General features: G+C 53.5%; 2 protein-coding genes across 5 annotated transcripts; both read right to left on the bottom strand.

Moving 5' to 3' along the window:
- Positions 1-59,834: 59,834 nt before the first annotated feature.
- LOC132407276 (NACHT, LRR and PYD domains-containing protein 3-like) lies at positions 59,835-201,213 on the bottom strand. 4 transcript variants are annotated; one of them, XM_059993550.1, is made up of 13 exons: positions 201,147-201,210; positions 188,061-189,869; positions 187,440-187,536; positions 185,483-185,770; positions 184,644-184,810; positions 181,921-182,092; positions 181,756-181,821; positions 178,329-180,066; positions 63,150-63,236; positions 62,826-62,996; positions 62,500-62,670; positions 62,180-62,347; positions 59,835-62,015 (listed from the first exon to the last, which is right to left on the bottom strand). In XM_059993550.1, exons 4-13 carry the CDS (start codon positions 185,643-185,645, stop codon positions 61,838-61,840), a joined length of 3,081 nt encoding a protein of 1,026 aa, XP_059849533.1. In that variant the 5' UTR covers positions 185,646-185,770; positions 187,440-187,536; positions 188,061-189,869; positions 201,147-201,210; the 3' UTR covers positions 59,835-61,837. The 4 variants fall into 4 exon arrangements, with proteins under 4 accessions (XP_059849533.1, XP_059849534.1, XP_059849535.1 ...); XM_059993551.1 differs by having other exon boundaries at positions 189,661-189,869; XM_059993552.1 differs by lacking the exon at positions 188,061-189,869 and having other exon boundaries at positions 201,147-201,213.
- A 29,291-nt stretch (positions 201,214-230,504) lies between these two features.
- Positions 230,505-235,678, bottom strand: LOC132377466 (ribonuclease inhibitor-like). The gene is made up of 5 exons (XM_059943742.1): positions 235,563-235,678; positions 234,369-234,455; positions 231,094-231,264; positions 230,771-230,938; positions 230,505-230,617 (listed from the first exon to the last, which is right to left on the bottom strand). Exons 2-5 carry the CDS (start codon positions 234,398-234,400, stop codon positions 230,530-230,532), a joined length of 459 nt encoding a protein of 152 aa, XP_059799725.1. The 5' UTR covers positions 234,401-234,455; positions 235,563-235,678; the 3' UTR covers positions 230,505-230,529.
- Positions 235,679-288,358: the final 52,680 nt, after the last annotated feature.

The raw sequence follows: 288,358 nt of genomic DNA, 5'->3' as shown, positions 1-288,358 counted from the left end.
GTACAATGACACACTTCCGGGGTCTGTCACAGAGTGAATCTCCCTCCACACAGACCCATCACAGACTCCGGTGGTTAGACACAGAGAGAATCTTCCTCAACTCAGTAACATCAGACACTCCCGGGCTCAGACACAGTGTGAATCACCCTCCACACCATCCCATCAGACACTCCTGGGGACAGACACAGAGTGAATCTGCATCCTCACAATCCCATCACACATTCCCGGGGTCAGACTCTGAGTGAATCTCCCTCCACACCATTCCATCACACATTAAGGGGTAAAACACAGAGTGAATCTCCCTCCACAACATTCGCTTCACACACTCCCGGGCTCAGACACTTGAGTGAATCACCCTCCACACAGTCCCATCACCCACTCCCGTAGTCAGACAGAGAATGAATCTCCCTCCACTCTGTCCCAACACACACTCCCGGGGTCAGACACAGAATGAATCTCCCTCCTCACCGTTCCATCACACACTCCCGGGGACAGACTCAGAGTGAATCTCCCTCCACACCGTGCCATCACTCACTCCAGGGGTCTGACACAGAGTGTATCTCCCTCCACTCAGTCCGATCACAGACTCCTAGGGTCAGAGACAAAGTGAATCTCCGACCGCACAGTCCCATCACACACTCCCGGGATCAGACACAGAGTGATTCTTCCTCCAGTCATTCCCTTCACACACTCCCGGGCTCAGATACAGAGTGGATACCAATTCACATCATCTCATCACACACTCCCGTGTTCAGACACAGAGTGAATCTCCCTCCACACTGTCCGAACACACACTGCCGGGGTCAGACATAGAATGAATCTCCCTCCGCAACGTCCCGTCACACACTCCGGAGGTCAGACACTCAGTGAATCACCCTCCACACCGCCCTACCACACTGTCCCAGGACAGACACAGAGAGAATCTCCCTCAACAACCACCGGTCACACACTCCCGGGTACATACTCAGTGTGATTCTCCCTCCACACTGTACAATGACACACTTCCGGGGTCAGTCACAGAGTGAATCTCCCTCCACACAGACCCATCACACACTCCGGTGGTTAGACACAGAGAGAATCTTCCTCAACTCAGTAACATCAGACACTCCCGGGCTCAGACACAGTGTGAATCATCCTCCACACCATCCCATCAGACACTCCTGTGGACAGACACAGAGTGAATCTGCATCCTCACAATCCCATCACACATTCCCGGGGTCAGACACTGAGTGAATCTCCCTCCACACAGTCCCATCACACACTCCCGGGGTCAGACACAGTGTGAATCTCCCTCCTCACCATCCCATCACACACTCCCGAAGTCACACACAGAGAGAATCTCCCTCCACACAGTCCCGTCACACACTCCCGGGGTCAGACGCAAAGGGAATCGCACTCCGCACCGTCCAATCACAGACTTACTGGGTCAGACTCAGAGGGTATCTCCCTCCGTACCGTCGCATCACAGACACCCGGGGTCAGACACAGAGTGAAACCCCCTCCGCAACGTCCCATCACACACTCCCGGTGTCAGACACTGAGTGAATCTCCGTCCGCACCGTCGTATCACACAGTCCCGGGGTCAGACAGAGAGAATCTCCCTCAACACCGTCCCGTCACACAGTCCCGGGGTCTTACTCAGTGTGAATCCTCATCCACACTGTGCAATCACACACTTCCGGGTTCAATCAAAGTGTGAATCTCCCTCCACAAAGTCACCTCACACACTCCGGTGGTCAGACACAGAGTGAATCTCCCTCTGTACTGTCCCATCACACACTCCCGGGGTCAGACAAAGAGTGAATCTCCCTCCACACCGTCCAATCGCACAATTCCGGGATTAGTCACAGAGTGTAAATCCCTCCACTCAGTACGATCACAGACACCGAGGGTCAGAGACAGAGTGAATCTCCCTTCACACAGTCCCATCACACACCCCTGGGGTCAGACAAAGAGTGAATCTCACTCCACACCATCTCATCACACACTCCCGGGTCAGACACAGAGAGAATCTCCCTAACCACCGCCCCATCATACACTCCCGGGGTCAGACACAGATTGACTTTCGCTATACAGCGTCCCATCACACAGTACCGGGGTCAGGCAGAGAGTGAATCTCCCTCCACACAGTCCCAACACACTCACGGGGTCTGACATAAAATGAATCACCCTCCGCAACTTATCATCACACACTGCCGGTGTCAGCCACTGAGTGATTCTCCGTCCGCACCGTCGTATCACACAGTCCCGGGGTAGAAACAGAGAGAATCTCCCTCAACACGGACCCACCGCACACTCCCCGTGTTATACTCAGTGTGAATCTCCCTCCACACTGTGCAATCACACGGTTCCGAGGTTAGTCACAGAGTGAATCTTCCTCCACTCTGTCCCATCACACACTCCCTGTCGGAGACACAGAGTGAATCACCCTCCACACCATGCCATCAGACATTCCCGGCGTCAGACACAGAGTGAATCTCACTCCGTACCGTACCCTCCGACACTCCCGGTGTCAGACACTGAGTGAATCTCACTCCACAACGTCTCATCACACAATCTCGGGTTCAGACTCAGAGTGAATCAACCTCCACACAGTCCCATCATGCATTGCCGTGGTCAGACACGGAATGAATATTCCTCGACTCTGTCCCATCACACTCCCCCTGGGTCAGACACAGAGTGAATCTCCCTCCACACCGTCACATCACACACTCCCGGGGACAGACAGAGATTGAATCTCCCTCCACACCTTCCCACCACACACTGCCGAGGTCAGACAAAGAATGAATTCCCTTCAGCAACGTCCCATCACGCACTCCAGAGGTCAGACACTCAGTGAATCTCCCTTTGTACCGTCCTATCACTCAGTCCCAGGTCAGACACATAGAGAATCTCCCTCCACACGGTACAATCACACACTTCCGGGGTCAGTCACAGAGTGAATCTCCCTCCACACAATCCCATCACACACTCCCGGGGTCAGACACTGAGATAATCACCGTCCGCACCGTCGTATCACACATTACCGGGGTCAGACACAGAGAGAATCTCCCTCAACACCGTCCCGCCACACACTCCCGGGGTCATACTCAGTGTGAATATTCCTCCACACTGTGCAATCACACACTTCCGGGGTCAGTCACAGAGTGAATATTCCTCCACTCAGTCCCATCACACAATCCCGGTCTCAGACTCAGAGTGAATCACCCTCCACACCATCACAACACACTCTCCTGGAGTCAGACACCGAGTGGATCACCCACCACTGAGTCCCATCACATTCTCCCGGGGTCAGACACAGAGTGAATCTCCCTCCAAACCGTTCCATCACACACTCCCGGGGACAGACACAGAGTGAATCTCCCTGCACACAGTCCGATTACACACACCCGGGGTCAGACACAGAGAGAATCTCAATCCACACATTCCCATCACAATCTCCGTGGGTCAGATACAGAGAGAATCTCCCTCCACACCGTGCCATCACTGACTCCTGGGGTCAGCCACAGAGAGTATCTCCCTCCACACAGTCCGATCACAGACTCGGAGGGTCAGAGTCAAAGTGAATCTCCGACCACACAGTCCCATCACACACTCCCGGGATCAGACCCAGAGTGATTATTCCTCCAGTCAGTCCCAACACACACACCCGGTCGGAGACAAAGAGTGAATCACCCTCCACACCATCCCATCTGACATTCCCTGCGTCAGACACAGAGTGAATCTCCCTCCGTACCGTACCCTGCCACACTCCCGGTGTCAGACAAAGAGTGAATCTCTCTCCACAACGTCTCATCACACGATGTCGGGGTCAGACTCAGAGTGAATCAACCTCCACACAGTCCCATCATGCATTCCCGTGGTCAGACACAGAATGAATATTCCTCCACTCTGTCCCATCACACACTCCCGGGCTCAGGCACTGAGAGAATCTCCCACCACGCCGTGCCATCACTCACTCCAGGTGTCAGACCCAGAGTGGTTCTTCCTCCACTCAGTCCCATCACACACTCCCGGGATCAGACCCAGAGTGATTATTCCTCCAGTCAGTCCCAACACACACACCCGGTCGGAGACAAAGAGTGAATCACCCTCCACACCATCCCATCTGACATTCCCTGCGTCAGACACAGAGTGAATCTCCCTCCGTACCGTACCCTGCCACACTCCCGGTGTCAGACAAAGAGTGAATCTCTCTCCACACCGTCTCATCACACGATCTCGGGGTCAGACTCAGAGTGAATCAACCTCCACACAGTCCCATCATGCATTCCCGTGGTCAGACACAGAATGAATATTCCTCCACTCTGTCCCATCACACACTCCCGGGCTCAGGCACTGAGAGAATCTCCCACCACGCCGTGCCATCACTCACTCCAGGTGTCAGACCCAGAGTGGTTCTTCCTCCACTCAGTCCCATCACACACTCCCGGGATCAGACCCAGAGTGATTATTCCTCCAGTCAGTCCCAACACACACACCCGGTCGGAGACAAAGAGTGAATCACCCTCCACACCATCCCATCTGACATTCCCTGCGTCAGACACAGAGTGAATCTCCCTCCGTACCGTACCCTGCCACACTCCCGGTGTCAGACAAAGAGTGAATCTCTCTCCACACCGTCTCATCACACGATCTCGGGGTCAGACTCAGAGTGAATCAACCTCCACACAGTCCCATCATGCATTCCCGTGGTCAGACACAGAATGAATATTCCTCCACTCTGTCCCATCACACACTCCCGGGCTCAGGCACTGAGAGAATCTCCCACCACGCCGTGCCATCACTCACTCCAGGTGTCAGACCCAGAGTGGTTCTTCCTCCACTCAGTCCCATCACACACTCCCGGGCTCAGGCACTGAGAGAATCTCCCTCGACACCGCCCCATCACACACTCCCGGTGTCAGACACAGAGTGAATCTCACTCCATCCGTCGCATCACAAACTCTCGGGGTCAGAGTCAGAGTGAATGTTCCGTGGACCGGCCCATCACACACTGCCGTGGTCAGACACAGAGAGAATCTCCCTCCATACATTCCCATCACTCTATCCCGTACTCAGACACAGAGGGAATATCCCTCCACGCCGTGACATCACTCACTCCAGGGGTCAGACCCAGAGTGATTCTTCCTCCACTCAGACCCATCACACACTCTCCGGCTCAGGCACTGAGAGAATCTCCCTCCACACCGTCTGATCACACACACTCGGGGTCAGACACAGAGTGAATCTCCCTCCTCGCAGTCCCATCACACTCTTCCGTGGTCAGACACAAGGTGAATCACCCTTCATTCAGTTCCATTACACACTCCTGGGGTCAGACACAGAGTGATTCTCCCTCCACACCTTCCCACCACACACTGCCGAGGTCAGATATAGAATGAATCTCCTTCCATAACGTTCCATCACGCACTCCCGAGTTCAGACACTCAGTGAATTCCCTTCGTACCGTCCTATCACACAGTCCCAGGTCAGACACATAGAGAATCTCCCTCCACACGGTACAATTACACCTGGGGTCAGTCACAGAGTGAATCTCCCTCCACATAATCCCATCACACACTCCCGGGGTCAGACACAGAGTGAATCTTCCACCACTCCGTCCCATCACACAATCCCGCTCACAGACGCAGAGTGAATCACACTCTACACCATCCCATCACACTCTCCTGGAGTCAGACACAGAGTGAATCTCCCTCCACACCATCCCATCACACACTCCCGGGGTCAGACACAGAGTGAATCTCCCTCCACACCGTCCCATCACACACTTCCGGGGTCAGTCACAGAGTGAATCTCCCTCCACACAATCCCATCACACACTCCCGGGGTCAGACACTGAGATAATCACCGTCCGCACCGTCGTATCACACATTCCCGGGGTCAGACACTCAGTGAATCTCCCTCCACACCGCCCTACCACACTGTCCCAGGTCAGACACAGAGAGAATCTCCCTCAACAACATCCGGTCACACACTCCCGGGTACATTCTCAGTGTGAATCTCCCTCCACACCGTACAATGACACACTTCCGGGGTCAGTCACAGAGTGAATCTCCCTCCACACAGACCCATCACACACTCCGGTGGTTAGACACAGAGTGTATCTTCCCCCACTCAGTACCATCAGACACTCCCGGGCTCAGACACAGTGTGAATCACCCTCCACACCATCCCATCAGACACTCCTGGGGACAGACACAGAGTGAATCTGCATCCTCACAATCCCATCACACATTCCCGGGGTCAGACACTGAGTGAATCTCCCTCCACACAGTCCCATCACACACTCCCGGGGTCAGACACAGAGTGAATCTCCCTCCTCACCATCCCATCACACACTCCCGAAGTCACACACAGAGAGAATCTCCCTCCACACAGTCCCGTCACACACTCCCGGGGTCAGACGCAAAGGGAATCGCACTCCACACCGTCCAATCACAGACTTACTGGGTCAGACTCAGAGGGAATCTCCCTCCGTACCGTCGCATCACAGACACCCGGGGTCAGACACAGAGTGAAACTCGCTCTGCACCGTCCAAACACACACTTCCGGGGTCAGTCACAGAGAATGAATCTCGCTCCACTCTGCCCCATCACTCACTCCAGGGGTCAGATCCAGAGTGATTCTTCCTCCACTCAGTCCCATCACACACTGCCGGGCCCAGACACTGAGTGAATACCCCTTCATACCATCTCAGCACACACTCCAGTGGGCAGAATCTCACTCCACACAGTCCAAACACACTCCCGGCGTCAGCCATAGAATGAGTCTCCCTCCGCAACGTCCCATCACACACTCCCGGTGTCAGACACTGAGTGAATCTCCGTCCGCACCGTCGTATCACACAGTCCCGGGGTCAGACAGAGAGAATCTCCCTCAACACCGTCCCGTCACACAGTCCCGGGGTCTTACTCAGTGTGAATCCTCATCCACACTGTGCAATCACACACTTCCGGGTTCAATCAAAGTGTGAATCTCCCTCCACAAAGTCACCTCACACACTCCGGTGGTCAGACACAGAGTGAATCTCCCTCTGTACTGTCCCATCACACACTCCCGGGGTCAGACAAAGAGTGAATCTCCCTCCACACCGTCCAATCGCACAATTCCGGGATTAGTCACAGAGTGTAAATCCCTCCACTCAGTACGATCACAGACACCGAGGGTCAGAGACAGAGTGAATCTCCCTTCACACAGTCCCATCACACACCCCTGGGGTCAGACAAAGAGTGAATCTCACTCCACACCATCTCATCACACACTCCCGGGTCAGACACAGAGAGAATCTCCCTAACCACCGCCCCATCATACACTCCCGGGGTCAGACACAGATTGACTTTCGCTATACAGCGTCCCATCACACAGTACCGGGGTCAGGCAGAGAGTGAATCTCCCTCCACACAGTCCCAACACACTCACGGGGTCTGACATAGAATGAATCACCCTCCGCAACTTATCATCACACACTGCCGGTGTCAGCCACTGAGTGATTCTCCGTCCGCACCGTCGTATCACACAGTCCCGGGGTAGAAACAGAGAGAATCTCCCTCAACACGGACCCACCGCACACTCCCCGTGTTATACTCAGTGTGAATCTCCCTCCACACTGTGCAATCACACGGTTCCGAGGTTAGTCACAGAGTGAATCTTCCTCCACTCTGTCCCATCACACACTCCCTGTCGGAGACACAGAGTGAATCACCCTCCACACCATGCCATCAGACATTCCCGGCGTCAGACACAGAGTGAATCTCACTCCGTACCGTACCCTCCGACACTCCCGGTGTCAGACACTGAGTGAATCTCACTCCACACCGTCTCATCACACAATCTCGGGTTCAGACTCAGAGTGAATCAACCTCCACACAGTCCCATCATGCATTGCCGTGGTCAGACACGGAATGAATATTCCTCGACTCTGTCCCATCACACTCCCCCTGGGTCAGACACAGAGTGAATCTCCCTCCACACCGTCACATCACACACTCCCGGGGACAGACAGAGATTGAATCTCCCTCCACACCTTCCCACCACACACTGCCGAGGTCAGACAAAGAATGAATTCCCTTCAGCAACGTCCCATCACGCACTCCAGAGGTCAGACACTCAGTGAATCTCCCTTTGTACCGTCCTATCACTCAGTCCCAGGTCAGACACATAGAGAATCTCCCTCCACACGGTACAATCACACACTTCCGGGGTCAGTCACAGAGTGAATCTCCCTCCACACAATCCCATCACACACTCCCGGGGTCAGACACTGAGATAATCACCGTCCGCACCGTCGTATCACACATTACCGGGGTCAGACACAGAGAGAATCTCCCTCAACACCGTCCCGCCACACACTCCCGGGGTCATACTCAGTGTGAATATTCCTCCACACTGTGCAATCACACACTTCCGGGGTCAGTCACAGAGTGAATCTCCCTTCACAGGGTCCCATCACACACAACGGTGGTTAGACACAATGTGAATCCTCCTCCATTCAGTACCATCACACACTCCCGGGCCCAGACAGAGAGTGATTCACCCTCCACACCATCTGAACACACATTCCTGGGGTCAGACAGAGTGGATCTCCCTCCACACAGTCGCATCTCACACTCCCGGGGTCAGACACAGAGTGAATCTCCCTCCGTACCGTACCCTGCCACACTCCCGGTGTCAGACAAAGAGTGAATCTCTCTCCACAACGTCTCATCACACGATCTCGGGGTCAGACTCAGAGTGAATCAACCTCCACACAGTCCCATCATGCATTCCCGTGGTCAGACACAGAATGAATATTCCTCCACTCTGTCCCATCACACACTCCCGGGCTCAGGCACTGAGAGAATCTCCCACCACGCCGTGCCATCACTCACTCCAGGTGTCAGACCCAGAGTGGTTCTTCCTCCACTCAGTCCCATCACACACTCCCGGGCTCAGGCACTGAGAGAATCTCCCTCGACACCGCCCCATCACACACTCCCGGTGTCAGACACAGAGTGAATCTCACTCCATCCGTCACATCACAAACTCTCGGGGTCAGAGTCAGAGTGAATGTTCCGTGGACCGGCCCATCACACACTGCCGTGGTCAGACACAGAGAGAATCTCCCTCCATACATTCCCATCACTCTATCCCGTACTCAGACACAGAGGGAATATCCCTCCACGCCGTGACATCACTCACTCCAGGGGTCAGACCCAGAGTGATTCTTCCTCCACTCAGACCCATCACACACTCTCCGGCTCAGGCACTGAGAGAATCTCCCTCCACACCGTCTGATCACACACACTCGGGGTCAGACACAGAGTGAATCTCCCTCCTCGCAGTCCCATCACACTCTTCCGTGGTCAGACACAAGGTGAATCACCCTTCATTCAGTTCCATTACACACTCCTGGGGTCAGACACAGAGTGATTCTCCCTCCACACCTTCCCACCACACACTGCCGAGGTCAGATATAGAATGAATCTCCTTCCGTAACGTTCCATCACGCACTCCCGAGGTCAGACACTCAGTGAATCTCCCTTCGTACCGTCCTATCACACAGTCCCAGGTCAGACACATAGAGAATCTCCCTCCACACGGTACAATTACACACTTCTGGGGTCAGTCACAGAGTGAATCTCCCTCCACATAATCCCATCACACACTCCCGGGGTCAGACACAGAGTGAATCTTCCACCACTCCGTCCCATCACACAATCCCGCTCGCAGACGCAGAGTGAATCACACTCTACACCATCCCATCACACTCTCCTGGAGTCAGACACAGAGTGAATCTCCCTCCACACCATCCCATCACAAACTCCCGGGGTCAGACACAGAGTGAATCTCCCTCCACACCGTCCCATCACACACTGCCGGGTACAGACACAGAGTGAATATCCCTGCACACAGTCCCATTACACACTCTCAGTGTCAGACACAGAGTGAATCTCAATCCACACCGTCGTATCACACACTTTTGGTGTCAGACTCAGAATGAATGTTCCTTGGACCGACCCATCAAACACAGCCGGGGTCAGACACAGAGAGAATCTCACTCCACACATTCCCAGCACGCTCTCCGGGGGTCAGACACAGAGTGTATCTCCCTCCACACAGTCCGATCACAGACTCCTAGGGTCAGAGACAAAGTGAATCTCCGAACACACAGTCCCATCACACACTCCCGGGATCAGACCCAGAGTGATACTTCATCCAGTCAGTCCCATCACACACCCCCGGGGTCAGACATAGAATGAATCTCCGTCCGCAAAGTCCCGTCACACACTCCGGAGGTCAGACACTCAGTGAATCTCCCTCCACACCGTACAATGACACACTTCCGGGGTCAGTCACAGAGTGAATCTCCCTCCACACAGACCCATCACACACTCCGGTGGTTCGACACAGAGTGTATCTTCCCCCACTCAGTACCATCAGACACTCCCGAGCTCAGACACAGTGTGAATCACCCTCCACACCATCCCATCAGACACACCTGGGGACAGACACAGAGTGAATCTGCATCCTCACAATCCCATCACACATTCCCGGGGTCAGACACTGAGTGAATCTCCCTCCACACAGTCCCATCACACACTTCCGGGGTCAGTCACAGAGTGAATCTCCCTCCACACAGACCCATCACACACTCCGGTGGTTAGACACAGAGTGTATCTTCCCCCACTCAGTACCATCAGACACTCCCGAGCTCAGACACAGTGTGAATCACCCTCCACACCATCCCATCAGACACACCTGGGGACAGACACAGAGTGAATCTGCATCCTCACAATCCCATCACACATTCCCGGGGTCAGACACTGAGTGAATCTCCCTCCACACAGTCCCATCACACACTCCCGGGGTCAGACACAGAGTGAATCTCCCTCCTCACCATCCCATCACACACTCCCGAAGTCACACACAGAGAGAATCTCCCTCCACACAGTCCCGTCACACACTCCCGGGGTCAGACGCAAAGGGAATCGCACTCCGCACCGTCCAATCACAGACTTACTGGGTCAGACTCAGAGGGTATCTCCCTCCGTACCGTCGCATCACAGACACCCGGGGTCAGACACAGAGTGAAACTCCCTCTGCACCGTCCAAACACACACTTCCGGGGTCAGTCACAGAGAATGAATCTCGCTCCACTCTGCCCCAGCACACTCTCCCGGGGTCAGAAACAGAGAGAATCTCCGAACAGACGGTGCCATCACTCACTCCAGGGGTCAGATCCAGAGTGATTCTTCCTCCACTCAGTCCCATCACACACTGCCGGGCCCAGACACTGAGTGAATACCCCTTCATACCATCTCAGCACACACTCCAGTGGTCAGACACTGAGTGAATCTCACTCCACACAGTCCAAACACACTCCCGGCGTCAGCCATAGAATGAGTCTCCCTCCGCAACGTCCCATCACACACTCCCGGGGACAGACAGAGAGTGAATCTCCATCAGCACCGTCGTATCACACAGTCCCGGGGTCAGACAGAGAGAATCTCCCTCAACACCGTCCCGTCACGCAGTCCCGGGGTCTTACTCAGTGTGAATCCTCATCCACACTGTGTAATCACACACTTCAGGGTTCAATCAAAGTGTGAATCTCCCTCCACAAAGTCACCTCACACACTCCGGTGGTCAGACACAGAGTGAATCTCCCTCTGTACTGTCCCATCACACACTCCCGGGGTCAGACAAAGAGTGAATTTCCCTCCACACCGTCCCATCACACACTCCCGGTGTCAGACAAAGAGTGAATCTCCCTCCACACCGTACAATCACACAATCTCGGGGTCAGAGACAGAGTGTCTCTCCCTCAACACAGTCCCTTCACACACTCCCGGGCTCAGACACTGAGTGAATCTCACTCCACACCGTCTCATCACACAATCTCGGGTTCAGACTCAGAGTGAATCAACCTCCACACAGTCCCATCATGCATTGCCGTGGTCAGACACGGAATGAATATTCCTCGACTCTGTCCCATCACACTCCCCCTGGGTCAGACACAGAGTGAATCTCCCTCCACACCGTCCCATCACACACTCCCGGGGACAGACAGAGAATGAAAATCCCTCCACACATGCCCATCACTCACTCTCGGGGTCAGACTCAGAGTGAAAGCTCCTTGGACCGACCCATCACACACTGCCGTGGTCAGACACCGAGAGAATCTCTCTCCATACATTCCCATCACACTATCCCGTGGTCAGACACAGAGGGAATCTCCCTCCACGCCGTGCCATCACTCACTCCAGGGGTCAGACCCAGCGTGATTCTTCCTCCAATCAGTCGCATCACACACTCTCGGGGTCAGACTCAGAGTGAATGTTCGTTGGACCGACCCATCACACACTCCTGGGCTCAGGCAGTGAGAGAATCTCCCTCCACACCATCTGATCACACACAGTCGGGGTCAGACACAGAGTGAATCTCCCTCCACGCAGTCCCATCACACACTCCCGTGGTCAGACACAAGGTGAATCACCCTCCATTCAGTTTCATCACACACTCCTGGGGTCAGACACATTTTGAATCTCCCTCCACACCTTCCCACCACACACTGCCGAGGTCAGACATAGAATGAATTCCCTTCAGCAACGTCCCATCACGCAATCCAGAGGTCAGACACTCAGTGAATCTCCTTTCGTACCGTCCTATCACTCAGTCCCAGGTCAGACACATAGAGAATCTCCCTCCACACGGTACAATCACACACTTCCGGGGTCAGTCACAGAGTGAATCTCCCTCCACACAATCCCATCACACACTCCGGTGGTTAGACATAGTGAATCTTCCTCCTCTCAGTAGCATCACAAACTCCCGGGGTCAGACACTGAGATAATCACCGTCCGCAACGTCGTATCACACATTCCCGGGGTTATACTCAGTGTGAATATCCTTCCACTCGGTACAATCACACACTTCCGGAGACAGGCACAGAGTGAATCTCCCTCCACACAATCCCATCACACTCTCCCGGGGTCAGACACTGAGATAATCACCGTCCGCACCGTCGAATCACACATTCCCGAGGTCAGACACAGAGAGAATCTCCCTCAACACCGTCCCGCCACACACTCCCGGGGTCATACTCAGTGTGAATATTCCTCCACTCAGTCCCATCACACAATCCCGTTCTCAGACTCAGAGTGAATCACCCTCCACACCATCACATCACACTCTCTTGGAGTCAGACACCGAGTGGATCACCCACCACTGAGTCCCATCACATTCTCCCGGGGTCAGACACAGAGTGAATCTCCCTCCAAACCGTTCCATCACGCACTCCCGGGGACAGACACAGAGAGAATCTCAATCCACACATTCCCATCACAATCTCCGTGGGTCAGATTCAGAGAGTATCTCCCTCCACACCGTGCCATCACTCACTCCTGGGGTCAGCCGCAGAGTGTATCTCCCTCCACACAGTCCGATCTCAGACCCCGTTGGTCAGAGTCAAAGTGAATCTCCGACCACACAGTCCCATCACACACTCCCGGGATCAGACCCAGAGAGATTATTCCTCCAGTCAGTCCCATCACACAGTCCTGGTCGGAGACACAGAGTGAATCACCCTCCACACCATCCCATCTGACATTCCCTGCGTCAGACACAGAGTGAATCTCCCTCCGTACCGTACCCTCCCACACTCCCGGTGTCAGACAAAGAGTGAATCTCTCTCCACACCGTCTCATCACACGATCTCGGGGTCAGACTCAGAGTGAATCAACCTCCACACAGTCCCATCATGCATTCCCGTGGTCAGACACAGAATGAATATTCCTCCACTCTGCCCCATCACACACTCCCGGGCTCAGCCACTGAGAGAATCTCCCGCCACGTCGTGCCATCACTCACTCCAGGTGTCAGACCCAGAGTGGTTCTTCCTCCACTCAGTCCCATCACACACTCCCGGGCTCAGGCACTGAGAGAATCTCCCTCGACACCGCCCCATCACACACTCCCGGTGTCAGACACAGAGTGAATCTCACTCCATCCGTCGCATCACAAACTCTCGGGGTCAGAGTCAGAGTGAATGTTCCGTGGACCGACCCATCACACACTGCCGTGGTCAGACACCGAGAGAATCTCCCTCCATACATTCCCATCACTCTATCCCGTACTCAGACACAGAGGGAATCTCCCTCCACGCCGTGACATCACTCCCGGGGTCAGACCCAGAGTGATTCTTCCTCCACTCAGACCCATCACACACTCTCGGGCTCAGGCACTGAGAGAATCTCCCTCCACACCGTCTGATCACACACACTCGGGGTCATTCACAGAGTGAATCTCCCACCTCGCAGTCCCATCACACTCACCGTGGTCAGACACAAGGTGAATCACCCTTCATTCAGTTCCATTACACACTCCTGGGGTCAGACACAGAGTGATTCTCCCTCCACACCTTCCCACCACACACTGCCGAGGTCAGATATAGAATGAATCTCCTTCCGTAACGTCCCATCACGCACTCCCGAGGTCAGACACTCAGTGAATCTCCCTTCGTACCGTCCTATCACACAGTCCCAGGTCAGACACATAGAGAATCTCCCTCCACACGGTACAATCACGCACTTCCGGGGTCAGTCACAGAGTGAATCTCCCTCCACACAATCCCATCACACACTCCGGTGGTTAGACATAGAGTGAATCTTCCTCCTCTCAGTAGCATCACACACTCCCGGGGTCAGACACAGAGTGAATCTTCCACCACACCGTCCCATCACACAATCCCGCTCTCAGACGCAGAGTGAGTCTCCCTCCACACCATCCCATCACACACTCCCGGGGTCAGACACAGAGTGAATCTCCCTCCACACCGTTCCATCACACACTCCCGGGTACAGACACAGAGTGAATCTTCCACCACTCCGTCCCGTCACACAATCCCGCTCTCAGACGCAGAGTGAATCACCCTCCACACCATCCCATCACACTCTCCTGGAGACAGACACAGAGTGAATCTCCCTCCACACCATCCCATCACACATTCCCGGGGTCAGACACAGAGTGAATCTCCCTCCACACCGTTCCATCACACAGTCTCGGGTACAGACACAGAGTGAATCTCCCTGCACACAGTCCCATTACACACTCCCAGTGTCAGACACAGAGTGAATCTCAATCCACACCGTCGTATCACACACTTTTGGTGTCAGACTCAGAATGAATGTTCCTTGGACCGACCCATCACACACAGCCGGGGTCAGACACAGAGAGAATCTCACTCCACACATTCCCATCACGCTCTCCGTGGGTCAGACACAGAGAGTATCTCCCTCCACACCGTGCCATCACTCTCTCCTGGGGTCAGACACAGAGTGTATCTCCCTCCACACAGTCCGATCACAGACTCCTAGGGTCAGAGACAAAGTGAATCTCCGAACACACAGTCCCATCACACACTCCCGGGATCAGACTCAGAGTGATTCTTCGTCCAGTCTTTCCCATCACACTCTCCCGGGCTCAGATACAGAGTGTTTCCCCTCCACACCGTCCCAACACACACCCCCGGGGTCAGACATAGAATGAATCTCCCTCCGCAACGTCCCGTCACCCACTCCGGAGGTCAGACACTCAGTGAATCTCCCTCCACACCGCCCTATCACACTGTCCCAGGTCAGACACAGAGAGAATCTCTCTCAACAACGTCCGGTCACACACTCCCGGTTACATTCTCAGTGTGAATCTCCCTCCACACCGTACAATGACACACTTCCGGGGTCAGTTACAGAGTGTATCTCCCTCCACACAGACCCATCACAAACTCCGGTGGTTAGACACAGAGTGTATCTTCCCCAACTCAGTACCATCAGACACTCCCGGGCTCAGACACAGTGTGAATCACACTCCACACCATCCCATCACACATTCCCGGGGTTAGACACAGAGTGAATCTCCCTCCACACAGTCCCATCCCACACTCCCGGGGTCAGACCCAGAGTGAATCTGCATCCTCACAATCCCATCACACATTCCCGGCGTCAGTCAAAGAGTGAATCTCCCTACACACAGTCCCATCACACACTCCTGGGGTCAGACACAAAGGGAATTGCACTCCGCACCGTCCAATCACAGACTTACTGGGTCAGGCACAGAGTGAATCTCCCTCCGTACCGTCGCATCACAGACTCCAGGGGTCAGACACGGAGTGAAACTCCCTCCGCACCGTCCAAACACCCACTTCCGGGGTCAGTCACAGAGAATGAATTTCCCTCCACTCTGCCCCATCACACACTCCCTGGCTCAGACACAGATTGAATCTCCCTGCACACAGTCCCATTACACACTCCCGGGGACAGACACAGAGTGAATCTCACTCCACACCGTCGCATCACACACTCCCGGGGTCAGACTCAGAATGAATTTTCCTTGGACCGACCCATCTCACACTGCTGGTGTCAGACACAGAGAGAACCGCACTCCAAACATTCCCATCACACTCTCCCGGCGTCAGAAACAGAAAGAATCTCCCTCCAGACCGTGCCATCACTCACTCCAGGGGGCAGGCACTGAGTGTATCTCCCTCCACACAGTCCGATCGCAAACACCGAGGGTCAGAGACAAAGTGAATCTCACACCATACACTCCCGGGGTCAGACACAAAGGGAATTGCACTCCGCACCGTCCAATCACAGACTTACTGGGTCAGACATAGAATGAGTCTCCTTCTGCAACTTCCCATCGCACACTCCCGGTGTCAGACACTGAGTGAATCTCCGTCGGCACCGTCGTACCACACTGTCCCGGGGTCAGACAGAGAGAATCTCCGTCAACACCGTCCCGTCACACAGTCCCGGGGTCTTACTCAGTGTGAATCTCCATCCACACCGTGCAATCACACAATTCCGGGTTCAATCAAAGTGTGAATCTCCCACCACAAAGTCACCTCACACAGTCCGGTGGTCAGACACAGTGTGAAACTCCTTCCGTACCGTCGCATCACAGACTCCCGGGGTCAGACACATAGTGAATCTCCCTCCGCAACGTCCCATCTCACACTCCCGGTGTCATACTCAGTGTGAATCTCCCTCCACACCGTGCAATCACACACTCCGCTGGTCAGACACAGAGTGAATCTTCCTCCACACCGTCTCATTGGAGTGAATTTCACTCCACAGGGTCACATCACACAATCGCGAGTTCAGACACAGAGTGTAACTCCCTCCACTCAGTCCGATCTCAGACTCCTAGGGACAGAGACAGAGTGTATCTCGCTCCACACAGTCCCTTCACACACTCCCAGGCTCAGACACTCAGTGAATCTTCCTCCACACCGCCTCATCTCACACTCTCTGGGTCAGACTCAGAATGAATCTCCCTCCACTCTGTCCCATCACACACTCCCGGCGTCAGACAAAGAGTGAATCTCCCTCCACACCGTCCAATCGCACAATTCCGGGGTCAGTCACAGAGTGTAACTCCCTCCACTCAGTCCGATCACAGACTCCTAGGGTCAGAGACAGAGTGAATCTCCCTCCACACTGCCCCATCACACACTCCTGGGGTCAGACACAGAGTGAATATCACTCCACACCGTCGCATCACACACTCCCGTGGTCAGACACAGAATGAATCTCCCTCCACTCTGTCCCATCACACATTCCCGGACACAGGCACAGAGTGAATTAGCCTCCACACCATCCCATCACACTCTCCTTGGGCGAGACACAGATTGGATCACCCTCCGCAGTGTCCCATCACACACTACCGTGCTCAGACACTGAGAGAATCTCCCTCCACACCGCCTCATTACACACTTTCGGTGTCAGACACAGTTAATATCCCTCCACACCCTCCCATTACAAACCCCCGGGGTCAGACACAGAGTGGATCTCACTCCACACCATCTCATCACACACTCCCGTGGTCAGACACAAGGTGAATCACCATCCATTCAGTTTCATCACACACTCCTGGGGTCAGACACAGAGTGAATCTCCCTCCACACCTTCCCACCACACACTGCCGAGGTCAGACTTAGAATGATCTCCTTCCGCAACGTCCCATCACGCACTCCGGAGTTCAGACACTCAGAGAATCTCCCTTCGTACCGTCCTATCACACAGTCCCAGGTCAGACCACATCGAGAATCTCCCTCCACACTGTACAATCACACACTTCCGGGGTCAGTCACAGAGTGAATCTCCCTCCACACAATCCCATCGCACACTCCGATGGTTAGACACAGAGTGAATCTTCCTCCTCTCAGTAGCATCACACACACACCCGGGGTCAGACACTGAGATAATCACAGTCCGCACCGTCGTATCACACATTCGCGGGGTCAGACACAGAGTGAATCTCCCTCAACACCGTCCCGCCACACACTCCCGGGCTCATACTCAGTGTGAATATCCCTCCACACTGTGCAATCACACACTCCCGGGCTCAGACAGAGAGTGAATCACCCTCCACACCATCTGAACACACATTCCTGGGGTCAGACACAGAGTGGATCTACCTCCACACCGTCTCATCACACACACTCGGGGTCAGACACAGAGTGAATCTCCCTCCACACCGTCTCATCACACACTCTCGTGGTCAGACACAGAATGAATCTCCCTGCACTCTGTCCCATCACACAATCCCGGGGTCAGACAGAGAGTGAAACTCCCTCCACACCATCTGATCACACATTCCTGTGGTCAGACACAGATTGGATCTCCCTCCACACAGTCGCGTCACACACTCCCGGGGTCAGACACAGAGTGAATCTCCCTCCTCACTGTTCCATCACACACTCCAGAGGTCACATACAGAGAGAATCTCCCTCCACACCATCCCATCACACACTCCTGGGGTCAGACACAAAGTGGCTCAGCCTCCACGGAGTCCAATCACACTTTCCCTGGTACAGACACAGAGTGAATCTCCCTCCGTACCGTCCCATCACACACTCCAGGGGACAGACATAGAGTGAATCGCCATCCACTCAGTGACATCACACACTCCCGGGGTCAGACACAGAGTGAATGTTCCTTGGACCGACCCATCACACACTGCCGAGGTCAAACATAGAATGAATCTCCATCCGCAACGTCCAATCACACACTCCCGAGGTCAGACAGCCAGTGAATCTCCCTTCGTACCGTCCTATCACACAGTCCCTGGTCAGACACATAGAGAATCTCCCTCCACACGGTACAATCACACACTTCCGGGGTCAGTCACAGAGTGAATCTCCCTCCTCAGGGTCCCATCACACACTCCGGTGGTTAGACACTGTGAGAATCTTCCTCCATTCAGTACCATCCCACACTCCCGGGCTCAGACAGAGAATGAATCACCCTCCACACCATCTGAACACACATTCCTGGGGTCAGACACAGAGTGGATATCCCTCCACACAGTCGCATCTCACACTCCCGGGTTCAGACACAGAGTGAATCTCCCTCTACACCATCCCACCACTCACTCCTGCGGTCAGACACAGAGTGGATCACCCTCCACAGTTTCCCATCACATACTCCCGGGTACAGACACGGATTGATTCTCCCTCCACACAATCCCATCGCACACTCCTGTGGTCAGACACAGAGTGAACCTCACTACATACCGTCGCATCACACACTCTCGGGGACAAACTCAGAGTGAATGTTCATTGGACCGACCTACCACACACTCCAGTGGTCAGACACAGAAAGAATCTCCCTCCACTCCGTCCCATCACACACTCCTGGGGTCAGACACAAAATGGCTCACCCTCCACGGTGTCCCATCACACTTTCCCTGGTACAGACACAGAGTGAATCTCCCTCCGTACCGTCCCATCATACACTCCCGGGGACAGACATAGAGTGAAACGCCCTCCACACAGTGACATCACACACTCCCGGGGCCAGACACAGAGTGAATCTCACTCCACCCGTCGCATCACACACTCTCGGGGTCAGACACAGAGTGAATGTTCCTTGGACCGACCCATCACACACTGCCGGAGTCAGACACCGAGAGAATCTCCCTCCATACATTCCCATCACACTATCCCGTGGTTAGACACAGAGACAATCTCCCTCCACGCCGGGCCATCACTCACTCCAGGGGTCTGTGACAGAGGGCATGTCCCACCACGCCAGTTCCATCACACACTCCCGTGGTCAGACACAAGGTGAATCACCCTCCATTCAGTTCCATCACACACTCCTAGGGTCAGACACAGAGTGAATCTCCCTCCACACCTTCCCATCACACACTGCCGAGGTCAGACATAGAATGAATCTCCTTCCGCAACGTCCAATCACACACTCCCGAGGTCAGACAGCCAGTGAATCTCCCTTCGTACCGTCCTGTCACACAGTCCCTGGTCAGACACATAGAGAATCTCCCTCCACACGGTACAATCACACACTTCCGGCGTCAGTCACAGAGTGAATCTCCCTCCTCAGGGTCCCATCACACACTCCGGTGGTTAGACACTGTGAGAATCTTCCTCCATTCAGTACCATCCCACACTCCCGGGCTCAGACAGAGAGTGAATCACCCTCCACACCATCTGAACACACATTCCTGGGGTCAGACACAGAGTGAATCTCCCTCTACACCATCCCACCACTCACTCCTGCGGTCAGACACAGTGTGGATCACCCTCCACAGTTTCCCATCACATATTCCCGGGTACAGACACGGATTGATTCTCCCTCCACACAGTCCCATCGCACACTCCTGTGGTCAGACACAGAGTGAACCTCACTCCATACCGTCGCATCACACACTCTCGGGGACAAACTCAGAGTGAATGTTCATTGGACCGACCTATCACACACTCCCGTGGTCAGACACAGAATGAATCTCCCTCCACTCCGTCCCATCACACACTCCTGGGGTCAGACACAAAGTGGCTCGCCCTCCACGGTGTCCCATCACACATTCCCTGGTACAGACATAGAGAGAATCTCCCTCCACACAGTGACATCACACACTCCCGGTGTCAGACACAGAGTGAATCTCACTCCATCTGTCGCATCACACACACTCGGGGTCAGACACAGAGTGAATGTTCCTTGGACCGACCCATCACACACTGCCTGGGTCAGACACCGAGAGAATCTGCCTCCACGCCGTGCCATCACTCACTCCAGGGGTCAGTGACAGAGGGCACCTCCTTCAACGGCAGTTCCATTACACACTCCCGTGGTCAGACACAAGGTGAATCACCATCCATTCAGTTCCATCAAACACTCCTGGGGTCAGACACAGAGTGAATCTCCCTCCACACCTTCCCATCACACACTGCCGAGGTCTGACATAGAATGAATCTCCTTCCGCAACGTCCCATCACACACTCCCGAGGTCAGACATCCAGTGAATCTCCCTTCGTACCGTCCTATCACACAGTCGCAGGTCAGGCACATAGAGAGTCTCCCTCCACACGGTACATTCACACACTCCCGGGGTCAGACACAGAGTGGAGCTGTTCTGATTGCGCTGGGAGAAATCGGGGAAAAACTACTTTATGAAGGTCTTGAATGGCTTGGAAATTGGTTTCCAACGTCCCTTGAACTTCTAAGTGAGCGGCTGGTTTAGAGTGGAAGCTTCGTTTGGAGTTTTTCTGCCAGTTTGGACGGGGTTCGTTTACGGCTTCGAACTGCGTAGCACTCTGCTGTGGCGGCTGGCAACTCGCCGTGAAGCAGTTTCGCTCCCAAAACCGGAGGCAAACGACGTTGTTTGTCCCCACTGACATCGGGGCAACCTCCTTCCATCTCTATCGTCGGGATTCTCGTTCGGTGTTGGAGCCGAACCGTCGTTTGGGACGTCTCGACCTCTCACGGCCTGGAAGTTTCTACAGGACTAACGGAGCCTTTCCTGGCGTTGGAATTTCTGGCACTGAGCCAGCAAGGTACCGTCGAGTACAAACTTTTCCCGCCAGTTACTCAACTCACTCCGAGACTTTATAACCAGCACCACCGTATCATCCTCGGTTCGGACACACAAGTAACATGCCGGACCAGTCTGCGGGGAGTCGCAGGCCTGCGGGGAGTTATGCAAAGGCGGCTGCCTCTCCGGCCTCGGACAACGCCCTGTTTCGGACGGTGAAAGTTGAACGCGGGGTGCAATGTATTTTGCGAACTGGAACTATCCTGGAAAAGTACGCGGAGGCCATGGAGGACTTGTTGGGGAGAGATGGTGTTTTGGCCGCTGAGAAGGAGTTCGGGAAGGCGGTGTTTTACCTGAGGAATGATGAGTTGGTGCATCGGGACCTCAGTAGAGGGATCACGGTGGAGAACATCTTTTTACAGTTGGAGCTAGTGACAGCTCCCTCACAACGCATCGTCCTCGGTCACGTACAGCCTTTCATCCCCAACGAGGACCTGCTTCCCGCACTGGCCCGCTTGGGGCAAGTACGGTCAGAGATAACTGCCATCAGGCACAAATTCAGGAGGCGCACCCTCCGGACCGTAATCTCTTTCCGGCGACAGGTATTCATGAAACTGGAAAGGGAGGATGAAGTTGAGGGCCGGTTTACTGTCCGGCACGGGGGGGTAGATTATCAGGTGTATTGGAGCTCTGAGCGCCCACGGTGCCATACGTGCGGGGAGGTGGGGCACTTTCGGAGGGACTGTCCTAGCACCCGAAAACCCAGAGAGTCCACTTCGGGAACCAGTGCCCCAGCTACCTCTGCCCCTGATCCCATCCCTGCTCCAACACCTGTGCCGACCCCTGCTCCTGCCCCTGACCCTGTCTCTAACCCTGCCCCTATTCCTACGTCTGCTCCTACCCCTGTGGTTCAGGCGGGTGATCCTGGGGCTACGTGTGGGGAGGTTCAGGCGAGGGACAGGGTGGAGTCCGGGCGGGGCAAGAAAGCGAGGAAGAAGTCGAAACACGTGAAGAAGTCGGCCCCCGAGACCGCAGAGCTCACGCCCATTTGCCCTGAGGTGGAGGGGGAGACTCGGGGAAGCGTACGGTTGGACGGGGCGATAGGAGCGGAGAGTACCGCGCTGTCGGTGAATTCCGCACCTGTGTGCTCCTCCGGCTTGAAGAGGAGATGGGATTGTTCCCCCAAGAGAGCAGAGAATGCAGATGAGGGGGAGTCCCAGAAAGGGGTGGGGATCCAGGTGGGAGTTGTGTCTAACCCTGAATCCCCAGATGTAGACACCAGTCCTGGGGTGGGTGGTGTGGTAATGCATGAAGCTAGTGCTGGGCCTGTTTGCACGCCTAAAACAGACCTGGAGCCCTCCACCCAGGACTTAGCAGTAAGCGCCTCCCTGGAGGCATAAGTAGTACAGGTGGAGAGGAGACCAGGCTCTCTCACAGTCAGCATCAGGCTGCCAGTGAATCCATTGGGCCAGAGCTGCTGGGGTCCCCTTCATGCCTGTCTCCTGGGGAGGGTGATGTAACCTGCATGCCGACCCCATCAACTAATGGCCTGCAGGGAGTCCCTTGGGATTTTCCCTCCATCGTCGCAACTGTGGGTAAGACTGCTGCGACGGTGGAGCGGGAAGGTATAGGGGAGGTACCCGCTGTGCAGTGTAGGTTACAGGGGCAGCCACCTTATACACCACCTGAGGAGGACGGTGGGGGATCTGTCTGCAGTGAGGGGTTGGAGGGGGATTCATTTGACAGCGAGACAATGGACATCCTCACCCCTCCAGAGAAGTCCCCATTGATACCTGTGGAGGAGATCAGAGAGTTTATTCACTCCTCCGTTGGTGCAAAGCATCGGCCTAAACTAGCCTCGCCTCGCTGGCCTAGCATGCCGAGGCTGGTGAAGTCCCTGAGGTTCATCCTCAGACGGAAGGGGAAGGGGAAGAGGAATGCTGTGTCAGAGAATGACAGGCGGCAGCTGAAATCCTTCCTGGATGACCTGGTGCGGGACATCAGGATGAAAAGCAGCCTCGCTCCTTCGGGAGATGGTGGGTCACAGGGTAGCGATGGTAGCAGTCGGGCCCGGAAAGCAAAGGATATTCTCGGTTTTCTTCGGGAGAGTGCGGCTGAGGGCGCCATCGCTCTCAGTGGGAAGGGGACTGGTGCTGAGGCCTAGTGTGCTTCCGACATGAAGCTTACCATAGCTAGTCTCAATGTAAATGGTAGCAGGGGCTCTCTCCGCAGATATAGCAATCTCTCAGTCCTCAGGGACGGCAGATACGCGGTGAGTTTCCTGCAGGAAACCCATACCACCCCGGGGGACGAGTCCGCTTGGCTCCTGGTGTGGCAGGGCGGGGTCTACATGAGTCACCTTAGCTCCAACTCTAGTGGGGTGGCGATCCTGTTGGCCCCAACCTTCCGGCCAGAAATCGTAGGAGTCCAAGATGTTGTGCCCGGCCGTCTGCTCCACCTGGCTGTGCGCCCAGATGGTGCACCGTTACATTTTATAAACGTGTACGCTCCGAGGCGCGGGGTGATGCAGACGCGCCTATTCTGTCAGCTGTCCACCTTGCTGAGTTCCATCGACCCGGGGGACTGCGTCGTCCTCGGGGGAGACTTCAACTGTACCTTCGAGGTGGAGGACCGCTCGGGCCTCCAACGCGACCCGGCATCAGCGAAAAAGTTAAAGGAGCTAGTCGGCTCCTTTGACTTGGTGGACAGCTGGCGGAATCTTCACCCCGATTCTAGCGCCTTCTCCAGAAGATCGAGAGAGGGGGGTTCCCGGATAGACCGCCTGTATATCTCTCGGGCTTATGTCTCCCGCGTGTCGGTTTCCTCCATGCGGCCGGTGTCGTGCTCGGATCATCACCTTCTGTGGATGGAATTTACTCCTCTGCACCCTCGGGTGGGATCCGGGTATTGGCACTTTAACAACCGGCTGCTGGAGGACAGCCGATTCCGGGATTCATTCCGAGCGTTCTGGGCCACCTGGAGAGGGAGACGGAGAGAGTTTTGCTCCCTACGGCTGTGGTGGGATGTGGGCAAGGCCCACATCCGGTTTTTATGTCGGGAGTACACTAGGGGGTCGACAAAGAGGCGGGACTCTGAGATTGAGCGGCTTGAGAGAGCGTTGCTTGACCTGGAGACCCGTCTTGGTTCGACCGGTGGAGACCATCAAACGTGGCAGGAATACCAGGAGAAGAAGGATGCACTCAGGAATCTGCAGCTTCAGCAGTCCCGAGGTGCGTATGTGAGGTCGCGGATCCAAATGCTGCAAGATTTGGACCGCGGCTCACCCTTCTTCTACTCGTTGGAGAAGTGGCGGGGAGTTCAAAAGCAGCTGGTGGAGCTATTGGCTGCTGATGGCTCCTCCATCACGGATCCTGACGAAATTATCGACACTTTCTATCGGTCCTTATTCTCACCGGATCCGTCAAATGCGGGGGCGTGCAGTGAGGTCTGGGAAGATTTGCCAAAGGTCAGCCCTGATGACGCAGCGCGTCTGGACGTCTCCCTGACTCGGGAGGAGCTGTCTGCTGCCCTTCGGCAACTCCGGAGGGGTAAATCCCCTGGCTTAGATGGTCTGAGTGTGGAGTTTTATCAGGCTTTTTGGGATGTCCTGGGGGTCGATTACAGCCTTGTTCTAGGGGAGAGCCTAGCCACCGGGGAATTGCCCCTCTCATGGCGGAGAGCTGTCGTGGTCCTGCTACCCAAGAAGGGAGACCTTCGCCTGCTAAACAACTGGCGCCCGGTCTCCCTCTTGTGCGCGGACTACAAGATCTTCGCCCGGGTAATGGCCAACCGTCTTGGTTCAGTACTGAGACAGGTGATTCATCCTGACCAATCTTACACAGTCCCGGGCCGCTCCATCCAGGACAATGTCCACCTAGTACGGGACCTGATCCACCTGTACCAAGAGACTGGGTCCCCGGCAGCGTTTCTTTCTCTTGACCAGGAGAAGGCGTTTGACCGGGTAGACCACAGTTTCCTGGTGGGCACTCTGCAGGCCTTTGGGCTCGGACCACACTTTGTGGCCCGAGTTCGGCTCCTCTACTCTGCCGCAGAGTGCCTTGTTAAGGTCAATGGATCACTGGGAGCACCCATTCCCTTCAGGAGAGGAGTACGTCAGGGATGCCCCATGTCCGGTCAATTGTACGCGATCTGTGTCGAGCCATTCCTGAGCCTCCTACGGCGAAGGCTGACAGGTCTGGACATGGAAGTCGTCCTCTCGGCCTACGCCGATGATGTACTCCTCATGGTGACAGATCCGAATGACCTGCGGAGGATGCGCGAGTGCCAAGACATTTTCTCGGCAGCATCCTCCGCCAGGATCAACTGGGCGAAATGTTCCGGACTCTTAGTGGGTCAGTGGCAGGTGGACTCCCTGCCGGAGGAGATGAGAGCTTTTGAGTGGAGTACTCGGCGTCTCCTCTATCTGGGAGTCTACCTGAGTCCTTCTGGGGAGACCTGGCTGGCGAACTGGCAGGACCTGGAGATGAAAGTCATGGCCCGGCTGGGGCGCTGGTCAGGCCTTCTCAGGGTGCTTTCCTATCGAGGCAGGGTGGTGGTCATAAACCAGCTGGTGGCCTCCATGTTGTGGTATCGGATGGTCACCTTGGCCCCTCCTGCCCCGTTTGTTGCAAGACTGCAGAGGAAATTAGTGGACTTCTTCCGGGGCAACAGGAAACACTGGGTCTCTGCAGCGGTCTTGAGTCTCCCAGTGGGAGAGGGCGGACAGTCGCTGGTGTGCGTCCGAACGCAGCTGGCGGCTCTCCGCCTCAGGACTCTGCAGAGACTCCTGTACGCCGAGCACCCTCCCAGGTGGCACGTGTTGGCGATTTTCTTCCTTCGGAGGGGCTACTGTCTTCATGAAGACATGCGGCTACCACCGGCGGGTGTCAGCCGAACTGCTTTGCGGAGTCTGCCCGGCTTCTATCAGGACCTACTGAGAGTCTGGAACATGGTCACCTCAGGCCGGGAATCCCCTCCTCAGGCGGAGGGCGAGGTCCTGGCCGGCCCTTGCCCTACCTCAGTGGCTGTCGGTGCGGCTCAGTTGTGTGGACCGACTCAGGCCGAGCTGCTGGTCGGGCCCAGACCCCGCAATCTTCTCCGGGAGCCGTGTCCGCACAACTTGAGCCGTCTCTCATCGATACCCACAGTCCCATTCAGGGATGCAAGTAGGAGGTATCTGTATGGGCTGCTACTCCACATCCTCCACTTCCTTGCCCTTGTACACCGTCCCGACACGCCATGGCGGTCGGTCCTTCCACCCAGAGGTGAGGAGGGTCCCCACTGGAAGTCCCTTTACGCCGGGGTTCTTCCCATGCACCTGGGGGATCTCGGCTGGAGGGTACTGCATAGGGCAGTGCCCTGCAATAAGTTTTTCAGTTTGTACATGGACTTCCCACCCGCATGCCACTTCTGCGGGCTGGAGGAGACCGTGTACCACATGTACCTGGAGTGTGTGAGGCTGCAGCCTCTTTTTGCATATTTGCGTGGGCTGCTTCTCGCCTTCTGGCTGCATTTTAGTCCCACCCTGTTTATATATGGTCATCCAGTAAGGAAGGGGGCATGGAGGGATGAGGATGTCCTAGTCAACTTGCTCCTGGGGCTGGCGAAATCCGCCATCCGAGGGTCTTGGAAACGGGTGGCGGGAGGATCTCCCCGGGCAGACTGCCTGGCAATGTTTAGGGGGTATGTTCGTGCTCGGGTAACTATTGAAAAGGAACACGCGCAGTCCACAGTGGCCTTGGAGGAGTTTCGAGACCGTTGAGCTCCGCGGGGTGCAAATACCATCGTGGATGGAGATGGCAACATTCTGGTGTAATGTCTATTGTCTATCTGTAGTGCAGTAATTGTGTTTGCCACTGTTTTGTATATATTGTATAGCACCGAAATTTGTAATAAAGGATTTTGTAATAAAAAAAGGGGTCAGTCACAAAGTGAAACTCCCATCACACAGTCCCATCACACACTCCGATGGTTAGACACAGAGTGAATCTTCCTCCTCTCAGTAGCATCACACACTCCCGGGGTCAGACACAGAGAAAATCCCCCTCAGCACCGTCCCGCCACATACTCCCGGGCTCATAATCAGTGTGAATCTCCCTCCACACTGTGCAATTACACACTTCCGGGGTCAGTCACAGAGTGAATCTCCCTCCTCAGGGTCCCATCACACACTCCGGTGGTTAGACACAGTGAGAATCTTCCTTCATTCAGTACCATCACACACTCCCGGGCTCAGACAGAGAGTGAATCACCCTCCACACCATCTGATCACACATTCCTGGGGTCAGACACAGAGTGGACCTCCCTCCGCACAGTCGCATCTCACACTCCCGGGGTCAGACACAGAGTGAATCTCAAACCTCACCATCCCCTCACTCACTCCTGATGTCACACACAGAGAAATCTCCCTCCACACCATCACATCACACACTCCTTGGGTAAGACACAGAGTGGATCACCCTCCACAGTGTCCCATCAGACATTCCCGGGTACAGACACAGAGTGAATCTCCCTCCGTACCGTCCCATCACACACTCCCGGGGACAGACATAGAGTGAAACGCCCTCCACACAGTGACATCACACACTCCCGGGGTCAGACACAGAGTGAATCTCACTCCATCCGTCGCATCACACACTCTCGGGGTCAGACACAGAGTGAATGTTCCTTGGACCGACCCATCACACACTGCCGGAGTCAGACACCGAGAGAATCTCCCTCCATACATTCCCATCACACTATCCCGTGGTTAGACACAGAGACAATCTCCCTCCACGCCGGGCCATCACTCACTCCAGGGGTCTGTGACAGAGGGCATCTCCCACCACGCCAGTTCCATCACACACTCCCGTGGTCAGACACAAGGTGAATCACCCTCCATTCAGTTCCATCACACACTCCTGGGGTCAGACACAGAGTGAATCTCCCTCCACACCTTCCCATCACACACTGCCGAGGTCAGGCATAGAATGAATCTCCTTCCGCAACGTCCAATCACACACTCCCGAGGTCAGACAGCCAGTGAATCTCCCTTCGTACCGTCCTATCACACAGTCCCTGGTCAGACACATAGAGAATCTCCCTCCACACGGTACAATCACACCCTTCCGGCGTCAGTCACAGAGTGAATCTCCCTCCTCAGGGTCCCATCACACACTCCGGTGGTTAGACACTGTGAGAATCTTCCTCCATTCAGTACCATCCCACACTCCCGGGCTCAGACAGAGAGTGAATCACCCTCCACACCATCTGAACACACATTCCTGGGGTCAGACACAGAGTGAATCTCCCTCTACACCATCCCACCACTCACTCCTGCGGTCAGACACAGAGTGGATCACCCTCCACAGTTTCCCATCACATATTCCCGGGTACAGACACGGATTGATTCTCCCTCCACACAGTCCCATCGCACACTCCTGTGGTCAGACACAGAATGAATCTCCCTCCACTCCGTCCCATCACACATTCCTGGGGTCAGACACAAGGTGGCTCACCCTCCACGGTGTCCCATCACACTTTCCCTGGTACAGACATAGAGAGAATCTCCCTCCACACAGTGACATCACACACTCCCGGTGTCAGACACAGTGTGAATCTCACTCCATCCGTCGCATCACACACGCTCGGGGTCAGACACAGAGTGAATGTTCCTTGGACCGACCCATCACACACTGCCTGGGTCAGACACCGAGAGAATCTGCCTCCACGCCGTGCCATCACTCACTCCAGGGGTCAGTGACAGAGGGCACCTCCTTCAACGGCAGTTCCATTACACACTCCCGTGGTCAGACACAAGGTGAATCACCATCCATTCAGTTCCATCAAACACTTCTGGGGTCAGACACAGAGTGAATCTCCCTCCACACCTTCCCATCACACACTGCCGAGGTCTGACATAGAATGAATCTCCTTCCGCAACGTCCCATCACACAATCCCGAGGTCAGACACCCAGTGAATCTCCCTTCGTACCGTCCTATCACACAGTCGCAGGTCAGGCACATAGAGAGTCTCCCTCCACACGGTACATTCACACACTCCCGGGGTCAGACACAGAGTGGATCTGTTCTGATTGCGCTGGGAGAAATCGGGGAAAAACTACTTTATGAAGGTCTTGAATGGCTTGGAAATTGGTTTCCAACGTCCCTTGAACTTCTAAGTGAGCGGCTGGTTTAGAGTGGAAGCTTCGTTTGGAGTTTTTCTGCCAGTTTGGACGGGGTTCGTTTACGGCTTCGAACTGCGTAGCACTCTGCTGTGGCGGCTGGCAACTCGCCGTGAAGCAGTTTCGCTCCCAAAACCGGAGGCAAACGACGTTGTTTGTCCCCACTGACATCGGGGCAACCTCCTTCCATCTCTATCGTCGGGATTCTCGTTCGGTGTTGGAGCCGAACCGTCGTTTGGGACGTCTCGACCTCTCACGGCCTGGAAGTTTCTACAGGACTAACGGAGCCTTTCCTGGCGTTGGAATTTCTGGCACTGAGCCAGCAAGGTACCGTCGAGTACAAACTTTTCCCGCCAGTTACTCAACTCACTCCGAGACTTTATAACCAGCACCACCGTATCATTCTCGGTTCGGACACACAAGTAACATGCCGGACCAGTCTGCGGGGAGTCGCAGGCCTGCGGGAAGTTATGCAAAGGCGGCTGCCTCTCCGGCCTCGGACAACGCCCTGTTTCGGACGGTGAAAGTTGAACGCGGGGTGCAATGTATTTTGCGAACTGGAACTACCCTGGAAAAGTGCGCGGAGGCCATGGAGGACTTGTTGGGGAGAGATGGTGTTTTGGCCGCTGAGAAGGAGTTCGGGAAGGCGGTGTTTTACCTGAGGAATGATGAGTTGGTGCATCGGGCCCTCAGTAGAGGGATCACGGTGGAGAACATCTTTTTACAGATGGAGCTAGTGACAGCTCCCACACAACGCATCGTCCTCGGTCACGTACAGCCTTTCATCCCCAACGAGGACCTGCTTCCCGCTCTGGCCCGCTTGGGGCAAGTACGGTCAGAGATAACTGCCATCAGGCACAAATTCAGGAGGCGCACCCTCCGGACCGTAATCTCTTTCCGGCGACAGGTATTCATGAAACTGGAAAGGGAGGATGAAGTTGAGGGCCGGTTTACTGTCCGGTACGGGGGGGTAGATTATCAGGTGTATTGGAGCTCTGAGCGCCCACGGTGCCATGCGTGCGGGGAGGTGGGGCACTTTCGGAGGGACTGTCCTAGTACCCGAAAACCCAGAGAGTCCACTTCGGGAACCAGGGCCCCAGCTACCTCTGCCCCTGATCCCATCCCTGCTCCAACACCTGTGCCGACCCCTGCTCCTGCCCCTGACCCTGTCTCTAACCCTGCCCCTATTCCTACGTCTGCTCCTACCCCTGTGGTTCAGGCGGGTGATCCTGGGGCTACGTGTGGGGAGGTTCAGGCGAGGGACGGGGTGGAGTCCGGGCGGGGCAAGAAAGCGAGGAAGAAGTCGAAACACGTGAAGAAGTCGGCCCCCGAGACCGCAGAGCTCACGCCCATTTGCCCTGAGGTGGAGGGGGAGACTCGGGGAAGCGTACGGTTGGACGGGGCGATAGGAGCGGAGAGTACCGCGCTGTCGGTGAATTCCGCACCTGTGTGCTCCTCCGGCTTGAAGAGGAGATGGGTTTGTTCCCCCAAGAGAGCAGAGAATGCAGATGAGGGGGAGTCCCAAAAAGGGGTGGGGGTCCAGGTGGGAGTTGTGTCTAACCCTGAATCCCCAGATGTAGACACCAGTCCTGGGGTGGGTGGTGTGGTTATGCATGAAGCTAGTGCTGGGCCTGTTTGCACGCCTAAAACAGACCTGGAGCCCTCCACCCAGGACTTAGCAGTAAGCGCCTCCCTGGAGGCATAAGTAGTACAGGTGGAGAGGAGACCAGGCTCTCTCACAGTCAGCATCAGGCTGCCAGTGAATCCATTGGGCCAGAGCTGCTGGGGTCCCCTTCATGCCTGTCTCCTGGGGAGGGTGATGTAACCTGCATGCCGACCCCATCAACTAATGGCCTGCAGGGAGTCCCTTGGGATTTTCCCTCCATCGTCGCAACTGTGGGTAAGACTGCTGCGACGGTGGAGCGGGAAGGTATAGGGGAGGTACCCGCTGTGCAGTGTAGGTTTCAGGGGCAGCCACCTTATACACCACCTGAGGAGGACGGTGGGGGATCTGTCTGCAGTGAGGGGTTGGAGGGGGATTCATTTGACAGCGAGACAATGGACATCCTCACCCCTCCAGAGAAGTCCCCATTGATACCTGTGGAGGAGATCAGAGAGTTTATTCACTCCTCCGTTGGTGCAAAGCATCGGCCTAAACTAGCCTCGCTTCGCTGGCCTAGCATGCCGAGGCTGGTGAAGTCCCTGAGGGTCATCCTCAGACGGAAGGGGAAGGGGAAGAGGAATGCTGTGTCAGGGAATGACAGGCGGCAGCTGAAATCCTTCCTGGATGACCTGGTGCGGGACATCAGGATGAAAAGCAGCCTCGCTCCTTCGGGAGATGGTGGGTCACAGGGTAGCGATGGTAGCAGTCGGGCCCGGAAAGCAAAGGATATTCTCGGTTTTCTTCGGGAGAGTGCGGCTGAGGGCGCCATCGCTCTCAGTGGGAAGGGGACTGGTGCTGAGGCCTAGTGTGCTTCCGACATGAAGCTTACCATAGCTAACCCAATGTAAATGGTAGCAGGGGCTCTCTCCGCAGATATAACAATCTCTCAGTCCTCAGGGACGGCAGATACGCGGTGAGTTTCCTGCAGGAAACCCATACCACCCCGGGGGACGAGTCCGCTTGGCTCCTGGAGTGGCAGGGCGGGGTCTACATGAGTCACCTTAGCTCCAACTCTAGTGGGGTGGCGATCCTGTTGGCCCCAACCTTCCGGCCAGAAATCGGAGGAGTCCAAGATGTTGTGCCCGGCCGTCTGCTCCACCTGGCTGTGCGCCCAGATGGTGCACCGTTACATTTTATCAACGTGTACGCTCCGAGGCGCGGGGTGATGCAGACGCGCCTATTCTGACAGCTGTCCACCTTGCTGAGTTCCATCGACCCGGGGGACTGCGTCGTCCTCGGGGGAGACTTCAACTGTACCCTCGAGGTGGAGGACCGCTCGGGCCTCCAACGCGACCCGGCATCAGCGAAAAAGTTAAAGGAGCTAGTCGGCTCCTTTGACTTGGTGGACAGCTGGCGGAATCTTCACCCCGACTCTAGCGCCTTCTCCAGAAGTTCGAGAGAGGGGGGTTCCCGGATAGACCGCCTGTATATCTCTCGGGCTTATGTCTCCCGCATGTCGGCTTCCTCCATGCGGCCGGTGTCGTGCTCGGATCATCACCTTGTGTGGATGGAATTTACTCCTCTGCACCCTCGGGTGGGATCCGGGTATTGGCACTTTAACAACCAGCTGCTGGAGGACAGCCGATTCCGGGATACATTCCGAGCGTTCTGGGCCACCTGGAGAGGGAGACGGAGAGAGTTTGGCTCCCTACGGCTGTGGTGGGATGTGGGCAATGCCCACATCCGGTTTTTATGTCGGGAGTACACTAGGGGGTCGACAAAGAGGCGGGACTCTGAGATTGAGCGGCTTGAGAGAGCGTTGCTTGACCTGGAGACCCGTCTTGGTTCGACCGGTGGAGACCAACAAACGTGGCAGGAATACCAGGAGAAGAAGGATGCACTCAGGAATCTGCAGCTTCAGCAGTCCCGAGGTGCGTATGTGAGGTCGCGGATCCAAATGCTGCAAGATTTGGACCGCGGCTCACCCTTCTTCTACTCGTTGGAGAAGTGGCGGGGAGTTCAAAAGCAGCTGGTGGAGTTATTGGCTGCTGATGGCTCCTCCATCACGGATCCTGACGAAATTATCGACACTTTCTATCGGTCCTTATTCTCACCGGATCCGTCAAATGCGGGGGCGTGCAGTGAGGTCTGGGAAGATTTGCCAAAGGTCAGCCCTGATGACGCAGCGCGTATGGACGCCTCCCTGACTCGGGAGGAGCTGTCTGCTGCCCTTCGGCAACTCCGGAGGGGTAAATCCCCTGGCTTAGATGGTCTGAGTGTGGAGTTTTATCAGGCTTTTTGGGATGACCTGGGGGTCGATTACAGCCTTGTTCTAGGGGAGAGCCTATCCACCGGGGAATTGCCCCTCTCATGGCGGAGAGCTGTCGTGGTCCTGCTACCCAAGAAGGGAGACCTTCGCCTGCTAAACAACTGGCGCCCGGTCTCCCTCTTGTGCGCGGACTACAAGATCTTCGCCCGGGCAATGGCCAACCGTCTTGGTTCAGTACTGAGACAGGTGATTCATCCTGACCAATCTTACACAGTCCCGGGCCGCTCCATCCAGGACAATGTCCACCTAGTACGGGACCTGATCCACCTGTACCAGGAGACTGGGACCCCGGCAGCGTTTCTTTCTCTTGACCAGGAGAAGGCGTTTGACCGGGTAGACCACAGTTTCCTGGTGGGCACTCTGCAGGCCTTTGGGCTCGGACCACACTTTGTGGCACGAGTTCGGCTCCTCTACTCTGCCGCAGAGTGCCTTGTTAAGGTCAATGGATCACTGGCAGCACCCATTCCCTTCAGGAGAGGAGTACGTCAGGGATGCCCCATGTCCGGTCAATTGTACGCGATTTGTGTCGAGCCATTCCTGAGCCTCCTACGGCGAAGGCTGACAGGTCTGGTTCTGCGTGAACCGGACATGGAGGTCGTCCTCTCGGCCTACGCCGATGATGTACTCCTCATGGTGACAGATCCGAATGACCTGCGGAGGATGCGCGAGTGCCAAGACATTTTCTCGGCAGCATCCTCCGCCAGGATCAACTGGGCGAAATGTTCCGGACTCTTAGTGGGTCAGTGGCAGGTGGACTCCCTGCCGGAGGAGATGAGAGCTTTTGAGTGGAGTACTCGGCGTCTCCTCTATCTGGGAGTCTACCTGAGTCCTTCTGGGGAGACCTGGCTGGCGATCTGGCAGGACCTGGAGATGAAAGTCATGGCCCGGCTGGGGCGCTGGTCAGGCCTTCTCAGGGTGCTTTCCTATCGAGGCAGGGTGGTGGTCATAAACCAGCTGGTGGCCTCCATGTTGTGGTATCGGATGGTCACCTTGGCCCCTCCTGCCCCGTTTGTTGCAAGACTGCAGAGGAAATTAGTGGACTTCTTCTGGGGCAACAGGAAACACTGGGTCTCTGCAGCGGTCTTGAGTCTCCCAGTTGGAGAGGGCGGACAGTCGCTGGTGTGCGTCCGAACGCAGCTGGCGGCTCTCCGCCTCAGGACTCTGCAGAGATTCCTGTACGCCGAGCACCCTCCCAGGTGGCACGTGTTGGCGACTTTCTTCCTCCGGAGGGGCTGCTGTCTTCATGAAGACATGCGGCTACCACCGGCGGGTGTCAGCCTTACTGCTTTGTGGAGTCTGCCCGGCTTCTATCAGGACCTACTGAGAGTCTGGAACATGGTCACCTCAGGCCGGGAATTCCCTCCTCAGGCGGAGGGCGAGGTCCTGGCCGGCCCTTGCCCTACCTCATTGGCTGTCGGTGCGGCTCAGTTGTGTGGACCGACTCAGGCCGAGCTGCTGGTCGGGCCCAGACCCCGCAATCTTCTCCGGGAGCCGTGTCCGCACAACTTGAGCCGTCTCTCATCGATACCCACAGTCCCATTCAGGGATGCAAGTAGGAGGTATCTGTATGGGCTGCTACTCCACATCCTCCACTTCCTTGCCCTTGTACACCGTCCCGACACGCCATGGCGGTCGGTCCTTCCACCCAGAGGTGAGGAGGGTCCCCACTGGAAGTCCCTTTACGCCGGGGTTTTTCCCATGCACCTGGGGGATCTCGGCTGGAGGGTACTGCATAGGGCAGTGCCCTGCAATAAGTTTTTCAGTTTGTACATGGACTTCGCACCCGCATGCCACTTCTGCGGGCTGGAGGAGACCGTGTACCACATGTACCTGGAGTGTGTGAGGCTGCAGCCTCTTTTTGCATATTTGCGTGGGCTGCTTCTCGCCTTCTGGCTGCATTTTAGTCCCACCCTGTTTATATATGGTCATCCAGTAAGGAAGGGGGCATGGAGGGATGAGGATGTCCTAGTCAACTTGCTCCTGGGGCTGGCGAAATCCGCCATCCGAGGGTCTTGGAAACGGGTGGCGGGAGGATCTCCCCGGGCAGACTGCCTGGCAATGTTTAGGGGGTATGTTCGTGCTCGGGTAACTATTGAAAAGGAACACGCGCAGTCCACAGTGGCCTTGGAGGAGTTTCGAGACCGTTGGGCTCCGCGGGGTGTAAATGCCATCATGGATGGAGATGGCAACATTCTGGTGTAATGTCTATTGTCTATCTGTAGTGCAGTAATTGTGTTTGTCACTGTTTTGTATATATTGTATAGCACCGAAATTTGTAATAAAGGATTTTGTAATAATAAAAAAGGGGTCAGTCACAAAGTGAAACTCCCATCACACAGTCCCATCACACACTCCGATGGTTAAACACAGAGTGAATCTTCCTCCTCTCAGTAGCATCACACACTCCCGGGGTCAGACACAGAGAAAATCCCCCTCAGCACCGTCCCGCCACATACTCCCGGGCTCATAATCAGTGTGAATCTCCCTCCACACTGTGCAATTACACACTTCCGGGGTCAGTCACAGAGTGAATCTCCCTCCTCAGGGTCCCATCACACATTCCGGTGGTTAGACACAGTAAGAATCTTCCTCCATTCAGTACCATCACACACTCCCGGGCTCAGACAAAGAGTGAATCACCCTCCACACCATCTGATCACACATTCCTGGGGTCAGACACAGAGTGGATCTCCCTCCGCACAGTCGCATCTCACACTCCCGGGGTCAGACACAGAGTGAATCTCAAACCTCACCATCCCATCACTTACTCCTGATGTCACACACAGAGAAATCTCCCTCCACACCATCCCATCACACACTCCTTGGGTAAGACACACAGTGGATCACCCTCCACAGTGTCCCATCACACATTCCCGGGTACAGACACAGATTGAATCTCCCTCCACACCATCCCATCACACATTCCCGGGGTCAGACACAGAGGGAATCGCCCTCCACGCCGTCCAATCACACACTTCCGGGGTCAGTCACAGAGTGTAACTCCCTCCACACAGTCCCATCACACACTCCTGGGGTCAGACACAGAGTGAATCTCACTCCATACCGTCGCATCACACACTCTCGGGGGCAGACTCGGAGTGAATCTTCCTTGGACCGACCTATCACACACTCCCGTGGTCAGACACAGAGTGAATATCCCTCCACACCGTCCCATTACAAACTCCCGGGGTCAGACACAGAGTGAATCTCCCTCGAAACAATCTCACCGCTCACTCCCGGGGTCAGACATAGAGTGAAGCTCCCTAAACACCGTCCCATCATACACTCCCATTGTCAGACACAGAGGGAATCTCGATATACAGCGTCACATCACACACTACCGGGGTCAGACAGAGAGTGAATCTCCCTCCACACAGTCCCAACACACTCTCGGGTTCAGACACGTAAAGAATCTCCCTTCGACAGATTCCCATCACACACTTCCGGGCTCAGACACTGATTGAAACTCCCACCACACCGCCTCATCACACACGCTCGGGGTCAGACACAGAGTGAATATCATTCCACACAATCTCATCGCTCACTCCCGGGGTCAGACATAGAGTGAATCTCCCTAAACACCGTCCCATCATACACTCCCGGTGTCAGACACTGAGTGAATCTACCTCCACTCCGTCCCATCACACACTCCCGGGGTCAGGATCAGAGTGATTCTCCCTCCGCACCGTCCCATCACACACTCCCGGGGACAGACAGAGAGTGAATCTCCCTCCAAACAGTCACATCACACATTCCCTTAGTCAGAAACTGAGTGAATCACCCTCCACATAGTCCCATCACACACTCCCGTGGTCAGACACTGAATGAATCTCCCTCCACTCTGTCCCATCACACACTCCCGGGGTCAGGATCAGAGTGATTCTCCCTCCGCACCGTCCCATCACACACTCCCGGGGACAGACAGAGACTGAATCTCCCTCCAAACAGTCACATCACACATTCCTGTGGTCAGACAGAGAGTGAATGTTCCTTGGACCGTCCCATCACACACTTCCGGGCTCAGACACAGAGTGAATCACCCTCCACACCATCGGATGACACATTCCTGAATTCAGACACAGAGTGGATCTCCCTCCACGTACTCCCATCACACACTCCCATGGTCAGACGAAAGGTGAATCTCCCTCCATTCAGTTCCATCACACACACACCTGGGGTCAGACACAGAGTGAATATCCCTCCACAGCTTCCCACCACGCACTGCCGAGGTCAGACATAGAATGAATCTCCTTCCGCAGCGTCCCATCACACACTCTCGAGGTCAGACACTCAGTGAATCTCCCTTCGTACCGTCCTATCACACAGTCCCAGGCTCATACTCAGTGAGAATCTTCCGCCATTCAGTACCATCACACACTCCCGAGGTCAGACACAGAGTGATTCTCCCTCCGCACCGTCCCAACACACACTCCCGGGGTCAGACACAGAGTGAATGTTCCTTGGACCGTGCCATCACACACTGCCGGGGCCGGATACGGAGAGAATCTCCCTTCCACGCATTCCCATCACCCACTCCCGGGCTCAGGCACAGAGAGAATCTCCCTCCATTCAGTTCCATCACACACTCCTGGGGTCAGACACAGAGTGAATCTCGCTAAACAGCGTCCCATCACACACTCCTGGGGTCATACTCAGAGTGAATCTCCCTCCACATGGTACAATCACACACTTCCGGGGTCAGTCACAGAGTGAATCTCCCTCCACACAGTCACATCAGACACTCCAGGGTTCATACTCAGAGTGAATCTTCCTCCTCTCAGTAGCATCAAACTCTCCCGGATTCAGACACAGTGTGAATCTGCATCCTTACCATCACATCACATATTCCCGGGGTCAGACACAGAGTGAATCTCCCTCCACACAGTCGCATCTCACACTCCCGGGGTCAGACAGAGAGTGAATCTCCCTCCACACCGTCCCATCACACACTCCCGGTGTCAGACACAGAGTGAATCTCCATCCTCACCATCCCATCACACATTCCCGGGGTCAGACACAGAGTGTATCTCCCTCCGCACCGTCCCATCTCACACTCCCGGGGACAGACAGAGAGTGAATCTCCCTCCAAACAGTCACATCACACACTCCCGTGGTCAGACACAGAGTGAATGTTCCTTGGACCGTCCCATCACGCACTGGTGGGGCCAGACACTGATTGAAACTCCCACCACACCGCCTCGTCACACACTCTCGGGGTCAGACACAGAGTGAATATCCCTCCACACCGTCCCATTACAAACTCCCGGGGTCAGACACAGAGTGAATCTCCCTCCACACAATCTCATCGCTCACTCCCGGGGTCAGACATAGAGTGAATCTCACTAAACACCGTCCCATCATACGCTCCCCTGGTCAGACACAGAGTGAATTACGATATACAGCGTCACGTCACACACTACCGGGGTCAGACAGAGAGTGAATCTCCCTCCACACAGTCCCAACACACTCTCGGGTTCAGACATAGAATGAATCTCCCTCCGCAAAATCCCATTACACACTCCCGGTGTCAGACACTGAGTGATTCTCCGTCCGCACCGTCGTATCACACAGACCCAGGGTAGAAACAGAGAGAATCACCCTCCACACAGTCCCATCACACACTCCCGTGGTCAGACACTAAATGAATCTCCCTCCACCCTGTCCCATCACACACTCCCGGGGACAGACAGAGAGTGAATCTCCCTCCAAACAGTCACATCACACACTCCCGTGGTCAGACAGAGAGTGAATCTTCCTTGGACAGACCTATCTCACACTCCCGTGGTCAGACACCGAATGAATCTCCCTCCACACTGTCTCATCGTACACTCACGGGTTCAGACACTGATTGAAACTCCCACCACACCGCCTCATCACACACTCTCGGGGTCAGACACAGAGTGAATCTCGATATACAGCGTCACATCACACACTACCGGGGTCAGACAGAGAGTGAATCTCCCTCCACACAGTCCTAAAATTCTCTCGGGTTCAGACATAGAATGAATCTCTCTCCGCAAAATCCCATTACACACTCCCCGGTGTCAGACACTGAGTGATTCTCCGTCCGCTCCGTCGTATCACACAGTCCCAGGGTAGAAACAGAGAGAATCACCCTCCGCACCGTCCCATCACACACTCCCGGGGACAGACAGAGAGTGAATCTCCCTCCACACAGTCCTAAAATTCTCTCGGGTTCAGACATAGAATGAATCTCTCTCCGCAAAATCCCATTACACACTCCCCGGTGTCAGACACTGAGTGATTCTCCGTCCGCTCCGTCGTATCACACAGTCCCAGGGTAGAAACAGAGAGAATCACCCTCCGCACCGTCCCATCACACACTGGCGGGGCCAGACACGTACAGAATCTCCCTTCGACACATTCCCATCACACACTTCCGGGCTCAGACACAGAGTGAATCACCCTGCACACCATCGGATGACACATTCATGAATTCAGACACAGAGTGGATCTCCCTCCACGCACTCCCATCACACATTCCCGTGGTCAGACGAAAGGTGAATCTCCCTCCATTCAGTTCCATCACACACACACCTGGGGTCAGACGCAGAGTGAATATCCCTCCAGACCGATCATTAACACACATCCGTGGTCCGACACAGAGTGAATCTCGCTAAACAGCTTCCCATCACACACTCCCGGGGTCATACTCAGAGTGAATCACCCTCCACAATGTACAATCACACACTTCCGGGGTCAGGCACAGAGTGAATCTCCCTTCGTACCGTCCTGTCACACAGTCCCAGGTCAGACACATAGAGAATCTCCCTCCACACGGTGCAATCACACACTACCGGTGTCAGTCAGAGTGAATCTCCCTCCACACAGTCGCATCTCACACTCCCGGGGTCAGACACAGAGTGAATCTCCATCCTCACCATCCCATCGCACATTCCCGGGGTCAGACAGAGAGTGTATCTCCCTCCGTACCGTCCCATCACACACTCCCGAGGTCAGGATCAGAGTGATTCTCCCTCCGCACCGTCCCATCACACGCTCCGGGGACAGACAGAGAGTGAAACTCCCTCCAAACAGTCACATCACACACTACCGGGGTCAGACAGAGAGTGAATCTCCCTCCACACAGTCCTAAAATTCTCTCGGGTTCAGACATAGAATGAATCTCTCTCCGCAAAATCCCGTTACACACTCCCCGGTGTCAGACACTGAGTGATTCTCCGTCCGCTCCGTCGTATCACACAGTCCCAGGGTAGAAACAGAGAGAATCACCCTCCGCACCGTCCCATCACACACTCCCGGGGACAGACAGAGAGTGAATCTCCCTCCAAACAGTCACATCACACACTCCCGTGGTCAGACACAGAGTGAATGTTCCTTGGACCGTCCCATCACACACTGGCGGGGCCAGACACGTACAGAATCTCCCTTCGACACATTCCCATCACACACTTCCGGGCTCAGACACAGAGTGAATCACCCTGCACACCATCGGATGACACATTCATGAATTCAGACACAGAGTGGATCTCCCTCCACGCACTCCCATCACACATTCCCGTGGTCAGACGAAAGGTGAATCTCCCTCCATTCAGTTCCATCACACACACACACCTGGGGTCAGACGCAGAGTGAATATCCCTCCAGACCGATCATTAACACACATCCGTGGTCCGACACAGAGTGAATCTCGCTAAACAGCTTCCCATCACACACTCCCGGGGTCATACTCAGAGTGAATCACCCTCCACAATGTACAATCACACACTTCCGGGGTCAGGCACAGAGTGACTCTCCCTTCGTACCGTCCTGTCACACAGTCCCAGGTCAGACACATAGAGAATCTCCCTCCACACGGTGCAATCACACACTACCGGTGTCACTCAGAGTGAATCTCCCTCCAGACCGTAGAATCGCACACTCCAGGGCTCAGACACTGAGTGAATCACCCTCGACGCCATCCCAACACACACTCTGGGGACAGACACAGAGTGGATCTCCCTCCACACAGTCCCTTCCCACACTCTCGGGGTCAGAGTCAGACTGAATCATCCTCCACACAGTCCCATCACACACTCCCGGGGTCAGACACAGAGTGAATCTCCCTCCACACAGTCCCATCACACACTCCCGGGGTCAGACACAGAGTGAATCTTCCTTGGACCGACCCATCGCACACTGCCGTGGTCAGACCCAGAGAGAATCTTCCTCCACACAGTGCCATCACTCACTCCAGGGGTCAGACACAGAGTGTTTCTCCCTCCACACTGTCAGATCTCACACACCCGGGGTCAGAGTGAATTTCCCACCGCACCATCCTGTCACACAGTCCCAGGTCAAACACAGGGAGAATCTCCCTCTCCACCGTTCCGTCACACTTTCCCGGGGTCATACTCAGAGTGAATCTCCCTCCAGACCGTACAATCGCACACTCCAGGGCTCAGACACTGAGTGAATCACCCTCGACGCTATCCCAACACACACTACTGGGGTCAGACACAGAGTGAATCTCCCTCCACAACATCCCATCACACATTCTCGGTGGCAGCCACAGAGTGATTCTCCCTCTGTACCGTCCCATCACACACTCCCGGGATCAGACAAAGAGTGAATCTCCCTCCACACAGTCCCTTCACAAAATTCCGGGGTCAGACACAAAGTGATTCTCCCTCCACAACATCCCATCACACACTCGCGGGGTCAGACACAGAGGGAATCTCCCTCCACACAGCCCCTTCCCACACTCTCGGGGTCAGAGTCAGAGTGAATCACCCACTACTCTGTCCCATTACACACTAGCGAGGTCAGACTCACAGTGTATCTCCCTAAACAGCGTCCGATCACACACTACTGGGGTCAGACACAGAGTGAATCTCCCTCCACACCATCCCATCACACATTCCCGGTGTCAGCCACAGAGTGATTCTCCCTCTGTACCGTCCCATCACACACTCCCGGGATCAGACAAAGAGTGAATCTCCTCCACACCGTCCAATCACAGACTCCTATGGTTAGAGACTGAGTGAATCTCCCTTCACAAAATTCCGGGGTCAGAAACAGTGTGAATCTCCCTCCACACCATCCCATCACACACTCGCGGCGTCAGACACAGTGTGAATCTCCCGCTACTCAGTCCCATCACAGACTCCCGGGGTCAGACACAGAGTGAATCTCCCTCCACACCATCCCATCACACACTTGCGGGGTCAGACACAGAATGGATCTGCCTCCACACAGTCCCATCACACGCTCCCGGTGTCAGACACAGAATGAATCTCCCACCACTCTTTCCCATCACAGACTATCGGGGTCAGACACAGACTGTATCTCCCTAAATAGTGTCCCATCACACGCTACCGGGGTCAGACAGAGAGAGAATCTCCCTCCACACAGACCCATCACACACTACCCTGTTCAGACACAGAGTGAATCACTCTCCACCCCATCGCATCAAACACTCCTGGGGTTAGACACACTACCCATCACACACTACCGGGGTCAGACAGAGAGAATCTCCCTCCAGACAGTCCAATCACACATCCCGGGGTCAGACACAGAGTGAATCAACATCCAAACAGTCCCATCACAAACTTCCGGGGTCAGACACAGAGTGAAACTCGCTCCACACCATCCCATCACACACTCGCGGTGTCAGACACAGAGTGAAACTCCCTCTACTCTGTCCCATCACACACTTCCGGGGTCAGAAACAGTGTGAATCACCCTACACACCATCCAAAGACACACTCCTGGGGTCAGACACAGAATAGATCTCCCTCCACACAGTCAAATCACACACTCCCGGTGTCAGACATAGAGTGAATCTCCCTCCACACCATCCCATCACACACTCCCGAGGATAGACACAGAGTGAATCTCCCTCCGCACCGTCCCATCAGACACTCCCGGGGTCAGGCACACAGAGAATCACTCTCCGCCCGGTCACATCCCACACTCCCGGGGTAACACAGAGAGAATCTCCCACCGCACGGTGCCATCACACACTCCCGGGGTCAAAGACAGAGTTAAATTCCCTCAAAGCTGTCCCATCACACTCTCCCGGGTTCAGACTCAGTGTGAATCGCCCTGCACACCGTCCCATCACACACTCCCGGCGGCAGACGCTCTGTGAATCTCCCTCAACCCGGTCACATCACACACCCCAGGGGTCAGCCACAGAGTGAATCTCCCTCCCCATCGTCCCATCACACAGTCTCGCGTTTAGACTCGGTGAATCTCCCTGGGCACGGTCCGATCACACACTTCTGTTTTCAGACACAAGAGTGAATGTCACTCCACACCGCCCCATCGCATATTCCTACGGTCAGACAGAGAGTGAATCTACCGCCACAGCTTCCCATCACACACGACCGCGGTCAGACACACAGTGAATCTCCCTCCAAACGGTCACATCACACTCTCCCGGGTAAGACACAGGGTGAATCTCCGTACACACGGTCACATCACACACTCCAGGGGTCAGACACAGAGTGAAACACCCTTCCCATCGTCCAATCTCACAATCCCGGGGTCAGACACAAAGTGTATCTCCATCCTACCGTCCCATCACACACTCCGGGTTCTAAGAGAGAATTTCCCTCCACTCTGTACCCTCACACACTCCCGGAGTCAGACTCAGTGTGAATCACTCTGCAAACCGTCCCATCACACACTCCCGAGTTCAGACACAGAGTGAATCTCCCTCCACACGGTACCATCACACACTCCCCGGTTCAGACACAGAGTGAATCTCCCTCATCATCGTCCCATCACTCACTGCCTTGGGCAGACGCACAGTGAGTCTCCTTCCCCACCGTCCCGTCACACTCACACGGAGACAAAGACAGAGTGAATTTTCATCCACACTGTCACATCACTCAAACACGGGGTCAGACACAGAGCGAATCTCACTCCACACGTTCCGATCGCAGAATCCCTGCGTCAGACACAGCACAGTGTGAATCTCCCTTCCAACCGACGCATCACACACTCCCGGGGTCAGAGACACTGGGAATCTCCCTCCACACCGTCCCATCACACGCTCCCGGGGTCAGACACAGAGTGAATCTACCACCACACAGTCCCATCACACACAGCCGGGATCGGACACACAGTAAACCTCCGTACATACGGTCACATCACACACTCCAGGGGTCAGACACAGAGTGAAACTCCCTTCCCATCGTCCCATCTCACAATCCCGGGGTCAGACACAAAGTGTATCTCCATCCTACCGTCCCATCACACACTCCGGGTTCTAAGAAAGAATTTCCCTCCACTCTGTCCCCTCACACACTCCCGGAGTCAGACTCAGTGTGAATCACTCTGCAAATCGTCCCATCACACACTCCCGAGTTCAGACACAGAGTGAATCTCCCTCCACACGGTACCATCACACACTCCCCGGTTCAGACACAAAGTGAATCTCCCTCATCATCGTCCCATCACTCACTGCCTTGGGCAGACGCACAGTGAGTCTCCTTCCCCACCGTCCCGTCACACTCACACGGAGACAAAGACAGAGTGAATTTTCATCCACACTGTCACATCACTCAAACACGGGGTCAGACACAGAGTGGAGCTGTTCTGATTGCGCTGGGAGAAATCGGGGAAAAACTACTTTATGAAGGTCTTGAATGGCTTGGAAATTGGTTTCCAACGTCCCTTGAACTTCTAAGTGAGCGGCTGGTTTAGAGTGGAAGCTTCGTTTGGAGTTTTTCTGCCAGTTTGAACGGGGTTCGTTTACGGCTTCGAACTGCGTAGCACTCTGCTGTGGCGGCTGGCAACTCGCCGTGAAGCAGTTTCGCTCCCAAAACCGGAGGCAAACGACGTTGTTTGTCCCCACTGACATCGGGGCAACCTCCTTCCATCTCTATCGTCGGGATTCTCGTTCGCTGTTGGAGCCGAACCGTCGTTTGGGACGTCTCGACCTCTCACGGCCTGGAAGTTTCTACAGGACTAACGGAGCCTTTCCTGGCGTTGGAATTTCTGTCACGGAGCCAGCAAGGTACCGTCGAGTACAAACTTTTCCCGCCAGTTACTCAACTCACTCCGAGACTTTATAACCAGCACCACCGTATCATTCTCGGTTCGGACACACAAGTAACATGCCGGACCAGTCTGCGGGGAGTCGCAGGCCTGCGGGGAGTTATGCAAAGGCGGCTGCCTCTCCGGCCTCGGACAACGCCCTGTTTCGGACGGTGAGAGTTGAACGCGGGGTGCAATGTATTTTGCGAACTGGAACTACCCTGGAAAAGTGTGCGGAGGTCATGGAGGGCTTGTTGGGGAGAGATGGTGTTTTGGCCGCTGAAAAGGAGTTCGGGAAGGCGGTGTTTTACCTGAGGAATGATGAGTTGGTGCATCGGGCCCTCAGTAGAGGGATCACGGTGGAGAACATCTTTTTACAGATGGAACTAGTGACAGCTCCCACACAACGCATCGTCCTCGGTCACGTACAGCCTTTCATCCCCAACGAGGACCTGCTTCCCGCATTGGCCCGCTTGGGGCAAGTACGGTCAGAGATAACTGCCATCAGGCACAAATTCAGGAGGCGCACCCTCCGGACCGTAATCTCTTTCCGGCGACAGGTATTCATGAAACTGGAACGGGAGGATGAAGTTGAGGGCCGGTTTACTGTCCGGCACGGGGGGGGGGGTAGATTATCAGGTGTATTGGAGCTCTGAGCGCCCACGGTGTCATGCGTGCGGGGAGGTGGGGCACTTTCGGAGGGACTGTCCTAGTCCACTTCGGGAACCAGTGCCCCAGCTACCTCTGCCCCTGATCCCATCCCTGCTCCAACACCTGTGCCGACCCCTGCTCCTGCCCCTGACCCTGTCTCTAACCCTGCCCCTATTCCTACGTCTGCTCCTACCCCTGTGGTTCAGGCGGGTGATCCTGGGGCTACGTGTGGGGAGGTTCAGGCGAGGGACGTGGTGGAGTCCGGGCGGGGCAAGAAAGCGAGGAAGAAGTCGAAACACGTGAAGAAGTCGGCCCCCGAGACCGCAGAGCTCACGCCCATTTGCCCTGAGGTGGAGGGGGAGACTCGGGGAAGCGTACGGTTGGACGGGGCGATAGGAGCGGAGAGTACCGCGCTGTCGGTGAATTCCGCACCTGTGTGTTCCTCCGGCTTGAAGAGGAGATGGGATTGTTCCCCCAAGAGAGCAGAGAATGCAGATGAGGGGGAGTCCCAGAAAGGGGTGGGGATCCAATTGGGAGTTTTGTCTAACCCTGAATCCCCAGAAGTAGTCACCAGTCCTGGGGTGGGTGGTGTGGTTATGCATGAAGCTAGTGCTGGGCCTGTTTGCACGCCTAAAACAGACCTGGAGCCCTCCACCCAGGACTTAGCAGTCAGCGCCTCCCTGGAGGCAAATGTATTAAGTAGTACAGGTGGAGAGGAGACCAGGCTCTCTCACAGTCAGCATCAGGCTGCCAGTGAATCCATTGGGCCAGAGCTGCTGGGGTCCCCTTCATGCCTGTCTTCTGGGGAGGGTGATGTAACCTGCATGCCGACCCCATCAACTAATGGCCTGCAGGGAGTCCCTTGGGATTTTCCCTCCATCGTCGCAACTGTAGGTAAGACTGCTGCGACGGTGGAGCGGGAAGGTATGGGGGAGGTACCCACTGTGCAGTGTAGGTTACAGGGGCAGCCACCTTATACACCGCCTGAGGAGGACGGTGGGGGATCTGTCTGCAGTGAGGGGTTGGAGGGGGATTCATTTGACAGCGAGACAATGGACATCCTCACCCCTCCAGAGAAGTCCCCATTGATACCTGTGGAGGAGATCAGAGAGTTTATTCACTCCTCCGTTGGTGCAAAGCATCGGCCTAAACTAGCCTCGCCTCGCTGGCCTAGCATGCCGAGGCTGGTGAAGTCCCTGAGGGTCATCCTCAGACGGAAGGGGAAGGGGAAGAGGAATGCTGTGTCAGGGAATGACAGGCGGCAGCTGAAATCCTTCCTGGATGACCTGGTGCGGGACATCAGGATGAAAAGCGGCCTCGCTCCTTCGGGAGATGGTGGGTCACAGGGTAGCGATGGTAGCAGTCGGGCCCGGAAAGCAAAGGATATTCTCGGTTTTCTTCGGGAGAGTGCGGCTGAGGGCGCCATCGCTCTCAGTGGGAAGGGGACTGGTGCTGAGGCCTAGTGTGCTTCCGTCATGAAGCTTACCATAGCTAGTCTCAATGTAAATGGTAGCAGGGGCTCTCTCCGCAGATATAACAATCTCTCAGTCCTCAGGGACGGGAGATACGCGGCGAGTTTCCTGCAGGAAACCCATACCACCCCGGGGGACGAGTCCGCTTGGCTCCTGGAGTGGCAGGGCGGGGTCTACATGAGTCACCTTAGCTCCAACTCTAGTGGGGTGGCGATCCTGTTGGCCCCAACCTTCCTGCCAGAAATCGTAGGAGTCCACGATGTTGTGCCCGGCCGTCTGCTCCACCTGGCTGTGCGCCTGGATGGTGTACCGTTACATTTTATCAACGTGTACGCTCCGAGGCGCGGGGTGATGCAGATGCGCCTATTCTGTCAGCTGTCCACCTTGCTGAGTTCCATCGACCCGGGGGACTGCGTCGTCCTCGGGGGAGACTTCAACTGTACCCTCGAGGTGGAGGACCGCTCGGGCCTCCAACGCGACCCGGCATCAGCGAAAAAGTTAAAGGAGCTAGTCGGCTCCTTTGACTTGGTGGACAGCTGGCGGAAGCTTCACCCCGACTCTAGCGCCTTCTCCAGAAGATCGAGAGAGGGGGGTTCCCGGATAGACCGCCTGTATATCTCTCGGGCTTATGTCTCCCGCGTGTCGGCTTCCTCCATGCGGCCGATGTCGTGCTCGGATCATCACCTTGTGTGGATGGAATTTACTCCTCTGCACCCTCGGGTGGGATCCGGGTATTGGCACTTTAACAACCGGCTGCTGGAGGACAGCCGATTCCGGGATTCATTCCGAGCGTTCTGGGCCGCCTGGAGAGAGAGACGGAGAGAGTTCTGCTCCCTACGGCTGTGGTGGGATGTGGGCAAGGCCCACATCCGGTTTTTATGTCGGGAGTACACTAGGGGGTCCACAAAGAGGCAGTACTCTGAGATTGAGCGGCTTGAGAGAGTGTTGCTTGACCTAGAGTCCCGTCTTGGTTCGACCGGTGGAGACCATCAAACGTGACAGGAATACCAGGAGAAGAAGGACGCACTCAGGAATCTGCAGCTTCAGCAGTCCCGAGGTGCGTATGTGAGGTCGCGGATCCAAATGCTGCAAGATTTGGACCGCGGCTCACCCTTCTTCTACTCGTTGGAGAAGTGGCGGGGAGTTCAAAAGCAGCTGGTGGAGCTATTGGCTGCTGATGGCTCCTCCATCACGGATCCTGACGAAATTATCGAAGAAGTCCGCACTTTCTATCGGTCCTTATTCTCACCGGATCCGTCAAATGCGGGGGCGTGCAGTGAGGTCTGGGAAGAGTTGCCAAAGGTCAGCCCTGATGACGCAGCGCGTCTGGACGCCTCCCTGACTGGGGAGGAGCTGTCTGCTGCCCTTCGGCAACTCCGGAGGGGTAAATCCCCTGGCTTAGATGGTCAGAGTGTGGAGTTTTATCAGGCTTTTTGGGATGTCCTGGGGGTCGATTACAGCCTTGTTCTAGGGGAGAGCCTAGCCACCGGGGAATTGCCCCTCTCATGGCGGAGAGCTGTCGTGGTCCTGCTGCCCAAGAAGGGAGATCTTCGCCTGCTAAAGAACTGGCGCCCGGTCTCCCTCTTGTGCGCGGACTACAAGATCTTCGCCCGGGCAATGGCCAACCGTCTTGGTTCAGTACTGAGACAGGTGATTCATCCTGACCAATCTTACACAGTCCCGGGCCGCTCCATCCAGGACAATGTCCACCTAGTACGGGACCTGATCCACCTGTACCAGGAGACTGGGACCCCGGCAGCGTTTCTTTCTCTTGACCAGGAGAAGGCGTTTGACCGGGTAGACCACAGTTTCCTGGTGGGCACTCTGCAGGCCTTTGGGCTCGGACCACACTTTGTGGCCCGAGTTCGGCTCCTCTACTCTGTCGCAGTGTGCCTTGTTAAGGTCAATGGATCACTAGCAGCGCCCATTCCCTTCAGGAGAGGAGTGCGTCAGGGATGCCCCATGTCCGGTCAATTGTACGCGATCTGTGTCGAACCATTCCTGAGCCTCCTACGGCGAAGGCTGACAGGTCTGGTTCTGCGTGAACCGGACATGGAGGTCGTCCTCTCGGCCTACGCCGATGATGTACTCCTCATGATGACAGATCCCAATGACCTGCGGAGGATGCGCGAGTGCCAAGACATTTTCTCGGCAGCATCCTCCGCCAGGATCAACTGGGCGAAATGTTCCGGACTCTTAGTGGGTCAGTGGCAGGTGGACTCCCTGCCGGAGGAGATGAGAGCTTTTGAGTGGAGTACTCGGCGTCTCCTCTATCTGGGAGTCTACCTGAGTCCTTCTGGGGAGACCTGGCTGGCGAACTGGCAGGACCTGGAGATGAAAGTCATGGCCCGGCTGGGGCGCTGGTCAGGCCTTCTCAGGGTGCTTTCCTATCGAGGCAGGGTGGTGGTCATAAACCAGCTGGTGGCCTCCATGTTGTGGTATCGGATGGTCACCTTGGCCCCTCCTGCCCCGTTTGTTGCAAGACTGCAGAGGAAATTAGTGGGCTTCTTCTGGGGCAACAGGAAACACTGGGTCTCTGCAGCCGTCTTGAGTCTCCCAGTGGGAGAGGGCGGACAGTCGCTGGTGTGCGTCCGAACGCAGCTGGCGGCTCTCCGCCTCAGGACTCTGCAGAGATTCCTGTACGCCGAGCACCCTCCCAGGTGGCACGTGTTGGCGACTTTCTTCCTCCGGAGGGGCTGCTGTCTTCATGACGACATGCGGCTACCACCGGCGGGTGTCAGCCGTACTGCTTTGCGGAGTCTGCCCGGCTTCTATCAGGACCTACTGAGAGTCTGGAACATGGTCGCCTCGGGCCGGGATTCCCCTCCTCAGGCGGAGGGCGGGGTCCTGGCCGGCCCTTGCCCTACCTCAGTGGCTGTCGGTGCGGCTCAGTTTTGTGGACCGACTCAGGCCGAGCTGCTGGTCGGGCCCAGACTCCGCAATCTTCTCCGGGAGCCGTGTCCGCACAACTTGAGCCGTCTCTCATCGATACCCACAGTCCCATTCAGGGATGCAAGTAGGAGGTATCTGTATGGGCTGCTACTCCACATCCTCCACTTCCTTGCCCTTGTACACCGTCCCGTCCCGACCCATGGCGGTCGGTCCTTCCACCCAGAGGTGAGGAGGGTCCCCACTGGAAGTCCCTTTACGCCGGGGTTCTTCCCATGCACCTGGGGGATCTCGGCTGGAGGGTACTGCATAGGGCAGTGCCCTGCAATAAGTTTTTCAGTTTGTACATGGACTTCCCACCCGCATGCCACTTCTGCGGGCTGGAGGAGACCGTGTACCACATGTACACGGAGTGTGTGAGGCTGCAGCTTCTTTTTGCATATTTGCGTGGGCTGCTTCTGGCCTTCTGGCTGCATTTTAGTCCCACCCTGTTTATATATGGTCATCCAGTAAGGAAGGGGGCATGTAGGGATGAGGATGTCCTAGTCAACTTGCTCCTGGGGCTGGCGAAATCCGCCATCCGAGGGTCTTGGAAACGGGTGGCGGGAGGATCTCCCCGGGCAGACTGCCTGGCAATGTTTAGGGGGTATGTTCGTGCTCGGGTAACTATTGAAAAGGAACACGCGCAGTCCACAGTGGCCTTGGAGGAGTTTCGAGACCGTTGGGCTCCGCGGGGTGTAAATGCCATCGTGGATAGAGATGGCAACATTCTGGTGTAATGTCTATTGTCTATTTGTAGTGCAGTAATTGTGTTTGCCACTGTTTTGTATATATTGTATAGCACCGAAATTTGTAATAAATTTTGTAATAAAAAAAAGGGGTCAGACACAGAGCGAATCTCCCTCCACACGTTCCGATCGCAGAATCCCTGCGTCAGACACAGCACAGTGTGAATCTCCCTTCCAACCGACGCATCACACACTCCCGGGGTCAGACACACTGGGAATCTCCCTCCACACCGTCCCATCAAACAGTCCTGGGGTCATACACAGAGTGAATCTCCTTTGTTACCGTCCCTTCACACAGACCCGGTGTCAGACACAGATTGACTCTCCCTCTACTCCGTCCCATGACACACTCCCGGAGTCAGGCGCACTGTGAATCTCCCTCCCCACCCTCCCATCACGCACTCCCGTGGTCAGACACACAGTGAATCTCCCTCCTCACCGTCCCGTAAAACACTAATGGTGTCAGACTCAGAATGAATCTCCCTCCGGACCATCCCATCACACTCTCCAGGTTTCAGACACTGTGATTCCCACTCCAAATCCTGCCATCACACACCCCAGTGGTCAGACAAATAGTGAAAACCCTGCAGACCGTCCCATCACACACTCCGGGGCACAGACACATAGCGAATCTCCTTCCCCACCGTCCCTTCATATACTCCAGGGGACAGACACAGAGAAAATCTCCCTCCTCAACGTCCGGTCCCACATTCCAGCGGTCAGACACAGAGTGAATCACCCTTCACACCTTCCCATCACACACTCCCCGTGGTCAGACGCAGAGTGAATCTTCCTACACACCATCCCAACACACAATGCCGGAGTCAGACACGAAGTGAATCTCCCTCCAACCCGTCCCATCACACACTCTCCGGTACAGACACAGGGTGAATCTCCCTGCATACCTTCCCATGACACACTACCGGGGTCAGACAGTGTTAATCTCCCTTCACACCGTCCCAACACACAATCCCCGGGTCAGCCACATATCGAAGCTCCCGCCCCACCCTCCCATTACACTCTCCCGGGTCAGAAACAGAGTAAATCTCCCTCCACCCTGTCGCATCACACACTCCCGGGGTCAAACACAGAGTGAATATCATCCACACCTTCACATCACACACTCCTGATGTCAGACAGAGAGAATCTCCCTCCACACCGTCGCATCCCACACTCCCAGGTTCAGACACAGAGTGAATCTCCCTCTGCACCGTCCCACCACACACTCCCGGGGTCACACACAGAGGGAATCCAGCTCCGCACCCTCCCGTCACCCACTCCCTGGGTCAGGCACAGAGTGAATCTCCCTCCTCTCCGTCCGGTTACACACTCCCGGGGTAAGGCACAGTGTGAATCTCCCTTCACACCGTCCCATCACACAATCCCGTTGTCAGACACGTAACGAATCTGCCTCCCCAACGTCCCAACATACACTCCGGGTGTTAGACACAGAGTGAATCACCTTCCACACGGTCCCAACACATACAACTGGGATGAGACACAGAGTGAATCTCACTCCTCACCGTCCGTTTACACTCCCGTGGTCAGGCACAGAGTGAATTTTTTTCTCCGCCCTGTCCCATCACACACTCAGGGTGTCAGATACAGAGTTAAATTCCCTCCACACCGTGCCATCACACACCACCCAGGGTCAGACGCAGAGTGAATCTCACTCCTCACGTTCCCATCACACAATCCCGGGGTCAGACACCGTGTAAATCCCGCTCCACACCGTCCCATCACACACTCCCGGGGTCAGACGCAGAGTGAATCTCCCTCCACACCGCCCCATCACACACTCCAGGGATCAGACAAAGAGTGAAAAACCTCAAAACCTTCACATCACACACTCCTGATGGCAGACAGAGTGAATCTCCCTCCACACCGTCGCATCACACACTCCCGGGGTCAGACACATGGTGAATCTCCCTCCGAACCGTCCCAACACACACTCCCGGGAGCAGACACAGAGTGAATATCATCCACACCTTCACATCACACACTCCTGATGTCAGACAGAGTGAATCTCCCTCCACACCATCCCATAAAACACTAATGGTGTCAGACTCAGAATGAATCACCCTCCGCACCATCCCATCACTCACTCCGTGTGTTAGACATATAGCGAATCTCCTTCCCCACGGTCCCATCACACACTCTCGGGGTCAGACACCGAGTTAATCCTCCTGCAGACCGTCCCATCACGCACTCCCGGGGTCAGCCCCAGAGTGAAACTCCCTCCACACCGTCCCATCACACACTCCAGGGATCAGACACAGAGTGAATACCCTCCAAACCTTCCCATCACACACTCCTGATGGCAGACACATGGTGAATCTCCCGTTGCACCGTCCCATAACACACTCCCAGAGTCAGACACAGTGTGAATCTCCCTCCGCACCCTCCCGTCACACACTCCCGGGGTCAGGCACAGAGTGAATGTTTTCTCCGCCCTGTCCCATCACACACTCCGGGTGTCAGACCCAGAGTTAATTTCCCTCCACACCGTCCCATCACACATTCCCACTGTCAGACACAGATTAAATCTCCTTCCACACGGTCCATCACACACTCTCTGTGTCAGGCACAGAGCGAATCTCCCTCCACACCCTCCCATCACACACTCCCGGGATCAGACACAGAGCGAATCTCCCTCCACACCGTCCCAGCGCACAATGTCGGGGTCAGACACAGAGTGAATATTTCCTCCGCACCGTCCCATTAAACACTGAAGGGGTCAGACGCAGAGTAACTCTCGTTCCCCACCGTCCCAACACTCACCCCCGCGATAAGACACAGAGTGAATCTCCCTCCGCAACGTCCAATCAAACACTCCCTGGGTCAGACACAGAGTGAATCTCCCTCCTCACCGTCCTATCACACATTCCCGGGGTCAGACACGGAGAGAATCTCACTATAACCAGTCCAAACGAACACTCCCGTGGTTAGAAACAGAGTGAATCTCCCTCCACACGGTCCCATGACCCACTCCCGGGGTCAAACAGTGCGAACTTCCCTCCTCTCCGTCCAATTGCACATTCCCGGGGTCAGGCACAGCGTGAATCTCCCTTCACACCGTCCCATCACACACACCCGGGGTCAGACAGAGAGTGAATCTCCCTCCACACCGTCCCAGCACACACCTCCGGGGTCAGACAGAGAGAATCTCCCTCCACAACGTCCCATCACACACTCCCGGGGTCAGAAAGAGAGGGAATCTCCAACCACACCGTCCCATAACACTCTCCAGGGGTCAGACATAGATTGAATCTCCCTCCACACCGTCCCATCACACACTCCCGGGGTCAGACACAGAGTGAATCTTTTCTCCGCACCGTCCCATTAAACGCCGACGGGGTCAGACACAGAGTAACTCTCCGTCCCCACCGTCCCATCACTCACTCCCGGGCTCAGACACGGAGTGAATATTCCTACAACACTTTTATCAAACACTTCAGGGTTCAGACACAGAGAGAATCTCCCTCCACACCGTCGCATCCCACACTCCCAGGTTCAGACACAGAGTGAATCTCCCTCTGCACCGTCCCACCACACACTCCCGGGGTCACACACAGAGGGAATCCAGCTCCGCACCCTCCCGTCACCCACTCCCTGGGTCAGGCACAGAGTGAATCTCCCTCCTCTCCGTCCGGTTACACACTCCCGGGGTAAGGCACAGTGTGAATCTCCCTTCACACCGTCCCATCACACAATCCCGTTGTCAGACACGTAACGAATCTGCCTCCCCAACGTCCCAACATACACTCCGGGTGTTAGACACAGAGTGAATCACCTTCCACACGGTCCCAACACATACAACTGGGATGAGACACAGAGTGAATCTCACTCCTCACCGTCCGTTTACACTCCCGTGGTCAGGCACAGAGTGAATTTTTTTCTCCGCCCTGTCCCATCACACACTCAGGGTGTCAGATACAGAGTTAAATTCCCTCCACACCGTGCCATCACACACCACCCAGGGTCAGACGCAGAGTGAATCTCACTCCTCACGTTCCCATCACACAATCCCGGGGTCAGACACCGTGTAAATCCCGCTCCACACCGTCCCATCACACACTCCCGGGGTCAGACGCAGAGTGAATCTCCCTCCACACCGCCCCATCACACACTCCAGGGATCAGACAAAGAGTGAAAAACCTCAAAACCTTCACATCACACACTCCTGATGGCAGACAGAGTGAATCTCCCTCCACACCGTCGCATCACACACTCCCGGGGTCAGACACATGGTGAATCTCCCTCCGAACCGTCCCAACACACACTCCCGGGAGCAGACACAGAGTGAATATCATCCACACCTTCACATCACACACTCCTGATGTCAGACAGAGTGAATCTCCCTCCACACCATCCCATAAAACACTAATGGTGTCAGACTCAGAATGAATCACCCTCCGCACCATCCCATCACTCACTCCGTGTGTTAGACATATAGCGAATCTCCTTCCCCACGGTCCCATCACACACTCTCGGGGTCAGACACCGAGTTAATCCTCCTGCAGACCGTCCCATCACGCACTCCCGGGGTCAGCCCCAGAGTGAAACTCCCTCCACACCGTCCCATCACACACTCCAGGGATCAGACACAGAGTGAATACCCTCCAAACCTTCCCATCACACACTCCTGATGGCAGACAGAGTGAATCTCCCTCCACACCGTCGCATCACACACTCCCGGGGTCAGACACATGGTGAATCTCCCGTTGCACCGTCCCATAACACACTCCCAGAGTCAGACACAGTGTGAATCTCCCTCCGCACCCTCCCGTCACACACTCCCGGGGTCAGGCACAGAGTGAATGTTTTCTCCGCCCTGTCCCATCACACACTCCGGGTGTCAGACCCAGAGTTAATTTCCCTCCACACCGTCCCATCACACATTCCCACTGTCAGACACAGATTAAATCTCCTTCCACACGGTCCATCACACACTCTCTGTGTCAGGCACAGAGCGAATCTCCCTCCACACCCTCCCATCACACACTCCCGGGATCAGACACAGAGCGAATCTCCCTCCACACCGTCCCAGCGCACAATGTCGGGGTCAGACACAGAGTGAATATTTCCTCCGCACCGTCCCATTAAACACTGAAGGGGTCAGACGCAGAGTAACTCTCGTTCCCCACCGTCCCAACACTCACCCCCGCGATAAGACACAGAGTGAATCTCCCTCCGCAACGTCCAATCAAACACTCCCTGGGTCAGACACAGAGTGAATCTCCCTCCTCACCGTCCTATCACACATTCCCGGGGTCAGACACGGAGAGAATCTCACTATAACCAGTCCAAACGAACACTCCCGTGGTTAGAAACAGAGTGAATCTCCCTCCACACGGTCCCATGACCCACTCCCGGGGTCAAACAGTGCGAACTTCCCTCCTCTCCGTCCAATTGCACATTCCCGGGGTCAGGCACAGCGTGAATCTCCCTTCACACCGTCCCATCACACACACCCGGGGTCAGACAGAGAGTGAATCTCCCTCCACACCGTCCCAGCACACACCTCCGGGGTCAGACAGAGAGAATCTCCCTCCACAACGTCCCATCACACACTCCCGGGGTCAGAAAGAGAGGGAATCTCCAACCACACCGTCCCATAACACTCTCCAGGGGTCAGACATAGATTGAATCTCCCTCCACACCGTCCCATCACACACTCCCGGGGTCAGACACAGAGTGAATCTTTTCTCCGCACCGTCCCATTAAACGCCGACGGGGTCAGACACAGAGTAACTCTCCGTCCCCACCGTCCCATCACTCACTCCCGGGCTCAGACACGGAGTGAATATTCCTACAACACTTTTATCAAACACTTCAGGGTTCAGACACAGAGAGAATCTCCCTCCTCACCGTCCCATCACACACTATGTGGATCAGACAGAGAATGATTTTCCCTCCGCACCGTCCGAACACACTCTAGCTGTGTCGGAAACTGTGAATCTCCCTCCACAGCTTCACATCAAACACTCCCGCGGTCAGACACAGAGGGAATCTCGCTCCTCACCGTCCCTTCACACACTCCCGGTGTCAGACACTGAGTGAATCTCCCTCCACACCGTCGCAGCCCACACTCCCGGGGACAGACACCTAGTGAATCTCCCTCCACACCGTCCCATCACACACTCCAGGGATCAGACACCGAGTGAATATCCTCCACACCGTACCATCACACACCCCCGGAGTCACACACAGAGGGAATCTCCCTCCGCACCTTCCCATCACACACTCCCAGGATCAGAAACAGAGGGAATCTCACTCCGCACCGTCCCTTCTCACACTCCCGTGTTCAGAAACAGTGAAAATGTCCCGCCGCACCTTTCCATCACACACTCCTGGTGTCAGACAGAGAGTATTTCCCTCCACTCCATCCCAGTGTTCTACAACCCTGCGTTGTAGGGAGATTCAATTTGTGTCTGACCCCGGGAGTGTGTGATGGGACGGTGTGGAGGGAGACTCACACCGTGTCTGACCCTGGTATTGTGTGATGGAAGGTGCGGAGGGTGATTCCGTCCCTGTCTGTAACCGGGATTATGTGATGGAACGGTGCGGAGGGATATTCAATTTGTGTCGGATCCCGGGAGTGTGTGGTGTGACGGTGCGGAGGGAGATTCACTCTGTGTCTGACCCCGGGACTATGTGATGGGACGGTGTGGAGTGAGAGTCAGTCTGTGTCTGACCCCTTGTGCTTGTGACGGGACGGTGTGTAGGGAGATTCACTTGATTACTGACCCCGGGAGTGTGTGATGGGACGGTGCGGAGGGAGATTCACTCTGTGTCTGACCCCGGGAGTGATGTGATGGGGCGGTGCGGAGGGAGATTCACTCTCTTTCTGACCCCGTGAATGTGTTATGGGACGGTGTGGAGGGAGATTCATTCTCTGTCTGACCCCGGGAATGTGCGATGGGACGGTGTGGAGTGAGATTCACTCAGTGTCTGACCCTGGTATTGTGTGATGGAAGGTGCTGAGGGTGATTCCGTCCCTGTCTGTACCCGGGAGTGTGTGATGGAACGGTGCGGAGGGATATTCAATTTGTGTCTGACCCCGGGAGTGTGTGGTGTGACGGTGTGGAGGGAGATTCACTCTGTGTCTGACACCGGGAGTGTATGATGGGACGGTGCGGAGGGAGATTTACTCTGTGTATGACCCCGGGAGTGTGTGATGGGACGGTGTGGAGGGAGATACACCCTATGTCGGACCCCGGGATTGTATGATGGTACGGTGTGGAAGGCCCATCTATGTCTGACCCCGGCAGCGTGTGATGGGACGGTGTGGAAGGAGATTCACTCTTTGTTCTGGTTTTCTGAACCAGATTCACTCTGGTTATCCTTCCCCCAACTCTCTCGTACTTCGGACCTGGGTGCAATCGCTATTTTACCGGCCAGCGAGTGGTAGAAGGTGGTCAGTTAGCCAGTATGTATGTTCGGTTAAGATGAGATACCGGGCACTCAGACTCTTGTGAAGGGGGAGGGGATGGTTTCCTCTTTTTCTTTTATTACTGCGTCTGTTAATCAAAATGTCTTCTTTGTTTTGTTAAAAGTAAGAATGCGTCTTTGTCATGAAAAGTGCTTTCTCCTGCAGTTTTTATTCGGTTAATCTTAATGATAACCAGAATTCTATTCATTTGTTAACCAATTGGGATTAATGTTATTCTCTCTTCTGAGTCTGATTGTTGGCTGGTTTTTGGGATTCGGAGCGAAGGGGTGTTAGTGTGTGTGAGAGAGTGAGTGAGTGAGAGAGAGAGAGAGAGAGAGAGAGAGAGAGAGAGAGAGAGAGAGAGAGAGAGAGAGAGAGAGAGAGATTAGGTCTAGTACTCTCTCTAAAGTGTAATCATTTAATCGACTATGGTGTCCTGTCTGTTATTTGGCGGGGTGGGGAAATCACACAGCATCCCCACAAGCTGATTGCCCAGTTTGCCGGCGCCGAAGACTGCTCCCCCCGAGACGGATGCGAGCTGAACGATCCTGAGGCTACCTGGGAGGCTACACTCTGCCAGTATGACCACCCTCAGCCTGGAGCTCCGACCCATTTTTACAGTGTACAGCATGCGTAGGGCAGCAGAAACCTGAAATAAAACTCCAGTCCGACACCAGGACAGGAAGGTACAGCTGTTTATTGATTTCATCTTGCCAATTGTAAATACACAATGTGTGAGCTGCTGACGTGCGGGAATAAATAAGCTGCTTCCGACTCACTCACAGTCACACACAATTAACTGACCGGCCACAACGAGTGACCGTTTGGATAATCAGTCCCGTTTCTCAGCGTCACTCTGCATCGGGGAAACGATGCATCTTTCGTTTCATCCTTCCCCCTCCAAGATTCACCTATCGCCTGGTGTATCTGTCTCCCATCCAATCACCTTTCATATCCACTCCTCAGCTTCATTCCTGTCCAGTGCTGGCGAAGAGTTTCGGTCCGAAACATCGGCTGTCCTTTTTTCCACGATTGCCCGGGATAATCCTCCCCGGGACACTGTTGTGTCTGTATTTGTCTATTTAACATCATCATATCGGCCAGATCTCAGAATGCACCGTCCCCAGCACAGGGAGCAAAATCATTCTCTCCCGGGATAATCCTCCCCGGGACACTGTTGTGTCTGTATTTGTCAATTTAACATCATTAATTGTTTGTAATATACATAAATGATCTGGATGATGGGGTGGTAAATTGGATTAGTAAATATGCCGATGATACTAAGGTAGGAGGTGTTGTGGATAATGAGGTGGATTTTCAAAGCTTGCAGGGAGATTTATGCTGGTTAGAAGAATGGGCTGAACGTTGGCAGATGGAGTTTATTGCTGAGAAGTGTGAGGTTCTACATTTTGGCAGGAATAATCCAAATAGAACATACAGAGTAAATGGTAGGGCATTGAGGAATGCAGAAGAACAGAGAGATGTAGGAATAACTGTGCATAGTTCCCTGAAAGTGGAGTCTCATTTAGATAGGGTGGTGAAGAGGGCTTTTGGAACGCTATAAATCAAAGCATTGAGTACAGAAGTTGGGATGTAATGCTAAAGTTGTACAAGGCATTGGTAAGGCCAAATTTGGAATATTGTGTGCAGTTCTGGTCACTGAATTATAGGAAAGATATCAATAAATTAGAGAGAGTGCAGAGACGATTTACTAGGATGTTACCTGGGTTTCAGCAATTAAGTTACAGAGAAAGGTTGAACAAGTTAGGTCTCTTATTCATTGGAGCGTAGAAGGTTGAGGGGGGATTTCATCGAGGTATTTAAAATTTTGAGAGGGATAGATAGAGTTGACGTGAACAGGCTGTTTCCATTGAGAGTAGGGGAGATTCAAACTAGAGGACATGATTTGAGAGTTAGGGGGCAGAAGTTTAAGGGAAACACGAGGGGTATTTCTTTACTCAAAGAGTGATAGCTGTGTGGAATGAGCTTCCTGTAGAAGTAGTAGAGGCCAGTTCAGTTGTGTCATTTAAGGTAAAATTGGATAGGTATATGGACAGGAAAGGGGTGGAGGGTTATGGGCTGAGTGCGGGTAGGTGGGACTAGGTGAGATTAAGGGTTCGGCACGGACTAGGAGGGCCAAGATGGCCTGTTTCCGTGCTGTGATTGTTATATGGTTATATGGTTATATTATATCGGCCAGACTGCAGAATGCACCGTCCCCAGCACAGGGAGCAAAATTATTCACTTTGGGGATAATCCTTCCCGGGACGCAGTTGTCCTAGATACAAAACCGCTATGCTCAGGATCTTCCTGTTTGTGTCATTCCCCGGGGTGTCACGTGGGATGTCGTACGCGAACATCCGGCGGAAGCAGCGCTGACTTTCGACAGGAAGCGCAATTACGTCACTGCGGGTGCACATCGAACGAGACACAGCTCGAGACAGGAGGCATTTCCGTTGAAACCGTTGAGAATCAAACCTGGCGAGCGGCAAGTAAACGGCAGGGCGGGGGTTAAAGGGGAGGGCGTGAGTTAAAGGGGTGGGCGGGTTTTAATGGGGAGCGAGGGTGTTAAAGGGGAGGGCGGCAGTTAAAGGTGAGTGCCGGAATTAAAGGTGAGGGCGGGTGTTAAAGGGGAGGGTGGGTGTTAAAGTGGAGGACGGGAGTTAAAGATGAGGGCGGGTGTTAAAGTGGAGGGCGTATGTTAAACAGGAGGGCGGGGAATCTACCAGAAAGTCCCCATCCCGCCGGCGGGGATGTTCCCACATTCAGATGTTCACAGAACACTCTCAGCTCGGGTCTGACTCCCTGCAGAGATCTCAGTTCCTTCACCCCGGTCTCACTGAACTCATTCCCGTCCACCCTGAAATAGATGGGAGAATGAAGATGAAATAAACAGATTACACAACAGTGTCAGTAACAGGGGACCGGGGTTCATATTTCAACAACACTCACAGACAAGTATCACCAGAAAACCCACGGATCCGCTGATATTTTATCACATTGAACATGAACACAAGCACTCACCTGATCTCCTCCAGACTCGGGACAGTCAGTATGAGGCGGCGGAGAGCGGGGACAGATCGGTCTGTGAGTTCATTAGCACCCAGCTCCAGCTCCGTCAGTGATGTGTTTGTACTGAGAGCCGAGGCAAGTTCCTCGGCCCCAGAATCTGTGAGACCGACGTTGGACAGTCTGGAGATGAGAGAGTGAGGGTGAAGGACACAGAGAGACAGGAGACGGTACAAATCCCCAGTGTTTATCAGTAACACAATTGCTGATCACATTAATGTTCAGTGTCAGACATCCAGTGACTGTAAACACAATCTCCACAGTCTGGTACTTACCCCAGTGTCTGTATATTACACTCCGGGTTCCTCAGAGCCGCAGACACCAATTTCACTCCTGAATCTCCCAGTTCATTAGCACTCAGCTCCAGCTCCGTCAGTGATGGGTTTGTATTGATAGCGGAGACGAGAACCTCGGCACCATAATCTGTGAGACCGACGCGGGTCAGCCTGGAGATGAAAGAGAGTGACGGTGAAGGACACAGAGAGACAGGAGACAGAACACATTTCCAGCGTTTATCAGTAACACAATTACTGATCGCATTAATGTTCAGTGTCAGACACCCAGTGATTGTAACCACAATCTTCCAAGGTCTGGTACTTACACCAGTTTCTGTATTTTACACTCCGGGTTCCTCAGAGCCGCAGACACCAGTTTCACTCCTGAATCTCCCAGTTTATTTGCACTCAGGTCCAGCTCCGTCAGTGATGTGTTTGTACTGAGAGTGGAGACGAGATCCTCGGCCCCGGAATCTGTGAGCCCGACACGGATCAGCCTGGAGATGAGAGAGAGTGAGGGTGAAGGACGCAGAAAGAAGGAGACGGTACAAATCCCCAGTGTTTATCAGTAACACAATTACTGATCACATTAATGTTCAGGGTCGGACACCCAGTGACTGTAAACACAATCTCCACAGTCTGGTACTTACCCCAGTTTCTGTATTTTACACTCCGGGTTCCTCAGAGCCGCAGACACTAGTTTCACTCCTGAATCTCCCAGTTGACTCCCCCCGAGTCTAAACACAAACAGACAAATTGATGACCAAAGTGATTCAAACTGTAGGTCCGAGGGAATTTCTCTCACTAAGATATTTCAGGAAATATTGAACCGTTCAGTTAATCACTGATCGGAGTTCCTATCACTGTCAATGTCCCTCACTGACCAGCTCCAGGGTATTCACCGAATGTCAGTAATTTAGTCTGTAATTAGTCTGTACTTTAGTAATTTAGACCCTGTGAACTCCTCATATTCTGTCTCGTTTCATGATGGTTAGAAAAGTGTTCCTGACATGACAGCGACGGAAGGGCAGTGATAAGGGTTGGAAAAAAGTCCCACAGTGAAGAAGATTTGTAAATGGAAAACGGTCGATGGCAGTTCGTGGAAAAGGACCTATTTGAGGAAAAGCGATAAGAAGGATGAAGCTGCAGGAGGAAGGGGACGGTGAAGAGAGATCCCACAGGAGGAAAAGGGATGGGAAAGACAGATCCTACAGGAGGAATGAGAAAGGGGAAGAGAGATTCCACAGGAGGAAGGGGGAGGGGGAAGAGAGATTCCACAGGAGGAAGGGGGATTGGGAAGAGAGATCCCACAGGAGGAAGGGGGAGGGGGTTCCACAGGAGGAAGGGGGATTGGGAAGAGAGATCCCACAGGAGGAAGGAGGACGGGGAAGAAAGATCCCTCAGGAGGAAGGGGGCGGGGAAGCGAGACCCCACAGGAGGAAGGGGGAGGGGAAAGAGAGATCCCACAGGAGGAAGGGGGAGGGGGAAGAGAGATTCCACAGGAGGAAGGCGGACGGGGAAGAAAGTGCCCACAGGATGAAGGGGGGCGGGGAAGAAAGATCCCACAGGAGGAAGGGGGCGGGGAAGAGTGTTCCCACAGAGGGAGGGGGGCGGTGAAGAGAGATCCCACAGGGGGAAGGGGGTGGGGAAGAGAGTTCCCACAGAGGGAGGGGGCGGTGAAGAGAGATCCCACAGGGGGAAGGGGGTGGGGAAGAGAGTTCCCACAGAGGGAGGGGGCGGTGAAGAGAGATCCCACAGGGGGAAGGGGGTGGGGAAGAGAGTTCCCACAGAGGGAGGGGGCGGTGAAGAGAGACCCACAGAGGGAAGGAAGCGGGGAAGCGAGACCCCACAGGAGGAAAGTGGCGTGGAAGAGAGATACCGCAGGAGAAAGGGATCCGGGGAAGCGAGATGCCGCAGAGGGATGAGGTGCGGGGAAGAGAGATCCCGCAGGAAGAAGGATGCGGGTGCGCAAGAGAGTTCACACAGTAGGAAGGGGTGCGGAGAAGAGATCCTGCAGGAGGAAGGTGGCTGGGAAGAGAGACCCCGCAAGAGGAAAGGGGGGAGGGAAGAGTGAACCCGCAGTAGTCAGGGGGCCGGGGAAGAGAGATCCTGCAGGAGTCAGGGGGGCGGTGAATGGAGATTCCGCAGGTCAGGGGGGCGGGGAAGAGAGATCCCGCAGGAGGAAGGGGGGCGGGGAAGCGAGACCCCACAGGAGGAAGGGGGCGGAGAAGAGAGATCCCACAGGAGGAAGGGGGTGGGGAAGAAAGTTCCCACAGGAGGAAGGGGGCTGGGAAGAGAAATACCGCAGTGGGATGGGGGATGGGGAAGAGAGATCCCTCAGGGGGATGCGGGCGGGGAAGAGAGTTCCCACAGGAGGAAGGGGGGGGGGTGGAAGGGAGATCCCACAGGAGGAAGGGAGCGGGGAAGAGAGATCCCGCAGGAGGAAGGGGGCGAGGAAGAGAGATCTCGCAGGAGGAAGGGGGGATGGAAGAGAGATCCCACAGGAGGAAGGGGGCGGGGAAGAGAGATCCCACAGGAGGAAGGGGGCGGGGAAGAGTGTTCCCACAGAGGGAGGGGGGCGGTGAAGAGAGATCCCACAGGGGGAAGGGGGTGGGGAAGAGAGTTCCCACAGAGGGAGGGGGCGGTGAAGAGAGATCCCACAGGGGGAAGGGGGTGGGGAAGAGAGTTCCCACAGAGGGAGGGGGCGGTGAAGAGAGACCCACAGAGGGAAGGAAGCGGGGAAGCGAGACCCCACAGGAGGAAGGGGGCGGGGAAGAAAGATCCCACAGGAGGAAAGGGGGCGGGGAATAGAAAACCCACAGTGGGACGGGGGACGAGGAAGAGAGATCTCGCAGTAGGATGGGGGCGGGTTTGAGAAATCCCACAGGAGGAAGGGGGCGGGTAAGGGAGATCCCTCAGGTGTATCGGGGGCGGGGAAGAGAGATCCCGCAGGAGAAAGGGATCCGGGGAAGAGAGACGCCGCAGAGGGATGAGGCCGGGGAAGACAGGTACCGCCGTGGGATGGGGTGCGGAGAAGAGAGATCCCGCAGGAAGAAGGTTGCGGGGAAGAGAGATCCCACAGGAGGAAGGGGTGCGGAGAAGAGATCCTGCAGGAGGAAGGGGGGCGGGGAACAGAGCCCGCAGGAGGAAGGGGGCGGGGAAGAGAGAACCCGCAAGAAGAAAGGGGGGAGGGAAGAGAGAACCCGCAGTAGTCAGGGGGCCGGGGAAGAGAGATCCAGCAGGTGTCAGGGGGGCGGTGAATGGAGATTCTGCGGGTCAGGGGGGCGGGGAAGAGAGATCCCGCAGGAGGAAGTGGGGCGGAGAAGAGAGATCCCGCAGGAGGAAGGGGGATGGGAAATTGAGATCCCGCAGCAGGAAGGGGGGGTGGGGAAGAGAGATCCCTCAGTGGGACCGGGGGCAGGGAAGAGAGATCCCTCAGGAGGATGCGGGCGGGAAAGAGAGTTCCCACAGGAGGAGGGAGGCGGGGAAGCGAGTTCCCTCAGGAGGAACGGGGCGGGGAAGGAAGATCCCACAGGAGGAAGGGGGGCGTGGAAGAGAGAACGCACAGTGGGATGGGGGACGGGGAAGAGAGTTCTCGCAGAGGGATGGGGGCGGGTAAGAGTTCCCTCAGGGGTATCGGGGGCGGTGAAGAGAGATCCCACAGCAGGAAGGGGGCGGGGAAGAGATATCCCACAGGAGGAAGGGGGCGGGGAAGAAATATCCCACAGGAGGAGGGGGGGCGGGGAAGAGAGAACCCACAGCAGGAAGGGGGGCGGCGAAGAGAGAACCCACAGTGGGATGGGGGACGGGGAAGAGAGATCTCGCAGTGGGATGGGGGGCGGGGATGAGAGATCCCTCAGGAGGAAGGGGGGCGGGTAAGAGAGAACCCTCAGGGGGATCGGGGGCGGGGAAGAGAGTTCCCTCAGGAGGATGCGGGTGGGGAAGAGAGTTCACACAGGAGGAGGGGGGCCGTGAAGAGATTCTGCAGGGGGAAGGTGGCGGGGAAGAGAGACCCCGCAGTAGTCAGGGGGCCGGGGAAGAGAGAAACTGCGGGAGTCAGGGGGGCGGTGAATGGAGATTCCGCAGGTCAGGGGGGCGGGGAAGAGAGATCCCGCAGGAGGAAGGGGTGCGGACAAGAGATCCTGCAGGAGGAAGGGGGGCGGGGAAGCGAGACCCCACATGAGAAGGCAGCGGGGAAGAGAGATCCCAAGGAGGAAGGGGGGCGTGGAAGAAAGTTCCCACAGGAGGAAGGGGGCTGGGAAGGGAAATCCCGCAGTGGGATGTGGGATGGGGAAGAGAGATCCCTCAGGAGGATGCGGGCGGGGAAGAGAGTTCCCACAGGAGGAAGGGGGGGGGGGTGGACGAGAGATCCCACAGGAGGAATGGGCCGGGGAAGAGAGATCCCACAGGAGGAAGGGGGCGGGGAAGAGAAAACCCACAGTGGGACGGGGGGCGAGGAAGAGAGATCTCGCAGAAGGATGGGGGCGGGTTTGAGAAATCCCACAGGAGGAAGGGGGCGGGTAAGGGAGATCCCTCAGGTGTATCGGGGGCGGGGAAGAGAGATCCCGCAGGAGAAAGGGATCCGGGGAAGAGAGACGCCGCAGAGGGATGAGGTGCGGGGAAGACAGGTACCGCCGTGGGATGGGGTGCGGAGAAGAGAGATCCCGCAGGAAGAAGGTTGCGGGGAAGAGAGATCCCACAGGAGGAAGGGGTGCGGAGAAGAGATCCTGCAGGAGGAAGGGGGGCGGGGAACAGAGCCCGCAGGAGGAAGAGGGCGGGGAAGAGAGTACCCGCAAGAAGAAAGGGGGGAGGGAAGAGAGAACCCGCAGTACTCAGGGGGCCGGGGAAGAGAGATCCAGCAGGAGTTAGGGGGGCGGTGAATGGAGATTTTGCAGGTCAGGGGGGCGGGGAAGAGAGATCCCGCAGGAGGAAGTGGGGCGGAGAAGAGAGATCCCGCAGGAGGAAGGGGGATGGGAAAGAGAGATCCCGCAGGAGGAAGGGGGATGGGAAAGAGAGATCCCGCAGGAGGAAAGGGGGGTGGGGAAGAGAGATCCCTCAGGAGGAGGGGCGGCGGGGAATAGAGATCCCACAGGAGTAATGTGGCTGGGAATAGAGATCCCACAGGAGGAATGAGTTTGGGAAGAGAGATCCCACAGGAGGGGGGCGGGTAAGAGAGATCCATTAGAGGGATCGGGGGCAGGGAAGAGAGATCCCTCAGGAGAAAGCGAGCGGGGAATAGAGTTCCCACAGGAGGAGGGAGGCGGGGAAGCGAGTTCCCTCAGGAGGAACGGGGTGGGGAAGAAAGATCCCACAGGAGGAGGGGGGCGGGGAAGAGAGAACCCACAGTGGGATGGGGGACGGGGAAGAGAGATCTCGCAGTGGGATGGGGGGCGGGGATGAGAGATCCCACAGGAGGAAGGGGGGCGGGTAAGAGAGAACCCTCTGGGGGATCGGGGGCGGAGAAGAGAGATCCCTCAGGAGGATGCGGGTGCGCAAGAGAGTTCACACAGGAGGAAGGGGTGCGGAGAAGAGATCCTGCAGGAGGAAGGTGGCTGGGAAGAGAGACCCCGCAAGAGGAAAGGGGGGAGGGAAGAGAGAACCCACAGTGGTATGGGGGACGGGGAAGTGAGATCTCGCAGTGGGATGGGGGCGGGTTTGAGAGATCCCACAGGAGGAAGGGGGCGGGTAAGAGTGATCCCTCAGGGGTATCGGGGGCGGGGAAGAGAGATCCCTCAGGAGGAGGCGGGCGGGGAAGAGAGTTCCCACAGGAGGAGGGGGCGGTGAAGAGAGATACCACAGCAGGAAGGGGGCGGGGAAGCGAGATCCCATAGGAGGAAGGGTCGGGGAAGAAAGATCCCACAGGAGGAGGGGGGCGGGGAAGAGAGAACCCACAGTGGGATGGGGGATGGGGAAGAGAGATCTCGCAGTGGGATAGGGGCGGGGATGAGAGATCCCACAGGACGAAGGGGGGCGGGTAAGAGAAAAACGCTCAGGGGGATCGGGGGCGGGGAAGCGAGATCCCTCAGGAGGATGCAGGTGGGGAAGAGAGTTTCCACAGGAGGAGAGGGGCGGTGAAGCGAGATCCCACAGGAGGAAGGGGGCGGGGAAGAAAGATCCCACAGGAGGAAAGGGGGCGGGGAATAGAAAACCCACAGTGGGACGGGGGACGAGGAAGAGTGATCTCGCAGTAGGATGGGGGCGGGTTTGAGAAATCCCACAGGAGGAAGGGGGCGGGTAAGGGAGATCCCTCAGGTGTATCGGGGGCGGGGAAGAGAGATCCCGCAGGAGAAAGGGATCCGGGGAAGAGAGACGCCGCAGAGGGATGAGGCCGGGGAAGACAGGTACCGCCGTGGGATGGGGTGCGGAGAAGAGAGATCCCGCAGGAAGAAGGTTGCGGGGAAGAGAGATCCCACAGGAGGAAGGGGTGCGGAGAAGAGATCCTGCAGGAGGAAGGGGGGCGGGGAACAGAGCCCGCAGGACGAAGAGGGCGGGGAAGAGCGTACCCGCAAGAAGAAAGGGGGGAGGGAAGAGAGAACCCGCAGTACTCAGGGGGCCGGGGAAGAGCGATCCAGCAGGAGTCAGGGGGGCGGTGAATGGAGATTTTGCAGGTCAGTGGGGCGGGGAAGATAGATCCCGCAGGAGGAAGGGGGATGGGAAAGAGAGATCCCGCAGGAGGAAGGAAGGGTGGGGAAGAGAGATCCCTCAGGAGGCGGGGTGGCGGGGAATAGAGATCCCACAGGAGTAATGGTGCTGGGAATAGAGATCCCACAGGAGGAATGAGTTTGGGAAGAGAGATCCCACAGGAGGGGGGCGGGTAAGAGAGATCCATTAGAGGGATCGGGGGCAGGGAAGAGAGATCCCTCAGGAGAATGCGAGCGGGGAATAGAGTTCCCACAGGAGGAGGGAGGCGGGGAAGCGAGAACCCACAGTGGGATGGGGGACGGGGAAGAGAGATCTCGCAGTGGGATGGGGGGCGGGGATGAGAGATCCCACAGGAGGAAGGGGGGCGTGTAAGAGAGAACCCTCGGGGGGATCGGGGGCGGAGATCCCTCAGGAGGATGCGGGTGCGCAAGAGAGTTCACACAGGAGGAAGGGGTGCGGAGAAGAGATCCTGCAGGAGGAAGGTGGCTGGGAAGAGAGACCCCGCAAGAGGAAAGGGGGGAGGGAAGAGAGAACCCACAGTGGTATGGGGGACGGGGAAGTGAGATCTCGCAGTGGGATGGGGGCGGGTTTGAGAGATCCCACAGGAGGAAGGGGGCGGGGAAGAGAGATCCGGCAGGAGGAAGGGGGCGGGGAAGAGAGATCTCGCAGGAGGAGAGGGGCGGTGAAGCGAGATCCCACAGGAGGAAGGGGGCGGGGAAGAAAGATCCCACAGGAGGAAAGGGGGCGGGGAATAGAAAACCCACAGTGGGACGGGGGACGAGGAAGAGAGATCTCGCAGTAGGATGGGGGCGGGTTTGAGAAATCCCACAGGAGGAAGGGGGCGGGTAAGGGAGATCCCTCAGGTGTATCGGGGGCGGGGAAGAGAGATCCCGCAGGAGAAAGGGATCCGGGGAAGAGAGACGCCGCAGAGGGATGAGGCCGGGGAAGACAGGTACCGCCGTGGGATGGGGTGCGGAGAAGAGAGATCCCGCAGGAAGAAGGTTGCGGGGAAGAGAGATCCCACAGGAGGAAGGGGTGCGGAGAAGAGATCCTGCAGGCGGAAGGGGGGCGGGGAACAGAGCCCGCAGGACGAAGAGGGCGGGGAAGAGAGTACCCGCAAGAAGAAAGGGGGGAGGGAAGAGAGAACCCGCAGTACTCAGGGGGCAGGGGAAGAGCGATCCAGCAGGAGTCAGTGGGGCGGTGAATGGAGATTTTGCAGGTCAGTGGGGCGGGGAAGAGAGATCCCGCAGGAGGAAGGGGGATGGGAAAGAGAGATCCCGCAGAAGGAAGGAAGGGTGGGGAAGAGAGATCCCTCAAGAGGAGGGGCGGCGGGGAATAGAGATCCCACAGGAGTAATGGGGCTGGGAATAGAGATCCCACAGGAGGAATGAGTTTGGGAAGAGAGATCCCACAGGAGGGGGGCGGGTAAGAGAGATCCATTAGAGTGATCGGGGGCAGGGAAGAGAGATCCCTCAGGAGAATGCGAGCAGGGAATAGAGTTCCCACAGGAGGAGGGAGGCGGGGAAGCGAGAACCCACAGTGGGATCGGGGGCGGAGATCCCTCAGGAGGATGCGGGTGCGCAAGAGAGTTCACACAGGAGGAAGGGGTGCGGAGAAGAGATCCTGCAGGAGGAAGGTGGCTGGGAAGAGAGAACGCACAGTGGGATGGGGGACGGGGAAGGGAGATCTCGCAGTGGGATGGGGGGCGGGGATGTGAGATCCCACAGGAGGAAGGAGTTTGGGAAGAGAGATCCCACAGGAGGAAGTGGCGGGGAAGAGTGATCCCGCAGAAGGAAGGTGGCGTGGAAGAGAGTTCCCGCAGGAGGAAGGGGACAGGGAAGAGAGATCCTGCAGGAAGAAGGGGACGTGGAAGAGAGATCCCGCAGAAGGAAGGTGGCGTGGAAGAGAGATCCCGCAGGAGGAAGGGGAAGGGTAAGAGAGATCCAACAGGAGTAAGGGGGCGGGGATGATAGATCCCTTAGGGTTATCAGGGGCGTGGAAAACAGATCCCGCAGCAGGAAGGGGGCGGGGAAGCGAGATCCCACAGCAGGAAGGGGGCGGGGAAGAAAGATGCCACAGGAGGAAAGTGGGCGGTGTAGCGAGATCCTTAGGATGAAGTGTGCGGGGAAGAGTGATCCCACAGGAGGAAGGAGGACGGGGAAGAGTGATCCCGCAGGAGGAAGGTGGCGTGGAAGAGAGATCCTGCAGGAAGAAGGGGACGGGGAAGAGAGATCCCGCAGGAAGAAGGGAACGTGGAAGAGAGATCCCGCAGAAGGAAGGTGGCGTGGAAGAGAGATCCCGCAGGAGGAAGGGGAAGGGTAAGAGAGATCCAACAGGAGTAAGGGGGCGGGGAAGTTAGATCCCTCAAGGGATCGGGGGCGGGGAAGACAGATCCCGCAGCAGGAAGGGGGCGGGGAAGCGAGATCCCACAGCAGGAAGGGGACGGGGAAGAAAGATGCCACAGGAGGAAGGGGGGCGGGGAAGAGAGAACCCACAGGAGAAAGGGATCCGGGGAAGAGAGACGCCGCAGAGGGATGAGGTGCGGGGAAGAGAGATCCCACAGGAGGAAGGGGTGCGGAGAAGAGATCCTGCAGGAGGAAGGGGGGCGGGGAACAGAGCCCGCAGTAGGAAGGGGGCGGGGAAGAGAGTACCCGCAAGAAGAAAGGGGGGAGGGAAGAGAGAACCCGCAGTACTCAGGGGGCCGGGGAAGAGAGTTCCAACAGGAGTCAGGGGGGCGGTGAATGGAGATTTTGCAGGTCAGGGGGGGGGCGGGGAAGAGAGATCCCGCAGGAGGAAGGGGGATGGGAAAGAGAGATCCCGCAGGAGGAAGGGGGGGGGAAGAGAGATCCCTCAGGAGGAGGGGCGGCGGGGAATAGAGATCCCACAGTAATGGGGCGGGGAAGAGAGATCCCACAGGAGGAATGAGTTTGGGAAGAGTGATCCCACAGGAGCAAGGGGCGGGGAAGAGAGATCCCACAGGAGGGTGGCGGGTAAGAGAGATCCCTCAGTGGGATCGGGGGCAGGGAAGAGAGATCCCTCAGGAGGAGGGAGGCGGGGAAGCGAGTTCCCTCAGGAGGAACGGGGCGGGGAAGAGAGAACCCACAGTGGGATGGGGAACGGGGAAGAGAGATCTCGCAGTGGGATGGGGGGCGGGGATGAGAGATCCCACAGGAGGAAGGAGGGCGGGTAAGAGAGAACCCTCAGTGGGATCGGGGGCGGAGAAGAGAGATCCCTCAGGAGGATGCGGGTGCGCAAGAGAGTTCACACAGGAGGAAGGGGTGCGGAGAAGAGACCCTGCAGGAGGAAGGTGGCTGGGAAGAGAGACCCCGCAAGAGGAAAGGGGGGAGGGAAGAGAGAACCCGCAGTAGTCAGGGGGCCGGGGAAGAGAGATCCTGCAGGAGTCAGGGGGGCGGTGAATGCAGATTCCGCAGGTCAGGGAGGCGGGGAAGAGAGATCCCGCAGGAGGAAGGGGTGCGGAGAAGAGATCCTGCAGGAGGAAGGGGGGCGGAGAAGCGAGACCCCACAGGAGGAAGGGGGCGGGGAAGAGAAATCCGGCAGTGGGATGGGGGATGGGGAAGAGAGATCCCTCAGGAGGATGCGGGCGGGGAAGAGAGTTCCCACAGGAGGAAGGGGGCGGTGAAGAGAGATACCACAGCAGGAAGGGGGCGGTGAAGAAAGATCCCACAGGAGGAGGGGGCGGGGAAGAGAGAACGCACAGTGGGATGGGGGACGGGGAAGAGAGATCTCGCAGTGGGATGGGGGGCGTGAATGAGAGATCCCACAGGAGGAAGGAGTTTGGGAAGAGAGATCCCACAGGAGGAAGTGGCGGGGAAGAGTGATCCCGCAGAAGGAAGGTGGCGTGGAAGAGAGTTCCCGCAGGAGGAAGGGGACAGGGAAGAGAGATCCTGCAGGAAGAAGGGGACGTGGAAGAGAGATCCCGCAGAAGGAAGGTGGCGTGGAAGAGAGATCCCGCAGGAGGAAGGGGAAGGGTAAGAGAGATCCAACAGGAGTAAGGGGGCGGGGATGATAGATCCCTTAGGGTTATCAGGGGCGTGGAAAACAGATCCCGCAGCAGGAAGGGGGCGGGGAAGCGAGATCCCACAGCAGGAAGGGGGCGGGGAAGAAAGATGCCACAGGAGGAAAGTGGGCGGTGTAGCGAGATCCTTAGGATGAAGTGTGCGGGGAAGAGTGATCCCACAGGAGGAAGGAGGACGGGGAAGAGTGATCCCGCAGGAGGAAGGCGGGCGGGGAAGAGAGATCCCTCAGGAGGTAGGGGAACGGAGGAGAGATCCCTCAGGAGGTAGGGGAACGGGGAAGAGATATCCCACATGAGGAACAGGGCGGGGAACAGAGATCCCACAGAAGGAAGGAGTTTGGGAAGAGAGATCCCACAGGAGGAAGTGGCGGGGAAGAGTGATCCCGCAGAAGGAAGGTGGAGTGGAAGAGAGTTCCCGCAGGAGGAAGGGTACAGGGAAGAGAGATCCTGCAGGAAGAAGGGGACCCGGAAGAGAGATCCCGCAGGAAGAAGGGGACGTGGAAGAGAGATCCCGCAGAAGGAAGGTGGCGTGGAAGAGAGATCCCGCAGGAGGAAGGGGAAGGGTAAGAGAGATCCAACAGGAGTAAGGGATCCGGGGAAGAGAGACGCCGCAGAGGGATGAGGTGCGGGGAAGAGAGATCCCACAGGAGGAAGGGGTGCGGAGAAGAGATCCTGCAGGAGGAAGGGGGGCGGGGAACAGAGCCCGCAGTAGGAAGGGGGCGGGGAAGAGAGTACCCGCAAGAAGAAAGGGGGGAGGGAAGAGAGAACCCGCAGTACTCAGGGGGCCGGGGAAGAGAGTTCCAACAGGAGTCAGGGGGGCGGTGAATGGAGATTTTGCAGGTCAGGGGGGACGGGGAAGAGAGATCCCGCAGGAGGAAGGGGGATGGGAAGAGAGAACCCACAGGAGGAGGGGGGGGCGGGGAAGAGAGAACCCACAGGAGGAGTGGGGCGGGGAAGAGAGAACCCACAGGAGGAGGGGGGGGCGGGGAAGAGAGAACCCACAGTGGGATGGGGAACGGGGAAGAGAGATCTCGCAGTGGGATGGGGGCGGGGATGAGAGATCCCACAGGAGGAAGGAGGGCGGGTAAGAGAGAACCCTCAGGGGGATCGGGGGCGGAGAAGAGAGATCCCTCAGGAGGATGCGGGTGCGCAAGAGAGTTCACACAGGAGGAAGGGGTGCGGAGAAGAGACCCTGCAGGAGGAAGGTGGCTGGGAAGAGAGACCCCGCAAGAGGAAAGGGGGGAGGGAAGAGAGAACCCGCAGTAGTCAGGGGGCCGGGGAAGAGAGATCCTGCAGGAGTCAGGGGGGCGGTGAATGGAGATTCCGCAGGTCAGGGAGGCGGGGAAGAGAGATCCCGCAGGAGGAAGGGGTGCGGAGAAGAGATCCTGCAGGAGGAAGGGGGGCGGAGAAGCGAGACCCCACAGGAGGAAGGGGGCGGGGAAGAGAAATCCGGCAGTGGGATGGGGGATGGGGAAGAGAGATCCCTCAGGAGGATGCGGGCGGGGAAGAGAGTTCCCACAGGAGGAAGGGGGCGGTGAAGAGAGATACCACAGCAGGAAGGGGGCGGTGAAGAAAGATCCCACAGGAGGAGGGGGCGGGGAAGAGAGAACGCACAGTGGGATGGGGGACGGGGAAGAGAGATCTCGCAGTGGGATGGGGGGCGTGGATGAGAGATCCCACAGGAGGAAGGAGTTTGGGAAGAGAGATCCCACAGGAGGAAGTGGCGGGGAAGAGTGATCCCGCAGAAGGAAGGTGGCGTGGAAGAGAGTTCCCGCAGGAGGAAGGGGGCAGGGAAGAGAGATCCTGCAGGAAGAAGGGGACGGGGAAGAGAGATCCCGCAGGAAGAAGGGGACGTGGAAGAGAGATCCCGCAGAAGGAAGGTGGCGTGGAAGAGAGATCCCGCAGGAGGTAGGGGAACGGGGAAGAGATATCCCACATGAGGAACAGGGCGGGGAACAGAGATCCCACAGAAGGAAGTGGCGGGGAAGAGTGATCCCGCAGAAGGAAGGTGGCGTGGAAGAGAGTTCCCGCAGGAGGAAGGGTACAGGGAAGAGAGATCCTGCAGGAAGAAGGGGACGGGGAAGAGAGATCCCGCAGGAAGAAGGGGACGTGGAAGAGAGATCCCGCAGGAGGAAGGGGAAGGGTAAGAGAGATCCAACAGGAGTAAGGGGGCGGGGATGATAGATCCCTTAGGGTGATCGGGGGCGGGGAAGACAGATCCCGCAGCAGGAAGGGGGCGGGGAAGCGAGATCCCACAGCAGGAAGGGGGCGGGGAAGAAAGATGCCACAGGAGGAAAGTGGGCGGTGAAGCGAGATCCTTAGGATGAAGTGTGCGGGGAAGAGTGATCCCACAGGAGGAAGGAGGACGGGGAAGAGTGATCCCGCAGGAGGAAGGCGGGCGGGGAACAGAGATCCCACAGGAGGAAGGAGTTTGGGAAGAGAGATCCCACAGGAGGAAGGGGGCGGTGAAGAGAGATACCAAGGAAGAAGGGGGGCGGGGAAGAGAGATCCCGGAGTGGGATGGGAGTCGGGGAAGAGAGATCCCGCAGGAAGAAGGATGCGGGGAAGAGAGATTCCACAGCAGGAAGGGGACGGGGAAGAAAGATGCCACAGGAGGAAGAGGGGCGGGGAAGAGAGAACCCACAGTGGGACGGGAGACGAGGAAGAGAGATCTCGCAGTGGGATGGGGGCGGGTTTGAGAGATCCCACAGGAGGAAGGGGGCGGGTAAGGGAGATCCCTCATGTGTATCGGGGGCGGGGAAGAGAGATCCCGCAGGAGAAAGGGATCCGGGGAAGAGAGACGCCGCAGAGGGATGAGGTGCGGGGAAGAGAGATCCCACAGGAGGAAGGGGTGCGGCGAAGAGATCCTGCAGGAGGAAGGGGGGCGGGGAACAGAGCCCGCAGTAGGAAGGGGGCGGGGAAGAGAGTACCCGCAAGAAGAAAGGGGGGAGGGAAGAGAGAACCCGCAGTACTCAGGGGGCCAGGGAAGAGAGTTCCAACAGGAGTCAGGGGGGCGGTGAATGGAGATTTTGCAGGTTAAGGGGGGGGGGAGAGAGATCCCTCAGGAGGAGGGGCGGCGGGGAATAGAGATCCCACAGTAATGGGGCGGGAAGAGAGATCCCACAGGAGGAATGAGTTTGGGAAGAGAGATCCCACAGGAGGGGGGCGGATAAGAGAGATCCCTCAGTGGGATCGGGGGCAGGGAAGAGAGATCCCTCAGGAGGAGGGAGGCGGGGAAGCGAGTTCCCTCAGGAGGAACGGGGCGGGGAAGAAAGATCCCACAGGAGGAGGGGGGCGGGGAAGAGAGAACCCACAGGAGGAGGGGGGGCGGGGAACCCACAGTGGGATGGGGAACGGGGAAGAGAGATCTCGCAGTGGGATGGGGGGCGGAGATGAGAGATCCCACAGGAGGAAGGGGGGCGGGTAAGAGAGAACCCTCAGGGGGATCGGGGGCGGAGATCCCTCAGGAGGATGCGGGTGCGCAAGAGAGTTCACACAGGAGGAAGGGGTGCGGAGAAGAGACCCTGCAGGAGGAAGGTGGCTGGGAAGAGAGACCCCGCAAGAGGAAAGGGGGGAGGGAAGATAGAACCCGCAGTAGTCAGGGGGCCGGGGAAGAGAGATCCTGCAGGAGTCAGGGGGGCGGTGAATGGAGATTCCGCAGGTCAGGGAGGCGGGGAAGAGAGATCCAGCAGGAGGAAGGGGTGCGGAGAAGAGATCCCTCAGGAGGTAGGGGAACGGGGAAGAGATATCCCACATGAGGAACAGGGCGGGGAACAGAGATCCCACAGAAGGAAGGAGTTTGGGAAGAGAGATCCCACAGGAGGAAGTGGCGGGGAAGAGTGATCCCGCAGAAGGAAGGTGGAGTGGAAGAGAGTTCCCGCAGGAGGAAGGGTACAGGGAAGAGAGATCCTGCAGGAAGAAGGGGACGGGGAAGAGAGATCCCGCAGGAAGAAGGGGACGTGGAAGAGAGATCCCGCAGAAGGAAGGTGGCGTGGAAGAGAGATCCCGCAGGAGGAAGTGGAAGGGTAAGGGAGATCCAACAGGAGTAAGGGGGCGGGGATGATAGATCCCTTAGGGTGATCGGGGGCGGGGAAGACAGATCCCGCAGCAGGAAGGGGGCGGGGAAGCGAGATCCCACAGCAGGAAGGGGGCGGGGAAGAAAGATGCCACAGGAGGAAAGTGGGCGGTGAAGCGAGATCCTTAGGATGAAGTGTGCGGGGAAGAGTGATCCCACAGGAGGAAGGAGGACGGGGAAGAGTGATCCCGCAGGAGGAAGGCGGGCGGGGAACAGAGATCCCACAGGAGGAAGGAGTTTGGGAAGAGAGATCCCACAGGAGGAAGGGGGCGGTGAAGAGAGATACCAAGGAAGAAGGGGGGCGGGGAAGAGAGATCCCGGAGTGGGATGGGGGTCGGGGAAGAGAGATCCCGCAGGAAGAAGGATGCGGGGAAGAGAGATCACACAGGAGAAAGCGGTGCGGAGAAGAGATCCTGCAGGAGGAAGGGGGCGGGGAACAGAGCCCGCAGAACGAAAGTGGCGTGGAAGTGAGATCCCGCAGGAGGAAGGGGACGGGGAAGAGAGATCCCGCAGGAAGATGGGGACGTGAAAGAGAGATCCCGCAGAATGAAGGTGGCGTGGAAGAGAGATCCCGCAGGAGGAAGGGGACGGAGAAGAGAGATGCCGCAGAGGTTTGAGGTGCGGGGAAGACAGGTACGGCCCTGGGATGGGGTGCGGGGAAGAGAGATCCCGCATTAAGAAGGATGCGGGGAAGAGAGATCACACAGGAGAAAGGGGTGCGGAGAAGAGATCCTGCAGGAGGAAGGGGGCGGGGAACAGAGCCCGCAGGAGGAAGGGGGCGGGGAAGAGAGAACCCGCAAGAGGAAAGGGGGAAGGGAAGAGAGAACCCGCAGTAGTCAGGGGGCCGGGGAAGAGAGGTCCAGCAGGAGGATGTGGGGCGGAGAAGAGAGATCCCGCAGGAAGTAGGGGGATGGGAAAGAGAGATCCCGCAGGAGGAATGGGGGTGGGGAAGAGAGATCCCTCAGGAGTAGGGGCGGCGGGGAATAGAGATCCCACAGGAGGAAGGGGGGCGGGTAAGAGAGATCCCTCAGTGGGATCGGGGGCAGGGAAGAGAGATCCCTCAGGAGGAAGGGTGCGGGGAAGAGAGAACCCAGAGGAGGAGGCGGGGAGGGGAAGAGAGAACCCACAGTGGGATGGGGGGCGGGGATGAGAGATTCCGCAGGAGGAAGTTGGCTGTGAAGAGAGATCCCGCAGGAGGAAGGGGGCGGGGAAGAGAGATCCCACAGGAGGAACGGGGCGGGGAGGAGAGTTCCCACAGGAGGAGGGGGCGGTGAAGAGAGATACCACAGCAGGAAGGAGGCGGGGAAGAAAGATCCCACAGGAGGAGGGGGCGGGGAAGAGAGAACCCACAGTGGGATGGAGGACGGGGAAGAGAGATCTCGCAGTGGGATGGGGGGCGGTGATGAGAGATCCCACAGGAGGAAGGGGGGCAGGTAAGAGAGAACACTCAGGGGGATCGGGGGCGGGGAAGAGAGATCCCTCAGGAGGATGCAGGTGGGGAAGAGAGTTTCCACAGGAGGAGGGGGGCGGTGAAGCGAGATCCCACAGAAGGAAGGGGGCGGGGAAGAAAGATCCCACAGGAGGAAAGGGGGCGGGGAAGAGAGTTCCCGCAGGAGAAAGGGATCCGGGGAAGAGAGATGCCGCAGAGGGATGAGGTGCGGGGAAGACTGGTATCGCCCTGGGATGGGGTGCGGGGAAGAGAAATCCCGCAGGAAGAAGGTTGCGGGGAAGAGAGATCCCACAGGAGGAAGTGGTGCGGAGAAGAGATCCTGCAGGAGGAAGGGGGCGAGGAAGGAAGATCCCACAGGAGGATGTGTGGCGGGAAAGAGAGAACCCACAGTGGGATGGGGGACGGGGTAGAGAGTTCTCGCAGTGGGATGGGGGCTGGTTTGAGAGATCCCACAGGAGGAAGGGGGGCGGGTAAGAGAGTTCCCTCAGGGGTATCGGGGGCGGGGAAGAGAGATCCCTCAGGAGGATGCGGGCGGGGAAGAGAGTTCCCACAGGAGGAGGGTGGCGGTGAAGAGAGATACCACAGCAGGAAGGGGGCGGAGAAGCGAGATCCCACAGGAGGAAGGGGTGCGGAGAAGAGATCCTGCAGGAGGAAGGGGGGCGGGGAAGCGAGACCCCACAGGAGGAAGGGGGCGGGTAAGGGACATCCCACAGGTGGAAGGGGGCTGGGAAGAGAAATCCGGCATGGGATGGGGGATGGGGAAGAGATATCCCTCAGGAGGATGCGGGCGGGGAAGAGAGTTCCCACAGGAGGAAGGGGGCGGTGAAGAGAGATCCCACAGGAGGAAGGGGGCGGGGAAGAGAGAACGCACAGTGGGATGGGGGACGGGGAACAGAGATCTCGCAGTGGGATGGGGGGAGGGGATGAGAGATCCCACAGGAGGAAGGAGTTTGGGAAGAGAGATCCCACAGGAGGAAGTGGCGGGGAAGAGTGATCCCGCAGAAGGAAGGTGGCGTGGAAGAGAGTTCCCGCAGGAGGAAGGGGACAGGGAAGAGATATCCCGCAGGACGAAGGGGACGTGGAAGAGAGACCCCGCAGAAGGAAGGTGGCGTGGAAGAGAGATCCCGCAGGAGTAAGGGGAAGGGTAAGAGAGATCCAACAGGAGTAAGGGGGCGGGGATGATAGATCCCTCAGGGTGATCGGGGGCGGGGAAGACAGATCCCGCAGCAGGAAGGTGGCGGGGAAGCGAGATCCCACAGCAGGAAGGGGGCGGGGAAGAAAGATGCCACAGGAGGAAAGTGGGCGGTGAAGCGAGATCCTTAGGATGAAGTGTGCGGGGAAGAGTGATCCCGCAGGAGGAAGGCGGGCGGGTAAGAGAGATCCCTCAGGAGGTAGGGGAACGGAGGAGAGATCCCTCAGGAGGTAGGGGAACGGGGAAGAGATATCCCACATGCGGAACAGGGCGGGGAAGAGAGATCCCACAGGAGGAAGTGGCGGGGAAGAGTGATCCCGCAGAAGGAAGGTGGCCTGGAAGAGAGTTCCCGCAGGAGGAAGTGGACAGGGAAGAGAGATCCTGCAGGAAGAAGGGGACGGGGAAGAGAGATCCCGCAGGAAGAAGGGGACGTGGAAGAGAGATCCCGCAGAAGGAAGGTGGCGTGGAAGAGAGATCCCGCAGGAGGAAGGGGAAGGGTAAGAGAGATCCAACAGGAGTAAGGGGGCGGGGATGATAGATCCCTCAGGGTGATCGGGGGCGGGGAAGACAGATCCCGCAGCAGGAAGGGGGCGGGGAAGCGAGATCCCACAGCAGGAAGGGGGCGGGGAAGAAAGATGCCACAGGAGGAAAGTGGGCGGTGAAGCGAGATCCTTAGGATGAAGTGTGCGGGGAAGAGTGATCCCACAGGAGGAAGGAGGACGGGGAAGAGTGATCCCGCAGGAGGAAGGCGGGCGGGGAAGAGAGATCCCGGAGTGGGATGGGGGTCGGGGAACAGAAATCCCGCAGCAGGAAGGGGGTCTGAGAAGAGAGGTATCGCATGAGGATGGGGGGTGGGGAAGAGAGATCCCACAGGAGGAAGGGGCGGGGAAGAGTGATACCGCATTGAGATGGGGGATGGGGAAGTGAGATCCTGCAGGAGGAAGGGGACGGGGAAGAGAGATCCCGCAGGAAGATGGGGACGTGAAAGAGAGATCCCGCAGAATGAAGGTGGCGTGGAAGAGAGATCCCGCAGGAGGAAGGGGACGGGGAAGAGAGATGCCGCAGAGGTTTGAGGTGCGGGGAAGACAGGTACGGCCCTGGGATGGGGTGCGGGGAAGAGAGATCCCGCAGGAAGAAGGATGCGGGGAAGAGAGATCCCTCAGGAGGTAGGGGAACGGAGGAGAGATCCCTCAGGAGGTAGGGGAACGGGGAAGAGATATCCCACATGCGGAACAGGGCGGGGAAGAGAGATCCCACAGGAGGAAGTGGCGGGGAAGAGTGATCCCGCAGAAGGAAGGTGGCCTGGAAGAGAGTTCCCGCAGGAGGAAGTGGACAGGGAAGAGAGATCCTGCAGGAAGAAGGGGACGGGGAAGAGAGATCCCGCAGGAAGAAGGGGACGTGGAAGAGAGATCCCGCAGAAGGAAGGTGGCGTGGAAGAGAGATCCCGCAGGAGGAAGGGGAAGGGTAAGAGAGATCCAACAGGAGTAAGGGGGCGGGGATGATAGATCCCTCAGGGTGATCGGGGGCGGGGAAGACAGATCCCGCAGCAGGAAGGGGGCGGGGAAGCGAGATCCCACAGCAGGAAGGGGGCGGGGAAGAAAGATGCCACAGGAGGAAAGTGGGCGGTGAAGCGAGATCCTTAGGATGAAGTGTGCGGGGAAGAGTGATCCCACAGGAGGAAGGAGGACGGGGAAGAGTGATCCCGCAGGAGGAAGGCGGGCGGGGAAGAGAGATCCCGGAGTGGGATGGGGGTCGGGGAACAGAAATCCCGCAGCAGGAAGGGGGTCTGAGAAGAGAGGTATCGCATGAGGATGGGGGGTGGGGAAGAGAGATCCCACAGGAGGAAGGGGCGGGGAAGAGTGATACCGCATTGAGATGGGGGATGGGGAAGTGAGATCCTGCAGGAGGAAGGGGACGGGGAAGAGAGATCCCGCAGGAAGATGGGGACGTGAAAGAGAGATCCCGCAGAATGAAGGTGGCGTGGAAGAGAGATCCCGCAGGAGGAAGGGGACGGGGAAGAGAGATGCCGCAGAGGTTTGAGGTGCGGGGAAGACAGGTACGGCCCTGGGATGGGGTGCGGGGAAGAGAGATCCCGCAGGAAGAAGGATGCGGGGAAGAGAGATCACACAGGAGAAAGGGGTGCGGAGAAGAGATCCTGCAGGAGGAAGGGGGCGGGGAACAGAGCCCGCAGGAGGAAGGGGGCGGGGAAGAGAGAACCCGCAAGAGGAAAGGGGGAAGGGAAGAGAGAACCCGCAGTAGTCAGGGGGCCGGGGAAGAGAGGTCCAGCAGGAGGATGTGGGGCGGAGAAGAGAGATCCCGCAGGAGGAAGGGGGATGGGAAAGAGAGATCCCGCAGGAGGAAGGGGGTGGGGAAGAGAGATCCCTCAGGAGTAGGGGCGGCGGGGAATAGAGATCCCACAGGAGTAATGGGGCGGGGAAGAGAGATCCCACAGGAGGAATGAGTTTGGGAAGAGAGATCCCACAGGAGGAAGGGGCGGGGAAGAGAGATCCCACAGGAGGAAGGGGGGCGGGTAAGAGAGATCCCTCAGTGTGATCGGGGGCAGGGAAGAGAGATCCCTCAGGAGTAAGGGGGCGGGGAAGAGAGAACCCACAGGAGGAGGCGGGGCGGGGAAGAGAGAACCCACAGTGGGATGGGGGGCGGGGATGAGAGATTCCGCAGGAGGAAGTTGGCTGTGAAGAGAGATCCCGCAGGACGAAGGGGGCGGGGAAGAGAGATCCCACAGGAGGAACGGGGCGGGGAGGAGAGTTCCCACAGGAGGAGGGGGGCGGTGAAGAGAGATACCACAGCAGGAAGGGGGCGGGGAAGAAAGATCCCACAGGAGGAGGGGGCGGGGAAGAGAGAACCCACAGGAGGAAGGGGGGCAGGTAAGAGAGAACACTCAGGGGGATCGGGGGCGGGGAAGAGAGATCCCTCAGGAGGATGCAGGTGCGGAAGAGAGTTTCCACAGGAGGAGGGGGGCGGTGAAGCGAGATCCCACAGAAGGAAGGGGGCGGGGAAGAAAGATCCCACAGGAGGAAAGGGGGCGGGGAAGAGAGTTCCAGCAGGAGAAAGGGATCCGGGGAAGAGAGATGCCGCAGAGGGATGAGGTGCGGGGAAGACTGGTACCGCCCTGGGATGGGGTGCGGGGAAGAGAAATCCCGCAGGAAGAAGGTTGCGGGGAAGAGAGATCCCACAGGAGGAAGTGGTGCGGAGAAGAGATCCTGCAGGAGGAAGGGGGCGAGGAAGGAAGATCCCACAGGAGGATGGGTGGCGGGAAAGAGAGAACCCACAGTGGGATGGGGGACGGGGTAGAGAGTTCTCGCAGTGGGATGGGGGCTGGTTTGAGAGATCCCACAGGAGGAAGGGGGGCGGGTAAGAGAGTTCCCTCAGGGGTATCGGGGGCGGGGAAGAGAGATCCCTCAGGAGGATGCGGGCGGGGAAGAGAGTTCCCACAGGAGGAGGGGGGCGGAGAAGAGAGATACCACAGCAGGAAGGGGGCGGAGAAGCGAGATCCCACAGGAGGAAGGGGTGCGGAGAAGAGATCCTGCAGGAGGAAGGGGGGCTGGGAAGCGAGACCCCACAGTAGGAAGGGGGCGGGGAAGGCACATCCCACAGGAGGAAGGGGGCTGGGAAGAGAAATCCGGCAGTGGGATGGGGGATGGGGAAGAGATATCCCTCAGGAGGATGCGGGCGGGGAAGAGAGATACCACAGCAGGAAGGGGGCGGGGAAGAAAGATCCCACAGGATGAGGGGGGCGGGGAAGAGAGAACGCACAGTGGGATGGGGGAAGGGTAAGAGAGATCCAACAGGAGTAAGGGGGCGGGGATGATAGATCCCTCAGGGTGATCGGGGGCGGGGAAGACAGATCCCGCAGCAGGAAGGGGGCGGGGAAGCGAGATCCCACAGCAAGAAGGGGGCGGGGAAGAAAGATGCCACAGGAGGAAAGTGGGCGGTGAAGCGAGATCCTCAGGATGAAGTGTGCGGGGAAGAGTGATCCCACAGGAGGAAGGAGGACGGAGAAGAGTGATCCCGCAGGAGGAAGGCGGGCGGGGAAGAGAGATCCCTCAGGAGGTAGGGGAACGGAGGAGAGATCCCTCAGGAGGTAGGGGAACGGGGAAGAGATATCCCACATGCGGAACAGGGCGGGGAACAGAGATCCCACAGGAGGAAGGAGTTTGGGAAGAGAGATCCCACAGGAGGAAGTGGCGGGGAAGAGTGATCCCGCAGAAGGAAGGTGGCGTGGAAGAGAGTTCCCGCAGGAGGAAGGGGACAGGGAAGAGAGATCCTGCAGGAAGAAGGGGACGGGGAAGAGAGATCCCGCAGGAAGAAGGGGACGTGGAAGAGAGATCCCGCAGAAGGAAGGTGGCGTGGAAGAGAGATCCCGCAGGAGGAAGGGGAAGGGTAAGAGAGATCCAACAGGAGTAAGGGGGCGGGGATGATAGATCCCTCAGGGTGATCGGGGGCGGGGAAGACAGATCCCGCAGCAGGAAGGGGGCGGGGAAGCGAGATCCCACAGCAGGAAGGGGGCGGGGAAGAAAGATGCCACAGGAGGAAAGTGGGCGGTGAAGCGAGATCCTTAGGATGAGGTGTGCGGGGAAGAGTGATCCCACAGGAGGAAGGAGGACGGGGAAGAGTGATCCCGCAGGAGGAAGGCGGGCGGGGAACAGAGATCCCACAGGAGGAAGGAGTTTGGGAAGAGAGATCCCACAGGAGGAAGGGGGCGGGGAAGAGAGATACCACAGGAAGAAGGGGGGCGGGGAAGAGAGATCCCGGAGTGGGATGGGGGTCGGGGAACAGAAATCCCGCAGCAGGAAGCGGGTCTGAGAAGAGAGGTATCGCATGAGGATGGGGGGTGGGGAAGAGAGATCCCACAGGAGGAAGGGGCGGGGAAGAGTGATACCGCAATGGGATGGGGGATGGGGAAGAGAGATCCCGCAGGAAGAAGGGGACGTGGAAGAGAGATCCCGCAGAACGAAGGTGGCGTGGAAGAGAGATCCCGCAGGAGGAAGGGGGGTGGGTAAGAGAGAACCCTCAGGGGGATCGGGGGAGGGGAAGAGAGTTCCCTCAGGAGGATGCGGATGGGGAATAGAGTTCACACAGGAGGAGGGGGGCGGTGAAGCTAGATCCCACAGGAGGAAGGGGTGCGGAGAAGAGATCCTGCAGGGGGAAGGTGGCGGGGAAGAGAGACCCCGCAAGAGGAAAGGGGGGCGGGAAGAGAGAACCCGCAGTAGGCAGGGGGCCGGGGAAGAGAGAAACTGCAGGAGGAACGGGTGCGGAGTAGAGATCCTGCAGGAGGAAGGGGGGCGGGGAAGCGAGACCCCACAGGAGGAAGGGGGCGAGGAAGAGAGATCCCACAGGAGGAAGGGTGTGTGGAAGAAAGTTCCCACAGGAGGAAGGGGGCTGGGAAGAGAAATACCGCAGTGGGATGGGGGATGGGGAAGAGAGATCCCTCAGGGGGATGCGGGCGTGGAAGAGAGTTTCCACAGGAGTAGGGGGGCGGTGAAGAGAGATACCACAGCAGGAAGGGGGCGGGGAAGAGAGATCCCACAGGAGGAAGGGAGCGTGGAAGAGAGATAACGCAGGAGGAAGGGGGCGGGGAAGAGAGATCCCGCAGGAGGAAGGGGGCGGGGAAGAGAGATCTCGCAGGAGGAAGGGGGGCTGGAAGAGAGATCCCACAGGAGGAAGGGAGCGGGGAAGAGAGATTCCGCAGGAGGAAGGGGGCGGGGAAGAGAGATCCCGCAGGAGGAAGTTGGCTGTGAAGAGAGATCCCGCAGGAGGAAGGGGGCGGGGAAGAAAGATCCCACAGGAGGAGGGGAGGGGGAAGAGAGAACCCACAGTGGGATGGAGGACGGGGAAGAGCCATCTCGCAGTGGGATGGGGGGGCGGGGATGAGAGATCCCACAGGAGGAAGGGGGGCAGGTAAGAGAGAACCCTCAGGGGGATCGGGGGCGGGGAAGAGAGATCCCTCAGGAGGATGCAGGTGGGGAAGAGAGTTTCCACAGGAGGAGGGGGACGGTGAAGCTAGATCCCACAGAAGGAAGGGGGCGCGGAAGAAAGATCCCACTGGAGGAATGGGGGCGGGGAAGAGAGTTCCCGCAGGAGAAAGGGATCCGGGGAAGAGAGATGCCGCAGAGGGATGAGGTGCGGGGAAGACTGGTACCGCCCTGGGATGGGGTGCGGGGAAGAGAAATCCCGCAGGAAGATGGTTGCGGGGAAGAGAGATCCCACAGGAGGAAGTGGTGCGGAGAAGAGATCCTGCAGGAGGAAGGGGGGCGGGGAACAGAGCCCGCAGGAGGAAGGGGGCGGGGAAGAGAGATCCCACAGGAGGAACGGGGCGTGGAGGAGAGTTCCCACAGGAGGAGGGGGCGGTGAAGAGAGATACCACAGCAGGAAGGGGGCGGGGAAGAAAGATCCCACAGGAGGAGGGGACGGGGAAGAGAGAACCCACAGTGGGATGGAGGACGGGGAAGAGAGATCTCGCAGTGGGATGGGGGGCGGGGATGAGAGATCCCACAGGAGGAAGGGGGGCAGGTAAGAGAGAACCCTCAGGGGGATCGGGGGCGGGGAAGAGAGATCCCTCAGGAGGATGCAGGTGGGGAAGAGAGTTTCCACAGGAGGAGGGGGGCGGTGAAGCGAGATCCCACAGAAGGAAGGGGGCGGGGAAGAAAGATCCCACTGGAGGAAAGGGGGCGGGGAAGAGAGTTCCCGCCGGAGAAAGGGATCCGGGGAAGAGAGATGCCGCAGAGGGATGAGGTGCGGGGAAGACTGGTACTGCCCTGGGATGGGGTGCGGGGAAGAGAAATCCCGCAGGAAGATGGTTGCGGGGAAGAGAGATCCCACAGGAGGAAGTGGTGCGGAGAAGAGATCCTGCAGGAGGAAGGGGGGCGGGGAACAGAGCCCGCAGGAGGAAGGGGGCGGGGAAGAGAGATCCCACAGGAGGAACGGGGCGTGGAGGAGAGTTCCCACAGGAGGAGGGGGCGGTGAAGAGAGATACCACAGCAGGAAGGGGGCGGGGAAGAAAGATCCCACAGGAGGAGGGGACGGGGAAGAGAGAACCCACAGTGGGATGGAGGACGGGGAAGAGAGATCTCGCAGTGGGATGGGGGGCGGGGATGAGAGATCCCACAGGAGGAAGGGGGGCAGGTAAGAGAGAACCCTCAGGGGGATCGGGGGCGGGGAAGAGAGATCCCTCAGGAGGATGCAGGTGGGGAAGAGTTTCCACAGGAGGAGGGGGGCGGTGAAGCGAGATCCCACAGAAGGAAGGGGGCGGGGAAGAAAGATCCCACTGGAGGAAAGGGGGCGGGGAAGAGAGTTCCCGCCGGAGAAAGGGATCCGGGGAAGAGAGATGCCGCAGAGGGATGAGGTGCGGGGAAGACTGGTACTGCCCTGGGATGGGGTGCGGGGAAGAGAAATCCCGCAGGAAGATGGTTGCGGGGAAGAGAGATCCCACAGGAGGAAGTGGTGCGGAGAAGAGATCCTGCAGGAGGAAGGGGGGCGGGGAACAGAGCCCGCAGGAGGAAGGGGGCGGGGTAGAGAGAACCCGCAATAGGAAAGGGGGGAGGGAAGAGAGAACCCGCAGTAGTCAGGGGGCCGGGGAAGAGAGATCCAGCAGGAGTCAGGGGGGTGGGGACTAGAGATCCCTCATGGGAGGGGCGGCGGGGAATAGAGATCCCACAGGAGTAATGGGGCGGGGAAGAGAGATTCCACAGGAGGAATGAGTTTGGGAAGAGAGATCCCACAGGAGGAATGTGCGGGGAAGAGAGATCCCGCAGGAGGAAGGTGGCCGGGTAAGAGAGATCCCTCAGTGGGATTCGGGGCAGGGAAGAGAGATCCCTCAGGAGGATTCGGGCGGGGAAGAGAGTTCCAACAGGAGGAACGGGGCGAGGAAGGAAGATCCCACAGGAGGATGGGTGGCGGGAAAGAGAGAACCCACAGTGGGATGGGGGACGGGGAAGAGATTTCTCGCAGTGGGATGGGGGCTGGTTTGAGAGATCCCACAGGAGGAAGGGGGGCGTGTAAGAGAGTTCCCTCAGGGGTATCGGGGGCGGGGAAGAGAGATCCCTCAGGAGGATGCGGGCGGGGAAGAGAGTTCCCACAGGAGGAGGGGGGCGGTGAAGAGAGATACCACAGCAGGAAGGGGGCGGAGAAGCGAGATCCCACAGGTGGAAGGGGGCGGGGATGAAAGATCCCACAGGAGGAGGGGGGGCGGGGAAGAGAGAACCCACAGGAGGAAGGGGGTCGGGTAAGAGAGAACACTCAGGGGGATCGGGGGCGGGGAAGAGAGATCCCTCAGGAGGATGCGGGTGGGGAAGAGAGTTCACACAGGAGGGGGGGGCGGTGAAGCGAGATCCCACAGGAGGAAGGGGGCGGGGAAGAAAGATCTCACAGGAGGAAAGGGGGCGGGGAAGAGAGATCCCGCAGGAGAAAGGGATCCGGGGAAGAGAGATGCCGCAGAGGGTTGAGGTGCGGGGAAGTCAGGTACCGCCGTGGGATGGGGTGCGGTGAAGAGAGATCCCGCAGGAAGAAGGTTGCGGGGAAGAGAGATCCCTCAGGAGGAAGGGGTGCGGAGGAGAGATCCTGCAGGAGGAAGGGGGGCGTGGAACAGAGTCCGCAGGAGGAAGTGGGCGGGGAAGAGAGACCCCGCAAGAGGAAAGGGGGGAGGGAGGAGAGAACCCGCAGTAGTCAGGGGACCGGGGAAGAGAGATCCTGCAGGAGGAAGTGGGGCGGAGAAGAGAGATCCCGCAGGAGGAAGGGGGATGGGAAAGAGAGATCCCGCAGGAGGAAGTGGGGCGGAGAAGAGAGATCCCGCAGGAGGAAGGGGGGCGATGAAGAGAGATTCCGCAGGAGGAAGGAGGGCGGGGAGGAGCGATCCCGCTGTGGGATGGGGGGCCTGGGAAGAGCGATCCCGCAGTGGGATGTGGGGCGGGGATGAGGGATCCCGCAGCAGGAAGGGGGGCGGTGAAGAGAGATTCCGCAGGAGGAAGGAGGGCGGGGAAGAGCGATCACGCAGGCGGAAGGAGGACGGGGAAGAGAGATCCCTCAGGAGGCAGGGGGGCGGGGAAGAGAGATCCCTCAGGAGGTAGGGGAACGGGGAAGAGATATCCCACATGAGGAAGGGGGCGGGGAACAGAGATCCCACAGGAGGAAGGAGTTTGGGAAGAGAGATCCCACAGGAGGAAGTGGCGGGGAAGAGTGATCCCTCAAAAGGAAGGTTCGTGCAAGAGAGTTCCCGCAGGAGGAAGGGGACAGGGAAGAGAGATCCTGCAGGAAGAAGGGGACGGGGAAGAGAGATCCCGCAGGAAGAAGGGGACGTGGAAGAGAGATCCCGCAGGAGGAAGGGGGCGGGGAAGAGAGATCCCACAGGAGGAACGGGGCGGGGAGGAGAGTTCCCACAGGAGTAGGGGGGCGGTGAAGAGAGATACCACAGCAGGAATGGGGCGGGGAAGAAAGATCCCACAGGAGGAGGGGACGGGGAAGAAAGAACCCACAGTGGGATGGAGGACGGGGAAGAGCCATCTCGCAGTGGGATGGGGGGCGGGGATGAGAGATCCCACAGGAGGAAGGGGGGCAGGTAAGAGTGAACCCTCAGGGGGATCGGGGGCGGGGAAGAGAGATCCCTCAGGAGGATGCAGGTGGGGAAGAGAGTTTCCACAGGAGGAGGGGGGCGGTGAAGCGAGATCCCACAGAAGGAAGGGGGCGGTGAAGAAAGATCCCACTGGAGGAAAGGGGGCGGGGAAGAGAGTTCCCGCCGGAGAAAGGGATCCGGGGAAGAGAGATGCCGCAGAGGGATGAGGTGCGGGGAAGACTGGTACTGCCCTGGGATGGGGTGCGGGGAAGAGAAATCCCGCAGGAAGATGGTTGCGGGGAAGAGAGATCCCACAGGAGGAAGTGGTGCGGAGAAGAGATCCTGCAGGAGGAAGGGGGGCGGGGAACAGAGCCCGCAGGAGGAAGGGGGCGGGGTAGAGAGAACCCGCAATAGGAAAGGGGGGAGGGAAGAGAGATCCAGCAGGAGTCAGGGGGGTGGGGACTAGAGATCCCTCATGGGAGGGGCGGCGGGGAATAGAGATCCCACAGGAGTAATGGGGCGGGGAAGAGAGATTCCACAGGAGGAATGAGTTTGGGAAGAGAGATCCCACAGGAGGAATGTGCGGGGAAGAGAGATCCCGCAGGAGGAAGGTGGGCGGGTAAGAGAGATCCCTCAGTGGGATTGGGGGCAGGGAAGAGAGATCCCTCAGGAGGATTCGGGCGGGGAAGAGAGTTCCAACAGGAGGAACGGGGCGAGGAAGGAAGATCCCACAGGAGGATGGGTGGCGGGAAAGAGAGAACCCACAGTGGGATGGGGGACGGGGAAGAGATTTCTCGCAGTGGGATGGGGGCTGGTTTGAGAGATCCCACAGGAGGAAGGGGGGCGTGTAAGAGAGTTCCCTCAGGGGTATCGGGGGCGGGGAAGAGAGATCCCTCAGGAGGATGCGGGCGGGGAAGAGAGTTCCCACAGGAGGAGGGGGGCGGTGAAGAGAGATACCACAGCAGGAAGGGGGCGGAGAAGCGAGATCCCACAGGTGGAAGGGGGCGGGGATGAAAGATCCCACAGGAGGAGGGGGGGCGGGGAAGAGAGAACCCACAGGAGGAAGGGGGTCGGGTAAGAGAGAACACTCAGGGGGATCGGGGGCGGGGAAGAGAGATCCCTCAGGAGGATGCGGGTGGGGAAGAGAGTTCACACAGGAGGGGGGGGGCGGTGAAGCGAGATCCCACAGGAGGAAGGGGGCGGGGAAGAAAGATCTCACAGGAGGAAAGGGGGCGGGGAAGAGAGATCCCGCAGGAGAAAGGGATCCGGGGAAGAGAGATGCCGCAGAGGGTTGAGGTGCGGGGAAGTCAGGTACCGCCGTGGGATGGGGTGCGGTGAAGAGAGATCCCGCAGGAAGAAGGTTGCGGGGAAGAGAGATCCCACAGGAGGAAGGGGTGCGGAGGAGAGATCCTGCAGGAGGAAGGGGGGCGTGGAACAGAGTCCGCAGGAGGAAGTGGGCGGGGAAGAGAGACCCCGCAAGAGGAAAGTGGGGAGGGAGGAGAGAACCCGCAGTAGTCAGGGGACCGGGGAAGAGAGATCCTGCAGGAGGAAGTGGGGCGGAGAAGAGAGATCCCGCAGGAGGAAGGGGGATGGGAAAGAGAGATCCCGCAGGAGGAAGTGGGGCGGAGAAGAGAGATCCCGCAGGAGGAAGGGGGGCGATGAAGAGAGATTCCGCAGGAGGAAGGAGGGCGGGGAGGAGCGATCCCGCTGTGGGATGGGGGGCCTGGGAAGAGCGATCCCGCAGTGGGATGTGGGGCGGGGATGAGGGATCCCGCAGCAGGAAGGGGGGCGGTGAAGAGAGATTCCGCAGGAGGAAGGAGGGCGGGGAAGAGCGATCACGCAGGCGGAAGGAGGACGGGGAAGAGAGATCCCTCAGGAGGCAGGGGGCGGGGAAGAGAGATCCCTCAGGAGGTAGGGGAACGGGGAAGAGATATCCCACATGAGGAAGGGGGCGGGGAACAGAGATCCCACAGGAGGAAGGAGTTTGGGAAGAGAGATCCCACAGGAGGAAGTGGCGGGGAAGAGTGATCCCGCAAAAGGAAGGTTCGTGCAAGAGAGTTCCCGCAGGAGGAAGGGGACAGGGAAGAGAGATCCTGCAGGAAGAAGGGGACGGGGAAGAGAGATCCCGCAGGAAGAAGGGGACGTGGAAGAGAGATCCCGCAGGAGGAAGGGGGCGGGGAAGAGAGATCCCACAGGAGGAACGGGGCGGGGAGGAGAGTTCCCACAGGAGTAGGGGGGCGGTGAAGAGAGATACCACAGCAGGAATGGGGCGGGGAAGAAAGATCCCACAGGAGGAGGGGACGGGGAAGAAAGAACCCACAGTGGGATGGAGGACGGGGAAGAGCCATCTCGCAGTGGGATGGGGGGCGGGGATGAGAGATCCCACAGGAGGAAGGGGGGCAGGTAAGAGTGAACCCTCAGGGGGATCGGGGGCGGGGAAGAGAGATCCCTCAGGAGGATGCAGGTGGGGAAGAGAGTTTCCACAGGAGGAGGGGGGCGGTGAAGCCAGCTCCCACAGAAGGAAGGGGGCGGGGAAGAAAGATCCCACTGGAAGAAAGGGGGCGGGGAAGAGAGTTCCCGCAGGAGAAAGGGATCCGGGGAAGAGAGATGCCGCAGAGGGATGAGGTGCGGGGAAGATTGGTACCGCCCTGGGATGGGGTGCGGGGAAGAGAAATCCCGCAGGAAGATGGTTGCGGGGAAGAGAGATCCCACAGGAGGAAGTGGTGCGTAGAAGAAATCCTGCAGGAGGAAGGGGGGCGGGGAACAGAGCCCGCAGGAGGAAGGGGGCGGGGAAGAGAGATCCCACAGGAGGAACGGGGCGGGGAGGAGAGTTCCCACAGGAGGAGGGGGGCGGTGAAGAGGGATACTACAGCAGGAAGGGGGCGGGGAAGAAAGATCCCACAGGAGGAGGGGACGGGGAAGAGAGAACCCACAGTGGGATGGAGGACGGGGAGGAGAGATCTCGCAGTGGGATGGGGGGCGGGGATAAGAGATCCCACAGGAGGAAGGGGGGCAGGTAAGAGAGTACCCTCAGGGGGATCGGGGGCGGGGAAGAGAGATCCCTCAGGAGGATGCAGGTGGGGAAGAGAGTTTCCACAGGAGGAGGGGGGCGGTGAAGCGAGATCCCACAGAAGGAAGGGGGCGGGGAAGAAAGATCCCACTGGAGGAAAGGGGGCGGGGAAGAGAGTTCCCGCCGGAGAAAGGGATCCGGGGAAGAGAGATGCCGCAGAGGGATGAGGTGCGGGGAAGACTGGTACTGCCCTGGGATGGGGTGCGGGGAAGAGAAATCCCGCAGGAAGATGGTTGCGGGGAAGAGAGATCCCATAGGAGGAAGTGGTGCGGAGAAGAGATCCTGCAGGAGGAAGGGGGCGGTGTAGAGAGAACCCGCAATAGGAAAGGGGGGAGGGAAGAGAGAACCCGCAGTAGTCAGGGGGCCGGGGAAGAGAGATCCAGCAGGTGTCAGGGGGGCTGTGACTGGAGATTCCGCAGGTCAGGGGGGCGGGGAAGAGAGATCCCGCAGGAGGAAGTGGGGCGGAGAAGAGAGATCCCGCAGGAGGAAGGGGGATGGGAAAGAGAGATCCCGCAGGAGGAAGGGGGGTGGGGACTAGAGATCCCTCATGGGGAGGGGCGGCGGGGAATAGAGATCCCACAGGAGTAATGGGGCGGGGAAGAGAGATCCCACAGGAGGAATGAGTTTGGGAAGAGAGATCCCACAGGAGGAATGTGCGGGGAAGAGAGATCCCGCAGGAGGAAGGTGGGCGGGTAAGAGAGATCCCTCAGTGGGATTGGGGGCAGGGAAGAGAGATCCCTCAGGAGGATTCGGGCGGGGAAGAGAGTTCCAACAGGAGGAACGGGGCGAGGAAGGAAGATCCCACAGGAGGATGGGTGGCGGGAAAGAGAGAACCCACAGTGGGATGGGGGACGGGGAAGAGATTTCTCGCAGTGGGATGGGGGCTGGTTTGAGAGATCCCACAGGAGGAAGGGGGGCGTGTAAGAGAGTTCCCTCAGGGGTATCGGGGGCGGGGAAGAGAGATCCCTCAGGAGGATGCGGGCGGGGAAGAGAGTTCCCACAGGAGGAGGGGGGCGGTGAAGAGAGATACCACAGCAGGAAGGGGGCGGAGAAGCGAGATCCCACAGGTGGAAGGGGGCGGGGATGAAAGATCCCACAGGAGGAGGGGGGGCGGGGAAGAGAGAACCCACAGGAGGAAGGGGGTCGGGTAAGAGAGAACACTCAGGGGGATCGGGGGCGGGGAAGAGAGATCCCTCAGGAGGATGCGGGTGGGGAAGAGAGTTCACACAGGAGGGGGGGGCGGTGAAGCGAGATCCCACAGGAGGAAGGGGGCGGGGAAGAAAGATCTCACAGGAGGAAAGGGGGCGGGGAAGAGAGATCCCGCAGGAGAAAGGGATCCGGGGAAGAGAGATGCCGCAGTGGGTTGAGGTGCGGGGAAGTCAGGTACCGCCGTGGGATGGGGTGCGGTGAAGAGAGATCCCGCAGGAAGAAGGTTGCGGGGAAGAGAGATCCCACAGGAGGAAGGGGTGCGGAGGAGAGATCCTGCAGGAGGAAGGGGGGCGTGGAACAGAGTCCGCAGGAGGAAGTGGGCGGGGAAGAGAGACCCCGCAAGAGGAAAGGGGGGAGGGAGGAGAGAACCCGCAGTAGTCAGGGGACCGGGGAAGAGAGATCCTGCAGGAGGAAGTGGGGCGGAGAAGAGAGATCCCGCAGGAGGAAGGGGGATGGGAAAGAGAGATCCCGCAGGAGGAAGTGGGGCGGAGAAGAGAGATCCCGCAGGAGGAAGGGGGGCGATGAAGAGAGATTCCGCAGGAGGAAGGAGGGCGGGGAGGAGCGATCCCGCTGTGGGATGGGGGGCCTGGGAAGAGCGATCCCGCAGTGGGATGTGGGGCGGGGATGAGGGATCCCGCAGCAGGAAGGGGGGCGGTGAAGAGAGATTCCGCAGGAGGCAGGGGGGCGGGGAAGAGAGATCCCTCAGGAGGTAGGGGAACGGGGAAGAGATATCCCACATGAGGAAGGGGGCGGGGAACAGAGATCCCACAGGAGGAAGGAGTTTGGGAAGAGAGATCCCACAGGAGGAAGTGGCGGGGAAGAGTGATCCCGCAAAAGGAAGGTTCGTGCAAGAGAGTTCCCGCAGGAGGAAGGGGACAGGGAAGAGAGATCCTGCAGGAAGAAGGGGACGGGGAAGAGAGATCCCGCAGGAAGAAGGGGACGTGGAAGAGAGATCCCGCAGGAGGAAGGGGGCGGGGAAGAGAGATCCCACAGGAGGAACGGGGCGGGGAGGAGAGTTCCCACAGGAGTAGGGGGGCGGTGAAGAGAGATACCACAGCAGGAATGGGGCGGGGAAGAAAGATCCCACAGGAGGAGGGGACGGGGAAGAAAGAACCCACAGTGGGATGGAGGACGGGGAAGAGCCATCTCGCAGTGGGATGGGGGGCGGGGATGAGAGATCCCACAGGAGGAAGGGGGGCAGGTAAGAGTGAACCCTCAGGGGGATCGGGGGCGGGGAAGAGAGATCCCTCAGGAGGATGCAGGTGGGGAAGAGAGTTTCCACAGGAGGAGGGGGGCGGTGAAGCGAGATCCCACAGAAGGAAGGGGGCGGTGAAGAAAGATCCCACTGGAGGAAAGGGGGCGGGGAAGAGAGTTCCCGCCGGAGAAAGGGATCCGGGGAAGAGAGATGCCGCAGAGGGATGAGGTGCGGGGAAGACTGGTACTGCCCTGGGATGGGGTGCGGGGAAGAGAAATCCCGCAGGAAGATGGTTGCGGGGAAGAGAGATCCCACAGGAGGAAGTGGTGCGGAGAAGAGATCCTGCAGGAGGAAGGGGGGCGGGGAACAGAGCCCGCAGGAGGAAGGGGGCGGGGTAGAGAGAACCCGCAATAGGAAAGGGGGGAGGGAAGAGAGAACCCGCAGTAGTCAGGGGGCCGGGGAAGAGAGATCCAGCAGGAGTCAGGGGGGTGGGGACTAGAGATCCCTCATGGGAGGGGCGGCGGGGAATAGAGATCCCACAGGAGTAATGGGGCGGGGAAGAGAGATTCCACAGGAGGAATGAGTTTGGGAAGAGAGATCCCACAGGAGGAATGTGCGGGGAAGAGAGATCCCGCAGGAGGAAGGTGGGCGGGTAAGAGAGATCCCTCAGTGGGATTGGGGGCAGGGAAGAGAGATCCCTCAGGAGGATTCGGGCGGGGAAGAGAGTTCCAACAGGAGGAACGGGGCGAGGAAGGAAGATCCCACAGGAGGATGGGTGGCGGGAAAGAGAGAACCCACAGTGGGATGGGGGACGGGGAAGAGATTTCTCGCAGTGGGATGGGGGCTGGTTTGAGAGATCCCACAGGAGGAAGGGGGGCGTGTAAGACAGTTCCCTCAGGGGTATCGGGGGCGGGGAAGAGAGATCCCTCAGGAGGATGCGGGCGGGGAAGAGAGTTCCCACAGGAGGAGGGGGGCGGTGAAGAGAGATACCACAGCAGGAAGGGGGCGGAGAAGCGAGATCCCACAGGTGGAAGGGGGCGGGGATGAAAGATCCCACAGGAGGAGGGGGGGCGGGGAAGAGAGAACCCACAGGAGGAAGGGGGTCGGGTAAGAGAGAACACTCAGGGGGATCGGGGGCGGGGAAGAGAGATCCCTCAGGAGGATGCGGGTGGGGAAGAGAGTTCACACAGGAGGGGGGGGCGGTGAAGCGAGATCCCACAGGAGGAAGGGGGCGGGGAAGAAAGATCTCACAGGAGGAAAGGGGGCGGGGAAGAGAGATCCCGCAGGAGAAAGGGATCCGGGGAAGAGAGATGCCGCAGAGGGTTGAGGTGCGGGGAAGTCAGGTACCGCCGTGGGATGGGGTGCGGTGAAGAGAGATCCCGCAGGAAGAAGGTTGCGGGGAAGAGAGATCCCACAGGAGGAAGGGGTGCGGAGGAGAGATCCTGCAGGAGGAAGGGGGGCGTGGAACAGAGTCCGCAGGAGGAAGTGGGCGGGGAAGAGAGACCCCGCAAGAGGAAAGGGGGGAGGGAGGAGAGAACCCGCAGTAGTCAGGGGACCGGGGAAGAGAGATCCTGCAGGAGGAAGTGGGGCGGAGAAGAGAGATCCCGCAGGAGGAAGGGGGATGGGAAAGAGAGATCCCGCAGGAGGAAGTGGGGCGGAGAAGAGAGATCCCGCAGGAGGAAGGGGGGCGATGAAGAGAGATTCCGCAGGAGGAAGGAGGGCGGGGAGGAGCGATCCCGCTGTGGGATGGGGGGCCTGGGAAGAGCGATCCCGCAGTGGGATGTGGGGCGGGGATGAGGGATCCCGCAGCAGGAAGGGGGGCGGTGAAGAGAGATTCCGCAGGAGGAAGGAGGGCGGGGAAGAGCGATCACGCAGGCGGAAGGAGGACGGGGAAGAGAGATCCCTCAGGAGGCAGGGGGGCGGGGAAGAGAGATCCCTCAGGAGGTAGGGGAACGGGGAAGAGATATCCCACATGAGGAAGGGGGCGGGGAACAGAGATCCCACAGGAGGAAGGAGTTTGGGAAGAGAGATCCCACAGGAGGAAGTGGCGGGGAAGAGTGATCCCGCAAAAGGAAGGTTCGTGCAAGAGAGTTCCCGCAGGAGGAAGGGGACAGGGAAGAGAGATCCTGCAGGAAGAAGGGGACGGGGAAGAGAGATCCCGCAGGAAGAAGGGGACGTGGAAGAGAGATCCCGCAGGAGGAAGGGGGCGGGGAAGAGAGATCCCACAGGAGGAACGGGGCGGGGAGGAGAGTTCCCACAGGAGTAGGGGGGCGGTGAAGAGAGATACCACAGCAGGAATGGGGCGGGGAAGAAAGATCCCACAGGAGGAGGGGACGGGGAAGAAAGAACCCACAGTGGGATGGAGGACGGGGAAGAGCCATCTCGCAGTGGGATGGGGGGCGGGGATGAGAGATCCCACAGGAGGAAGGGGGGCAGGTAAGAGTGAACCCTCAGGGGGATCGGGGGCGGGGAAGAGAGATCCCTCAGGAGGATGCAGGTGGGGAAGAGAGTTTCCACAGGAGGAGGGGGGCGGTGAAGCCAGCTCCCACAGAAGGAAGGGGGCGGGGAAGAAAGATCCCACTGGAAGAAAGGGGGCGGGGAAGAGAGTTCCCGCAGGAGAAAGGGATCCGGGGAAGAGAGATGCCGCAGAGGGATGAGGTGCGGGGAAGATTGGTACCGCCCTGGGATGGGGTGCGGGGAAGAGAAATCCCGCAGGAAGATGGTTGCGGGGAAGAGAGATCCCACAGGAGGAAGTGGTGCGGAGAAGAAATCCTGCAGGAGGAAGGGGGGCGGGGAACAGAGCCCGCAGGAGGAAGGGGGCGGGGAAGAGAGATCCCACAGGAGGAACGGGGCGGGGAGGAGAGTTCCCACAGGAGGAGGGGGGCGGTGAAGAGGGATACTACAGCAGGAAGGGGGCGGGGAAGAAAGATCCCACAGGAGGAGGGGACGGGGAAGAGAGAACCCACAGTGGGATGGAGGACGGGGAGGAGAGATCTCGCAGTGGGATGGGGGGCGGGGATGAGAGATCCCACAGGAGGAAGGGGGGCAGGTAAGAGAGTACCCTCAGGGGGATCGGGGGCGGGGAAGAGAGATCCCTCAGGAGGATGCAGGTGGGGAAGAGAGTTTCCACAGGAGGAGGGGGGCGGTGAAGCGAGATCCCACAGAAGGAAGGGGGCGGGGAAGAAAGATCCCACTGGAGGAAAGGGGGCGGGGAAGAGAGTTCCCGCCGGAGAAAGGGATCCGGGGAAGAGAGATGCCGCAGAGGGATGAGGTGCGGGGAAGACTGGTACTGCCCTGGGATGGGGTGCGGGGAAGAGAAATCCCGCAGGAAGATGGTTGCGGGGAAGAGAGATCCCATAGGAGGAAGTGGTGCGGAGAAGAGATCCTGCAGGAGGAAGGGGGGCGGTGTAGAGAGAACCCGCAATAGGAAAGGGGGGAGGGAAGAGAGAACCCGCAGTAGTCAGGGGGCCGGGGAAGAGAGATCCAGCAGGTGTCAGGGGGGCTGTGACTGGAGATTCCGCAGGTCAGGGGGGCGGGGAAGAGAGATCCCGCAGGAGGAAGTGGGGCGGAGAAGAGAGATCCCGCAGGAGGAAGGGGGATGGGAAAGAGAGATCCCGCAGGAGGAAGGGGGGTGGGGACTAGAGATCCCTCATGGGGAGGGGCGGCGGGGAATAGAGATCCCACAGGAGTAATGGGGCGGGGAAGAGAGATCCCACAGGAGGAATGAGTTTGGGAAGAGAGATCCCACAGGAGGAATGTGCGGGGAAGAGAGATCCCGCAGGAGGAAGGTGGGCGGGTAAGAGAGATCCCTCAGTGGGATCGGGGGCAGGGAAGAGAGATCACTCAGGAGGATTCGGGCGGGGAGGAGAGTTCCAACAGGAGGAACGGGGCGAGGAAGGAAGATCCCACAGGAGGATGGGTGGCGGGAAAGAGAGAACCCACAGTGGGATTGGGGGACGGGGAAGAGATTTCTCGCAGTGGGATGGGGGCTGGTTTGAGAGATCCCACAGGAGGAAGGGGGGCGGGTAAGAGAGTTCCCTCAGGGGTATCGGGGGCGGGGAAGAGAGATCCCTCAGGAGGATGCGGGCGGGGAAGAGAGTTCCCACAGGAGGAGGGGGGCGGTGAAGAGAGATACCACAGCAGGAAGGGGGCGGAGAAGCGAGATCCCACAGGTGGAAGGGGGCGGGGAAGAAAGATCCCACAGGAGGAGGGGGGGCGGGGAAGAGAGAACCCACAGTGGGATGGGGGACGGGGAAGAGAGATCTCGCAGCGGGATGGGGGGCGGGGATGAGAGATCCCACAGGAGGAAGGGGGGCAGGTAAGAGAGAACCCTCAGGGGGATCGGGGGCGAGGAAGAGAGATCCCTCAGGAGGTAGGGGAACGGGGAAGAGATATCCCACATGAGGAAGGGGGCGGGGAAGAGAGATCCCACAGGAGGAAGGAGTTTGGGAAGAGAGATCCCACAGGAGGAAGGGGGCGGGGAAGAGAGATCACTCAGGAGGTAGGGGAACGGGGAAGAGATATCCCACATGCGGAACAGGGCGGGGAACAGAGATCCCACAGGAGGAAGGAGTTTGGGAAGAGAGATCCCACAGGAGGAAGTGGCGGGGAAGAGTGATCCCGCAAAAGGAAGGTTCGTGGAAGAGAGTTCCCGCAGGAGGAAGGGGACAGGGAAGAGAGATCCTGCAGGAAGAAGGGGACGGGGAAGAGAGATCCCGCAGGAAGAAGGGGACGTGGAAGAGCGATCCCGCAGGAGGAAGGGGGCGGGGAAGAGAGATCCCACAGGAGGAACGGGGCGGGGAGGAGAGTTCCCACAGGAGTAGGGGGGCGGTGAAGAGAGATACCACAGCAGGAAGGGGGCGGGGAAGAAAGATCCCACAGGAGGAGGGGACGGGGAAGAAAGAACCCACAGTGGGATGGAGGACGGGGAAGAGCCATCTCGCAGTGGGATGGGGGGCGGGGATGAGAGATCCCACAGGAGGAAGGAGGGCAGGTAAGAGAGAACCCTCAGGGGGATCGGGGGCGGGGAAGAGAGATCCCTCAGGAGGATGCAGGTGGGGAAGAGAGTTTCCACAGGAGGAGGGGGGCGGTGAAGCCAGCTCCCACAGAAGGAAGGGGGCGGGGAGGAGAGTTCCCACAGGAGGAGGGGGGCGGTGAAGAGAGATACTACAGCAGGAAGGGGGCGGGGAAGAGAGATCCCGCAGGAAGAAGGGGACGTGGAAGAGAGATCCCGCAGGAGGAAGGGGGCGGGGAAGAGAGATCCCACAGGAGGAACGGGGCGGGGAGGAGAGTTCCCACAGGAGTAGGGGGGCGGTGAAGAGAGATACCACAGCAGGAAGGGGGCGGGGAAGAAAGATCCCACAGGAGGAGGGGACGGGGAAGAAAGAACCCACAGTGGGATGGAGGACGGGGAAGAGCCATCTCGCAGTGGGATGGGGGGCGGGGATGACAGATCCCACAGGAGGAAGGAGGGCAGGTAAGAGAGAACCCTCAGGGGGATCGGGGGCGGGGAGGAAAGATCCCTCAGGAGGATGCAGGTGGGGAAGAGAGTTTCCACAGGAGGAGGGGGGCGGTGAAGCCAGCTCCCACAGAAGGAAGGGGGCCGGGAAGAAAGATCCCACTGGAGGAAAGGGGGCGGGGAAGAGAGTTCCCGCAGGAGAAAGGGATCCGGGGAAGAGAGATGCCGCAGAGGGATGAGGTGCGGGGAAGATTGGTACCGCCCTGGGATGGGGTGCGGGGAAGAGAAATCCCGCAGGAAGATGGTTGCGGGGAAGAGAGATCCCACAGGAGGAAGTGGTGCGGAGAAGAAATCCTGCAGGAGGAAGGGGGGCGGGGAACAGAGCCCGCAGGAGGAAGGGGGCGGGGAAGAGAGATCCCACAGGAGGAACGGGGCGGGGAGGAGAGTTCCCACAGGAGGAGGGGGGCGGTGAAGAGAGATACTACAGCAGGAAGGGGGCGGGGAAGAAAGATCCCACAGGAGGAGGGGACGGGGAAGAGAGAACCCACAGTGGGATGGAGGACGGGGAGGAGAGATCTCGCAGTGGGATGGGGGGCGGGGATGAGAGATCCCACAGGAGGAAGGGGGGCAGGTAAGATAGAACCCTCAGGGGGAGCGGGGGCGGGGAAGAGAGATCCCTCAGGAGGATGCAGGTGGGGAAGAGTGTTTCCACAGGAGGAGGGGGCGGTGAAGCGAGATCCCACAGAAGGAAGGGGGCGGGGAAGAAAGATCCCACTGGAGGAAAGGGGGCGGGGAAGAGAGTTCCCGCCGGAGAAAGGGATCCGGGGAAGAGAGATGCCGCAGAGGGATGAGGTGCGGGGAAGACTGGTACTGCCCTGGGATGGGGTGCGGGGAAGAGAAATCCCGCAGGAAGATGGTTGCGGGGAAGAGAGATCCCACAGGAGGAAGTGGTGCGGAGAAGAGATCCTGCAGGAGGAAGGGGGGCGGGGAACAGAGCCCGCAGGAGGAAGGGGGCGGTGTAGAGAGAACCCGCAATAGGAAAGGGGGGAGGGAAGAGAGAACCCGCAGTAGTCAGGGGGCCGGGGAAGAGAGATCCAGCAGGAGTCAGGGGGGCGGTGACTGGAGATTCCGCAGGTCAGGGGGGCGGGGAAGAGAGATCCCGCAGGAGGAAGTGGGGCGGAGAAGAGAGATCCCGCAGGAGGAAGGGGGATGGGAAAGAGAGATCCCGCAGGAGGAAGGGGGCTGGGGACTAGAGATCCCTCATGGGGAGGGGCGGCGGGGAATAGAGATCCCACAGGAGTAATGGGGCGGGGAAGAGAGATCCCACAGGAGGAATGAGTTTGGGAAGAGAGATCCCACAGGAGGAATGTGCGGGGAAGAGAGATCCCGCAGGAGGAAGGTGGGCGGGTAAGAGAGATCCCTCAGTGGGATCGGGGGCAGGGAAGAGAGATCCCTCAGGAGGATTCGGGCGGGGAGGAGAGTTCCAACAGGAGGAACGGGGCGAGGAAGGAAGATCCCACAGGAGGATGGGTGGCGGGAAAGAGAGAACCCACAGTGGGATTGGGGGACGGGGAAGAGATTTCTCGCAGTGGGATGGGGGCTGGTTTGAGAGATCCCACAGGAGGAAGGGGGGCGGGTAAGAGAGTTCCCTCAGGGGTATCGGGGGCGGGGAAGAGAGATCCCTCAGGAGGATGCGGGCGGGGAAGAGAGTTCCCACAGGAGGAGGGGGGCGGTGAAGAGAGATACCACAGCAGGAAGGGGGCGGAGAAGCGAGATCCCACAGGTGGAAGGGGGCGGGGAAGAAAGATCCCACAGGAGGAGGGGGGGCGGGGAAGAGAGAACCCACAGTGGGATTTGGGACGGGGAAGAGAGATCTCGCAGTGGTATGGGGGCGGGGATGAGAGTTCCCACAGGAGGAAGGGGGGCGGGTAAGAGAGAACACTCAGGGGGATCGGGGGCGGGGAAGAGAGATCCCTCAGGAGGATGCGGGTGTGGAAGAGAGTTCACACAGGAGGAGGGGGGCGGTGAAGCGAGATCCCACAGGAGGAAGGGGGCGGGGAAGAAAGATCCCACAGGAGAAAGGGATCCGGGGAAGAGAGATGCCGCAGAGGGATGAGGTGCGGGGAAGACAGGTACCGCCGTGGGATGGGGTGCGGTGAAGAGAGATCCCGCAGGAAGAAGGTTGCGGGGAAGAGAGATCCCACAGGAGGAAGGGGTGCGGAGGAGAGATCCTGCAGGAGGAAGGGGGCGGGGAACAGAGTCCGCAGGAGGAAGTGGGCGGGGAAGAGAGAACCCGCAAGAGGAAAGGGGGGAGGGAGGAGAGAACCCGCAGTAGTCAGGGGACCGGGGAAGAGAGATCCTGCAGGAGGAAGTGGGGCGGAGAAGAGAGATCCCGCAGGAGGAAGGGGGATGGGAAAGAGAGATCCCGCAGGAGGAAGTGGGGCCGATGAAGAGAGATTCCGCAGGAGGAAGGAGGGCGGGGAGGAGCGATCCCGCTGTGGGATGGGGGGCCTGGGAAGAGCGATCCCGCAGTGGGATGTGGGGCGGGGATGAGGGATCCCGCAGCAGGAAGGGGGGCGGTGAAGAGCGATCACGCAGGCGGAAGGAGGACGGGGAAGAGAGATCCCTCAGGAGGAAGGGGGGCGGGGAAGAGAGATCCCTCAGGAGGAAGGGGGGCGGGGAAGAGAGATCCCTCTGGAGGAAGGAGGGCGGGGAAGAGCGATCACGCAGGCGGAAGGAGGACGGGGAAGAGAGATCCCTCAGGAGGAAGGGGGGGCGGGGAAGAGAGATCCCTCAGGAGGTAGGGGAACGGGGAAGAGATATCCCACATGAGGAAGGGGGCGGGGAAGAGAGATCCCACAGGAGGAAGGAGTTTGGGAAGAGAGATCCCACAGGAGGAAGGGGGCGGGGAAGAGAGATCCCTCAGGAGGTAGGGGAACGGGGAAGAGATATCCCACATGCGGAACAGGGCGGGGAACAGAGATCCCACAGGAGGAAGGAGTTTGGGAAGAGAGATCCCACAGGAGGAAGTGGCGGGGAAGAGTGATCCCGCAAAAGGAAGGTTCGTGGAAGAGAGTTCCCGCAGGAGGAAGGGGACAGGGAAGAGAGATCCTGCAGGAAGAAGGGGACGGGGAAGAGAGATCCCGCAGGAAGAAGGGGACGTGGAAGAGAGATCCCGCAGAAGGAAGGTGGCGTGGAAGAGAGATCCCGCAGGAGGAAGGGGAAGGGTAAGAGAGATGCAACAGGAGTAAGGGGGCGGGGATGATAGATCCCTCAGGGTGATCGGGGGCGGGGAAGACAGATCCCGCAGCAGGAAGGGGGCGGGGAAGCGAGATCCCACAGCAGGAAGGGGGCGGGGAAGAAAGATGCCACAGGAGGAAAGTGGGCGGTGAAGCGAGATCCTTAGGATGAGGTGTGCGTTGAAGAGTGATCCCACAGGAGGAAGGGGGGCGATGAAGAGAGATTCCGCAGGAGGAAGGAGGGCGGGGAGGAGCGATCCCGCTGTGGGATGGGGGGCCTGGGAAGAGCGATCCCGCAGTGGGATGTGGGGCGCTGATGAGGGATCCCGCAGCAGGAAGGGGGGCGGTGAAGAGAGATTCCGCAGGAGGAAGGAGGGCGGGGAAGAGCGATCACGCAGGAGGAAGGGGGTGGGGACTAGAGATCCCTCATGGGAGGGGCGGCGGGGAATAGAGATCCCACAGGAGTAATGTGGCGGGGAAGAGAGATCCCACAGGAGGAATGAGTTTGGGAAGAGAGATCCCACAGGAGGAATGTGCGGGGAAGAGAGATCCCGCAGGAGGAAGGTGGGCGGGTAAGAGAGATCCCTCAGTGGGATCGGGGGCAGGGAAGAGACATCCCTCAGGAGGATTCGGGCGGGGAAGAGAGTTCCAACAGGAGGAACGGGGCGAGGAAGGAAGATCCCACAGGAGGATGGGTGGCGGGAAAGAGAGAACCCACAGTGGGATGGGGGACGGGGAAGAGATTTCTCGCAGTGGGATGGGGGATGGTTTGAGAGATCCCACAGGAGGAAGGGGGGCGGGTAAGAGAGTTCCCTCAGGGGTATCGGGGGCGGGGAAGAGAGATCCCTCAGGAGGATGCGGGCGGGGAAGAGAGTTCCCACAGGAGGAGGGGGGCGGTGAAGAGAGATACCACAGCAGGAAGGGGGCGGAGAAGCGAGATCCCACAGGAGGAAGGGGTGCGGAGAAGAGATCCTGCAGGAGGAAGGGGGGCTGGGAAGCGAGACCCCACAGGAGGAAGGGGGCGGGGAAGGGACATCCCACAGGAGGAAGGGGGCTGGGAAGAGAAATCCGGCAGTGGGATGGGGGATGGGGAAGAGATATCCCTCAGGAGGATGCGGGCGGGGAAGAGAGTTCCCACAGGAGGAAGGGGGCGGTGAAGAGAGATCCCACAGGAGGAAGGGGGCGGGGAAGAGAGATACCACAGGAAGAAGGGGGGCGGGGAAGAGAGATCCCGGAGTGGGATGGGGGTCGGGGAACAGAAATCCCGCAGCAGGAAGCGGGTCTGAGAAGAGAGGTATCGCATGAGGATGGGGGGTGGGGAAGAGAGATCCCACAGGAGGAAGGGGCGGGGAAGAGTGATACCGCAATGGGATGGGGGATGGGGAAGAGAGATCCCGCAGGAAGAAGGGGACGTGGAAGAGAGATCCCGCAGAACGAAGGTGGCGTGGAAGAGAGATCCCGCAGGAGGAAGGGGGGTGGGTAAGAGAGAACCCTCAGGGGGATCGGGGGAGGGGAAGAGAGTTCCCTCAGGAGGATGCGGATGGGGAATAGAGTTCACACAGGAGGAGGGGGGCGGTGAAGCTAGATCCCACAGGAGGAAGGGGTGCGGAGAAGAGATCCTGCAGGGGGAAGGTGGCGGGGAAGAGAGACCCCGCAAGAGGAAAGGGGGGCGGGAAGAGAGAACCCGCAGTAGGCAGGGGGCCGGGGAAGAGAGAAACTGCAGGAGGAACGGGTGCGGAGTAGAGATCCTGCAGGAGGAAGGGGGGCGGGGAAGCGAGACCCCACAGGAGGAAGGGGGCGAGGAAGAGAGATCCCACAGGAGGAAGGGTGTGTGGAAGAAAGTTCCCACAGGAGGAAGGGGGCTGGGAAGAGAAATACCGCAGTGGGATGGGGGATGGGGAAGAGAGATCCCTCAGGGGGATGCGGGCGTGGAAGAGAGTTCCCACAGGAGTAGGGGGGCGGTGAAGAGAGATACCACAGCAGGAAGGGGGCGGGGAAGAGAGATCCCACAGGAGGAAGGGAGCGTGGAAGAGAGATAACGCAGGAGGAAGGGGGCGGGGAAGAGAGATCCCGCAGGAGGAAGGGGGCGGGGAAGAGAGATCTCGCAGGAGGAAGGGGGGCTGGAAGAGAGATCCCACAGGAGGAAGGGAGCGGGGAAGAGAGATTCCGCAGGAGGAAGGGGGCGGGGAAGAGAGATCCCGCAGGAGGAAGTTGGCTGTGAAGAGAGATCCCGCAGGAGGAAGGGGGCGGGGAAGAAAGATCCCACAGGAGGAGGGGACGGGGAAGAGAGAACCCACAGTGGGATGGAGGACGGGGAAGAGCCATCTCGCAGTGGGATGGGGGGGCGGGGATGAGAGATCCCACAGGAGGAAGGGGGGCAGGTAAGAGAGAACCCTCAGGGGGATCGGGGGCGGGGAAGAGAGATCCCTCAGGAGGATGCAGGTGGGGAAGAGAGTTTCCACAGGAGGAGGGGGGCGGTGAAGCTAGATCCCACAGAAGGAAGGGGGCGCGGAAGAAAGATCCCACTGGAGGAATGGGGGCGTGGAAGAGAGTTCCCGCAGGAGAAAGGGATCCGGGGAAGAGAGATGCCGCAGAGGGATGAGGTGCGGGGAAGACTGGTACCGCCCTGGGATGGGGTGCGGGGAAGAGAAATCCCGCAGGAAGATGGTTGCGGGGAAGAGAGATCCCACAGGAGGAAGTGGTGCGGAGAAGAGATGCTGCAGGAGGAAAGGGGGCGGGGAACAGAGCCCGCAGGAGGAAGGGGGCGGGAAAGAGAGATCCCACAGGAGGAACGGGGCGTGGAGGAGAGTTCCCACAGGAGGAGGGGGCGGTGAAGAGAGATACCACAGCAGGAAGGGGACGGGGAAGAGAGAACCCACAGTGGGATGGAGGACGGGGAAGAGAGATCTCGCAGTGGGATGGGGGGCGGGGATGAGAGATCCCACAGGAGGAAGGGGGGCAGGTAAGAGAGAACCCTCAGGGGGATCGGGGGCGGGGAAGAGAGATCCCTCAGGAGGATGCAGGTGGGGAAGAGAGTTTCCACAGGAGGAGGGGGGCTGTGAAGCGAGATCCCACAGAAGGAAGGGGGCGGGGAAGAAAGATCCCACTGGAGGAAAGGGGGCGGGGAAGAGAGTTCCCGCCGGAGAAAGGGATCCGGGGAAGAGAGATGCCGCAGAGGGATGAGGTGCGGGGAAGACTGGTATTGCCCTGGGATGGGGTGCGGGGAAGAGAAATCCCGCAGGAAGATGGTTGCGGTGAAGAGAGATCCCACAGGAGGAAGTGGTGCGGAGAAGAGATCCTGCAGGAGGAAGGGGGGCGGGGAACAGAGCCCGCAGGAGGAAGGGGGCGGGGTAGAGAGAACCCGCAATAGGAAAGGGGGGAGGGAAGAGAGAACCCGCAGTAGTCAGGGGGCCGGGGAAGAGAGATCCAGCAGGAGTCAGGGGGGCGGTGACTGGAGATTCCGCAGGTCAGGGGGGCGGGGAAGAGAGATCCCGCAGGAGGAAGTGGGGCGGAGAAGAGAGATCCCGCAGGAGGAAGGGGGATGGGAAAGAGAGATCCCGCAGGAGGAAGGGGGGTGGGGACTAGAGATCCCTCATGGGAGGGGCGGCGGGGAATAGAGATCCCACAGGAGTAATGGGGCGGGGAAGAGAGATCCCACAGGAGGAATGAGTTTGGGAAGAGAGATCCCACAGGAGGAATGTGCGGGGAAGAGAGATCCCGCAGGAGGAAGGTGGGCGGGTAAGAGAGATCCCTCAGTGGGATCGGGGGCAGGGAAGAGAGATCCCTCAGGAGGATTCGGGCGGGGAAGAGAGTTCCAACAGGAGGAACGGGGCGAGGAAGGAAGATCCCACAGGAGGATGGGTGGCGGGAAAGAGAGAACCCACAGTGGGATGGGGGACGGGGAAGAGATTTCTCGCAGTGGGATGGGGGCTGGTTTGAGAGATCCCACAGGAGGAAGGGGGGCGGGTAAGAGAGTTCCCTCAGGGGTATCGGGGGCGGGGAAGAGAGATCCCTCAGGAGGATGCGGGCGGGGAAGAGAGTTCCCACAGGAGGAGGGGGGCGGTGAAGAGAGATACCACAGCAGGAAGGGGGCGGAGAAGCGAGATCCCACAGGTGGAAGGGGGCGGGGATGAAAGATCCCACAGGAGGAGGGGGGGCGGGGAAGAGAGAACCCACAGGAGGAAGGGGGTCGGGTAAGAGAGAACACTCAGGGGGATCGGGGGCGGGGAAGAGAGATCCCTCAGGAGGATGCGGGTGGGGAAGAGAGTTCACACAGGAGGAGGGGGGCGGTGAAGCGAGATCCCACAGGAGGAAGGGGGCGGGGAAGAAAGATCTCACAGGAGGAAAGGGGGCGGGGAAGAGAGATCCCGCAAGAGAAAGGGATCCGGGGAAGAGAGATGCCGCACAGGGTTGAGGTGCGGGGAAGACAGGTACCGCCGTGGGATGGGGTGCGGTGAAGAGAGATCCCGCAGGAAGAAGTTTGCGGGGAAGAGAGATCCCACAGGAGGAAGGGGTGCGGAGGAGAGATCCTGCAGGAGGAAGGGGGGCGGGGAACAGAGTCCGCAGGAGGAAGGGGGCGGGGAAGAGAGACCCCGCAAGAGGAAAGGGGGGAGGGAGGAGAGAACCCGCAGTAGTCAGGGGACCGGGGAAGAGAGATCCTGCAGGAGGAAGTGGGGCGGAGAAGAGAGATCCCGCAGGAGGAAGGGGGATGGGAAAGAGAGATCCCGCAGGAGGAAGTGGGGCGGAGAAGAGAGATCCCGCAGGAGGAAGGGGGGCGATGAAGAGAGATTCCGCAGGAGGAAGGATGGCGGGGAGGAGCGATCCCGCTGTGGGATGGGGGGCCTGGGAAGAGCGATCCCGCAGTGGGATGTGGGGCGGGGATGAGGGATCCCGCAGCAGGAAGGGGGGCGGTGAAGAGAGATTCCGCAGGAGGAAGGAGGGCGGGGAAGAGCGATCACGCAGGCGGAAGGAGGACGGGGAAGAGAGATCCCTCAGGAGGAAGGGGGGCGGGGAAGAGAGATCCCTCAGGAGGTAGGGGAACGGGGAAGAGATATCCCACATGAGGAAGGGGGCGGGGAAGAGAGATCCCACAGGAGGAAGGAGTTTGGGAAGAGAGATCCCACAGGAGGAAGGGGGCGGGGAAGAGAGATCCCTCAGGAGGTAGGGGAACGGGGAAGAGATATCCCACATGCGGAACAGGGCGGGGAACAGAGATCCCACAGGAGGAAGGAGTTTGGGAAGAGAGATCCCACAGGAGGAAGTGGCGGGGAAGAGTGATCCCGCAAAAGGAAGGTTCGTGCAAGAGAGTTCCCGCAGGAGGAATGGGACAGGGAAGAGAGATCCTGCAGGAAGAAGGGGACGGGGAAGAGAGATCCCGCAGGAAGAAGGGGACGTGGAAGAGAGATCCCGCAGGAGGAAGGGGGCGGGGAAGAGAGATCCCACAGGAGGAACGGGGCGGGGAGGAGAGTTCCCACAGGAGTAGGGGGGCGGTGAAGAGAGATACCACAGCAGGAATGGGGCGGGGAAGAAAGATCCCACAGGAGGAGCGGACGGGGAAGAAAGAACCCACAGTGGGATGGAGGACGGGGAAGAGCCATCTCGCAGTGGGATGGGGGGCGGGAATGAGAGATCCCACAGGAGGAAGGGGGGCAGGTAAGAGAGAACCCTCAGGGGGATCGGGGGCGGGGAAGAGAGATCCCTCAGGAGGATGCAGGTGGGGAAGAGAGTTTCCACAGGAGGAGGGGGGCGGTGAAGCCAGCTCCCACAGAAGGAAGGGGGCGGGGAAGAAAGATCCCACTGGAGGAAAGGGGGCGGGGAAGAGAGTTCCCGCAGGAGAAAGGGATCCGGGGAAGAGAGATGCCGCAGAGGGATGAGGTGCGGGGAAGATTGGTACCGCCCTGGGATGGAGTGCGGGGAAGAGAAATCCCGCAGGAAGATGGTTGCGGGGAAGAGAGATCCCACAGGAGGAAGTGGTGCGGAGAAGAAATCCTGCAGGAGGAAGGGGGGCGGGGAACAGAGCCCGCAGGAGGAAGGGGGCGGTGATGAGAGATCCCACAGGAGGAAGGGGGGCAGGTAAGAGAGAACCCTCAGGGGGATCGGGGGCGGGGAAGAGAGATCCCTCAGGAGGATGCAGGTGGGGAAGAGAGTTTCCACAGGAGGAGGGGGGCGGTGAAGCGAGATCCCACAGAAGGAAGGGGGCGGGGAAGAAAGATCCCACTGGAGGAAAGGGGGCGGGGAAGAGAGTTCCCGCCGGAGAAAGGGATCCGGGGAAGAGAGATGCCGCAGAGGGATGAGGTGCGGGGAAGACTGGTACTGCCCTGGGATGGGGTGCGGGGAAGAGAAATCCGCAGGAAGATGGTTGCGGGGAAGAGAGATCCCACAGGAGGAAGTGGTGCGGAGAAGAGATCCTGCAGGAGGAAGGGGGGCGGGGAACAGAGCCCGCAGGAGGAAGGGGGCGGGGTAGAGAGAACCCGCAATAGGAAAGGGGGGAGGGAAGAGAGAACCCGCAGTAGTCAGGGGGCCGGGGAAGAGAGATCCAGCAGGAGTCAGGGGGGCTGTGACTGGAGATTCCGCAGGTCAGGGGGGCGGGGAAGAGAGATCCCGCAGGAGGAAGTGGGGCGGAGAAGAGAGATCCCGCAGGAGGAAGGGGGATGGGAAAGAGAGATCCCGCAGGAGGAAGGGGGGTGGGGACTAGAGATCCCTCATGGGGAGGGGCGGCGGGGAATAGAGATCCCACAGGAGTAATGGGGCGGGGAAGAGAGATCCCACAGGAGGAATGAGTTTGGGAAGAGAGATCCCACAGGAGGAATTTGCGGGGAAGAGAGATCCCGCAGGAGGAAGGTGGGCGGGTAGGAGAGATCCCTCAGTGGGATCGGGGGCAGGGAAGAGAGATCCCTCAGGAGGATTCGGGCGGGGAGGAGAGTTCCAACAGGAGGAACGGGGCGAGGAAGGAAGATCCCACAGGAGGATGGGTGGCGGGAAAGAGAGAACCCACAGTGGGATTGGGGGACGGGGAAGAGATTTCTCGCAGTGGGATGGGGGCTGGTTTGAGAGATCCCACAGGAGGAAGGGGGGCGGGTAAGAGAGTTCCCTCAGGGGTATCGGGGGCGGGGAAGAGAGATCCCTCAGGAGGATGCGGGCGGGGAAGAGAGTTCCCACAGGAGGAGGGGGGCGGTGAAGAGAGATACCACAGCAGGAAGGGGGCGGAGAAGCGAGATCCCACAGGTGGAAGGGGGCGGGGAAGAAAGATCCCACAGGAGGAGGGGGGGGCGGGGAAGAGAGAACCCACAGTGGGATGGGGGACGGGGAAGAGAGATCTCGCAGTGGGATGGGGGGCGGGGATGAGAGATCCCACAGGAGGAAGGGGGGCAGGTAAGAGAGAACCCTCAGGGGGATCGGGGGCGGGGAAGAGAGATCCCTCAGGAGGTAGGGGAACGGGGAAGAGATATCCCACATGAGGAAGGGGGCGGGGAAGAGAGATCCCACAGGAGGAAGGAGTTTGGGAAGAGAGATCCCACAGGAGGAAGGGGGCGGGGAAGAGAGATCACTCAGGAGGTAGGGGAACGGGGAAGAGATATCCCACATGCGGAACAGGGCGGGGAACAGAGATCCCACAGGAGGAAGGAGTTTGGGAAGAGAGATCCCACAGGAGGAAGTGGCGGGGAAGAGTGATCCCGCAAAAGGAAGGTTCGTGGAAGAGAGTTCCCGCAGGAGGAAGGGGACAGGGAAGAGAGATCCTGCAGGAAGAAGGGGACGGGGAAGAGAGATCCCGCAGGAAGAAGGGGACGTGGAAAAGAGATCCCGCAGGAGGAAGGGGGCGGGGAAGAGAGATCCCACAGGAGGAACGGGGCGGGGAGGAGAGTTCCCACAGGAGTAGGGGGGCGGTGAAGAGAGATACCACAGCAGGAAGGGGGCGGGGAAGAAAGATCCCACAGGAGGAGGGGACGGGGAAGAAAGAACCCACAGTGGGATGGGGGACGGGGAAGAGATTTCTCGCAGTGGGATGGGGGCTGGTTTGAGAGATCCCACAGGAGGAAGGGGGGCGGGTAAGAGAGTTCCCTCAGGGGTATCGGGGGCGGGGAAGAGAGATCCTTCAGGAGGATGCGGGCGGAGAAGAGAGTTCCCACAGGAGGAGGGGGGCGGTGAAGAGAGATACCACAGCAGGAAGGGGGCGGGGAAGCGAGATCCCACAGGAGGAAGGGGGCGGGCAAGAGAGATCCCGCAGGAGGACTGGGTGCGGGGAAGAGTGATCTCGCATGAGGAAACGGGGCGGGGAGGAGAGATCCCGCAGGAGGAAGGGGGCGGGGAAGAAAGATCCTGCAGGAGGAAAGGGAGCGGTAGAGCGAGATCCTTAGGAGGAAGTGTGCGGTGAAGAGAGATCCCACAGGACGAAGGAGGGCGGGGAAGAGAGATTCCGCAGGAGAAATGGGTGTGATGAAGAGAGATCCCGCAGGAGGAAGGGATCCGGGGAAGAGAGATGCCGCAGAGGGATGAGGTGCGGGGAAGACAGGTACCGCCCTGGGAAGGGGTGCGGAGAAGAGATCCTGCAGGAGGAAGGGGGGCGGGGAACAGAGCCCGCAGGAGGAAGGGGGCGGGGTAGAGAGAACCCGCAATAGGAAAGGGGGGAGGGAAGAGAGAACCCGCAGTAGTCAGGGGGCCGGGGAAGAGAGATCCAGCAGGAGTCAGGGGGGCGGGGAAGAGAGATCCCGCAGGAGGAAGTGGGGCGGAGAAGAGAGATCCCGCAGGAGGAAGGGGGATGGGAAAGAGAGATCCCGCAGGAGGAAGGGGGGTGGGGACTAGAGATCCCTCATGGGGAGGGGCGGCGGGGAATAGAGATCCCACAGGAGTAATGGGGCGGGGAAGAGAGATCCCACAGGAGGAATGAGTTTGGGAAGAGAGATCCCACAGGAGTAATGTGCGGGGAAGAGAGATCCCGCAGGAGGAAGGTGGGCGGGTAAGAGAGATCCCTCAGTGGGATCGGGGGCAGGGAAGAGAGATCCCTCAGGAGGATTCGGGCGGGGAGGAGAGTTCCAACAGGAGGAACGGGGCGAGGAAGGAAGATCCCACAGGAGGATGGGTGGCGGGAAAGAGAGAACCCACAGTGGGATTGGGGGACGGGGAAGAGATTTCTCGCAGTGGGATGGGGGCTGGTTTGAGAGATCCCACAGGAGGAAGGGGGGCGGGTAAGAGAGTTCCCTCAGGGGTATCGGGGGCGGGGAAGAGAGATCCCTCAGGAGGATGCGGGCGGGGAAGAGAGTTCCCACAGGAGGAGGGGGGCGGTGAAGAGAGATACCACAGCAGGAAGGGGGCGGAGAAGCGAGATCCCACAGGTGGAAGGGGGCGGGGAAGAAAGATCCCACAGGAGGAGGGGGGGCGGGGAAGAGAGAACCCACAGTGGGATGGGGGACGGGGAAGAGAGATCTCGCAGTGGGATGCAGGTGGGGAAGAGAGTTTCCACAGGAGGAGGGGGGCGGTGAAGCGAGATCCCACAGAAGGAAGGGGGCGGGGAAGAAAGATCCCACTGGAGGAAAGGGGGCGGGGAAGAGAGTTCCCGCCGGAGAAAGGGATCCGGGGAAGAGAGATGCCGCAGAGGGATGAGGTGCGGGGAAGACTGGTACTGCCCTGGGATGGGGTGCGGGGAAGAGAAATCCCGCAGGAAGATGGTTGCGGGGAAGAGAGATCCCACAGGAGGAAGTGGTGCGGAGAAGAGATCCTGCAGGAGGAAGGGGGGCGGGGAACAGAGCCCGCAGGAGGAAGGGGGCGGGGTAGAGAGAACCCGCAATAGGAAAGGGGGGAGGGAAGAGAGAACCCGCAGTAGTCAGGGGGCCGGGGAAGAGAGATCCAGCAGGAGTCAGGGGGGCGGTGACTGGAGATTCCGCAGGTCAGGGGGGCGGGGAAGAGAGATCCCGCAGGAGGAAGTGGGGCGGAGAAGAGAGATCCCGCAGGAGGAAGGGGGATGGGAAAGAGAGATCCCGCAGGAGGAAGGGGGGTGGGGACTAGAGATCCCTCATGGGGAGGGGCGGCGGGGAATAGAGATCCCACAGGAGTAATGGGGCGGGGAAGAGAGATCCCACAGGAGGAATGAGTTTGGGAAGAGAGATCCCACAGGAGGAATGTGCGGGGAAGAGAGATCCCGCAGGAGGAAGGTGGGCGGGTAAGAGAGATCCCTCAGTGGGATCGGGGGCAGGGAAGAGAGATCCCTCAGGAGGATTCGGGCGGGGAGGAGAGTTCCAACAGGAGGAACGGGGCGAGGAAGGAAGATCCCACAGGAGGATGGGTGGCGGGAAAGAGAGAACCCACAGTGGGATTGGGGGACGGGGAAGAGATTTCTCGCAGTGGGATGGGGGCTGGTTTGAGAGATCCCACAGGAGGAAGGGGGGCGGGGTAAGAGAGTTCCCTCAGGGGTATCGGGGGCGGGGAAGAGAGATCCCTCAGGAGGATGCGGGCGGGGAAGAGAGTTCCCACAGGAGGAGGGGGGCGGTGAAGAGAGATACCACAGCAGGAAGGGGGCGGAGAAGCGAGATCCCACAGGTGGAAGAGGGCGGGGAAGAAAGATCCCACAGGAGGAGGGGGGGCGGGGAACAGAGAACCCACAGTGGGATGGGGGACGGGGAAGAGAGATCTCGCAGTGGGATGGGGGCGGGGATGAGAGATCCCACAGGAGGAAGGGGGGCGGGTAAGAGAGAACACTCAGGGGGATCGGGGGCGGGGAAGAGAGATCCCTCGGGAGGATGCGGGTGTGGAAGAGAGTTCACACAGGAGGAGGGGGGCGGTGAAGCGAGATCCCACAGGAGGAAGGGGGCGGGGAAGAAAGATCCCACAGGAGGAAAGGGGGCGGGGAAGAGAGATCCCGCAGGAGAAAGGGATCCGGGGAAGAGAGATGCCGCAGAGGGATGAGGTGCGGGGAAGACAGGTACTGCCGTGGGATGGGGTGCGGTGAAGAGAGATCCCGCAGGAAGAAGGTTGCGGGGAAGAGAGATCCCACAGGAGGAAGGGGTGCGGAGGAGAGATCCTGCAGGAGGAAGGGGGCGGGGAACAGAGTCCGCAGGAGGAAGTGGGCAGGGAAGAGAGACCCCGCAAGAGGAAAGGGGGGAGGGAGGAGAGAACCCGCAGTAGTCAGGGGACCGGGGAAGAGAGATCCTGCAGGAGGAAGTGGGGCGGAGAAGAGAGATCCCGCAGGAGGAAGGGGGATGGGAAAGAGAGATCCCGCAGGAGGAAGTGGGGCCGATGAAGAGAGATTCCGCAGGAGGAAGGAGGGCGGGGAGGAGCGATCCCGCTGTGGGATGGGGGGCCTGGGAAGAGCGATCCCGCAGTGGGATGTGGGGCGGGGATGAGGGATCCCGCAGCAGGAAGGGGGGCGGTGAAGAGCGATCACGCAGGCGGAAGGAGGACGGGGAAGAGAGATCCCACAGGAGGAAGGGGGGCGGGGAAGAGAGATCCCTCAGGAGGAAGGGGGGCGGGGAAGAGAGATCCCTCAGGAGGAAGGAGGGCGGGGAAGAGCGATCACGCAGGCGGAAGGAGGACGGGGAAGAGAGATCCCTCAGGAGGAAGGGGTGCGGGGAAGAGAGATCCCTCAGGAGGTAGGGGAACGGGGAAGAGATATCCCACATGAGGAAGGGGGCGGGGAAGAGAGATCCCACAGGAGGAAGGAGTTTGGGAAGAGAGATCCCACAGGAGGAAGGGGGCGGGGAAGAGAGATCCCTCAGGAGGTAGGGGAACGGGGAAGAGATATCCCACATGCGGAACAGGGCGGGGAACAGAGATCCCACAGGAGGAAGGAGTTTGGGAAGAGAGATCCCACAGGAGGAAGTGGCGGGGAAGAGTGATCCCGCAAAAGGAAGGTTCGTGGAAGAGAGTTCCCGCAGGAGGAAGGGGACAGGGAAGAGAGATCCTGCAGGAAGAAGGGGACGGGGAAGAGAGATCCCGCAGGAAGAAGGGGACGTGGAAGAGAGATCCCGCAGAAGGAAGGTGGCGTGGAAGAGAGATCCCGCAGGAGGAAGGGGAAGGGTAAGAGAGATGCAACAGGAGTAAGGGGGCGGGGATGATAGATCCCTCAGGGTGATCGGGGGCGGGGAAGACAGATCCCGCAGCAGGAAGGGGGCGGGGAAGCGAGATCCCACAGCAGGAAGGGGGCGGGGAAGAAAGATGCCACAGGAGGAAAGTGGGCGGTGAAGCGAGATCCTTAGGATGAGGTGTGCGGTGAAGAGTGATCCCACAGGAGGAAGGGGGGCGATGAAGAGAGATTCCGCAGGAGGAAGGAGGGCGGGGAGGAGCGATCCCGCTGTGGGATGGGGGGCCTGGGAAGAGCGATCCCGCAGTGGGATGTGGGGCGGGGATGAGGGATCCCGCAGCAGGAAGGGGGGCGGTGAAGAGAGATTCCGCAGGAGGAAGGAGGGCGGGGAAGTGCGATCACGCAGGAGGAAGGGGGGTGGGGACTAGAGATCCCTCATGGGAGGGGCGGCGGGGAATAGAGATCCCACAGGAGTAATGGGGCGAGGAAGAGAGATCCCACAGGAGGAATGAGTTTGGGAAGAGAGATCCCACAGGAGGAATGTGCGGGGAAGAGAGATCCCGCAGGAGGAAGGTGGGCGGGTAAGAGAGATCCCTCAGTGGGATCGGGGGCAGGGAAGAGAGATCCCTCAGGAGGATTCGGGCGGGGAAGAGAGTTCCAACAGGAGGAACGGGGCGAGGAAGGAAGATCCCACAGGAGGATGGGTGGCGGGAAAGAGAGAACCCACAGTGGGATGGGGGACGGGGAAGAGATTTCTCGCAGTGGGATGGGGGATGGTTTGAGAGATCCCACAAGAGGAAGGGGGGCGGGTAAGAGAGTTCCCTCAGGGGTATCGGGGGCGGGGAAGAGAGATCCCTCAGGAGGATGCGGGCGGGGAAGAGAGTTCCCACAGGAGGAGGGGGCGGTGAAGAGAGATACCACTGCAGGAAGGGGGCGGAGAAGCGAGATCCCACAGGTGGAAGGGGGCGGGATGAAAGATCCCACAGGAGGAGGTGGGGCGGGGAAGAGAGAACCCACAGGAGGAAGGGGGTCGGGTAAGAGAGAACACTCAGGGGGATCGGGGGCGGGGAAGAGAGATCCCTCAGGAGGATGCGGGTGGGGAAGAGAGTTCACACAGGAGGAGGGGGGCGGTGAAGCGAGATCCCACAGGAGGAAGGGGGCGGGGCAGAAAGATCTCACAGGAGGAAAGGGGGCGGGGAAGAGAGATCCCGCAGGAGAAAGGGATCCGGGGAAGAGAGATGCCGCAGAGGGATGAGGTGCGGGGAAGACAGGTACCGCTGTGGGATGGGGTGCGGTGAAGAGAGATCCCGCAGGAAGAAGGTTGCGGGGAAGAGAGATCCCACAGGAGGAAGGGGTGCGGAGGAGAGATCCTGCAGGAGGAAGGGGGGCGGGGAACAGAGTCCGCAGGAGGAAGTGGGCGGGGAAGAGAGACCCCGCAAGAGGAAAGGGGGGAGGGAGGAGAGAACCCGCAGTAGTCAGGGGACCGGGGAAGAGAGATCCTGCAGTCGGAAGTGGGGCGGAGAAGAGAGATCCCGCAGGAGGAAGGGGGATGGGAAAGAGAGATCCCGCAGGAGGAAGTGGGGCGGAGAAGAGAGATCCCGCAGGAGGAAGGGGGGCGATGAAGAGAGATTCCGCAGGAGGAAGGAGGGCGGGGAGGAGCGATCCCGCTGTGGGATGGGGGGCCTGGGAAGAGCGATCCCGCAGTGGGATGTGGGGCGGGGATGAGGGATCCCGCAGCAGGAAGGGGGGCGGTGAAGAGAGATTCCGCAGGAGGAAGGAGGGCGGGGAAGAGCGATCACGCAGGCGGAAGGAGGACGGGGAAGAGAGATCCCTCAGGAGGAAGGGGGGCGGGGAAGAGAGATCCCTCAGGAGGTAGGGGAACGGGGAAGAGATATCCCACATGAGGAAGGGGGCGGGGAAGAGAGATCCCACAGGAGGAAGGAGTTTGGGAAGAGAGATCCCACAGGAGGAAGGGGGCGGGGAAGAGAGATCCCTCAGGAGGTAGGGGAACGGGGAAAAGATATCCCACATGCGGAACAGGGCGGGGAACAGAGATCCCACAGGAGGAAGGAGTTTGGGAAGAGAGATCCCACAGGAGGAAGTGGCGGGGAAGAGTGATCCCGCAAAAGGAAGGTTCGTGGAAGAGAGTTCCCGCAGGAGGAAGGGGACAGGGAAGAGAGATCCTGCAGGAAGAAGGGGACGGGGAAGAGAGATCCCGCAGGAAGAAGGGGACGTGGAAGAGAGATCCCGCAGGAGGAAGGGGGCGGGGAAGAGAGATCCCACAGGAGGAAGGAGTTTGGGAAGAGAGATCCCACAGGAGGAAGTGGCGGGGAAGAGTGATCCCGCAAAAGGAAGGTTCGTGCAAGAGAGTTCCCGCAGGAGGAAGGGGACAGGGAAGAGAGATCCTGCAGGAAGAAGGGGACGGGGAAGAGAGATCCCGCAGGAAGAAGGGGACGTGGAAGAGAGATCCCGCAGGAGGAAGGGGGCGGGGAAGAGAGATCCCACAGGAGGAAGGGGTTTGGGAAGAGAGATCCCACAGGAGGAAGTGGCGGGGAAGAGTGATCCCGCAAAAGGAAGGTTCGTGCAAGAGAGTTCCCGCAGGAGGAAGGGGACAGGGAAGAGAGATCCTGCAGGAAGAAGGGGACGGGGAAGAGAGATCCCGCAGGAAGAAGGGGACGTGGAAGAGAGATCCCGCAGGAGGAAGGGGGCGGGGAAGAGAGATCCCACAGGAGGAACGGGGCGGGGAGGAGAGTTCCCACAGGAGTAGGGGGGCGGTGAAGAGAGATACCACAGCAGGAAGGGGGCGGGGAAGAAAGATCCCACAGGAGGAGGGGACGGGGAAGAAAGAACCCACAGTGGGATGGAGGACGGGGAAGAGCCATCTCGCAGTGGGATGGGGGGCGGGGATGAGAGATCCCACAGGAGGAAGGGGGGCAGGTAAGAGAGAACCCTCTGGGGGATCGGGGGCGGGGAAGAGAGATCCCTCAGGAGGATGCAGGTGGGGAAGAGAGTTTCCACAGGAGGAGGGGGGCGGTGAAGCCAGCTCCCACAGAAGGAAGGGGGCGGGGAAGAAAGATCCCACTGGAGGAAAGGGGGCGGGGAAGAGAGTTCCCGCAGGAGAAAGGGATCCGGGGAAGAGAGATGCCGCAGAGGGATGAGGTGCGGGGAAGATTGGTACCGCCCTGGGATGGGGTGCGGGGAAGAGAAATCCCGCAGGAAGATGGTTGCGGGGAAGAGAGATCCCACAGGAGGAAGTGGTGCGGAGAAGAAATCCTGCAGGAGGAAGGGGGGCGGGGAACAGAGCCCGCAGGAGGAAGGGGGCGGGGAAGAGAGATCCCACAGGAGGAACGGGGCGGGGAGGAGAGTTCCCACAGGAGGAGGGGGGCGGTGAAGAGAGATACTACAGCAGGAAGGGGGCGGGGAAGAAAGATCCCACAGGAGGAGGGGACGGGGAAGAGAGAACCCACAGTGGGATGGAGGACGGGGAGGAGAGATCTCGCAGTGGGATGGGAGGCGGGGATGAGAGATCCCACAGGAGGAAGGGGGGCAGGTAAGAGAGAACCCTCAGGGGGATCGGGGGCGGGGAACAGAGATCCCTCAGGAGGATGCAGGTGGGGAAGAGAGTTTCCACAGGAGGAGGGGGGCGGTGAAGCGAGATCCCACAGAAGGAAGGGGGCGGTGAAGAAAGATCCCACTGGAGGAAAGGGGGCGGGGAAGAGAGTTCCCGCCGGAGAAAGGGATCCGGGGAAGAGAGATGCCGCAGAGGGATGAGGTGCGGGGAAGACTGGTACTGCCCTGGGATGGGGTGCGGGGAAGAGAAATCCCGCAGGAAGATGGTTGCGGGGAAGAGAGATCCCACAGGAGGAAGTGGTGCGGAGAAGAGATCCTGCAGGAGGAAGGGGGGCGGGGAACAGAGCCCGCAGGAGGAAGGGGGCGGGGTAGAGAGAACCCGCAATAGGAAAGGGGGGAGGGAAGAGAGAACCCGCAGTAGTCAGGGGGCCGGGGAAGAGAGATCCAGCAGGAGTCAGGGGGGCGGTGACTGGAGCTTCCGCAGGTCAGGGGGGCGGGGAAGAGAGATCCCGCAGGAGGAAGTGGGGCGGAGAAGAGAGATCCCGCAGGAGGAAGGGGGATGGGAAAGAGAGATCCCGCAGGAGGAAGGGGGGTGGGGACTAGAGATCCCTCATGGGGAGGGGCGGCGGGGAAGAGAGATCCCTCAGGAGGATTCGGGCGGGGAGGAGAGTTCCAACAGGAGGAACTGGGCGAGGAAGGAAGATCCCACAGGAGGATGGGTGGCGGGAAAGAGAGAACCCACAGTGGGATTGGGGGACGGGGAAGAGATTTCTCGCAGTGGGATGGGGGCTGGTTTGAGAGATCCCACAGGAGGAAGGGGGGCGGGTAAGAGAGTTCCGTCAGGGGTATCGGGGGCGGGGAAGAGAGTTCCCACAGGAGGAGGGGGGCGGTGAAGAGAGATACCACAGCAGGAAGGGGGCGGAGAAGCGAGATCCCACAGGTGGAAGGGGGCGGGGAAGAAAGATCCCACAGGAGGAGGGGGGGCGGGGAAGAGAGAACCCACAGTGGGATGGGGGACGGGGAAGAGAGATCTCGCAGTGGGATGGGGGCGGGGATGAGAGATCCCACAGGAGGAAGGGGGGCGGGTAAGAGAGAACACTCAGGGGGATCGGGGGCGGGGAAGAGAGATCCCTCAGGAGGATGCGGGTGGGGAAGAGAGTTCACACAGGAGGAGGGGGGCGGTGAAGCGAGATCCCACAGGAGGAAGGGGGCGGGGAAGAAAGATCCCACAGGAGGAAAGTGGGCGGGGAAGAGAGATCCCGCAGGAGAAAGGGATCCGGGGAAGAGAGATGCCGCAGAGGGATGAGGTGCGGGGAAGACAGGTACCGCCGTGGGATGGGGTGCGGTGAAGAGAGATCCCGCAGGAAGAAGGTTGCGGGGAAGAGAGATCCCACAGGAGGAAGGGGTGCGGAGGAGAGATCCTGCAGGAGGAAGGGGGCGGGGAACAGAGTCCGCAGGAGGAAGTGGGCGGGGAAGAGAGACCCCGCAAGAGGAAAGGGGGGAGGGAGGAGAGAACCCGCAGTAGTCAGGGGACCGGGGAAGAGAGATCCTGCAGGAGGAAGTGGGGCGGAGAAGAGAGATCCCGCAGGAGGAAGGGGGATGGGAAAGAGAGATCCCGCAGGAGGAAGTGGGGCGGAGAAGAGAGATCCCGCAGGAGGAAGGGGGGCGATGAAGAGAGATTCCGCAGGAGGAAGGAGGGCGGGAAGGAGCGATCCCGCTGTGTGATGGGGGGCCTGGGAAGAGCGATCCCGCAGTGGGATGTGGGGCGGGGATGAGGGATCCCGCAGCAGGAAGGGGGGCGGTGAAGAGAGATTCCGCAGGAGGAAGGAGGGCGGGGAAGAGCGATCACGCAGGCGGAAGGAGGACGGGGAAGAGAGATCCCTCAGGAGGAAGGGGGGCGGGGAAGAGAGATCCCTCAGGAGGTAGGGGAACGGGGAAGAGATATCCCACATGAGGAAGGGGGCGGGGAAGAGAGATCCCACAGGAGGAAGGAGTTTGGGAAGAGAGATCCCACAGGAGGAAGGGTGCGGGGAAGAGTGATCCCTCAGGAGGTAGGGGAACGGGGAAGAGATATCCCACATGCGGAACAGGGCGGGGGAACAGAGATCCCACAGGAGGAAGGAGTTTGGGAAGAGAGATCCCACAGGAGGAAGTGGCGGGGAAGAGTGATCCCGCAAAAGGAAGGTTCGTGGAAGAGAGTTCCCGCAGGAGGAAGGGGACAGGGAAGAGAGATCCTGCTGGAAGAAGGGGATGGGGAAGAGAGATCCCGCAGGAAGAAGGGGACGTGGAAGAGAGATCCCGCAGAAGGAAGGTGGCGTGGAAGAGAGATCCCGCAGGAGGAAGGGGAAGGGTAAGAGAGATGCAACAGGAGTAAGGGGGCGGGGATGATAGATCCCTCAGGGTGATCGGGGGCGGGGAAGACAGATCCCGCAGCAGGAAGGGGGCGGGGAAGCGAGATCCCACAGCAGGAAGGGGGCGGGGAAGAAAGATGCCACAGGAGGAAAGTGGGCGGTGAAGCGAGATCCTTAGGATGAGGTGTGCGGTGAAGAGTGATCTCACAGGAGGAAGGGGGGCGATGAAGAGAGATTCCGCAGGAGGAAGGAGGGCGGGGAGGAGCTATCCCGCTGTGGGATGGGGGGCCTGGGAAGAGCGATCCCGCAGTGGGATGTGGGGCGGGGATGAGGGATCCCGCAGCAGGAAGGGGGGCGGTGAAGAGAGATTCCGCAGGAGGAAGGAGGGCGGGGAAGAGCGATCACGCAGGCGGAAGGAGGACGGGGAAGAGAGATCCCTCAGGAGGAAGGGGGGCGGGGAAGAGTGATCCCTCAGGAGTTAGGGGAACGGGGAAGAGATATCCCACATGAGGAAGGGGGCGGGGAAGAGAGATCCCACAGGAGGAAGGAGTTTGGGAAGAGAGATCCCACAGGAGGAAGGGGGCGGGGAAGAGAGATCCCTCAGGAGGTAGGGGAACGGGGAAGAGATATCCCACATGCGGAACAGGGCGGGGAACAGAGATCCCACAGGAGGAAGGAGTTTGGGAAGAGAGATCCCACATGAGTAAGTGGCGGGGAAGAGTGATCCCGCAAAAGGAAGTGTCGTGGAAGAGAGTTCCCGCAGGAGGAAGGGGACAGGGAAGAGAGATCCTGCAGGAAGAAGGGGATGGGGAAGAGAGATCCCGCAGGAAGAAGGGGACGTGGAAGAGAGATCCCGCAGAAGGAAGGTGGCGTGGAAGAGAGATCCCGCAGGAGGAAGGGGAAGGGTAAGGGAGATGCAACAGGAGTAAGGGGGCGGGGATGATAGATCCCTCAGGGTGATCGGGGGCGGGGAAGACAGATCCCGCAGCAGGAAGGGGGCGGGGAAGCGAGATCCCACAGCAGGAAGGGGGCGGGGAAGAAAGATGCCACAGGAGGAAAGTGGGCGGTGAAGCGAGATCCTTAGGATGAGGTGTGCGGGGAAGAGTGATCCCACAGGAGGAAGGAGGACGGGGAAGAGTGATCCCGCAGGAGGAAGGCGGGCGGGGAACAGAGATCCCACAGGAGGAAGGAGTTTGGGAAGAGAGATCCCACAGGAGGAAGGGGGCGGGGAAGAGAGATACCACAGGAAGAAGGGGGGCGGGGAAGAGAGATCCCGGAGTGGGATGGGGGTCGGGGAACAGAAATCCCGCAGCAGGAAGCGGGTCTGAGAAGAGAGGTATCGCATGAGGATGGGGGGTGGGGAAGAGAGATCCCACAGGAGGAAGGGGCGGGGAAGAGTGATACCGCAATGGGATGGGGGATGGGGAAGAGAGATCCCGCAGGAAGAAGGGGACGTGGAAGAGAGATCCCGCAGAACGAAGGTGGCGTGGAAGAGAGATCCCGCAGGAGGAAGGGGGGTGGGTAAGAGAGAACCCTCAGGGGGATCGGGGGAGGGGAAGAGAGTTCCCTCAGGAGGATGCGGGTGGGGAATAGAGTTCACACAGGAGGAGGGGGGCGGTGAACCTAGATCCCACAGGAGGAAGGGGTGCGGAGAAGAGATCCTGCAGGGGGAAGGTGGCGGGGAAGAGAGACCCTGCAAGAGGAAAGGGGGGCGGGAAGAGAGAACCCGCAGTAGTCAGGGGGCCGGGGAAGAGAGAAACTGCAGGAGGAAGGGGTGCGGAGAAGAGATCCTGCAGGAGCAAGGGGGGCGGGGAAGCGAGACCCCACAGGAGGAAGGGGGCGGGGAAGAGAGATCCCACAGGAGGAAGGGTGTGGGGAAGAAAGTTCCCACAGGAGGAAGGGGGCTGGGAAGAGAAATACCGCAGTGGGATGGGGGATGGGGAAGAGAGATCCCTCAGGGGGATGCGGGCGGGGAAGAGAGTTCCCACAGGAGGAAGGGGGGGTGGAAGAGAGATCCCACAGGAGGAAGGGAGCGGGGGAAGAGAGATAACGCAGGAGGAAGGGGGCGGGGAAGAGAGATCCCGCAGGAGGAAGGGGGCGGGGAAGAGAGATCTCGCAGGAGGAAGGGGGGCTGGAAGAGAGATCACACAGGAGGAAGGGAGCGGGGAAGAGAGATTCCGCAGGAGGAAGGGGGCGGGGAAGAGAGATCCCGCAGGAGGAAGTTGGCTGTGAAGAGAGATCCCGCAGGAGGAAGGGGGCGGGGAAGAGAGATCCCACAGGAGGAACGGGGCGGGGAGGAGAGTTCCCACAGGAGGAGGGGGGCGGTGAAGAGAGATACCACAGCAGGAAGGGGGCGGGGAAGAAAGATCCCACAGGAGGAGGGGACGGGGAAGAGAGAACCCACAGTGGGATGGAGGACGGGGAAGAGAGATCTCGCAGTGGGATGGGGGGCGGGGATGAGAGATCCCACAGGAGGAAGGGGGGCAGGTAAGAGAGAACCCTCAGGGGGATCGGTGGCGGGGAAGAGAGATCCCTCAGGAGGATGCAGGTGGGGAAGAGAGTTTCCACAGGAGGAGGGGGGCGGTGAAGCGAGATCCCACAGAAGGAAGGGGGCGGGGAAGAAAGATCCCACTGGAGGAAAGGGGGCGGGGAAGAGAGTTCCCGCATGAGAAAGGGATCCGGGGAAGAGAGATGCCGCAGAGGGATGAGGTGCGGGGAAGACTGGTACCGCCCTGGGATGGGGTGCGGGAAAGAGAAATCCCGCAGGAAGATGGTTGCGGGGAAGAGAGATCCCGCAGGAGGAAGTGCGGCGGAGAGGAGAGATCCCGCAGGAGGAAGGGGGATGGGAAAGAGAGATCCCACAGGAGGAATGAGTTTGGGAATAGAGATCCCTCAGGAGGATGCGGGTGGGGAAGAGAGTTCACACAGGAGGAGGGGGGCGGTGAAGCGAGATCCCACAGGAGGAAGTGGGCGGGGAAGAAAGATCCCACAGGAGGAAAGGGGGCGGGGAAGAGAGATCCCGCAGGAGAAAGGGATCCGGGGAAGAGAGATGCCGCAGAGGGATGAGGTGCGGGGAAGACTGGTACCGCCCTGGGATGGGGTGCGGGGAAGAGAAATCCCGCAGGAAGATGGTTGCGGGGAAGAGAGATCCCGCAGGAGGAAGTGCGGCGGAGAAGAGAGATCCCGCAGGAGGAAGGGGGGATGGGAAAGAGAGATCCCACAGGAGGAATGAGTTTGGGAAGAGAGATCCCACAGGAGGAATGTGCGGGGAAGAGAGATCCCGCAGGAGGAAGGTGGGCGGGTAAGAGAGATCCCTCAGTGGGATCGGGGGCAGGGAAGAGAGATCCCTCAGGAGGATTCGGGCGGGGAAGAGAGTTCCAACAGGAGGAGTGAGGCGGGGAAGCGAGTTCCCTCAGGAGGAACGGGGCGAGGAAGGAAGATCCCACAGGAGGAAGGGGGGGCGGGTAAGAGTGTTTCCCTCAGTGATATCGGGGGCGGGGTAAAGAGATCCCTCAGGAGGATGCGGGCGGGGAAGAGAGTTCCCACAGGAGGAGGGGGGCGGTGAAGAGAGATACCACAGCAGGAAGGGGGCGGAGAAGCGAGATCCCACAGGTGGAAGGGGGCGGGGATGAAAGATCCCACAGGAGGAGGGGGGGCGGGGAAGAGAGAACCCACAGTGGGATGGGGGACGGGGAAGAGAGATCTCGCAGTGGGATGGGGGCGGGGATGAGAGATCCCACAGGAGGAAGGGGGGCAGGTAAGAGAGAACCCTCAGGGGGATCGGGGGCGGGGAAGAGAGATCCCTCAGGAGGATGCAGGTGGGGAAGAGAGTTTCCACAGGAGGAGGGGGGCGGTGAAGCGAGATCCCACAGAAGGAAGGGGGCGGGGAAGAAAGATCCCACTGGAGGAAAGGGGGCGGGGAAGAGAGTTCCCGCAGGAGAAAGGGATCCGGGGAAGAGAGATGCCGCAGAGGGATGAGGTGCGGGGAAGACTGGTACCGCCCTGGGATGGGGTGCGGGGAAGAGAAATCCCGCAGGAAGATGGTTGCGGGGAAGAGAGATCCCGCAGGAGGAAGGGGGATGGAAAGAGAGATCCCACAGGAGGAATGAGTTTGGGAAGAGAGATCCCTCAGGAGGATGCGGGTGGGGAAGAGAGTTCACACAGGAGGAGGGGGGGCGGTGAAGCGAGATCCCACAGGAGGAAGTGGGCGGGGAAGAAAGATCCCACAGGAGGAAAGGGGGCGGGGAAGAGAGATCCCGCAGGAGAAAGGGATCCGGGGAAGAGAGATGCCGCAGAGGGATGAGGTGCGGGGAAGACAAGTACCGCCGTGGGATGGGGTGCGGTGAAGAGAGATCCCGCAGGAAGAAGGTTGCGGGGAAGAGAGATCCCACAGGAGGAAGGGGTGCGGAGAAAAGATCCTGCAGGAGGAAGGGGGCGCGGAACAGAGCCCGCAGGAGGAAGTGGGCGGGGAAGAGAGACCCCGCAAGAGGAAAGGGGGGAGGGAGGAGAGAACCCGCAGTAGTCAGGGGACCGGGGAAGAGAGATCCCGCAGGAGGAAGGGGGGTGGGGACTAGAGATCCCTCAGGGGGAGGGGCGGCGGGGAATACAGATCCCACAGGCGTAATGGGGCGGGGAAGAGAGATCCCACAGGAGGAATGAGTTTGGGAAGAGAGATCCCACAGGAGGAATGTGCGGGGAAGAGAGATCCCGCAGGAGGAAGGTGGGCGGGTAACAGAGATCCCTCAGTGGGATCGGAGGCAGGGAAGAGAGATCCCTCAGGAGGATTCGGGCGGGGAAGAGAGTTCCAACAGGAGGAGTGAGGCGGGGAAGCGAGTTCCCTCAGGAGGAACGGGGCGAGGAAGGACGATCCCACAGGAGGATGGGTGGCGGGTAAGAGAGTTCCCTCAGGGGTATCGGGGGCGGGGAAGAGAGATCCCTCAGGAGGATGCGGGCGGGGAAGGGAGTTCCCACAGGAGGAGGGGGGCGGTGAAGAGAGATACCACAGCAGGAAGGGGGCGGGGAAGAAAGATCCCACAGGAGGAGGGGGGGCGGGGAAGAGAGAACCCACAGTGGGATGGGGGACGGGGAAGAGAGATCTCGCAGTGGGATGGGGGCGGGGATGAGAGATCCCACAGGAGGAAGGGGGCGGGTAAGAGAGAACACTCAGGGGGATCGGTGGCGGGGAAGAGAGATCCCTCAGGAGGATGCGGGTGGGGAAGAGAGTTCACACAGGAGGAGGGGGGCGGTGAAGCGAGATCCTACAGGAGGAAGGGGGCGGGGAAGAAAGATCCCACAGGAGGAAAGGGGGCGGGGAAGAGTGATCCCGCAGGAGAAAGGGATCCGGGGAAGAGAGATGCCGCATAGGGATGAGGTGCGGGGAAGACAGGTACCGCCGTGGGATGGGGTGCGGTGAAGAGAGATCCCGCAGGAAGAAGGTTGCGGGGAAGAGAGATCCCACAGGAGGAAGGGGTGCGTAGGAGCGATCCTGCAGGAGGAAGGGGGGCGGGGAACAGAGTCCGCAGGAGGAAGTGGGCGGGGAAGAGAGACCCCGCAAGAGGAAAGGGGGGAGGGAGGAGAGAACCCGCAGTAGTCAGGGGACCGGGGAAGAGAGATCCTGCAGGAGGAAGTGGGGCGGAGAAGAGAGATCCCGCAGGAGGAAGGGGGATGGGAAAGAGAGATCCCGCAGGAGGAAGTGGGGCGGAGAAGAGAGATCCCGCAGGAGGAAGGGGGGCGGTGAAGAGAGATTCCGCAGGAGGATGGAGGGCGGGGAGGAGCGATCCCGCTGTGGGATGGGGGGCCTGGGAAGAGCGATCCCGCAGTGGGATGTGGGGCGGGGATGAGGGATCCCGCAGCAGGAAGGGGGGCGGTGAAGAGAGATTCCGCAGGAGGAAGGAGGGCGGGGAAGAGCGATCACGCAGGCGGAAGGAGGACGGGGAAGAGAGATCCCTCAGGAGGATGGGGGGCGGGGAAGAGAGATCCCTCAGGAGGTAGGGGAACGGGGAAGAGATATCCCACATGAGGAAGGGGGCGGGGAAGAGAGATCCCACAGGAGGAAGGAGTTTGGGAAGAGAGATCCACAGGAGGAAGGGGCGGGGAAGAGTGATCCCGCAGGAAGAAGGGGACGGGGATGAGAGATCCCGCAGGAAGAAGGGAACGTGGAAGAGAGATCCCGCAGAAGGAAGCTGGCGTGGAAGAGAGATCCCGCAGGAGGAAGGGGACGGGTAAGAGAGATCCAACAGGAGTAAGGGGGCGGGGAAGATAGATCCCTCAGGGGGATCGGGGGATGGAAGACAGATCCCGCAGCAGGAAGGGGGCGGGGAAGCGAGATCCCACAGCAGGAAGGGGGCGGGGAAGAAAGATGGCACAGGAGGAAAGTTGGCGGTGAAGCGAGATCCTTAGGATGAAGTGTGCGGGGAAGTGATCCCGCAGGAGGAAGGCGGGCGGGGAAGAGAGATCCCTCAGGAGGTAAGGGAACGGGGGAGAGATTCCTCAGGAGGTAGGGGAACGGGAAAGAGATATCCCACATGAGGAAGTGGGCGGGGAAGAGAGATCCCACAGGAGGAAGGAGTTTGGGAAGAGAGATCCCACAGGAGGAAGGGGGCAGGGAAGAGAGATACCACAGGAAGAGGGGGGCGGGGAAGAGAGATCCCGGAGTGGGATGGGGTTCGGGGAACAGAAATCCCGCAGCAGGAAGGGGGTCTGAGAAGAGAGGTACCGCATGAGGATGGGGGGGGAAGAGATATCCCACAGGAGGAAGGGGCGGGGAAGAGTGAACCCGCATTGGGATGGGGGATGGGGAAGAGTGATCCCGCAGGAAGAAGGGGACGTGGAAGAGAGATCCCGCAGGAAGAAGGGGACGTGGAAGAGAGATCCCGCAGAATGAAGGTGGCGTGGAAGAGAGATCCCGCAGGAGGAAGGGGACGGGGAAGAGAGATCCCGCAGGAAGAAGGGGACGTGGAAGGGAGATCCCGCTGAAGGAAGGTGGCGTGGAAGAGAGATCCCGCAGGAGGAAGAGGACGGGGAAGCGAGATCCCACTGCAGGAAGGGGGCGGGGAAGCGAGATCCCACAGGAGGAAGGGGGCGGGGAAGAAAGATGCCATAGGAGGAAAGTGGGTGGTGAAGCGAGATCCTTAGGATGATGTGTGCGGGGAAGTGTGATCCCACAGGAGGAAGGATGGCGGGGAAGAGCGATCCCGCAGGACGAAGGAGGACGGGGAAGAGTGATCCCGCATGAGGATGGTGTGCTGGGAAGAGAGATCATGCAGGAGAAAGGGCAGTGGGGAAGTGAGATTCCACAGGAGGAAGGGGAACCGGGAAGAGATATCCCGCAGTGAGATGGGGAGCGGGGAGTGAGATACCGCTGTGAGATGGGGTGCTAGGAAGAGCCATCCCGCAGTGGGATGGGGGTTGGGAAGAGAGGTCCCGCAGGAGGAAGGCGGGCGGGGAAGAGAGATCCCTCAGAAGGTAGGGGGACGGGGAAGAGATATCCCACATGAGGAAGGAGTTTGGGAAGAGAGATCCCACAGGAGGAAGGGGGCGGGGAAGAGAGATACCTCAGGAAGAAGGGGGCGGGGAAGAGAGATCCCGGAGTGGGATGGGGGTCGGGGAACAGAAATCCCGCAGCAGGAAGGGGGTCTGAGAAGGGAGATATCGCATGAGGATGGGGGGGCGGGGAAGAGAGATCCCACAGGAGGAAGCGGCGGGGAAGAGTGATCCCGCAGTGGGATGGGGGATGGGGAAGAGAGATCCCGCAGGAAGAAGGGGACGTGGAAGAGAGATCCCGCAGAAGGAAGGTGGCGTGGAAGAGAGATCCCGCAGGAGGAAGGTGGCGTGGAAGAGAGATCCCGCAGGAGGAAGGGGACGGGGAAGAGAGATCCAACAGGAGTAAGGGGGCGGGGAAGACAGATCCCTCAGGAGGATCGTGGGCGGCGAAGACAGATCCCACAGCAGAAAGGGGGCGGGGAAGCGAGATTCAACTGCAGGAAGGGAGCGGGGAAGCGAGATCCCACAGCAGGAAGGGGGCGGGGAAGAAAGATGCCACAGGAGGAAAGTGGGCGGGGAAGCGAGATCCTTAGGAAGAAGTGTGCGGGGCAGAGTTATCACACAGGAGGAAGGAGGGCGGGTAAGAGAGATCCCGCAGGAGAAAGGGAACCGGGGAAGAGAGATGACGCAGAGGGATGAGGTGAGGGGAAGACAGGTACCGCCGTGGGATGGGGTGCGAGGAAGAGAGATCCCGCAGGAGGAAGGGATGCGGAGAAGAGATCCTGCAGGAGGAAGGGGGCGGGGAAGAGCGAACCTGCAGTAGTCAGGGGGGCGGTGAAGGGAGGTTCCGCAGAAGTCAGGGGGGCGGGGAAGAGAGAACCCGCAGTGGGATGTGGTGCGGGAACGAGAGATCCCGCAGCAGGAAGGGGACAAGAGTGATCCGGCTTGAGGAAGGGTCGGGGAAGAGTGATCCCCCAGGAGGAAGGGGGCGGGCAAGAGAGATCCCGCAGGAGGACTGGGTGCGGGGAAGAGTGATCTCGCATGAGGAAACGGGGCGGGGAGGAGAGATCCCGCAGGAGGAAGGGTCGGGGAAGAAAGATCCTGCAGGAGGAAAGGGAGCGGTGAAGCGAGATCCTTAGGAGGAAGTGTGCGGGGAAGAGAGATCCCACAGGACGAAGGAGGGCGGGGAAGAGAGATTCCGCAGGAGAAATGGGTGTGATGAAGAGAGATCCCGCAGGAGGAAGGGATCCGGGGAAGAGAGATGCCGCAGAGGGATGAAGTGCGGGGAAGACAGGTACCGCCCTGGGATGGGGTGCGGGGAAGAGAGATCCCGCAGGAAGAAGGTTGCGGGGAAGAGAGATCCCACAGGAGGAAGTGGTGAGGAGAAGAGATCCTGCAGGAGGAAGGGGGGCGGGGATCAGAGCCCGCAGGAGGAAGGGGGCGGGGAAGAGAGAACCCGCAAGAGGAAAGGGGGGAGGGAAGAGAGAACCGCAGTAGTCAGGGGGCCGGGGAAGAGAGGTACAGCAGGAGTCAGGGGGGCGGTGACTGGAGATTCCGCAGGACAGGGGGGCGGGGAAGAGAGATGTCGCAGGAGGAAGTGGGACGGAGAAGAGAGATCCCGCAGGAGGAAGGGGGATGGGAAAGAGAGATCCCTCAGGAGGAAGGGGGCTGGGGAAGAGAGATCCCTCAGGAGGAGGGGCGGCGGGGAATAGAGACCCCACAGGAGTAATTGGGCGGGGAAGAGAGATCCCACAGGAGGAATGAGTTTGGGAAGAGAGATCCCACAGGAGGAAGGGGCGGAGAAGAGAGATCCCACAGGAGGAAGGGGGGCGGGTAAGAGAGATCCCTCAGTGGGATCGGGGACAGGGTAGAGAGATCCCTCAGGAGGATGCGGGCGGGGAAGAGAGTTCCCACAGGAGGAGGGAGGCGGGGAAGCTTTCCCTCAGGAGGAACGGGGCGGGGAAGGAATATCCCACAGGAGGAAGGGTGGCGGGGAAGAGAGAACCCACAGTGGGATGGGGGACGGGGAAGAGAGTTCTCGCAGTGGGATGGGGGCTGGTTTGAGAGATCCCACAGGAGGAAGGGGGGCGGGTAAGAGAGTTCCCTCAGAGGTATCGGGGGCGGGGAAGAGAGATCCTTCAGGAGGATGCGGGCGGAGAAGAGAGTTCCCACAGGAGGAGGGGGGCGGTGAAGAGAGATACCACAGCAGGAAGGGGGCGGGGAAGCGAGATCCCACAGGAGGAAGGGGGCGGGCAAGAGAGATCCCGCAGGAGGACTGGGTGCGGGGAAGAGTGATCTCGCATGAGGAAACGGGGCGGGGAGGAGAGATCCCGCAGGAGGAAGGGGGCGGGGAAGAAAGATCCTGCAGGAGGAAAGGGAGCGGTAGAGCGAGATCCTTAGGAGGAAGTGTGCGGTGAAGAGAGATCCCACAGGACGAAGGAGGGCGGGGAAGAGAGATTCCGCAGGAGAAATGGGTGTGATGAAGAGAGATCCCGCAGGAGGAAGGGATCCGGGGAAGAGAGATGCCGCAGAGGGATGAGGTGCGGGGAAGACAGGTACCGCCCTGGGAAGGGGTGCGGAGAAGAGATCCTGCAGGAGGAAGGGGGGCGGGGATCAGAGCCCGCAGGAGGAAGGGGGCGGGGAAGAGAGAACCCGCAAGAGGAAAGGGGGGAGGGAAGAGAGAACCCGCAGTAGTCAGGGGGCCGTGGAAGAGAGATCCAGCAGGAGTCAGGGGGGCGGTGACTGGAGATTCCGCAGGACAGGGGGGCGGGGAAGAGAGATCCCGCAGGAGGAAGTGGGGCGGAGAAGAGAGATCCCGCAGGAGGAAGGGGGATGGGAAAGTGAGATCCCGCAGGAGGAAGGGGGCTGGGGAAGAGAGATCCCTCAGGAGGAGGGGCGGCGGGGAATAGAGATCCCACAGGAGTAATTGGGCGGGGAAGAGAGATCCCACAGGAGGAATGAGTTTGGGAAGAGAGATCCCACAGGAGGAAGGGGGGCGGGTAAGAGAGATCCCTCAGTGGGATCGGGGACAGGGTAGAGAGATCCCTCAGGAGGATGCGGGCGGGGAAGAGAGTTCCCACAGGAGGAGGGAGGCGGGGAATAGAGATCCCACAGGAGGAAGGGGGGCGGGTAAGAGAGTTCCCTCAGGGGTATCGGGGGCGGGGAAGAGAGATCCCTCAGGAGGATGCGGGCGGGGAAGAGAGTTCCCACAGGAGGAGGTGGGCGGTGAAGAGAGATACCACAGCAGGAAGGGGGCGGGGAAGCGAGATCCCACAGGAGGAAGGGGGCGGGGAAGAAAGATCCTATAGGAGGAGGGGGGGCGAGGAAGAGAGAACCCACAGTGGGATGGGGGACGGGGAAGAGAGATCTCGCAGTGGGATGGGGGCGGGGATGAGTGATCCCACAGGAGGAAGGGGGCGGGTAAGAGAGAACCCTCAGGAGGATGCGGGTGGGCTAGATAGTTCACACAGGAGGAGTGGGGCGGTGAAGCGAGATCCCACAGGAGGAAGGGGTGCGGAGAAGAGATCCTGCAGGAGGAAGGTGGCGGGGAAGAGAGACCCCGCAAGAGGAAAGGGGGGAGGGAAGAGAGAACCCGCAGTAGTCAGGGGGCCGTGGAAGAGAGATCCTGCAGGAGTCAGTGGGGCGGTGAATGGAGATTCCGCAGGTCAGGGAAGCGGGGAAGAGAGATCCCGCAGGAGGAAGGGTTGCGGAGAAGAGATCCTGCAGGAGGAAGGGGGCGGTGAAGCGAGATCCCACAGGAGGAAGGGGGCGGGGAAGAGAGATCCCACAGGAGGAAGGGGGGCGGGGAAGAAAGTTCCCACAGGAGGAAGGAGGCTGGGAAGAGAAATACCGCAGTGGGATGGGGGATGGGGAAGAGAGATCCCACAGGAGGATGAGGGCGGGGGAGAGTGTTACCACAGGAGGAAGGGGGGGTGGAAGAGAGATCCCACAGGAGGAAGGGAGCGGGGAAGAGAGATCCCGTAGGAGGAAGGGGGCGGGGAAGAGAGATCCCGCAGTAGTCAGGGGGCCGGGGAAGAGAGATCCAGCAGGAGTCAGGGGGGCGGTGACTGGAGATTCCGCAGGACGGGGGGGCGGGGAAGAGAGATCCCTCAGGAGGAAGTGGGGCGGAGAAGAAAGTTCCCACAGGAGGAAGGGGGGTGGAAGAGAGATCCCACAGGAGGAAGGGAGCAGGGAAGAGAGATCCCGTAGGAGGAAGGGGGCGGGGAAGAGAGATCCCGCTGGAGGAAGGGGGCGGGGAAGAGAGATATCGCAGGAAGGGGGGCTGGAAGAGAGATCCCACAGGAGGAAGGGAGCGGGGAAGAGTAATTCCTCAGGAGGAACGGGGCGGGGAAGAGAGTTCCAACAGGAGGAGGGAGGCGGGGAAGCGAGTTCCCCCAGGAGGAACGGGGCGAGGAAGGAAGATCCCACAGGAGGATGGGTGGCGGGAAAGAGAGAACCCACAGTGGGATGGGGGACGGGGAAGAGATTTCTCGCAGTGGGATGGGGGCTGGTTTGAGAGATCCCACAGGAGGAAGGGGGGCGGGTAAGAGAGTTCCCTCAGGGGTATCGGGGGCGGGGAAGAGAGATCCCTCAGGAGGATGCGGGCGGGGAAGAGAGTTCCCACAGGAGGAGGGGGGCGGTGAAGAGAGATACCACAGCAGGAAGGGGGCGGAGAAGCGAGATCCCACAGGTGGAAGGGGGCGGGGAAGAAAGATCCCACAGGAGGAGGGGGGCGGGGAAGAGAGAACCCACAGTGGGATGGGGGACGGGGAAGAGAGATCTCGCAGTGGGATGGGGGCGGGGATGAGAGATCCCACAGGAGGAAGGGGGCGGGTAAGAGAGAACACTCAGGGGGATCGGGGGCGGGGAAGAGAGATCCCTCAGGAGGATGCGGGTGGGGAAGAGAGTTCACACAGGAGGAGGGGGGCGGTGAAGCGAGATCCCACAGGGGGAAGGGGGCGGGGAAGAAAGATCCCACAGGAGGAAAGGGGGCGGGGAAGAGAGATCCCGCAGGAGAAAGGGATCCGGGGAAGAGAGATGCCGCAGAGGGATCAGGTGCGGGGAAGACAGGTACCGCCGTGGGATGGGGTGCGGTGAAGAGAGATCCCGCAGGAAGAAGGTTGCGGGGAAGAGAGATCCCACAGGAGGAAGGGGTGCGGAGAAGAGATCCTGCAGGAGGAAGGGGGGCGGGGAACATAGCCCGCAGGAGGAAGTGGCGGGGAAGAGAGACCCCGCAAGAGGAAAGGGGGGAGGGAGGAGAGAACCCGCAGTAGTCAGGGGACCGGGGAAGAGAGATCCTGCAGGAGGAAGTGGGGCGGAGAAGAGAGATCCCGCAGGAGGAAGGGGGTTGGGAAAGAGAGATCCCGCAGGAGGAAGTGGGGCGGAGAAGAGAGATCCCGCAGGAGGAAGGGGGGCGGTGGAGATTCCGCAGGAGGAAGGAGGGCGGGGAGGAGCGATCCCGCTGTGGGATGGGGGGCCTGGGAAGAGCGATCCCGCAGTGGGATGTGGGGCGGGGATGAGGGATCCCGCAGCAGGAAGGGGGGCGGTGAAGAGAGATTCCACAAGAGGAAGGAGGGCGGGGAAGAGCGATCACGCAGGCGGAAGGAGGACGGGGAAGAGAGATCCCTCAGGAGGAAGGGGCGGGGAAGAGAGATCCCTCAGGAGGTAGGGGAACGGGGAAGAGATATCCCACCTGAGGAAGGGGGCGGGGAAGAGAGATCCCACAGGAGGAAGGAGTTTGGGAAGAGAGATCCCACAGGAGGAAGGGGCGGGGAAGAGTGATCCCGCAGGAAGAAGGGGACGGGGATGAGAGATCCCGCAGGAAGAAGGGAACGTGGAAGAGAGATCCCGCAGAAGGAAGGTGGCGTGGAAGAGAGATCCCGCAGGAGGAAGGGGACGGGTAAGAGAGATCCAACAGGAGTAAGGGGGCGGGGAAGATAGATCCCTCAGGGGGATCGGGGGATGGAAGACAGATCCCGCAGCAGGAAGGGGGCGGGGAAGCGAGATCCCACAGCAGGAAGGGGGCGGGGAAGAAAGATGCCACAGGAGGAAAGTTGGCGGTGAAGCGAGATCGTTAGGATGAAGTGTGCGGGGAAGAGTGATCCCGCAGGAGGAAGACGGGCGGGGAAGAGAGATCCCTCAGGAGGTAGGGGAACGGGGGAGAGATTCCTCAGGAGGTAGGGGAACGGGAAAGAGATATCCCACATGAGGAATGGGGCGGGGAAGAGAGATCCCACAGGAGGAAGGAGTTTGGGAAGAGAGATCCCACAGGAGGAAGGGGGCAGGGAAGAGAGATACCACAGGAAGAGTGGGGCGGGGAAGAGAGATCCCGCAGAATGAAGGTGGCGTGGAAGAGAGATGCCGCAGGAAGAAGTGGTGAGGAGAAGAGATCCTGCAGGAGGAAGGGGGGCGGGGATCAGAGCCCGCAGGAGGAAGGGGGCGGGGAAGAGAGAACCCGCAAGAGGAAAGGGGGGAGGGAAGAGAGAACCGCAGTAGTCAGGGGGCCAGGGAAGAGAGGTACAGCAGGAGTCAGGGGGGCGGTGACTGGAGATTCCGCAGGACAGGGGGGCGGGGAAGAGAGATGTCGCAGGAGGAAGTGGGACGGAGAAGAGAGATCCCGCAGGAGGAAGGGGGATGGGAAGGAGAGATCCCTCAGGAGGAAGGGGGCTGGGGAAGAGAGATCCCTCAGGAGGAGGGGCGGCGGGGAATAGAGACCCCACAGGAGTAATTGGGCGGGGAAGAGAGATCCCACAGGAGGAATGAGTTTGGGAAGAGAGATCCCACAGGAGGAAGGGGCGGAGAAGAGAGATCCCACAGGAGGAAGGGGGGCGGGTAAGAGAGATCCCTCAGTGGGATCGGGGACAGGGTAGAGAGATCCCTCAGGAGGATGCGGGCGGGGAAGAGAGTTCCCACAGGAGGAGGGAGGCGGGGAAGCTTTCCCTCAGGAGGAACGGGGCGGGGAAGGAATATCCCACAGGAGGAAGGGTGGCGGGGAAGAGAGAACCCACAGTGGGATGGGGGACGGGGAAGAGAGTTCTCGCAGTGGGATGGGGGCTGGTTTGAGAGATCCCACAGGAGGAAGGGGGGCGGGTAAGAGAGTTCCCTCAGGGGTATCTGGGGCGGGGAAGAGAGATCCTTCAGGAGGATGCGGGCGGAGAAGAGAGTTCCCACGGGAGGAGGGGGGCGGTGAAGAGAGATACCACAGCAGGAAGGGGGCGGGGAAGCGAGATCCCACAGGAGGAAGGGGGCGGGCAAGAGAGATCCCGCAGGAGGACTGGGTGCGGGGAAGAGTGATCTCGCATGAGGAAACGGGGCGGGGAGGAGAGATCCCGCAGGAGGAAGGGGGCGGGGAAGAAAGATCCTGCAGGAGGAAAGGGAGCGGTAGAGCGAGATCCTTAGGAGGAAGTGTGCGGTGAAGAGAGATCCCACAGGACGAAGGAGGGCGGGGAAGAGAGATTCCGCAGGAGAAATGGGTGTGATGAAGAGAGATCCCGCAGGAGGAAGGGATCCGGGGAAGAGAGATGCCGCAGAGGGATGAGGTGCGGGGAAGACAGGTACCGCCCTGGGAAGGGGTGCGGAGAAGAGATCCTGCAGGAGGAAGGGGGGCGGGGATCAGAGCCCGCAGGAGGAAGGGGGCGGGGAAGAGAGAACCCGCAAGAGGAAAGGGGGGAGGGAAGAGAGAACCCGCAGTAGTCAGGGGGCCGTGGAAGAGAGATCCAGCAGGAGTCAGGGGGGCGGTGACTGGAGATTCCGCAGGACAGGGGGGCGGGGAAGAGAGATCCCGCAGGAGGAAGTGGGGCGGAGAAGAGAGATCCCGCAGGAGGAAGGGGGATGGGAAAGTGAGATCCCGCAGGAGGCAGGGGGCTGGGGAAGAGAGATCCCTCAGGAGGAGGGGCGGCGGGGAATAGAGATCCCACAGGAGTAATTGGGCGGGGAAGAGAGATCCCACAGGAGGAATGAGTTTGGGAAGAGAGATCCCACAGGAGGAAGGGGGGCGGGTAAGAGAGATCCCTCAGTGGGATCGGGGACAGGGTAGAGAGATCCCTCAGGAGGATGCGGGCGGGGAAGAGAGTTCCCACAGGAGGAGGGAGGCGGGGAATAGAGATCCCACAGGAGGAAGGGGGGCGGGTAAGAGAGTTCCCTCAGGGGTATCGGGGGCGGGGAAGAGAGATCCCTCAGGAGGATGCGGGCGGGGAAGAGAGTTCCCACAGGAGGAGGTGGGCGGTGAAGAGAGATACCACAGCAGGAAGGGGGCGGGGAAGCGAGATCCCACAGGAGGAAGGGGGCGGGGAAGAAAGATCCTATAGGAGGAGGGGGGGCGAGGAAGAGAGAACCCACAGTGGGATGGGGGACGGGGAAGAGAGATCTCGCAGTGGGATGGGGGCGGGGATGAGTGATCCCACAGGAGGAAGGGGGCGGGTAAGAGAGAACCCTCAGGGGGTTCGGGGGCGGGGAAGAGAGATCCCTCAGGAGGATGCGGGTGGGCTAGATAGTTCACACAGGAGGAGTGGGGCGGTGAAGCGAGATCCCACAGGAGGAAGGGGTGCGGAGAAGAGATCCTGCAGGAGGAAGGTGGCGGGGAAGAGAGACCCCGCAAGAGGAAAGGGGGGAGGGAAGAGAGAACCCGCAGTAGTCAGGGGGCCGTGGAAGAGAGATCCTGCAGGAGTCAGTGGGGCGGTGAATGGAGATTCCGCAGGTCAGGGAAGCGGGGAAGAGAGATCCCGCAGGAGGAAGGGTTGCGGAGAAGAGATCCTGCAGGAGGAAGGTGGCGGTGAAGCGAGATCCCACAGGAGGAAGGGGGCGGGGAAGAGAGATCCCACAGGAGGAAGGGGGGCGGGGAAGAAAGTTCCCACAGGAGGAAGGAGGCTGGGAAGAGAAATACCGCAGTGGGATGGGGGATGGGGAAGAGAGATCCCACAGGAGGATGAGGGCGGGGGAGAGTGTTACCACAGGAGGAAGGGGGGGTGGAAGAGAGATCCCACAGGAGGAAGGGAGCGGGGAAGAGAGATCCCGTAGGAGGAAGGGGGCGGGGAAGAGAGATCCCGCAGTAGTCAGGGGGCCGGGGAAGAGAGATCCAGCAGGAGTCAGGGGGGCGGTGACTGGAGATTCCGCAGGACGGGGGGGCGGGGAAGAGAGATCCCGCAGGAGGAAGTGGGGCGGAGAAGAAAGTTCCCACAGGAGGAAGGGGGGTGGAAGAGAGATCCCACAGGAGGAAGGGAGCAGGGAAGAGAGATCCCGTAGGAGGAAGGGGGCGGGGAAGAGAGATCCCGCTGGAGGAAGGGGGCGGGGAAGAGAGATATCGCAGGAAGGGGGGCTGGAAGAGAGATCCCACAGGAGGAAGGGAGCGGGGAAGAGTAATTCCTCAGGAGGAACGGGGCGGGGAAGAGAGTTCCAACAGGAGGAGGGAGGCGGTGAAGCGAGTTCCCCCAGGAGGAACGGGGCGAGGAAGGAAGATCCCACAGGAGGATGGGTGGCGGGAAAGAGAGAACCCACAGTGGGATGGGGGACGGGGAAGAGATTTCTCGCAGTGGGATGGGGGCTGGTTTGAGAGATCCCACAGGAGGAAGGCGGGCGGGTAAGAGAGTTCCCTCAGGGGTATCGGGGGCGGGGAAGAGAGATCCCTCAGGAGGATGCGGGCGGGGAAGAGAGTTCCCACAGGAGGAGGGGGGCGGTGAAGAGAGATACCACAGCAGGAAGGGGGCGGAGAAGCGAGATCCCACAGGTGGAAGGGGGCGGGGAAGAAAGATCCCACAGGAGGAGGGGGGCGGGGAAGAGAGAACCCACAGTGGGATGGGGGACGGGGAAGAGAGATCTCGCAGTGGGATGGGGGCGGGGATGAGAGATCCCACAGGAGGAAGGGGGCGGGTAAGAGAGAACACTCAGGGGGATCGGGGGCGGGGAAGAGAGATCCCTCAGGAGGATGCGGGTGGGGAAGAGAGTTCACACAGGAGGAGGGGGGCGGTGAAGCGAGATCCCACAGGGGGAAGGGGGCGGGGAAGAAAGATCCCACAGGAGGAAAGGGGGCGGGGAAGAGAGATCCCGCAGGAGAAAGGGATCCGGGGAAGAGAGATGCCGCAGAGGGATCAGGTGCGGGGAAGACAGGTACCGCCGTGGGATGGGGTGCGGTGAAGAGAGATCCCGCAGGAAGAAGGTTGCGGGGAAGAGAGATCCCACAGGAGGAAGGGGTGCGGAGAAGAGATCCTGCAGGAGGAAGGGGGGCGGGGAACATAGCCCGCAGGAGGAAGTGGCGGGGAAGAGAGACCCCGCAAGAGGAAAGGGGGGAGGGAGGAGAGAACCCGCAGTAGTCAGGGGACCGGGGAAGAGAGATCCTGCAGGAGGAAGTGGGGCGGAGAAGAGAGATCCCGCAGGAGGAAGGGGGTTGGGAAAGAGAGATCCCGCAGGAGGAAGTGGGGCGGAGAAGAGAGATCCCGCAGGAGGAAGGGGGGCGGTGGAGATTCCGCAGGAGGAAGGAGGGCGGGGAGGAGCGATCCCGCTGTGGGATGGGGGGCCTGGGAAGAGCGATCCCGCAGTGGGATGTGGGGCGGGGATGAGGGATCCCGCAGCAGGAAGGGGGGCGGTGAAGAGAGATTCCACAAGAGGAAGGAGGGCGGGGAAGAGCGATCACGCAGGCGGAAGGAGGACGGGGAAGAGAGATCCCTCAGGAGGAAGGGGCGGGGAAGAGAGATCCCTCAGGAGGTAGGGGAACGGGGAAGAGATATCCCACCTGAGGAAGGGGGCGGGGAAGAGAGATCCCACAGGAGGAAGGAGTTTGGGAAGAGAGATCCCACAGGAGGAAGGGGCGGGGAAGAGTGATCCCGCAGGAAGAAGGTGACGGGGATGAGAGATCCCGCAGGAAGAAGGGAACGTGGAAGAGAGATCCCGCAGAAGGAAGGTGGCGTGGAAGAGAGATCCCGCAGGAGGAAGGGGACGGGTAAGAGAGATCCAACAGGAGTAAGGGGGCGGGGAAGATAGATCCCTCAGGGGGATCGGGGGATGGAAGACAGATCCCGCAGCAGGAAGGGGGCGGGGAAGCGAGATCCCACAGCAGGAAGGGGGCGGGGAAGAAAGATGCCACAGGAGGAAAGTTGGCGGTGTAGCGAGATCGTTAGGATGAAGTGTGCGGGGAAGAGTGATCCCGCAGGAGGAAGACGGGCGGGGAAGAGAGATCCCTCAGGAGGTAGGGGAACGGGGGAGAGATTCCTCAGGAGGTAGGGGAACGGGAAAGAGATATCCCACATGAGGAATGGGGCGGGGAAGAGAGATCCCACAGGAGGAAGGAGTTTGGGAAGAGAGATCCCACAGGAGGAAGGGGGCAGGGAAGAGAGATACCACAGGAAGAGTGGGGCGGGGAAGAGAGATCCCGCAGAATGAAGGTGGCGTGGAAGAGAGATGCCGCAGGAAGAAGGGGACGTGGAAGAGAGATCCCGCTGAAGGAAGGTGGCGTGGAAGAGAGATCCCGCAGGAGGAAGAGGACGGGGAAGCGAGATCCCACTGCAGGAAGGGGGCGGGGAAGCGAGATCCCACAGGAGGAAGGGGGCGGGGAAGAAAGATGCCATAGGAGGAAAGTGGGTGGTGAAGCGAGATCCTTAGGATGATGTGTGCGGGGAAGAGTGATCCCACAGGAGGAAGGATGGCGGGGAAGAGCGATCCCGCAGGACGAAGGAGGACGGGGAAGAGTGATCCCGCATGAGGATGGTGTGCTGGGAAGAGAGATCATGCAGGAGAAAGGGCAGTGGGGAAGAGAGATTCCACAGGAGGAAGGGGAACCGGGAAGAGATATCCCGCTGTGAGATGGGGAGCGAGGAGTGAGATACCGCTGTGAGATGGGGTGCTAGGAAGAGCCATCCCGCAGTGGGATGGGGGTTGGGAAGAGAGGTCCCGCAAGAGGAAGGAGGACGGGGAAGAGTGATCCCGCAGGAGGAAGGCGGGCGGGGAAGAGAGATCCCTCAGAAGGTAGGGGGACGGGGAAGAGAGATCCCTCAGGAGGTAGGGGAACGGGGAAGAGATATCCCACATGAGGAAGGGGGAGGGGAAGAGAGATCCCACAGGAGGAAGGGGGCGGGGAAGAGAGATACCACAGGAAGAAGGGGGGCGGGGAAGAGAGATCCCGGAGTGGGATGGGGGTCGGGGAACAGAAATCCCGCAGCAGGAAGGGGGTCTGAGAAGGGAGATATCGCATGAGGATGGGGGGCGGGGAAGAGAGATCCCACAGGAGGAAGGGGCGGGGAAGAGTGATCCCGCAGTGGGATGGGGGATGGGGAAGAGAGATCCCGCAGGAAGAAGAGGACGTGGAAGAGAGATCCCGTAGAAGGAAGGTGGCGTGGAAGAGAGATCCCGCAGGAGGAAGGTGGCGTGGAAGAGAGATCCCGCAGGAGGAAGGGGACGGGGAAGAGAGATCCAACAGGAGTAAGGGGGCGGGGAAGACAGATCCCTCAGGAGGATCGGGGGCGGCGAAGACAGATCCCACAGCAGGAAGGGGGCGGGGAAGCGAGATTCAACTGCAGGAAGGGGGCGGGGAAGCGAGATCCCACAGCAGGAAGGGGGCGGGGAAGAAAGATGCCACAGGAGGAAAGTGGGCGGGGAAGCGAGATCCTTAGGAGGAAGTGTGCGGGGAAGAGTGATCACACAGGAGGAAGGAGGGCGGGTAAGAGAGATCCCGCAGGAGAAAGGGAACCGGGGAAGAGAGAACCCGCAGTGGGATGTGTTGCGGGAACGAGAGATCCCGCAGCAGGAAGGGGGGGGGGCAAGAGTGATCCGGCTTGAGGAAGGGTCGGGGAAGAGTGATCCCCCAGGAGGAAGGGGGCGGGCAAGAGAGATCCCGCAGGAGGACTGGGTGCGGGGAAGAGTGATCTCGCATGAGGAAACGGGGAGGGGAGGAGAGATCCCGCAGGAGGGAGGGGGCGGGGAAGAAAGATCCTGCAGGAGGAAAGGGAGCGGGGAAGCGAGATCCTTAGGAGGAAGTGTGCGGGGAAGAGAGATCCCACAGGACGAAGGAGGGCGGGGAAGAGAGATTCCGCAGGAGAAATGGGTGTGATGAAGAGAGATCCCGCAGGAGGAAGGGATCCGGGGAAGAGAGATGCCGCAGAGGGATGAGGTGCGGGGAAGACAGGTACCGCCCTGGGATGGGGTGCGGGGAAGAGAGATCCCGCAGGAAGAAGGTTGCGGGGAAGAGAGATCCCACAGGAGGAAGGATGGCGGGGAAGAGCGATCCCGCAGGACGAAGGAGGACGGGGAAGAGTGATCCCGCATGAGGATGGTGTGCTGGGAAGAGAGATCATGCAGGAGAAAGGGCAGTGGGGAAGAGAGATTCCACAGGAGGAAGGGGAACCGGGAAGAGATATCCCGCAGTGAGATGGGGTGCTAGGAAGAGCCATCCCGCAGTGGGATGGGGGTTGGGAAGAGAGGTCCCGCAAGAGGAAGGCGGGCGGGGAATAGAGATCCCTCAGAAGGTAGGGGGACGGGGAAGAGAGATCCCTCAGGAGGTAGGGGAACGGGGAAGAGATATCCAACATGAGGAAGGAGTTTGGGAAGAGAGATCCCACAGGAGGAAGGGGGCGGGGAAGAGAGATACCACAGGAAGAAGGGGGGCGGGGAAGAGAAATCCCGGAGTGGGATGGGGGTCGGGGAACAGAAATCCCGCAGCAGGAAGGGGGTCTGAGAAGAGAGATATCGCATGAGGATGGGGGGCGGGGAAGAGAGATCCCACAGGAGGAAGGGGCGGGGAAGAGTGATCCCGCAGTGGGATGGGCGATGGGGAAGAGAGATCCCGCAGGAAGAAGGTGGCGTGGAAGAGAGATCCCGCAGGAGGAAGGTGGCGTGGAAGAGAGATCCCGCAGGAGGAAGGGGACGGGGAAGAGAGATCCAACAGGAGTAAGGGGGCGGGGAAAACAGATCCCTCAGGAGGATCGGGGGCGGCGAAGACAGATCCCACAGCAGGAAGGGGGCGGGGAAGCAAGATTCAACTGCAGGAAGGGGGCGGGGAAGCGAGATCCCACAGCAGGAAGGGGGCGGAGAAGAAAGATGCCACAGGAGGAAAGTGGGCGGGGAAGCGAGATCCTTAGGAGGAAGTGTGAGGGGAAGAGTGATCACACAGGAGGAAGGAGGGCGGGTAAGAGAGATCCCGCAGGAGAAAGGGAACCGGGGAAGAGAGAACCCGCAGTGGGATGTGGTGCGGGAACGAGAGATCCCGCAGCAGGAAGGGGGCGGGGGGCAAGAGTGATCCGGCTTGAGGAAGGGTCGGGGAAGAGTGATCCCCCAGGAGGAAGGGGGCGGGCAAGAGAGATCCCGCAGGAGGACTGGGTGCGGGGAAGAGTGATCTCGCATGAGGAAACGGGGCGGGGAGGAGAGATCCCGCAGGAGGAAGGGGGCGGGGAAGAAAGATCCTGCAGGAGGAAAGGGAGCGGGGAAGCGAGATCCTTAGGAGGAAGTGTGCGGGGAAGAGAGATCCCACAGGACGAAGGAGGGCGGGGAAGAGAGATTCCGCAGGAGAAATGGGTGTGATGAAGAGAGATCCCGCAGGAGGAAGGGATCCGGGGAAGAGAGATGCCGCAGAGGGATGAGGTGCGGGGAAGACAGGTACCGCCCTGGGATGGGGTGCGGGGAAGAGAGATCCCGCAGGAAGAAGGTTGCGGGGAAGAGAGATCCCACAGGAGGAAGTGGTGCGGAGAAGAGATCCTGCAGGAGGAAGGGGGGCAGGGATCAGAGCCCGCAGGAGGAAGGGGGCGGGGAAGAGAGAACCCGCAAGAGGAAAGAGGGGAGGGAAGAGAGAACCCGCAGTAGTCAGGGGGCCGGGGAAGAGAGATCCAGCAGGAGTCAGGGGGGCGGTGACTGGAGATTCCGCAGGACAGGGGGGCGGGGAAGAGAGATGCCGCAGGAGGAAGTGGGGCGGAGAAGAGAGATCCCGCAGGAGGAAGGGGGAAGGGAAAGAGAGATCCCGCAGGAGGAAGCGGGCTGGGGAAGAGAGATCCCTCAGGAGGAGGGGCGGCGGGGAATAGAGATCCCACAGGAGTAATTGGGCGGGGAAGAGAGATCCCACAGGAGGAATGAGTTTGGGAAGAGAGATCCCACAGGAGGAAGTGGCGGAGAAGAGAGATCCCACAGGAGGAAGGGGGGCGGGCAAGAGAGATCCCTCAGTGGGATCGGGGACAGGGTAGAGAGATCCCTCAGGAGGATGCGGGCGGGGAAGAGAGTTCCCACAGGAGGAGGGAGGCGGGGAAGCGTTCCCTCAGGAGGAACGGGGCGGGGAAGGAATATCCCACAGGATGAAGGGTGGCGGGGAAGAGAGAACCCACAGTGGGATGGGGGACGGGGAAGAGAGTTCTCGCAGTGGGATGGGGGCTGGTTTGAGAGATCCCACAGGAGGAAGGGGGGCGGGTAAGAGAGTTCCCTCAGGGGTATCGGGGGCGGGGAAGAGAGATCCCTCAGGAGGATGCGGGCGGAGAAGAGAGTTCCCACAGGAGGAGGGGGGCGGTGAAGAGAGATACCACAGCAGGAAGGGGGCGGGGAAGCGAGATCCCACAGGAGGAAGGGGGCGGACAAGAGAGATCCCGCAGGAGGACTGGGTGCGGGGAATAGTGATCTCGCATGAGGAAACGGGGCGGGGAGGAGAGATCCCGCAGGAGGAAGGGGGCGGGGAAGAAAGATCCTGCAGGAGGAAAGGGAGCGGTGAAGCGAGATCCTTAGGAGGAAGTGTGCGGGGAAGAGAGTTCCCACAGGACGAAGGAGGGCGGGGAAGAGAGATTCCGCAGGAGAAATGGGTGTGATGAAGAGAGATCCCGCAGGAGGAAGGGATCCGGGGAAGAGAGATGCCGCAGAGGGATGAGGTGCGGGGAAGACAGGTACCGCCCTGGGAAGGGTTGCGGAGAAGAGATCCTGCAGGAGGAAGGGGGGCGGGGATCAGAGCCCGCAGGAGGAAGGGGGCGGGGAAGAGAGTTCCCACAGGAGGAGGGAGATGGGAAGCGTTCCCTCAGGAGGAACGGGGCGGGGAAGGAATATCCCACAGGAGGAAGGGTGGCGCGGAAGAGAGAACCCCCAGTGGGATGGGGGACGGGGAAGAGAGTTCTCGCAGTGGGATGGGGGCTGGTTTGAGAGATCCCACAGGAGGAAGGGGGGCGGGTAAGAGAGTTCCCTCAGGGGTATCGGGGGCGGGGAAGAGAGATCCCTCAGGAGGATGCGGGCGGGGAAGAGAGTTCCCACAGGAGGAGGGGGGCGGTGAAGAGAGATACCACAGCAGGAAGGGGGCGGGGAAGCGAGACCCCACAGGAGGAAGGGGGCGGGGAAGAGAGAACCCACTGTGGGATGGGGGACGGGGAAGAGAGATCTCGCAGTGGGATGGGGGCGGGGATGAGAGATCCCACAGGAGGAAGGAGGCGGGGAAGAGAGATCTCGCAGGAGGAAGGGGGGCTGGAAGAGAGATCCCACAGGAGGAAGGGAGCGGGGAAGAGAAATTCCGCAGGGGACGGGGAAGAGAGATCTCGCAGTGGGATGGGGGCGGGGTGAGAGATCCCACAGGAGGAAGGGGGCGGGTAAGAGAGAACCCACAGGGGGTTCGGGGGCGGGGAAGAGAGATCCCACAGGAGGAAGGGGGCGGGGAAGAGAGATCCCGCAGGAGGAAGGGGGTGGGGAAGAGAGATCTCGCAGGAGGAAGGGGGGCTGTAAGAGAGATCCCACAGGAGGAAGGGAGCGGGGAAGAGAAATTCCGCAGGGGGCGGGGAAGAGAGATCCCGCAGGAGGAAGGGGGCGGGGAAGAGAGATCCAACAGGAGGAACGGGGAGGGGAAGAGAGTTCCCACAGGAGGAAGGGGGGCGGGGAAGAGAGAACCCACAGTGGGATGGGGAACGGGGAAGAGAGATCTCGCAGTGGGATGGGGGCGGGTTTGAGAGATCCCACAGGAGGAAGGGGGGCGGGTAAGAGAGATCCCTCAGGGGTATCGGGGGCGGGGAAGAGAGATCCCTCAGGAGGATGCGGGCGGGGAAGAGAGTTCCCACAGGAGGAGGGGGCGGTGAAGAGAGATACCACAGCAGGAAGGGGGCGGGGAAGCGAGATCCCTCAGGAGGATACAGGTGGGGAAGAGAGTTCCCACAGGAGGAGGGGGGCGGTGAAGCGAGATCCTACAGGAGGAAGGGGGCGGGGAAGAAAGATCCCACAGGAGGAAAGGGGGCGGGGAAGAGAGATGCCGCAGGAAGAAGGTTGCGGGGAAGAGAGATCCCACAGGAGGAAGGGGTGCGGAGAAGAGATCCTGCAGGAGGAAGGGGGCGGGGAACAGAGCCCGCAGGAGGAAGTAGGGGGGAAGAGAGACCCCGCAAGAGGAAAGGGGGGAGGGAGGAGACAACCCGCAGTAGTCAGGGGGCCGGGGAAGAGAGATCCTGCAGGAGGAAGTGGGGCGGAGAAGAGAGATCCCGCAGGAGGAAGGGGGATGGGAAAGAGAGATCCCGCAGGAGGACGGGGGCGGGGAGAGTGATCCCGCTGTGGGATGGGGGGGCTGGGAAGAGCGATCCCGCAGTGGGATGTGGGGCGTGGATGAGGGATCCCGCAGCAGGAAGGGGGGCGGGGAAGAGAGATTCCGCAAGAGGAAGGAGGGCGGGGAAGAGCGATCCCGCAGGAGGAAGGAGGACGGGGAAGAGAGATCCCTCAGGAGGAAGGGGGCGGGTAAGAGATCCCTCAAGGGTATCGGGGGCGGGGAAGAGAGATCCCTCAGGAGGATGCGGGCGGGGAAGAGAGTTCCCACAGGAGGAGGGGGCGGTGAAGAGAGATACCACAGCAGGAAGGGGGCGGGGAAGCGAGATCCCTCAGGAGGATGCAGGTGGGGAAGAGAGTTCCCACAGGAGGAGGGGGGCGGTGAAGCGAGATCCTACAGGAGGAAGGGGGCGGGTAAGAAAGATCCCACAGGAGGAAAGGGGGCGGGGAAGAGAGATGCCGCAGGTAGAAGGTTGCGGGGAAGAGAGATCCCACAGGAGGAAGGGGTGCGGAGAAGAGATCCTGCAGGAGGAAGGGGGCGGGGAACAGAGCCCGCAGGAGGAAGTAGGGGGGAAGAGAGACCCCGCAAGAGGAAAGGGGGGAGGGAGGAGACAACCCGCAGTAGTCAGGGGGCCGGGGAAGAGAGATCCTGCAGGAGGAAGTGGGGCGGAGAAGAGAGATCCCGCAGGAGGAATGGGGATGGGAAAGAGAGATCCCGCAGGAGGACGGGGGCGGGGAGAGTGATCCCGCTGTGGGATGGGGGGGCTGGGAAGAGCGATCCCGCAGTGGGATGTGGGGCGTGGATGAGGGATCCCGCAGCAGGAAGGGGGGCGGGGAAGAGAGATTCCGCAGGAGGAAGGAGGGCGGGGAAGAGCGATCCCGCAGGAGGAAGGAGGTCGGGGAAGAGAGATCCCTCAGGAGGAAGGGGGCGGGTAAGAGAGATCCCTCAGGAGGTAGGGGAACGGGGAAGAGATATCCCACATGAGGAAGGGGGCGGGGAAGAGAGATCCCACAGGAGGAAGGAGTTTGGGAAGAGAGATCCCACAGGAGGAAGGGGCGGGGAAGAGTGATCCCGCAGAAGGAAGGTGGCGTGGAAGAGAGTTCCCGCAGGAGGAAGGGGACAGGGAAGAGAGATCACTCAGGAGGAAGGGGGGCGGGGAAGAGTGATCCCTCAGGAGGTAGGGGAACGGGGAAGAGAATATCCCACATGAGGAAGGGGGCGGGGAAGAGAGATCCCACAGGAGGAAGGAGTTTCGGAAGACAGATCCCGCAGCAGGAAGGGGGCGGGGAAGCGAGATCCCACAGCAGGAAGGGGGCGGGGAAGAAAGATGCCACAGGAGGTAGGGGAACGGGGGAGAGATCCCTCAGGAGATAGGGGAACGGGGAAGAGATATCCCACATGAGGAAGGGGGAGGGGAAGAGAGATCCCACAGGAGGAAGGAGTTTGGGAAGAGAGATCCCACAGGAGGAAGGGGGCGGGGAAGAGAGATACCACAGGAATAAGGGGGCGGGGAAGAGAGATCCCGGAGTGTGATGGGGGTCGGGGAACAGAAATCCCGCAGCAGGAAGGTGGTCTGAGAAGAGAGGTACCGCATGAGGATGGGGGGGGGGAGAGAGATCCCACAGGAGGAAGGGGCGGTGAAGAGTGATCCCGCATTGGGATGGGGGATGGGGAAGAGAGATCCCGCAGGAGGAAGGGGGAAGGGAAAGAGAGATCCCGCAGGAGGAAGCGGGCTGGGGAAGAGAGATCCCTCAGGAGGAGGGGCGGCGGGGAAGCGAGATCCCACAGGGGGAAGGGGGCGGGGAAGAAAGATCCCACAGGAGGAAAGGGGGCGGGGAAGAGAGATCCCGCAGGAGAAAGGGATCCGGGGAAGAGAGATGCCGCAGAGGGATCAGGTGCGGGGAAGACAGGTACCGCCGTGGGATGGTGTGCGGTGAAGAGAGATCCCGCAGGAAGAAGGTTGCGGGGAAGAGAGATCCCACAGGAGGAAGGGGTGCGGAGAAGAGATCCTGCAGGAGGAAGGGGGGCGGGGAACATAGCCCGCAGGAGGAAGTGGCGGGGAAGAGAGACCCCGCAAGAGGAAAGGGGGGAGGGAGGAGAGAACCCGCAGTAGTCAGGGGACCGGGGAAGAGAGATCCTGCAGGAGGAAGTGGGGCGGAGAAGAGAGATCCCGCAGGAGGAAGGGGGTTGGGAAAGAGAGATCCCGCAGGAGGAAGTGGGGCGGAGAAGAGAGATCCCGCAGGAGGAAGGGGGGCGGTGGAGATTCCGCAGGAGGAAGGAGGGCGGGGAGGAGCGATCCCGCTGTGGGATGGGGGGCCTGGGAAGAGCGATCCCGCAGTGGGATGTGGGGCGGGGATGAGGGATCCCGCAGCAGGAAGGGGGGCGGTGAAGAGAGATTCCACAAGAGGAAGGAGGGCGGGGAAGAGCGATCACGCAGGCGGAAGGAGGACGGGGAAGAGAGATCCCTCAGGAGGAAGGGGCGGGGAAGAGAGATCCCTCAGGAGGTAGGGGAACGGGGAAGAGATATCCCACCTGAGGAAGGGGGCGGGGAAGAGAGATCCCACAGGAGGAAGGAGTTTGGGAAGAGAGATCCCACTGGAGGAAGGGGCGGGGAAGAGTGATCCCGCAGGAAGAAGGTGACGGGGATGAGAGATCCCGCAGGAAGAAGGGAACGTGGAAGAGAGATCCCGCAGAAGGAAGGTGGCGTGGAAGAGAGATCCCGCAGGAGGAAGGGGACGGGTAAGAGAGATCCAACAGGAGTAAGGGGGCGGGGAAGATAGATCCCTCAGGGGGATCGGGGGATGGAAGACAGATCCCGCAGCAGGAAGGGGGCGGGGAAGCGAGATCCCACAGCAGGAAGGGGGCGGGGAAGAAAGATGCCACAGGAGGAAAGTTGGCGGTGTAGCGAGATCGTTAGGATGAAGTGTGCGGGGAAGAGTGATCCCGCAGGAGGAAGACGGGCGGGGAAGAGAGATCCCTCAGGAGGTAGGGGAACGGGGGAGAGATTCCTCAGGAGGTAGGGGAACGGGAAAGAGATATCCCACATGAGGAATGGGGCGGGGAAGAGAGATCCCACAGGAGGAAGGAGTTTGGGAAGAGAGATCCCTCAGGAGGAAGGGGCGGGGAAGAGAGATCCCTCAGGAGGTAGGGGAACGGGGAAGAGATATCCCACCTGAGGAAGGGGGCGGGGAAGAGAGATCCCACAGGAGGAAGGAGTTTGGGAAGAGAGATCCCACAGGAGGAAGGGGCGGGGAAGAGTGATCCCGCAGGAAGAAGGTGACGGGGATGAGAGATCCCGCAGGAAGAAGGGAACGTGGAAGAGAGATCCCGCAGAATGAAGGTGGCGTGGAAGAGAGATGCCGCAGGAAGAAGGGGACGTGGAAGAGAGATCCCGCTGATGGAAGGTGGCGTGGAAGAGAGATCCCGCAGGAGGAAGAGCACGGGGAAGCGAGATCCCACTGCAGGAAGGGGGCGGGGAAGCGAGATCCCACAGGAGGAAGGGGGCGGGGAAGAAAGATGCCATAGGAGGAAAGTGGGTGGTGAAGCGAGATCCTTAGGATGATGTGTGCGGGGAAGAGTGATCCCACAGGAGGAAGGATGGCGGGGAAGAGCGATCCCGCAGGACGAAGGAGGACGGGGAAGAGTGATCCCGCATGAGGATGGTGTGCTGGGAAGAGAGATCATGCAGGAGAAAGGGCAGTGGGGAAGAGAGATTCCACAGGAGGAAGGGGAACCGGGAAGAGATATCCCGCAGTGAGATGGGGAGCGAGGAGTGAGATACCGCTGTGAGATGGGGTGCTAGGAAGAGCCATCCCGCAGTGGGATGGGGGTTGGGAAGAGAGGTCCCGCAAGAGGAAGGAGGACGGGGAAGAGTGATCCCGCAGGAGGAAGGCGGGCGGGGAAGAGAGATCCCTCAGAAGGTAGGGGGACGGGGAAGAGAGATCCCTCAGGAGGTAGGGGAACGGGGAAGAGATATCCCACATGAGGAAGGAGTTTGGGAAGAGAGATCCCACAGGAGGAAGGGGGCGGGGAAGAGAGATACCACAGGAAGAAGGGGGGCGGGGAAGAGAGATCCCGGAGTGGGATGGGGGTCGGGGAACAGAAATCCCGCAGCAGGAAGGGGGTCTGAGAAGAGAGATATCGCATGAGGATGGGGGGCGGGGAAGAGAGATCCCACAGGAGGAAGGGGCGGGGAAGAGTGATCCCGCAGTGGGATGGGGGATGGGGAAGAGAGATCCCGCAGGAAGAAGAGGACGTGGAAGAGAGATCCCGTAGAAGGAAGGTGGCGTGGAAGAGAGATCCCGCAGGAGGAAGGTGGCGTGGAAGAGAGATCCCGCAGGAGGAAGGGGACGGGGAAGAGAGATCCAACAGGAGTAAGGGGGCGGGGAAGACAGATCCCTCAGGAGGATCGGGGGCGGCGAAGACAGATCCCACAGCAGGAAGGGGGCGGGGAAGCGAGATTCAACTGCAGGAAGGGGGCGGGGAAGCGAGATCCCACAGCAGGAAGGGGGCGGGGAAGAAAGATGCCACAGGAGGAAAGTGGGCGGGGAAGCGAGATCCTTAGGAGGAAGTGTGCGGGGAAGAGTGATCACACAGGAGGAAGGAGGGCGGGTAAGAGAGATCCCGCAGGAGAAAGGGAACCGGGGAAGAGAGAACCCGCAGTGGGATGTGTTGCGGGAACGAGAGATCCCGCAGCAGGAAGGGGGGGGGGCAAGAGTGATCCGGCTTGAGGAAGGGTCGGGGAAGAGTGATCCCCCAGGAGGAAGGGGGCGGGCAAGAGAGATCCCGCAGGAGGACTGGGTGCGGGGAAGAGTGATCTCGCATGAGGAAACGGGGAGGGGAGGAGAGATCCCGCAGGAGGGAGGGGGCGGGGAAGAAAGATCCTGCAGGAGGAAAGGGAGCGGGGAAGCGAGATCCTTAGGAGGAAGTGTGCGGGGAAGAGAGATCCCACAGGACGAAGGAGGGCGGGGAAGAGAGATTCCGCAGGAGAAATGGGTGTGATGAAGAGAGATCCCGCAGGAGGAAGGGATCCGGGGAAGAGAGATGCCGCAGAGGGATGAGGTGCGGGGAAGACAGGTACCGCCCTGGGATGGGGTGCGGGGAAGAGAGATCCCGCAGGAAGAAGGTTGCGGGGAAGAGAGATCCCACAGGAGGAAGGATGGCGGGGAAGAGCGATCCCGCAGGACGAAGGAGGACGGGGAAGAGTGATCCCGCATGAGGATGGTGTGCTGGGAAGAGAGATCATGCAGGAGAAAGGGCAGTGGGGAAGAGAGATTCCACAGGAGGAAGGGGAACCGGGAAGAGATATCCCGCAGTGAGATGGGGTGCTAGGAAGAGCCATCCCGCAGTGGGATGGGGGTTGGGAAGAGAGGTCCCGCAAGAGGAAGGCGGGCGGGGAATAGAGATCCCTCAGAAGGTAGGGGGACGGGGAAGAGAGATCCCTCAGGAGGTAGGGGAACGGGGAAGAGATATCCAACATGAGGAAGGAGTTTGGGAAGAGAGATCCCACAGGAGGAAGGGGGCGGGGAAGAGAGATACCACAGGAAGAAGGGGGGCGGGGAAGAGAAATCCCGGAGTGGGATGGGGGTCGGGGAACAGAAATCCCGCAGCAGGAAGGGGGTCTGAGAAGAGAGATATCGCATGAGGATGGGGGGCGGGGAAGAGAGATCCCACAGGAGGAAGGGGCGGGGAAGAGTGATCCCGCAGTGGGATGGGCGATGGGGAAGAGAGATCCCGCAGGAAGAAGGTGGCGTGGAAGAGAGATCCCGCAGGAGGAAGGTGGCGTGGAAGAGAGATCCCGCAGGAGGAAGGGGACGGGGAAGAGAGATCCAACAGGAGTAAGGGGGCGGGGAAAACAGATCCCTCAGGAGGATCGGGGGCGGCGAAGACAGATCCCACAGCAGGAAGGGGGCGGGGAAGCAAGATTCAACTGCAGGAAGGGGGCGGGGAAGCGAGATCCCACAGCAGGAAGGGGGCGGAGAAGAAAGATGCCACAGGAGGAAAGTGGGCGGGGAAGCGAGATCCTTAGGAGGAAGTGTGAGGGGAAGAGTGATCACACAGGAGGAAGGAGGGCGGGTAAGAGAGATCCCGCAGGAGAAAGGGAACCGGGGAAGAGAGAACCCGCAGTGGGATGTGGTGCGGGAACGAGAGATCCCGCAGCAGGAAGGGGGCGGGGGGCAAGAGTGATCCGGCTTGAGGAAGGGTCGGGGAAGAGTGATCCCCCAGGAGGAAGGGGGCGGGCAAGAGAGATCCCGCAGGAGGACTGGGTGCGGGGAAGAGTGATCTCGCATGAGGAAACGGGGCGGGGAGGAGAGATCCCGCAGGAGGAAGGGGGCGGGGAAGAAAGATCCTGCAGGAGGAAAGGGAGCGGGGAAGCGAGATCCTTAGGAGGAAGTGTGCGGGGAAGAGAGATCCCACAGGACGAAGGAGGGCGGGGAAGAGAGATTCCGCAGGAGAAATGGGTGTGATGAAGAGAGATCCCGCAGGAGGAAGGGATCCGGGGAAGAGAGATGCCGCAGAGGGATGAGGTGCGGGGAAGACAGGTACCGCCCTGGGATGGGGTGCGGGGAAGAGAGATCCCGCAGGAAGAAGGTTGCGGGGAAGAGAGATCCCACAGGAGGAAGTGGTGCGGAGAAGAGATCCTGCAGGAGGAAGGGGGGCAGGGATCAGAGCCCGCAGGAGGAAGGGGGCGGGGAAGAGAGAACCCGCAAGAGGAAAGAGGGGAGGGAAGAGAGAACCCGCAGTAGTCAGGGGGCCGGGGAAGAGAGATCCAGCAGGAGTCAGGGGGGCGGTGACTGGAGATTCCGCAGGACAGGGGGGCGGGGAAGAGAGATGCCGCAGGAGGAAGTGGGGCGGAGAAGAGAGATCCCGCAGGAGGAAGGGGGAAGGGAAAGAGAGATCCCGCAGGAGGAAGCGGGCTGGGGAAGAGAGATCCCTCAGGAGGAGGGGCGGCGGGGAATCGAGATCCCACAGGAGTAATTGGGCGGGGAAGAGAGATCCCACAGGAGGAATGAGTTTGGGAAGAGAGATCCCACAGGAGGAAGTGGCGGAGAAGAGAGATCCCACAGGAGGAAGGGGGGCGGGCAAGAGAGATCCCTCAGTGGGATCGGGGACAGGGTAGAGAGATCCCTCAGGAGGATGCGGGCGGGGAAGAGAGTTCCCACAGGAGGAGGGAGGCGGGGAAGCGTTCCCTCAGGAGGAACGGGGCGGGGAAGGAATATCCCACAGGATGAAGGGTGGCGGGGAAGAGAGAACCCACAGTGGGATGGGGGACGGGGAAGAGAGTTCTCGCAGTGGGATGGGGGCTGGTTTGAGAGATCCCACAGGAGGAAGGGGGGCGGGTAAGAGAGTTCCCTCAGGGGTATCGGGGGCGGGGAAGAGAGATCCCTCAGGAGGATGCGGGCGGAGAAGAGAGTTCCCACAGGAGGAGGGGGGCGGTGAAGAGAGATACCACAGCAGGAAGGGGGCGGGGAAGCGAGATCCCACAGGAGGAAGGGGGCGGACAAGAGAGATCCCGCAGGAGGACTGGGTGCGGGGAATAGTGATCTCGCATGAGGAAACGGGGCGGGGAGGAGAGATCCCGCAGGAGGAAGGGGGCGGGGAAGAAAGATCCTGCAGGAGGAAAGGGAGCGGTGAAGCGAGATCCTTAGGAGGAAGTGTGCGGGGAAGAGAGATCCCACAGGACGAAGGAGGGCGGGGAAGAGAGATTCCGCAGGAGAAATGGGTGTGATGAAGAGAGATCCCGCAGGAGGAAGGGATCCGGGGAAGAGAGATGCCGCAGAGGGATGAGGTGCGGGGAAGACAGGTACCGCCCTGGGAAGGGTTGCGGAGAAGAGATCCTGCAGGAGGAAGGGGGGCGGGGATCAGAGCCCGCAGGAGGAAGGGGGCGGGGAAGAGAGTTCCCACAGGAGGAGGGAGATGGGAAGCGTTCCCTCAGGAGGAACGGGGCGGGGAAGGAATATCCCACAGGAGGAAGGGTGGCGGGGAAGAGAGAACCCCCAGTGGGATGGGGGACGGGGAAGAGAGTTCTCGCAGTGGGATGGGGGCTGGTTTGAGAGATCCCACAGGAGGAAGGGGGGCGGGTAAGAGAGTTCCCTCAGGGGTATCGGGGGCGGGGAAGAGAGATCCCTCAGGAGGATGCGGGCGGGGAAGAGAGTTCCCACAGGAGGAGGGGGGCGGTGAAGAGAGATACCACAGCAGGAAGGGGGCGGGGAAGCGAGACCCCACAGGAGGAAGGGGGCGGGGAAGAGAGAACCCACTGTGGGATGGGGGACGGGGAAGAGAGATCTCGCAGTGGGATGGGGGCGGGGATGAGAGATCCCACAGGAGGAAGGAGGCGGGGAAGAGAGATCTCGCAGGAGGAAGGGGGGCTGGAAGAGAGATCCCACAGGAGGAAGGGAGCGGGGAAGAGAAATTCCGCAGGGGACGGGGAAGAGAGATCTCGCAGTGGGATGGGGGCGGGGTGAGAGATCCCACAGGAGGAAGGGGGCGGGTAAGAGAGAACCCACAGGGGGTTCGGGGGCGGGGAAGAGAGATCCCACAGGAGGAAGGGGGCGGGGAAGAGAGATCCCGCAGGAGGAAGGGGGTGGGGAAGAGAGATCTCGCAGGAGGAAGGGGGGCTGTAAGAGAGATCCCACAGGAGGAAGGGAGCGGGGAAGAGAAATTCCGCAGGGGGCGGGGAAGAGAGATCCCGCAGGAGGAAGGGGGCGGGGAAGAGAGATCCAACAGGAGGAACGGGGAGGGGAAGAGAGTTCCCACAGGAGGAAGGGGGGCGGGGAAGAGAGAACCCACAGTGGGATGGGGAACGGGGAAGAGAGATCTCGCAGTGGGATGGGGGCGGGTTTGAGAGATCCCACAGGAGGAAGGGGGGCGGGTAAGAGAGATCCCTCAGGGGTATCGGGGGCGGGGAAGAGAGATCCCTCAGGAGGATGCGGGCGGGGAAGAGAGTTCCCACAGGAGGAGGGGGCGGTGAAGAGAGATACCACAGCAGGAAGGGGGCGGGGAAGCGAGATCCCTCAGGAGGATACAGGTGGGGAAGAGAGTTCCCACAGGAGGAGGGGGGCGGTGAAGCGAGATCCTACAGGAGGAAGGGGGCGGGGAAGAAAGATCCCACAGGAGGAAAGGGGGCGGGGAAGAGAGATGCCGCAGGAAGAAGGTTGCGGGGAAGAGAGATCCCACAGGAGGAAGGGGTGCGGAGAAGAGATCCTGCAGGAGGAAGGGGGCGGGGAACAGAGCCCGCAGGAGGAAGTAGGGGGGAAGAGAGACCCCGCAAGAGGAAAGGGGGGAGGGAGGAGACAACCCGCAGTAGTCAGGGGGCCGGGGAAGAGAGATCCTGCAGGAGGAAGTGGGGCGGAGAAGAGAGATCCCGCAGGAGGAAGGGGGATGGGAAAGAGAGATCCCGCAGGAGGACGGGGGCGGGGAGAGTGATCCCGCTGTGGGATGGGGGGGCTGGGAAGAGCGATCCCGCAGTGGGATGTGGGGCGTGGATGAGGGATCCCGCAGCAGGAAGGGGGGCGGGGAAGAGAGATTCCGCAAGAGGAAGGAGGGCGGGGAAGAGCGATCCCGCAGGAGGAAGGAGGACGGGGAAGAGAGATCCCTCAGGAGGAAGGGGGCGGGTAAGAGATCCCTCAAGGGTATCGGGGGCGGGGAAGAGAGATCCCTCAGGAGGATGCGGGCGGGGAAGAGAGTTCCCACAGGAGGAGGGGGCGGTGAAGAGAGATACCACAGCAGGAAGGGGGCGGGGAAGCGAGATCCCTCAGGAGGATGCAGGTGGGGAAGAGAGTTCCCACAGGAGGAGGGGGGCGGTGAAGCGAGATCCTACAGGAGGAAGGGGGCGGGTAAGAAAGATCCCACAGGAGGAAAGGGGGCGGGGAAGAGAGATGCCGCAGGTAGAAGGTTGCGGGGAAGAGAGATCCCACAGGAGGAAGGGGTGCGGAGAAGAGATCCTGCAGGAGGAAGGGGGCGGGGAACAGAGCCCGCAGGAGGAAGTAGGGGGGAAGAGAGACCCCGCAAGAGGAAAGGGGGGAGGGAGGATACAACCCGCAGTAGTCAGGGGGCCGGGGAAGAGAGATCCTGCAGGAGGAAGTGGGGCGGAGAAGAGAGATCCCGCAGGAGGAAGGGGGATGGGAAAGAGAGATCCCGCAGGAGGACGGCGGCGGGGAGAGTGATCCCGCTGTGGGATGGGGGGGCTGGGAAGAGCGATCCCGCAGTGGGATGTGGGGCGTGGATGAGGGATCCCGCAGCAGGAAGGGGGGCGGGGAAGAGAGATTCCGCAGGAGGAAGGAGGGCGGGGAAGAGCGATCCCGCAGGAGGAAGGAGGACGGGGAAGAGAGATCCCTCAGGAGGAAGGGGGCGGGTAAGAGAGATCCCTCAGGAGGTAGGGGAACGGGGAAGAGATATCCCACATGAGGAAGGGGGCGGGGAAGAGAGATCCCACAGGAGGAAGGAGTTTGGGAAGAGAGATCCCACAGGAGGAAGGGGCGGGGAAGAGTGATCCCGCAGAAGGAAGGTGGCGTGGAAGAGAGTTCCCGCAGGAGGAAGGGGACAGGGAAGAGAGATCACTCAGGAGGAAGGGGGGCGGGGAAGAGTGATCCCTCAGGAGGTAGGGGAACGGGGAAGAGAATATCCCACATGAGGAAGGGGGCGGGGAAGAGAGATCCCACAGGAGGAAGGAGTTTCGGAAGACAGATCCCGCAGCAGGAAGGGGGCGGGGAAGCGAGATCCCACAGCAGGAAGGGGGCGGGGAAGAAAGATGCCACAGGAGGTAGGGGAACGGGGGAGAGATCCCTCAGGAGATAGGGGAACGGGGAAGAGATATCCCACATGAGGAAGGGGGAGGGGAAGAGAGATCCCACAGGAGGAAGGAGTTTGGGAAGAGAGATCCCACAGGAGGAAGGGGGCGGGGAAGAGAGATACCACAGGAATAAGGGGGCGGGGAAGAGAGATCCCGGAGTGTGATGGGGGTCGGGGAACAGAAATCCCGCAGCAGGAAGGTGGTCTGAGAAGAGAGGTACCGCATGAGGATGGGGGGGGGAAGAGAGATCCCACAGGAGGAAGGGGCGGTGAAGAGTGATCCCGCATTGGGATGGGGGATGGGGAAGAGAGATCCCGCAGGAAGAAGGGGACGTGGAAGAGAGATCGCGCAGAATGAAGGTGGCGTGGAAGAGAGATCCCGCAGGAGGAAGGGGACGGGGAAGAGATATCCCGCAGGAAGAAGGGGGCGGGGAAGAAAGATGCCATAGGAGGAAAGTGGGTGGTGAAGCGAGATCCTTAGGATGATGTGTGCGGAAGAGTGATCCCACAGGAGGAAGGATGGCGGGGAAGAGCGATCCCGCAGGACGAAGGAGGACGGGGAAGAGTGATCCCGCATTGGGATGGGGGATGGGGAAGAGAGATCCCGCAGGAAGAAGGGGACGTGGAAGAGAGATCGCGCAGAATGAAGGTGGCGTGGAAGAGAGATCCCGCAGGAGGAAGGGGACGGGGAAGAGAGATCCCGCAGGAAGAAGGGGGCGGGGAAGAAAGATGCCATAGGAGGAAAGTGGGTGGTGAAGCGAGATCCTTAGGATGATGTGTGCGGAAGAGTGATCCCACAGGAGGAAGGATGGCGGGGAAGAGCGATCCCGCCGGACGAAGGAGGACGGGGAAGAGTGATCCCGCATGAGGATGGTGTGCTGGGAAGAGAGATCACGCAGGAGAAAGGGCGGTGGGGAAGAGAGATTCCACAGGAGGAAGGGGAACCGGGAAGAGATATCCCGCAGTGAGATTGGGAGCGGGGAGTGAGATACCGCTGTGAGATGGGGTGCTAGGAAGAGCCATCCCGCAGTGGGATATGGGTTGGGAAGAGAGGTCCCGCAAGAGGAAGGAGGACGGGAAGAGTGATCCCGCAGGAGGAAGGCGGGCGGGGAAGAGAGATCCCTCAGGAGGTAGGGGGACGGGGAAGAGAGATCCCTCAGGAGGTAGGGGAACGGGGAAGAGATATCCCACATGAGGAAGGGGGCGGGGAAGAGAGATACCACAGGAAGAAGGGGGGCAGGGAAGAGAGATCCCGGAGTGGGATGGGGGTCGGGGAACAGAAATCACGCAGCAGGAAGGGGGTCTGAGAAGAGAGATATCGCATGAGGATGGGGGGCGTGGAAGAGAGATCCCACAGGAGGAAGGGGCGGGGAAGAGTGATCCCGCAGTGGGATGGGGGATGGGGAAGAGAGATCCCGCAGGAAGAAGGGGGCGTGGAAGAGAGATCCCGCAGAAGGAAGGTGGCGTGGAAGAGAGATCCCGCAGGAGGAAGGGGACGGGGAAGAGAGATCCCGCAGGAAGAAGGGGACGTGGAAGAGAGATCCCGCAGAAGGAAGGTGGCGTGGAAGAGACATCCCGCAGGAGGAAAGGGACGGGGAAGATAGATCCAACAGGAGTAAGGGGGCGGGGAAGACAGATCCCTCAGGAGGATCGGGTCGGCGAAGACAGATCCCAAAGCAGGAAGGGGGCGGGGAAGCGAGATCCCACTGCAGGAAAGGGGCGGGGAAGCGAGATCCCACAGCAGGAAGGGGGCGGGGAAGAAAGATGCCACAGGAGGAAAGTGGGCGGGGAAGCGAGATCCTTAGGAGGAAGTGTGCGGGGAAGAGTGATCACACAGGAGGAAGGAGGGCGGGTAAGAGAGATCCCGCAGGAGAAAGGGAACCTGGAAAGAGAGATGCCGCAGAGGGATGGGGTGCGGGGAAGAGAGATCCCACAGGAGGAAGGGGTGCGGAGAAGAGATCCTGCAGGAGGGAGAGGGCGGGGAACAGAGCCTGCAGTAGTCAGGGGGCGGGGAATAGCGATCCTGCAGTAGTCAGGGGGGCGGTGAAGGGAGTTTCCGCAGAAGTCAGGGGGGCGGGGAAGAGAGATCCCGCAGGAGGAATGGGGATGGGGGTGATCCCACAGGAGGATGCGGGATGGGATAGAGAGATCCCGCAGGAGGAAGGGAGGTGGGGAAGAGAGATCCCGGAGAAGGAAGGGCGGCGGGGAACAGAGATCCCACAGGAGTAATGGGGCGGGGAAGCGAGATCCCTCAGTGAGATGCGGGGCGGGAGAGTGATCCCGCTGTGGGATGGGGGGCGGGGAAGAGCGGTCCCGCAGTGGAATGGTGGCGGGGAAGAGAGAACCCGCAGTGGGATGTGGTGCGGGAACGAGAGATCCCGCAGCAGGAAGGTGGGCGGGCAAGAGTGATCCGGCAGGAGGAAGGGTCGGGGAAGAGTGATCTCACAGGAGGAAGGAGGGCGGGTAAGAGTGATCCCGCAGGAGAAAGGGAACCTGGAAAGAGAGATGCCGCAGAGGGATGGGGTGCGGGGAAGAGAGATCCCGCAGGAGGAAGGGGTGCGGAGAAGAGATCCTGCAGGAGGGAGAGGTCGGGGAACAGAGCCTGCAGTAGTCAGGAGGAAGGGTCGGGGAAGAGTGATCCCGCAGGAGGAAGGGGGCGGGCAAGAGAGATCCCGCAGGAGGACTGGGTGCGGGGAAGAGTGATCTCGCATGAGGAAACGGGGCGGGGAGGAGAGATCCCGCAGGAGGAAGGGGGCGGGGAAGAAAGATCCCGCAGGAGGAAAGGGAGCGGTGAAGCGAGATCCTTAGGAGGAAGTGTGCGGGGATGAGAGATCCCACAGGACGAAGTAGGGCGGGGAAGAGAGATGCCGTAGAGGGATGAGGTGCGGGGAAGAGAGGTAGCGCTGTGGGATGGTGTGCTGGGAAGAGAGATCACGCAGGAGAAAGGGCGGTGGGGAAGAGAGATTCAACAGGAGGAAGGGGAACCGGGAAGAGATATCCCGCAGTGAGATGGGGAGCGGGGAGTGAGATACCGCTGTGGGATGGGGTGCTAGGAAGAGCGATCCCGCAGTGGGATGGGGGCGGGGAAGAGAGGTCCCGCAGGAGGAATGTGGCGTGGAAGAGAGGAACCCACAGGAGGAAGGGGAGCGGGGAAGAGAGCACCCACAGGAGTAATGGGGCGTGGAAGAAAGATCACACAGGAGTAAAGTGAACAGGGAAGAGAGATCCCGCAGTGGGATGGGGGACGGGGAAGAGATCCTTCAGGGGGATCGGGGGCGGGGAAGAGAGATCCCTCAGGAGGATGAGGGCGGGGAAGAGAGAACCCACAGGAGGAGGGGGGCGGTGAAGAGAGATCCCACAGCAGGAAAGGGTACGGGGAAGCGAGATCCCACAGGAGGAAAAGGGGCGGGGAAGCGAGATCTTTAGGAGGAAGTTTGCGGGGAAGAGAGATCCCACAGAAGGAAGGAGGGCGGGGAAGTGAGATCCCGCAGGAAGAAGAGATCCGGGGAAGAGAGATGCCGCAGAGTGATGAGGTGTGGGGAAGACAGGTACCGCCGTGGGATGGGGTGCGGGGAAGAGAGATCCCGCAGGAGGAAGGGGTGCGGAGAAGAGAACATGCAGGAGGAAGGGGGGAACATAGCACGCAGGAGGAAGGGGGCGGGGGAGCGAGATCCCTCAGGAGGTTATGGGGCGGGGAAGAGAGATCCCGCAGGAGGAAGGGGGCAGGGAAATGAGAACCCACAGGAGAAATGGGGCGGGGAAGAGAGAACGCACAGGAGTAAGAGGATCGGGGAAGTTAGATCCCGCAGTGGTATGCGGGCGGGGAAGAGAGATCCCACAGGAGGAAGGAGGGCGGGGAAGAGAGATCCTGCAGGAGAAAGGGGTGCGATGAAGAGAGATCCCGCCAAGGGAAGGGATCCGGGGAAGAGAGATGCTGCCAGGGGAAGGGATCCGGGGAAGAGAGGTACCGCTGAGGGATGGGGTGTGGGGAATAGAGATCCAGCAGGAGGAAGGGGAGCGGGGAAGAAAAATACCACAGGAGTAACGGGGCGGGGAAGAGAGATTCCGCAGTGAGATGGAGGGCGGGGAAGAGAGATCCCTCAGGAGGATTGGGGGCGGGGAAGAGAGTTCCCTTAGGAGGATGCGGGCGGGGAGGAGAGTTTCCACAGCAGGAGGGGGGCGGTGAAGAGAGATCCCACAGGAGGAAGGGGCTTGGGAAGAGAGATCCCAAAGATGGAAGGGGGCGGGGAAGAGCGATACCACAGGATGAAGTGGGGCGGGGAAGAGATCCCTCAGTGGGATGGGGGTCGGGTAACAGAGATCCCGCAGCAGGAAGGGGGGCGGGGGAGAGAGATCCCTCAGGAGGATGGGGGGGGGCGGGGAAGAGAGGTCCCGCGGGATGGAGCGTGGAAGAGAGATCCGGCAGGAGGAAGGACGCTGTGAAGAGAGATCCCGCAGTGAGATGGGGGGGCGGGGTGAGAGATCCGGCTGTGGGATGCGGGGCGGGGATGGGCGATCCCACAGAAGGAGGGGGGGGGGAGAGTGTGTTTCCACAGGATGAAGTGGCAGGGAAGATAGATCCCACAGGAGGAAGGGGGCCGTGGAGGAAAGATCCCACAGGAGTAATGGGCGGGGAAGCGAGATCCCTCAGGAGGATGGGGAACCGGGAAGAGAGATCCCGCAGTGAGATGGGGTGCGGGCTGAGAGATCCCGCTGTGGGATTGGGGCGGGAAAGAGTGATCGCGCATGAGGAAGGGGGCGGGGTAGTTAGATCCCGCAGGAGGAACGGGGCGGGGAAGAGAGATTCTGCAGGAGGAAGGGGGCGGTGAAGAGAGATCCCTTAGGAGGATGCGGGCGGGGAAGAGCGATCCCGCAGTGGGATGGGGGCGGGGAAGAGAGGTCCCGCAGTGCGATGTGGGGCGGGGATGAGAGATCTCGCAGGAGGAATGTGGCGTGGAAGAGAGGATCCCACAGGAGGAAGGGGAGCGGGGAAGAGAGAACCCACAGGAGGAGGGGGGCGGTGAAGAGAGATCCCACAGAAGGATGAGGGCGGTGAAGGTAGATCCCACAGGAGGAAAGGGTACGGGGATGCGAGATCCCACAGGAGGAAAAGGGGCGGGGAAGCGAGATCTTTAGGAGGAAGTGTGCGGGGAAGAGAGATCCCACAGGAGGATGGAGGGCGGGGAAGTGAGATCCCGCAGGAAGAAGGGATCCGGGGAAGAGAGATGCCGCAGAGGGATGAGGTTTGGGGAAGACAGGTACCGCCGTGGGATGGGGTGCGGGGAAGAGAGATCCTGCAGGAGAAAGGGGTGCGATGAAGAGAGATCCCGCCAGGGGAAGGGATCCGGGGAAGAGAGATGCCGCCAGGGGAAGGGATCCGGGGAAGAGAGGTACCGCTGTGGGATGGGGTGCGGGGAATAGAGATCCAGCAGGAGGAAGGGGAGCGGGGAAGAAAAATCCCACAGGAGTAACGGGGCGGGGAAGAGAGATTCCGCAGTGAGATGGAGGGCGGGGAAGAGAGATCCCTCAGGAGGATTGGGGGCGGGGAAGAGAGTTCCCTTAGGAGGATGCGGGCGGGGAGGAGAGTTCCCACAGCAGGAGTGGGCGGTGAAGAGAGATCCCACAGGAGGAAGGGGCTTGGGAAGAGAGATCCCAAAGGTGGAAGGGGGCGGGGAAGAGAGATACCACAGGATGAAGCGGGGCGGGGAAGAGATCCCTCAGTGGGATGGGGGTCGGGTAACAGAGATCCCACAGGAGGAAGGGGGGCGTGGAGGAAAGATCCCACAGGAGTAATGGGCGGGGAAGCGAGATCCCTCAGGAGGATGTGGAACCGGGAAGAGAGATCCCGCAGTGAGATGGGGTGCGGGCTGAGAGATCCCGCTGTGGAATTGGGGCGGGGAAGAGAGATCGCGCATGAGGAACGGGGCGGGGAAGTTAGAACCCGCAGGAGGAAGGGGGCGGGGAAGATAGATCCCGCAGAGGAAGGGGACGGTGAAGTGAGATCCCTTAGGAGGATGCGGGCGGGGAAGGGAGTGCCCACAGCAGGAGGGGGGCGGTGAAGAGAGATCCCACAGGAGGAAGGGGCTTGGGAAGAGAGATCCCAAAGGTGGAAGGGGGCGGGGAAGAGAGATACCACAGGATGAAGCGGGGCTGGGAAGAGAGATCCCTCAGTGGGATGGGGGTCGGGTAACAAAGATCCCGCAGGAGGAAGGAGGCGGGGGAGAGAGATCCCTCAGGAGGATGGGGGGCGGGGAAGAGAGGTCCCGCAGGATGAAGGGGGCGGGGAAGAGAGAACCCCAAGAGTAAGGGGGGCAGGGAAGAGAGATCCCGCAGGAGGAAGGGGGCCTGGAAGAGAGATCCCGCAGGATGATGCGGGCGGGGAAGAGAGTTCCCACAGCAGGAGGGGGGCGGTGAAGAGAGATCCCACAGGAGGAAGGGGGGCGTGGAGGAAAGATCCCACAGGAGTAATGGGCGGGGAAGTGAGATCCCTCAGGAGGAAGGGGAACCGGGAAGAGAGATCCCGCAGTGAGATGGGGTGCGGGCTGAGAGATCCCGCTGTGGGATTGGGGCGGGGAAGAGTGATCGCGCGTGAGGAAGGGGGCGGGGAAGTTAGATCCCGCAGGAGGAATGGGGCGGGGAAGAGAGATCCCGCAGGAGGAAGGGGGCGGTGAAGAGAGATCCCTTAGGAGGATGCGGGCGGGGAAGAGAGTGCCCACAGCAGGAGGGGGCGGTGAAGAGAGATCCCACAGGAGGAAGGGGCTTGGGAAGAGAGATCCCAAAGGTGGAAGGGGGCGGGGAAGAGAGATACCACAGGATGAAACGGGGCGGGGAAGAGAGATCCCTCAGGAGGAAGGGGAACCGGGAAGAGAGATCCCGCAGTGAGATGGGGTGCGGGCTGAGAGATCCCGCTGTGGGATTGGGGCGGGGAAGAGTGATCGCGCAGGAGGAAGGAGGCGGGGGAGAAAGATCCCTCAGGAGGATGGGGGGCAGGGAAGAGAGGTCCCGCAGGATGAAGGGGGCCTGGAAGAGAGATCCCGCAGGAGGATGCGGGCGTGGAAGAGAGTTCCCACAGCAGGAGGGGGGCGGTGAAGAGAGATCCCACAGGAGGAAGGGTATGGTGAATATTGATCCAAAAGGAGGAAGGGGGAGGTGAAGAGAGATCCCACAGGAGGAAGGGGCTTGGGAAGAGAGATCCCAAAGGTGGATGGGGGCGGGGGAGAGAGATCCCTCAGGAGAATGGGGGGCGGGGAAGAGAGGTCCCGCAGGATGAAGGGGGCGTGGAAGAGAGATCCGGCAGGAGGAAGGTCGCTTTGAAGAGAGATCACGCGTGGAAGGGGCGGGGAGGAGAGATCTCACAGGAGGAAGGTTGCGGGGAAGCGAGATCTTTAGGAGGAAGTGTGCGGGGAAGAGAGATCCCAGAGGAGGAAGGAGGGCGGGGAAGAGAGATACTGCAGGAGAAAGGGTTGCGATGAAGAGAGATCCCGCCAGGGGAAGGGATCCGGGGAAGAGAGATTCCACAGAAGGATTAGGTGCGGGGAAGAGAGGTACTGCTGTGGGATGGGGTGCAGGGAGGAGAGATCCAGCAGGAAGAAGTGGGGCGGGGAAGAAAAATCCCACAGGAGTAATGGGGCGGGGAAGAGAGATCCCTCAGGAGGAAAGGGAACCGGGAAGAGACATCCCGCAGTGAGATAATAGACAATAGACAATAGACAATTGGTACTGGACTCTCCCAACATCTGGAACATATTTCCTGCCTCAATCCTATCAAATCCTTAAATTTTCTTAAACGTTTCAATCAGATCCCCTCTCAATCTCCTCAATTCCAGCGTGTACAAGCGCAATCTCTCCAATCTCTCTGCGTAAGACAGCCCTGCCATCCCAGGAATCAACCTAGTGAATCTACGCTGCACTTCCTCAATTGCCAGAATCTCCTTCCTTAAACCTGGAGACCAAAACTGCACACAATATTCCAGGTGTGGTCTCACCAGGGCCCTGTACAAATGCAGAAGAACATCCTTGCTCTTGTATTCAATTCCCCTTGTATCAAAGGCCAACATTCCATTTGCCCTCTTCACTGCCTGTTGCACTTGCTCATTCACCTTCATTGACTGGTGAACTAGGACTCCTAGGTCTCTTTGCATTTCTCCCTTACCTAACTCGACACCGTTCAGACAATACTCTGCCCTCTTGTTCCAGCTTCCAAAGTGGATAACTTCACATTTATTCACATTGAATGACATCTGCCAAGTATCTGCCCACTCACTAAGCCTATCCAAGTCTCCCCGTATTCTCCTTCGCATGTCACAGTGCCACCCAGTTTAGTATCGTCAGCAAACTTGCTGATATAGTTTTCAATGCCCTCATCTAAATCATTGACATAAATCGTAAAGAGCTGTGGTCCCAATACAGAGCCCTGTGGTACCCCACTAGTCACCTCCAGCCAGTCTGAGAAACACCCATTCACTGCTACCCTTTGCTTTCTATCTGCCAACCAGTTTTCTATCCATGTTGAAACCCTGCCCCCAATGTCATGTGCTCTGATTTTACTCACCAATCTCCTCTGTGGCACCTTATCGAATGCCTTCTGAAAATCTAGGTACACAACATCTACTGGCTTACCCTCGTCTAACATCCATGTTACCCCCTCAAAAAACTCCAACAGATTAGTCAAGCATGATTTGCCCTTGCTAAATCCATGCTGGCTCGGCCTAATCCTATTTCTGCCATCGAGATGTGCCACTATTTCGTCCTTAATAATGGGCTCAAGCATCTTCCCCACGACTGACGTTAGGCTAATAGTTAGGCGATAATTCTCCGTTTTCTCCTTCCCTCCCTTCTTGAAAAGTGGGACAACATTAGCCACTCTCTAATCATCAGGAACTGATCCTGAATCTAAGGAACATTGAAAAATCATTACCAATGCATCCGCAATTTCCTGAGCCACCTCGTTTAGAACCCTCGGATGCAGACCATCTGGACCCGGGGATTTATTAGCCTTCAGTCGTAGGACCTATTAGCCTTCAGTCGTAGGATTTATTAGCCTTCAGTCTACTCATCACAGCTTCTTTCCCAATGTCAATCTGTCTCAATTCCTCTGATATCTTATGACCCTGGCCCATCCAAACATCTGGGAGATTGCTTGTGTCCTCCCTGGAGATGACAGATCTAAAGTATGCATTAAATAATGTTGCCATTTCCCTGTTTCCCATAACAATTTCTCCCAATTCATTCTTCAAAGGGCCAACATTGTTCTTAACTATCTTCTTTCTCTTCACATAGCTAAAAAAGCTTTTGCTATCCCCTTTTATATTCCTGGCTAGACTGAGCTCATACCTGATTTTTTCTCTCCGTATTGCTTTTTTAGTTAAGATCTGCTTTTCCTTAAAACTTTCCCGATCATCTGTATTCCCACTCATTTTAGCCCTGTCATACTTCTTTTTCTTTAATGCTATACAATCTCTGACTTCCTTTGTCAACCACTGTGGCCCCTTCCCCCTCTTTGAATCCTTCCTTCTCATTGGAATGAACTGCATTTGCATCTTTTGTATTATGCCCAAGAATATCTTCCACTGCTGATCCACTGTCTTTCCTGCCAGGGCATCCGCCCATTTAACTTTGGCCAGCTCATCCCTCATGGCTCCGTAGTCTCCTTTATTTAATTGCAACACTGACACCTCTGATCTGCCCCTATCCCTCTCAAATTGTAGGTAAAAACTTATCATGTTATGATCACTACTTCCTAATGGCTCCTTTACTTCAAGATCACTTATCAATTCCTGTTCATTACACATCAAGTCCAAAATAGCCTCGTTCCTGGTTGGCTCAAGCACAAGCTGTTCCAAAATTACATCCCTTAGACACTCCACAAACTCCCTATCCTGGGGTCCAACACCTACCTGATTCTCCCAGTCCACCTGCCATAACGACTGCATTACCTTTAGCACATGCCAATGTTAACTCCCTAATCAACTTGTACCCAATATCCACGCTACTGTTTGGGGGCCTGAACACAACAACCATTAGGGTCTTTTTACCCTTACTGTTCCTCAGCTCAATCCACACAGACTCTACTTCCCCTGTTCCCAAGTTACCTCTTGCTAAGGACTGAATCACATTCCTCACCAACAGGGCCACCCCAACCCCTCTTCCCATATTTCTGTCTCTACGATAGCACGTATACCCTGGTACGCTCAATTCCCAGGCCTGATCCCCTTGCAGCCATGTCTCCGTTATCCCAACAATATCGTAGTTCCCCATTTTCATCTGAGCTTCAAGCTCATCTGTCTTATTTCTGACACTACGCGCATTCAAGTATAGAATTCTTAGCCCATTCCTCCTCTCTTAGCTTAAAACACTGTCTACTGTACCTAACCCAGCTCCTTGAACTTCCATCGGGCAAATTGCACCCTGAATTTTGATGACCTTCTCAAGATCACCCAAACCTTGTACACATTTAACCCCATGCACCTTCTGACCAACCCTCTGGATCTGGATCCCTGCCCCCTGCACATCTAGTTTAACCCCCCCCCCCCCCCCCGAGCAGCACTAGCAAATACTCCTGCAAGAATGTTAGTACCCCTCCGGTTCAGATGTAGACCATCCCTTCGAAAAACATCCCAATGTCCCTGGAACAAAGACCAATTACCCAAAAACCTGAACCCTTCCTTCTTGCACCATGCTCTCAGCCTCTTATTAATGTGCATAATCATTCTATTCTTCGCCTCACTCGCACGTGGCACAGGTAGCAATCCCGAGATTGGCACCCTGGAGGTCCTGCCTTTCAGCTTGACTCCTAACTCCCTGAACTCTCTAAGCAGGACCCCCTCACTCACCTTACCTACATCATTGTTCCCTACATGGACCACTACATCTGGGTTCATGCCCTCACTCTCAAGAATAGCCTGCACCCGATCTGAGATGTCCCGGACCCTGGCACCAGGGAGGCAACATACCATCGGAGACTCCCGATCTGCCCCACAAAATTCCTATCTTCCCCCCTGACTATAGAATCACCTAAAACTATCGCTCTCTTCTCTTCCCTCCTCCCCTTTCCAGTTGAGGGTTCAACCTCTGTGCCAGAGGCAGGACCACTACAACTCATTCCTGGTAGGTCATCCCCATCAACAGTATCCAGTACGGTATACTTATTGTTAATGGGAATGGCCGCAGGGGTGCTCTGCTCTCTCTGCCTGCTCCCCCTGCCTCTCTGGACCGTCACCCATCTGCCTACTTCTTGGTTTTTTGGTGTGACTACCTCCTGATAACTCCTATCTATCTCTGCCTCCACCTCCCGAATGATCCGTAGTTCATCCAGCTCCTGCTCCAGCTCCCTAACTCGGTCTGATAGGAGCTGCAGCTGGACGCACCTTTTGCAGGTGTGGTCATCAGGGACAACTGTGTTGACCCTGACCTCCCACATACTGCATACGGAGCACACCACTGCTCTGACTGTCTCCCCCATACCTGAACTGGATTAATAGAATAAGTCTAAAAAGCACCTAGCGACCTTACCTTCTTCCCCTCAGCGAGCAATCACACAAGCTTACCGAAGTCCCCTTACGCCGAAGCCCACTTAGCCAAAGCCCAGGACTCTGCTTCCACGGACTCCGCTGCCCGCTCGAGATGGGGGGGCGGGGTGAGAGATCCCGCTGTGGGATGGGGGGGCGGGGAAGAGCGATCCCGCAGTGGGATGGGGGCGGGGAAGAGAGATCCCACAGGAGGAAGGGGGCGTGGAAGAGAGATCCCGCAGTGAGATGGGGGGGCGGGGAAGAGAGATCCCTCAGGAGGATGGGGGGCGGGGAAAAGAGATCCCTTAGGAGGATGTGGGCGGGGAGGAGAGTTCCCACAGTAGGAAGGGGCGGAGACCATTGATCCAACAGGAGGAAGGGGCGGTGAAGAGAGATCCCACAGGAGGAAGGGGCTTGGGAAGAGAGATCGCAAAGGTGGAAGGGGGCAGGGAAGAGAGGTCCCGCAGGATGAAGGGCTAGTGGAAGAGAGATCCCTCAGTGGGATGGGGGTCGGGTAACAGAGATCCCGCAGCAGGAAGTGGGTCGGGTAAGAGAGATCACACAGGAGGAAGGGGCTTGGGAAGAGAGATCCCAAAGGTCGAAGGGGGCGGGGAAGAGAGATACCACAGGATGAAGCGGGGCGGGGAAGAGAGATCCCTCAGTGGGATGGGGGTCGGGGAAGAGAGATCCCGCAGAGGAAAATAGGCGGGGAAGAGAGATCCCGCAGGAGGAAGGGGGCGGGGGGGGAGAGATCCCTCAGGAGGATGGGGGGCGGGGAAAAGAGGTTCCTCAGGATGAAGGGGGCGTGGAAGAGAGATCCCACAGGAGGAAGGGGGGCAGGGAAGAGAGATCCCGCAGGAGGAAGGGGAAGTGGAAGAGAGATCCCGCAGGAGGATGGGCGGCGGGGAATAGAGTTCCCTCAGGAGGATGCGGGCGGGGTAGAGAGTTCCCACAGCAGGAGGGGGGCGTTGAAGAGAGATCACACAGGAGGAAGGAGGGCGGGGAACAGAGATCCTGCAGGCGAAAGGGATGCGATGAAGAGAGATCCCGCCAGGGGAATGGATCCGGGGAAGAGAGATGCCGCAGAAGGTTTAGGTGCGGGTAAGAGAGGTACCGCTGTGGGATGGGGTGCGGGGAGGAAAGTTCCAGCAGGAAGAAGGGGAGCGGGGAAGAGAAATCCCACCGGAGGAAGGGGCCGGGGAAGAGAGATCCCTTAGGAGGATGCGGGCGGGGAAGAGAGTTCCCACAGCAGGAAGGGGGGCGGTGAAGAGAGATCCCACAGGAGGAAGGGGCCGGGGAAGAGAGATCCCTTAGGAGGATGCGGGCTGGGAAGAGAGTACCCACAGCAGCGGGGGGCGGTGAACATAGATCCAGCAGGAGGAATGGGCGGTGAAGAGAGATCCCTTAGGAGGATGCGGGCTGGGATGAGAGATCCCAAAGGTGGAAGGGGGCGGGGAAGAGAGATCCTTCAGAGGGATGGGGGTCGGATAACAGAGATCCCGCAGGAGGAAGGGGGCCGGGGGAGAGAGATCCCTCAGGAGGATGGGGTGCGGGGAAGAGAGGTCCCGCAGGATGAAGCGGGCGGGGAAGAGAGATCCCTGAGGAGAATGGGGGGCGGGGAAGAGAGATCCTTCAGTGGGATGGGGGTCGGGTAACAGAGATCCCGCAGCAGGAAGGGGGTTGGGGAAGAGAGTTCCCGCAGAGGAAACGGGGCGGGTAGAGAGATCCCGCAGGAGGAAGGGGGGCGGGGGAGAGAGATCCCTCAGGAGGATGGTGGGCGGGGAAGAGAGGTCCCGCAGGATGAAGCGGGCGGGGAAGAGAGATCCCTCAGGAGAATGGGGGCGGGGAAGAGAGGTACCCACGGATGAATGGGGCCGGGAAGAGAGATCCCACAAGAGGAAGGGGGCAGGGAAGAGAGATCCCGCAAGAGGAAGGGGGGCGGGGAATAGAGATCCCTCAGGAGGATGCGGGCGGGGTAGAGAATACCCACATCAGGAGGGGAGCGGTGAAGAGAGATCCCACAGGAGGAAGGGGCTTGGTAAAAGAGATCCCAAATGTGGAAGGGGTCGGGGAAGAGAGATACCACAGGATGAAGCGGGGCGGGGAACAGAGATCCCTCAGTGGGATGGGGGTCGGGTAACAGAGATCCCGCAGCAGGAAGGGGGTCGGGGAAGAGATCCCGCAGAGGAAACGGGGCGGGGAAGAGAGATCCCGCAGGAGGAAACGGGGCGGGGGAGAGAGATCCCTCAGGAGGATGGTGAGGCGGGGAGGTCCCGCAGGATGAAGGGGGCGGGGAAGAGAGATCCCACAGGAGGAAGGGGGGCAGGGAAGAGAGATCCTGCAGGAGGATGGGGGGCGGGGAAGAGAGTTCCCACAGCAGGAGGGGGGCGGTGAAGAGAGATGCCACAGGAGGAAGGGTGCGGTGAACATTGATGCAACAGGAGGAAGGGGGCGGTGAAGAGAGATCCCACAGGAGGAAGGGGCTTTTGAAGAGAGATCCCAAAGGTGGAAGGGGCGGGGCAGAGAGATCCCTCAGGAGGATGGGGGGCGTGGAAGAGAGGTCTGGCAGGAGGAAGGTCGCTGTGAAGAGAGATCCCGCAAGTGGAAGGGGCGGGGAAGAGAGATCACACAGGAGGAAGGGTGCGAGGAAGAGAGATCCCATAGGAGGAAGGAGGGCGGGGTAGAGAGATCCTGCAGGAGAAAGGGATGTGATGAAGAGAGATGCCGCAGAAGGATTAGGTGCGGGGAAGAGAGGTACCGCTGTGGGATGGGGTGCGGGGAGGAGAGATACAGCAGGAAGAAGGGGGGCTGGGAAGAAAAATCCCACAGGAGTAATGGGGCGTGGAAGTCAGATCCCTCAGGAGGAAAGCGAACCGGGAAGAGAGATCCCGCAGTGGGATGGGGGCGGGGAAAGAGATCCGGCAGGAGGAAGGTCGCTGTGGAGAATCATCCCGCAAGTGGAAGGGGCGGGGAAACGAGATCCTTAGGAGGAAGTGTGCGGGGAAGAGAGATCCCACAGGAGGAAGGAGGGCGGGGAACAGAGATCCTGCAGGCGAAAGGGATGCGATGAAGAGAGATCCCGCCAGGGGAAGGGATCCGAGGAAGAGAGGAGAGAGATCCCTCAGGAGGATGGGGGGCGGGGAAGAGAGTTCCCGCAGGATAAAGGGGGCGGCGAAGAGAGATCCCACAGGAGGAAGGAGGGCAGGGAAGAGAAATCCTGCAGGAGGAAGGGGGCGTGGAAGAGAGATCCCGCAGGAGGATGGGGGGCGGGGAATATAGATCCCTCAGGAGGATGGGGGTCGGTTAACAGAGATCCCGCAGCAGGAAGGGGTTGCGGAAGAGAGATCCCGCAGAGGAAACGGGGGGGGAGAGATCCCTCAGGAGGATGGGGGGCGGGGAAGAGAGGTCCGGCAGGATGAAGGGGGCGTGGAAGAGAGATCCGGCAGGAGGAAGGCGGTGGGGAAGAGTGTTTCCACAGGATGAAGTGGCAGGGAAGATAGATTTCACAGGAGGAAGGGGGGCGTGGAGGAAAGATCCCACAGGAGTAATGGGCGAGGAAGCGAGATCCGGCAGGAGGAAGGGGAACCGGGAAGAGAGATCCCGCAGTGCGATGGGGGCGGGGAAGAGAGATCCCTCAGTGGAATGGGGGTCGGGTAACAGAGATCCCGCAGAGGAAACGGGGCGGTGAGATGTGGGCGGGGAAGAGTGATCCCACAGGAAGAAGGGGTCGGGGAACAAAGATCCCACAGGAGTAATGGAGCGGGGAAGCGAGATCCCACAGGAGGAAGGGGAACAGGGAAGAGTGATCCCGCAGTGAGATGTGGTGCGGGCAGAGAGATACCGCTCTGGGATGGGGGCAGGGAAATTAGATCCCGCAGGGGGATGGGGGAGGGGAAGAGAGATCCCGCAGCAGGAAGAGGGTCGGTGAAGAGAGATCCCGCAGAGGAAAAGTGGCGGGGAAGAGAGGACCCGCAGGATGAAGGGGGCGTGGAAGAGAGATTCCGCAGGAGGAACGGGGCGGGGAAGAGCTATTCCGCAGGAGGAAGGGGCGCGGGGAAGAGAGTCCCCGCAGTGAGATGGGGGGGCGGGGAAGAGAGACCCCTCAGGAGGATGGGGGGCGGTGAAGAGAGATCCCACAGGAGGATGGGGGTCGGTTAACAGAGATCCCGCAGCAGGAAGGGGTTGCGGAAGAGAGATCCCGCAGAGGAAACGGGGGGGGGGAGAGAGAGATCCCTCAGGAGTAATGGGCGAGGAAGCGAGATCCGGCAGGAGGAAGGGGAACCGGGAAGAGAGATCCCGCAGTGAGATGGGGGCGGGGAAGAGAGATCCCTCAGTGGAATGGGGGTCGGGTAACAGAGTTCCCGCAGCAGGAAGGGGGTCGGGGAAGAGAGATCCCGCAGAGGAAACGGGGCGGCGAGATGGGGGCGGGGAAGAGTGATCCCACAGGAAGAAGGGGTCGGGGAACAAAGATCCCACAGGAGTAATGGAGCGGGGAAGCGAGATCCCACAGGAGGAAGGGGAACCGGGAAGAGTGATCCCGCAGTGAGATGTGGTGCGGGCTGAGAGATCCCGCTCTGGGATGGGGGCAGGGAAATTAGATCCCGCAGGGGGATGGGGGAGGGGAAGAGAGATCCCACAGCAGGAAGGGGGTCGGTGAAGAGAGATCCCGCAGAGGAAAAGTGGCGGGGAAGAGAGATCCCGCAGGAAGAAGGGGGGCGGGAGAGAGAGATCCCTCAGAAGGATGGGGGGGCGGGGAAGAGAGGTCCCGCAGGATGAAGGGGGCTAGAAAGAGAGATCCGGCAGGATGGGGGGCGGGGAATAGAGATCCCACAGGAGAATGCGGCCGGGGAAGAGAGTTCCCACAGCAGAAAGGGGGCGGTGAAGAGATATCCCACAGGAGGAAGGAGCTTGGGAAGAGAGATCCCAAAGGTGGAAGGGGGCCGGGAAGAAAGATCCCACAGGAGTAATGGGGCGTGGAAGAGATATCCCCGGGGAGTTAGGGGAACCGGGAAGAGAGATCCCGCAATGAGATGGGGGGCGGGGTGAGAAATCCCGCTGTAGGATGCGGGGCGGGGATGAGCGATCCCGCTGTGGGATGGGGGCGGGGAAGAGTGATCCCACAGGAGGAAGGGGGGCGGGGAACAAATATCCCACAGGAGTAATGGGGCGGGGAAGCGAGATCCCACAGGAGGAAGAGAAACCGGGAAGAGAGATCCCGCAGTGAGATGGGGGGCGGGGTGAGAGATTCCGCTGTGGGATGGGGGGCGGGGAAGAGCGATCCCGCTGTGGGATGGGGGGCGGGGAAGAGCGATCCCGCTGTGGGATGGGGGAGGGGAAGAGTGATCCCGCAGGAGGAAGGGGGCAGGGAAGAGAGATGCCGCAGAAGGATGAGGTGCGGGGAAGAGAGGTACCGCTGTGGGATGAGGTGCGGAGAAGAGAGATCCCGCAGGAGGAAGGGGGTGGGGAAGAGTGTTTCCACAGGATGAAGTGGCAGGGAAGATAGATCCCACAGGAGGAAGGGGGCCGGGAAGAAAGATCCCACAGGTGTAATGGGGCGTGGAAGAGAGATCCCCGGGGAGTTAGGGGAACCGGGAAGAGAGATCCCGCAATGAGATGGGGGGCGGGGTGAGAAATCCCGCTGTGGGATGCGGGGCGGGGATGAGCGATCCCGCTGTGGGATGGGGGCGGGGAAGAGTGATCCCACAGGAGGAAGGGGGTCGGGGAACAAATATCCCACAGGAGTAATGGGGCGGGGAAGCGAGATCCCACAGGAGGAAGGGGAACCGGGAAGAGAGATCCCGCAGTGAGTTGGGGTGCGGGCTGAGTGATCCCGCTCTGGGATGGGGGCAGGGAAATTAGATCCCGCAGGGGGATGGGGGCGGGGAAGAGAGATCCCGCAGAAGTAAGGGGGTCGGGGAAGAGAGATCCCGCAGAGGAAACGTGGCGGGGAAGAGAGATCCCGCAGGAAGAAGGGGGGCGGGAGAGAGAGGATGGGGGGGGCGGGGAAGAGAGATCCCGCAGGAAGAAGGGGGCCGGGTGAGAGAGATCCCTCAGGAGGATGCGGGGGCGGGGAAGAGAGGTCCCGCAGGATGAAGGGGGCGTGGAAGAGAGATCCGGCAGGAGGAAGGTCGCTGTGAAGTGAGATCCCGCAGGTGGAAGCGGACGAGGAAGAGAGATCCCACAGGAGGAAGGGGGGTGCAGAAGAGTGTTTCCACAGGATAAAGTGGCAGGGAAGATAGATCCCACAGGAGTAATGGGGCGTGGAAGAGAGATCCCTGGGGAGTTAGGGGAACCGGGAAGAGAGATCCCGCAATGAGATGCTGTGGGATGCGGGGCGTGGATGAGCGATCCCGCTGTGGGATGGGGGCGGGGAAGAGTGATCCCACAGGAGGAAGGGGGGCGGGGAACAAATATCCCACAGGAGTAATGGGGCGGGGAAGCGAGATCCCGTAGGAAGAAGGGGGCGGGAGAGGATGGGGGGGGGCGGGGAAGAGAGATCCCGCAGGAAGAAGGGGGCCGGGTGAGAGAGATCCCTCAGGAGGATGCGGGGGCGGGGAAGAGAGGTCCCGAAGGAGGAAGGGGGCTAGAAAGTGAGATCCGGCAGGAGGATGGGGGGCGGGGAATAGAGATCCCTCAGGAGGAAGGGGGGCGGGGAAGAGAGTTCCCACAGCAGAAAGGGGGTCGGCGAAGAGAGATTCCGCAGAGGAAACGGGGCGGGGAAGAGAGATCCCGCAGGAGGAAGAGAAACCGGGAAGAGAGATCACGCAGTGAGATGGGGGGCGGGGTGAGAGATTCCGCTGTGGGATGGGGGACGGGGAAGAGCGATCCCGCTGTGGGATGGGGGAGGGGAAGAGTGATCCCGCAGGAGGAAGGGGGCAGGGAAGAGAGATGCCGCAGAAGGATGAGGTGCGGGGAAGAGAGGTACCGCTGTGGGATGGGGTGCGGGGAAGAGAGATCCCGCAGGAGGAAGGGGGTGGGGAAGAGTGTTTCCACAGGATGAAGTGGCAGGGAAGATAGATCCCACAGGAGGAAGGGGGCCGGGAAGAAAGATCCCACAGGAGTAATGGGGCGTGGAAGAGATATCCCCGGGGAGTTAGGGGAACCGGGAAGAGAGATCCCGCAATGAGATGGGGGGCGGGGTGAGAAATCCCGCTGTGGGATGCGGGGCGGGGATGAGCGATCCCGCTGTGGGATGGGGGCGGGGAAGAGTGATCCTACAGGAGGAAGGGGGGCGGGGAACAAATATCCCACAGGAGTAATGGGGCGGGGAAGCGAGATCCCACAGGAGGAAGAGAAACAGGGAAGAGAGATCCCGCAGTGAGATGGGGGGCGGGGTGAGAGATTCCGCTGTGGGATGGGGGGCGGGGAAGAGCGATCCCGCTGTGGGATGGGGGGCGGGGAAGAGCGATCCCGCTGTGGGATGGGGGAGTGGAAGAGTGATCCCGCAGGAGGAAGGGGGCAGGGAAGAGAGATGCCGCAGAAGGATGAGGTGCGGGGAAGAGAGATCCCGCAGAGGAAACGTGGCGGGGAAGAGAGATCCCGCAGGAAGAAGGGGGGCGGGAGAGAGAGGATGGGGGGGCGGGGAAGAGAGATCCCGCAGGAAGAAGGGGGCCGGGTGAGAGAGATCCCTCAGGAGGATGCGGGGGCGGGGAAGAGAGGTCCCGCAGGATGAAGGGGGCGTGGAAGAGAGATCCGGCAGGAGGAAGGTCGCTGTGAAGTGAGATCCCGCAGGTGGAAGCGGACGAGGAAGAGAGATCCCACAGGAGGAAGGGGGGTGCGGAAGAGTGTTTCCACAGGATAAAGTGGCAGGGAAGATAGATCCCACAGGAGGAAGGGGGGCGGGGAAGATAGATCCCACATGAGGAAGGGGGCGGGGAGATCCCTCAGGAGGAGGAGGAACCGGGAAGAGAGATCCCGCAGTGAGATGGGAGGGGGAAGAGAGATGCCGCTGAAGGATGTGCGGGAAGAGAGGTACCTCTGTGGGAAGGGGGCGGAGAAGAGAGATCCCGCAGGAGGATGGGGGGCGGAGAATAGAGATCCCTCAGGAGGATGCGGGCGGGGAAGAGAGGTCCCGCAGGATGAAGGGGGCGTGGAAGAGAGATCCGGCAGGAGGAAGGTCGCTGTGAAGTGAGATCCCGCAGGTGGAAGCGGACGAGGAAGAGAGATCCCACAGGAGGAAGGGGGTGCGGAAGAGTGTTTCCACAGGATGAAGTGGCAGGGAAGATAGATCCCACAGGAGGAAGGGGGGCAGGGAAGATAGATCCCACAGCAGGAAGGGGGCGGGGAGATCCCTCAGGAGGAGGAGGAACCGGGAAGAGAGATCCCGCAATGAGATGGGGGGGGAAGAGAAATGCCGCTGAAGGATGAGGTGCGGGAAGAGAGGTACCTCTGTGGGATGGGGGCGGAGAAGAGAGATCCCGCAGGAGGATGGGGGGCGGAGAATAGAGATCCCTCAGGAGGAAGGGGGCGGTGAAGAGAGATCCCAGAGGAGGAAAGGGGGCGGGGAAGAGAGAAACCGCTGGTGGAAACGGGATGGTGACGGGAGATCCCACAGGAGGTCGTGGGATGGGGAAGTGAGATCCCGCAGGAGGAAGGGGTTAGGGAAGAGAGATCCCACTGGTGGAAGGGGATGTGGAAGAGAGATCCGACAGGAGGAAGTGGGATGGGGAAGAGAGATCCGACGGGAGCAACGGGGATGGGGAAGTGTGATCCCACAGGAGGAATGGGATGGTGATGAGAGATCCCACAGGCGGAAGGGGGATGAGGAAGAGAGATCGCATAGGAGGAAGGGGGTTAGGGAAGAGTGATCCCACAGGAGGAAGGGGGGCAGTGATGAAAGTTCCGACAGCAGGAAGAGATATGGTGAGGAGAGAAACACAAGAAAGGAAGGGGATGGGGATGAGAGTTCACTCAGTAGGCTTCCGTTGGATAACGATACCCCCACAAGTTTAGTGGATGCAGAATTAAATTGTACAGGAGGGGTTGTTCTGAGCTGAGGCCCACAATCGGGAGAGGAGTTGCCCCCATGGTGTCTGGGTATCTGGTGGTGAGTAAAGTCACACGGGTGGAGTGATGGTGAAAGTCACACACGGGGAAGGGCAGGGGACGGAAATCTCACAATGGTATTTCTTTCCTTCTCACTGGGACAGTCTGCTGATGGTCTCTTGTCCCTCACCGGTAACGTCTGTGAATCTCTGACGCACTGCTGCAGTCAGTGTCGGTCTGGGTGTCAGTGACAGTGAGAAGGAAAATTGTCAATGGACGTGTCACAGACAGCGAGGAACACGGCCATTCCTGTGATTTACTACCATTAAGCCAATGGCCATTGTGCACTGATCTGATTAAGTCTCCAACATCCCTTCACAAGGAAGCACAGATCTCTTCCGTCCTTGGGGGAATTTCTGACCGATATCCTGACAGTTGTCATAATTCTTCAAAATCTGATACGCTACATTTTTACCCAAATCCCTACACATTGAAACAGCACAACGGAACAGTTTCACAGTTCAGAGTGAGAGATAAAAGTAGTTACCTCAACTCCTGGCACTTGTGCAGCCCGGGTCCCAGCCGCTGGATTCCTTCAGACTGAATGTGGCAGTCCAAAAGGTCGAGGTGTTTTATTCTATCACAGAATCTGATGGCATGAGACAGGACCGCACAGTCAATCGGGGTCAGTGTCATTCCACTGAATGAAAGTGTTTCCACAGATTCCAGTGTGTCCTGAGCCAGCCCACGATTCTGAGACTCAAACAGGTAGTGCAATGTGTTCAGGAGGATCATTTTACCAGCTTCATTCCCCGCGTTTCCAATCTGGCGTTTAACCTCCTCCTTCACCCAGTCAATCACCCGGCAGGTTGTTTGATGAGGAAATCGACCCAGAAACTCCTCCAGTCCCCAAACTGTCATTGGGTTGGAGAGACCAGCAACAAAACGGAGAAATACCTCAAATCGCCCATCAAACGTGTTATGGGCTTCAGTGAGGAATTTCAGAATATCCCCGGGATGTGGATTCAGGAATTGTGCTACTGCAGCTATAAACTCTTGGATGGTGAGGTGTGGGAATGTGTACGCCACACTCAGGGCAGAATCTTCTTTCTCCAAAAGCTCCATCAGGAACCCGGACAGGAACTGGGAAGGCTGCAGACCGTAGTTGATCAAATCTCCATTTGTAAACACTATCTTCTTATCGAACACTCCTCTGAAGGCCATCTGACCAACCCTGAGTAACACATCACGGGGGTTCTCGATCTCTCGGCCGTGGTTTTTCAGGATGTTGTAAATATAGTAGGAGTACAGTTGGGTGATGGTCTTGGGAACTCGCTGTGGGTCCCTGACATTTTGTGTAAAGAAGGGACCCAATGCCAGAGCGAGGATCCAGCAGTAGGAGGGGTTGTAGCTCATGGTGTACAGGATCTCGTTCTCCTTCACGTGTTTGAAAATAGCTTCCGCCACTGTCTGATCTTCAAAATGCCTGATGAAATATTCCTTCCGTTCCTCACCGGAAAATCCCAGGATTTCAGCCCGGACACTAATCTCAGCCTTTTCCAATAAATGTAACACAGTGGGGCGTGTGGTCACCAGCAATGAGCACCCTGGGAGCAGCTTGTGCTGGATTAAACTGTACACAATGTCAGGTATCTTGCACCGGAATTCCGGATCTGTGCATGTGGACCGAGGTTCTGTGTTTCTCCGGCTGTCAGTAAAATCAATTCTGTCATTGAATTCATCCAAACCATCGAATATAAACAGCAATCCCTCTGGGTTCTTCCACAGTGATTTCAGAACATTCCCAAGGTAAGGATAAAAACTCAGCACCAGGTTCGCGAGGTTTATTGTACAATTGATCGTGTTTAAATCACGGAACCTGAAACTGAGGACGAACTGGAACTGTTGGTATATTTTCCCCGTGGCCCAGTCATAAACAATCTTTTGTACCATTGTTGTTTTCCCAATCCCCGCGACTCCGGCCACTGCAGCAGAACTCCCAGATTTGGATTTACTTCGGGAAAAGCTGCTCTGGAACAACTGATCAGTCCGGATTTTTTCCAGCTCTCTGCGGAGATGTTTCTCTCTCCACTCCTCGTGGTCTCTGCCTCTTGCAAGCAGCTCATGTTCCACCAGTCTCCGATGACGAATGGTAGAAATGACCGTGAGCTCAGCGTATCGATCAACCAGCTGGAAAACCTTCACCTTCTCCCTCATCAGGATCGTGTTCACTCTCAGTGTTTCAGTCTGTGTCCGCAGAGTCTCCTTGTGTTTCTGTTGAACATCTTTCACGGGAACAGAGAACATTGTCAACATGTTAAATGGCTAAACTGACAAATAATATTATAACAGCATTTCAACATTCAGTGTTTGAGATTACATGAATTAGTTTCATACTTCCATGGATATTAAGACAAAGTAAAATTCTGTTCGCAGACACCGGAATTAAGAGTGATGAAAGTCCCAGAAAACGTCCAATCCTCATATGCTGGTACTAATGACTTGTGAAGGTGAACATTCCCCTGATATTCTGTTCCAATCCTGACTGCACTCCCACTACAACAACACTTCGCTATATTTAAAACATTGCTTGCATCATTAACAGACGATGTTATTGTTGATGTGGTGTGGAAATATGGAGAGCAGGACACTCTGCATTATGGCAAAGCTGCACACTGGGGAGTCACAGGTGTCCACTGCTCTTGCATCAAAACAGGGGCAGAATATGCGGCAAATACTCAAGTCGGGCAGCGTCTGGGGGAGAATCACAGTGAAATTGCGGATCGATAACACATCGGAATGACAAGAAGGAAAATGGGGGTCTTGTTCAATCGCCGTGATGGGGGATTGGTGGAAAGACGGTATCCCAGTTAATGGAAGAAATCACAAGCGAATGTGTCAGTGATGTACATTGTGTTTGTGGGAGAGGGTAGTGAAGTCTTGGCAACTGCTACTCATCAGTCTTGCTGGGGGTGTGTGGGGCACTGTCTTATGAGGCCTCCATCTGTCAAAGTCGACCATGGATGTCCTGCCCCTGCAAGCCAGGACACTACGATATGGAGAGGAAGCTTCTGTCGATGTGGCAAGCTCCCTCTCTTCATGCATCTGATGTTCACAGAGGAACGGCAGAGACTGACGCAGCTTGGCACCGGATTTGTCTCAGGATTTGCCAGTCTGCATTGAACACCATTTCAGACTGCCTAGGGGCTCCAGGTCACGTGTTTTCCCACTGGGTTTGCTCCCAAACTCCTCCTCATGGAAGTGGAGTTTTGAGATGAGAGTTTTTCTGCTCCCGGGTGAGCTGCCAATCACGGCCGACGAGCCCCATCTGCCCAAAGCGACTACTTGTAAGGCATCAGTAACCCGCCTTTGCCCCTTCTCCTGTCGGAGGAACCGATTCCACCGGGGTTAATGGCTAGGCCACACGTGAAGGCCAGGAGCTGGACTTGCTTGTCAGAGGTTATTTTAGTCACACGCCACTGAGAGCATTTAATAGGTTGTGGCAGCTTATTCCCACTACCAACCCCGGGTATATCAATTTTTAACAACCAAGGAATGCTGTATTATCGACAACAATAAATCGGTAAATTGGTTTATTATTGTCACATGTACCGAGGTAAAATGAAAAACATTTCTGCATGCGATCCAAATAGATCATTTCATCACATCGATGCAATGAGGTCGTACAAGGAATAACACAGGAGAATAGTGCAGGGAAACAGTGTTGCAGTTGCCCAGAAAATGCAATGCTGGCAGACAATACGGTAGATGGCCAAAGGATCATTAGGAGATCAGGGTTTTGTTTTTTGGAACTATGCTCCTGAACTGTGGAACTCAAAACCTCAAACTACAGTACTGTGCAGAAATCTGAGGTGTATCAGCGAGTGATCAATGGTGAATTTTCATTCCCAGATTCTGCCCAGTCACAGTATAGTACTTGAGATGTGGTTTGAACTCTGCATTTCATCACTCACCTATCAGTTCCGTGGGTAACTCAGGTAACCCTTGGCCGATGCTCGAGTATTCCTGTGGATCAGGACCTGTTTAATTAATAAAATAATTTCATGAAAACAGAACTAAAATAATTAAAACTATTTATTTCAAGGTGCCTTTGTGTTCAGTGCGTGTTTTTAACATACCGAGCTCTTGTATTTCCCTCAGAATTCTGTCCAACTTCGGTAACTCAGTTCTCCACATCACAAAGGATTCCCACATCGCCCTCCGGGCCTGGGATCCTTTGCCATTCACCAAACTGAGGAAGAGTCTGGAACTCTCTGCCCGGTTTCCCTGCTCTGTCAGTTCAGTGACTTTCTGTAAAAGGGAAACAACGGATTTATTGTGGAGCAGACAGACAGTCATGGAGAATGTGCAGGAAAATATCTGTTCATGTCCCTCGTAGCTTCAGAACAGACGCAGTCACTGGGCTGCTGCCACATCCTCCCTGGGTTCAGTCATTAACAGAGAAAAGGTAACTGAAGGAAATTCTAAATCAATATTGTGCAAGAGTAAGGATTTACTGACACTCTGCATTCAAAGTGATTAAAATACATGTCCATCAATGTGAAGCATTACATCAAAAGATGTAAGAAGAAGAATGGAAGAGAGGGGAGAGTGAGAGAGCAAAGTAAAATGGATGGCAGGCGTCACTGAATTGTGGCTGAAAGAAGATTCTAGTTGGGTGCGTATATCTATGGATGAATTGTTAATCAAAAGGATAGGAGTGTAGGTGAAAGGATGGGTTGACTTCGTGCAATAGAAAAATAAGCGTCTTTATGAAGAGGTGATAGCGGATTGGACGACGTAGATGTTATAAGACTGCGTAGGAAAAATTACCCTGATAGAACAGTAACCAGGATGTGGGCTGCAAATTCCAGTGGGTGAGAGAAGAGGCATGTAAAGAGTTCAATGTTAAAATACTCATGGGGAATTTCAATATGCCGGTAGCTATGGAATATCAGGTCGGTGCTGAATCCCAAGTGAGGGAATTTATAGGATGCCGATGAGATGGCTTTTGACAGGTTGAGCCCACTACAGGAAAGGCGGATCTCTACTCAGTGTTGTGTACTACACCGGATTTGATTGAGGAGCTTAAGGTAAATAAACCCTTAAGAGGCAATGGTTATAAAATAGCAGAACTCACACTGCAGTTTGAGGGAGAAGGTAAAAGTTAGATATATCCGTATTAGAATGGAATAAAGGAATTACAGAGGCATGAGAGAGGATCTGGACAAAAATAACTTGGAACAGGACACTAACAGAGACAACAGCAAAACAGTAATAGGCGAGGATTCTGGGAGTGATTCGGAAGGCGCAGGTAGAGGTAGATAATCCCAAAGATGAAACATTATACCAGAGGGAGGATGATCAACTGTGGCTGACGAGGAAGTCAATGCAGCAAAAAAGCAGAGGGCATAGAATATAGCAAAGTACAGAGGAAAGCTGGAGGACTGGGAAGCTTTCACTAACCAGCAGAAGGCAACTAAAAAGCCGTACGTAGACAAAATATGAAATATGAAGGTAAGCTAGCTAACAATGTAAAATAGTTTACCAAAAGTTTTTTTTTTATATATATATCCTTTTAGGACAAACTGTTGATTAGAAAGATTTGAAAGGATGTCCAAGTTAGTGAGCATGCCTTATGAGAATAGGCTAAGTGAACAGCCTTTTCTCCTTGGAGCGACGGAGGATGAGAGGTGACCTGACAGAGGTGTATAAGATGATGAGAGGCTTTGATCGTGTTGATAGTCAAAAGCTTTTTCCCAGGGCTGAAATGGTTGCCACAAGAGGACACAGGTTTAAGGTGTTGGGGAGTAGGTACAGAGCAGCTGTCAGGGGTAAGTTTTTTATGCAGAGAGTGGTGAGTGCAAGAGCGGTGGGCTCTCACGACCAGACTATGTAACAGTTTCTTCACCCAAGCTATCAGACTCCTCAATAACCAAAGCCTGGACTGACACCTTGCCCTATCGTCCTGTTTATTATTTATTGTAATGCCTGCACTGGTTTTGTGCACTTTACACAGTCTCGTGTAGGTCTGTAGTCTAGTGTAGCTTTCTGTGTGTTGTTTTTTTTAAACGTAGGTCAGTCTAGATTTTGTACCGTGTCAAGTAACATTGTGGTCCTGAAAAACGTTGTATCATTTTTATTGTGTACCGTACAAGCAGTTATGGTCGAAATGACAATAAAAGTGATTTGACTTGACTTGAACGGGCTGCAGGCAATGGTAGTGGAGTTGGATACGATAGGGTCTTTTAAGAGACTTTTGGATACGTACATGGAGCTTAGTAAAATAGAGGGCTATGGGTAACCCTAGTAATTTCTAAGGTAGGGACATGTTCGGCACAACTCTTTGGGCCGAAAGGCCTGTATTATTTTAGACTGAATACCTATTCAGCAGTCGAGATATGCAGCCACTGTTCTTATACCACACCGATAAATCCAGCAGATTGATGCACCATCAATAACTCACTCTGAGACGTAAGGCGATATACCCGCTTTTATTGACTGGAAGAAGGACAAGCAGTGAGTGACCAACATACTACATCCTGGAGATTGAGAGGCCGGGCTTTGGCCTTGATCGCCTTTATACAGGGGTCTGTGGGAGGAGCCACAGGAGCAGACAGCAGGGGGCGTATCCAGACAGGCACACGTAGTTCAATACACAAGTGTGAGAGGAAAACGTGACGCTGAACCTGCAGTTCCCAGTGCTCCCCACCTTAACAGCTAAAACCAGATCTGCTGGAGACAAGTCAGAGATTAAAGGCTCCATTGCCATGTAGAACTCCTAGAACGTGCAGGAGATTAATATCGATCACTATTCCCTCTGATACCAGCAGTTCGGTGACAATACACTAAATACACTCACCTCATTTTCTTCTCTACTGAAATGTCCCTCCTTTGTTAACATCCAACCGAGTCTTTCAACCTTTTCTTCAATCGCATGTTTGAGTCTGTCCCTGTAGAACTTTGTCAGTTGATACAATCGATACTCCTCCCCCTCTGCCAGGAGGTCGGAGATTGCAAACTCTGGCTCTGCGAATATAAAAAAACGTATGTAGACTCAAACTCAAATCTCCCTTGGCTCCAGCGCTCTCACCCAAATCGACAAAAAAGTCAAGTCTTGAACCTCAGTGTTCACCTGCCTTCAGCTGGAAACATGGATTTTGTCCTAATCTCCAACACTGGCCTTAAAACCGACCCAACAATGTTCTGAGCATTACGTTACCGGAAGGACCTCATGCAATACAAAACATCCTGGAAAATACATTTCCCTTAACTCACATCCTGGAAATACTCTCTTCATCTGGAACTTACATTTCATCCAATACACAGCCTGGAAATACTCAGAGCGGGAAGTACATTTCCTGCAGTGGAGTAATGGTTGCCCACTGCACCAACATGTACCACACACACACAGAAATACCTCCCCCCGCCCGCCCCCGACCTACCCTCCAACAAGGAACACAGTTTACCCTCCTCAAAAATACAGCTACAGATGCTGTGGATCAAAAAATACGTACAAAACGCAGGAAGAACTCAGCAGGTCAGGAAGGGTCATGATGAAGGGTCTCGGCCCGAAACGTTGGCTACTATTTTCTCACGGATGCTGCCTGACCTGCTGAGTTATTCCAGTGTTGTGTACGTATAAATTTACCCTCCTCCCTGCCACATTCTGTGAACCTATCACTCTCATACTTCACTCACCCGCTCCTTGTTGGGAACTTGACAATTCCGTGTTTAATGAGCTTCCGAGCTGACAGGCAGTCGCCTCACTTGTGCCGGTTCCAGGCTGTTGATTGAGGTTTCTGACGTCACTGTCTCTGGGCTGAATTTGATCCACTTCCGCTGTGGCCGGATTGTATTCCATTGGGACATTGCTCTCAATCTAACCCTGCTTTGGTATCTTGCTTCACCTATGTCGATCATCTTCCGTCGGAGATCCGCCTGGTAAAAGCCTCTTGAGTACTTTCTGTACCCAATTGAATTTCTCACCTGAAATAAATGATGAAATGCAGGCTATACCAGAGTGAGTTAGAGCTGAGCAGAACTGATTGAGACTGGGTGGGTGCAATGGACCAGAGACTCTGTCTGACCAGATCTGGTGTGGAACTGTGCTGGTGAATGTAAACCGGATTTACTGCCAGGTGACCATCCCGATAAGCCAGTGAGTGGACACATCCACTCCCAGGCAAAGAACAGGATAGACATAGTAATAGTGACCTGTCACATGATGTCCAGTCCCATTGGTCGCAGACTGACCATTACCTTGAGATCTATGCTGTTCCGGTTCCCATCTTATCCCCCGCATGATGATTGTCACGTAACAACTGTGCAGGTCATCGTCAGAGTCTCGCTGAGAGCTTTGTGTGTAGTTGCAGTTGCTAATCTATAGGATGGAGGCGATTCAGCTGGAAGAAGTGCAGAGCAGAATAACCACTATGGTGCTGGACTAGGGTGTTGGGTTTTCTGCTATATCGTTTGCCCTGGGAGCTTGAAGGGTGACCTTACACATGTACATATAATAATCAGGGGTACAGATAGGGTAGGTGGTCACATTCATTTTCCTGGGGTAATCGAGTCTAAGACTTGAGGGCAGAAACTTAAGAGGACCGAAGGGGCATTCTTTCACGTGGCGGGTGATTGCTATGAATTATATGCAATCAGTGGAGGCTGTAAACACAAATAAAATTACAAAAATTGAGAAGATGTGGGGAGGAGAATGGATAGAAGTCTATGTGGGAAACTCTGGAAAAGCTGTGGGAAAATGGAGCAAGCACAAGAGACATTTAGATCATCGTTAATTAGTTGTGCCGAAGGACCTGTGTCCAGGCTGTTATCTCTGTATTATTCCATCCGAAATCACAGAGTTGAGCACAATCACAATGCCTACAGGAGACAGAGACAGTTGGTCATTGGATATATATGGTTTCCCACCCTGGGAATTTTAAATCCAGGTTGCAGATCATCTCAATAGGGAAATATTGAGAACTCACGTTCACCATTTGTCCACAGCCCAGACATGGATACGGGTATTAAAACACCGAAGCAGACGCATATTTATCCACAATGAGTTGTGCTCTGATCCTCAACTATTCCTGATGGTGGCAACGTTCTCGGCTCAGGTACAGAAAACAGATTTCAGAAACTCCCCTCATATCCCTTCAGCAGTAGCTAAGAAAACAAGGAAATATTTGACACCTGCCTAAACATGAAATGCTCGGTTATCACACAATCTCTTAATTCCTGTGAATGCTCCTACCCTCTGATTCTGAATTTTATAAATGAAAGTGGGAGATAACTTACGCATCGGGGCCTGTCTAGAAGTGAAGCAGAAACTGACCCTGGACTTTTACATAACACAGAAGCACGTTGTTGCATTCCTGTGTTTCACTCACAGACACCTGATCCAGGAGTCCCTGTTCCTTTCACTCCGGTAAAGCTTTGCTTCGTGAGTGGATTGACTTGACCATTACCGGTGTCAGGTTCCTGTGCTGGAACTGTTAGATTGGTCAATGACTCAGTGCCACTTTACCAATGGGATCAATGACACTGCTTGATGCAGGTTTTCTGTGCCCAGTTAACATCTGTGAAAGTTTGTTCATCTGTTCTAGTGTGTGCCAACAGGACAGAAGTTTAACTATAAAGATCCCAGTGAACATACCTGTAGCCATTCTGATTGTGTCTGAAGATTGTTGATTGTCGTCTTCTTGTTTACGCTCTGATCCCAGCGCGGGACATCTCCACCTGCTGGTGATGCCCTGAATTACACAAACAAGCAGACAGCGAGTCACAGAGAGAATGACCACTTTGTAAATATGACAGTATCTCCATCCCTGTATCAGAGCAGCAATTGGCACAGGGACAAAACGTTTCCTGTTATATCACCTCCCACACCATGTCGGTATGTCTGTCCAGTGCATCTACTGATAGAGTTACATAGCAACAGAGCACTTTACGTACCTTTCAGCCCAATGAGACAATGCTGATAACAGTGTTCACCAAGATGGTCCCAATTTCCTGTGATCGGCCCTTCCCCCCCCCGGGCCTCTTCACTCCATCTACACATCCCAACTGCCTCTGGAATTATACAATCGTGCCTGCCTCATCCACTTCCTCTGGCACTTCCCTTCACATAATCACCAGCCTCTGCATGGAGCCGTTGCTGGTCGTGTAGGTTTTGCAATCTATTTACCACTTCTCTGCCCATTTAGATCCCCCTATAAGCTACGATAATCTTCACCGTGAACAACATCTACTGATTTTGTGTCATCTGCGAACTTACTGCTCAAGCCTTGTACAGTCACATCCAAATGTTTGTAGGACAGTAACTGGTCTGGAACCTGGTGGTGTGCATCCTGAGGCACTTGTATTTTCTACCTGATGGCAGCAGCGAGAGAAATGCATTTCCTGGTTGGGCAGTCAGGATCTTTGATGGCAGATGCTGCCTTTCTACAGCAAAGTTTCATGTAGATGTGCTCAGTGGTTGAGAAAGCTTTACCCGTGCAATACTGGGCCAAATCCTCTACCTTTGGTAGGATTTTCTCTCAAAGGCATTGGGGTTCCCCGACCAGTCCATAATGCAGCCAGTCCATAGATTTTCCACCTCACATCTGCAGAGGTTCTGACTTCGCATGTAGTCATTATACTCATTTACAATAATTAAATTGTCAGAGCTTTTCTAGTCAACACACCGATACACATAGCTGGACCACACGAAACTGCTGCTGCTCACACTCACAGCAGCAATAGATGTATATGTCTGAAATTAGAAACTCTGAAAAGAGAACAGGAGATTGCTGTACAGATCCCATATCCTTGTTTTGAAACAGGTGGCCATTGTTCTCGAGCTGATCTCAATCTTCACCTAACCTGTGGAAAATGTAAATCATGCCAGCAGGAAACAGTTGGAACACAAAAGTCACCAGAGTCAGAAGTGGCTTAAAAGAACAGATATTTCCTTGTTCGCTGATCCAATGCAGAGACAACCGGCTGTATGGAAATAACGTTCCGAAATAAATATCAGAGGCGGAATTATTCTCACTTTAACACTCCAGAATATTTTGACAGTGCGGATACTGTGCATCGTCTCTTACAAATAGCCCCGCCCACCGCCCCACACGGATCTCTCGTAACCATGATAACACACACAGTACTGGAGGAACTCAGCAGGTCAGGCAGCATCTATGGATGGGTGTAAACAGTCAACGTTACAGACTAAGTCCCTTCATCAGGACTGGAATGGAAAGGGGAGGAGGGAAGATGCTTGAATGATTTGGAAGATGCGGGTCATTGTTCGGTGTAACTCGGTGCTCAGGGTCTGCGAGCAAGCAGCTGCCTGTCCGGGAACATTCCTCAGAACCGGGAGCGACCGTTCGGCTGAAATCAAATCCAAACCGGTTCGACAAAACACTGTCATTCAAGCGTGAAGAATGTTTGACAGGGAAGAGCGATAGAGCCAATGAGGTGATGTAAAGTCCATTAGCTGGGCTCTCGAAGATCGACTTTTCTTTTTTTTTCCATGGATGCTGCCCGGCCTGGAGAGTTCCTCCAGCTTGTTGTGCGTGTTTCTCGGAATTCCAGCATCTGCTGTGTTCTCTTGTTTGAGAGAGATCGGTGACGAGTCACTGCCCCGTGGGGTATTTCACATGCCACTACCGGGGTGAAAGATGTCTTCTGCTCGCACTCAGTGGAAACCATCCTGGAGAGTATTTCTGTTTGAAGGCAACAGCATTGTTTCTCTGAATCCATTTGGACAATGATTGTCTCGTTCACATGAACATGTCAGGTCTCACTTCTCCCACTAAATTCACTCCCGATCCCGATCAAAGCAGAGCCTCACTGTAACCGCTGAATAATTGTGTAGAATCATACATAACACCTACCTCTGATGTTGTTCATGGGTTTTAGCCAATCCTCAGTGTTCAATTTTTTAAAAAAATCAACAATGTCAAGCGAATTGACCCATTCAGTCGGTTCATCTTTTTTTTATGACCCCTAACCATTCCATTCTGTCAAGCGCTCTTTTCAGCTGATGACGGTCCTGTCCGTGCTGGCCAGCTCACCGAATGAGTCATGGTCACTCCGCAACCTGCTGGAGTACAACATTAACACACAAATCTCCATGTATGTAGTTAATTAATGTTTTTTTTTCAGTTCCACAATATAAGTAAAATGTAGAATTTATATTGGCTTGCACTGACTAAACTGTCAGAACTTTTCTAATCAATACGCCAAATGTACAAGTGGTCCACTCGGCCCTCCGAAACTGCTGCTGATCTGATTTAAACTTTCGTTATGCATTCCCTCATGTTCATCTCGATAACACTTCAACCCCACACTTTATGAAGAAACTGGGCTTTGAATGGAATCACAGGCTTTACTTTCACTGGACAGTGAGTAGAAAGAGTTCATAACTGCTGTGATGAACACGGGTCAAAAATAGCGGGGTGAGTGAGGGAGAGGCTTGGGGAGAGGAGGGAGCGGAAACTGTTGCTGCTTTTCACTACATGATGCCCTGTCCAAAGCCAGTCCTTCCACAGTTTTCCTGAACATTGTATTTACGTGAATATCAACTCCTCCATCATCTGACCCAACACATTGCTTCCCATCCCGAAATGACTGAGTTTAAACCGACTCCGACAGCTGTAGCAGTCCTGGCTGCAAGGACCTTCGTTCATCTCAAGTACAGGTATAACCCGTGCCTTTGGTACAGGGTCAAATGGGAACATTGCAAAAACTATTTCTGCTTAATCACAGATTCACAGTTTCTGACAATTTATTGGTAGAAAAATACTTGATGATGACAGGGTATGTAAATATAAATTATGGGTTGGCATTTGTTAGTTAGGACTGAATGAAATGTGGTGCTGGGACATTTGGCTTCAAGAGGGTTTATTCTTAGCAGCGGCTTGCACGACGATACGCTCGAGGGCAAGTATATCATTGCTGCTTGCAATAACCAGGGGAATCAATGACATTGATTCATTGTAATTCCACATTTTTGCAATCACTACAGCAGAAAACAATTGTGGCGTCTTATAAAGGGAGGTCATTCTCAACGTGTTTTGAGATTATTATGACGTAACACAAACAAGCGAGGAAACATCAGAAGTGAACCAACAACATGAGGAATGTGCGTGTCTTCACAGAGCTGATGCTGACAGCACGTTAGCAGATCTGGAATGATTGCAACCGGCTCTTCTAGGCTTATCCAGCCTCACTCCAGCTATTTCCCATTTTCGTTGGTACAGGAACGTAGCGTTAGTGTAAATGAGACTCACCAAACTTTCTGTTGCCTGAATCACAGGGAACTCTGAGTCAGATGGGTTCTCTCCGGTTGGTGCTCTCAGTCCTCGGCTGGTTCGCTGTTGTTTTTCCCTCATCCTCAGTTGACAATAGACAATAGACAATAGGTGCAGAAGTAGACCATTCGGCCCCTCGAGTCTGCACCGCCATTCTGAGATCATGGCTGATCATTCACTATCAATACCCAGTCCCTGCCTTGTCCCCATATCCTTTGATTCCCCTATCCATCAGATATCTATCTAGCTCCTTCTTGAAAGCATCCAGAGAATTGGCCTCCACCGTCTTCCGAGGGAGTGCATTCCACACCTCCACAACTCTCTGGGAGAAGAAGCTCTTCCTCAACTCTGCATTAAATAACTGACCTCTTATTCTCAATCCATGCCCTCTGGTACTGGACTCTCCCAACATCTGGAACATATTTCCTGCCTCAATCCTATCAAATCCTTTAATTATCTTAAACGTTTCAATCAGATCCCCTCTCAATCTCCTCAATTCCAGCGTGTACAAGCAAAATCTCTCCAATCTCTCTGCGTAAGACAGCCCTGCCATCCCAGGAATCAACCTAGTGAATCTACGCTGCACTTCCTCAATTGCCAGAATGTCCTTCCTTAAACCTGGAGACCAAAACTGTACACAATATTCCAGGTGTGGTCTCACCAGGGCCCTGTACAAATGCAAAAGGACATCCTTGCTCTTGTACGCAATTCTCCTTGTAACAAAGGCCAAAATTCCATTTGCCCTCTTCACTGCCTGTTGCACTTGCTCATTCACCTTCATTGACTGGTGAACTAGGACTCCTAGGTCTCTTTGCATTTCTCCCTTACCTAACTCTACACCGTTCAGACAATACTCTGCCCTCTTGTTCCAACTTCCAAAGTGGATAACTTCACATTTATTCACAATGAATGACATCTGTCAAGCATCTGCCCACTCACCCAGCCTATCCAAGTCTCCCTGTATTCTCCTAACGTCCTATTCGCATGTCACAATGCCACCCAGTTTAGTATCGTCAGCAAACTTGCTGATATAGTTTTCAATGCCCTCATCTAAATCGTTGACATAAATCGTAAAGAGCTGTGGTCCCAATACAGAGCCCTGTGGTACCCCACTAGTCACCTCCAGCCAGTCCGAGAAACACCCATTCACTGCTACCCTTTGCTTTCTATCTGCCAACCAGTTTTCTATCCATGTTGAAACCTTGCCCCCAATGCCATGAGCTCTGATTTTACTCACCAATCCCCTATGTGGCACCTTATCGAATACCTTCTGAAAATCTAGGTACACAACATCCACTGGCTTACCCTCGCCTAACATCCTTGTTACACCCTCAAAAAACTCCAACAGATTAGTGAAGCATGACTTGCCCTTGGTAAATCCATGCTGGCTCGGCCTAATCCTATTTCTGCCATCAAGATGTGCCACTATTTCGCCCTTAATAATGGACTCAAGCATCTTCCTCACGACTGACGTTAGGCTAACAGGGCGATAGTTCTCCGTTTTCTCCTTCCCTCCCTTCTTGAGTTGGGCTTTTCTTCCAATAAATCTCACAGGCCAGATCTAACTTTAACCAGAGAGATAATGAAGTATGTTACTCATACAAACGAGATCAAAGCATTAGCCTGACATCTAAATCTTGAATGTATAATCTTGATTCGAGTGAAGAAATCTGGAACTGTCCTCACACTTTACAAAGACTGATATGGGATACAAAAAAAAACACACATAAAATGCTGGAGGAACTCGTCCGGCCAAGCAGCATCTGTACGTCGACTCTACTCTTCTCAATAGATGCTGCATTGCCTGCTGAGTTCCTACAGTATTTTGTGTGTGTTGCTTGGATTTCCAGAATCTGAAGATTTTCTGATGGGATGGGATACAAAGAAGTCATCGTTCAGTTATGGTATAAGATGAAAATCATTATGTATAGGAGCAGAATTAGGTGATTCGTTCATTCTAGTCTGCTTCATAATCAGTCATGGAGGATGTTTTTTTTTTCCCAGCACGGTATTCTTGCTTCCTTGCTATAATACTCAACCTATTTAGCAATACAGAACATAAATCACGGTTGGGGAGGGGGGATCACGTTTGAGGGAGCGGGGAGTTACGGTTGGGGAGGGGGGATCATGGTTGAGGGAGAGGGGGATCACAGTTGGGGAGGTTTTAAAGTGAAGCTTCTTCATTCTGAGGCTGCAATCTCAGACCCCAGACTTTCCGTCTAATCAAGCCACCCTTCCCATTCCCACTGCGCCGAGAACTGTTATTCAGTTGGTGTAAGTAATCACTCCCACCCTAATTTCCCGCCCCCCCCAACCACCATCCCTCTGAACTCCACTGAACTCAGGCCCACAGCCATCAAATGTTCCACATACATAATGCCTGTAATCCCTGAGATTATTCTTGTGAACCTTGTTTGCAATAGCCGTACTGAAAACATTTCCGGGAAAAACAGGTCAATTGTTACCAGGATAATGTACTGGGAAAAGCTGTGTTTTCTTTACTCTTCAATCAACTCTCACAATACAAGCTCTGATGCACTGATCGATTCGCGGGAGATTTAAATGTTCAGGATGAACGTTATAAAGAGAAACTGCAATCACAGGAAACGCTCAGCAGGTAAGGAACAACTGTGAGGAGAGGGGAAAATGTCAGCGATTCGGTTTCCTGACCTTTCGTCAGAATGGATTCAAACATCATCCAGTTTTTAGTGGAAAATGTTGGGGTGCTCAAGTGGTTGGGACTGAGGGAAGATCTGTAGAGGTTTATAAGATTATGAAAGACATAGATAAAGTACACAGGGGTATCTTTTCGCTGTTTTGAGATGTCTAATAGCAGGGGACACACAATTAAGGTGTGAGGGAGCAGATGAAAAGGAAATGTGAGGGTAAGTTGTTTCACTCAGCGAGGTGCGGATGCCTGGAATGCACTGTCTGTTATGGTGGTGGAAGCAAATACATTGGAGGCTTTTAAGAGACGTTTCAATAAGCACATGGGTGTGAGGAACATTGAGAGGATGTGGACATTGTGTGGGTAGGAGTCATTAGTTTTTTTTTGGGGGGGTTGATTTACTTTTCAGCGGGTTTGACACACAATTGTGGTCGAATGCCCTGTTCCTGTGTTGTACTGTTCTATGTTCTGTTCCACTTTCAGCATCTTGAATCTCTCTTTGACTCCCACTGGCAGATAGACAAGTGACAGTGAGGGGGAATTTCCAAATGTGAATTGAATTCTGAAACCCCTGTCTATTTCTACTGGTGCAAACACAAAACCGCGTATTTAATTACAGCCTCTCCCTGTGAGGGATGGAATGGGAACTCATTATATGCTTTGTTCTCAAAGGAATTTCGGAGCCAAACATCTGACATCACCAAACACCAAACATCAGTTGTCACAAACTTGATCCCCTGATTCATTTTATCTGGGTCAAGACATGTGTGGTAACCCAGGATCCAACCTCAGAGGGTCACAGCCCACACCAAGAGCCTCGTACATCTTTTCTACATCTCTCACTGAGAGATTCACGCTACCCATATCCATCCCCCGGGGACGTCTGCCTCATTGCGGAAGGAATGAGCCAGCCGCATCTGTAAAAGCACTAACTAGACCAAAGCTCAAACTCTGACAGTTCCATATTCCTGGAAGCCAATCCCAAGATTGTATCTCAAGCACCAACTCTCCCAGGGCTCTTTGCTGCCGGTAATATGCGTCAGTGTCTCAGATAATCCCAGTTCAAAATCTTACACTCCCACAACAACCGATGACAGAACTGGAGCCTGATGATCCTTTGTCTGGACGGGGATCAGCCGGGAAACATGGACATTGGGTCATAAAGAGGGCGCTGATACATTTCAACTTGTCTCCACAGCTACATTGAGTACATTTGTTCATTATTTTATTGTTGAGTGTGGTGTAGCCAAGGTCAATTAGCAGCCACCTACCCCGTCGTGTAATAGGAACAAAATATTTTAAATATAACATTGAAAATATAGCACTAGAAACTCAGTACAGGATTTTTTTTGTTCTTTTGATGCAGAAACGATTGACTGACTGCACGGTAGTTGACACCCTGAACAGAACTGGATAAATACAATCCGTACAGCCTTCTCCATTCCATCCCGTACAGTAAATACTAAAAGCATCCTCGTATCTGATGCCACTCTCTCTCCGCAGAGTCAACAACCTGAGAGCAATAAACAAGTTCACACTCTCTGCAGCTCTGGTGAATTGTTGCCCTGGTGACGGAGGAAGTGGCTCGCAAAGATAACCGAGCAAGGAAGTAACAAACGCAGTGTGACAGGTTCTCGGTTTCACTCTGACAAAGATGAACTGAACATTCAGCCATTTTATTTTGCAACGGTGATGCTAAAATTCCAGTGGCTGCATTTACCCTGTCGAGGTGCTTTCAGTAAGTCTGAATAGACAATAGACAATAGGTGCAGAAGTAGACCATTCGGCCCTTCGAGACTGCACCGCCATTCTGATCATTACTGCTGATCATCTACTATCAATACCCGGTTCCTGCCTTGTCCCCATATCCCTTGATTCCCCTATCCATAAGATACCTACCTATCTCAGGGTAGTTACAGTTCTACAGAGCTCTCAACTGTCCAGCCGCTGGTCCAAAATAAAATATCATTGTTGGATACAACCCATCTGCAATAAATGTCGATTATGTGTAGAAGTTTCAATACAGATTCATAAAACCCTAACAGCACAGACACAGGACTGTTAGCCCATCCATTCCGTCACATGTTCGGTGTGGTTCCATCGTCCTGCACTCAGACCACAGCTCTCTATACCTCCCTCGTCCATATACCTACTCAAACATCTCTCAAATACCACAATCAAACCTTCATCTCTTACTTCATTCCACATTCGCACCGCCCTCTGAGTGAAGAAGTTCTCCCTCAGATTTCCCTTAATTGTGTCACATATTGCCCAAAATTCATGTTCTTACACAACCTGAGGGGAAAAAGCCTATCTGCATTCACCCTGTTTATACCATCAGAGACTTCTCTATTTCTAGCAGGGGTTCCCAACCTGCGGTCCATGACCCTTCCTTTAATTGTAGGGGCAGATGGCTTAGAAAAGTTTGAATCCTTCTAGGATACCCCCACATTCCCCTGTATTCCAGGTAATCAAGTTCTAACCTGTTCAAACTGTCACTACAATTATTTTCCGAAATACCAGCAATATCCGTGTAATTTTTCCGGCACTCTTTCACTCCTGTCGATATCTTTCCTCCCAGTAGCTGACCGAAACTGCACACAATTCTGCATATTTTGGAAACACGGTATATTTTACAAATTTAGCATTAACATCCCAACCCCTCGTCTTAATAGCCTGCGTTATAAAGGTCAATATGCCCATTAAGCTCTTTACGACACTGGTGCTACCTTTAAGGAATTGTGGATCTGTAACATCCACGTCAGGACAATCCCGACTCAAAACAGTTATTTTCCCCGAGGCAGTAAGCCTGCTCAACATCTCTACTCACTAACCCACCCTCTACACCCCACCCACTACTGGCTTAACATTTCCTGACAGTTCCAGACTCTCCTGTGCCTAACATCGCTATGAATATAGAATCAATGTTCCACTCATATGTCCAGACACTCTTGTACCTAACATCACTTTATGGACATACAATCAATGTCGCAGACCAGGCAATTGTGCAATATTGCAAAGGAAGAATGGCTGAATCCATCCTAACTGATCCAGATAAAGTATATGAGAGCTGGATCAGTATATAGAACATTTTGGAGATAATAAAGGGGAACCCCCAAATATTAAACACCCTAACTCTGGCCCACCTATTACCAAAGAAGAAATAACTAAAGCAATGTAAAGCATGAAACATGGTAAAGCCACTGGACCTGAAGAAATTTCAGTGGAATTGATACAAGCCCTAGAAGATCAGGGAATAGGTATTGTTTTTGAACTGATTAATGGTGTATACGAGTCTGGTGTATTGCCTGACGATCTGTTGAAATCAGTATTTATAACTCTGCCGAAATAAAGCTGCTGGTTGTGGACTACAGGAGGAACGGATACAGGCTATTGACTTCAATGGATCTGGGACTGAGAGGGTGAATAGCTTTAAGTTCCTTGGCATTCACATCACTGTGGATCTCACGTGGTCTGTATACACTGGCCGTGTGATGAAAAAAGGCAAAACAGCGCCTCTCTCACCTCAGACAGTTGAGGAAGTTCGGTATAGTCTCCCAGAACCTAAGGAATTTCTACGGGGACACAACTGAGAGCATCCTGACTGGCTGCTTCACTGCCTGGTATGGGAACTGTACCTCCCTCAATCGCAGGACTCTGCAGAGAGTGCTGCGAAAAGCCCAAAGTCCATAAGTGTACATGATTCAGAAAATTCACAAGGACAGGTGTGTACAAAAAGCCCGAAAGATCATTGGGGACCCGAGTCACCCCAACGTTAATCTATTCCAGCTGCTACCATCCAAGAAATGGTACCGCAGCATACAAGCCAGGATTAACAGGATCCGGGACAGATTCTCCCACCGATCCATCAGACTAATTACCTCACGCTGATTTGAGTATACACTATATTATATGGACTGCTCAATTTATTATAAATTATCATAAATCACTTTGATTGCACGTTGCACATTTAGATCGAGACGTAACATAAAGATTTTTACTCCTCATGTATGTAAAGGTTGTAAGAAATCAATTCAATTTAATTCAATTCAAACTTACTAATCTTGCCATGTACATTCATATAGAAATCAATGGCATGAATAATGAATAATAATAAATTACAGAGGTCTCGACACTGACACACACATTGCACTCGTCACAGGCCTCCATTCACTAAATCCATCTTCAGTCATTTCCCTCTGCTTCTTGTTCTCGAGCCCGGTGTGAATCCACCTCGCTAGCTCCCCGTGAATCCCACGTGACAGAACCTTCCCGATCAGCTGCCATGCGGGATTTTGTTACAGACTTTACCAAAGTTCAGATGAACAGCATCACTGCCCAACTTCACCCAACTCACTAGTTAACTCTTAAATACTCCAAAATACTTGACAGATTTGATTTCCCATTGGGCAGTTTAGACGATGATTTCCCCATAAAAAATGTCCAACCGCCCGAGACTTCAGCTTCACTGCAGACTGAGAAAATTCTGATCCCAGCTGTAGAACTACCAACCTGCAGTGAAGTCCGTATACTTCCAATTCCATATCATCAGAGTCACCAGCCCAACATTATCACCTAAACAAAGACGATTTGGTGCCGGCGATTTGCGGTGGTGTTCCTACCATTTCCGATTGACAAACTCAGGTGGAATTGAAATCTAATGACCCTCTGCCGGGGCCCGTGCTCAGGCTGGTTGTCCGCTCTGTATAGAGGATGTGGATACCTGATCCCAGCAGTTAAACCGAGAATATTTGATCACAATCTTCTTGCTGTGTGGGATCTTGCCCAGCACAGCTGGCTGCTGTGTTTCCAGCAGTGTAGCAGGAACAAAATGTAAAATTATAAATAGAAAATGCTGGGACCTCAGTACATCAGACTACATCTCTGACAGGAGAAATGGTGGAAGACCCAGTTCCAGAGCTGAGACTGTGCGAGATGCTGCCGATCTGCTGAGAGTTTCCAGTATTTTCTCCTCCTTACTTTAAATGTCTTGCAACTGTTGTATTTTTCCCGCTTCACTTTAATGTATAGATAGTAACTGACTGCCACTCTAAACTGTAATTCCCAACCCACCCGAACCAATTTGTTAGTTCTGAGTTCTTTCCGACCCTGGTGTAACACATCCCGTATAGTCGATGCTGACAGCATCCTTTCCTGCCACTATCTTTCTGTTACATTTGCCCCTGAGGCCGCTGTCTCTCCGCTGAGAGGCGGTGACCACAGAGCGATAAAACTGTGCATCACTTGCTGCAGCTCTGACGGGCTGTTACCCTGGAAACAGCGGAAATGGTTCACCGAAAATAACCGAAAAAAGAAATAACAAACTCAACATCAGATGTTACGAGTTCCATTTTGATAAATCTGCAGCCATTTTGTGACGGTGAAACTAATTGAAATGGCTCCTTTTAAGCTGCCATATGTTGTGTTCAATTAAACTTCTGGTAGTCCCAGCTATAAAAAAAAACAACAACCATGGAAAAAATGCAAAGCAAAACTTCAGAATGAAGACAAAGTTTGAAACAGACATTGCTGAAGTATATCATTGCAGCAATGGGATAAGGGCTGGACAGAGGTTGTACAACATGGTCGATATATATCGTTGAGGTGGTGGGATTTAGACTGGACAGAGGATGAACAAAACGGCTGATATATATCATTGAGGTTGTGGGTTACAGGCTGGACAGTGGTTGAACAAAACGGCTAATATATATCATTGAGGTGGTGGAATACAGGCTGGACAGAGGATGAACAAGATGGTTGATATATATCATTGAGCTGGTGGGATACAGACTGGACAGAGGATCAACAGATGGCTGATATATATCATTGAGGTGGTTGGAATCAGACTGGACAGAGGTTGAACAAGATGGTTGATATATATCATTGAGGTGGTGGGATACAGTCTGGACAGAGTTTGAACAAGATGGTTGATATATATCATTGAGGTGGTGGGATACAGACTGGACAGAGATTGAACCAGATATGCAGCGGATGAGCAGATGGATCCAGGTGGGAGAAGGGGTTGAAGGGTGATCTCCAATGGTCCTCCAACAATACACGGATCCTAAAATAATAGCAGGCACGAGTAGATAACAAAGCCAGAACAAACAATAGGAATGTTGTATATGCCGTTTTCTACTCGACACATTTTTTCAATCCACCGCAGAAAGTATCCCATCCCGATACTTCACATCTTCATACGGCTACTGCTCTTCATTTAACTGAATGATATAGTAGAGGACTGTGGACACAGCTGAGCACATCATAGAAATCAACCTCCCTACACGGACTCTGTCTATAGTTCCCACTGCCTCAGTAAAGCAGACAACATAATGAAAGATCCCCACAGAACTGAACATTCTCACTTCTCACCCTCCCACAGGGCGAAGATAAAATAAAACAAGCATGCCACCTGGTCAAGGACGGTGTCCTTCTGCTGTTAGAAGTGAACAGCGTGATGAGTGGACTCCTGACCTCAGTCTAAATCGATGTGACCTTGCACCACATATCTTCCTGCACTGCACTTTCTCTGTAACCAGAATGATTTGTTTTACCTCAATGTACTGCTGCAATATATTGATCTCTGTGGAGAATACCGGAGTCACTATTTTCACTCAACCTCTGTACATGGAAAACCAAATAAAGATTCCCCATTTCAATCGTGTGGAAATATTAGACAGCCTGGGCTGCTCCTTTGGAAATTCCGGAGGGAGTGTACTCAATCCCGAGAAACCCAGATAAATGAACAAGACTTAATTCCCGCATTAATGGGGCCAGATATCGAAAAACACAGTTAGCATTTCGGCAAGTCGTTGCAATGGAGAGAAGATGGAAATAAGCTTCCCAGTCCCCCGAGAGGACGTGAGAGATCTGGATCTCACTGTCTTGTCTGAACGGGGAAAGGTGAAACTACTCATACACGTGGAGCAGTGTCCCAAGGGTGCGATTACTCTGTTTAACCCTCTGTCTGCAAGAAAACAACAGGCCGAACGGCCGCTTCCAGCATGATGGAAATGTGCAAAACGATAATCGACCCGGCGTCGACCCGGCGTCGATCCAGCTTAAGTTTGGATCCGCTACCGGGCCGGCTGATGGAGGTAAAATTCCCCAGGTACACCTTAATGCAAAGGTTTAATCTCGGCGTCACCACCTCATCCCGCTCCTGGGACCGAACAGCAAGGGCTGAGCGGCGGCTCATCTCATGCGGTTCGGTGTGAAGGTCCCATAACCCGGACCGACCTCGACAGGGTTTATCCAGGAAAGGGGTCGACACCAGTTTCAGGAGGTTAACGGGACTCTCTGCCCCACTCAGATTCCCCACTCCCCGGGAACAGCTTTATTACTCCCGATGTGAAATTGTCGATTGCGTTCACCCCGAGTGACCGGCCTCAACACTCACCGATGAGAACTTGATCAATTTGTTTCGCAGACAGCGATCGGTCCGTGGGCTCCCAGCCGACGATCCGTTTCAACTGAGAACGGAAAGAAAACCCCGCCCATCCGGAGTGTGTTAGAGAGGGATCAGGCCTCGGAAGCGGAAACTGCAGATGCAGCTGATCTGCGTTTGAAATGGGAGCAGGAAACCGGATCACGTGACGGACGGAGGGAGTCCCGTCTGAACCGGTGACTCCACTCCTCGCCCCTGACACGCTGCCCGACCTACCTGCCGCATTTTACACGCTATTTCATATTTACACCAGATACATTTTTAATTTTTTCCCATGGTTATGGTAATCTTCCCGGTCCCCACCTCTCCACCTCTCGGTTCTCAGAGTTACGGGTTCAATCCCCATTCCGGTCCGGTACACAATTCCCACCCGATTTGTGGAGGTTTCATTAAAAATATTTGTATGTTTATAAACACTAATTTCTATTCACAATCCTCCGGAGCCTCACTGGACAGGAACACTGAGACATTAAGTGAGAAACAGCAGGAGGTGGCCATTCAGCCCCTTAAACCATCAACAAGATGGCGGCTGCTCTCCCATCTCAGCTAAATGTTCCTCCCTGATCCTCATTTCCTCGATCCTTTTGGTCTCCACATATCTGCCGGCCGCTTTTTTTAAGTGAGGACGATCACTGAGATTTCATCGTCTTCCAGGAATCAGTGTGGTGAATCTCTAAAGGAAACACTCTCTAGCTTCTTATAATCCTCCATGGAATTAAATTAAATTCTTGCAGCCCCGTGTTGCCCTCACAACTCACCTTCCACCTCTGTCACTATTTCCAACTTCCCACCTCCCCCTCACCTGGATCAACCAGCTCTTGCCCCATCCCCACCCCTCACCTCTCTTCTCCGACTATTTCCCGTCCACTCTCAGTCCAGAGGGAGGGTCTCGGCCCGAAATTTTGACTGTCCATTTCCCTCCACAGATGCTGCCCAACCCACTGAGTTCCTCCGGCAGTTTGTTCTTTGGTCTGTATAACCGGTGTTAGTATGAGGAGCGGGATTTTACATCGTATTCCAGGTACAATCTCAACAAAGCCCAGAGAATTGTTATGGTAATTAGCACAAAAACACGAGAAAGTTTGCAAATGCTGGAAATCCAAAGCAACACACAAGAAATGCTTGGGGAATTAGCACACCAGGCAGTATCTATGTAAAAGAGTAAACAGTTGATATTACTGGCAGGGGTTGGGAGAAGTGATCTGAATAAAAATGTCCAGGAGGAGAAAGAGCTGAGCTGGAAGGTGACAGGTGAAGTCAGGTGACGGGCTGATCAAGGTCTGGGGAATAAAGAATCGGAGAGTTGTCAATAGGAGGAAAGAGGACCCGTGGGAAGTAAGGTGGTCAGCAGAAATGAAAGTTCAGAGTGGGGAATGGAGAAGTGGGTGCGGGGATCTGTTTACTGGAAAGAGAATTCAATATTCATACAATCACGTTGGAGGGTACCCAGATGCAATATAAGGTGCTGCTCCTCCACCCTGAGGGCGGTCCTATCTTGGCACAAGAAGAGGTCATTGATTGAGACGTCAGAATGGGAATCAGAATTAAAATGTCTGGCCGCTGTGGCAAATGATACAGAGATGCTCGACAAAACGGTCTGCCAATTTATGGTGGGTCTCACCAATGTAAATGAGGCCGCATCGGGAGCACGGGATACAATAGATGACCCAAGCAGATTCGTAGGTGAACTCACCTGGAAGGACTGTTTTGGCCTCTGAATGGAGGTGAGGGAGGAGGAGTACGGGTTGGTGTAGCACTTAGGCGCTATGCAGGGATATGTATCTGGAGGAAGATTATTGAGTAGGGATGAATGAACAAGGGGATTGTGGAGGGAGTGATCCCTGTTGACCCCTGTTTATGGCATCATAAACAGTTTTGCCTAAATGCAATCCCTACATTAATTAGTTATCTCTTTATTGCAACATAAACATCATATGTTCCATACAGTGAATGCTCAAGGCATCCGGGCCTCCACACCGACTCCTGAGGCGACAGAGGGGCAGTGACCAGAGAGCGATAAAAATGTTCAACACTCTGAAGCTCTGCTGGGCTGTCACCCTTGTGGTGGAGGAAGTGGCTCAGCAGAACTAACTGAAAATTGGAAATAAGGAACAACCTCACACGCTCTGAGTTTCATTATGACAAAATGAAAACTGAGCTCTCAGCCATTTTGTAATGGAGAAGCAAAAATTGCAATGGCTGTTTTAACCCTGTCTCGAGGTTCCTCCAGTAAATCTGTTGGTAGTTCCATCTCTACAGAACTTCCAGCAGAGCTGAAGCTGTTCCAAAATCAAAACACATTGTTGGATGCTGATCCAAATGTCAACTATAGGATATTTATAAAGGACATCACACAATACATTGTGGTAAGAACCATGAAGTGTCCTTCTTTGTTCAGTTAAGTAGTTAAACATTCCATTATATTCTTCTGTCTGCACATACCCTATAAGTACGATCAACCCCCGACATTGATACAGGTGATATTCAGATCCTGCCACTGGATGGAAGAAAAGCTCCCCAGATATAACTGAATACATTGGAATTGTGATCTTAGACTCCCCTACTGTTGAAAACATCTTGCCCCAATCACTCTATCCAGACCTTAGGATTTCATTGACGTTTCTGTTCCCAGAGTCACCACCCCTCCATTGAGAACAGGCCCAGAAACACCAATTTCCCCTCATACAAAAAAAAAACTTCTCATTCCAGAATCACTGTTTTTAAAACTGTAAACAGCAACTGTAATGAGCACATTTCCACGAGTAACAGACAAGTTGGTGGCAGGATAATTTTTTGAGTGATACTGCGCTTTTCTTACTGCCCTGCTAATGGTCACAAAATATCTTCTGACGTTCAGTGTGCCTATTTATGCATGGGGCTGAAAGAGATGGGAAAAGTTATCTCTTGTGAATATGAAAGTGTAGCTGTGTGATATAGGGGAGGTAACGCACTGGAGTAGTATGCTTTCAATAAGGCAATAAAACCGATAGTCCCGGACTGGATTTGGTGGGAAGTTTTTCCCCGTACAGTGACCAAATGCATTCATTCAGCGGTGGTGAACTAAATTTGTTACTTCCAACAAAACGTTCATTTAATCTAAACCCTGTCCTTGGTCACAGATTGGAGGTGAGAAAACGTGGACGCTGCTGGAAATCTGGTGACACGCTGACGTCATGCTTTAAATCGCAAATTATTAACCTGCGGAGGATGCATAACTCCCATGCGTCTTTTTGTTTTAGACTGGAAAGGTTTTGTTAAACGTTGTGTGATTCCAAATATTGATTATTCTGGAATTTCTGGATTTAGTCTTGTGTAATGACCAGTATTTGACAAGCGATCTTGAAGTAAATGCGCCATTAGGAGGTAGTGACAATAATATGATAAGTTTTTATCTGCAATTTCAGAAGGATAAGGGCAGCTCGGAGCTCAGTTTTGCAGTTGAACAGTTGAAACTATAGAGCCATGAGGGAGCAGCTAGCCAAAGTTAACGAGACGGATATCCTAGCAGAAAAGACAGTGGAACAGCAATGGCAGGTATTCTTGGGAATAATGCACAAGCTGCAAAATCAGTTCATCCCCCGGAGAAGGAAGGATTCAAAGGGGGGAAAGGGGCCACAGTGGTTGACAAAGGAAATCAGAGATTGCATAGCATTAAAAAAAGGAAGTATGACAGGGCTAAGGTGAGTGGGAGAACAGATGATTGGGAAATTTTTAAGGAACAACAGGACTTAATTAAAAATGCAATACGGGCAGAAAAAACTAAGGAACAAACGCAAGCTAGCCAGGAATATAAAGGAGGATAGCAAAAGCTTTTTTAGATATGTGAAGAGAAAGAAGAGAGTTAAGAACAATGTTGGGCCCTTGAAGAATGAATCGGGTGAAATTGTTATCGGAAACAGAGAAATGGCAGAAGAATTTAATAAGTACTTCAGTTCTGTCTTCACGAAGGAAGACACAAGTAATCTCCCAGACGTATGGATGGGCCAAGGACATAGGATAACAAAGGAAATGAAACAGATGGACATTAGAAAGGAAACGGTGATGAGTAGACTGATGGGACTGAAGGCTGACAAATCCCCAGCTCCAGATGGTCTGCATCCTAGGGTACTAAAGGAGGTGGCCACGGAAATTGCGGATTCATTGGTAATCATTTTCCAATGTTCCTTAGATTCAGGATCAGTTCCTGAGGAATGGAGAATGGCTAATGTTGTCCCACTTTTTAAGAAAGGAGGGAGGGAGAAAACAGAGAACTATCGTCCTGTCAGCCTAACATCAGTAGTGGGAATGATGCTAGAGTCCATTATTAAAGATGAAATAGTGGCATATCTAGATAGCAGTGATAGGATTGGGCCGAACCAGCATGGATTTACTAAGGGCAAATCATGCTTGACTGATCTATTGGAGTTTTTCGAGGATGTAACCAGGAAGTTAGACAAGGGAGATCCAGTGGATGTAGTGTACTTCGATTTTCAGAAGGCATTTGATAAGGTCCCACATAGGAGATTGGTGGGGTAAAATCAGAGCTCATTGCACTGGGAAGAAGATATTGACATGGATAGAAAACTGGTTGGCAGATAGAAATTAAAGGGTAACGCTGAATGGTTTTTTCTCGGAATGGCAGGTGCTGTCTAGTGGGGTGCCACAGGGCTCGGTATTGGGACCACAGCTGTTTACGATTTACATCAATGAGTTAGATGAAGGCATTGAGAATAACATCAACACGTTTGCTGATGCTACTAAGCTGGGTGGCATTGTTGCATGTGATGAGGATGTTAGGAGAATTCAGGGTGACTTGGATAGGCTGAGTGAGTGGTCAGATACTTAGCAGATGGCGTTTAATGTGAATAAGTGTGAGGTTATCCACTTTGGGAGTAAGAACAGGAAGGCAGATTATTATCTGAAATTTGTGGAGTTAGGTAAGGGAGAAATACAAAGAGATCTAGGAGTCCTTGTTCATCAGTCACTGTAGGTGAATGAGCAAGTGCAGCAGGCAGTGAAGAAGGCTAATCGAGTGTTGGCCTTTATTACAAAGGGAATTGAGTACAAGAGCAAGGAAATCCTCTTGCATTTGTACAGGGCCCTGGTGAGACCACACCTGGAGTATTGTGTACACTTTTGATCTCCAGGGTTAAGGAAATACATTCTGGCTATAGAGGAATTGCAGCGTAGATTCACAATGTTAATTCCTGGGATGTTCGGACTGTCTTACGCAGAGAGGTTAGAGCAGGCATGGGCAAACTACGGCCCGGGGGCCATATGCGGCCCGTTAAGCTTTTTAATCCGGCCCGCAGAACTTGATGAAATTATATTAATAAACCTTGTTAACGTTTTTTCCCCGCCATTCTGGCGTTTTCCCAATAGATGACGCACTCTATATACATTCGTGGCGACCCATTTCCTGGCACATCCGAACCGGCTCACAATTAGCCAGCGTTCCGGCTAAGGGAGATAGCCTGCGGGGATTTGCGAGTACAGAGCTTTGGAGCCTCTGCGCCACGGGGGGCAGGTTGAGGGAGGCTTAAAAGTGAGGCTGGGGATTTCGAATAAAGTTTTTTTCTTCGACTGCAGCTACCGACTCCGTGTCGTAATTTTAGCGTTGCATGTAGCACACCACTACACATTAACCTTTGTTGAAGTGCAGCGTATTACTCCACATTTGCGCTTTACTCTTTGTTCGGCTCGACCTATTTGTGTGATCAGGCGTTCAGCGTCATGAACATCAACAAAGCTAGCCACAGATCCAAGTTAACTGACCAACACCTCAGATCCATCCTGAGAATCGCCACAACAAAACTAAATCCAGACTTTGATGCGCTGGCTTAAAAGGGAGACCAACAACACTGTTCCCACTGAAATTAAAAATAAGTTTCTTCGTTGTGTTATGTAAAAAATGCATTTGAAAATATTTTTTCAATAAGTCTAACATGTTACATGTCATTTCTTTTAAGTGATGGACATGAGTAGTGCGCAGGTGCACGTACGTTATCAAAATAAAAAATGCGCTCCAGATCAAATAATGCGCTCCGCATACTGGCGCGCTGCACAGTTCTGTCCTTGTGCTGGTCGTTGTTGAGTTTTGGCACAGGGGACAATTGAATAAGAAGGAGCAGGACAAGTAGACCTGCATCTCCTACCGTTTTTGAAATAAAGACAGGCAGGAGGAGAGTGATGATGATAATATCTTGAAGGATAACAGAATTTTCAGTGCTTTAAAATAATAACTGTTACTAATAAAAAAAGCTGTATTTTATTCATTTAATTTTCAGTGTTTTAAAAGTCATTTCAATAAATAGCTAAATACCATGGGACTTCAAAGACAGATATTTTGTTGTAATGCATTTGTTCCTTTTCAATTGAAATTAAAGCACATGTTTTCTACATATCCCATGATATTTTATTTTCTCTTATGAGGTGTATTACCAAAACACTCCGTCCATCTGCTCCTGGTCCGGCCCCCCTGTCAAATTTTAGAACCCTTTGTGACCCACAAGTCAAAAAGTTTGCCCACCCCTGGGTTAGAGAGACTGGGCTTGTACACGCTGGAATTAAGGAGATTGAGAGGGGACCTGATTGCAATTTATAAGATTATTAAGGGATTAGACAAGATGGAGGCAAGAAATATGTTCCAGTATGATGGGAGAGTCCAGTACCAGAGGGCATGGTTTCAGAATAAGGGGTAGGCCATTTAGGACAGAGTTAAGGAATAACTTCTTCTCCCAGAGAGTTGTGGGGGTCTGGAATGCACTGCTTCGGAAGGCAGTGGAGGCCAATTCTCTGGATGCTTTCAAGAAGGAGCTAGATAGGTATCTTATGGATAGGGGAATCAAGGGATATGGGGACAAGGCAGGATCTGGGTATTGATATTGTTGATCAGCCATGATCTCAGAATGGCGGTGCAGGCTCGAAGGGCCGAATGGTCTACCTCTGCACCTATTGTCTGTTATCTTTGAACTGTTCAACACTTGAAAGTACGACGTGTTCTGCGATGGTTTAAAGTATGAATGATTTCAGAATGTAAAATATTGAACGAGGACTGGACATTTGTGGATTTTGAAAGATAACGAGAGTTAATTCGTGCGTCATTGTATGGAAGGTTGTCGAGTATTTGTTAGGTTTGTATTGACCGGATGTTTGAATTGATCCTCTGCTTCACAACGGGATATGACTGTCAGGAAACGCCTCTTTAGTTCAGTAAAATAAGTTTCCGTGAATTTCACTGGATTTCAGAGGGTGGGTTTCTTTCCTAAATTACATGAACTTTTTGTGTATGTGTCTGCAACCACCCTGATCTTCTTCCACTCTGCTCTTTCGTATATCTTATAAGGATTCTCACTCGTGAATGTAACTGTTTATTTTCTATGCCAGATGCCTTCAACGTTTCTGAACGTAGGAAAGTGTAAGCTTGGGTTTTATTTTGCCTTACCTGCGTATTTATATTATGTTCTTTTATTTGTCTGCTTTGGTGTTGATTTCAGAGGTAGACGCGAATTTCATACCGGCAATGTGGAATCATGGTTACACAGACAGAGATATGAGTGCTCCTCGTCCGGGTAAGAAAAACTCACTTTTGAAAGGTAAATGGACATTCGGACAGATTCCTGTGCACTTCAATTTGGAATTTCAAATCCGCATTTTCGGAAGTTGTGTCATTGGGGTAGCACCAAAAGAAGTTGCTGAAGTCTTTGAAATGCTGATTTTGAGTATTCCACTTGAAAAGATTGTTTCGATGTCAATTGAGCATCTGCCCCGTAATATTGAAAAAGATCCGATTATATAACAGGCAGTTCCATTCTGAAATTCAGCATTTTGCTTACATCGTCAGACCTAATTCAATAAATTATCCAAGTGCTGCAGGATGGTCAAATTAAAGTCAGCCTCTCAGAAAACTGTAAGAGCAGAGCGGAGACATAGTTGCAAAATGTACTAAAAATTATACATTCCTTGTGGAACACTACTGGCCAGTGTCCTCTCGGCGGTATTCACTCCATCTACTACCTAATCTGCATTCTGTTAATAAGCCGATTCTGAGTTTATGCAGCCAGGTTTCCGAAGATGCAATGCCGTCTGACCTTCTGAGTTTGCCTACCATGCTTAACCCGGTCAAATACTTCGCAAAATCAGTACATCCCAATTTGGGTATTCCTACATCATCTGTATATATTTATTTCACTTTTTCAAAGAATTTAGTCAGGCTCATAAACTGACCCAACCAGAATACGTTTCTCCAAATACTCACAAATTTCATCCCTAAGAATCCTCTTTAATACCTTGCCCATTACTAACGGAAGACTTACTGGCCTTTAAATCTCAGGGCTATCCCTATTGCATTTCTTGAAGTAACAAAAAATCATTTGCTATCCTCCAATCCTCCGGTACTACTTCTGCAGCAAGTGAAGACGCAAATCTAATGTCCAAAAGCGCAGCAATATCTTCGCCCACTTTCTCCAAAGTATATCCCTTCTATCACCGGAGAATGATTTATATTAATCACTTACAAGTTTCCAGCGCATAAACATTATCCTTGGCATGTCCCAGCACATTTGCGTTTTTCCGCTGTACCCACATTCATCAAGGTCCAGCTCACTGGTGAAGCAAAGATTCATTAAGGACCTACTCTGCCTCCTTGCAATCCAGCTATTTTATTTCTGATCTGTCCGACTCCTTTTCTCTTCACCCTCTTCTTCTTCACGTACCTTCTTCTGCGACGGCCTCTCATCTCCACTTCTAAGTTTGTTGTTAATATCCGTCTAGGCCACCGTGTGACATTCCATATCCCTGCCCGATCCTTTCTTCCTGAACCTTAAGAATCTTTTTTTCTTCTTCTTATCTAAGTGTCCCATATCTAAAATCAAGAAGGGTGACTTTATGGTACCATCCGTTCCTCGGCTCAATAAGACAGAGCCATATTGAACCACAATGCAAGGGTTCCATTAAGAATCATCTGTTACCTATTTCTAGGAGCACACCATTCCCAAAATTCGCTTCCAAGATCCTACCCAATAAAACCAACTAAATGCATTCCATACTGTCTGCTTCTATCCTGGGGTAAGGTTAAAGTAAATGTCGAATAATTGACCCGTGAAGAGATCTGTCACGTGCTGGGTTTCATTTCCTGGTACTAGATCCAGGGTGGACTTTTCTCTCGTCCTTCTGTCGGCTAATTGTACCAGGATTCCTTTCTGGACGCAACTGAAATTTCAGTCATATCTAAATCCTTTAACGCCAGGAAGTTAGAACACTACCCATTGCAACACCGTGTTAATATGCCACCTGTCTAAAGTATATCTCCAGAACAATTCCTTGCTATCTCCGTAGTTTTCTCCTTCTCTCTGGAGTAGGGGGTGGTGTGGTGTGTGCTCTGTACAGAATACTGCCAAACGAATGATTGTTCCCTTACTGATTCCGAGTGCTTCTCACAATCTATCTACAGACAATCTCTGCACGGATGCTTCCCTGTCTGCAGCTGTGATACGATTATGCTGTCGCTGTGCTTCGATATCACTCCGGTTACTCCCGTTACACGACTCCGTACATTTTGGAACATTTGTTTTGGAACAAATGTCCAAAAGCTATTCTTGACTTTGTGATTGTCAAGTCTCTGTGATATTGCGGAGTACTTCAACCAATTTAGGATCATTACCCAGTTTCCTAAATTAGCTGTCTGCAGTGTGCAAACGTCTGTGGATTTTCCGATTTAAAGTTGGCCCGACAGACGAGTTTTTTTTTTAAATTTAGGACATATTTCCCAAATCTACTAAGCTTTAAAGCCGCTTTATTTGAAAACTCCGTTGAATTGCAATTGGGCATGAACGTTATATACAGAGATGGCCATTTAAAGTAAACACATATTTTAGTCCATTCTTCAGCTCTTTTCTGAATTTCCTCTGTGTCAGCGTATAGATACAAGTATTGGTGCACATACTCAGTATTCGCAAGATGTACCCAAATTGCTGTAGTATAAATACCGGGGAACTCAAATATCTGTCCTCATAAAAATAATTTTGCGTTTGCCATTTCAGGTAATGTGCTACATAGGGTACCCAAAACAAAATGAAATTAGCAGATATAGCAAACAACAAAATCATCGATTTTCTGCAGTTTTCTATCTCGGTATCCTGCTGATTATCACTGCTGTTCCGAAGCCCTCTGCGGACTCTATTTGCCGCAATGATATGTCTTACTGTTAACCCATTGAACACTAGAATTAAGCCGATTCGTAACAACGGTGTTAAAATGCTTCTGGATTATCAGGCAAATTATTGTCTGAATTTATGACCAACCCACTCATATTTAAAACTGCTTTATTCCAAAACTCCTCTGAATTGCAATTGGGTATGGGCGTTATCTACACAAATGGCAATTCAGTGTAAACACATACTTCAAACCATTCTTCAGCTCTTCTCTGAAATTCCTCTGTGTCAGTGTAGAGATACAAGTATTGGTGCAGATACTCAGAATCTGGAGCATGAGCCCAAGTTGTTGTAGGATGTATAGCGGGGAACTGAAATATCTGTCCTCATAAAAATAATTTACGGTTTGCCAATACATGGAATAAATTACATAGGGAATCCAAAATAATATGAAATTAGCTGATATAGCAAACAGCAAAATCATCTATTTTCTGCGGTTTTCCACCTCGGTATCCTTCTGACAATCACTGCTGTTCCGAAGCCCTCTGCGGACTCTATTTGCCGCAATGATATGTCTTACTGTTAACCCATTGAAGATAAGAATTAAACCGATTGGTAGCAAAGGTGTTAAAATGCTATCCAGCAATTCGTATCCTTTCCAAACGGGTGAAGTAGCGTATTCATGAGTGAGGGCGCAACGCCACGGCGTGTTGTCAATAATGATGTAAGATTCAATGGCAAAGCAAAACGGGGCACTTCTCCCACAGCTCACTATAACCACGGTCACCATAACGACTCCTGCTGTTCTCTCAGTGCAGTATCGTTCCCGCAGCTTTCGACAACATATTGCGATGAAACGATCGAAGGTAAAACTGACCGTAAACCAAACAGAATAGTCCCTCGTCACAACGCTGAATACAAGTGTCAGAGCGCAGACAGGAGTGATGAGCAGGGATCTGGAATAAACGTAGATTTTGTTGGTCTGATCCACTAAAGCGACAACGATAACCATCATCAGATCCGCTGTTGCCATTCCAACCAGGTAACGCGTGATGCATTTGGTGAGTCCGCAATTTCCCCGAGATAGGATCACAATCGCAGATAAATTAACTAGAAGAAATTTGGGGGGAGGTGGCGGGGTAGTGAAATAACACAAACATCGTTAGCTGCTGCAGTCTGAATTTCCAACATTTTTTCAATGCTATACAGTGTTTTTTTTCTGGAAGTGGACGGCAGAAATCCAGTGTGCGCGGACTCCGTCAGTGCACTCCAGCTGCTGGACAATAATGGACTGGAGGGGAATTGTTGGGCAAACTTCTGACACTTTGGAGCAAGGCATCTGAAGTCCGCTACTCACGTAATGGTGAACGCTCGATCGCTCCATTAAACATAGAAACATAGAAAACCTACAGCACAACACAAGCCGTTCGGCCTACAAAGCTGTGGTGAAAATATCCCTACCTTACAAATTACTAGGCTTACCCATAGCCCTCTACTTTTAAGCTCCATGTACTATCCAAAAGTCTCTTAAAAGACCCTACCGTTCCCGCCTCCACCACCGTTGCTGTCAGCCCATTTCACGATTCACGCATTTTTTATCTTGGTAAAAAAATACCCCTAACATCTCATCTATATCTACTCCCCAGCACATGAAACCTGTCTGCTTTTTTGGAAAAAAGCCTCTGACCATCGACACGACCAATGCCTCTCATCACAATTCCCATCATTAGAAGTGAAATAGCTGAATGAGTTATTTGTAGTGAAAAAACTGAAGTTTAATTCATTAGTTATAATTTAGTAGCTCACGGAAGAACAGACCTGAGTGCTTGGCGGTTGAGCAAAGCTTCAGATCGGGTCAGAAAGCCGAGCAAGGTGAAATCATGAAACAACAGCAATCTCGGCACCAACGTAATTGACAAAAGAAAAAAAAACATTGAAAAAATATGGAAACTGAATAACAAGACTATCATTCTGGAAACCCATTCATTTCAGGCGAAGGTAGCATCTGTGCTCAGTAAAAGGTCCGAACAGCGCAGCGGAACGTCAGCAAGCAAGACGATGGCACCATGCCTATATTGACCAGCTCCAGGTATACCGATCGCTACAATTGCAGGGTAGAAAATGCTCGCGATGTAGTAATAGGCTGGATATCCCATATTCCGTCAGAAGCAGCGTTCAGTTGTACTAAACGTTCCAACTGTTCATATGGGTTGGTTATCAGTTTCACGGAGTTATATGCAATTCAGAGTAATTCCACTGAGGCAATTAGTTTGTTTCCACCTGAGTCACATACAGCTGCACAAACACTGACATTGAAGTGTTTTTCTCACTCTGTCACCGTGCCGTAAAGTCGTCTCCCCAGGGGATGTTTCAAGGTATTGTCTTTTAAACAAATTAAAATATGAACTCTGCTAATCTAATTTCCAAGACAGCTGACTTCAGCTGCCGAAATGGGACTTTCTGATAGGTGTTGTTTCTAACATAGCCAATCACCCTGCACAATCAACACTTACAATCAAATTCAAACAGATTTATTTTCAGAGATTAGGACGAGGGGATTCACTTCTGACAGTGAGGGCGGGACATGAGCTCGGCAGGTGAATTACAGTACCCTTTATTGAAGGGGGAGATTGGATAATTTTTTCCTGCGCTCGTTCTGGTCATTTCGAATCATTTGAAAGACGGAAATCACAGTAACAGCTGAAGACATGTACCACAATAAAACATGCTGTACGCATGTTCTTCTCAGCATGTAAAAGAGATCGACAGTAATATTCCAGGGACCCTTGATAATTAAAACTTACGAGCCCACCCGATATTAGCTGCGGTTTGGGACCGATTGCTGAAAGTTATTTTCCTGCGCACGCACATGGACCGTCCCACATACCCGCGGCGTGCGGTGCAGTCTATTTAATTTTAAAGACATTAGCCAGATCTTCCACAGTTCTAGCACAATTTCCTCATCCATATTCGGTTTGAACAGAAGTAGAAATTAAAATCTGTGATCTATCAAGTTCCAGGCTGGTCTAGTACGAGCCAGGGAAGCGGAATTAAGTACTATAAAATGCAAAACATTATATACGGACAGAAATTGTGTGCTTTTTTTTTCCCCAAAGCTGCTGATTTAGATCCAACGCCTGATTTGCAGAGAGTGGATGGCTGATTTTTTTTTCTCTGTGACTATTGCGCCGAAGGGATTGGTGTAAGGCTCTTTTTTTTAAATTTATCACTTATAACAATGATTTTGTTGTCAATGTTGATAGCTGGATCAGAAACAAGGCGTACGGCTACAAAATTGGGGGCGTCCTGCAGAACCGGGAAGGTTTTCCAAGCTTGAGCGTGACCTTGACTATCTTGGAAATGGGTTGAGAAATGGCCGATGGAACTGAGGACGTGCAAATGTGAGCTGGTCTGCGTCTGGGGAAAAGCGTACGGGAGAGATAGTCCCAGACTATCGGTCGATGTACCAACAAGTGACCGAAGCATCAGTGGAACAGAAACACATGGAGCCTCGACTGTTGTTGTTGATTTCACACTGATATCAGTTGTGACCGGTGGTTAAGGAGAGATATTAATTCATTGTTTTATCGTCACATTGGGCCGCGTTTATATTTCGAGGCTCCGGCCCATTTTTTTGAGTTTCATTTATCAAAATGAAACAAGGCGACATTTAGTTGGCTGTGCTGTTACACTCTTTTATTTAACCATTCACATGAAAATAAATCCAGACATTGTTCCATGGTTGTCCAGATAAATAACCTCAACAGCGAAGATAGCTGCAGCTTGTGTTCTATAGTTTCAGAAAATGGAAACCACCGGGAATAATAAGAACGCGAGCTTTCATCACTTAGACCTTTGCACAATCGATGTGTTTTTCTCTGATGTCTCATACCGGAAATAAAATAGTAAATATAATTGTCGAACTACTTTGTGTACACGTAAACATACGTTTAACATAAATAACTATTGAGCAAAAATGTGCTGCATGCTGCGAATAAATGCCCATGGGTCTTCTTTTCAATCGGTCAGTGTGATAACAACAAGGGAGAATAATTGCGCATTTCTAATCAATTACTGTCAAGTTGAGATGCAGTTAATCCATTATATTTCTGCACTTGCAGAACTGCGGAATACGATCAGTTAATTGTTTGTGTAAAACAAAATAAGACAGTTTTTTTCATTAAATGATTTTGAAATAATTTGTAAACATTGCTCGAATGAGACAAGATATTGCAAGGAACAGAATAAACTGGTCTTTGCAGATGGGCAGTAATGAGAAACACAGCCGAATGAATGCGCAGAAACTCACCAACAGACAAACTCGCAGTCATCTGTTTGAGTTACTGGAGAGCCAATATCTAGATTTAGATTGGACGACAGGTTATATGAAGGAGACACGTTGACTGCAATGCCGAAAAGTCAGAATGATTAATAGCGTGGTTTATAGTTCATGGAGACACATCCGATCTATAAGCAGAATGGCCCGCGTTTTCCTAACACGTCACTGACCACGCTGATGTTATTACTGCTTCTCTTGAACCGTCGTTGAGCTGAAATGATGACATCATTGCTGGCCAGTCTGGCATCATCAGTACTCCTACTGACTATCATCCACCCTACTGATAATGTTGTTGTTTCTGCGGCCTTAACTGATCAAAGTGATGATGTTCCACCGTAAACCCGCCATTCATAGAAATACATTCCTAAGACATCCATATTTTGAAATTCTCATCTATGTACAAAATTCAGCTTGTGGACATTCTGACATGTTCCCCAGTCTTGAGTAGTCTGGCTGGTGCCTAAGGCGTTCGGCTTGGCGGCCATAGGTGCGGTTGACAGCTATAATGGCCCTCCGTGCAGTGGAGCACCAGAACGTTTAACACCCTGGACTCTTCCGCAGAGAATGTCAGGGATTGGTAACCAAGAAGATAGCAAAGGGAGACATACTCGTTGCACAGGATGTGTGTAAATAGTGTGCTACCCCGGTCTAGAGAAAGTAAATCGTCCTTGTTGAAAGGTTAGAGTCGACATGACAGCGCACTAACCTGCTGATTTGCTCTTACTGACCGACTGTCCGTCCGTGGATTATAAAAAAAAGGACAATCTGACTGATGCGAGGAGAATCTGGTTCATTAAAGCTTGGAAAACGGCCGGACTGTTAGAAAGTCGGAAAGGCACAACCAGCAGTGAACAGTGGGCGTTCTGGCCCCCGTCTGCCACTCATCACCTGGCGGATGCAGATCCATTGTATGCATGCAGTAGATACGGACTAGTGAAGGCTGGACAATATTGAATGTTTTACTTCCTCTCCGGCGCTGGTTGGGGACTGAGAGGGGCGAATAAAGCTGCACTGTAGCGTGTTGAGTGATCAGTCATTCATGCCATGGGTCTGATGAGGGGTGAGATGGAACAGACGACCTCGGTGAGAGGTAATGCCCACAAGGAGATCCATCGCGTGGCGTGTTGTCCGAGATCTCCATTTACTGAATGCGATAGCTACGTCGTGATGTTCCTATAGAAGCTTGCTGAGATCGAGGGGCTCATTCGTCTCCGGGGTTTTACCGGATGAAGGCGATTGAGCTTGCTGACCGGTGCTCGGGCAAGTGAATCAACAACTCAGCAGCGAAGCGGATGCCCATGTGAAGTGAAGGTCGTGTGTGGAGAGGCAGAGGTAACCCACCATCAGGGGGGTGTTGGGTTAGTCCATCAGAGGGAAGTTGATGGATTTGTGTTACTGTATGATGCTCATGTGCACAGGCCGTGTGTGCGCCCTAATCAACGAGCGCATACATGGAGTCCGGCAATTGCCCTGATAGAACCACAGAACCATAGAGCATTACGGCACAGAAATGGTTGGGTGCGCCGAACCATTTTTTCTGCCTAGTCCCACTGACCAGCACCTGGGCCCTAATCACCCCATAAACCTCTCATCCATGTACCTTTCCAAGTTTTTCTGAAATGTTATAAGTGAGCCCACATTTACCACTTCATCTGGCAGCTCATTCCACACTCCCACCACTCTCTGTGTGCAGAAGCCCCCCCCCCACAATTTTCCCTTTAAACTTTTCCCTCTTCAACCTTAACCCATGTCCTCTGTTTTTTCTCCCCGAGACTCAGTGGAAAAAAATTCTGCTTGCATTCACTCCATCTGTACCCAACATAATTTTATACACCTCTATCAAGTCTCCCCTCATTCTTCTATGTCTCACGAATAAAGTCCTAACCTATTTAACCTTTCTCTGTAACTCAGTTGCTCAAGTCCTGGCAACATCCTTGTAAACCTTCTCTGCACTCTTTCAACCTTATCAATATATTTCCTGTAATTCGCTGACCAAAACTGCACACAATGCTACAAATCCGGCCTCCCCTAATTCTCAATACTTTAATTTATAAAAGCCAATGTATAAAAAGCTCTCTTTGCTACCCTATCTACCTGTGACGCAACTTTTACGGAATTTTGTGTCTGTATTCCTAGGTCACTCTGTTCTACTGAACTCCTCGGTGTACTACCATTTACATTGAATGTTCTACCTGGATTTTCTTCCGTCCGAAGTGCAATACCTCACACTCGTCTGTATTAAACTCCATCTGACATTTTTCAGCCCATTTCTTCGACTGGTCCAGATCCTTCCGCAAGCTTTGAAAACCTTCCTCACTGTCCACTACACCTCCAATCTTTGTATCATCAGCAAATTTGCTGATCCAATTTACCGCGTTATCATCAAATCATTGATATAGATGGCAAATAACATTGGACACAGCACTGATCCCTGTGGCACACCACTAGTCACAGGCCTCCACTCAGAGAAGCAATCCTCCACTACCAATCTCTGGCTTCTTCCACTGAGACAATGTCTAATCCAATTTACTACATCACCATGTATACGTAGCGACTTAATCTTTCTAACTAACCTCACATCCGGGACCTTGTCACGGGCCTTACTGAATACCATATAGACAACATCCACTGCCTTCCCTTCATCCACTTTACTTGTAACCTACTCGAATACTCGAAAATCTCAGATAGATTTGGTAAACATGACCTCCCAGCTCCTTTCAATAATGTACCTACTGCAGACGTCAAACCTACCGACCTATAATTTCACGGATGTTGAAGCAGTGTCAAAACGGCTCGATAGGATGGACAAGTAGCACATGCAGAGTCCACACAAGCAAGTTGCTGCTGCGTTGGAAATCACCAGAGTTCACCAGGAATAGGCATTGTGATATGCCACTCGACAATGGAAGGGTGCGAAATGCAGTCGAAACATGGGGAGGCCGTTAACATGGCAGCCTGCTCTGAATAGTTAGTTCGCATGGAATATAGGGAAAATAGGCAAAATGGATATTTAACTGGCTTCAAGTTGGAAGCAGAGGGCGATCATGGAAGTTTTTTTTTTAAATTACGATTAGAGGGCTGTAGAGGCCAATCCATTGGTTATATAAAACAAAAAAAAGTCTGTTATTAAGGAGTCCATGGTTATAGAGAAAAGACAGGAAAATGCGGTGATGGAATGGCAGAGCAGAGTCGATGAGCCGAATGGTCTAATTCTGTTCTTCTCTCAAATGGTTTTGGTCAGTGACATCCGGTGACACCGTGAAATACTTTGAACTGCCACAGGGGCTGCCATCAAATTTCCTACCGATAGAACCACCCATCGTCATCATTACTTGCCGTGACGTGTATCGTGGGCAATGACTCTATCAACATGACTGTTCCCGGCATTTGCTTTCTGCAGGAGTAATTTATCTTTGCCCTACTGTTGGCATTGTCTGCAAGATGGGGAACTCAGTCATTATTGATAGTCTTCTGATATTGTTGCTTACCGTCAGCAGTCACATAACCAGCACTTGTGATATGCACCGGAAGCTCATACGACCGTTTAACACCTGCTGCCGTGGTATCACATGGCACTGATTATGACGACTACACGTTTCCTCCACCTGTGGTCAGCAGGCTTGTGGAGGGAAAGAACGACTTACACTTCCAGAGATGTATCGCCACCTACTCAGTTATTAAATTTCCCGCATATGGGCACTTTTTAACATCTCTATCTTCATATTTGTCCATTTAAAAGTAAACATGGAATGGAACTGAGTACCAGCACTGGCAACTTCATCCAGTTGTCATCAGCCTTCTCTTTGTGTTAACGAATACTGTAGAGGTTACATATAGAATATAGAAATGACCGAAGGTCATTTCTCAAATCGAAAGGAAACATCAGCAATTCAAAATATTTCATGATAAGCTTTGACCACTCGCTTGGGATTTTCTAGATTACCAGCGGTCAAATCTTCCTCTCAATTGATATGATAAGTGTTTTGTGGACGAGAAGGAGATTCCAGTATGCTATCTTAACTCCAGGCTGATACTTTGCCGGGTATAGCAGATGAGTCCTCAGCATTCTTAAGCTTGAGGGTAAACAGTCACAGGCTGTGGTACATTTGGCTACAAATGACATAGGTAGGATGTGTAACGAAGTTCTGCAAAATTGGTTCAGAGGATTAGGTGCTATGTTGAAGAGCACGTCATCCAGGGTTGCAATCTCAGGATTGCTACCACGTGCCAGTGTAGCCTGAAATAGGAAGTATATGCTGCTTAACACGGGATTAAGAACGTTGTGCAGGAGGGAGGGCGACATATTTTTGGATCTTTGTTCTCTCTCTTCCAAGGAAATCATGACCTGTAGAGAGGATAAGGTTTGCACCTGAACTTGAGAGGAACTGATATCTTACCGGGAAGACTTCTTAGTGCTGCACCGAGCGGGTTTGAAGGTTAAGAGTTGCAGGAGATAGTAGTGCGACTATCAGAATAGGCATTGGAGAGGCTGTGTTGTTAAGACATCAAATAGAATTCAAATGATTAAGCATGGTGCGACTAATGTTCTTGCTCCCTTTGTCGGGCGCCAGTTACATGTAGAAGGCCATGAACATGTAGAAATGCAAACGAGAAAAGTAAGATTTTGAGAGTAGGAAGCTTCTATATGCCTGTCTGAATAAAATCTATTGATAACAGGTTTAGAGTACCTTGATAATAAAGGGATTTTGAGGACCTTGTTGAAAGAAAAAGCAGGCGGTGCATAGCAGTTACAGGCAAATAGGAGCATATACGGTCCTTATGTCTATAAGATGGAAAGTGGAACACTTCAGAAAAAAAACAAGAGTGTTAAAAATAGACAGCAGACAAGGTGAAGGAGAGTGCAAAAGTTTTCTACAGATACGTTAGGAATGACTGAGTGATTACGTTAGCGTGGGTGATAATTGTAAACGCCATTCTCGAATGGCTTACGGTGAGACCGCACTAATCTCCTTTGGAAAAGGAGTACTAGTCTAGCTGAGACTCTGCACGCAGAATGGTAAAAATATGTACGCGTTTCCTCAGGAAGGAACAGATCGCTGTTTCTAATCAGAAATTATTGAGAAATATACCTGACATAATCATTATATATACCTGAAATATAATCACTATGTACTAGCTATTTACTATACTATGTAAACACTTCTAGGTACTGAATATTACTATGTATTATTTTACTAGATACATTTTGCTATGTATTGTTTTAACTAGATATTTGCACTCTTTTAGCTACATACTGTGGCAATGACAGAACACCTGTTTAGCTAGCAGGCACTAATTAGCTGAGATGTACTCCATGTATTACACTCAGCCTTTGTTTAGTAAGAGATAACGGTGGCGGACGGGACTGTACGAGCAGGAAATGTAATGTGAGGGAGGACGTTTGAAAAAATAACCTTGGCCAGGTATAGGGCCCCAATGCGAACTGGAGAGAAATAATGGTGGTGCACCGAGAGCTAGGCAAGAGCGATTGATTAGTTAATGTATAGATGATATGCAATTAAAAATTGATCAGGTATGCTGATAAATCCGAAAAAGTAACTGAGATAAGAAATTACTATAAAGAATGCTGTACACCGGAGCTCGGCGGGCTTTCGGTGACAAGTTCATTGATTGCCTCAGCCTTTGCTTGCAAATAAAGGATTAAACTTCTCGAAGAATTGTCTGCGTCTCCTGGTCATTTCAAATAACCACAACATCCTCTGTCCTCTGTCCACTGTCCTCTGGCGATTGTGGGGATGACATACAGAAGACTAAACAGCTTGACCATGTAGCTATTAAGGAAGAGGAAGGGCTGGAACTTTTTGAAAGCATCGTTGGATAAGTCACAGGGTCCGGACGGGATGTACCCCAGACTATTGTGAGAAGCGGGAGAGGTGATTGCTGAGTCTCTAACAATCATCTTTACATCATCAATGGGGACGGGAGAGGTTCTGGTTTATTGGAGGGTTGCGTGTGCTGCTCCCTAATTCAAGTGAGTAGGGATAGCCCGGGAAATTATAGGACAGTTAGTCTTACTTCAGTGGTTAGGAAGTTGACGGAGAAGATCCTAAGAGGCAGGATTCATGAACATTAGAGAGGCATAATCTGATTTCGAATAATCAACGTGGCTTTGTAAAGGCGATTCCTGCATTACGAGCCTGATTGCATTTTTTGAGGAAGTGACTGAACACATTGTTGAAGGTAGAGTGGTAAATGTAGGTTATAAGGATTTTAGCAAGGCAATTGATCATGTACCCAATGCCAGCCTTACCGAAAAAGTAAGAAGACGTGGGATCAAGGGGACATTGCCTTGTGGATCCGGAACTGGCTTGCCCACAGAATGCAAAGAGTGTTTGTAGACGGGTCACATTGTGGATGGAGGTCGATGACAGTGGTGTGCCTCAGGGATCTGTTGCACTACTCGTTGCAATTTTGATACATGACTTGGATGAGGAAGTGGTGGGGTGTGTTAGTGTATTTTCTGATCCCACAACATTTGGGGGTGCTGTTGATAATGTGGAAGTCTGTCAGAGGATACAGTGGGAAATTGATAGAATGCAAAACTGGGCTGAGAAATGGCAGATGGAGTTCAACCTAGATAAGTGTGAGGTGTTTCAATTTGATAGATCAAAAATGATGACAGAATGTAGTATTAATGGTAAGTCTCTTGGCAGTATGGAGGATCAGAGGGATCCTGGGGTCCGAGTCCATATGACACTCGAAGTAGCTACGCTGCTTGACTCTACTGTTAAGACGGCGTACAGTGTATTGGTCTTCATCAATCGTGGAATTGAATTCAGGAGTCTAGAGGGAACGTTGCAGCTATATAGGACCCTGTTCAGACCCCACTTGGATTACTGTGCTCAGTTCTGGTCGCCTCACTACAGGAAGGACGTGGAAACCATAGAAAGGGTGCAGAGGAGATTTACAAGAATGCTGCCGGGATTGGGGAGCGTGCCTTATGAGAACCGGTTGTGTGAACTCGGCCTTTTCTCCTTGGAGTAACTAGAAGGAGAAGTGACCTGATAGAGGTGTTCAAGATAATGAGAGGCAGTGACCGTGTGGATAGTCAAGGGCTTTTCCCAAGGGATGAGATTGCTAGCACGACAGGGCATAGTTTTAATGTGCTTGGTGGTAGGTACAGAGGAGATGTCGGGGGTAAGATTTTTACGCAGGGAGTGGTGAGTGCGTGGAATGAGCTGCCGATGGAGGAGCCAGAAACGATAAGGACTTTTAAGAGACTTCTGGATGACTACCTGGAGCTTATAAAAATAGAGCGCTTGGTCTAAAGCCTAGGCAATTCTAAGGTAAGGACATGTTGGCACGGCTTGGTGGACCGAATTGTTCTGTAGGTTTTCTATGTTTCTATGTTTCTGAACCGGTGTTTCGCGAGTGCGAAGAGATAATCGACGTAGTTTCCAGTGGAATCGAGGGAATCGGGAAAGAGATTGGGAGTAAAACATCATGAACATCACTAAATGGGAGAATGATAATCAGCGGAGAGGGTGGAGGTAAGGGAGGCGATCCATCCTGACTAAGCACACCCGGAGTAAGGCGCTGTCAGCATCACCGGAGCGAAGAATGAGATGCAACGGAGAGAATGAAAATAAAACGGGCGGGACCAGAGTGGACACTCCCGGACAGTTACCGAGTTCTACAGAGAGTCCATCTGGGTGAATTACCACTAAGGCCAGTCCGACATGTTTAATCTAAACCTGATGAAGGACACATTTCACCTAAACTTGGTGGATAGCGAGTGAAACATATCACCACTAAATGTCTGCGTATTTCAGAGCGCTTAGTTAACCGTGGCCCTGCACTTCGGCAAGTGGGTAGCTTATGGTGGGAACACGTTGTTTGCCTTAATTCTACTGCAGAAACCAGCTGGTCGCTCTGTGATTTAAAGAATTTGCCTAACACTTTCAGCGAATATTTCACCACGTTCTTGAGCTCCTCGCTAAGCTTGCTCTGAGTCACGGCGTAAGGAGCCGAGGAACTGCAGCATCGTCGCCGTGGAGTCCGCGATATAAATCGGATCTGTACCGAGTAACGGAGGATGATTGCAATCCTTACGTAGATATTAAAAACCAGTCGCGTTAACCTCAGAAATATTAAACTATCGGTTATACTGAACAGCAAAACGAACGGTTTCCTTCGGCTCTCCATCTCCGGGTCCCTGTCTTTATTTTCGCTGTTGCCGCCCTGGAGCCCCATCCGGACTTTATTGGCGGACAATATTCGTCTAACTGTCAGAGCACTGATAAATAAAATAAGAACAAATGGGAGACAGGTATTGATATGCGATGAATTATGTGAGGTGAGACCCACGAGGAGGACGTATCGAAGCTTTGGTCCAGCAGCCATAGAAAATTCCATTAATTATCAATGAAGGCTCTAATGTAAAGTAGAAAGGGATACTGTCTAAACAGCCCAGAACACTCACTGTCCAGACAACCACAGCCGCCGTTCCTTTGATGCAGTATTTTGTTTTCAGTTTTTCGCAACAAATGGCCACAATCTGTCACAGGTGAACGCGACTATCAGCCAGACGGAGATCCCGGTGCTTGTTATAATCAGGGAAACAACGACCCTGCAGACGGGAGTCCGAAGGATGACCAAAAGTATATGTAAACAGTCCTCTTTAACAGTGGGTCGGAGATAAGGACCAGGAGATCGGTCGTTGCCATTTCCAGCAGGTAGAGAGTGATACATTTAGAGAGACAACACTTTCCTCGGGGCAGGATGATAACCGCCACCAGGTTCACTGCAGGAGGGAGTAAAGGAAGCAGAGAGGTTACTGGCTAGTCGGTTAAATAGAACACCAGTGTGTTCAAATCATATTAGATCTTGTGATTGTTTCTCTGCATCAAAAAGTAAAAAAAAAACGGATCCAGAATTTATGAACCCGCTAGTTTATTGATTATAGATTATTGGCGTGACAGTCGGCCATCGGACCAAGGACATCTGTAGCGACTGGGAGTGTGCATTAACGGGGTGACCGAGAAATTACCGCGAGTTTTGTAAAAGGGTTAAATCTGGGTGAATTCCCAAACCGACGATAGGCCAGCTGATTAACTGATTCCTCAGCCGCAGTGAGGGATAGACAGAGTGAGCATCACTGTCTCTGAGCAGCACAGGAATGAAATGAAATCCACATCTGCAGTTCCCTCTGCTCACATTTCCATCACCCAGTCACGCAATTCACACTCAATTCCTGTGGACAGAACCACAAAATGCACAGACGCAGTGAAGCTCGGTGTCCTCGTGTGTAGACATTTCGATTCACAATTATTCCATGACATCGAGTCAGCGGAGAGGATTTCAGTCAAAGACGGCATCTCGCCTCCAATATGGAGCTCTGCCTGCTAAGAAAGCAATTGGATTAATATTGCCGGCCCCTTCCGCCCATCACTGAAATGCGGGGACTGGGCAAGTGGCTGTGGAGACAAGTGGCGAGAGAAACACTTCAGAACATCGGAATTAACTCTCAGTTTCTGCCGTTTGCATTTGTGACAGTGGCTTACCGGAAATTCCAACGGCTGAAATAACCGGATAGTATATGTTTTCTATCCGCCAGATTACTGGATATCCCATTTGAATGACGCAGTGAACGCTTTTACTCTGAATTCCACAGCTCGGCAAGGCACTCTGCACTGACGTACTGCAACAGGCTCTGATTTATACAGGGGATCAATCCCCAGTGACAAGGCCCCACCTCTGACCATTGTTAATGAACAAACAAATTACATCACCGGCAGTGTCTCAGGTGCAAATGTTGTGGGAATGTAACCCGAAAACTTCAGTATCAGTGGCATTACCTTATTCAGATCCCTCTGTGTAATTCGAACAAAATGTTAATGAGACCAATAAATGAACAATGAGCTTCTCTATTTACAACTTTCGACAGTGCTATTGTCAGCGGTCACGACTGTTCCCGTTTTCCAAACTGAAACTTTCTCTCTGGTTCTCTTTCCACAAGCAATCCGGAATCGATGTTTCCGGCATCTTCGGCACTTTTCACTGTCACACGTGCTGCTTCATCTACAAATAGATCCGGTTTCCCCTCAGTATGCTCTGCATCCTGGGCACATGAAATCCTCTCTCGGTCTCCTCCTGCAGAATTTAACTTAATGTCATTCACTTTTTTTTTATACAACTGCTCCACATTGGCCGTTCAAGCATCAACCCCACCGCACTATGTGCCATCAGGTATACAACAAAGCGGCAGTGTACACAAGCACTCTCAATCAACCCTGGACTACATGAATGCTGACCTCATTTTGATCAGCCTCCACGGGATATTTATTTTCGATACCTTGATCTCCAGAGCTCTCCACAGTTCCCTCCATCTCTTAAACGATCTTCTCCACATCTGTAGTAACTGTCTGTGTGTGTGTGTGTGTGTGTGTGTGTGTGTGTGTGTGTGTGTGTGTGTGTGTGTGTGTGTGTGTGTGTGTGTGTGTGCGTGTGCGTGCGTGCGTGTGTGCGTGAGTGTGTGTGTGTGTGTGTGTGTGCGCACGTGTGTAAGCGTGTTTGTGTGTGTGTTATCCAGCATTTTCGAGTGTCGTTGTCACCTGTCCACACTATTATCGTTCTGCTTCCCAAGGGGCTCAATGCCTCTATGCTAGATTTGACATTCAGAGAATGGAGTAACCATCGCGAATCCCCTCATCTCCTGATGGTCCTTTGGTTTCAGTATGTGCAGATGAGGTGCGGGCCGCCTTCAGAAGGCAGAATCCAAGGAAAGAATCCGGTCCGGACGAGGTAACTATCCGAATACTTAAGCCCTGCGCTCACAAACAGTCTGCTCTGTTCACCGATATCCTCATCCATTTGCTTCGGCAACGTGTGCTGCCCACGTATCTCATGCAGACCTCAATCATGCCGATGCTCATGAAGATCGAAGTGCCCCGCCTCAATCACTATCGCCCAGTTGCACTGACATGCACAGTGGTGAAGTGTTTACAGAGGCTGCTGTTGGCGTATATCAGCTCATGTCAGAGTGGCGGCTTGGATCCGCTCCAGTGTGCCCACCGGAGCAACGGGACGACAGCAAATGTCACCTCATTGGTCTTCACGCAATCTGGGCAGCAAGTATGCATGCATCAGGATGATCTTTATCAATTACAGCTCAGTATATAATACCAGCCTCATTGCCAGAGATGCAAGAGGTTTGACTGCCTACAGTGGCATATATCCTGTCAGAAAGTGGTCGCCGAGGCTCTGCCAGAGTATGGCACATGATGATGATGATATAATACCATCATCTCTAAGCTAAAAAGTAAACTGCAAGAGCTGAGCCTCAAAGCTCGTAGTGCAATTGGTTCCTGGATTTCCTCAGTTGCAGACCCCCAAAATTATCAATCCACCATCGCTATCACACAGGTGCACCGGGAGGTGTGCTTAGATCCCTGATCTACTCTCTGTGTGTCTGGGCACACTTCCTCCACCATTGAATGAGTCACGACGCGCTCTTACCATCTTGTATCTCCCCTCCCATTCACGTATTCGATGATAAAAATATTGCAATCGACACATATATCCGCAACACTATATAAAATAGCACCGTTTCAAATTAAAATTCACTTATTAACACCTGGAACACACGTGATCCCCAGACCGTATCCGTAGAAACAACATGTTCCTTCGCCAGACATTGTGTGCGCCACTGGCGGCCACATTGACCAAGATTCACTGGATGGACCCACCGACAACCATTTTCGCCAGCCCCAGGAGCAAGTTGACAAGGACAGCCACATCCGTCCTCGACCCCTCCTTACTGGATGAGCTTATATAAACAGGGTGGGGCTATGGTGTAAACAGTACGCGAACAGCTGATCTTGCAGACGTGCGAAAAGAGTCTCCAGTCTCACACACACCATGTATGTTGGTACATGGTCACCTCCAGCGCAAAGAAGTGACATGCGGCTGGGAGGTCCGTTTACAACTTAAAGAACTTGCTACAGGGCATAGCTCTATGCAGCAGTCTCCATCCCAGATCTCCAAGTTGCATGGGAAGAACTCCCTAGTAAAGGGAATTTAATTGGTGAACCTCATCACTTGCAGGTGGAAAGACAGCTTCATGGAACGTTAGACAAGGTCGAAGAAGTGCAGCAGTCAATTCAGATACCTCCTACTTGCATTCCTGAATGCGATTGTGGGTGTCGATAAGAAGCGGCTAACGTTCTATGAAAATCGGGTCTCCGAAAAGGGTTCGACACCTGAGCCCGAGAAGCAGATCCAGAGATGAACCCAGCTGGAGACGGTCACATCGACATCCGTGTGGGTAGGGCAAGAGTGGGCCAGAACTCCACCCGCTGCCAGCTGAGGAGATTCCTGGCCTGTGACAACCATGTTGCAGACACTCAGTGGGTCCTGATGGCAGACTCTGCAAAACAGTGTTAGCCGCATCTCTTCGTGAAGACAGCAGCCCCTCGGAGAAAGAATGTCGCTAACGCGTGTCACTTGGAGGGTGACCGGCGTACAGGAATCTCTGCAGAGTACTGACCAGTGAAGCTGCAAACGCGGGCGGAAAGATACCAGCGACTGTCCGCTCTCAGCCGTTGTTATGCACAGGACAGCTGCAGAGACCCAGTGTTTCCTGTTAGCCCAGCAAAAAGTTCACTAACAACATCTGCAAACTCGTGACAAAGGGGGCGGGTAAGGTCAAGGTGACCAAATGGTACCACAACACGGAAGCCACCAGCTGGTTTATGACCACCACCCTGCTTCGTTAGGAAACCGCCCTCAGAAGGCCTGACCAGCGCCCCAGCCGGGCCATGACTTTCGTCTCCAGGCCCTGCCCGTTCGCCAGCCAGGTCTCCCCAGAAGGAATCCGGTTTGACTCCCAGAGAGAGGAAAGGCTGGGAGTCCACTCACACGCTCTGATTTCCTACAGCAGAGAGTCCACCTGCCCCTGACCGATAAGAGCCCAAAACATTTCACCCAGTTGATCCTAGCGGAGGACGATTCAGAGAAAACATCTAGGTGGAACAGGTCCCGTACTAGATGGTGCGTCACAGGATAGTGTAAGATTAGTCAGAATGGATCACCTGTCTCAATGTCGAGACAAGACGGTTGGCCATTGCCTGGGCGAAAATATACTGAACGCACAAGAGGGAGGCCGGACGCCATTTCTTTAGCATGCGGGGGTCTGCCTTCTTGAACCACGACAGTTATCCGAAATGAGAGGGGTATTTCCCAGGTGGCTAGGCTCTCCCCTAGGACAAGGCTGTAATCAAACCATAGGACATCCCGGAAAGCCTGATAAAACTCCGCACTCAGTCCACCTAAGCCAGGGGATTTACCACTCCGGAGTTGCCGAAGGGCAGGATATAACTCCTCCCGAGTCAGTGGAGCGTCTTGCCGCAGTATGTCCTCTGGACTGACATTAGGCAAATCTTTCCAGACATCATTGCACGCCTGTGCATTTGACGGGTGTAGTGAGAAAAAGGACCAGTAAAATGAGCGTACTTCTTTATTGATTTCACGAGTGGTCGTGACGGAGGATCCATAAGCAGGCAGAGGCTCTGCTAAATGCTTTTGGAAGTAGGTGTAGAGAAGATGTCGGGGTAGTTTTTTTTTTACGCAGATAGCGGCAAGTGCGTGGAATAGGCTGCCGGCGACAGTAGTGGAGGAGGATATGATAGAGTATTTTAAGAGACTCCTGGACGGGTACATGATCAGAAAAATAGAGGGCAATGGGTAACCCTAGGTGATTTCTCAGGTAAGGACATGTTCGGCAAAGCTTTGTGGGTCGACGAGCCTGTACTGTGAATTAGGGTTTCTCTCTTCTGTGTTTCTCTGACTTTTTACTTATATATCTCAAACACACGAGGAGTAAATATCCTAGCGTTAACTCTCCGTCTAAATACGCAATGCGCAATTTATAGTCATTTGTAGTAAATGGTATGAACAACAGGACAGACAAAATAACACAGAAGTACAATTGCATCAGCGCGAATAAATTAGTCTGCCAGCCTGGTAGAAGAAGTTGACCGGACCCTGTTAGTCCTGTTTTTTATGCTGCAGTACCGCTTTCGGGATGGTAGCAGCTGAAACAGTTTGTGGTTGGGGTGACTCAGGTACCTAGTGATGCTTTGGGGATTTAGGTCGGGATCAGGATAGTGTGCGTATCTCGGGTGCGAGGAAATGGTGATCAGCCTGGATGGGGATGGGAGAGTGAAGGGGACCTGGGGACAAAGTACTATTCGACTGACATCCCTCAGCCTGGAAGCTGAGACACCGCTGTACCAGAGTGAGCAGCTCAGACCCATTATTGCAGTCCACCGGGTGCGGGGGGCAGCAGTAACCCCAGGTCACTGTTTCTCCTCTAATGACACTCAAGTCAGATACCAAGACAGGAAATTACAGCGGTTTACTGATTTACTCATGACAATAGTAAATTAAACAACGTGTGAGCTGCTGACGTGCAGGAATAAATACACTGTTCGTGATTCACTCACAGTTACACACAATCGGCGACAACGAGTGACAGGTTGAAGGAACGGTCCCATTTCTCACCAGATTATGAAATGGCACTTAAGGGCCGTGTCCGAGAAAGCTGCAGATCCCGGGTCACTGCCGAGGAGTCTGTTAATTTAACATCATTATATCGGCCGGACTGCCGAATGCATCATCCTCATCCCAAACTGAAAAGAAAAATTCCCTCCTGGGATAATCCCATCCCGGGAAAAACCCCACCCACGGGGTCATCCTGTCTGTGTAATTCTCTGATGTCACAGTTCGCGGAGCTCTCAACCCGGACTAAGCCGGAAGCAGCGACGCTGAACGTGAGACGGAATTACGTCACTGCGGATCCATCGCTGAAGACACAGAGGGCTGGGATGTTCAAACATGCCGATATTCACAGATCCACTTTCAGTCCGGGTATGGGTTCCTTCAGAGATCTCAATTCCTTCTTCCCGGTCTCACTGAACTGATTCCCAGCCAGGCTGAAACAGATGGAGAAATAAATGGATTACACAATAGTGTCGTAACAGGGGGCTGGGGTTAATGTTTCAAGAACACCCACAGATAAATATCTCCAGAAAACCCGCAGATCTGCTGATATTTTAATCACATTGAACATTAACACAAACACTCACCGGATCCACTCCAGACACGAGAGGGTCAGTATGAGGCACCGGAGAGCGGGGATAGATCGGTCTGTGAGCGAGTTTGATGCCAGGCTCAGCACCGTCAGTGATGGGTTTGTACTGAGTTCGGAAGCGAGATCCTCGGTACCAAAATCTGTGAGACCGACACTGTTCAGACTGGAAATGAGAGAGAGTGAGCGTAAAGGACGCAGTGAGAAAGGAGACGGTACAAATCCCAACTGTTTAAGAGTCACACAATTAATGATCACGTTAATGCTTAGTGTCAGACACCCAGTGACGGTGAAGACAATCTCCCAAAATCTGGTACTTACCACAGTTCCTGCATTTCACACTCTGGGTTCCTCAGAGCCGCAGACACCAGTTTCACTCCTGAATCTCCCAGTTCATTACCATTCAGGTTCAGCTCCGCCAGTGATGGGTTTGTACTGAGAGCGGAGGCGAGATCTTTGGCACCAGAATCTGTAAGACCGACATAGTCCAGCCTGGAGATAGACAATACACAATAGGTGCAGAAGTAGACCATTCGGCCCTTCGATCCTCCACCGCCTTTTTGAGATCATGGCTGATCAACTCATATCAATACCCGGTTCCTGCCTTGTCACCATATCCCTTCATTCCCCTATCCATAAGATACCTATCTGGCTCCTTCTTGAAAGCGTCCAGAGAATTGGCCTCCACTATCTTCCGAGGCAGTGCATTCCAGACCCCCACAAATCTCTGGGAGAAGATGTTTTTCCTTAACTCTGTCCTAAATGACCTACCCCTTATTCTCACACCATGTCCTCTGGTACGTGACTCTCCCAGCATCTGGAACATATTCCCTGCCTCTATCTATTCCAATCCCTTAATAATCTTATGTGTTTCAATCAGATCCCCTCTCAATCTTCTTAATTCCAGCGTGTACAAACCCAGTCTCTCTAACTTCTCTGCATAATACAGTCCAGACATCCCAGGAATTAATCTCGTGAATCTACGCTGCACTTTCTCTACAGCCAGGGTGACCTTCCTTAACCCTGGAGACCAAAACTGTACACAATACGCCAGGTGTGGTCTCACCAGGGCTCTATACAAATGCAAGAGGGTTTCCTTGCTCTTGTACTCAATTCCCTTTGTTATAAATGCCAACATTCCATTAGCTTTCTTCACTGCCTGCTGCACTTGCTCATTCACCTTCAGTGACTAATGAACAAGGACTCCTAGATCTCTTTGTATTTCTCCCTTACCTAACTCTACACTATTCAGATAATAATCTGCCTTCCTGTTCTTACTCCCAAAGTGGATAACCTCACACTTATCCACATTAAACGTCATCTGCCAAGTATCTGCCTACTCACCCAGCCTATCCAAGTCACCCTGAATTCTCCTAACATCATCACATGTCACACTGCCACCCAGCTTAGTATCATCAGCAAATTTGCTGATGTTATTTTCAATGCCTTCATCCAAATCGTGAACGTAAATTGTAAACAGCTGTGGTCCCAATACCGAGCCCTGTGGCACCCCACTATTCAGCACCTGCCATTCCGAGAAACACCCATTCACAGCTAACCTTTGATTTCTATCTTCCAACCAGTTTTCTATCCATGTCAATGTCTTCCCCCCGATGCTCTGAGCTTTGATTTTACCCACCAATCTCCTATGTGGGACCTTAACAAATGCCTTCTGAAAATCGAGGTACACTCCATCCACTGGATCTCCCCCGTCTAACTTCCTGGTTATATCCTCAAAAAACTCCAACAGATTAGTCAAGCATGATTTACCCTTGGTAAATCCATGCTGGCTCGGCCCAATCTTATCACTGCTATCTAGATATGCCACTATTTCATCATTAATAATGGACTTCCCCACCACCGATGTCAGGCTGACAGGTCGATAGTTCTCTGTTTTCTCCCTCTCTCCTTTCTTAAAAAGTGGGATAACATTAGCCATTCTCCAATCCTCAGGAACTGATCCTGAATCTAAGGAACATTGGAAAATGATTACCAATGCATCCACATTTTCCAGGGCTACCTCCTTTAGTACCCTAGCATGCAGACCATCTGGACCTGGGGATTTGTCAGCCTTCAGTCCCATCAGTCTTCTCATCACCGTTTCCTTCCTAATGTCAATGTGTTTCATTCCCTCTGTTACCCTATGTCCTTGGCCCATGCATACATCTGGGAGATTGCTTGTGTCTTCATTAGTGTAAACAGATCTAAAGTACTTATTAAATTCTTCTGCCATTTCTCTGTTTCCCATCACAAATTCACCCAATTCATTCTTCAAGGGCTCAAAATTGTTCTTAACTATCTTCTTTCTCTTAACATACCTAAAAAAGCTTTTGTTATCTTCCTTTATATTCCTGGATAACTTGCGTTCGTACCTTATTTTTTCTCACCGTATTGTCTTATTAGTTAAGTTCTGTTGTTCCTTAAAATCTTCCCAATCATCTGTCCTCCCACTCACCTTAGTTCTGTCATACTTCCTTTTTTAATGCTATGCAATCTCTGACCTCCTTTGTCAACCACTGTGACCCCTTTCCCCCCTTTGAATCCTTCCTTCTCTGGGGGATGAACTGATTTTGCACCTTGTGCATTATTCACAAGAATACCTGCCATTGCTGTTCCACTGTCTTTTCTGCTGCTATCCGTCCAGTCAACTTTGGCTAGCTCCTCCCTCATGGCTCCATGGTTTCCCCTGTTCAACTGCAGCACCGACAACTCCGAGCTGCCCTTATCCTTCTCAAATTGCAGATAAAAACTTATCATATTATGATCTCTTCCTCCTAATGGCTCCTTTACTGCAAGATCGCTTATCAAATCATTACATAACACTAAGTCCAGAATAGTCTTGTCCCTGGTCGACTCTCGTACAAGCTCCTCCAAGAATGCATCCCGTAGACACTCCACAAACTCCCTATCCTGTGGTCCAGCACCAACCTGATTCTCCCAGTTCACCTGCATGTTGAAATCCCCCATAATCACTGCGACATTACCTTTGCCACATGCCAATGTTAACTCCTATTCAACGTGCACCCAATATCCATGCTACTGTTTGGTGGCCTGTAGCCAACAACCATTTGGGTCCTTTTGCCCCTACTGTTCCTCAGTTCTATCCACACAGACTCTACATCTCCTGACCCTATGTCCCCCCTTGCAAAGGACTGAATCTCATTCCTCACCAACAAGGCCACCCCACCCCCTCTGCCCATATTTCTGTCCGTACGATAGCACGTATACCCTTGTACATTCATTTCCCAGGTCTGATCTCCCTGAAGCCATGTCTCCGTTATCCCAACAACATCATAGTTATCCATTCGCACCTGGGCTTCAAGCTCATCCGCCTTAGTTCTGACACATCGTGCATTCAGATGTAGAATTTTAAGCCTATTTCTCCTCTCTATGTTTGAATCGCTGCCTATTGTGCTTAACCCAGCTCCCCGAACTCCCATCGGGCTATATAGATGTGAGAGAGTGAGGGTGAAGGATGTAGAGAGAGGAGATACAAATTTCCAATGTTTATCAATAATACATTTACTGATCACATTAATGTTTAGTGTCAGACACCCAGTGACTATAAACACAATCTCCCACAGACTGGTACTTACCACAGTTTCTGTATTTTACACTCCGGGTTCATCAGAGCTGTTGACACCAGTTTCACTCCTGAATCTCCCAGTTTATTACTTCCAAGGCTAAACGCAAACAGATAATTGGATGAACAAAGTGATTCGAACTATGGGTCTGAGGAAATTTCTCTCACTCGGATATTACAGGAAACATTAAACCCTTCATTAAATCACTGTCAATGTCCCTCACTGACCGTCTCCAGGGTGTTCCCCGAACCTCAATGATTCAGTACATCGGTGTTACACTGTAATGTCCCCAAATTTTGTCTCATTCCACGATGGTTAGAAAAGTGCCAGTGACTTGAGAGGGTCGAAAGGGCCATAGCTGAAGGGTGGGAGAAGGTTTCATAGTAAGGAGGAGATGTGTTTTGGAAAATATCCATGAGAAATTGCGGAAGAGGACCTCAAAGATGGGAGGTGGATGGGGAAGACAGATCACACAGGAGATAGGGGGAAGAGAGATCCCACAGGAGGTAGTTGGATAGAAAGTGATTCCACAGGAGGAAAGAGAATAAGGTGAAGAGATCCATTCAGGAGGAAGGTGGATGAGGTAGAGAGATCCATTATGTGGAAAACATGAATCCACAACACAAGGCGGCAGAAATAGATCCCACGGTCGGGTGGGTCTAATTGAAGCCCGACAATCCGGATAAAAGAGATGCGCCCATGAGGTCTGGGTGTCTGGTTGTGAGCACAGCCACACAGGTGGACTGATGCAAATAGCAACACACAGCGAGGAGCAGGGAGAGGAAATCTCACAGAAGAAGGGCTCTCCCTCTGACTCCGACAGTCTGCTGAAGGTCTCTTGTCCCTCAACGGGAAGGGAGTGTGAAGCTTTGACCCGCCTGCTGTAGTCTGTCGTTCTGGGTGTCAGTAACAGTGAGAAGGAACATTATGAATGGACTTGTCACAGGCAGAGAGAAATACGGCCGTTCCTGTGACCTACTAACATTAAACCACTGGACGTTGTTCACCGACATAATGAAGTCTCCAACATCCCTTCACAAGGAATCACCGAACCCTCTCGTCCTTGAGGAAAACCGACCGCACCCCAGGGCATTTTTCAGAATTCTTCGCAATTTGATTTATTAGAGTTTTACACAAATTCCTTTACATTGAAACAAAACAACGGAACAGTTCCGCTGTTCAGACTGAGAGTTAAAAACAAATTACCTCAAATCCTGGCACTTGTGCAGCCCGGGTCCCAGCCGCTGGATTCCTTCAGACTGAATCAGGCAGTACTCCAGTTTGAGCTGTTTTATTGTTTCACAGAGTCTGATGACATGAGACAGGACCACACAGTCAATCGGGGTCAGTCCCATTCCGCGGAATGAAAGTGTTTCCACAAATCCCAATACGGCCTGGGCCAGTCTACGATTCTGAGACTCAAACAGATAGTGCAATGTGTTCAGGAGGCTCCTCTTACCAGCTTCATTCCTTGTGTTTCCAATCTGGCGTTTAAATTCCTCCTTCACCCAGTCAATCACCCGGCAGGTTGTTTCATGAGGAAATGGGCCCAGAAACTCCTCCAGGCCCCGAGCTGTCATTGGGTTGGAGAGACCAGCAACAAAACGGAGAAATATCTGAAATCGTCCATCTGTTGAGTTGTGGGCTTCAGTGAGGAATTTCAGGATATCCCCGGGATGTGGATTCAGGAATTGTGCGACTGCAGCTACAAACTCCTGGATGGTGAGGTGTGGGAATGTGTACACCACGCTCTGGGCAGAATCCTCTCTCTCCAAAAGCTCCATCAGGAACCCGGACAGGAACTGGGAAGGCTGCAGATTGTAGTTGATTAAATCACCATATGTAAACACAATCTTCTTCTGGGACACTCCTCTGAAGGCCAACTGACCAACCCTGAGTAACACATCACGGGGGTTCTCGATCTCTCGGCCGTGGTTTTTCAGGATGTTGTAAATATAGTAGGAATACAGTTGGGTGATGGTCTTGGGAACCCGCTGTGGGTCCCTGTCTCTTTGTGTGAAGAAGGGGCCCAGTGCCAGAGCAAGGATCCAGCAGTAGGAGGGGTTGTAGCTCATGGTGTACAGGATCTCGTTCTCCTTCACGTGTTTGAAAACAGCAGCTGCCACCGTCTCATCTTCGAAATGTCGAATGAAATATTCCTTCCGTTCCTCACCAACAAATCCCAGGATTTCAGCACAGACACTGATCTCTGCCTTTTCTAATAAATGTAACGCAGTGGGGCGGGTGGTCACCAGCACTGAACACCCTGGGAGCAGCTTGCCCTGGATAAAACTGTACACAATGTCCGACTCTTCACACCACCACTCGGGATCTGGGCACTGGTGCCTGGGCTCTGTATCTCTCCGACTGTCAGCAAAATCGATTCTGTGCTTGAATTCATTCAAACCATCGAATATAAACAGCAATCCCTCTGGGTTCTTCCAGACCTCTCTCAGGAAATTCCCAAAGTGAGGATACTGATCAAGAATCAGTTCCCTTAGGTTTATTCTACAGTTAATGGAGTTTCAATCCCGGAATTTGAAACTAAAGACAAACTGGAATTGCTGGTATATTTTCACCGTGGCCCAGTCATAAACAATCTTTTGAACTATCGTTGTTTTCCCGATCCCCGGGACTCCGGCCACAGCTGCCGAAAAGCCCGAAGTTGACCGTGTGATGAATCTTTTATTTCTATCCCATACGCTATGTTAGTAACTGCTCTGAAATAGATGATCAGTCCGGATTTTTTCCAGCTCTCTGCGGAGATCTTTCTCTCTCCACTGCTCGTGGACTCTGCCTCTCGCCAGCAGCCCATGTTCCACCAGTCTCCGATCTCGACCGTGAGCTCCGCGTATCGATCAACCAGCTGGAAAACCTTCACCTTCTCCGTCATCAGGACCGTGTTCACTCTCAATTTTTCAGTTTGTGTCCGTAGAGTCTCCTTGTGTTTCTGTTGAACATCTTTCACGGGAAAAGAGAACATTGTCAAAATGTTAAATGGCTCTTATGACAAAGAATATTATATCTGCATTCTAGCATTCATTGTTTGAAATTACATGAATTAATAAAAGGCTCCTTGGATATTAGGACAGAAGGTAAAATTTTTTTCAGAGACACCTGAAATTACAGCGATGAATATCCCAGAAAATGTCCAGTCCTCGTGTTCTGGTGCCAGTTACTTGTGAAGGTGAACATTCCCCTGGTATCCTATTGCAATCCTGACTGTACTCCCGTTAGAACATTTCACTATATTTAAAGGACTGTTTGCATCATTAACAGAAGCTGGTAATGTTCTTCTGGTGTGGAAATATGAATAGCAGGGCACTCTGAATTCTGGCAAATCTGCACACTGGGAAGTCACGGGTCCACTATTCTTGTATGAAAACAGGAGCGGAATATGAATGAATTCGGGCAGCATCTGTGTAGAGAATCACAGTGAGGTTTTGTATCTATAACCTATCGGAATGACAAGAACGAAAATGGGCTGTATTCAGTTTCAGAGATTGAGGAGCGGTGGAAAGACGCTATTTCTGTCACTAGGAAAGATCACAAGCGTCTCCTTGATGAACGTCGTTTTTCTGGGTGAAGGCGGTAAAGTCGAAGGGAGCTGTTACTCATCAGTCTGGCAGAGCGGGTGTGGGGCGCTGAATTATGAGTCTTCTGTCTGTCAGAGTTGACCATGGATATTGCGTCCGCTGACTACATACGCAATCCAGCACACTACGATATGGAGAGCAAACTGTTTGCTCTGTAGCAAGTTCCCTCTCTCCATGCATCTGATGAACTCAAAGGGACAGCAGAGACCAATACAATTTGGCACCAGAAGCACCGCAGGCGTTGCCAGTCTGCGTTGAACACAACCTAAGGCTGCCTTAGGGGCTCCAGCTCCATATTTTCCCACTAGGTTTATTCCCAAAGTCTTCCCCGTGAGGGTAAAGTTGCAAGGCAGCGGAGATCAGGGTTTACCTTCTTCTGGATGAGCGGCCAATCATGGCTGACGAACTGCATCTGCCCGAAGCGATTAGTTTTAAGCGGCCAATAACTCGCATTTGTCCTTCTGTTGTCGGATGGAATAATTCCACCAACGTATCCCCACTCCCAACCCCACTATAAAGTCTCAGGTTACCAAGGGGCTCTGAACTATTAACAATGATAAATCGGTAAATTGGTCGATTATTTTTACATGTACCGAGGTACAATGGAAAACTTTCCTGCATGCAATCCAAATAGATAAGTTCATCACATTGGTACAATGAGGTCGTACAAGGTTAAAGAGGAGAGAATATTACAGGGAAAGTGTTGTAGTTGCAGAGAGAATGCAGAGCTAGCAGACTACAAGATACAAGGCCAAAAGATCATTGTCAGGTTAGGTTTTTGTTTAACTAGGTCCTAAACTATAAAGTACAGCACTTAGAACTACAGTACTGTGCAAAAGTCTTAGACGTAAGTACATAACTATGGAGACTGAGACTTTCGCAAGTACTGTGTAAGTGGCTGCAGACTCCGGTTGTTTCTTTTCAACACCAACGCTAAACTCTTTTTTTCCATTGAACCTTTCTTAACACTGCCATTATTTTGCCTTTTATTGTCTAATTTGCACTGCACTGTATAACATTCAAATGCATATTGATCTACATCGTCAAAATGAGGTACTTTATAAATAACATTATTTCTATTTTTCGCAGTTCAAACTGTTAAATACTGAGGTGCGGGCTTCGTGGTGTATACTATTGTGGCTTTCGGAAGATATACATGTGTGGAACTAATTGTTAAATACTAATGCGTATTGCTTTTCTGAATGGACAATTTGTCGATATTACCATCGGGATATTGAACATCTTGATCGTGTTCCACAGTCTTTCAATTCTCCTTTAATTCAGCATATCTCTGATGTTTTCCAATAATTGATATCTATGAATTATGTGAGCTTAGAATGGCTATATCTATTTTAAGACGTTGTTTTTGCTTGTTTATTCTGTAATATTGTATCCATAGAGTTGCTATGTATTGTCCTATCTGTAAGAGTGGATTAGTCACAGTTGAATTTGTAGGACTCTAACTCTAAAAGTGGAGCCGGCTTGTATTTAAGGTAAGGTGTGGTGTCTTTCTTCAGTTGTAGTTTAAGCAATATTTTTGTGAATGTTGCGGGGTGGAGGGGAGGGGGGGTTGGTGGGAACCGAACAGAATATACGGAGGAAAGGGTGGTTGGTTCACAACAGAGAAAGCTTGGAGACACTGTGAAAGGGAGGATAGGCAGATGATAGAGAATGGACGCGTTCAGTCTGATGGTTTAAGATGTGTCTATTTTAATGCGAGGAGTATCATGAATAAAGCGGACAAACTTACAGCGTGGATCAGCACTTGGAGCTATGTGGTGGCCATTACAGAGACTTGAATGGCTATTTCAAGTGCAAGATTTTAGATGTTTCAATAAGGACAGGGAGGGAGGCAAAAGAAGTGGGGGCGTGGCGCTGTTGATCAGAGATACTGTCACAGCTGCAGAAAAGGAAGATGACATGGAGGGGTTGTCTACGGAGTCTCTGTGGGTGGAAGTTAAGAATAGGAAGGGGTCAATAATTCGACTGGGTGCATTTGTAGACCACCCAACAGTACAACAGGGTTGTTGCGGTAGGAGATTTTCATTTCCCACATACTAATTGCCATCTCCCGAGAGTGAGAGGTTTAGATGGGATAGAGTTTGTTAGGTGTGTTCAGGAAGGTTTCTTGACACAGTATGCAGTTAAGCCTACAGGAGAAGCGGCTGTACTTGATCTGGTATTGGGAAATGAACCTAGTCAGGTGACAGGTCTCTCAGTGATCACAATTCTATCTTCTTCACCACAGCATTGGAGAGGGATAGGAATGGACAAGTTAGGGAAAAGTTTAATCAGGGTAAGAGGAAATACGGGGCTTTCAGGCAGGAACTTGGAAACATAAATTGGAAAGGGATGTTCTCAGGGTAACGTACGGAGGAAATAGGGCAAATGTTCAGGGGATACTTCCGTGAGGTTTCTGAGTAGATACAGTACGTTCCAATCAGAAATGAAAATGATGATAGGGTACAGGATCCGTGGTGTACAAAGGCCGTTGTAAATCTATTCAAGAAGAAAAGAAGAGCTTACGAAAGGTTTAAAAAAACAGGTAATATTGTGAATCTACAAGATTATAAGGCTTGCAGGAAAGAGCTTAAGAATGAAATCAGGAGAGCCAGAAGGGGCCATGAGAAAACCCTGGCGGAAAGGATTAAGGAAAATCCCAAGGCATTCAACAAATATGTGAAGAGTAAGAGGATAAGACGTTGGAGAATAGGACCAATCAAGTGTGACAATGGAACGTATAACAATGGAACCGAAGTGTACGTATGGAACCGGAGGAAATAGTGGAGGTATTTAATGAATACTGTGCTTCAGTATTCACTACGGAAAAGGATTTTTGCGATTGCATGGATACTTCCAGGCCACTGAAAATCTTGAGAATATAAATACAGTGAAACCGCGATTTTACGTGCCTCGACAACGCGAATTCGGATACAACGCGATGTATCATCTGACTCTATTTCCATCCATGTCAAACCATAGTGCCTCTTGTCTAGCCTTGTATCCCTTTTGCAAATCAACTTCCAAGTTCTTGGTTTCATTCCTCCACATCCTGTCTTCTCCAATCATTTCGGGTCTCTCCCTACCCCTCCTACTTTCAAATCTCTTGCTGTCTCTTTTCTCGGTTAGTCCTGACAAAGGGTCCCGACCAGATGCTGCCTCGCCTGCTGCTTTCCAACAGCATTTTGTGTGAGTCATTGGACCTTTTTTTGCTCAAAATGGAACAAACTGCTAGAACAAGAAGATTATTTTCTGTGAAAGATAAGCTTCACGCACTTGACACAATCAAGAATAAAAGTTAAACTCAAGTTGCACCTCGGGTTACCGGAATCAACCCTTCGCGGTTAGAAATTTCACAAAGAAAAGTTCCGGGCGTCGCTTTGCAAAGCTGAAGAAGAAACAAGAATAAAAGCCAAACGCCTGAAGACAGCCAAAGATTTCAGCCTCGATGACTCCTTGTACGGGTGGTTCGTTCAGGCCCGCTCAGAAGGGCTTCTAGATTCCGGTCCTATTCTCAAAGCTCAAGCCGAGAAGTTTGACAAGCAGATCAACGGAGAAACTTCACAATTCAAAGCTAGCAATAGATGACTAGACCGGTTTAAACGCCGTCACCGGATTTTACAAGAGTTAGTGTCAGTAGAAATTCGCAGCCAGCGACATGCTACGTGAAAGCAAGGAACTCTTGATCACTTATTGAAGAAATAAACTTTAAATGATTATTAGTAATATTCTTCAATGATTTTATTTGCTGTTTTGTGCATTAAAAACCTTTACTAAATTTATTTTGTGTTTTAATTTCTACAGTAAGAACAACGCTGATTTAGCTCGACTTCGATGACATTTTATGGACCCAAACGATCATTTATAACGGGGTTTCACTGTATTCAGAAAGGGGATGTACTGGAGCTTTTGGAAAGCGTCAAGTTGGATAAGTCAATCGGGACCGGATGGGATGTACCCCAGTCTACAATTGGAAGCGAGCGAGGAGGTTGGTGAGCCTCAGGTAAGGATCCTTGCATCATCAATGAGGAAGTGCGAGTTTCGGGAGGACGGGAGGGTTGTGGATGCTGTTCCCTTATTCAAAAAAGGGAACAGAGATAGCTCTGGAAATTATAGGCCAGTGCGTCTTACTTCAGTGGTTGGTAAGTTGATCGAGAAGATCCTGAGAAGGATTTTTGAACATTTGGAGAGGCTTAATATGAATAGGAATAGTCAGCATGGCTTTGTTAAAGGCAGGCCGTGCGTTACGAGTCTGAATGAATATTTTGAGGATGTGGCTAAGCACATTAATGAAGGTAGAGCCGTAGATGCAGTGTATATGGATTTTCTCAAGGTATTTCAGAAGGTACCCCATCCAATGCTTATCAGGAAAGTACGGAGAAACGGGATCCAAGGGGACAATGCTTCGTGGATTCAGAACTGGCTTGCCCACAGAAGAAAAAGAGTGGAAGAAGGTGGATCATATTCTGCATGGAAGCCGGAGACCATTGGTGTGCCTCAGGGATCTGTTCTGGGAGCGCTACTCTTCGTGGTGTTTATAACTGACTTCGATGGGTAAGTGGAGGGAAGGGTTAGTAAATCTGCTGATGACACAAAGGTTATGGGTGTTGTGGATAGTGTGGAGTGCTGTTAGAGTTTACAAAGCGACATTGATCGATTCATAACTGGGCTGGGAAGTGGCAGATGGAGTTCAATCAAGATAAGTGTAAGAGTGCTCATTTTGGTAGGTCAAATATGATGGCAAGATATAGGGTTAATGGTAAGGTTCTTGGGAGTGTGGAGGATTAGAGGATCTTAGGGTCCGAGTCCATAGGACACTTAAAGGTTTTACGCAGTTTCACACTGTGGTCCTCATCATTGGCCCTCATCAATTGTGGGTTATGGTTTAATATCCGGGAGGTAAAGTTGCAGCTATATAGGACCCTGGTCAGACCTATCTTGGAGTACTGTACTCAATTCTGTTCACCTCACTAAGAGAAGGACATGGAAACCATAGAAATGGTGCAGAAGATATTTACAAGAATGTTTCTTGAATTAGAGAGCATGCCTTATGAGAATAGGTTGAGTGAACTCGTCCTTTTCTCCTTGGAGCGACCGAGGATGAGGTGACTTGATAGAGGTGTAGAACTTAATGATTGTGTGGATAGTCAGAGGCTTTTTTTTTCCCAAGGATGAAAAGGCCAGCACGAAAGGGCATAATGTTAAGGTGCTTGGAGGTAGATACAGAGGAGATGTCAAGGGAAAGATTTTTTCACACTAGAAAATTACAAAATATACAGAATATGGCCGGAGAGAATTCAGTCTTCAGTGCTATTGCAAAGGAGATGGTGCTTCGATATCTGAAAGGTCTGAAAATAGAAAGGTCGACTGGACTGGATGATACAGGGTATCAGCAGCCTGCCTGGGGTGTTTGGACATTCCAAGAGCATTTGGACCGAGAATGAAGCCGTCTGCAGGACTAACTGGATTAATAGAAAAATACATTTTATGATAGTCAGGCTGCAACGAGAGAATCTCTGAATTGTTACTTGAAATCGAGAGATCAGAGAATAATTAATGGTGAATTTTGATACAACGATTCTGCAGTGTCACAGTCTGCTATTTGAGTTGTGGTATGAACTGTGCATTTCATCACTCACCTATCAGTTCAGTGGGTAACTCTGATAATCCCGGGGCAACGTTCATGTACTCCTGCCGATCAGGACCTGTTTAAATAAAAAAACATCCATGAAAACAGAGCTAAAATAATAAAGGTCTAAAATAAAATGTCTCAAAGCTCTCCGCTTCTTTTTGGATTCCAGACCTAACCAGTTACCTTCTAACACCACTCTCCTCCGTCCAGCGGAATTAATCCTTACTCTTAATAATTTCTCCTTTGCCTCCTCCCACTTTTTCCAAACCATAGGTGCAGCCATGGGCACCTGCATGGGTCCCAGCTATGCCTGCCTGTTTGTTCGCTTTGTGGAACAGTCCATGTTCCAAGCCTATACTGGCATGCGTCCCCCACTTTTCCTTCGCTACATCGACGACTGCATTGGCTCTGCCTCCTGCACGCATGCTGAGTTCGTTGACTTCATTAATTTTGCCTTCAACTTTCACTCCGCCCTCAAATTACCTGGTCCATTTCCGACACCTCCCTCCCCTTTCTTGGCCTTTATGTCTACATCTCTGGACTCTCACAGGTACCTGGACGAATCCTCTTCCCACCCGATCTCTTCAAAAAGGCCATCCCCTTCTCACAATTCCTCCGTCTCCGCCGCATCTGCTCTCAGGATGAGGTTTTTTTCATTCCAGGACGAAAGAGCTGTCTTCCTTTTTTTTAAAGAAAGGGGCTTCCATTCCTCCACCATCAACTCAGCTCTCAAACGCATCTCCCCCATTTCCCGCACATCTATTCTCACCCCATCGTCCCGCCACCACACTCGGGATAGGGTTTACTTTGTCCTCACGTACCACCCCACCAGCATCCGGATCCAACATATGATTTTCCGTAACTTCCGCCACATCCAACTGGATCCCACTACAAAACACATCTTTCCCTCCCCAACCCCACTTTCTGCTTTCAGCAGGGATAGCTCTCTACGCGACTCCCTTGTCCATTTGTCCATTCGACCGCAATACCCCCCATCCCTTCCTACCAATCTCACTCCAGGAACTTATTCTTGTAAGCGGAACAAGTGCTACACCTGCCCTTACACTTCCTCCCTCACCACCATTCAGGGCCCCAGAGAATCCTTCCAGGTGAGGCGACACTTCACCTGTGAGTCGGTTTGTGTGATATACTGCGTTCCGTGCTCCCGGTGCGGCTTTCTTTATATTGGTGAGACCCTATACAGACGGGGAGACCGTTTCGCTGAACTCCTACGGTCTGTCCGCCAGAGAATGCAGGATCTCCCAGTGGCCACGCATTTTAATTCCACGTCCCATTCCCATTCTGATATGTCTATCCATGGCCTCCTCTACTGTCAAGATGAAGCCATACTCAGGTTGGAGGAACAACTCCTTATATTCTGTCTGGGTAGCCTCCAACCTGATGACTTAAACATTGACTTCTCTACTTCTCTAACTTCTGTTAAAGCCCCTCCTCCCCTTCTTACTCCATTATTTATTTATCTATTTATCTATTTATTTATTTATTTGTCTGTTTGTTTATTTATTTATTTATCTATCTATCTATCTATCTATTTATTTATCTATCTATCTATTTATTTATTTATCTATTTATTTATTTATTTATTTATTTATTTATCTGTCTATTTATTTATTTATCTGTTTGTTTATTTATTTATCTATCTATCTATCTATTTATTTATCTATCTATTTATTTATTTATTTATTTATTTATCTATCTATCTATCTATTTATTTATTTATTTATTTATTTATTTATTTATTTATTGCCCACACCCCCTCCCCTTTATCTCTCTCGGCCCCTCTCACAATCACTCCTTGCCTTTTCTCTATCTCCCTCTGGTGCTCCCCTCCCACTTTCTTTCTCCCTTGGTCTCCCGTCCTATGATCCTTTCCCTTCTCCAGTTGTGTATCGGTTTTGCCAATCAACTTTTCACCTCTTGGCTTTATCCTTCCCCCTCGTGTCTTTCCTAACATTTCGGATCTACCCCTCCCACTCCCACTTTCAAATCTCTTGGTATCTCTTCTTTCAGTTCGTCCTGGCGAAGGGTCTCGACCCGAAACGTCGACTGTACTTCTTCCTGCAGATGTTGCCTGGCCTGCTGCGTTCCACTAGCATTTCGTGTGTGTTGCTAAAATAATTAAAAAGGTTTATTTCAATGTGTCCTTGTGTTCAGTGTGTGTTTTGAACATACCGAACTCTTGTATTTCCCTCAGTATTCTGTCCAACTTCGGTAGCTCAGTCCTCCAAGTCACAAAGGATTCCCACATCGCCCTCCGGGCCCGGCAGCCTTTCTCCATCACCAAACTGAGGAAAATTCTGGAACTCTCTGTCCGGTTTCCCTTTTCTGTCATTTCAGTGACCTTCTGTAAAAGGAATTGTTACATACTCGTGACACATGACAGTGGTGCCCTTGTCATATGACTGGGGTTGAAGCTGTACTGGACTTGAGGTGATGGTCTTGTGATGGTGGAATGACGTCATTTTCCCGCCAGTAGAGATCATGTGATGGGTTTTTTTTACAGGTTATATAAGGTAGACCCCACCCTGTGAGGAGGGGCAGTTCGTGGCTGGATTTGCCAAGTTGACGTCGTGCCACTGCGTGTTTTAAGTGATGACGCAGTTTAGTTGAAGGATGAAGTTTTTATTTAATGCCTAAAGTTTAAAAGGTTAATGCCAACAGGTTCTTTATGATTCTGTTAGTTCGAGGGAATTAGAGGAGAGTGAAGATTCAAGGTTGGAAGTAAAGATCGAAGAGAATCGCTTTCTACGGTGAAACGGGGGCGACCTTTGTTTGATCCTTATTTGGAAGGATTTCGTTGACTATCTTCGTGTTAATCCCTGGGTTTACCAGAAAGGATTGAAGGTAGTGGAGAAGGAAAGGTCAGTGCCTTTAAGCCGTTCTGTTTCGTAAATTCTTCGTGGGAATTTCGACGTCGGGGATCGAAGCAAGCGACGTGAAAGAGAACTTAAATCGTCCTGTAAAGTCTCTCCTTTTAAATGGACTGTGAGCATATCGAACTTTTGGCAATATCACTTTAAGAACTGTTTTGGAATATCACTTTACGAACTGTTTGAACAGCCGCTAAGCAGCTGTTTCCGGTTACGGTAGTGTTTGTTTACTTTTGGGGGGTTTGTTTTCTGTGTTTAATAAACGTGTTGTTTGTTATAAGAAACCCTTGCCGAACTCATATATTTATTGCTGCCTGAATACTTAACATTAAATATGGGGGCTGCGTCGGGATTGAATCTTTTGAGTTTACATGCTTGCTAACTTTTAAATCGGTGTTTTGGAAACGGGGATTACTCGGTTCTTTTGTTTGGCTTGTTGTGGTATTCGGCAGCAATGAATATTGATGAGTTTCTGGCTTCGCCAGCTGCAGAGGTGTTGGCGAAGGCGAAAAAAACTGAGGTGTTTGAGCTAGCTAGTAGATTGCGACTTAAAGGTATTTTGCAGACTACTTCTAAGGCTGTAATACAGAGGAAAATCGCGTCACACTATGTGGATTCGGGTGTTTTTGATGAATCGATTTTAGAGTCGTTTCAAATAAGTAAACTGGAGATGCAGTTGCAAATCGAACAAATGAAATTGGAACAAAGTAAAGCTGATTTGGAGAGGTATAAATTGGAGATGGAACAAAAGCAGAGAGAATTTGCATATGCAATAGAGAAATTAAGGACTGGAAATCAGTCTTCTGGTTCTAAAAAAACGTTTGTTGCTAGTCAAGAAATTAAATTGGTCCCTCCATTTAGTGAAACAGAAGTGGAAAGGTATTTTCAACATTTTGAAACTATTGCTCGGATGTCAGAGTGGCCGAAAGATAAATGGTCAGTGTTGTTACAGAGTGTAATTAAAGGCAAAGCACAACAAGTTTACACAGCTTTAACAGCTGCAAAAGCTCTTGATTATGATATTGTAAAGAGTCATATTTTAAACGCATATGAGTTAGTCCCAGAAGCATATAGGGAAAGATTCAGAAGTTTGAAAAAGTCTGTGGAAAAAACTTATGTGGAATTTGCCTATGATAAAGCTATGTGTTTTGAGAGATGGGTTTCTTCTAAAAATGTAAATGGGGACTATGATACATTGAGAGAGCTGATTTTAATGGAGGAATTTAAAAGAAGCATTCCTGTTGAAGTAAGGACCTACTTAAATGAGAGGGATACTGATAAATTGCAGGACTGTGCTAGATTAGCTGATGAGTATGTTTTGATCCATAAGAACAAATTTCCTCAGGGCAGAATTTTTAAGAGGAAAAATAACACGGAGACTCCAGATAAATTTGAAATTAAATCGGAGGTTAATGAGAAAGTTAATGAGAAAGGAAAGCCTGTAAAGGAAAGACAGTTTGGTCTTACTTGTAACTATTGTAAGAAGCCTGGCCATGTAATAGCTAACTGTTTCAAATTGAAAAAGAAAGAGAAGGCAGCAGTTCCAGATGCTTGTGTGCAACATACTGAAGCACCTGTAAAGTTACAGGGTTTGATAAAAACAAATGAGGCTTTGTTAGAGTCTGACCAAGTTAGAAAGGGATATGATCATTTTGTAACTGAAGGGTTTGTATCCTTGAAGGAAGGATCTACTCTGGTGCCAATAAAAATCCTTAGGGATACTGGTGCTTCTCAGTCATTGATGCTAGACAGTGTGTTGAACTGTAATGAAGTGTCTGATACTGGTGAGGTAAATTACATAAGAGGTGTTGGAAGTGATTTTATGCCTGTACATTTGCATAAAGTAAATTTAAAGTCGGGGTTAGTTACTGGATTTGTTAAAGTAGGATTACAGCATAGCTTACCTGTGAATGATATTTCTTTATTGTTAGGTAATGACTTGGCAGGTGGACAAGTTTTTCCTGAAGTGCATTTGACAATGGAGTCAGAGGAACCAGAGATGAATTCTAACACAGATTCTTCCTGTGTTGTGACTAGAGCTATGGCTAAAAAGATTGATGCGCAGAATGAGGTTGTTATTCAGGACTGTTCAACTCAGGATTCGAGTTTTGAGGATGTGCCAGAGACTTTCTTATCTTCGTTGTTTGAACAAGATTCTGGGAGTAAGTCTGACTATAAAGATTTATCTTTGTCTAGGAAGGAGATGATAGCAGAGCAGAATAGAGACTCTGAGATTATAAAATTAAAAGAGCAGGTTTTACTAGATAGTGAAATTGATAAGGTGCCAGTAGGATATTACTTGGAAAAAGGAGTGTTGATGAGGAAGTGGAGATCGCCTACAATTCCTGCAAGTGAGGATTGGAATGTTGTTTACCAGGTAGTTGTTCCAAAAGCTTATCGAAATGAGATTTTGAATTTAGCTCATAGTGTGCCTTTAGGTGGACATCAAGGGGTAAGGAAAACTGTGGACAAGATTTTAAAATATTTTTACTGGCCTGGTCTAAGAAAAGATGTGGCGATGTTTTGTAAAAGGTGCCATACTTGTCAAATTGTGGGTAAACCAAATCAGGTTACACCAGTAGCTCCATTACAACCTATCCCAGCATTTGGTGAACCATTTTCTAAAGTTATTGTAGATTGTGTTGGTCCATTACCAAAGACAAAAACTGGTTATCAGTATTTGTTGACTATCATGTGTACTTCTTCTAGGTTTCCAGAGGCAGTACCACTTAGGAATATAAAAGCTAAGACTGTGACAAAGGCCCTTATAATTTTTTTTACTTATTTTGGATTACCTAAGGAGATACAAACTGATCAAGGCAGTAATTTTATGTCTGGATTGTTTCAACAGATAGTTTATAAATTGGGAGCTAAGCAAATCACTTCGTCTGCATACCATCCAGAATCGCAGGGTGCCTTTCATTCTACCCTCAAGAATATGATTAGGACATTTTGTGTGGAAAATGAAAGTGACTGGAATGAGGGTATAAACTTACTTTTATTTGCAGTAAGGGAATCAGTACAGGAATCTTTAGGTTTTAGTCCATTTGAACTTGTGTTTGGGCATAGAGTTAGAGGACCTTTGGCTTTGTTGAAAGAACAGTGGATTAATAAGGAAGTACATACTAATTTGTTGGACTATGTGTTGAAATTTAAGGACAGGTTAAATAAAGCTTGTAGCTTAGCTAAGGAAAATTTAAAGTTGGCTCAGGAGAAAATGAAGACTTGGTATGATAAAGACGCTAGGATGAGGATGTTTAAGCCTGGAGATAAGGTGTTGGTTCTTTTCCCAGTGCAGACAAATCCTTTACAAGCTAGATTTCATGGTCCTTATGAAATTGTGTCTAAAATTAATGATGTGGATTACGTGGTAAAAACTCCAGATCGTAGAAGGTCAACACAACTTTGCCATATAAATATGTTGAAACCATATTTTGAGAAACAATCTGATGCTGTGACTGTTGTGGTTAGTGAGAACGAGTTTGATTTAACTAGGAACATGATAGATGATTCATCTGACTTTCATTCTAAATCCAACATTGTTTCTGTTAGGTTACCAAATTCAACCATTCTGGAAAATATTGATGAAAAATTAGCACATTTACAGTTAGAGCAGAGACAACAGATGAAGGAGTTGATTTTTAAATATAGGGAGTTGTTTCCAGATGTTCCGAGAAGGACTTCTATAGCTTCACATGATGTAGATGTTGGGGATGCCAAACCTATTAAACAGCATCCATATAGGATGAACATGGAAAAATGTGAACTTGCTGAGAAAGAAATTGAATATATGTTAGAGAATAATATCATTAGACATTCTAACTCGAATTGGAGTTCGCCATGTGTTATGGTGCCAAAGCCAGATGGTAGTATTAGGTTTTGTACGGATTATAGGAAGGTGAATGCTGTAACGAAAACAGATGCATATCCAATTCCTAGAGTAGATGATTGTGTAGATAAAGTTGGAAAGGCAAAGTTCCTTACAAAGATTGATTTATTGAAAGGGTATTGGTGTGTTCCATTAACGGACAGAGGTAGAGAGATTTCTGCATTTGTAACTCCATCTGGATTATATGAATATAATGTTCTTCCATTTGGGATGAAGAATGCCCCAGGTACTTTCCAGAGGATGATTAACTTTGTGGTTCAGGGATTGAAAGATACTGATGCTTATATTGATGATTTAGTGACAGGAAATGATACTTGGGAAGCACACATTATTGCGATGGAGAAATTGTTTGAAAGGCTTTCAAAAGCTAACTTAACTATTAATTTAGCTAAGAGTGAATTTGGACATGCCACTGTGACTTACCTTGGTTATGTTGTGGGTCAAGGTAAGGTAGCTCCTGTTCAGGCAAAAGTTCAGGCAATTTTAGAGATTCCCACTCCAACGGGGAAAAAAACTCTCAGAAGGTTTTTGGGAATGGTAGGATATTATCGGAAATTTTGTAAGAATTTTGCTAATGTTGCCCTTCCATTAACTAACCTTCTGCGGAAGAATGAGAAGTTTGTATGGACGGTGCCTTGTCAAGAAGCATTTGAAAAATTGAAAACAATGATATGTCAACAACCTGTGCTTAAGGCACCTGACTTTGGAAAACCTTTTTCATTGGCTGTGGATGCTAGTGATGAGGCTGCAGGAGCAGTATTAATGCAAAGGAATGAGGGTGATGAGGTTGATCATCCAGTAGCTTACTTTTCTAAGAAATTTAATAAGCATCAAAGAAATTATTCGACAACAGAGAAAGAATTGTTATCTCTTGTTTTAGCTTTGGAATATTTTGAGGTATATGTTAGTACAACTCAGAAACCACTTATTGTTTACACTGATCATAATCCGTTAGTTTTTCTGAGTAAGATGAAAAACAAAAACAGAAGGTTATTAAATTGGAGTTTGATGTTACAAGAGTACAATATTGTGATAACACATATTAAAGGGAAAAATAATGTGGTTGCTGATTGTCTATCTCGATGTTGAATGTACACTGTAATTTTTTTTATGGAGTGGTTTTTTTTTCAATTGTAACACTCCTACTGTATTGTGACTTATAAGCTGTTATATGATGGTGTTGTGTATTGTATATGTTATAAAATTTATACCTTTGTTTTTCTTGTAAGCAATTGTTAAAAATTTTTGTTCTTGTCAGACCAAAAATGTTTTTTTTTTTGGAGGGAGGTGTTACATACTCGTGACTCATGACAGTGGTGCCCTTGTCATGTGACTGGGGTTGAAGCTGTACTGGACTTGAGGTGATGGTCTTGTGATGGTGGAATGACGTCATTTTCCCGCCAGTAGAGATCATGTGATGGGTTTTTTTTACAGGTTATATAAGGTAGACCCCACCCTGTGAGGAGGGGCAGTTCGTGGCTGGATTTGCTAAGTTGACTTCATGCCACTGCGTGTTTGAAGTGATGACGCAGTTTAGTTGAAGGATGAAGTTTTTATTTAATGCCTAAAGTTTAAAAGGTTAATGCCAACAGGTTCTTTATGATTCTGTTAGTTCGAGGGAATTAGAGGAGAGTGAAGATTCAAGGTTGGAAGTAAAGATCGAAGAGAATCGCTTTCTACGGTGAAACGGGGGCGACCTTTGTTTGATCCTTATTTGGAAGGATTTCGTTGACTATCTTCGTGTTAATCCCTGGGTTTACCAGAAAGGATTGAAGGTAGTGGAGAAGGAAAGGTCAGTGCCTTTAAGCCGTTCTGTTTCGTAAATTCTTCGTGGGAATTTCGACGTCGGGGATCGAAGCAAGCGACGTGAAAGAGAACTTAAATCGTCCTGTAAAGTCTCTCCTTTTAAATGGACTGTGAGCATATCGAACTTTTGGCAATATCACTTTAAGAACTGTTTTGGAATACCACTTTAAAGAACTGTTTTGGAATATCACTTTACGAACTGTTTGAACAGCCGCTCAGCAGCTGTTTCCGGTTACGGTAGTGTTTGTTTACTTTTGGGGGGTTTGTTTTCTGTGTTTAATAAACGTGTTGTTTGTTATAAGAAACCCTTGCCGAACTCATATATTTATTGTTGCCTGAATACGTAACAGAATACAATGAAGTAACTCTGGAGCAGAGAGACAGACATGGAGAATGTGAAGAAAAATATCTGTTCATGGTCGCCGTAGCTTCTGATCTGATGCAGTCACCAGCTACTGCCTCATCTTCCTTGGGTTCAGTCATTAACCTAGCGACGTAACTGAAGGAAATTCTAAATAACTATTGTGCAAGAATAAGGATTTACCGATACCCTGTAGTAGATGCAACGTGATTAATTTACTTGTCCATCAATTCGGAGCGAGAAGCTGCGGGGGAACGGCAAAGGATTTCCGAGCGGGGCAGTTTTACGACTCGGAGTAAAAAAGAAGCAAGACTGCGCAGGCGCGAGACGTCGGCCAGCAGAGCGAGAAAAGTTTGCAAGTACTGAATCACAAAGCTGTGAAGTGAATTACCTTCATTCCAAGAGCTCATCAAAGTAGAGCACGAAAAGATTATAAAGAAGTCCGCCATACGCAGCGGGCTGTGGAGTGAGAGTTAGTAGAGTGGTAAGGCTTCGGCTAGAACGGGCTTAGGCTGTAAAGCGCCGAGGTAGGTCTGCTTGCGCTAATTGCGGGAAAGGAAGTAGTATGTGTGTTCTCTGTGCTCGATGTCAAATGTGGGAGGTCCTGATGTCTCTCGGACGGTCATATCTGCACCCGATGTGCCGAGCTGCAACTCGTCAGGGACCAAGTTATGGATCTGGAGATGCAGCTCGACGAGGAGGTGAGAAAAAGGAGTTATAGATAGGTAGTCACACCGGGCCCACGGGAGAAAAATAAGTGGGGTCGGGAGAGGCTCCTAGGGATTGGCGGGTTGAGGATGTAGTTCCGCAAGAAAAGGAGTAGAGACAGCCCAGGAAATTATAGACCAGTGAGGTTTACGTCAGTGGTTGATAAGTTGATGGAGAAGATCCTGAGAGGCAGACTTATGTACGTTTGGTGAGATATATTATGATTAGCAATTGTGAGTATGGCTTTGTCAAGGACAGGGTGAACCTTACGAGCCTGATTGCATTTTTTGAGGATGTGACTAGATACGTTGATGAAGGAAGAGCAGCAGATGTAGCGTATATGGATTTCAGCGAGGCATTTGTTGTGGTACCCCATGCCAGGCTTATTGAGAAAGTAAGGAGAGATCCAAAGGGACATTGCTCTGTGGACACAGAGCAATGTGGAGTGTCTCTTGTCTCTCGGTCGCCAGTGCACTGCCTCAGGAATCTGTTCTGGGACTCTTACTCTTCGTGAGTTTAATAAATGACCTGGATGAGGAAGTGGAGGGATGGGTTAGTACGTTTGCTGATGACACAAAGGTTGGAAGTGTTGTGGATAGTGTGGAGGGCTATCAGAGTTTACAGCGGGGCATTGGTAGGATGCAAAACTGGGCTGAGAAGTGGCAGATGGAGTTCCACCCAGATAGGTATGAAGTGGTTCATTTTGTTAGGTCAAATATGATGGCAGAATATAGTATTAAAGGTAAGATTCTTGGCAGTGTGGAGGTTCTGAGGGATCTTGGGGTCCGAGTTCATAGGACGTTCGAAGCAGCTGGGCAGGTTTACACTGTGGTGAAGAAGGCGTAAGGTGTATTGGCCTTCATCAATCGTGGTTTTGTATTTAGGAGCTGAGGGGTAATGTTGTAGCTAGATAGGACCCCGGTCAGACCCCACTTGGAGTACAGTGCTCACTACTGGTTACCTAACTACAGGAAGGATATGGAAGACATAGAAAGTGCGCAGAGGAGATTTACAAGGATGTTGCTTGGATTGGGGGGCATGCCCTATGAGAATGGATTGAGTGAAATCGGCCGCTTCTTCTTGGAGCGAAGGAGCATGAGAGATGACCTGATAGAGGTGTACAAGATGATGAGAGGCTTTGATCGTGTGGATTGTCAGAGGCTTTTTCCCAGGGCCGAAAAGGTTGCAACAAGAGGACAAAACATCAAGGTGCTGGGGAGTAGGTACAGCGGAGATGTCGGGGTCGATTTTTTACTCAGAGAGTGGTGAGTGCGTGGAATGGGCTGCCAGCAGCGATGGTGGGGGCGGATTCTGTAGGGTCTTTTAAGAGACTTTTAGATAGGTACATGGAGCTTAGTAAAATAGAGGGCGAAACGTAAGCCTAGTAATTTGTAAGGTAGGGGCATGTTCGGCACAAAATTGTGGGCCGAAGGGCCTGTATTGTGTTGTAGGATTTCTATGTTTTCTATGTTCTATTAAATTTAGACTGACTGCATGTTCAGCAGTCCAGATATGCAACCACTGCACTTACTTCACACTGATGCAGTCGGTGTGAAGGGATATGTGACGCTGAACGTGTAGCTTCCAGTATTCCTCACGTTAACAGTTGAAACCAGATCTGCTGGAGAAAACTAGAGAACAAAGTCTCCACTGTCATTTCGAACTCCTGGACGTGCAGGAGATTAATACTGATCACTCCCTCGGGTACCAGCAGTCGGGGACAATACACAAAATACGCTCACCTCATTTTCTTCTCTACTGAAATGTCCCTCCTTTGTCAACATCCAACCGAGTCTTTCAACTTTTTCTTCAATTGCGTGATGGAGTCGGTGCCAGTAGAACTTTGTCAGTTGGTAGAGTTGATATTCACCCCCCTGTGTCAGGAGGTCAGAAATTGTAAACTCTAGCTCTGTGAATATAATAAGATAATGTAGACATGAACTCCAATATTCCTCTTCCCCACGGCTCTCACTTGTCTCAGCAAATCAATCATGTAGTAGCTCCTCCATACCAGACAGTAATTCACTGAAGCAGACCTCAAGTTTATCTAAGATGAAGTGTCTCCTGATCCTGAGCCATTTCCAAGGCTGGCAATCTTCTCGGCTCTGCTACAGAAACAGAGTTCGGAAAATTCCCCTCATCTACATTGCGCATCGAGGGGGGAGTTGATAGCTGCCACGACATAACCAGAAATGTTGTATTATCACACAATCTCTGAAAACACGGAAATACTATTATCAACTGTCTCTGAGTTTTATAAATAAAAGTTGAAGTTGTCTTTCTCCTCGAAACAGGCCCCAATGTGCAATAAACCCCGGACCTGGACTTTTACGTGACAAACGACAGCGCTGTCACATTCCTGTTTGTGTTTGACTCTCAACCTGCTGATTCAGGAGCTCAGGCTTCTTTCACTCAGGTGAAGCTTTGCCCGGTGAGCGGAATCATTCGACCATTATTGGTGTCAAATACCCTCTGCTGGAACTGTTGGATTGATTGATTACACAATGCCTCTTTACCAGTGGGATCAATTACACTGCTTGATGAAACTTTTCTCTGCTCTTTTAGCGCCTGTGTAAGTTTCTTCATCCGAACTATTGTGCAGCAAAAGGGCAGAAGCTTAGTTGTAAAGATCCCAATGAACATACCTGTAGCCATTTTGATTCTGACGAACGATCGTTGTTTGTCGTCGTCTTGTTTACACTTTGGACGCGGGTGCAGATCTGCCCCACCTGCTGGTAGACAGACAGACATACTTTATTGATGCCGAGGGAAATTGGATTTGTTACAGTCGCACGAACCAAGAATAGGTAGAAATATAGCAATAAAAAAACATAAATAATTAAATAATGTAAATTATGCCCAGTGGAAATTAGTCCAGCACCAGCCAATTGGCTCAGGGTGTCTGACACTCCGAGGGAGGTGTTGTAAAGTTTGATGGCCACAGGCAAGAATGACTTCCTATGACGCTCAGTGTTGCATCTCAGTAATGCCCTGAATTAAACAATATAAGCAGGCAGCGCGTCAGAGAGAGGCGGATTACTTTGCAAATGTGACAGTATCGCCATCCTCTGATTCAGAGCAGCAGTTCGCTTAGGAATAAAACATTCACTGTTAACATCAACTCCACACCATGTCTGTATGTCTGTCCAGTGATACCTGGTGTATCCTACTGATACTGAGTCACAGAGCAACAGAGCACAGATACAGACCCTGCAGCCCAAAGAGACAATGCCGACCACAGTGCCCACAGAGATGGTCTAAATTTCCTAAGTGGGGCCCATTTCCCTCCTGACCTCTTCATTCTATCTTTACATCCCAACTGCTTCTAGAATTATGCCTCATGTGCAGGTTCCTTCACATCATCACCAGTCTCTGCATGAAACCGTTGCTGCTCGTGTTGGTTTTGCAATCTATTTACCACTCCTCTGCCCATTTAGATCCCCTATAAGCTACGATAATCTTCACCTTGAACACCATCTAATAATTTTGTGTCATCCACGAACTTACTGGTCAAGCAGTGTGCACTTGCATTCAAATCATTTCTCTGAAATGAATAATATCAAATGTCCCAACTTGTAGCTTTGCGGTACACCACTAGTTACCCACCACCATTCTGAGGAGAAATCTTCAACCACGACTCTTTGCTTGCTACCTTTAGGGCAATTTTGGAAACTATCTAACTTTCTCTCACTGTACCTCATGGGACATTATCTTCCATCCAAGCTGTCTTGAGGCACCATGCCAAAGACTTTACTGTAGGTCATCATCCACTCCGCCATCTTTATTGATAATCATCTTCACAAATCTTTAAAAATTATTGTTGAACATAACTTTCCATGCACAAAGCCATGGTGTCTCCTGAACACTCTCTGCCGATCTGAACGTTGGTAGATATTCTGTGTGTGACTGGTCCATACTGTGGAAAATTATCCCCAGGACCTCACCTTCCATTTACTCCACTCACCATCAAAAATCCAAAATGGCAACCGTTAATAAGATTATGCTTCTCCAAATGCTGTCCCCAAGTATCCGTTCCATGGGTTGGCCCATCCCCGATGTAAAACTCAAAGCTCTATAATCCCCAGGATTAAGTCCATTGGGTTTATAGAATTACGGATAAACATTTGCCAGCCTCCAATAATGCGTTACTATTCCTGTGGCCAGAGAGGATACAATGATCATTGTGAATGCCCCGTAACCTCCTCCCTCACTTCCTATAGTAATGTGGTGTTTACAGGTAGATTGAACAACATTTATTTCTTAAAATTACATGCTTCTATGCAATCGTCACAACAACTACCCATCTCATTGGCAACTTTGAGGCAAAGCATTCATTACGCACTTCACCTATCACCGCATCCTCCAGGCACGTTTCCACCTTTGCTCCTGAGTAGTCTTACCCTCAATCTATTCACCCTCCTCTTCTTCACCCACATTTATAACACCTTGGGCTTTCCTTCATCCTACTCCCCCAAGGACTCTTCAAGTACCCTTCGACCTCTAAGTCACTTCTTAAGCTGATTCTAGGCTACCTTATAATTCTGTACAGCCTTGCTTGAATGTTGCTTTCTAAACCTAAATAATGTTTCCCTTTCCCTCTTGCTTACCACGGTTAGTTTATATAAACATCCGTTCACTGTGTGTGGAACAAATCTACCCCGAATCGCATTCACATGTTCCTAAAACAACCTTCACAGTTCCATTGTGCATTTCCCTTTGAAAATGTTTTCCCAATTTGCACTCCCAAGTTGCTCCGAATATCCATCCACTAATTAAATACTGCCTCGTATCGTCTGCTACGATCATTGTCCATGAGCATGATGAACTTTTCAGTGTTGTGGTCACTATCTCAAGAAGGTCACCCATAGTGACATCTGTCATTTGACCAGCATGATTGCCTCAATCAGGATGCAGTATGGCAACACCTCCAGTTAGACATAATATGTCAAGAGTCCTTCCTGGGAACACAACGCATTCTGCCCCCGACACATTTTGGAACATGGAGGTGATCAACCTCAGGGACGTTGAGGTCAACAATCATAACAACCTTGTTGTTTTTGCACCTTACCCAAAACTGACAAGTGATCTGCTCTCATTATCCCAGTGGCTTTGGGGAAGGCCTATAGAATACCCCCAGAATGATAGCCCCCTTTCCGTTTCTGGCTTTCACCTACATTGATGTCCTCTGTTTATGCAGCTGTGATACCATCCCTAATTAGACAATTCTCTCCCTTTCACCACCCCGCCATATGTATTATGAAACAACTAAAACCTGGAGCATCAAACACCAATCCTGCCCTTGTAACAGTCAGGTCTGTGCAATGGTGATAACATTTACCATCCACGTTCTGAGTTACTGTAATTCCTAATACTTATTGTTTTGAATTAAACACATTTCCAACTGACTACATGATGCCCTGTCTACAACCGATCCTTCCACAATCTCTCTGAATATCGCATCTACCTTTATATCAACTCTTCTATCATTTGCCAAAACAGTCTGGTTCCACTCCCGCAACGACTGAATTTAAACCGACCCCGGCAGCTCCAACGGACCTGGCTGCAGGAACATTTGTTCATTTCAAGTACAGATATAACCCATACTTTTGGTACAGGGTCAAATGGGAACATAACTTCATTTTAAAACCTAATTCTGCTTAATCACAGATGGGTAGGTTCTGACAATTTATTAGTAGAAAAGTACTTTACGACGAAAGGGTATGTAAATGTAAATTATTGGTTGGCATTTGCTAGTTTGGACTGAATGAAATGTGATGCTGGGAGTCTTGGTTTCTTGAAGGTTTGCTCTTAGCAGTGGCTAGCACGACTATACACTGGAGGGCAAGTATATAAATACAGCTTGCAATAGACAGAGTAATCAATGACATGTCGCTGTACTTCATGGTAATTCCTCATTTCTGCAATCACTACAGCAGGAAACAACTGTTGCGTCTTCTAAAGCAAGGAAATTCTCAAGGCATTTCGAGATAATTGTGACCTAGCACAGCCAAGCAAGGAAACATCAGAAGTGATGTTTGAAATTAGCTCACAATATAAGGGAATGTGCGTAGCTTCACGGAACTGATGCTGACAGCACAATAGTAGAACTCGAATGATTTCATCTGGGTCTGATAGAGGCATAAATGGTATTTCTAGGCTTATTCAGTCTCACTCCAGCTATTTCCTACCTTCCGTGGTACTGAAATAAAGGACTAGCCTTTCAGTAAATGAGACTCATCAAACTTTCTCCTGAGTGTATCAATGGAAATTCAGATATCTCTCCAGTTAGTGCTCTCACTCCTCGATTTGGTTCACTTGTTGCTGTTCCTTCGTCTTCAGTTATGATTTTCTTCCAGTCGTGGCCTTTCTTCCAACAAGTCTCTCAGCCCAGATCAAACTAACTAGAGAGATAATGAAGAATGTTACTAATACAAAGGTGAACAAACCATTAATCTCATTGAACATTAATTCTTGAATGCATATATATTTATCCGAGTGAAGAAACGATCTGTAACTCTTACTCATACTTTATAAAACCTGACATGGGATACAAAGAAGCACACAAAAAATACTGGAGGAACTCATCAGTCCAGGCAACATTAGTACATCGACTCTACTCTCTTCTATAGACGCTGCCTGGCCTGATGATTTCCTCCAGCGTTTTGTGTGTGTTGCCTGGATTTCCAGAAAGTGCAGATTTTCTCTTTTTTGTGATAGGATACAAATAAGTCATCGTTCAGTCATGGTATCAGTCACAATTCATAATATATTGGAGTAGAATTAGGTGATTCGGTGATTCTGGTTTATCCCATAATCAATCACGAAGGATTCGTTTTCTAACACTGTATTTTTGCACCCCTGCTTTACCACTCTACTCGATCTATTCAGCAATTCAAAACATGAATATACCCAACGAAAGCTTCCACCACCCTCTGTGGCATCATGTTCCACAGATCAACCAACATTTGGCCAAAGTAATTGCTCTCATCTCAGCTTCTTTATTCTGAGGCTGCTCTCTCAGATCTCAAACTCTCAGTCTCATCAATACATTCTCTCCATTCCCACTGCATCCAGACTGGTTGTTATTCAATTGGTGTAAATAATCACTACTGCTCCAACTTCCCCCCTCCCTCAAAACCCATCACCATTCCTCTGAATGCCACTGATCACAGGCCCAGGGACATCAAATGATCCACATGCATAATGCTTATCATTCCTCAGATAATTCTTTGAACCTTGTTGGAAATAAATATACTGAATACATTTCCGGGAAGAACAGGACAATTGTTACCAGTTTAATGTACTGGGAAAAGGTTTGGATTATTTACTTTTCCATCAACTCTCAGAAAACGAGCACTGGTCCATTCGCAGGAGATTTGAAATATTCCAGAATGAATGTAATAAAGAGAAACTGGAATCATTAGAAACGCTCAGCAGGTAAGGAACAGCTGTGAGGAGAGGGAAAATGTTAGCGATTCGGTTTCCTGACCTTTCATTAGAATTGATTCGAACATCATCCAGGTTTTAGTGGAAAATCTTGGGTTGTTCAGAGTAACAGTATGGTGGGGATTTATGGAGAATCTGATAGAGGTTTAAAAGATTATGAAAGACATAGATAGAGTAGACAAGGCGTATCCTTTCTCTGCTTAGAAATGTCTCCTACCAGAGGACATGCAATGAAGGAGTGAGGGAGTAGATGCAGAGCACATGTGAGGGCAAATTGTTTTTCTCAGTGAGGTGTGGATGCCTGGATTGCGCTGCCTGTTACGGTTGGAAGCGAATACATTGGAGGCTTTTAAGAGACGTTTAGATAGGCACAGGTGTGGGAGGAAGATTGAGAATATATGGACATTGTGTAGGTAGGAGCCGTTAGTTTTTGGGAGGATGGTGTTTGATTTACTTTTCAGCTGGTTTTAGCACACAATTGTGGCCGAATGAATGGCTTGTTCCTGTGATGCACAGTTCTATGTTCTGTTCTATCTTCAGCATCTTGAAGTTCTGTTTAACTCCCACTGGCAGCTAGACAGTTGAGAGTGAGGGGGAATTTCCAAATGTGAATTGAGTTCTGAAACCCCTGTCTATTTCTACTGGTGCAAACATAAAATAGCGTATTTAATCACAACCTCTCCCTGTGAGGGATGGAATGGGAATTCATTCTCTGCTTTGCTTCCAAAGGAACTTAAGAACCAAACACCTGAGCTCAGCAATATTCGCTCAACATCTCAGAAACTAGGAAAACTTGATCCTTTCATTCATTTTATCTGGGTCAAAACGTGTGGGTATCCCAGGATCCAACCTCAGAAGGTCACGGCCCACACCGGGAGCCTCGCACATCTTTTCCACATCTCACACTAGGTGTTCTCACATCTCAAACTGAGAGATTGACTCTACCAATATCCAGCCCCCGGCGACGTCTGCTTCATTGCCGAAGGAGAAACATCCAGCCACATCTGTAAAAGCACCAACGTAGACCGAAGTTCCATATTCCTGGAGCCCCCATCCCTAGATTGCATCTCAAGCACCACCTCTCCCAGGGCTCTTTGCTGCCGGTAATATGCGTCAGTGTCTCACCTAATCCCAGTTTAAAAACGTACACTCCTAGACAGAACTGGAGCCTGATGATCCTTTGTCTGGTCGGGGATCAGCCGAGAAACTTGGACATTGAATCACAAAGAAGGTGCTGATACATTTCAACTTGTCTCCACAGTTACATTGAGCACAGTTGTTCATTATTTTATTGTTGAGTGCAGTGTTGCCCAGGTCAATTAGCAGCCACTTTCCCCGTCGTGTAACAGGAACAACATGTTTTAAATATAAAATTGAAAATATTGCCCTGGAAACTCAGTACGGAAGAATTTCTTTTTGTTCATTTGATGCATAAACGATTGACTAACTGCAAGATGTTTGACACCCTGAACAATATTGCATAAATACAATCCCTACAGTCTTCTTCATTCCATCCCAGACAGCAAATGCTCAAAGTATCTGAGGCCACTCTCTCTCCGCTGAGAGTCAGCAACCAGAGAGCGATAAACATGTTCAACACTCTCTGCAGCTCGAGTGAGCTTTTGCCCTGGTGACGCAGGAAGTGGTTTGCAGTGATAAACGAGCATGGAAATAACAAACTCAATGTCACAGGTACCCTGTTTTATTGTAACAAAGATGAACTGAACATTCAGCCATTTTGTAATGGTGATACTAAATTTCGTATGGTTGTCTTTACCCTGTTGAGTTACACTCACTAAAACTCATGGTAGTTCCAGTTCTACACAGCTCTCAGCAGTGCAGACGCTTGTCCAAAATAAAAACTCATTGTTGGATACGAACCGTCTGCAATAAATGTCGATTATGTGTAGAAGTTTCAACGTAGATTCACAGAGCCCTTTGATCACAGACACAGTGTTGATAGCCCATTCAGTTCGTGCCATGTCCGGTGCCATCCCATCCCCCTGCACCCAGACCATTGTCCTCTATACCTCCCTCATCCATATACCCAACCAAACATCTCTCTAATACCACAATTGAACCTTCATCTCATACCTCTGCTGGGAGCTGGTTCCGCATGCGCTCCACCCTCTGACTGAAGTATTCTTCCCTCATATTCCGTTTAAATGTGTGACTTTTTGCCATAATCCATGATATTACACAACGCGAGGGGAAAATGCCTACCTGCATTCACCCTATTTAAATCATCATAGATTTCTAGATCTCTAGTAGGGTTTCCCAGCCTGGGGTCCATGGACATTTTTAATTGTAGGGGAAAATGGCATAGAAAAGCTGGAAACCTGGTTGGAAAGCCCCTCATTGCCCTTTATTCCAGGTAATCAAGTTCTAACCTGTTCAATCTATCACCTTAATTATTTCCTGAAATACCAGCAATGTCCGTTTATTTTTCCCCGCACTCTTTCAGGCTTATGGATATCATTCCTCCAAGTGGTTGACTAGAACTGCACACATTTCTGCATATTTTGGAATCACAGTGTCTTTTACAACTTTAGCATTAATATCCCTACCCCTCTGCCTAATAGCCTGCGTTATAACGGTCGATATGCCAAAAACTCTCTTTACGACTCTGGTGTTACTTTAAAGGAATTGTGGATCTGTAACATCCATGCCAGGACTATCAGGCTCAGAACGGTTATTTTCCTCGGGCAGTAAGCCTGATTAACACATCTGCTCACTAACCAACCCTCCACAACACACTCACTACTAGTTTAACATTTCCTGACAGTTCTTGACACTCCTGTGCCTTAAGTAACTTTATGGACAGACAATCAATGTCAGAGTCCATATGTCCACACAATTTCGTGCCTAACGTCACTTTATGGACATACAATCAATGTCAGTCTCATATGTACAGACACTCCTGTAGCTAACGTCACTTTATGGACATAAATGTCAGTCTCCAGATGGCCAGACACTCCTGCACATAAGGTGTCCTAACGTCATTTTATGGACAATCAATATCAGTCTCCATATGTCCGGACTCTCCTGTGCCTAACATCACTTTATGGACAGACGATCAATGTTTTTAAACAACCATACTTTACGTATTGTGTTTTGTTTATTATTGTGGACTCTATCATTTTTTCTGTCTTGCTTTGAATCCAGAGTAACAAATATTTTGTTCTCATTAACACTTGTTTACTGGAATGACATTAAACAATTTTGAATCTTGACCCCTGGGGAAAATAACACGACCAACCAAATTAACTATACTCCCTTTTGATTTCATAAACTCCTACAATGTCATCCTTATTTCCTCTGGAATGAAGATACAGAATGGCCAACTTCTTCCTGTGACTCAGCCCTATGATTCAGTCAGTATGGGTGGAAGTCAGGAACGGGAAGGGAGCAGTTACTCAACGGGTTATTCTATAGGCCCCCTGGTAGCAGCAGAGGTACCGAGGAGCAGATTGGGAGGCATAATTTGGAAAGGTGCCAAAATAACAGGGTTGTTATCATGGGTGACTTTAACTTCCCTAATATTGATTGGCACTTGATTAGTTCCAAGGATTTAGATGGGGCAGAGTTTGTTAAGTGTGTCCAAGATGGATTCCAGTCACAGTTTGTTGACAGGCCGACTAGGTGGAATTCCATACTAGATCTAGTATTAGGTAACGAACAGGGTCAGGTCACAGGTCTGTCAGTGGGTAAGCATCTGGAGGTCAGTGACCTGACCTTTAGCATTATCATGGAAAAGGATAGAATCAGAGAGGACAGGAACATTTTTAATTGGGGAAGATCAAATTATGAGGCTATAAGGCTAGAAATTGCAGGTGTGAATTCGGATGATGTTTTTGCAGGGAAATGTACTATGGACACGTGGTCGATGTTTAAGGACCTGTTACAGGATGTTACGTATAAATTTGTCCCGGTGAGAAAGATAACGAATGGTATGGTGAAGGAACCATGGGTGACAAGTGAGGTGGAGAATCTAGTCAGGTGGAAGAAGGCAGCATACATGAGGATTAGGAAGCAAGGATCAGATGGGTCTATTGAGGAATATAGGGTAGCAAGAAAAGAGCTTAAGAAGGGGCTGAGAAGAGCAAGAAGGGGGAATGAAAAGGCTTTGGTGAGTAGGGTAAAGGAAAACACCAATGCATTCTTCAATTATGTAAAGAAAAAAAAGTATGACAGGAGTGAAGGTAGGGCCGATTAGAGATAAAATTGGGAAGATGTGCCTGGAGGCTGTGGAAGTGAGAGAGTTCATCAATGAATATTTCTCTTCAGTATTCACCACTGAGAGGGAACTTGATGACGGTGAGGACAATATGAGTGTGGTTAATGTTCTGAGCATGTTGATATTAAGGGAGAGGAGGTGTTGGATTTGTTAAAATACATTAGGACGAACAAGTCCAAGGAGCCTAACGAAATCTTCCCTAGGCTGCTCCACGAGGCAAGGGAAGAGATTGCTGAACCTGTGGCTAGGATCTTTATATCCTCGTTGTTCACGGGAATGCTACCAGAGGATTGGAGGGAGGCGAATGTTGTCCCCTTGTTCAAAAAAGGTAGTAGAGCTAGTCCAGGTAATTATAGGCCAGAGAGGCTTACGTCTGTGTTGGGAAAGCTGTTGAAAAAGATTCTTAGAGATAGGATTTATGGGCATTTAGAGAATCATGGTCTGATCAGGGACAGTCAGCATGGCTTTGTGAAGGGCAGATCGTGCCTAAAAAGCCTGATAGAGTTCTTTGAGGAGAGGACCAGGCATATAGATGAGGGTAGTGCAGTGGATGTGATCGACATGGATTTTAGTAAGGCATTTGACAAGTTTCCACACGGTAGGCTTATTCAGAAAGTCAGTAGGCATGTAATCCAGGGAAGTTTGGCCAGGTGGATTCAGCATTGACTTGCCTGCAGAAGGCAGAGTTTCGTGGTGCAGATAGTACATTCAAATTGGCGGGTTGTGACTTGTGGTGTCCCACAAGGATCTGTTCTGGGACCTCTACTTTTTCTGATTTTTATTATCGACGTGGATGTGGGGGAAGAAGAGTTGGTTGGCAATTTTGCAGACGATACAAAGATTGGTGGTATTGTAGATAGTGTAGAGGATTGTCGAAGATTGCAGAAATACATTGATAGGATGCAGATGTGGGCTGGGAAGTGGCAGATGGAGTTCAAACCAGAGAAATGTGATGTGGTACACTTTGGAAGGACAAACTCTAAGGCAGAGTACAAAGAAAGTGGCAGGATACTTGTAGTGTGGGGTAGCAAAGCGATCAGGGGGTACATGTCCACAGATCCCTGAAAGTTGCCTCACAGGTAGATTGGGTAGTTAAGAAAACTTATGGGGTGTTAGCTTTCATAAGTCGAGGGATAGAGTTTCAGAGACGCGATGGAATGATGCATCTCTATAAAACTCTAGTTAGGCCACACTTGGAGTAATGTGTCCAGTTCTGGTCACCTCAGTATAGGAAGGATGTGGAAGCATTGGAAATGCACAGAGTAGGTTTACCAGGATGCTACCTGGTTTAGAGAGTGTGGATTATGATCAGAGATAAAGGGAGCTAGGGCTTTACTCTTTGGAGAGAAGGAGGATGAGAGGAGACATGATAGAGGTGTACAAGATATTAATAGGAATAGACAGAGTGGACAGCCAGCTCCACTTCTCTAGGGCACCACTGCTCAGTACAAGAGGACATGGCTCCAAGGTAAGTGGAGGGAAGTTCAAGGGGGATATTCAAGGAAGGTTGTTCACTCAGAGAGTGGTTGGTGCGTGGAACGCACAGCCTGAGTCAATGGTGGAGGCAGATACACTAGTGAAGTTTAACTGACTACGAGAAAAGTATATGGAGGAATTTAACCTTGGGGGGGGGGAGGTTTATATGGGAGGCAGGGTTTGAGGGTCGGCTCAACTTTGTGGGCCGAAGGGCCTGTAATGTGCCGTAGTATTCTATTTCTATATTCTATGTTCTAGTCCAGGCAAAATCTTCAGCAATATTTTCTGCACCCTCTCCAGATTGACAATATCTTTCCTGCAGTAGGGTCAACACAGCTGTACATAATAGACTGTGTAACCACAGCAGCAGCTTATATAACTAAAATATAATGTCCATAATCCGGAACTAAATGCCCTAACTGCTGAAGGCCAGCATCATTAAAGCCTTATTTTTCACACTCTATACCTGAACATCCACTTTCAGTGAACTGTACCGTTTTACTCCCAGGTCGCTCTGTTCCACAACGCCCGAAGCCCTCCCATTCACTGTACCAGTCCCACCTAGTTTGACTGTCCAAAATGAACCAGCTCTCACTTGTCCAAGTTGAAAACCTTTTGCCATTCTTCATTCCATCTCCATAATACTCCAAGATGTCTTTGAAATTCATTCTCACCTGTTGCCTTATCAACCAGTCTCCCAAATTTCGTCTACCTGTATACCCATTACTGTGTCGCTACGCAAAGCTCTAATCTTCTAGTTAAGTTTGTCGTCGAGATTACATTGATTTGCCTCATCTCAAGCAATATCGACGTGGCCTACAGGGAAGAAATCATCACTCTACACAGTGGCGGCAAAACAACAACCTTTCCCTCAATGACGCAAACACAAAGGAGCTGGTTATGGATTACAGGAGGAGCGGAGACGGGCTAACCCCTATTGACATTAATGGATGTGGGGCTGAGAGGGTAAACAACTTTAAGTTCCTCGGCATCCACATCACCGAGGACCTCATGTGGCCTGTTCACACCAGCTGCGTTGTGATAAAGGCACAAAAGCACTTCTTTCGTCTCAGGTTTTAGTAAGTCCGGTATCGGCCCCCGAATCCTAAGAACTTTCTGTAGGGGTACAACTGTGAGCATCCTGACTGGCTACATCACTGCCTGGTATGGGAAATGTACCTCCCTTAATCGCAGGACTTTGTAGACAGTAGTGCGGATAGCCCAGCGCATCTGTAGTTGTAAACTTCCCATGATTCAGGATATTTACAAGGGCAGGTGTGTGAAAAGGGCCCGAAAGATCATTGCGGACAAGTCACCCCAACCGCAATCAATTCCAGCTGCTACCATCTGAAACGGTACCGCAGCATAAAAGCTAGGACCAACAGTCAGCGGAACAGATTCTTCCACCAGGTCATCAGACTAATTAAATCATGTTGATTTGATGTAATCTATTTTATATGGACTGTTCAATTTATTGTAAATTATTAAAAATTATTTTGATTGCACATTGCACATTTAGACCGAAACATAACCTAAAGACTTTTACTCATATATCTGAAGGATGTAAGAAATCAGTTCAATTCAAATTTGCTAAATCGTGCCAGTACATTCATATACAAATCAATGACATGAATACTGAATTACAGAGGGCTTAACACTGCCACACACATCTCACTCGTCACCTGGCTACATTCGCTAAAACCATCTATAATCATCTCCCTCTGCTTCTCTGCTTCTTGTTCTCGAGCCCGGTGTGAATCCACCTCGCCAGGTCCCCGTGAATCCCACTTGGCCGAACCTTCCAGATCAGCTGCCAAGCGGGATCTTGTTACATACTTTACCAAAGTTCAGATGAACAACATCACTGCCCAACTTCACCCAACTCCCTAATTTACTCTTAAACAATCTCCAAAGTACCTGACAGATATGATGTCCTATTGGGCAGTTTAAACGCTAATTTCCCCATAGCCAATGCCCAACCACCCGGGATTTCAGCTTCACTGCAGACTGAGAAAATTTCGATCCCAGCTGTCGAATGACCAACCTGTACGGAAGCCCGTGTACTGCCAGTTCCATATCCTCAGAGTCACCGGCCCAATATTCTCACCCATACAAAGACGCTGTGGTGCCGGCAATTTGCCGGCAGGTGTTCCTGCCATTTCCGATTCAAAATTAAGGTGGAATTGGAACCTAATGACCCTCTGCCGGGGCCAGTGCTCAGGCTGGTCCCCGGTCTGTATAGAGGATGCGGATACACTTCAGCCCGTCTCCAGCAGTTAAACCGAGAACATTTGATCACAATCTTCTTGCAGTGTGGGATCTTGCCCAGCACAGCTGTCTGCTATGTATTCCGCAGTGTAGCAGGAACAAAATGAAAAATTATAAAGTAGAAAACGCTGGGAACTCAGTACATCAGACGACATCTCTGAAAGGACAGATGGTGGAAGACCCAGTTCCAGAACTGAGACTGTCCGAGATGCTGCCGATCTGCTGAACGGTTCCAGTATGTTCACCTCCTGACTTTAAACTTCCTGCTACAGTAATGCACAGATAGTTACTGATTGCCACCCTAGACTGTAAATGCCACCCCACCCCAATCAATTTGTTAGTTCTGAGTTCATTCCGATCCTGGTGTAATATATTCCATACAGTCAATACTCACAGCATCCTTTCCTCCCACTATCATTCTGTTACATTTGTTCCCGAGGCCACTGTCTCTAAGCTGAAAGGCGGTGACCACAGAGCAGTAAAGAAGTGCAACACTTGCTGCTGCTCTGGCGGGCTGTTACCCTGGAGACAGAGGAAGTGGCTCACCGAAAATAACCGAGAAAGGAAATAACAAACTCAGCTTCATATGCTATAAGTTCCATTGTGACAAAGATTAACCTTAAGTCATTTTGTGACAGTGAAACTAAAATTGAAATGACTGCATTTACCCTGCCACGTGCTGAGTTCAATTAAACCTCTGGCAGTCCCAGATATCAAAAAAAAATTCTGGAAAAGAGGCTAAACGACACTTCACAATGAAGACAAAGTTTGAAAGAGATATTGATGAAATATATCATTGCATCAATGGGATACAGGCTGGGCAGACGTTGAACAGGATGGTTGATATATATCATCGAGGTGGTGGGATACAGACTGGGCAGAGGTTGAACAAGATGGTCAGGGGATTATCAGATGGCATCAAGGGCAAACTCTGATTGTCTTCCAGTAATACAGAGATACTGAAATAATAGTACGCACTAGTAGATAACAGATTACAATATCACAAAGACAGTAGAAGCAATAAGAACTCTCGAAAATGCCCCTTTCTACTCCACACGCTTTATCGACGCACCGCAGAAAGTGTCCCATCCCGATCTTCATACGGTTACTGCTCTTCCTTTAACTGAATGAAATAGCACAGAACTGTGAACACAGCTGAGTACATCATAGAAACTAACTTCCTCTCCATGGACTCTGTCTACACTTCCCGCTGACTCATAAAGCAGCCAACATAATGAAAGATCCCCACATCCTTGGACATTCTCACTTCTCACCCTCCTCTCGAGTCGAAGATCAAATAACACAGAAACATGCCACATGTTTCTATTTTGCTGTTATAAGCAAATTGAATGTGCCCCAGTGTGATGCGATGGACCCCTGGCTTCACAGTCTAAGAAGATGTGAACTTGCATCACATATCTACCTGCACTGCAGTTTCTCTGTAACCATAATGAGTTGATACATTCTGGGTTTCTTTTACCTTATATCACCTCAATGTATTGTTGTAATGTATTGATCTGTGTGGATGACACCAAAGACAACATTTCACTGCACATCGGTACTTGAAAAAATAGAGATTCTCCATTTTAACCGTGAGGAAATATTAAACGGTATGAGTTGCTCCTTTGGAAATTCTGGAGGGAGTGTACACATCGACAAGAATCCCAGGTACATGAAAGATACTGAATTCTCCCATTAATAGGGCCACATATCGGGAAACATTGGCTGCATGTCAAGTCACATGCTGGAAATAAACTTCCCAGTCCCCCGAGAGGACGTGAGAGATCTGGATCTCACTGTCCTGTCTGAACGGGGGAAAGATGAAACTACTCATACACGTGGAGCAGTCGCCCGAGGGTGTGATTACTCAGTTTAACACTCGCTGTCTGCAAGAACACAACGAGCCCAACGGCCGCTTCCAGTGTGCTGGAAATATGTAAAACAATTATCGACTCCAGGCGTCGAACTCGCTGTAGTTTGGATCCGATACTGGGCCACGTGATGGGGGTAACGTACCCCAGGTACATCTTAATGGATGGGTACAGTCTCAGCATCACAACCTCATCCCGCTCTTGGGACCAGATCACCAGGGGCTGAGCGGGGACTCATCTCCGGCGGTTCGGTGTGAAGGTCCCATAACCCGGACCGACCACGACAGGTTGTGTCCAGGAAGCGGGACGAGGCCGCCAGTTCAAGGAAGTTGACAGGACTCTCTGCCCAACATCACGTTCCCAACAACCACCCCCGGGATCGGCTTCAGTACTCACGATGGAAAATTGTTGGTCGCATTCACTCCTAGTTACCGGACTCAATAATGACCGATGAGAACTTGATCAATCTGTCCCGCAGACAGCGATCGGTCCATCGGCTCCCAGCCGACGATCTGCTTCAACAGAGAACGGAACGAAAACCGCCGCCCATCTGGAGACCGTGAGAGCGGGAGCGGGGCGTCGAAAGCGGAAAACGCAGGTGCTGTTTATCTGCGTTTGAAATGGGAGCGAGAAACTCGATCACATGACATGTGGAGGGTAGCCCACCTGAACTGGTGACTCTGCTCCTCACCTCTCACACACTGCCGGACCTACACATCGCATGTTACACCAGCTGCATTTTAAATTCTTCCCTCGGAATCTTCGCAGTCCCATTCGCTCCGCGCCCTCGGTTCTCAGAGTGCGGGTTCGATTCCCACAGAAGCATTGAAACATACAGGCCTTTTTGGGCCCACAGAGCTGTGCTGAACATGTCCCTAACTTAGAACTACCTGGTCTTTGCACATAGCCCTCTATTTTTCTAAGCTTCATGTAGCCAACCAGGAGTCTCTGAAAAGACCCTATCTTTTCCAATACCACCGCCGCCGGAAGCCCATGCCAAGCACTCACCACTGCGTAAAAAAATTACCCCAATATCCCCTCTGTACTTACTCCAAAGCACCTCAAAACTATGACCTCTCGTGATAGCCATTTCAATCCTAGAGAAAAGCCTCTGTCTATGTACACCATCAATGCCCCCTCATCATCTTGTACGCCTCTATCAGCTCACCTCTCATCCTCCGTAACTCCAGGAAGAAAAGACCGAGTTCACTATTCTCATAGTGAACCTAATCCCATAAGGCATGTTCCCCAATCCAGGCAACATCCTTGTAAATCTCCTCTGCACCCTTTCTATGATTTACACAGCCTTCCTGTAGTGAGGCGACCAGAACTGAGAACAGTACTGCAAGTGGGGTGTAACTAGGGTCCCATACAGCTGCGACATTACCTCTCAGCTAAATTCAATTCCACGATCTGTGAAGACCCATGCACCGTATGCCTTCTTAACCAGAGAGTTAAGCTTTGAGTGTCCTATGGACTCGGACCGCAAGATCCCTCTAATCCTCCACACTACTAAGAGTCTTAACATTAATGCTATATTCTGCCATCATCTTTCACCTACAAAAATGAACCACCTCGCACTTAACTGGATTGAAATCCATCTGCCACTTCTCAGCCCAATTTTGCATCCTATCAATGTCCTGTCGTAACCTCTAACAGACTTCCACATTATCCACAACATCCCTAACCTTTGTGTCATCAGCAACTTTACCTACCCATCCCTCCACTTCTTCATTCAGGTCATTTATAAAAATCAATAAGAGTAGGGGTCCCAGAAGTGATCCCTGAGGCACATCACTGGTGACCGAGCTCCATGCAGAATATGACCCATCTACAACCACTTTTTGCCTTCTGTGAGCAAGCCAGTTCTGGATCCACAGTTCTGTCCCCTTGGATCCCATGCCTTCTTACTTTCTCAATAAGTCTTGTCTGGGGTATCTTGTTAAAGATCATCTGAAAATTCAAGCAAACAACATCCACTGCCTCTGCTTTATCTATCCCACCTATTATTTCCTCAAAGTATTCCAAAAAATTGTCAGACACGATTTCCTCCAAAGGTATCCTGCTGACGTCGGCCTTCTTTATCATGCGTCCCCAATTACTGTACCCCAATAAATCACCCTCAGTACATTCTAGCCTCTTCCTGACCACCGAGGTCAGGCTAACTGTACTATAATTTCCTTTCCTCTGGCTCTCTCTGTTCTTAAAGAGTGTGGTGAAATTTGCAACTTTCTAGTCCGCCAGAACCTCTCCAAAATCTAGTGATTCGTGATAGATCATTGTTCATTACTTTAAGAGAAAACTAAGGGGGAACGTCGTCATTCAGAGGCGGAGAAATTGTGCAATGAGCTGCCAGAGTAAGTGGCAGGGACGATTTCAACTTTTAAGAAAAGTTTGCTTCGGTCACACAATCAATGCCTCTCATCATCCTATACACCTCTATCAAGTCACTTCTCATTCTCCATTCCTCAAAGGAGAGAAGGCCGGCTAACTTAACAATTTTCCATGAGACATGCTCCCCAATCCAGGCAACATCCTTGTAGATCTCCTCTACACTCTTTCCATGGTCTCCACGTCCTTCCTGCAGTGATGTGATCAGAACTGAGCACTGTACTCCAAGCGGGTTCTGACCAGGTACCTATATAGCTGCAACGTTACTTCACGGCTCCGTATGCCTGCTTAACCACAGAGGAAAGCTTTGAGCAGCTGTGTAGCAGCTTTAAGTGTCCTATGGACTCGGACATCGCAATCCCTCTGATCACACTGCCAAGAGTCTTATCATTAATACTATATTCTGCCATTATATTTGCACTACGAAAATGAACCACCTCACAGTTATCTGGGTTGAAATCCATCTGTCACCTTTCAGCACGGATTTACATCCTATCGATGTCCCGCGGTAACGTCTGACATCCCTCCACACTATCCACAACACCCCCAACATTTGAGTCATCAGCAGATTTACTAACTCAAGCTTCCACTTCCTCACCCAGGTCATTTATAATAATCAAGAAGAGAAAGAGCTCCAGAAAAGATCACTGAGACATATCACTGGTCATCAACCTTCATGCAGAACATGACCAGTATAGAACCACTCTCTGCCTTCTTTTTAAGCAAGCAAATATTTGGATCTACAAAGCAATATGCTGTTGGATCCCATGCCTTCATAGTTTCTCAATAACCGTTGTACGGGGTACCTTATAAATGCCTTGCTGAAATCCGTACACACTACATCTACTGCTCTACCTTCATCAGTGTGTTTAGAACATCATCAAACAATTTAATTGCGCTCGTAAGGCACGACCTGCCTTTGACAAAGCCATGTTGACTATTCCTAATCGTATTATGCCTCTCCAAATCTTCCTAAATCCTGCCTCTCAGGATGTTTTCCATCAACTTACCAACCACTGAAGAAAGGCTCACTGGTCTATATTTTTCCTGGGCTATCTCTACGACCGTTCTTGAATAAGAACGACGTCCGCAACCCTCCCATCCTCCGGAACCTCTCCCGCCCCACTGATGATTCACTGAGCATTGAAAGAGGGTCAACAATCTCCTTCCTCGCCTCCAACAGGAACCTTGGTACATCTCCCCGGTTTCGGTGTCTTATCCAAATGATGTTTTCCAAAAGCTCCAGCATATCCTCTTTCCTAATAGCAGGAAGCACAAGCTTTTCAGTCAGCTGTAAATCATCCTTACAATCGCCAAGATCATTTTCTGTCGTGAATACTGAAGGAAAGCATTCATTAAGTATCTCTGCTACCTCCTACATGTTTTATGCTTTTGCTCTTCACATACTTGTAGAATGCTTTAATCCTGCCCGCCAAGACCTTCTCATGGCTCCTTCTAGCTGTCCCAATTTCATTCTTCAGCTCTTTCTTGCTATCCTTATAATCTTCTGGTTCCCTATCATTACCAAGTTTTTGAACCTCTCCTAAGCTTTTCTTTTCTTCTTGACTAGACTTACAGCAAGATTTCTACACCACGGTTCCTATACCTTACCATTGTTTCCTGTCTCGTTGGAACGTAACTAAACAGAACCCCATGCAGATACCCCATGAGCAATTGCCACATTTCCTCCGTACATTTCCATGAGAACATCCGTTCCAAATTTATGCTTCCAAGTTACTGCCTGATAGTCATATTTCCCCTTACTGCATTTAAATGCTTTTCTAACTTATATTTTCCTATCCCTGTCCAATACTGTGGTAAAGGAGATAGAATTGTGGTTATTTTCTCTAAAATACTCTGCCACTAAGCAATCTGAACCCTGGCCAGGTTTATTTCTCAATAACAGATCAGGTACACTCTCTCCTCTTGTAGGCCTATCTACATATAGTTTCAAGAAACCTTCCTGAACACACCTAGCAAACTCCACCCCATTTAAACTTCTTACTCTATGGAGTTGCCAATCAATACTTGGCAAATTAAAATCTACCACGTCGACGACCCTGTTATTATTACATTTTTCCAGAATCTGTCTCCCTAACTACTCTTCGATGTCCCTGTTACTGTTAAGTGGACTATAAAACACACCCAGAAGAGTTATCGACAGCTTCCTGTTCCTAACTTCCACCCACAGAGACTCTGTAGACAATCCCTCCAAGGATATATAGTGTATCGTTAGAGGTGTTGTGTGGCCCTGTGTATAAGAGATAATATTAAATCTTGTGAAAGGTATGACACAGAATGGGAAGGTGTAGAGTCTTTATTGGTTGAGTTAAATAATGGCAAACTTAAAACGACCGTAATGGCAATTTTATAAAGACTCGAAGCAGCAGCCGGGATGTGGATTACAAACAGCACAGGAGATAGAAAAGGTGTGTCAGAGAGCAATGTTATGATAATCGTTGTGCATATTAACCTAAAAACTAGCAGAACATGCATGGTAACCTCAGAGTAGCAGAAACACAAAGTAAAATTATCAAATAGAAAGAGATGTGAACTCAGAAAATCAGGCTACATCTGTGAAAGGAGAAATGGTGGAAGACCCAGTTTCACAACTGGTGCTGCCCAAGATGCTGTAGATGTGCCGAATGTTTCTACCATTCTCTTTTTTCTGCTTATAATTCCCTGCAACATTTTAATGCACAAATATTAACTGATTGGAGGGTTGCGGATGTTGTTCCCTTATTCAAGAAAGAGAGTCAAGACAGCCAAGGAAATTATACACCAATGCGACTTACATCAATGGTTGGTAAATTTATGGAGAAGGTCCTGAGAGGCAGGATTTATGAACATTTGGAGAGGCATAATATGATTACCAATAGTCCGCATGGGTTTGTGAAAGGCAAGTCGTGCCTTACGAGCTGGATTGAATTTTTTAAGGATATGACTAAACACATTGATGAAAGTAGAGCAGTAGATGGAGTGTATATGGATTTCAGCAAGGCATTTGATAAGGTACCCCATACAAGACTTATTGAGAAAGCAAGGATGCATCGGTTCCAAGAAGTCCATTATTTGTGGATTCAGAATTGGCTTGTCCACAGAAGGCAAAAGTGGTTGTAGACAGATCTTATTCTCCATGGAGGTCTCTGTGCAGAGCTGTCCCTCATGAATCTGTTCTGTTATCCCTTCCCTTCGAAATGCTTATAAAAGCACTGGATGAGGAAGTGGAGGGATGGGTTAGTAAATTTGCTTATGACCTCTAGGTTGGGGGTATTGTGGATAGTGTGGAAAACTGTCAGAGGTTACACCTGGACATCGATTGGATGTAAAACTGGGCTCAAATATAATGGTAGAATATAGTATTAATAATCAGACTCTTGGAAGTGTGGAGGATCAGAATGATATTAGGGTCCGAGTCCACAGGAGACTTAAAGCTGCTGCGTAGATTGACTGTGTTGTTCAGAAGGCATACGGTGCATTGACCTTCATTAACCGTGAGACTGAGTTCAAGAGCCGAGAAGTAATGTTACCTCTATATAGAACCCTGGTCAAACCCCACTTGGAGTACTGTGCTCAGTTGTGGTCACCTCACCACCCGAAGAGTGTAGAACCTATAGAAACCGTGCAGAAGAAATTTAGAAAAATGTTTTTTTGGATTGGGGAACATGCCTTCCGAGATTTGGTTGAGCGAACTTGGCCTTTTCTCCTTGGAGAGATGGAGAATGAGAGGGAGAGGTGACCTGACGGAGGTGTATAAGACGTTGATAAACTTTGAACGCGTGGATAGTCAGAAGCTTTTACTCAGGGCTGAAATGGGTAACATGAGAGGGCAGAATTTTTATGCCCTTTGAAGTAGTTACAGAGGAAATGTCAAGAGCATTTTTTTTTTTTTGCTTTTACGCAGACAGATCTGTGTACGTGGAATGGGCTGCCGGCGACGGTGCTAGAGGAGGAGAGTGTGGGGTATTTTATGAGGCTAATGGATACGTACATGGAGCTTAGAAACAGAGAGGTCTACGGGTAACACTGGGAAATTCCTAAAGAAAGTACATGTTTCAGACAGCGCTGTTGGCCGAAGGACCTGTGTATGATGCTGGAGGTTTTCTAGGTTTCTACGGTCAATCTGACGACATCCACCGTCATTCTGTTGCAGTTGCTCCCGAGGCTACTGTCTCTACCCTGACAGGAATTGAACACCGAATGATAAAATAATGCAACACTTTTTGCAGTTCTCGTGGTTTGATACCATGGAAACGGAGGAAATGTCTCAACAAAGGTAACTGATAAAGGAAATAACAAACTCAACGTCATACCCTCTGAGTTACATTGTGACAAATGTTAACACTGTAGCTATCTTGAAATGATAAATCTAAAATTGTAAAGGCTGTTCTTTGCCATACATTCGATTAATCGTCCAGTAGTTCTGGCGAACAAAAAACGATTCTTACTCTAGCGATCAATAATATATTAAACTCTGCTATAAATATACCAATTGACAGCCTCAACCACCATCTGTTTCAACACTCCACAGATCGAACACACTTTAACTGATGAAGTTTTCTCATCTCAGGTTTGAAGGGAAACGTCTTCATTCTGAAGCTATTCTCTCAGATAACAGACTTTCCGTCTGATGGAAACATCCTCTCCATGTCCACTGTGTCCAGGCAGGTCAGCATTCTGTGGATTTAAATACCATTCCATCCGCCTCTTTGGTTCTGAACCCCACAAAGTACAGGCCCAGAGTCATCAAATGATTGTCATACATAAACTCTCTCATTCCTGGGATTACGCTTGTGAACTATCTGAGCAACAGTTATACTGAACACAGCCAGGAATAACAGGGAATATGGCAACAGCATAATTCACAGGGGGAAACTGTATTTTCTTTGCAGTTCCACTAAGTATCACAAAACAAGTGCCTGTGCTCAGGTCCATTTCCAGTGGAACAAATTTAGCGATTTGGGTTCACAACCGTTCGACAGAATGGTTTCAACAATTTCCCGTTTTTAGTGCATATTTCCAGCATCTTTAGATTCTGCCTGATTTCCACCGACGGAGAGACAGTTGACAGTGAGGGGAAATTTGCAAACAGAGTTTGAACACCAAACTCACTGGTCTTTGTCTGTTACAAACACGGTACAGCACATTTACTCACAGCTTCTCTCTGTGAGGGATGGGATGATAACTCATCGTCTCCTCAGAATCGCAGTCATTGCTTCCAAAGCAAATCCAGGAACAAACTTCTGATCCCAGAGCAGAAATACTGGCTCAACACCTCATAAACTTGGGCAGCGTGAACCCCGGGTCCATTGTACTTGGATCTAAAACTCTGATATTCCAGGACCAAACCTCATATGGTCACACTGCTGAATCTGCCACTCACCGACTCCCGAATCCTCATACATCGTTCCCACATCTCACAGCGAATGGTGTGTCCAGCACCCCAAGCCTCTGGATTCATTGTGAAAGGAGGAACTTCCAGCCCCCATCAGTGGACGTACTGACCTGGGCCAAATTCCAGATACTGAGAGCTCGATATGTCCAGGATTACAGCTCAAGCAACATCTCGCCCCGGACTCCTTGTTGCCAGCAGTATGCTGCAGTGTCTCGGACGTTCAGAGTTCAAAAACTAACTCTCCGACATCAACCTGTGTCAGGATGGGTACCTGATGATCCTCTGACTGGGCCGGAGATCAGGCTGGAAAACCAGGGCGCGGGACACCAACAGCCGCGTATACGTTTCACATTGTCTCCACCAGCTAAATGAATTCTTGCCCATCACAATTGGCCATCACATTTCCTATAGGCGAACAGGAAAAAAACGTGTTTAACACAAAATTGAAAGTAAAGTGCTGGAAACTCAGTACATCAGATTGGATGTGCGTAAAAAGAAACTGTGGAAGACCCAGTATCAGAACTGGGTCTGTCCAAGATGCTGGCCGATCTGCTGAACGTTTCCAGCATTTTCTCTTTTTACTTTAAATGATGCACAACTATTAACTGATTACAAGACGTTTGTGACGGCCTGAACAAAGTTGCGCAGATGTTAGTCCCACATTCACTAGTTTTCTGTTCAATCTAATACAGGGATAATGCAGTCAATGCAAGCGACATCCTCCCCTCCCCGCTATCAATCTGTTATCTCTGCTTCCAAGCCCCCTTCCAATAAAACTTAACACAGCGGATATTTGGTAACGTTGAAGCCAAAATTGTAGTGGCTCCTGCTGTATACAACAGACCTTCCGGTAGATCCAGGTAACAAACACCAATTTCAGAAGTCACTCAATGAGACAAAATACGTCACAATGAAGACAACAGTAGAAGAGAGATTGTTGATATATAAACATTGACGGAATACAGGTAATACAGAGGTTGTACAAGATAGTTGATATATATCATTGAGGTGGTGGGATACAGACTGGACAGAGGGTGTGCAAGATGGTTGATATATATCATTGAAGTGCTGGGATACAGGCTGGACAGTGATTATCCCAGATGGGCATGGAATTGAATTAACTTCAATACTTACATCCTTCATATACATGAGGAGTAAAACATCTTACTTTAAGTTTCCGTCTAAATAATCAACGTGCAATTTATAGTAATTTATAAGAAATAGTAGTTATAAAATATAACATAGAAATGCTATTTTGTCACCATGAATTAATCAGTCTGATGGCCTGGTGGAAGAGGCTGTCCCGGAGCCTGTTAATCCTGGCTTTTATGTTGCGCTACCGTTGGAACAGTTTACGGTTGGGGTGACTCGGGTCCCCAATGGTCTGAGGTGAAAGAGGCTCTGCAGTGTTCTTTTCACTACACACCTGGTTCTTACATACCACGTGTGATCCTCGGTGATGTGCATGATGGGACCTTAAAGCTGTTCACCCTCTCAACCCCAGATCCATTGTCTCTATTTCTCCTTTAGTCCACAACCAGCTCCTTTGTTTTTGTCACATTAACGGAGAGGTTGTTTTCTTGACACCACTGTGTCAGGGTGATGACTTCTTCTCTATAGGCTGCTTCGTTATTATTTGAGATGAGGCCAGTCAGTGTGGTTTCCTCAGCAAATTTAATTAGCTGTTTGGAGGTTTGTGTGATCATTCGGCAAACAGAAGCAGTAATAGTTCGGAGTTTCAGGGAGGCAGTCACCCCTAAATGTCTGGAGACAGGTAGCTGGGTGACTGTCAGGAATGGGAAGGGAAATGGACGGAAAGAGCAGAGCACCCATGTGGCTGTTCCCATAAACAATAAATTTACCATTTTGGATACTGTTGGTGGGGCAGACCTACCGTGGACAAGTTCTATTGCTGGCGTCTCTGGTGGCGAGACTGGACCCTCCGCTCAGAAAGGAAGGAAGGAAAAGAGAAGATGAGTAGTGATTTGGGGATTCCATAGTTAGGAGGACAGATAAGAGGTTCTGTGGGAATGATCAAGAATCCAGGGCGGTCTGTTGCCTCCCTGGAGCCAGGGATTGTGATATATCGGATCGAGTTCTCAGTGTTCCCTAGAGTAAGGATGAGAAGCCAGATGTCGTGGTCCAAGTAGGGACCAAAGACATAGAGAAGAGTAGGGATGACGTCCTGAAGAATGAATATAGGGAGTAAAGAAATAATTTAAAAACCAGGAACTCAAGGGTGGTAATCTCAGAATTGCTGCCTATGTCACGAGACAGAGAGGGTAGGAACAGAAAGTTATGATAGCTAAATGTATGGCTGAAGGGTTGGTGCAGGGTGCAGTGGTTCAGATTTACTGGATCATTGGGCACCTGGGGAAGGTCTGACCTGTACAAAAAGGACGGGCTGCACCTGAACTGGAAAGGGACCAATATCCTGGCGGGCAGCTTTGCTAGAACTGTTGGGGAGGGTACAAACTAGTTTGGCAGCGGGGTGGAAATCATAATGTGAGAGCAGAGATTAGGGTAGAAGGTCCAGGGCATGATGTTATGTGTTCTCAGTTAGTTTGGAGGGACAAGCAGGGGGCAATATAAATACAAGCAGGCAGAATTTAGAATGCTGCAGCAAATACAGGGTTGAAGTTATGGTGATTTCAACTTCCCTCAAATTGACTGGCATCTCCTGACTGCAAGGGGAACAGATGAGGCTGAATTTGTCAGCTGTGTTCAAGAAGGCTTCCTGACACATCATGAGGACCGGCCGACGAGAGGAGAGGCCATACTGGATCTAGTTCTGGGTAATGAACCTGGTCAGATGACAGACCTCTTTCTGGTGGAGCTTTTTTGTGACAGTGACCACAACTGCCTTAACATCAGCATAGCTATGGAAAAGGTAAAAAACAGACAAAATGGGAAGTGCTTAACTGGGGAAGGGTAAACTATGAAAGGATGAGGCAGGAACTAGCGAGAGTAAATAGGAAACAGATGCTCAAGGGTGAAAGCACAACAGTAATGTGGAGGAAGTTTAGGGACCACTTGTGCTGGGTTCAGGATAGGTTTGTCCCACTGAGACAAGGGAAAGAATGGTAGAAAAAGAGTACCAGGATTGATGAAACACGTGAGGAAAGAGGAAGAAGCGTATGTAAGATATAAGAAGCAGGAAGTAGGAGGGCCTCATGAGAAATATAGGGTATCCAGGAAGGAACTAAAGAACCGACAGGAGAGCTCGAAGGGGGCATGAGAAGGCGTTGGCATGTAGGATTAAGGAGAACCCCAAGGCGTTCTATGCGTATGTGACGAACAGAAGGATGATAAGAATGACGTTGGGGCCGCTAAAGGATAAAGACGGGAACATGTGCCTGGAGGCGAAAAAGGTTGAGGAGGTCACAAATGAATATTTTGCTTCAGTATTCAGAAGTCAATGGGACTTTGATCGGGGTGAGGTCGAAATAGATCAGGCCTGTGTGCTGGTCAATGTGAAGATTAAGGAAGAAGAAGTGTTGAACCTTCTTAAAAACATCAAGATTGATAAATCCCCAGGGCCGAACAAGATATACCCCAGGTTGCTGTGGGAAGTGAGAGAAAAGAATACTGGAGCAGTAGCTATGATCTTTGAATACTCTTTGACTGCAGGGAATGTGCCGGAGGATTGGAGAATGGCAAATGCAGTTCCCTTGTTTAAAAAGGGTAATGGGGAGAATCCTGGGATCTATAGACTTGTGAGTCTTACGTCGGTGGTCTGCAATGTATTGGAAAGGATTCTTAAGAATAGGATGTACGAACATTTGGAGAGGTACAGACTACTCAAGTACAGTCAACATGGCTTTGTAAAGGGAAGGTCGTGCCTCACGAGTCTGATTGAGTTTTTGAAGAGGTAACAAAAGAAATTGATGGGGGTAGGGCAGTGGATGCGGTCTACATGAACTTTAACAAAGCATTTGACAAGGACCCTCATGAAATACTCATCCAGAAAGTCATGAGGTACGGGATCAGTGGAAGCTTGGCTGTTTGGATTTTTAAAAAAATGGCTTAAAGGAAGAAAGCAGAGGGTAGTAGTGGAAGAAAAGTATTTTGCCTGGCGGTCGGTGACTAGAGGAGTGCAGCAAAGATCTGGACTGGGACCACTGTTCATTGTGATTTTTATAAGTCACCTGGATGTAGAGGTGGAAAGATGGGTGTGTAAGTTTGTGGATGACACGAAGATTGGACGAGTTGTGTATGGAGCTGTCAATGTCTGCAGTGGAACGAGCAAATTGAACCTTAAAGAATAAGATAGCTAAACTTATGCAAGAAACTGGACTAACCTAGTTTAAGGCTTTACGTCTGGTATTGTTCCATATGAGAGTCACGCTCTCGACTAAAACTGGATTATCCCCAGTAGAAATCATCTATGGAAAGCCTATGCGTACCCTATGGACACAGGGGTTAACTCATCGCCGCCCTGATAAAATAAGTAAGCATACTATAGTGGAGGAAATGGAAAAAAAGTGTCAAGTTAAACAACAAAAAATTTCCAAAGTTTACATTCGGAGGTTCGCCAGGTCCATCGAGAGGACGAGGATCAAGCTAAAAGGGATTTTCCCACTGTTAGTCCTTGAGACTATGTCTTGATAAAGAATTGGGACAGAAATACATTGAACACTCGGTGGAAAGGAACCTATCAGGTGCTGCTGATCGCACCCACGGCCGTGAGGATGGAGGGGCACCCAAGGTGGATTCATCGAACCGACTGTAAATCCGTCGTTAAGGAAGTAGCAGAAACGAAGGGGGAATAATATAATAATGGCAGTGCTAATGTTACTTTTTTGTACTATGTGCCCCAAGACTCCAAACAAATGCTTTCCTTTCTCTATGCCACACATATGCAGAACAAAAAAGGCAGTCGGCCTTTTGGGAATGTGCCAGGTTATCCCAGCATGCGGAACCAGGATTGCCCTTGGAAGAATTACCTTTGAATAGTAGTGAGATGTTATCTGTGAGAATTATGAATCTTTGAGTAAATCCTGAGGCTCATTATTGAATCGATGGTGGATATCAGGATGTAGAACAACCCAGAATTGTGGGTGTCTCTGTTTTAAGGGATGCCATTTACGAATATCTACAGAAGTGACCTGAGATAACTTTTGTAGAACTTACACATACTCAGAGTAAAGTAAATGGGATCTGATATTGTCGTACTGGAAGAATAGAGGAAACGATTTTGGGAAATAGCTCTTGTACAGAAATGAGGACTGATCCCCCTCCGTACGTTCTTAACGGAACTTATTGGGTATGTGGTAAGAAGACATATCCGTGGCTCTCAGGGCCTTATGATGACAAGGGAACTATCACGGTGAGAAATTGGATGGGATGTTGCTACTCAGCTTATCCAGTACCCTCTGTATATTCATTAGCTAACATTTCTCATCCTACTCAGCTGGAACGAAATAAGAGAGAAATTACAGAAAGTGAGAAATTTTGGATGATATCTTTTGCTTTCGCGAGAAGTATACAAGCTGGCAGCTGCACTAGAACAGTTGGCGATTTAGACAGAAATTTAGTCAACGATTTAGATGAGGGCATTGAAAACTATATCAGCAAGTTTGCTGACGATAGCAAACTGGGTGGCAGTGTGGCATGCGAAGAGGATGTTAGGAGAATACAGGGAGACTTGGATAGGCTGGGTGAGTGGGCAGATACTTGGCAGATGTCATTCAATGTGAATAAATGTGAAGTTATCCACTTTGGAAGCAGGAACAAGAGGGCAGAGTATTGTCTGAACGGTGTAGAGTTAGGTAAGGGAGAAATGCAAAGAGACCTAGGAGTCCTAGTTCACCAGTCAATGAAGATGACTGAGCAAGTGCAACAGGCAGTGAAGAGGGCAAATGGAATGTTGGCCTTTGTTACAAGGGGAATTGAGTACAAGAGCAAGGATGTCTTTTTGCATTTGTACAGGGCCCTGGTGAGACCACACCTGGAATATTGTGTACAGTTTTGGTCTCCAGGTTTAAGGAAGGACATTCTGGCAATTGAGGAAGTGCAGCGTAGATTCACTAAGTTGATTCCTGGGATGGCAGGGCTGTCTTACGCAGAGGGATTGGACAGATTGGGCTTGTACAGACCGGAATTGAGCAGATTGAGAGGGTATCTTATTGAAACGTTTAAGATAATTAAAGGATTTGATAGGATTGAGGCAGGAAATATGTTCCAGATGTTGGGAGAGTCCAGTACCAGAGGGCATGGATTGAGAATAAGAGGTCAGTTATTTAAAACAGAGTTGAGGAAGAGCTTCTTCTCCCAGAGAGTTGTGGAGGTGTGGAATGCACTGCCTCGGAAGACGGTGCAGGCCAATTCTCTGGATGCTTTCAAGAAGGAGCTAGATAGATATCTGATGGATAGGGGAATCAAAGGATATGGGGACAAGACAGGGACTGGGTATTGATAGTGAATGATCAGCCATTATCTCAGAATGGCGGTGCAGACTCGAGGGGCCGAATGGTCTACTTCTGCACCTATTGTCTATTGTCTATTGAGTAGTACTGCGAAGGTTTTAACTGATATCCAGACCCAGATTAAGGATTTATCTACTGAACTAGCAGCTTTGAGGATGGCAGTTTTACAGAATAGGATGGCATTGGATTTATTGCCAGCAGAGAAAGGGGTGACATTTGCTGTCATAGGAAAGGAATATTCCAGGTGAGGCGTCTAATGTTACAGATCTACCTCAACATATCACTCAGGAAATCCAGAAAATTAAGGGAATTGGAGAAAAGATGCATGGTTCACAGATAGTAAGGGAATCTGGCCATGGCCTTTTAACATTTCTGGAGTCTTCTGGGGAATGCTTCTGCATGCAGCTCTGATAATAGTTTTAATTATAACCATAGTAATTCTTAAAAGATAAATAACGACACTTTGGAATTTAGTCCCTTAGACATTCTACAAATTCTCTCTTTTGCGATCCAGTAGTGGCTTGTTTATCCAAATCTACCATCATGTTAAAATTTGTAATGATTATCATGACATTGCTCTTCTGACACGCCGTTTCCACATCCCGGCTGCTGTTAGAAAGTTTGTATTGGAAGCTGCCCTTGCATTTCTTAACTCAACGCATAGAGACGCTACAGATTCCGATCCTATGTCATCCCTTTCTAATGATTTCTTATACACAGGGCTACACACCCCACCCCTGTCTAATAACCTATCTTTCCGATACACCGTATATCCTTGGGCATTCAGCTCCCAATGGCAGCCATCCTTGAGCCATGTTTCGGAGATGGCCACAACGTCATACTTGCCAAAGGGTATCTGGATTTCAAGATCGTCCATTTTATTTCTCATGCTGTTGTATTCAAATGCAACACTTTCAGTCCAGTATATACTGTTTTGACTGCACCACGCCTCCATTACCCTGTAACTCACCCCTCTGGCTGTGATTAAGCCTCATTTCCTGCCTTTGCTTTCTATCATCTCGGTTGCACGTTATCTCTGATTTATTTATTTATTTGTTTTTCCACTTCCTCAGTCCTATCACTCCGGATCCCAAACTGAATTCAAATTAGTTTAACCTCTCCCTAACAGCTCTATTAGAGCTCCCCTCTAGGATTTTGGACCGCTTTGTGTTCAGCTGTAATCCGTCTTTTCTGAACCGGCCACACCTCCCCGAAGATGCCCCAAGGATCCAGGACATCAAAACAATGTCCCCTACACTTGTCTATCAGTCAAGCAATGAAATGTCTGATCATGCTAATCTTGCGCTCGTAAATTATACATCAAACTGTGAGCATTGTTGTAAAATTTACTAAGAACAAAATCAAATACTTGCACACTTTAGAGGTGGAAGAATTTATCGGTGTTTGGCAGCAATTCTTTGGGCAGTCAGGAATTAATATTCAGTGATCACGCTAATTACTGGAAGTGACGTCATCCACTGGACAGAAGAACCTTTGGATTTCGCGATCAGAGTGAGAACAAAAATGAGCAGATAGCGTTTGTATCATTTCCCTCCACTGAGAAATATACATTCTGTGGGAATCAGCAAATATTGTGTTCAACTTAGGCAAATTTCGGTCGAACTAATCGAGTTGATATTCACCCCGGTTCAGTGCAGTGTCATCGATCTCCGTACTTCACGGTAACACACGGCCAAATTCAATAAGGCAAAGGTTGTGCTTGTTGATTGAATACCGTGGCTGCATGCAAAATGGAACTGAGGTCAATAAAATCCATAATATTTCAGCTGAACACGGTTCGGGGAAATGCCGCAGCCTTTGTAGCCTTTGTATCTGGTTTTGCACCTGCGTTATCAAATCAAACATTTCACCAAAAGGTACGGGTCTGATCAGTATGTTATAATTGACGGACTCCTCGGTCCCTTTGAAAGGGCAGTGTTTCGGATGCACAAAAAAGGTGAAAACAGAAGTGTACTTAAGTCTGATGTTTCAGGTGGGAGTGATGCAGACAAACACCCAAATATAGTTGCTGCTGAAACTGTCGGACGGTGATTGAAAGCCTTGGCGTCGCTATTAGACCAGGGGTGGAGTATATTTGTAAATAATGGAGATTGTTGGAAAACATTAATACCCAGTGAACAAACGGGTACACAATAAGAGTGTGAGAAGTCTGCAGGGGATGGAGACTGCCGGAATGAACAAGTGTAAGAATATTTAGGTCATCCCAAGGTGTAAAATACAATAGTCCGTTAGGGGTCCGGTGGAGAGAATAAAACAATGTGACCAATAGTAACTCAGGTGCGGGTAGAGTCAACGTGCATTGATCGCGTTATCAATGGCTGGGGTGGTGCATTTTAATTTCCGCAATGCCGCTGGATTAAGGCAAGAAGCTGAATTGACATCTTTACTGAACCAACAAGCACGAATTTTAATGACGTGGAATGCAGATTGCGCAAAAAAATCATACACTGAACAGATGGTCTTGAAGTTTGCACTACACCTAAGCCTACTGGTTTTCCATCTCACCGATTGTCGTCTTGCCTTCAGTTACAGATCCGACCGGAATCTCGCAAACTCTCTCACTGACCTGCGCCCCCTCCTCGCACTGACAGAGCAGTAATTTCTCCGCCATTTTACTTCTTTCTCTGAGGCTATGAATCTATATATACTAATCTCACTGATTTGATCCGCAGATACTCTCCCTGCGGATAGAAAATGTTTCTCTGCCTGTCACAGGTGCACATACCGTGTACTGTGTGTTGGTTTATCCCTTTTCTGAGTTTCAAACCAGTGTTTTAGACTAACAAACGATAGAAAGGCAGAAGCGACTCATGTTTTTCCCTCATGACTCTCTATTCGGTCCGCGCGGAATTAATTGTATAAACCGGCCTTTAGTGAGAAAGACACGCATGTTCCGTGTGCGTGAGGAGGAGAGTCTGAAGTGCTGCACAAAAGTTGGTCAGAGCTTAGAAAGGGTGATGGAGAGTAAGCGAAATGTCTGTCTTCGAAGCCAGGAATTGATTAGGGAATTATGGGGACGACTTGTGATGTGCTAGGCGGGTGAGAATAAACGTGGAGCGAGAACGGTGAATAGAAGTAGAGGGAATTATGGGTTCATCATGCCCGGTGACTGAGAGATTCAACGTCTTCGATTCTCTTCAGGAGGAGCAAATCTCTGGGGCTTACTTTGAATGTTGAGTAATGGAGAGGACAGAGGCTTGCACTGTGCTCAGAGTCAAAAACAAACAGGCGGATGCAGACGTCCATTGCAGCTGCCGTGTAATATTTATGGAAGGTTAGTGCAGCGGGCAGGGACAGATTTTGGAATCAGCGCAAAGGGAAGTTTACATACTCGATAAGTTAAAATCAACACGAGAAAAGAGAACGGCGAGTACCTTTGAAAATCCGTCGGCTATACTATGCACTGGAGCAACTCAGCAATGCTCGTTGACAACTTCCTAACCTACGGCTGCGACCATCCAGGAGAGCACGGCATGCGGATTCCGCTGCATGGACATTTCCCTCTAAAATACACTACTTCAACGTGGAAAATAATATCGCAATTACATTACAGTCTCCGAGTCCAGACCCCGGTACTGTCTCCCCC

This window comes from Hypanus sabinus, chromosome 18 (genome assembly GCF_030144855.1).
Source record: "Hypanus sabinus isolate sHypSab1 chromosome 18, sHypSab1.hap1, whole genome shotgun sequence".
NCBI lineage: Eukaryota > Metazoa > Chordata > Chondrichthyes > Myliobatiformes > Dasyatidae > Hypanus > Hypanus sabinus.
Note: the sequence above shows the minus strand (reverse complement) of the source record. Positions and strands in the feature narration are given on the sequence as shown.

What these genes read in the sequence shown, in the direction of transcription:
- LOC132407276 (XM_059993552.1), bottom strand. Translation starts at nt 185,645, where the DNA reads ATGGAATACAATCCGGCCACAGCGGAAGTGGATCAAATTCAGCCCAGA. An exon ending in TGTAAAATACAGAAACTGGT is followed by an intron (nt 62,671 to 62,825) that starts GTAAGTACCAGA and finishes TTTCATCTCCAG; the next exon opens with GCTGACCCGCGTCGGTCTCA. An exon ending in TGTAATATACAGACACTGGG is followed by an intron (nt 62,348 to 62,499) that starts GTAAGTACCAGA and finishes TCTCATCTCCAG; the next exon opens with ACTGTCCAACGTCGGTCTCA.
- LOC132377466 (XM_059943742.1), bottom strand. Translation starts at nt 234,400, where the DNA reads ATGAACCCGGAGTGTAAAATACAGAAACTGTG. An exon ending in TGTAAAATACAGAAACTGTG is followed by an intron (nt 231,265 to 234,368) that starts GTAAGTACCAGT and finishes GTCTATCTCCAG; the next exon opens with GCTGGACTATGTCGGTCTTA. An exon ending in TGTGAAATGCAGGAACTGTG is followed by an intron (nt 230,939 to 231,093) that starts GTAAGTACCAGA and finishes TCTCATTTCCAG; the next exon opens with TCTGAACAGTGTCGGTCTCA.